Raw genomic sequence first — 220,281 nt, 5'->3', positions numbered from 1 at the left:
CGATGGTCCCGGGTTCGAATCCTGGTAAGGGCATTTGTTTGTATGATGATACAGATATGTGCTCCTCAGTCATGGTTGTTTTCTATGTGTTTAAGTGTTTATATATTATATATATCGTTGTCTGAGTACCCACAACACAAGCCTTCTTGAGCTTACCGTGGGGCTTAGTCAATTTGTGTAAAAAAAATGTCCTATAATATATATTTATTTATTGAGTATTGTAGTTAACCATTGAACGTGAGAAAAATAATTAAAGATTTCTTGGAAATTGGTAAAATATTGTGCAGAGACAAGCTCGAACGTTAGCTGTCCCCTGGCAATCAATGGTTGATTCCTATTCATTTTAATATGGTTTCGATTTCATTCGAAGAGAATACAGAAGTAGTGCATAATTGTTTTTCTTCGTATTTTCTCGGAAACGTTCGTATTTGTCATGCTACTTCAGTCAACCTCAGTACTTTTTGTACCGAGACTGACTGAAATAGCAGGACACGATCGTACGTTTCCGTGAAAATACGAAGGAAAATAATTGTGCACTACATCTGTATATTATTTATCTAATATGAAAGTCAGGCATATAAGAATATTTCTATCGTTCTTTGTGGAATAAGGAACATATTTTACCAGTAGATATCATATTAATTTTGCATTTTGCCACGCGCACTCCTTTATTTGACACTAGAGGGATTCAAGGAAAATTTAACGGACATTAATATATTTTTCACCACGCCAACTGGTAAAGGGCTCTCTTGATTGTTCAAAAACTGATAGCAAAGTTGCATTTTATTCAGATGTGAGGCAATCAAATGCAAATGTTGAGTTGTTTCCTTATGTTTGCTGGTAGAATTGACTTTTAAATGATGACTTTGAATGATAAATATGTAATAACATTCATTACAGTTACCTAATATTTTCTTCGGGTTGGTGTGGTGAAAAATTTTGTGTTTCACTCGGCGGCAAATTTTGTTTAACCCTCGGGCTTTGAAACCCTCGCAACGCTCAAGATTCCATTTTTCGAACCACTCGCTACGCTCGTGGTTCAATTTTGGTATCTTTCGCTTGCTCGGGTATCTTTTTAGGGTGACTTTTCGGATAGTTCCAACTATAGGCCCATATCATTAGCTACTACCATTGCCAAGGTACTGGACAGTCTGCTTGATCGACAGCTTAGTAAATATGTTAAATTGCATGATGCTCAGTTTGGTTTTCAGCCTGGGCTGTCGACTGATGCAGCGATTTTAAGTCTCAAGCATACTGTCCGGTACTATACTGAGAGAAAAACTCCAGTATACGCGTGTTTCTTGGACTTATCTAAAGCTTTTGATATGGTGTCCTATGAGCTTCTGTGGCATAAGCTAAGATCAGAAACAAACCTGCCCTGCCAGATGAAGTGATCGGTATTTTTGATTATTGGTACAAGAACCAGGTGAATGTCGTAAGATGGGCAAATGCACTATCGGAGGAGTACAGTTTGAAGTGTGGAGTGAGGCAGGGTGGATTATCATCTCCTCGACTCTTCAATCTGTATATGAACGCCTTGATAGGGGATCTCAGTAGCACCAGGGTTGGCTGTTGTGTGGCGGGTAAAATGGTGAACAATATTAGCTATGCCGACGATATGGTGCTGTTGGGGCCCTCTGCGTGTGCAGTTAGTAGGCTGCTTGGCAAGTGTGAGAGGTACGCGGTGGCTCATGAACTTAAGTACAACACGACGAAGAGTGAGGTACTCGTATTTCAGTCGCGCGGTTTTAAAGTGGATAAGTATGGTCCCGAATATTATGTTAAATGGAGTACCACTAAAGAAGAGCGCTGGTGGCCTAGCGGTAAGAGCGTGCGACTTGCAATCTGGAGGTCGCGGGTTCAAACCCCGGCTCGTACCAATGAGTTCTTCGGAACTTATGTACGAAATATCATTTGATATTTACCAGTCGATTTTCGGTGAAGGAAAACATCGTGAGGAAACCGGACTAATCCCAATAAGGCCTAGTTTACCCTCTGGGTTGGAAGGTCAGATGGCAGTCGCTTTCGTAAAAACTAGTGCCTACGTCAAATCATGGGATTAGTTGTCAAGCGGACCCCAGGCTCCCATGAGCCGTGGCAGAATGCCGGGATAACGCGAGGAAGGGGGAGGAGTACCACTAAAAAGAACAGCTAAATTTAAGTACTTGGGTCACTGGGTCACGGAGTGTCTCTCGGACGACCTGGACATTGAGAGGGAGCGTAGGGCGCTGGCTGTTCGGGGGAATATGTTGGCCCGCAGGTTTGTACGATGCAGTAAGGAAGTAAAAATTACTTTGTTTAAGGCGTTTTGCCAGTCTTTTTATTCGTGCTGCCTGTGGGTGAACTATACTCAGCGGGCAGTTAGTGCCCTAAGGGTGCAATATAATAACACGCTCAGGATGCTGTTGGGACTGCCCAGGTACTGCAGCGCATCGGGCATGTTTGCGGAAGCGCGAGTAGACGGCTTCCATGCTATTGTTCGGAAGCGGGTCGCCTCCATCATGCGCCGTGTACGTGAGAGTAGCAGCATTCTGGGCGTGATCGCCAGCAGTTTGGACTCCCCCATAGCGAGACACTGGAATAGCCTTCATGTAGTGATTTGACTGAATTTTAGCCTATACTATGTTATATTATAATTAATATCTTAATTTAATTTAATCTGACTAATATTTTTATATTTTTATTTCATTATTTGAATAATTTTTAAATGTACATACCTATTTATTATTATCTTAACTGTGTTCGTGATTTTAATGTAATATGGATCATTTGTTATCTGTAATAAAGATGAATTGAATTGAATTGAATTGAATCAATGTTAGCACGAGCGGTTAAACAAAAACTTAGCCCCCTAGTAAAACAAATAAAAAAAAATGAGTGCTGCTTTGATTTACCTAAATACCACGATTTGATGTTAATAATATATTTTAAAATTGAGAGTGGTTTCTTAATCGTGGTCCTTAGGGAAATCAATATTCTTTGAATATTTTCATATTAAGTAGATGTACAGTCAATAGCAGCAGAAGTTGCTACGTTGACAAGGTGTTCAAAACGACCTGATCACAACTCAATGTTAAGAAGTAAGAACATAAGAGCGTCATCAAGGTCGTTTTATTCAAAATTGAAAAAAATTGAATTTTTGAATTGAGGTATTCACCTCAATTCATTTAGAAAATATTATTAATATTGAATATGTTTTGAGTTACCTTCCTGTTTATATAGTTTATGTAATGTATTATTGCCAAAATAAAACTAAAGTACCTATCGACTAAGAATTCTACCTACTTACTGTTAAGTCATAACTCATAAGCTCATAAGTAACAGAAATGTATAGGATGTTATTATTTCTATGAAACAATTACATATGTATTTAGAGCTCTACCTGCCAATCTTTTCTGATAAAGATTCTTCCATCATTATCATATTCTGCATATTTTAATTGTCGAATATAGATAGATAGTGTATATGTATGCTTGTTGTAAATAACTATAATTATTTATAGTATGACCTTGTCTTACTTAGATGACGAATTAGTAAATATATTGATGTTTATAGAATGAAATTACAAAACCAATAGTTTAATGATAAGTCCATACCTAAACGTTACTTGTAAAATAAAGTTTATTAATAAAAAGTTTTATTTAAAGACCCTCTTATTAAAATTCTCTTCTGAATACTGATCACACATCACACATTGAAGGAAGATATGAATTATTTAAAGCGAGGTATGCCCAGACCTAATTGTGGCATTTTTGCATTTTTAACAAGCCACAAGGCCCACAATACAAATCGAAATTTCCTTATCTGCCTCTACTTGTATGTATATCGCACGAATACGAAAGACCGATAAAGAGGCAGACAACGAAATTTCGATTTTCGTTTCTCGTGGTAGGCCTTCCGGTGAATGAAGGCGCTCAACTTTAATACTTGCAATTTTTACAAGCTTTTATTTAACTTGCTCTGTTAGTTTGTTAGTGTGGGTTGTGGGTCAAATCTTGGAAGTTGAATTTGACCCACTTCCCGATTTCCAATTGAGCTGAAATTTTGCATACATATGTAAATCTGATCACAATGCAATATTATGATGACATGGAGCTGTTCTGATGATGGAGACAGGAGGTGGCCATGGGAACTCTGTGATAAAACAACGCAAAATAATTGTGTTTCGGGTTGTTAGAATCGTCTCCATGAGTATTAGTTGCATCTACGGTTGCCAGATCAAAAGGCGCTTTTATCGGGAAAAAATTAAATTTTTCGGGGTTTTGGGACTTAAGTCGGGAAAAAAAACATTCAAATTAAAGTAATTGTATTAAAAACAACGATATTTTACATTATTGGCACTACGACCACTACGTCAGCTGCTTAACGCGCTCGACGCGGGTCGCTCGCTCGCTCGACCACAGGTCGGAATTTGAAATTATTGTTTTATAACGTGAAGCTGTTTTTCGGGACAATTTTCACTTTGTCGGGAATCGGGAACACATGCTAAACATCGGGAGAATCCCGCCAAATCCCGACCATCTGGCAATCCTAGTTGCATCAGTTGCCTGTGGAAAGAAAAGTACAGTTAGCGATAAAAGCTTGTACCAAAATTGAAATTTTTGCCAAAACTTATAATACATATAGGTATTACCTACAATTCCCCTAATCTAGTTTCACAAAAATGCGTGGATGCGCCATCTATGATGAAGCACCAACAACAAAATCTAACATCTACAGAGTTAGAAATTAGAATGTTTCTTTAGGCGGAAAATATTGAGTTCCTCACCTAAGCCAACCTAAGCTATATGGTATTGCCATCTATCGTCAACACACAAAATGCGAATGCGACTTGGAATATGTGGGGTATCGATGTCATGTTGCTTCAAACGCATGCCAAATGGTGGCGTTGTTTAAAACTAGGATTTGAAGTGGTGTTCCAGTGTGTAGGTACAGTCACCTGCAATAATATGTTACTCTTCGAAAGCCGCAAAAACATGTGACACGCTCTTATTCTACAAATAAGATTGTGTCAGATATTTTTGCGGCCTTGCGTTACGTTAATATTCATACTAATCTAACTAACTAAGCGAATCTGGCCGCGTAGCCAACATGCCAATCGCTTACGCTCCGTAGCGATCGAAACGCAACTGTCACTGTCGCACTAATATGGAAGAGTGATAGAGAGAGATGGCTACGATACACTACGGAGCGTTAACGATTGGCACGTTAATTTAATAGGCTTCAAAATTTCGATGGAGGAGGTTCTCAATTCGTCTAGATTTCTTTATAAGTAGGTATGTTCCCTGATTTGATTTGACGACCGGTCTGGCCTAGTGGGTAGTGACCCTGCCTATGAAGCCGATGGTCCCGGGTTCGAATCCTGGTAAGAGTGTGGTAAGGGCATTTATTTGTATGATGATACAGATATTTGTTCCTGAGTCATGGTTGTTTTCTATGTATTTAAGTATTTATATATTTAATTGAGATAAATATTCATTTACATATTTTTTTTTTTTTGATGTTATTAATATGTTATATTGTCAACAATGTTAAAATAATACTTACACAAAACCTTAAACTAACAACTAAAACTAAATACTAAATATAAAATATCTCTCCCAAGCTACCCGCTTCTGGAATGGACCCTAGAATGCTGGCGGCGTTGCCCCTTTGAACCGCCAGACTTAATCTTTGAGCCAAGAAGGAGCCCGCCCTGTGGTCGCCCGAGACGCCTATTAGCCTAACCGACACTTCCTTTATTAACTGTTTGGTGTCGGTCGACCATGGGCCCAGTGTTTCAATGGCGAGCGCCGCAAAATCGTATGTGTCCGTTAGGAACGCATATTTGCGGCGCTTTAGTGTCTGGGCCTGGTCCGCGGCAGTCCCGGGCTTCCGGGCCGATCCCTCAACGTGGGACGGTGCTAGCGTATCGACGCAGGTAGCGTCCCACGCTAAAGGGCGGCCAAGGCTCCAGGGCACAAGAGTGCAGCCGTCAGGTCTCTTGCCATCTGTGGCAGAGAGGCCTGACGGCTCCAGAGTTGCGGGTAAAGAGGCGGTGCAAAGGGCGCGGCGGATCAGGTCGTTCAATGTGGCGTGTCTATATAGTCGGCCTGCGCTCATTTGGCAGTGTAAGCCGTGCCGTCCTAAAGCATCAACAGCTTGAGCGCATCGACTACAGGCGTGGGGCTCGCATATTTTTAAGCCCAGGCGGAGGCAGACAGCGATGCGTAGGGCTGAAGGATCTAGAGTGGAGCCAAGGTTTCGCGATGGAAGCGCGTGCAGCCAATGTCCTGATTCCTTTTCGGAAACGGCTAATAGCCTCGCCCGTTCGTAGTCGTTATGGCAGTTTTGTAGTAGGAGTTGGTGTTGCGATTTTATATTTATGACGTCCCATGTTGCTTGGCTAGATTTTTCCTCTGGTACCCGTTCGACAGGATGGTCTGCACTCCAAGCCGATTCCGCGTCCGCCAGGCACGACACCGACACATTAGCGGTTGAAGGGGTACGTAATATACCACCAATGAGGGTGAGCGTGCTATAGGCAGACGACAAAAAGGCCGGGAGAGCTAAACTGCCCGTCAAACGGATACCAAGACCGCCGTATTTGATCGGGAGGGTAGCTTGGATCCAACTGGGGGATGTGAAGGTTACGTTCAGAATTTTACTAACGGTGTCCTTTAAAATTTGGTCGATGTTTGCAGTAATTATGGGGAATTTCCAAAGAGGGGCGCAGCGAAGGATGTACAAAAATTTGGGCGAGAAAAGGCATAGTCGTAAGATGTAGAGGGCCATGTGTGGGTTGATTTCATAAAAAAGGTTGGAACACTTAAAGAATTTTTCTATTTTGGAATTTATGCATAACGGGATGGATTCGTCTAAAATGGGGGCTCCTAAAAGTGTGAGGGTTTCGCGGGTTAAAATGGAAATATTTGGTGTGAGCTGGTTAATCTCGTTGATAATAGAGGATCGGGTATTGGCCGGAATGGCTTCTGAAATGAACATTTCACACTTATTAAAATTGATTGAAAGACCGATTTCTGCGAAGCGGTCGATTAAAGTTTTAAGGTCTGCCAACACAGATGACTTACTGCCACCGATGGTGCCGTCGTCTAAATACCAGAGATTTAGGTCCGATGTGAGCTGAGTGATGACGGGGTGGATGGCTAGGCTGAAAATTGCGGGCCCTAGTGGGTCTCCTTGCTGACATCCTACACAAGAAAGTATTTCATTATTTTTATACATAAGCTTTGAAGTGGTCCCGTAACATTGCCAAAGGTAGCTATAAATTTCTGGCAAATCATTTTCAATTTGGTTCAATAAGATGCCACGGTCTATGGAATTAAAGGCGTTTTTAACGTCAACTTTCACAAGAATTTCGAAATGTTGGCTGTCTAAAAAAGAGCGAGTTGCATGTACTGCCGCTTCACACCCTCCTTTAAGTCCAAAGCCCAGCTGGGTAGGTTTAAATTTGCTTGTTAGACGGGAATGAAACTCACGGCAACAAATTTTTGATGTGAGGCGCCGAAATGTGTTTCCGACTGCAATTGGTCGTATTCCGCCATCTTTTTTCATGAGCGCAACAAGATTAGCCCCATATAGTACGGGGACGATGTCTTGGCAAACTTTACCCGTAAGCATAAGGTTTGTGAGTGCGGTTAGCTCATCCAGTAAAGTCTCACCGGCATCTCCTGCAAGCGGGCTAGTTAAATCTTTTAGGTGTTGCGGAGAGATTCCGTCTAGTCCGCCTGCTGACCCAGTTGGAAAGGAGAGTATCGCATGTAAGATTGCAGTTTTCGATACTTGTAGTGGCTGGAAAGAGGTGGCCGGTGGGTTGGGTTGCAATGAAGATGTTGAAACGGAGGGGTGTTTCTCTTGCAGATCATTGAGCACGGCAGGAGAGCAAGTCGCCAAGGTATCGCTGGAAAACAGTAATCTAGTTGCTCCTTTTATGTTGCCATCGGATAATTTATTTTCTATCGACTTGCATTTGTACTTTGGGTTGGTTGATAATAGGCGAGTAGTTTGGTCTGTCGGGTTGTGAACGGAATGAGGTATGGGAAAGGAGGGGTGAGTTATGTTACTTTTGATAATTGATGTTAAGCTTCGGTTTGATTTCATGTGTGGAATATGTAAATTATGATAGGCAAATGTTAAAAGACGTTCCCAAGAAGCATTGCTGTTATCTGCTACCACTCTGGCTATGCACTCCGCCAGACTTCGTGCTACAGAAGAACGAGCACCTTTAGGTATACGTTTAGTCAATTTTGTTTCGTTCTTAAGGGTGGCTAGCAATTGAGCTAGGGATATAATTGAGCTAGTAGCCGGGTGAGTATTAGCGTTGCTGTTGGTTGCCACGTTGTTAGTTGCTGTTGGGGGCAGTTGCGGGTCGATTCGCGGACTATGAGCGCGAACGCAGTGAATATTGAGGCCGCGTTGGCCTTTGTACCGTTTATGGTCGCAGCAGATGGGACATTCCAGGAGCGGGATCTCAGGTGGGGCATTTTGATTAAACATTGAAAATTTACATAAAAATACAAAGAAGTATAGATACAAAGACAAACACTAAATAGCAAATGAAAGAGAATTATTTACAACACATTTAAATGTCTTCATTCGTTGGAACGTTTCCCAAAAGCGAAGTAGATTCCTCCAAAGGAACAGCCGTGACCTTGCAGAACGTATACACTTGAAGCACTTAAAGAGCACAACGTTCAAGGCTGACGCACTCACAAGACTCGGCCACGGGGATCGGTAGTAGGTAATAAGTAACACGATAGAAATCACTTGTAAACAAGAAATTAAGGATTTCGCTGTTGTTGTTGATGTTTTTACACTGACATACTTGTCATGTCAACCGGGTCGGCGGCGCTCCTTTTGGTTTAGGCCTGCGGACTCCGGCCTTCGCGGAGAAATACTTTCCGCTGCACTGTGACTATAACTTTGTCTACATATTGTATCGAGAGATTGGATTTAGATTGAAAATATTTAAATATTTTATTTTCCACAAAATTTATTTTAAGAAGTACGTGTTATTCGGTTGCTAGGTAAAAAAGTAGTAAATTTATATATTATATTTATCGTTGTCTGAGTACTCACAACACAAGCTTTCTTGAGCTTACCGTGGGGCTTAGTCAATTTGTGTAAAAATGTCCTGTAATATTTATTTATTTATTTATTTATTTATCAAAGACAGCGAGGGTCTACTGCGTGCATCGAAAATCGAATTTTATTTATAGTACTCAACGTACTTTAAGGGCAGCTGGGAGATGATTACCTGATAAAAGACTTTAAAAACAACGTTAGGTAAGGTTGCTAAAAAGTTTTTGATTAAGTAAATACTTTTGAAAATAATCGCTACGAATATGCGAATGCATAGTTTTTGACTTTCGTGTATCGTATCCGCACGTGTATCGTACGTTTTACAGTACATAATGGCCCTTAAAATTTTCGACGTAGTTACTTAGGTACTTGTTATATAACACGGGGTGTCGTAATGGAGCACCAGTAGGTACCTACTGTAATTAGTAGGTACATTGTGCAACGAGGGGGGTAGGTACCTAAGTGAAATATTAGAAACGAGTTTGCAATATTCTTACACCCCCGGAGTTACACACAATGTTTTAGTTAACTCAATTTAAGATGATTTCTTCGAAGCCATTAATTTTCGCTCAACATATCAGTACATTATGCTTTTAAAGCCCATCTACCTATCATTGGCCTACGATTGACCGTGACACAACACATGTCTAGTCCTTAACTATATATAAGTAATATAATATATACTTATTGAATTTAATATGTAGGTAAATTATTAATAATAATGAAAAAAACAGACACAAGATAACAAACACTGTCAAAACATTTCGGTAGTAGGTACCTACACGATAACGACGTTTTCATTTTAACTGTTGGTAGGTTGTTACAATGATCCATACAATAATTAGGTAGGTATATACTTACTAATCTACACTAACAAAACGGCAACATGAATTCAAAAAAAAATTCATATATTCGTAGCCAACTCACAAATACAGTGCAAGAATTGGGGCTACTATTTCTATCCAGGGTTATTTCGAGTGTCGAATACAAAACGAATGCAGCAGAGCACTGAAAGAGCATTTTATAGTTGAGAAAGGTATTAAGGGGAGGAGTGGTCCATTCATCGATGGAAGCGCAGACTGCGCGGGGTTCGTGGAGAGGGGGTCGAGGCTCCAGTTCACCTAGAGCTACCCTGTCGCGGCAGTTGCGCGAGAACGGCACTACCGCGGAGGCGTCCGTGCTCTGTACTTCTCATATTAACAAAAATATAAAGAAAAGGACTATATCATTGAGGATTGTTTCTAATGTTTGTGAAATACTATTTGGCTGAGACTTTTGTGTGGTCAGTGACTTGGCTTTATGTGGTATTTTAGTGCATCTGTCCTAACCGCTGTAAAAGTCAGATAATGCTGAAACACTAATTGCGAAAAGGTATTTATTAGACTAAATCAATGTTAGTGTTAAACATTTAGTTTCATATTTAGACTAATTTTAGTCAAAACAAATAGTATATTTACGGCACATAATTATATAAATACATATTTAATTAATTATTATGTCCGGCTATGCTATAAACGCTTAGCAAAAATAATTGGTACCTATTTGCCTACATATCTTTAATTACCATCGACGTCCGTGGGCGGGTGGGTGTAAAGCTGATGCGTCCGTAACTTCTGGGCTGGAAGGAGAGGTAATATGCGCGGGCGAACGTGGGCGCAAGACGCCGTGCGCACCCCGTATTGATTCCTCGATAAATTCTATATTTATTTCCCTAATTCAGCCATAGCATCCTTAAACCTTACCTTTTTACCTTATTTATCAAATCCAAAAAAATCTAATTTATATTTCCAATTAAAAATCTTAGTCTGAACTAACTAAACATTCGACTTGACTTATTTGACGTAGAGAAAAAAACATATCGATTTTTCATGATCGATGTTTAGGGTTGGTGTTTTAGAAAGCTTTGATTGTTATTCGGTACGATATGTAGGTACCTACTTCTAATTAAGATGTCGGGTTCCTCATTACCCTTTGACAAATACCTAATGCTTCCTAGGTAATTGCTTTCCAAAGGCACAAACTATTAAATTAACAAATTGGAAATTACGTTTCGAAACTATCCTTGATATCCTTATACTCGTATACTTAAACCAACAGCAATTACATTATTGTTATCCTTATCTCTAGGTACCTCTGCTTTATGCTTATATTTGTATTAAAAAAATATGATAGCATTTTTACACCAATCACAGGGCATTCTGCTCGCACTTACTTATTAGTGCCTGGAGGATGAGGATGTATTGAGATTGGTATCACATTTTTTAAATCTGAATTATACGTTTCCTGTAGCTCAATTGACAAAATGACTAGTTTCGGCGTAACTATAATCAATTGGTTTATGCCTCGGTCCCACTCAACTACAAAATTGTTGTGTTTATGAGCGAGCGAGAGCGTAAATAAGTAATATAATTTAGTGATAATATAATTTTAGGCCTGCGAGAATGAAAGCCCCATATTGCAACCAATAATTGGATTACCTGTCCACGCTACGGGCCTTAATGTATTTACTGGCCGTGAAATTCAGCCGAACAGATCGCTGGTAAATTAATTTTAAACCTTTGTCCATTAACCTAGTAAAGTTTTTATGCTTTTCAGAATATTAAGGCGCAATACTGTGAAACTTGTTTAAGTTTAAGGAACCTATGCCGTGTACTTCATTGTTCTATAGTCTCCATGCCCTACAAGGCGTATCTAATATGAAGTAATGTAAATCTGCCGCGTAGTCCCCGTACTCGGGTAATTGCGTAGAATGCGCGAAGCCGTGCGTTGTGAATGAAAAGGATATCAACAAGTAGCTCGAGAGGCTTTTGGCTCCGGCGCGCGCAATTGCGATGCAGGGTGGCTTCTTGAAAACAGGCCAGCGACGTAACGAAAGCACCCGCCATTTTTATTAGAAACGGGATCTCCTGACGTTTGACAGCTTTTGAAAGATTGAAGCTTGTATTAATGATTAAGGGCACATTTTGTACCAAATCGGGGCGTATAATGACACTTATAAATGCGTTAGACACACAAATTGCCCAGGCGGTTTTCTCGACATAGAAAAAAGATGCTGCCACAAGCTTCAGTTTAGCACAGCTGAATATTTTTTACTAAAAACACGGAAATTAAAAGTTGTAGATTTCAAAAGCTCGTAAGTAAAATATGATGTCAATACGGCGACTGAACCGTGGTTGTAATCTTCGCCAACTCTAAATACAAAATGAATTGAAAAATTCTATACACAACATCTTATAAAGTAGATCAGCCTCCGACTTCTCCGAGACCACGGGGACAACGCCGTCCTCGAAACGTCGGAGGTAAATCTTAAAACTGAAATACGCGATTAAGTCCCGTTGTGTAGTTTGATAATGTTCAATAATCGTGACAATTTAAATCAGTGTTAGAGCCATATTGTTATACATTGTTGTTAGAAAAAAAAATGTAAACTATGTTCAAACCTCCTTCGACTCTTAATTAATTTTACGTTACATATAGGTTTGATTTTAATAATAGGTATTGACATTCGGAAGTCATCGAAATATTCTTAAATGAAGATGAAAGAGGCCCCTCCGGTTTACACTTCTTCGCAATTTTTTTGGAAACAAATGAGGGAAGAAAAACTATCGTCATAAATTCAAAAATCATAATACATACATGATAGACTGCTGGTAGCTTTACTGAAAAGGTTATCAATTTGCCCACTTTGGTGTCAAATATACGCCGAATAAAGTGTAGAATAAAATCCTGAAAAATACCTGATTTTTAAAAGGGAGTAGTTATACATAAAACGGCGACTAATTTGAAGTGTAATTTTTTTTACAGTCAAATGTAGGTAGAGTTAGACCAAGAAAAGCCTGCAGCGATTTTGATAGCATACGCAATGCAAGAGTTATTTTAAACGTCAAACTTCTATGAAATTATGACGTATAAATAACACTAGCACTGCGTGGGCTATCAAAATCACTGCAGACTTTTCTTGGTATAACTCTATACCGATGACGAATTTATTTTATCAAAAAAGAATCCCTGTGTCTTCTATAGTCTGGGATTTACCAACATGTCCCAGTTAAAAAATAAAATATAACTGTGCGAGTATGACTCACTGATAGTAAACATATTGATTTAAGAATTTTTGTCCCAAGCGTTATTTTACCCGTGAGTCATAAACGCGCGCTCCGAACAGCGTATACTTATACATTTGTTGTTTTAACGAATGTATGGCTGTCGACGTCAACGTCAAGCATGGACGCTCGGGGCGTAGCGTGCGTTTCGTGGTCAAAACCCTATTCAGTAGAGTCATGTTTTTCAGATCAGCGTGAAAGGAGAGATGGTCAGGGTGCGGAGGCGCGCCGGCGCGCGAGTGACCTAGGCGATGCGCCGTCCCCACCACTGACAACACCATGCCAGCGCCGCTAGCCGCATACATAACCCTACTCACCGTCATATGGCTTTGTGGTGAGTATTCGAATACACCATCAGCATAATCATAGAGAATTATAGGAAGAATAGAGTGCTCACTCCATACATCAGTTTTGGTACCAAAAATACTATTATTTTCGTAGTCGACATCTAGCATCGAGTACCGGAATTATCAGTACCGCTACTTGATACTAGATGTCTCGTGAATCGCGACTCACGAAAATTGTATTGAACACCAATTTACAACTAATATTAAAGCAAAAGGAGTTGAAAATAGAGTTCCGGTTAATCCGGTTATAATATTAGCTGAAAATTGTTGAGCTTTAGACTTTTCGGTCGGTGCAACATCTAAATTGTTTAGTAGCAGTACTGATGATTCCGCTACTCCATGCTAGATGTCGACTATGAAAGTAATAGTCTTTTTGGTAAGTACTAAAACTGATGTATGGAGTGAGCACTCTATGTATTTTATTCTCTATGGCATAATTAAGATACGTATTAGGTAGGTAGGTAATACCTAGTTGAGGAAGTTCGTTCTGGTCTTAAAACACACACTTTACCAAATTACGTTTTGATTTTTTTTTAATGCGCGACAATGAAACTTCACGTGAAAATACATGTAAATTGCTCCAAGAGCATTACTACAGATATGCCTATAAGATTTGGGGAGATTGTCAATTCGTCATACTCTGGCACTACATAGTAGGTACATACCTATTACACACGTGTCTTCAATGACGTTTGTGTGTCGTATACAAATGACGAACACGCGGCTACCACGGCCATGCAGCAGACAAGTAGGCAATGTTCTAATGAAATCGTTTTTTTACCAGCAATCGCGGATGAGATCCCGTCGGCGGCGGTTCCGCGGTCCACCAACACCACCTCGGTGCCTGCGGACCCGCGGTCGCCAGTAGGTCGCGTGCCGCCGTACCAGCCGCCGGCTGGGGCCGGACCTGTGCCCGGCTATCGGCCCCATAACCCGTATACACGGGTGGAACCATGGCACCGTGAGTAGCGATTAACTAAAGGTTTACAAGTCGCGTCACGTACTATTACCCATCTCTATCATTTTATGTTTATTTGAAAAAGTGTCTCTCTTACTTCTCTTCGCACAGCCTACGGTAGTAGCTTCACTGCTGCTACGGACACATACTCATTACACCTATCCGTAAAATAAAGCCTTAGCCGTCTCATCTGCGGCATGAACCGCAGACCATTGAGGGCATTCGGTCAATTCGGAATGCGATTATTAACCCTTAAATGCATAGTGTTGCCAAATGTCTACAAACCATTAGACAGCTCAGTTTTAAAATAAAAAGGCTTACGTTCTTGAACGCACCTTTATGCCAAATGTCAAGTAATAGGGTACTGATTTAAGGGTTAAATTTACGCAATATTTTTAATTTATAAAAATTACATTCGTTTTAAGACGAAAAGTCGGCAAACTTGTAAAAATCCACAAGTTGATAATTTTTAGTATGTGATTTTGAACGGTTTTTTCGGGGTATGTAATTATTTTATATTTAAAAACTTTATCATAGGTATATCACAAATAGTGTACCTTTCTAAAGGTAGTAAAAAAATTAATTTATATTTTACTGAAAATTACATAATTATAAATATGATTTAGCCAATTCAACTTCTAACACTGATTTCGCAGTGAAAATCGATGTTATATTTTTTCTACTATTTTTCCTAGAATTTACAAACAATTATGTGATACATATACAGGGTGGAAAGGCACGACGATCCTTTCCGGAAATGGGAGATAGTTTAGCCTAAGCTCTATATTTTCTCCATAGAAACTATGTTAATATGGGCAACCGTTTCTAAATTATGACCTTTTAAACATCCACGCAAAAAACTACTTTGTTCTAACCCTAACAGGTGACAGGGTCAATGAACTTACTTGTAAACAATCAGTATTCGACAGGAAATTATGCTAATTTGTTGCCATCTAACCATTTTTAGGTCTGGTTACAGCACGGTAAGAATCATTGCAGGATTTTCGCTTTCTTAGTGGTTCCACTTGTTCAATACTTGAATGAAATAGTTATGTTATTCCTTAATATTAATAATACTAACCACAACATTGTTTACAACGACAGTTCAAATGGTGACATTGACAACCACTCAAAAGTACGCAATCGTCTTATAAATATCTCTGGTTTCCTTGACTGATAAAAAGGTTTTAGTTTCTTAACACGTTTCACAAAATTATTTTCGAATAATTGGAAACTATTTAAAATAATAAAAAATTACATGTAGGTTGTGTTAGTTGCACCAAATGAACTTGCAAAAATGAAATACTAAGAATAAATCAAGAATAAATACTTCTTCAATACCAAACTAACAAACCTTCTTGCGTGGTAGGAAATAGACAAGACGTCTGATGTTTGAAATTAAATTTTCATTGAACTATACTTATTGAATGTCATATTCTTCAAATAAAAATGTTAGATGCTCGTGGCTATTTAAATTTGTGGGGCTGTGTAAAAGATATGGTGTACCAAACCAAACGGAATGTGAAACTGCGGACGAAATGAGACAAAGGCTAATTGGTGCTTTCTGCGGAGGATAAATGACGAAGAGCATACACTATATCGCATGTGCATCGACATACTCGGGTACGGGCTGCGGCGGCGTTGTAATACACGGAGGTACATTTGAACACCGTATGTGAAAAGAAGATAGTATTAAATATTGGAAAAAAGTAATTATCTAAGAAAGTAATAAAATTGTTTGTAATATTTTTGCATGCATTTGATTTATTTGACATTTATGCGTCATTCATACATCATTGCGATACTGTCAACGATCGGAAAAAAGTGTAAAGTCCCGAGCTTTCCCGACGGAGATCCTTAATCTAGCCGTCATGTGCACATGCTATAGGGTTATCACCACAGTTAAAAAGTAGTATTTTTGCAATTTTTATTTTTTACTCAATTAACGATTCTTACCATTACCAATAGTCTCTGTATCACTTAAACGACCTAATACTTCCGGGAAGGATCGTCGTGCCTTTCCACCCTGTATAAATTTCGGGCAAAAAGAAAAAATCATGCATTTAAGGGTTAAAATGTACCTAGAGTCAAGAAAAGAAAAGCTCCTAAACCAAGAAAAGTCTAAGTACAACGATTTTGATAGCATAAGCAATTAAGCAGTGCAAGTGTTATTTATACGTCATAATTTCATAGAAGTTTGACGTTTAAATTAACACTAGCACTGCGTATACTATCAAAATCGTTGCTTTTCTTGGTCTAACTCTACATTGCTCCAAAATACGGAATTTGAAATAGTTTTTAAAATTACCCAGTGGGGGCAAAGTGACACATTTTACGGTATAATGTAATCTTTGACACTACTTAAATTTTAATCGATGAATTTGCACGCAGAACGACCATCGATATTCGATAGAAACGCGGACATCATAGCGGAAGACATCGATCACGAGGAAGACGACGGCGGTTGTAATGTTCCGTGTCCTAAGGAAAATTTCTCCTGTCAGGTACGTGTTTATTGACTTTCCCCTTAATCATAAACGCGCTACAAGCCTCATTTAGCTAATAATCGTCTTTATCTGTCATTTTGACTTATGCAGTTGTAAGAAAGGGATAAGACATAATTTAACAAAATCAGGCCCGTGAAGTTTTATGAATAAGGGGGTTTGTCTTTGAAAATCCAGGACCTACATATACCTATACCTTTGCTTACGTTTACAAATAAGAACACCATAATTGGTAACAATTAAAACAATTTACTTGTTTTTAGACGACAAAAAGTCAAACAACTTTTGTATAAAAACAAAGTGCAAGTAAATGCTACAAAAAACTGCCGTTCCAGTGAATAACTTTGCCATAAGGCTGATTTCTATGTTATCCTAATGTCCTTTATAAGAAATAATTGTTTTGTAAATACATATGTACGTATGTACCTATCTACTAAATAATTATACTTAATTTTATTATAACACTTATACCTTATAGGTACTAACATGATTGCGTTATTCCTGTGGCATACTATATTTTTTATAATACGGAAGGTAACGTACGAAACGTAAATACCGAAGCGCGGAAATATTCTCTATCACAGACAGGATAGGATAGGATAATCTTTTAAGCTTTTTCCAATAGTTGTTAAATCCGTATATTAACGATGCGCGTACAACCGAGTTATTCAATGAAGTAAAAATAAATCCGAGCTAAAATCAGATGCACTCCATCAAATAGAATGTTATATTTAGATGTAACTTTTAGCGATATTGAGGTCATTGCCCTCCCTGTCGGGATTATAATGGATATTGAAACTTTAAATGAGAATGTCACGTCAGTAAGACATTACCTATGTGGCGCACGGCATCTAGGTATGTAGTAACCTAGTAACAAAGCTTTGCTTATCGTCTTACGAGTTAACAAGTCTAAAAAATCAATAAGAATATTACTAGTAAAGAATAATAGTTATTTGTTTTACAAGGGGGCAAAGTTGTTGTTTAACCGCTCGTGCTAATATTGATACCCGAGCAAGCGAAAGATCCCAAAGTTGAACCACGAGCGTAGCGAGTGGTTCGAAAATGGAATCTTTAGCGTTGCGAGGGTTTCAAAGCACGAGGGTTAAACAAAATTTGCCTCCGAGTGAAACACAACATTTTTCACCACACCAACCCGAAGCAAATATTTAATGTAAAATATCAAACACAATCAAACCAAATCAAATCCAAATGAATGTTTTTAATTATTTATCATCCAAAATCTTCATTTAAAAGTCAATTCTACCAGCAAACATAAGAAAACACCTCAAAATTTGCATTTGATTACTTTGCCTCACATGTGAATAAAATGCAACTTTGCTATCAGTTTTTGAAGTGCAAAGTAAGCTTTTCCGAGCTGGTGTGGTGAAAAGATATGTATTTTATGGGGAAAAGTAAGATTGTACTTCCAACTGCTATACAAAATCTTGAGTTTGACATTGAACAGTTGTTCAACAAAGTTCTAAAGTTTTAATTACTTAATAGGTAATGAAACTAATGAAATATTTATAAATAGGTAATCATACTATGTACAGTCAGTACAACATAAGTATCCACTTTACTGTAAGTAGAGCTAGTATGGCGACGTGGGTACTTAAGTTGGGGCCGTAACTGTAGTTCTAAATGAAATATCATCAACCTTGCTATGCAGATCTCATGCACCTGCATCTCAATGGAGAAGCGATGCGACGGCGTCGCGGACTGCGCCGAGGCGGAGGACGAGGCGGGCTGCACGCGCTCCTGCGACGAGCACGAGAACCGAACCCTCTGCCACACCACCAACGTCTGCATCGCCGTCGACTGGCTCTGCGACGGCGATAACGACTGCGGAGATTTCTCTGACGAGACGCACTGTGGTGAGCGCTGTCTTGTCAATCATGCCGCCATATTTCACGAGTTGAATATTTATATAGGTCGTATTTAATTGAGCAACTTCAACTAGGTATGGGACCAATGAGACCAATCACAAAATTGATGTCGATGTTTTATTTATATATTTAAACTTTATTGCATAAAAGAAAATTTATCGTACAAAAGGCGGAAAAGTCATTCTTAATCAGTCAATCATAAGGGAACCTTAAGGGTTATATGTAACAATAATGTTATATATAACGATTTTTTTATACGATTTCAGGTTTGGTCCCATAGTAAAAGTTATTAGGGTTCCATAGCCAAATGGCAAAAAACGGAACCCTTATGGATTCGTCATGTCTGTCTGGCTATCTGTCCGTCCGTATGTCACAGGCACTTTTTTCCGAAATTATAAGAACTATACTGTTGAAACTTGGGAAGTAGATGTATTCTGTGAACCGCAATAAGATTTTCACACAAAAATAGAAAAAAAAAACAATACAATAAATTTTGGGGGTTCCCCATACTTAGAACTGAAACTCAAATTTTTTTTTCATCAAACCCATACGTATACATATACCCATACATATCTATGGATAGGTCTTCAAAAATGATATTTAGGTTTCTAATATCATTATTTTCTAAACTGAATATATAGTTTGCGCGAGAGACACTTCCGACTCGCACTTGGCCGCTTTTTAAGTATGACCTTAATATTCACCGGACAAAACCCAACTATGCTCACTCCCTCAAATAATAAAACTATCATGCACAACAAACACATATTTGCGACAATAAGTGACGTCGTCAGAGCACTAGAGTTCCCTTGAGAAATCCATAGTGTTACATTTTTTACTGTCCTAATTCCAGCTTCCCTATAATGAAAAACCACGGTAAAGAGTAAAGTGAAATAGGAAAGCGTTAACCACCTTATTAACTCTACACCTCTAAACCTCTATAGCCAAGAACAAGATGCGCGCGGCGTAGGTATCGTGCGTCCACGGAAATTAAAAAAATGGATATGTATTAACAAAAAGTATATTACAGGAGGCCCAGCCAACTGCACGGCAGAACAATTCACGTGCGCCAACGGCCTGTGCATCCACAAAGACTGGCTATGCGACGGCGACGACGATTGTCGCGACAACTCAGACGAGACCAACTGCACCAAAGACAAGTGAGTTAACGGGCATAGCCCTCTTTCTACCTTTATAGCGTTAATGTAGGTAAACCTTATGATTGGTACATTTGACAAGGATTTTGAAGGTCTACCACTTATCTCGGGGGACTGGACTGGCTGTTCGTCTTTAATAAATGTTTTATATTTTTAATAGATATTACTCATCCTTCTCCATCATTGTATGTCCAACACATGTTAGAATTATTAACACAGAACGAGTAATAATTTTCTGATGAGGTGTTCCAAATTAACTCGTGATTGGGGCTTTATGGAAATCAATGGGTCTCTATCTGGATCTAAAATTATCATATCGCTTAAAAAAACTCCCTAGAATGTGTAGTATTAGGTTTGTACTTGTACCTATACATAATTTTAAAAGTCTTAACCTACCACAAATGAAAATCTGAATAGAAGTAGGACGAGATTCAATAAAATTGCATTGATATTCCAACGATACACTCTAAAAAAATTCAAGCACGTGTGTGAATTTTTCGGCGTTTGTGTGGTCATTAGCGAATAGTACATTAGATTTACTATTGTTAGACAAATATTTACGTTTCTACCAAGGTCACGATAGGAAATATGTAGATTCAAAACTTTTATTTAATATAATTTTTCATTTTCCAAGTAAGTAGCCCGTGATTCTCAATTAGCCCTATTTTACGGTAGCTTAATATAATCATTTTTACTTGCTTAATATAATAGAAATTAGGGGGGCGATTTTTGAATTCCGATCGCTCGATTTCGTCACTCGAAAATCGGTGGAAAACGTCGAAATGCAAATTTTTGAAATACCTACGAGCGGGTTACCTATCATAAAGCCGAAAAATGGAATGTCGATTATTAGTACCCCGAAAACGTTTCCCATTTTATTAATTGGCCTAAATTTTGTTTGCCCGAAAGTACGTTTCCCTGTTTATTATTTTCCCCCCTTCTCAGTTCGCTGCAATTTTATTTCGCTTATGATTCGAATCAACACTTGTAAAAATTCCGGAGTATCATTTGCCAACTACTTTCTGTGGCGTAAAGTATTTTGAACGAAATATTATTTTCCCCCATATCAAACAATCGAAATTGATTGTTTCGAATAAACACTTATTAAAATCCCGAAGTATTATTTGCCAACTACTTGTTTTGGCGTAAAGTATTTAGACCGAGATATTATTTTCCCCTTATATCAAAAGACCGAAATTCACTGAAGTATGGGCAAATCATCAATACGTTGATTTGCTATTTATTTTGCGTAGGTTTTCCGTAAAGTTTTTTTCCGCGAGGGCCGCAGTTCTAACCTAACCTAACCCACTTTTCTAACAACAATTTGTTTCTGCGAGAGTCGCAGTTCTTACCTAACCTAACCCATTTTTCTAGCAACAGTTTGTTTCCGCGAGGGTCTCAGTTCTAACCTAACCTAACCAACTTTTCTAGCCAAAGTTTTTCCCGGGTGAATAAGTTTTTTGCTTTGATTTACTGACTTCCCCGCCCCGTCCTATTTGTCATGTATCTTTTTAAGCTATCACGTTTCACCAGCAAGTCGACGGAGCCCCGCTTCGCGAGGCCCCTATTTCCGCTCTAAGGGACAAAAGGTAACTAACGAACCTACCCGGGTGAATAAGTTTTTTGCCTTGATTTACTGACTTCCCCGCCCCGTCCTATTTGTCATGTATCTTTTTAAGCTATCACGTTTCACCAGCAAGTCGACGGAGCCCCGCTTCGCGAGGCCCCTATTTCCGCTCTAAGGGACAAAAGGTAACTAACGAACCTACCCGGGTGAATAAGTTTTTTGCCTTGATTTACTGACTTCCCCGCCCCGTCCTATTTGTCATGTATCGTTTTAAGCTATCACGTTTCACCAGCAAGTCGACGGAGCCCCGCTTCGCGGGGCCCCTATTTCCGCTCTAAGGGTCAAAAGGTAACTAACGAACCTACCCGGGTGAATAAGTTTTTTGCTTTGATTTACTGACTTCCCCGCCCCGTCCTATTTGTCATGTATCTTTTTAAGCTATCACGTTTCACCAGCAAGTCGACGGAGCCCCGCTTCGCGGGGCCCCTATTTCCGCTCTAAGGGACAAAAGGTAACTAACGAACCTACCCGGGGGAATAAGTTTTTTGCTTTGATTTACTGACTTCCCCGCCCCGTCCTATTTGTCATGTATCGTTTTAAGCTATAACGTTTCACCAGCAAGTCGACGGAGCTCCGCTTCGCGGGGCCCCTATTTCCGCTCTAAGGGTCAAAAGGTAACTAACGAACCTACCCGGGTGAATAAGTTTTTTGCTTTGATTTACTGACTTCCCCGCCCCGTCCTATTTGTCATGTATCTTTTTAAGCTATCACGTTTCACCAGCAAGTCGACGGAGCCCCGCTTCGCGGGGCCCCTATTTCCGCTCTAAGGGTCAAAAGGTAACTAACGAACCTACCCGGGTGAATAAGTTTTTTGCTTTGATTTACTGACTTCCCCGCCCCGTCCTATTTGTCATGTATCTTTTTAAGCTATCACGTTTCACCAGCAAGTCGACGGAGCCCCGCTTCGCGGGGCCCCTATTTCCGCTCTAAGGGACAAAAGGTAACTAACGAACCTACCCGGGTGAATAAGTTTTTTGCTTTGATTTACTGACTTCCCCGCTCCGTCCTGTTGGTCATGTATTTTTTTAAGCTATAGCGTTTCGTCAGCGAATTGACAGAGCCCCGCTTCGCGGGGCCCCTTTTTCCGCTCTAAGGAACACAAGGTAACTAACGAACCTACCAGGGGTAGTAAGTTTTTTTCTACTGACAGTCGCTTCACGTAGCTCCTATTTCCGGGACAGAAGTAACGAACATTTGTCGGGAAGAAAGTGTTCGGTTTAACATTCAACTTTTCGATGCCTGGCCATATTATCGAAACGGTTACTTCCTATATATTGCTATAATAACCAACCTAACCTAAGACACTTTTCTGATAAAGGGCACTATGTAGTGTTTAAAAGATCTGTATGTTTTATGTAATCTTCACTGTAAAATGATATAAGGGAAAATTACATTTCAATTTCACGTAGCATCGGCATAGCATCGAAGGTAACCTATTGAAGTTTCGAAAATCCCTTATCCGATTTTCACTTGTCCGAGAATCGTTCTTCTGGTTATTAATATAAGGGAAAATGATATTTCGATTTGGCGTAGTATCCGATTTACGAAAAGGTGGTTACCAAATCGATAGTCAAATAATAAAATTGGCAATCGTTGTTCTGGTTACTGATATGAGGTAAAATGACATTTCGATTTCGCGTAGCATCGGATTTATGAAAAGGTGGTTAACAAATCGGTTGTCAAATAATAAATTTGGCAACCGTTCTTCTGGTTATCGAATTTCGGGAAAATGTTGATGTGGCATAGGAAACTAGAGACATTTCAAAAAATATAGTAAACAATGTATATGGATTATAAAAATTCGAGCAACCGTTTTCGGACAAGTGAAAATCGGACAAAGGATTTTCGAAACTTCGATAGGTTACCCTACGAGCGATATAAATTGGGAATCTAGTGGTATTGACCAAATGACCACTCGTTTTCAATTCTATTAGCAGAATTTAAATGCCTAGTAGTGGAGATATATTAAACGAAATACACGAAATCGTACGGTCAAAATTCAAAAATCGACCCCATGCAGCATCATGCAGCCAAGACTTAAACGAATCCGTAGCTGACCGTGATAACTTCTTACGAACTCCGTCAGTTAAACGATTGACCTTCCTCATTAGCTGAATTGCACCAGGCGCACGATTTTTGGCGCTATGCATATGCAACCATCCCCTAGCGAGTCATATCTGACTGCAAAAGGCTATGTAAACATGAACATTGCGTTTCAAAAAATATTTTCCAACCGTAGCGTATCCGTATCCATAAATCTACATGTATTTGCATTTATTTTGCACGAACCGAACTACCGTTTAAAACGACTTATCGGTTTTTTGAATGTAGCTTGCTAAACAACTACAATATTGGTTCTGCGAACTGTAGACCTGGCATAACTTACATGGCTCCGCCATTTAGAAAAAATCCAAAAATATACTCATGAAAAAAAAGCTTATAATTATCGAAGTTGCTCACAAAAATTCACGAGAATTGGTTGAGAAATGCGGCCTGTAGAGCAGAACAACCGGACATATAAGCATTTTTGCCCATGCTGAAACGGACGGCCCGATTCGAACTTTAAGATACGTCAATTAATAGAAGAAACGATATGGATTAGATATGTCAGTGTCAAATGTGACGTTTCTTCAAACAAAAACATCACTTTTGACACTGACACATCTAATCCATATCGTTTCTAGATCTATTAATTGACGTATCTTAAAGTTCGAATTGGGCAGGGAGACGCTTCAAATGAGTTGTAAGCTGAGCCAGGAAAACAAATGAAGTGATTTTTAAAAACACATCCCTCGCTACGCATCCTCGCACATCTCTGGGGGAAACGCAGGCTAAACCTACCTACTTATATACTTTTAACAAGCACAGATAGATAGACAAATTGATTTTAAAATAATTAGGTAGCCGTATACTTCTTCTATACTTAGGTACCTACTAATTTACCATCTCCTACCGTAATGCGGAGAAGCCACGTAGAATAACCAATTATTAAATCTTAACCTTTTGGACGCCAATGACCGATATATCCGCACCGCAGGTTCAACGCCAAAGACCGATTAATCGGTCACAGACCACAGAGCAGCATAGACCGACGTGCATATGCATAAAGTTCAATTTCTGTTTTGACACTTGGGTGACGTGGCGTCCGAGAAACAGCTTTTGTGTTTGACACGGCGTCGAAAAGGTTAATGACATTGGTGACATTGCTGTCCTCCTATGGGTTCTGAAATGCTGTGAAATAACATCGAAAGACGTGTATACATATATGAATATAAATAAACCTGACTAGTTAGCTTTTTCTAATATTCTAAAATAAAGCTTCCTGGTGTCAAAGTGCCAGTCATAGTAATAAATAAATAAAATAAATAAATATTATAGGACATTTCTTACACAAATTGACTAAGCCCCACGGTAAGCTCAAGAAGGCTTGTGTTGTGAATAATTAGTAAAAACTGTGCCTATAATTCGTTTCGTTTTCAATGGATTTGTACGAGTACGACTTTGTTTTAAGCAATCCATTGTAATATATAAAATACGCCACGGGTGAATAAATAAAACAATAGCTCCCTTAAATACGGAACTCTTTCTAAAATTCGACTCCATTGAATTGCATGCCGCGCACATTTGCATACCGACATCAAATAAAAATCAAAACGTATCTGACATAGGCTGTATTCTGCACTCAATAATAGGGAATGGAAATATATATTTTTTTAATTTCATAGAACGTTCTGAAAGAAATATGACTGTTACAAATAAAAACAATAGCTAGTTTTCGGCAGTTACATGGACGACTAGCTCCTAGATAAATAATAAATCATTAAGGGCTCCTAGTTTCAACATTGTAGATGATTTTGAATGTGATAAGATAGGTAATTGTTTTCTAAGTTTAACGTCTTAAAACATTTTACTCATCACTACTATAGTTCGTTTTTTTTAGCATTAGAAAGAAGGTAAGCGATCTTGACATGTCTTTTAATTGAAAAACGCTTTTTAAAAATCAATAACTAAGTATTACTTATGAAAGCAGAAGAATATAAATTATCGTATTAGATTCATAATTGTTACATATTTGCCGTGACTTATTTTTAAAGGGTGCCGTTCAATTTTAATACAAACATTTTGCATAATTACATTTAACTACTTTTAAAACTCATAATAAACATAATGTATAGAGACAAAATCCATAATATTATTCGTTATAATAATTAAATTACAGAATGTTCTATAATCATAAAAACGTTGTTTATAATCATCATTAGGAATAATTTTACATGTTATAACATACAGTTAGTATTATGACTAAAATGTAGAACTATATTTTAACGAATGATCGGGTGACATAATGTTATATGATATGACATAAATTATAAAACAACCTACATATTCTACCTTAAGGCAGGTCGCCGTTAGGTACGACGACGAGCGAAGCGAGGAGGAGTGTTAGGTAGAACTGCGACCCTACAGCGCGCGAGCCGAGCGAGCGAAGCGAGCGTGCCGCGGCAGCGCCAGCGAAGCGCCAGAACCGACTTATTTTATAATAGTACACATTTTATTACCCTCTCGATCATGAGAGGAGGCCTGAGAACTTAAATTTTAATATGTGGAAAGAAACAACGCTTCATTCTTTGAACACTATGAACTTGGTTTTTATGGAAAAAGAACGTTATGAGCATTAAATAGTATACAAAATGATCATTATACTGATTGCCTGTTATGCAAATACATTACTATGCAACTGAATTATTATTATTATTACTGAAATTATGCAAATTGTTCTTATTCATTTTGTTTTTATACTAAATAATCATTTCTGCATTTCAAAATTATGCAATTCGAATTATGCAAAATGAAAATTCGAAAATGATTGTTATTAAAAACATTACACACCCATTTTTAAAACGTGTTTTTCAATTAAAAGACACATCAAGGTTGTTTACCTTTTTTCTAATGCTAAAAAAAACGAACTATACGCCTGTCTAGTCGTATTTGGAATTGATAATTAGGTAGGTACAAAGATAACAAGTAAAAAGTATTTTATTGTAAATATTTCAGATAGTATATACCTATAAGTAAGTAATCCATAGGTAAGTATTTATTTTATTTCATTTAAAACACACAAGTATTTACTTAGACATATTTTCGAAGTTCATCAAAATAATCCATCAAGAGGTTATTGTATTGAGTAGGCGATTGCCTATTATTTATGTAATTTTTTACTCTTTATGTTTATATTTTGCTTTGTTGTGTCCAAAGCCGGCATATACCTAGACTAGAGGGCAAAAGGCGGAGTAGGTTCTGTAGATCAATACTGGCGCAGCGGGCGCGCGGCGCGCTGCGCCGTTGCTATGGCGACGCGCCTACGCTCGCAGCCTCCGGCCCGTGAAGGAGACTAGCCCGACATATCGAGAGTTCCGTGGGCGGTTTCATTATAGAACGAAATCGTTCATGCGATTAACGTTTTGAAGCCTACGTCTGATTTCTATGTATAGGTACATACTTGCGGTATTCAGTCTTCATGAGTTACATTGCAGAAATCTTGACAATTCATGAGTTAAACGGCGCGATTCGGGAAATGAATTAGAGATTCACTAGATATGAAATAGTAAAGATATTGTGACGACTCATGAATATATATCTTTTTATTATAATTAAAAGAAAAAGGAAAACGGAAAAAAATCCTCTGATTTACTTACAGAATTGTAGTTCACGAGTTTTCAAGCTTCACTGCCTTAGAACGTAGACCACATATACAGTCCATATTCTTATTACTCTTCCTAGGTCTCTATATTTAGAATAACCATGTGCTGTAGGTAATAACGTCGTTACGTAACGGTGCCGGATTACCATTTCTAGTTCAGTCTGGCGCTCGGATTAGTACTATTACTATCATTTACAATGAACCGAGGATTATCTAGGGACTATCTTAACATAGTTAACGTAGGTATAGCAAACTGTCGTGTGTGCATTGTTGCATATGCATACCCTATTATATTTATCTTTGATCTGAAAACATATGTATTAGACTAGACAAAAACATTCAAAATCGCTCTCCTTCTTGATGCGACTGGCAAATCATATTACTTTTTGGCAACCGGGTTTTTTAACCTAATTAGACCCCGCTGAATCCGAATTTGCTGGTTGCTCGATCGAAATCTTCACCGGAAGTGAGATATTTGATATTAAAGGTCCCTTTCTTTAGTTTTTCGTAAATAACTCTATAACGGTGGCGCATAGCAAAAAATGTTCTATTACATAAGTAATCTGCATAAATTGCCTACAAGAAAGATTCAGTACAATTTTTCGCTAGGATCAATATTCAAAGAGATATTAACGCGGGAAATTTAATTAAAATCAGTTCTAAGGTCCCTTTTTTAGTTTTTCGTAAATAACTCGTAAACGGTGGCCAATATCAAAAAATGTTAAACGTTAATAATCTACACAAAATTTTGTACAAAAAAGATTCAGTACACTTTTCGCAGGGATCAATATTTAAAAAGATAATAAAGGGTTGTAAATTCAACAAATTTACAACTTTCTGAGACAATGTCTTTCTGATCTAGGGACCTGGAAATTGATTATTATTAAATTACCCCCTTTAATATCTCATTAAGTATTGATCGTAGCGAAAAAGTGTGAAGAACCTTTTTTGTGGACAATTTTATTTTCAGTATTTATGTGTAATATTTGTTTGCAACGGGCCACCGTTTACGAGTTATTTATCAAAAAGTAAAAAAAAGTGACCTGTGAACTGACTGTAGTTAACTTTCTTCCTTTAATATCGTTTTAAATATTGATCCTAGAGAAAAAGGGTTCAAGATGATTTTGGAGAAAATTTTATGTAAATTATTTATTCATAAAACCTATTTTGCTATGGGACACCGTTTACGAGTTATTTACAAAAAACTAAAAAGGGACTTTAAAATTGATTATAATTAATTTACCCGCTGATTTGTCTTTTTAAATATTGATCCTAGCGAAAAGTAATCTACATGTTTCTTGTAGGAAATTTTATGATTATTATTTATGTATAAGATTATTTTTGCCAGGAGTCATACTTTTCAAATTATTAACGAAAAAATAAAAACAAGGAACCTTAGAATTTATTATAATTAAATTTCCCTCTTTATTATTTTTTAAATATTGATCCCTGCGAAAAGTGTACTGAATCTATTTTGTACAAAATTTTGTGTAGATTATTAACGTTTAACAACGTTTTTGATATTGGCCACCATTTACGAGTTATTATCGAAAAACTAAAAAAAGGGACCTTAGAAGTGATTATAATTAAATTTCCCGCGTTAATATCTCTTTGAATATTGATCCTGAAGTAAACACAAGACAGCTGGATATAGACTGATTTATTATTTCTAAAAACCTACCCACACCAATACATATTTGTGAATATACTACATCTCCCTCTTAATGAATTGATTAAGCTATCTAATTATTATCAAGTTTTAACAACTTAGAATACAGTAATTATGCTAAGAATTACACACTATAATTACAGCTAGTACATTTCACGAAGAGACTTGATTTTCACTTTTATTATTATGTTATCAAGGTCTAATTTCACTAGCCACCTTACCTTCGTGAGATGCAGTATCTATAATCTTAATCTTACTTTGTGGCCGTACAATTATGAATATCGCCCACAACTTATTTACCATACTTACATATATTTTTTATGTGTATCTATCCTATCCTTATATATATATATATATATATATATATATATATATATATTTTTTTTTAAGTATGCCAACTTAATAATTACACACTTGCGTTATAATTGAAATAGTTTTACAAACAAAACAAAAGCTACAGAATAGTAATGTTACGTTGTTAAGTAAAACACTGGTCCTTAATAGATTTTAACTGTTGTTTTTGATACTTTCATAAGGTCCAACATAACATTAAATTATTAGTTTAGGTACATACCTTAACTATCACATGCAATGCTTAATCGTTCTTATATGAACGTGTTCTTTATTCTCATATACACAAGGTTTATTTTAGAATAACCTATGCGTCGTCGTATTCACGGTTTTATTTTTGCTAACATGAGTACTGTAATAAAATTATGATATACATGATTGCTACAGGTAAATATGTAATATACCTACCGGTATTTAACATTGGTTATTATTGCTTTAACTTTTTCTTAGCCTCGATTGCAGCAGCCCGCGGTAAGCGCTGATTACTATTTTCATTAGGCCCTGAAAGAACAGGCTGACCGGTCTGAGAACGCGTGTCCTGCACCGCGGTGCCGGGGGCGGTATCGAGTGACTCACCTACATCATCGTAAACACTGTCATCGCTAGAACACCCTGCATCATCACCGTCCAATATCTCGTGATGAGATGATGTGGGAGACGCATCTTCGGGTTGCAGCCTAATCAGATGTCGCCTATTTCTTCGGTAACGCTTGCCCGAGGCATCCGTTACGAAGTACGATCGCGGCTGTGCTGCCCGGCCCGTGACCCGCGCCGCGCGCCTCCGACCGCCTTGGCCGTCCAGTGCGATGACGTCATCACCTGGCTGCAGCTCCGGCAGCGCTCGCGCCCGCTCGTCGTGCCATTGTTTACTCCGCGCCTGATTACGCACTATATTATCATAATCAACCGTGTTGTCCCTATCCGGTACTAATTTATTTTCGTGAACTGGTAATCGCGTATTTAATCTCCTACCCATTAGGAGTTGTGCAGGACTTGCAATTCCATCCCGCGGCGTGGCTCTAAAATTCAATAAACCTAAATAGAAATCTGAACCCGAGTCCAATGATTTTTTTAAGATTATTTTGACCGTCCTTACCGCTCGTTCGCTGCGACCGTTTGATTGAGCGTAGTGCGGCGACGACGTGGAGTGCCTGAAGTCCCAGAGTTCTGCAAATTTCTTGAACTCCTTCGACGAATAGGCTGGGCCGTTATCTGAGATGAGCTCCACTGGAATTCCGTGTCGGGCAAATTGGTCCTTTAGTGCTAGCACTACAGCGTTTGAATTTATGGATCTTAAGGGACATACCTCGACAAAGTTTGAAAAGTAGTCGACTAAGAGTAAGTAGCTTTTACTCTTGTACTCAAAAATGTCCGAGCCAACTTTGGCCCATGGTAAGCCCGGTATGAGGTGCGGCACCATCGGCTCCCGCTGCGGCGCGGGCGCGTGCTGCGCGCAGGTGCGGCAGCGGCGCACGGCGCCCTCGACGTCACGCGACATGCCCGGCCACCACATCACCTCCCTGGCGCGCCGCTTGAACCGGTCTATGCCGAGGTGGCCCTCGTGCACCCGGGATACCATCTCTGATTGGAGACCGATCGGAATATACACCAGGTTGTTTTTGAATAACACGCCGTCTGTGTATTCAAAACATTCCCTGCCGTCCCATAATGCTCGCACAGATTCATCAGACTCATGTTTTGAGTTTGGCCACCCGTTTTTGATGTAATTTATTAAAACTTGACATACCTTGTCATTGCGAGTGAATTGTCTTATTGTATCCATCTTATTATCACTTATGCGCACCGACCGTAACAGGAAACAGGTTTGATCGTCAACTTCCTGTGAGACCTTATCGCTCAGTAGGTCTGGAAGGGCCGCACGTGACAAAGTATCCGCGATGAACATGTACTTTCCGGGTTTGTATACAACAGAGAAATCATACCTCTGAACACGCAGCATCATACGCTGCAGCCGAGCAGGTACAGCGTCCAGGGACTTCTTAAACAGCGCTTCCAAGGGTTTGTGGTCCGTTTCAACTACCACGTCTGATTTCCCGTACACATACTGATGGAACCTCTCGAGAGCAAACACAATCGCCAGCATCTCTTTCTCGATCTGCGCGTAGCGTTGCTGTGTATCAGTGAGCGTGGCGGAAGCAAACTCAACCGGACGCTCCTGCTGCAGGATAACAGCCCCTAGGGCCTGGCTACTCGCATCTACGGAAAGCACGCAGGAACGGTCCGGCGCGAACAGCGCCAGCACCGGCGCCTCACACAGCGCCTGCTTCAGCGCGCGCACCACGCGCTCCTCGCACTCGCCCCAGCACCACTCATTGTCTTTTTTAAGGAGGTTTCTAAGTGGAGCTACTTGTTCCGAGTAACATGGAATGAATTTGGCAACATAATTGATCATACCTAAAAACCTTTCCAGAGAGTGCCTGTCACTAGGGCTTGGCATTTCTTTTATAGCTTTTAATTTTTTGTCGTCGATTTTAACCCCTTCCGAATAAAAAGTATGACCTAAGTATGTTACCTCACTCACACAAAATTCACATTTTTCCTTATTAAATTTTATACCTACTTGTCTCGCTCTTTCGAGCAAAATTCGTAACCGGCTGTCATGCTCTTCCTCCGTAGCTCCCCAGACGATAACGTCGTCGACGAACGAATCGACACCCTCGAGGTCCTCCAGCAGCTGCCTTATTTTGCTGTGAAACACCTCAGAAGCCGAATTAATTCCATATCGTAAACGTAAAAATTGGTATCTACCATATGGCGTGCCAAATGTGCACAGATCAGCACTATCATCGTCTAACTGGATCATCCAGAACCCGGACCTGGCATCTAACTTACTGAAGTAACGCGCCCCCTTTAACTTTGTCGCTATCTCTGTTATTGTAGGCAACGGGTAGTGCTGACGACGTATAACGCGGTTCAAAGGTCGTGGATCGAGGCACACTCGAAAACTCCCATCTTTTTTAGCGACCATAACTATGGCATTTACCCACGAGGTTGGGTGCGTAACCTTACGTATGACACCTAAATTCTCCATGCGAGTCAACTCGGTCAACAGATGATCCCTAACACCTAACGGTATCTTGCGTACAGGACAGATGCATGGACATGCGTCGCTTTCAATAGGAATCTTATATTGACCCGGAAGTTTACCTAGGCCACTGAACAAGTCAGCAAAGTCGTCGACGTTTAGCGAATAGACACGCTTTACTAGGCCTAATTCTCTCAGAGCGTATTTTCCAAGAATACTTTGATTATCACCATCTGCTATAACAAATTTCAACATAAATTCCTGCTGTTTGTATATACATTTAATAATACACGAGCCTATAAAGGGAATATAATGGCGAGAATACGATTGCGCTTTTACATTGTCGGCGCTTATATCCGAGAGACAGAAGCCTAATTTCACAAAATTAGATTTAGATATGACATTAAGATCTGCGCCAGTATCCATACCCACCACCCACCCACCGCTGTCACCATGAAGTAAACACAAGACAGCTGGATATAGACTGATTTATTATTTCTAAGAACCTACCCACACCAATACATATTTGTGAATATACTACAGATCCTAGCGAAAAATTGTACTGAATCTTTCTTGTAGGCAATTTTATGCAGATTACTTATGTAATAGAACATTTTTTGCTATGCGCCACCGTTTAAGAGTTATTTACGAAGAACTAAAAAAAGGGACCTTTAATATCAAATATATCACTTCCGGTCAAGAATTCGATCAAGCAATCGGCAAATTCGAATTCAGCGGGATCTAATTAGGTTAAAAACCCCGGTTGCCAAAAAGTAATATGATTTGCCAGTTCGAAATCGATTTTATGAAAAATATGACCAGTGTATATGTTGCTGTTTGTTGTAATGTAAAGTTCTATGAATAGATTTCACTTAGGTACTCAAATTAGACCGTATGGCGGGGAATAAGTCCTATGTCTATTTTCATCATTTGCGTACGAATGAGGGTGGGATAGTAAAGAAAAGTTAAGTACATACCTACCTATAAAATTAAATTACAATATTCAGACGATGTTTCGACTTCTATTCAGAATATGAGTACCTATTCTTGTATGGGTATATGGGTAACCTTTGCATTGCAGCGCAATAAAATGCAATAAATATTTATTGGATAATATATTGAAGGACAAGGTTAGATACACAAGATTAGAGATTCAATAACAGAACACTTAAGAGCGACCAACGACCATAAATGCAGTGCGCGCAAGGGAATTTTGACTTGATGTTCTCTTTAATTTTTTTAAATCAGGTGCAGAGAAAACCAATTTACGTGTGCCACCGGCGAGTGCATACCATCACACTGGCGTTGTGATAAGGAGGCTGACTGCCCTGAAAACTCCGACGAGATTGACTGCCGTGAGTATGCAATTATACCTACTTATTTATTGTTGTGTTGTATGTGAGGTAGATTTGCAGATACCTTTAGAAATGTATTCTAAATTCGTCTTGCTTGCTTCTGAAACCAGTTCCGTTTTAATAATATGGCGTTAGAAGTTTTTAAAGTGTTGTAATTTTTCACATGAGAAATTTTCAGAAAAATCTGATAGTACGAGTTATGCAATTTTCCATTTTTTTGGGAAACTTAGCAAATTGCACATTAGGTTTATTTCGTCGGGTGACAAGCAAAAGTCACTAAGTACTATCAAAAAATTAAAGTACCTAACAATGCACTTTATTACACTTGTAACACGGTTTATTGTCCAATACTTTCAATGATGTTAGTAAGTGACTTTTGCTTGTCACCCGACGATTTGTACCCAGAATCTAATTTAAGTCTAATGAATTTCTTATGCCAGGATTAGTTTATCAAAAACTATCGGCACACTATAAATGTAACCAGGGGCCCGTTTCTCAAAAGCTTGTAATACAAGCGGATGTCACTTTTTGACAGCTTTTGTTAGAAAGGGACTTGCACTTGTATTACAAGTTATGTACAAGCTTTTGAGAAACGGGCCTCTGATGTGCAAATTTCAACTTTCTAGCTTTTGTAATTTCGGCTCTGCGTTGATGAGTAAGTCAGGACACGCGCATTTATATATCTGTATAGACAATATGAGTTATTCAAGTATTGATGTCGTGGGTACATGTCCCCCATCCAATTATCTCACTTTTCACCAATGAGCTCGCTGGGGGGCCTTGGGACACTGAACCTTGGCAACGATTTTGATAATTTAACGGTAGGTATTTATTTATCCGGTATCACTGAACATACAAAACGTGGCACAAAATATTTCAATTTGTTTGTCCTGTATTATATATACATATAATGTTTTTCTATTGAGACTGAGATTGGAATTAGTATTTAATGCAAACCTTGATACAAACAACCATAGCATGAATATTATTTTCGTAACACTCCTATAATGTGTAGGTATATAAGTACCTACTCCAATGTGCCTGTGGGAGTACATAAAATTAGTAATAGACATTAGTCCAGCCCCTACCCTAAGTATAAATAATCCTATTATGAGATTCTTCAAACCCACCTGTTTTATGCAGGTAAGTACCCAATTATTGTTTGTTTTTTTTTATCACTAAGTTCCAAATAAGAGTCATTATGATGTTCGCTATCTTTAGAAAAGCAAATATGGACTTGTTCAACAGCTTTGGACTTGATACGCTGCGCCGAGGCAGAATTTCAATGCGATAACAAGAAATGCATTCGCAAAGACTTCCAATGTGACGGCGACAACGACTGCGGCGATTGGACCGACGAGGACTTCTGCCCGATGATGCCGGGCAGCTGCAATGCTGGCGAATTTAAGTAAGCCCTGTATGACACCAACTCGGATAAGTATCTCTCTCTTCTTTCCTTGACGTATCCGGCAATAACGACTGCATCAACAATTCTTATCCGGATTATGAAATGCCCTAATGTGGCTCGCAAAACCAAACTTTGTCTTAAAGATGCGGTCACACGATGCGCAATGGAGTTGTTCAGTCGAGTTGCGGGGGTATGTGTAGGAGGGCTTAGGTTGCGACTTGCGGATATGACGCTTAGCATCTAGGTCTGACTGCTGGGAGGACATTGCATTACAAAGATCGGAATGGCGTTCTAGTGTTCATAAGAAAGTAAATCAATTTGAGCGGATAAGTATAGTGCGACATAAAATAGTAGAAATGAAATAAAATGGAACTAAAAAAATTCCATACTAAATTGTTGCCATGTTTAAGCATTTTACGTCAAAAATGTGACAGCTACGTAGGAAGTGGCGCCTCAATAATTTTCTACAATTTCTTGTCGGACTATACATACCTCATCTGATCTTACCGATTCAACCCTGGAAAACTCCTACAACTTTTCCTTTCATAGGGTAATTCGCCAGTAACTGGTCACCGGCCAATAACTGGCCACCCTAAACTAAAAATGAATTCTATTCACCTATAAACAGAATTAATTTTAGTATAGGTTTCAATAACTGGCCAGCCTTCAATAACTAGCCACCTTATACTAAAATGAATTATGTTTATAGGTGAATAGAATTCATTTTTAGTTTAGGGTGGCCAGTTACTAACAGGTGACCTGTTACTGGCTAATTACCCTAATATGTGCATTATATGAAATATGAATCGTACCCCATATAATAAATCGAAGAATTCTCTGAAAACAAGGGTTAGCCAAAATATTCAGTGACGATAATGTATTTCCCGAACGCCCGATCCGATGTGGGTATGCAATTAGAGGGCATTACGGCTCGTAGTCTAAATGTGACGTTCCACGGGAAAAGGTACCTTATGAGGGTTTCTAGTTTCGGAGATATTAAATGTTTTGTAAAGAGGTGAAAAAATGCTCATTTTTTTTTTATTATGTGATCTGAAACCTTAATGCGTAAGGTTTGTTTACCTGTTTTTATTTTTGTTATAAGTTAGTTATAAGCCTAGTAATGTCGTCTCAGAGTTTAGTAGAAAAGGTACCTTATGGAAAAAAGATTGAAAATTCCCAAAAAAACTAGTCAATACGGGAAAAGAAGTATGGTAGAGAACTGTATTAGCATTCTGCAAAACTAATTTGATAATTTCAGTTCTGGTTGGGGCGCCTCGCAAATATTATAACCGTACATAGACCGACATCACAAATCCAAGTAGACTGCTATTATACCAAAGTTACTCTCGTCAAGTCTTTCTTAACTAGAATAATCTTCATTTGGTTTGGTCGCATGCAGTAAATCAGCCATTGGTTTGCTGAAAAATGCCAATACCCGACGCATTACCTTATGGAATATCTGAGGTCATTGAACCTCAATGCCGCTTATCTTCAATAGCAACCGAAATATATTATTGATAAGAAATAGACGATTTATACCATCTTAACCCCAAAATATTATTAGTTTATCCTAACTGTTCCATCATCATCATGCCTCATCATGTAACTTGACCACAAGGTACCTTTTCATTACATACAAATTATTGGTCTTTTTTAAGATTATTATGACGAAGAACTAATTAAATTGGGGGCAGTTTAATGTAAATTAATATTTTCTATTCATAAAAGATAAACTATAATATGATTGATATTTTGTAGTGATGTATTATTAGATTTATTTCCATAAGGTACCTTTTCGTAAATGTATGGAGCAAATACTGTTATTGTTATGTAAGTTTAAAGTGGCATAAGGGGTTAAATATAGTATTTAGTTGGGGTTTTAGGATTTATTTCATTTGAATGACAGAATTTCTTTCATATGTGCTCAGAAAAATTGATTGTGTGTCTCATTAAAAGTAAAAATATTCAATTTTGTGATTTTATATGAAAAAGTCAGAAAATACATTTTCACCTCTAAATCGGTATTGTTTTTTGCTTAAACTGTCTGTCAGTGTCGTTTTCTAATAGATAAAATTTAAATCTTGAGAGCTCATTGCAATCAATCGTGAAAATGAAATAAAACTTTATTTTCAAGAGATTGGTTAGTATACACATAAATCAGTCGATATCAAAAGTTTCTATTTGCATTACAGAACAAGTCGCAATATTTTTTTAATCTCAGATATATAAGGCATTATTATTTGTAGTCAACTATGTAACTTACTTCAGGAACATAGTTTTTTAGGCGGCTAAACTTAAAACTTCTCTATCGTAAAGTTGCTCATTTCACAACATTATTTTCAAAAAATCATATCTCTGTAACTACGCAACCTAGAAGGTTGATCTTTTGTGTTATCGATAGCTTATTTATTGTAGATTACTGGGGTATGCATAACTCCATACCCGCCATAAGGTACCTTTGACCGTGGGACGTCACAAATATGGATGTGTCCCGTAATTGTTTAAATAGCTATTATGTTTGATTTTTAAGTGTCATAAAAAAGTAAACAATTAAAGACGTAAACATAAAATGGTTCTACAATTTAAAAGCTGAACGTAAGCAATAAAACAATTTTGCAAAATTGTTCGTCTCTGGGCCTGATTCGGATTTTGAAATAGACATCTATTAGACATCACCAAGATACGATAACGATATGATTAAGATCTAACCTGTAAAATTTGACATTTGCGCGATTCTGGAGATACTGTTGAACGATTTCCACAGGATATGACTTAGAGATCCAATTCACATCTAATAGATATCTTACTCTATCTAACGTAAAAGTGACATTGGTTGCCCGAATTGCGCTGCAAAAGAGAACTAGTTGATATCTAAACTATAACGTATCTAGAATGGATCTAGTACGTTAATATGTTGAAGTTCGAATACGGCAGTCTTTTCTACGATAATCTGAACTTGCAGGTCTTATCTAGTCATCCACGTATTTTCAGTAGTGAACTAGGAACCTTTATAGTCTCGCCATGTCCGTCTGTCGGCCCATGTCATAGCTCAGTGATGTTATTAAATAGAAATACGGAATCCTAACAAATACAGTTTGGCATGGGAAAATATATCAATCACGCCAATATGGATAAAGTGTAAATGTTCGGAAAAAACAGTCCGAAAGTTTAAAAAAATTTCAATCCTGCGGAGGGATAACTACGAACCCTAAATACAATGAGCATGGCATGGCTCGAGATGTTCTTTATTTTTAATATAAACTTGGCATTTTGAAATAATTATTTAAATGTTCGTTTTGAACGGTGAACAAATAATTCATAAAATATAATTATATTATTTTTTGCGTACTTTTTAACGTGCAATTAGATTTATTTTATGTATTATGTATGTATTAAAAAAGTCGTCTTTTATTTATAAACTATACCACAAAATTAAATTCCAATCATCGCAAAAAATAACCCTCAGATTGTCCATATTGATGTTAACGTTTAAGTTCATTCACCCCGAGTTGCACGCCTTAATCCGATCATCCACTATCATTAAATGCTGATAAATGAAGTTAACCCGATATTTTCAGCCTTTTTGACTTAAACACAATTAACTGCTACTAAAGATAAAGTGAACAGTGGTTACTATTATCGGGGGTGATGTTTTTATTATTGAAAGAACACGAAATACTATTTTGTCTATAAATGCGGTTCCGTGCCTCAAAAGGAAAAAAACGGAACCCTTATAGGATCACTTATCTCCGAAACTACTGGGTCTAGAATTTTGAGAAAAAATACATAAAATAGTTCTTTACCTATAGATGACAGGAAAACCTATTAGAAATATGCAGTCAAGCGTGAGTCGGACTTAATTACTTAGTTTTTGATACGACACCTACGGGTTTTTTAAAAACATTTCATTCACGTTCCACATAAAAAATACATTGTTAAAAATTTAGTAATGTAAGGAACCCTCGGAACGCGAGTCCGAGTCGCACTTGACCGGTTTTTTTTTCATTAAGGTGTAGCGACGGCAAATGCATCCCAGAGCGATGGCGCTGCGACACCGAGCGGGACTGCTCGGATGGCGGCGACGAGCTCAACTGCGAACACGGCATGCGGAACTGCACCAGCGACGAATACACCTGTGCTGATAGGCGGTGCATATTGGTAAGTTCGGACAAACCGACTGCAACACGGACAAACCATCATACTCCGCGAAATAGGGTTGTTGACACATGTTGAATTTTATAACTAAATCTAGTTAAATAGATAGAAAATGAGCAATTTATCACAATACATTGGAAACTTAAAAAATATATGGGAATAATAAAAAAATACAAGACCTTAAACTTTCAAAAAAAAACTTCCGTATCCAATTTCCTTGTTTTCCATACATCGAATCGGCCTCTAACGTTACATGGTGACTTCACGATGTATTGCCATTTTGTTCGAAGCGTTTCGTCAGTAAAGTGCGGGTGCCAGACTTTGACCATCATTTGTGACTTTTGTATTGCTTTAAGACAATGGGTCCCATACAGACATTTGATCCTCAAACAAACCTGATCGACTGATACCATTCATAAAAAAATGTCAAATACCCTATTGTAATGTGGGGCGTTTGGGTAGTAATGAATACTAAGAATGTCTGCTTAATACTGAACGTCTTTATTAAGTAAAATCGGGCTTATATACAAGTGGTCTACGTGAGTGGCATTTAGGTGACCTTTACATAAATGTAATTAGAATTATTGTTCATTTTAATAAATATATTTTCTATTTCTTAAATGTCACCTTAAATGTCACATGACGTGTTGACCCTAATACTCATCACGTCATGTGCCTACTCACAGTACACTATTGTATCACAGAAAACATGGCTTTGCGACGGCGTCCGTGACTGCTCAAATGGTGAAGACGAAATGCATTGTCAAGTATTTTGTGAAGAAGACCAGTACACATGCGCGACTCAGGAGCATCTCATCAGCAGCGCGTTTAGGAACTGCGTGAACAGAAAACACGTGTGCGACGGAATGAAGGATTGCCCTAAGGGTGATGATGAGGAAAAATGTCCAACGAAGAGGAAGTGCGGTCCAGAAGATAAATGCGAGAAGCAATGTATCACAACTTATGATGGACTCCCTGCGTGTGCTTGCCCTTTAGGTTTTTTATTGGCTGATGATGGTTTTAGGTAAGTGTTAATAGACGATATAAAGACATACATCTCTTCTCTGGCCTAGTGGGTAGTGACCCTACCTGTGAAGCCGATGGTCCTGGGTTCGAATCCCGGTAAGGGCATTCATTTGTGTGATGAACACAGATATTTGTTCCTAGGTCATGGTTGTTTTCTATGTATTTAAGTATTTATATATTACATATATCGTTGTCTAAGTACCCACAACACAAGCCTTCTTGACCTTACTGTGGGGCTTAATCAATATTCGTCGAAAAATGTCCTATTGATATTTATTTATTTATTTAAATAACATAGAAGTGACTAAACATAGAACTATTTGATTATATTTCCAGTTGCCGCGACATTGACGAATGCATGTATGAGCAAGATCCAGTGTGCTCCCAAACATGTTCTAATACGATGGGTAGCTTCCAATGTGGATGTATGACAGGATATGTCCTTCGCCCTGATGCTAGATCTTGCAAACCCACGGGAGAGTCGCCAACCTTGCTGTTTTCGAATCGCATTGGAATTAAACAGGTATATTTCTAAAATGCAACTAGGTACCTACTTAAAACTCTTGTAAAACATAGTTTACTATTAATACTTTTTTTTAGGTGTGGCTCACTGGCGATAACTACATGTCTGTTGTAAAAGGACTTCATAATGCGGTAGCATTGGACTATCACTACGAAAAACAGTTAGTCTTTTGGACTGAAAACAATCTGAGAGTCATACGTGTGGCACAAATGAACAACAATAACATTACAGGTAGGTGTTCTCATACAAATTGAATCCTATCGGAATCAGTATATGGTTTCATTACATTCCTTTGGTTTACTGAAACAAAATGAATAAAAACTCGTAACTTTTGTCAGTAATGGGGTCTGACTATCATTAAAGGTCGGACCAAGCTAACTCTGCATAGACATTACAATGACAGTGATCATTAATGTCAGGTTTCTATGAGAATATGAAGTTTATAATGACACTCCTTCATTTTGTTTCTGTTAAAGTCGGTGCAAAGTTAGGTTAGACGGACTCTAATTTTAATGTTTAACTCAAGTAAGTATTTTTAGTCACTCGCGTGACGTATTGGAGAGCCTAGGTCTCCATTTTCACTAACAGTGCTGACTTGCACCTCACGTTGCCAGCGCGTCGCGTAGTTAGTGTGGCGATAAGTTCACTGTATAATCGTAACTAAACTGTCAAAATTAATTTTGTATTAAGCAGAAACGTTTGCGAACGATGCTATTAATTTTAGAAACAAATTAAAAGTGGAAATATTCAGTATCTTCCCTCTCTAAGCTCATAGGTATATGGTGGAAATATTCGCTGTATTCGGTAAGAGTCAGAGGTAAGGTCTTGGTAGCTCAGATGGCAGATCATTGGGCTAGCGATTCAGTGGTCGTGAGCTCAAGTCCCACCCAAGACAGTGAATTTTACCATTTTTAATTTGTTAAATTATCAAAGTTTCAAAAAATACAAAAATGCCCTGTTGCTTCTGAAAAAGGACTTGGCGGAGGCACGCCGTGGCCTATTCTAGCTTACATCCGATACTTTTACAGAAATTATGAAACTAGCTATAATTTTTTGATTGTTACAGATGTTATAAGGTGGGGTTTGGAAACACCAGGTGGTGTGGCAATAGATTGGATCCATGATTTAATATTTTGGACAGACTCGGGAACCAGACGTGTTGAAGTAGCTACTTTAGAAGGTCTCCAAAGGGCGGTAATAGCAGCCAACGATTTGGATAAACCGAGGGCTATAGCCGTTCATCCGGGAGATGCTTTGGTGTTTTGGACCGATTGGGGTAAGATTAAATTGGTGCTATTTCATTGCCTGAAGTTTCTTAAATTTTTTTGACAGGTAACGAATAAAATTAAATTTTTTATAATTTTACTTTTAGGTCCTAATCCAAAAATTGAGCGAGCTGATATGGATGGCAACAATCGCAAAAGTGTCATTGTAAGTCAGATATTCTGGCCCAATGGCCTGACTATTGACTACATTGAATCTAAGATATACTGGGCAGACGCAAAGCACCATGTTATAGAAAGTGCATCTTTCGATGGAAGAAATCGAAGACGGGTATGTAACTATTAACAATTAAACCATTTTTTTGCATCTTAGCAGGTATTTTTAATAGATATGTTGTTATATAAAATATTTTTGTACAGATCACGAATAAAGGATTGCCCCATCCGTTCGCTCTGACAATGTTTGAAGACGCAATTTATTGGACTGATTGGCACACAAAGAGTATATCAACTGTCAATAAGAGGACTGGAATGGGAATACAAACTGTCCATGCTGGATTAAATGCCCCTATAGATATTCACAGGTTACACTATGAATAAGTTATATACGTGTTTTGATATTTTAAACTAGCATAGAGGCATAACACAAGCCTTATTGGGCTTACTATCAATAATATATCAATAGTCTATTTATACCTACTTTTTATAATATCCTATAATATATTATTCTTTACAGTTATCACCCGTTGCGCCAACTGAGGACATATAAGAACCGTTGCGGTGGCAATAATGGCGGATGCTCACATCTATGCCTTCCTAACAGCAATGGATACTCCTGCCGATGTCCTGTTGGCTTCAATTTGAATTCTGACGGGTAAGTGCCGCTGTCGGCACTTTAACTCAGCGCAATAAATTTGAACCAAAAAATTTCATTATAATTATGTAGGTATTAAAAATACATCCAAGAAATTATAATTGATGTATTTTTATCTTTTTAGACGAACATGCGAAGAATCTCCGGAAAAACTTTTACTGTATGCCCAAAGGAAAGATATTAGACTGAAACAACTATACCCACGCAAGCAAATGGATTCCTTAGACATGGTAAACTCTCGAATTATTTAAACCTTCTGATTTAGCTATGTTCATAATCTAAATGCTTTATTATTTTTCCTATACTAATTAAAAACTTGAAATATTGGCTTCGGATCAGGTGATACCGGTGGACCATATTAAATCGGCCATGGCTTTGGACTGGGACCATAACAGCAATTCTATATTCTGGACCGATGTTGAAAAAGATACCATCAATCGAGCTTATTTGGATGGGTCCAATCAGACGGTTGTTGTAGGGTCGAATCTAAGTAAGTAGCGATACAAAACTTCCGTGAGACACAGACATATTAAATATATTAAAAACGGGTCACTCACGTATTTTAAGTCAAAAAACGCTCGACATGTTTCACTCCGTACCGAGGAGTGTCATCAGTAGTTTGCGTTTACGGTGACGGAACGGCGCAGACCGCGGGCCGCAGCTCTCCGCGCCCGATGACTCGGCGCAGGCGCCGGTGGCGGCAGGGGGGGCGAGAAACTACCCTCATTTATGGCATTATTGTCAAATGATGGGTTGCACACAACACTCACTACGTACGTCATTCGCTAATGGTTCGTCCACACTGTCCACCGACGTAGTACCCAAAACAGTTTTCCAGCTTGTAGGCACTGACCAACCACAATCACGGTTAAAATTTGGATGACGACTAATTTCGATAGCCTCCCGTACTTTTCGCTGAATCACAAACTTTTCTTTCGCCAGCACGGTTACCTTATCGAAACGTATATAGCCCAAGTAGCACAGATTAGCTGTATAGCAGCCGCATAATGAAGTACGAATACGCTTGAAGCTGGAATATAAAAGCTGCATAAGAGCTGTATAAGCGTCTTTTCAGCTTTTATAATCCTTAAATGGGCACAAATTAGGCAGCCTTAAGTTCACATAGCTACTTAAGAGCGTTGTAGCGGCAATTTAACGGAATTATAAGGGGTAACAGGAGTTATAAGAGGTGTATATTGGCTGGGTAAGAGACCACCAGTTACCCTTTATTCAGCTAATATGTCACATGTGCGCCCTAATACCGGGAAAGATTGACGTTGGGCTGAATAAAAGATAATTGATAACATACTTTTACACCTCTGCCTTTAAAATCAGCTATTATATTTAGTATAGTGACGACGAACGCAGAGGTGAACATTTATATTGAAGCAAAAACGTTAAGCGCAACGACACCATAAGTCATTTTGTTTTTAAAGTGTTTAGTTAAATGTTTGTACATGAACTTTTATATATTAATGCGAGAAAGATGTTTGGGAATGCAAGTTTATTGACATTATATATATACATTATCTAAGAAAATTTCAGTGCGCCACGAAAATAATCAGTATTTATTTAAATTAATGATATAAATAAGCTATGTGTAAAAACTATTTCAGTGGTTTGGACAGAATTATGAGATAAAAAGTTAATAATACGTTATAGGAAGTACTAAACTAATGATTTAGGTTAAGAACTCAGGCACAAAACCTTATTGTTACCCTTGAAATTGGAAAAGCAATTTCAATTTTGTAGGTTATATACAATAAAATGGCGGTCAATGTTAAAAAGCAACGTGAACCGTTAAAATTCTTATATGCAGCATACGACTGTTATATATCTGATAAAGATACTTAAGTGAACCACTATAAAGTCCAAGTCGTTATTTCGATACACTAGTGAACCTCTAAACAGTTATAAGGCATCTTGTGAACGTTTTAACAGCCGCTATGCAGACAGTCCCAATGGTAGTATAATAGGCTGCTTAGCGGTAAACATGTTCAGCGCCCAGCCGTATTATGCCCCACATGTGTTCGATTATACGTCTATTGGTTTCATAATAGTTCACTTGTTCTCCCTTATAATAAGTCAGCGAAATAAAAGCTGCTTTAGCGGTAAACATGTTCAGCGATAAGCTGTATTATGCGCTCCATGTGTTCCATTATACGTCTATTGGCTTCATAATCGTTCATACGTGCTTCCTCAAAAAGTCAGAATAATAAAAGCTGCTTAGAGGTAAACATGTTCAGCTATAAGCTGTATTATGCGCCCCATGTGTTCCATTTATACGTCTATTGGCTTCATATTAGTTCACTCGTGCTCCCTTAAAAGTCAGCGTAATAAAAGCTGCTTAGCGGTAAACATGTTCAGCGATAAGCTGTATTATGCGCCACGTGTGTTCCATTATACGTCTATTGGCTTCATAATAGTTCATTCGTGCTTCCTTAAAAAGTCAGCGTAATAAAAGCTGCTTAGCGGTAAACACTTTCAGCGATAAGCTGTATTGTGCGCCACATGTGTTCCATTATACGTCTATTGGCTTCATATTAGTTCACTCGTGCTCCCTTAAAAGTCAGTGTAATAAAAGGTGCTTAGCGGTAAACATGTTAAGCGACAAGCCGTATTATGTGCCACATGTGTTCCATTATACGTCTATTAGCTTCATAATAGTTCACTTTGCGTATTAATGGTAGTTTTCAGAGCCGTAATGCAGCTTTTAATCAGCCCTAAGCTATATAAATATCACTGAGATCTATTATACAGCTGTAGGACCACGAGTGTGCTCTTATAAGTGTCTTAATACGCACAAAGCGTTAGATAGAACTAAAAGTGAGTAGTTATAGAGCTATCTGTGCTACTTGGGAGTGAGTCGAATCCAAATCCAATACGTGTTCTGTCACCGCAGAGCCCCGACTATCCCTGTTCTTCATACTACGTATGTGCTCGGATAATCTGGTGGAAATGTTTCGGCCCGTCTCTCCTATGTAGTTTTTTCCACAGGAGCAAGGAATCATATATACGCCCGGACTGTTCAAAGGCTCCCTATCCTTCGGCGAACGCAGTACCTGTCTCAGCTTCATATGAGGACGGAAAATCGTCTTAATGCAGTATCTCCGGCGTAATAAGTGTCCGATATTATCCGTCACGCCCTTAATGTAAGGTAGGTATAGGGGCAATCTATCTGCCGTAGTTAAACGGGGACGCGCTGATGCGTTCGCAACACGATAACTCTGCCTCCAGTTATAACCATTGCATTCCAATACTCGCCTCACGTGACCCAGCTCACAGAACAGGGATAGTCGGGGCTCTGCGGTGACGGAACACGTATTGGATTCGGATTCGACTCACTATATACGTTTCGATAAGGTAACCGTGCTGGCGAAAGAAAAGTTTGTGATTCAGCGAAAAGTACGGGAGGCTATCGAAATTAGTCGTCATCCGAATTTTAACCGTGATTGTGGTTAGTCAGTGCCTACAAGCTGGAGAACTGTTTTGGGTACTACGTCGGTGGACAGTGTGGACGAACCATTAGCGAATGACGTAGTGAGTGTTGTGTGCAACCCATCATTTGACAATAATGCCATAAATGAGGGTAGTTTCTCGCCCCCCCCCTGCCGCCACCGGCGCTTGCGCCGAGTCATCGGGCGCGGAGAGCTGCGGCCCGCAGTCTGCGCCGGTCCGTCACCGTAAACGCAAGCTCCTGATGACACTCCTCGGTACGGAGTGAAACATGTCGAGCGTTTTTCGACATAAAATACGTGAGTGACCCGTTTTTAATATATGTAAGTAGCGATACAAGTTTAATCTAAAGAATAAATAATCAAGTCTTTAAAATAATTTCTTGCGCGGAAATATTGTTCGGGCGTTATTTTACACTTGAGTCAAGGTGAGAGATGATAACTAACATTTTTGGTTATATTATACAGTATTGTAGTTCCGCGATTTCTATTGAGAAAAGTAGTTCCACATGGAAATCGATTGCCAGCCTCGTATTCCAATCTGTCTACAACTACTTGGCCAGCAAACCTTAATTTCTCGGCCTCTTTAGTAATGTACTTATTGTTTGCTTTTAGTTTCTCCTGCTGGCTTGGCATATGACTGGTTAACTGACAAGTTATACTGGACTGACGCTGGAACTAACAGAATTGAGGTGGCCAATGCTAATGGCAGCATGAGAACCCTTTTAGCCTGGGAAAATATTGACAAGCCCAGAGATATTGTATTAGATCCTAAAGGTAAGAATCTGCTTAGGTATAACATGAATAGGAGAACTGTAGGTATTCAACTTTAAGCGCTACATCAAAGTTACGAAAATGAAAATTAACAAGAATGTGTAATCCAGATGACAATACAATAATTTACCGTTGAGCTGATCTGATGAGGAAGCCAGGAGGTGAAATAATTCGTTTAGACGAGTTCGTTTTTGTCATCGGTTCATGGTTATCTTACAGGAGGGGTGATGTATTGGTCGGATTGGGGTCTGAGCCCCTGCATTGAACGCGCGGACATGGACGGCGGAAACAGGGAACGTCTAATCACCGGTGACATGGTTTGGCCCAATGGTTTAGCCCTAGACCTTGATCGACAGCGCATTTACTGGACAGATGGAGGCAATAAAACTATTCAATATGCCCGTTTCGATGGCACTGGAAGAACTATTTTGATAGGTAAGGGCTTGCTTGCTGTATTGTCTGTATTATTTTGAAGTGAAAACTTCTTTAGCGGCGTTGTGCACTTTTTGTGATGGAGAAAAAATGTTAAACTCGCGACATGTCACGTGACCGTAAGACCGTAAGATTCGTAAGACGGACACGTGACCTGATCGAAAAACTGTTACAATGTCATTGAGTTTTCACTTCTGCCGGCACTCCCGGAGTGCAACCCGTTGTTTTTTTTTCTTTTGCGGTGTGTAAATAATACAGAGTACCTATTGTACTTGCACAACTCAATAAACGTACCTAAGTCTCAATTTTCAAGTCAGCCCCATCAGGTCATTTAACTTTGAGAGCAAAATTGCATAACGTAAACCGAAAAATTGCATAGGCACTCAATCGGTCTGTCTATCACTAACACAGGTCAGGACCTATCACATCCGTTCGGCCTGGACTTATATGGCGACGAAGTATTTTGGACAGATTGGGACACACAATCCATACAAGCTGCTAATAAGTACACTGGCAACAACAGAAGAACCCTTGGATCTGGCGTTGCTGGGATTATGGACGTCAGGGTTTTCCACAAGGAAAGGATCCGTGAAGCTAATCAGTAAGTACCTACCTTAAGTCGTTTTAGTTGCAGAATACGATTTAGATTCTGAACACAAAACTATTATTTCTGTTAAGAACTCTTGCTTTTTGGATTCCGTAGCCAAAATGGCAAAAACGAACTCCTTTACTTTTATAACACTTTCTTGTACTTAGTTTTGTCATGTCCGGCCGTCTGCCCGTATGTCATAGCCATTTTACTGAAAAACTTTATTTTAATGAAATTTTGAACATATACAGGGTGATTCAGGAGACGTGAGCAGGGCTAACACTGCGCATTTTATAAATTATAAGCAACTGTTTCGTATCAGTATTAGTGAGTTTGACGTTAATTTTCTACTCATGTTGAAAAAAAAAACATTTTTTAATTTATTTACGACATGCATGGTCGCCCTAAAATTGGAATACTAAACTACCGATATTCTGTGTCAAATTGAATGTCATCACTGTCATCACGGTCTGGTTACTTTTGAAAACTCGTATCTCACTCAAGTTTGACAGATTATTTTCTTCGTAATTAAAATGCTGTCATTACGGTTAAAGAGTTTTATGTTTATTAATCGGGTCTTGTAGGGTAACCATGATTGTAGAGAATTAAATTTGCCCTCACCAAAAAGTTAAAAAATAGGAAGAAGTGTGGTTGTTTCACCTAAATACGACGGTGATCGATCAATTATCAGTTACTGAGTGTGCAGGATTAGTCCTGCTCACGTCTCATGAATCATTCTGTATAATAGGTGTGTTTTGAATGTTTTGTAAGCCGCTACTTGGTTTATAAAATAATGTTTTTTTTTTGGGTTGGGGGCAACTAAAAGTAATAAAAATTAGTAAAATTAAACGTATGATATGTCATTAGATAGGTCTTTAGGGTTAAAAGCAACTTTAAGGTTTCTAGAAAAGTATTCTGATTGAAGTGAACAAAGTCTGAAAAAATGTGCCCAAATTATGTTTAAAAAAAAACATCTCTTCTTAATAAAACGCGATTTATTTATTTAAAACATTATAAGTAATGCCGCAAAGGTACGCCCTTTTGCTTGTATGGCTTTTTCCCTCCATTATGCGTGGCCCGACACGCACGTTGCCGGGTTTTACGTATTTAATCCTGATTTAACCAAAAACCATACAACAGTGACTGATACTATTATTTATTAACAGATGCACCAAAAACAACGGAGGGTGTTCTCATTTATGCTTGCTAAAGCCAAGAGGTCGTTCATGTGCTTGTCCCATTGGAATAAAAATAAGCGTAAGTATAATATTTTAATTATTTTTGCTAACTGTCAATCACACATATTTTTTTATTAATAAAGGCAGATGAATTTAAATGTTAACAAATAAATTTATGGTTGTACCCTCCTGACGAAGCCTAGTTACGTGGCGGATATGTTTGACAATTATTTATGTTGCTTACTTGCATCAACGATTGATCTGTGTTTTATCAAACAAATAAATTTGTAGTGGATCTCGTTCCTTCCGTTAATTCTTCAACATCTATCTAGTTAACGTCAGGAGATATTAAAAATGGATAATTTTAATATATGATTTTATTTCTTTTAATTTAGGTAAGTATATAAAATATTTAACGGTGTTAACTTTATTGCAGAAGGACGGTAAAACCTGCACAAATGGTCCAATAAACTTTCTTATCTTCGCCCATCGTACCGATATCCGCGTGATTTCGCTGGACGTGCCGTACCAAATAGACGTTGTGTTGCCCTTACCGCCACTAAAGAACGCCCTTGGAGTTGATGTTGACCAAAAGACGGGTATTTGTTCATACAATTACAAATAGGGCATGCAGTACCGGTTCCGGTACCAAGAATTTCATTTCCCGGTTCTAGGCATGGCCGGAACCGGGATTCCCGGTTCTTCCCGGTTCTCAAGGCATATTTTGAATACTTTTAAGAAATTGTTTGTGTTAGCGTGCAATCTTTATGAATGACTTATTTTGATATAAATATTTGCATAAGAATTAATAAATGACTTATTTTATAAAAAAAAAACTTAATTGGCGTTCCAACCTATTTTACGAAAAAGGCCGAGCCTCAAGGCCGTAGCGTAGTCGATGCACTCAGCACTATGACGGCACGGCCTGCCGGCACGAATACCCACTTTACTAGGTTAGTTTGTTAGGTTATTTGGGTCCCCTGTTTCATAGCACCATTATTAAATGTTATTTAATGTCCCGAGCTAAAGTACTAAAACATTACTACTACTGAATTGGGAATAAATAGTCATATGATGAGAACCGGGAAGTACCGGTACCGGGTCTTCAGTACCGGTTCTTTTGACACTATAAAATTCCCGGGAATTTGAGAACCGGGAATTCCCGGGAGCATGCCCTAATTACAAACCTTTGAATTATGTCTTTTTTACAATTATATGATTTGAAAACAACCTTTCTAACCAACCAACTCTACTTTCTTTATATTTACTCATGAGATTCTTCATTTGATTTACTTTATAATTCAGTTAATCGGACGACCATGTTATTTTATCGTGTTTTTGATTAGGTACTTACCTAAATATCTCCTATAATATATTTTTGGATGATAACATTCATAACATTATATTTATATAAACAGGTCTTATATACTGGACTGACACCGCAGAGAGAAAAATTCAACGCTCTAATAAAGTTGGTGAAAATATCGAAACAATAATAGGCAAAGGTCTTCATACTGCAGATGGTATCGCGATTGATTCAAGCGGGAGGAAGGCGAGTTCAATAGAAAATGTATTTTGAGAGGAAACTGTTTTAAGTGTTTATGCTCAATTATGGCTATGCTTTGTTACAGATTTATTGGACTGATGGCGGTCGAAACAGTATAGAGGTCGCTGAATTAGATGGAAGCAATAGAAAAGTTTTAGTGTGGACGGGGCTAGGTATGTTCTGCATCAAAAAATGACTAACATCACGACAGTGAAAATAAAGACTGACTATATATATTAACATCGTTTAACATTGTCGACAGATTCTCCACGAGCGATTGCTTTACACTATGATCTGGGTTATATGTTTTGGTCGGACTGGGGCACTTCAGCTAAAATTGAAAGGGCAGATATGGATGGCAAAAACAGGCAAGACTACGTCCTCTCATCTCATGTAAATAGCTCAGTACTGTAATCATATAAAGGTAGTCTTAATTTCTTTATCATTTTAGGCGTGTTATTGTCGACAACGACATTAAATGGCCGAATGGCTTAGCCGTTGATCGTGTCGAGGGTCGTCTCTATTGGAATGATGCAAAAGTCTATACCATTCAGACCTCAGACTTCAGTGGTAACGACCGACGCACCATTCTGCATAAAGTCCAGTATCCCTACGGTATCGTGATCGTAGGTCCATATATCTATTGGACGGACTGGAAGACGGAAGCATTGCATAGAGCCAACAAGACGAATGGAAATGATTCGATAGTTATTAGAGAGAACTTGAAAGGTCTTATGGATATTCGAGCAGTTCAGGTGAGTGCAGCTTAAGGAAACAATATTAACAAGTGACACTAACAAAAAATCCAATTCGTACTGGCTTGGCGTTTAGACAATGTTAATAAATTTGTAGCAAAAGCAGGTGGGGTTAGCTGTAGATAGTTGGAATGACGTTACACCAAAAATACTCTGGATAGTCTCTAAGACAGATAATACGCGAGTACTTACGTTTCCCTATATTTGTAGAGTGAACACCTCGCGAAAAACTTATGCGGTCCTAACAACGGGGGTTGCTCCCATCTGTGCCTCCGTTCGCCGGAAGGATATTCCTGCGCTTGCCCAACCGGTATCTTATTTGAAAATCAAACGGAACAACACCCAAAGAAGTGTAAGAAGCATCCAGATAATTTTCTTGTGTTCGCGACAAGAGGAAGCGTGGCGTTTATATCGTTGGACACTCCAGAACAGTGGGACGTCACCCTTCCAGTCACCGAAGTTCAGAACTCTATTGCAGTTGATTTTCACTGGGACAGAAAATTAATATTTTTTACTGATGTAGAAAAGAACGTAATAAGGTTAGTAAGACTCAACTTGCGTGAAATTTATCAAACTTGGAAAATATGGAAAATAATTTCGTCGTTCTGTTTTAGATCTATTAACATGCTGAACATGAGCGATACAAGAGTCGTAGTGAAGAACAGATTGGATACTCCAAATGGCCTAGGAGTCGACTGGATAGCGGACAATATTTACTGGACGGATAATGAGTATAAGGTACGTAATTTTGTGTTCATATATTCCTTTTCTTAAGTAAACATTGTCTTAAACTCAGAAAAAACAACATTTTACCATTATTTGTCAAAGCGTATGTTCGGTTGCAGGTGATCGAGGTAGCACGACTGGATGGATCATGCCGAAAAGTGTTGATTAATGGCCTCACAGAACCAAGAGCGATAGCGTTATTCCCCGCTAAAGGGTAAGATCACGTTAAAACTAAAATAATATGCCTATGTTTAAAGTTATGCATATTTTATGGAGAAACTAATATATTTAATATCTTTTTCAGATACTTGTACTGGAGCGACTGGGGCGAACACCCTAGCATTCAACGAGCGTATTTAGATGGAACCCAGAGAACAGTGATCGTAAACAAAGACTTAGGCTTTCCTAACGGTATAACGATAGATTTTAGAGACAGGCGATTGTACTGGACTGACGCTTTAAAGGACAGAATCGACACGTCAGATTTGCACGGTAACCACAGAGTACAGCTGATACCCGATGCTAAACATCCCTTTGGTATGACACAGGTAAGGCGAATTATTACTTGATCTTGTTATAACTAATATATGTACTTACCTAAGTAGTATAATCCATCAATGAACTATCCTGACATTCATGAAGTTGCAATGAGATGTACCTAAATGTTTACTTAAAATAGATAGAGCAAATGATTAAAAACAATTCATGTTAATTTTCAGTTCAACGACTACATCTTCTGGACAGACTGGTTTAAAAAATCCGTAATGCGAGCCGACAAGAAGACAGGAAAGAACATCACAGCGTTGCGAACTGACCTGGAAATGGCGATGGAGATAAAGGCCGTGACATCGGAGAAACAGCGCGGATGGAACCCGTGCAAGGAGGGCAACGGCGGTTGCTCGCATTTGTGTCTCTTCAAAGGACACGATTACATCTGCGCCTGTCCAGATGAAGCGGACTCAAGGCTCTGTGACACAAGTAATGCCTCAGTCACAGAAAACGCCCTGAACTATTTTGGTCTAAAGTTATAAGTCCATTTAATTTTCACGCCCCATGCTCAAGCGTCAGCGTTAAGCAAAATCGTTGTTACTTTTTTTTTTACAGAGTTCAAAGATTGAAATTTTACATGTAGTCTGCTCGAGAAACTGAAAACGGTGAAAAATAGAGATACTACTCCTAAAAATACGATTACGAGATTAGATTCGTTCGCTTTTTCACCCCGCGCGCGTTTCCCGAAAATGAGGCGCGGAGGGCTGTGTTCAGCGTTTAATAAAAAGTATAAATAATGGAGATACAGCTCTGCAAGTATAGAATGTTTTATTGAAAATATCCTCCTCTTTTATAATATTAATTTTGGTTTCTTAAATATGAATACTTTTTGAGATATTGAGGAAATATAAATATCTACTTTTTTCCCCCTTTTTTTGTTTATAACTTTTGATATTTTTTGTGTGCTAATACACGCTTCGAATACATTTTTCTGGGCATCATAACGAATCTAATGAGATATCACACGTATTTTTTTAGAAGTAGAGTCTCTCTATTTTTTACTGTTTTCAGTTTCTCTAACAGACTAATGCGCAGAGTAATAAAAATAAATGCTTCATTTACATTGAATCTATCTTAATTTCAGGCACATTCGATGAACCATTTAGGCCCTTATAGCATCTATCTAAAAAGAAATAAAAGAATTATTTGTTTTCGTTTTGCAGTTCCAAATCCCAAAGTCGACATTAGTTTGCGGCCACCATATCCGGACTACGAAATAGATCTGGAAGACCTCGACAAACGCCCCCCAATGCCCACTCAAATCCCGGACACGAGTATCATGAGCATCTTGCTGATTGTTATTGGAGTTCTGGTTTTCATCATATTGGCTATAATTGTCCTGGCAATTGTTTGCGGTAAGTTTTAAAGGTTTATCGAGTTAATGATTAATAATGATACCGCCGTGAGTTCAAAAAATCTTAAATGAGTAGCCAGATTAAAGTGGTGGTAGGTGGCACATGTCTCTTAGAACCAACTGTTAGTTACTGAAGGCAGAAACTTTCACGAAAGACGTAGGTGAAGTAGCATCATTTGCTTTGTACATAAGTATTCTTGCGACGTAAAAAGCCAGCTATTGCAAAGTCAATTTAACTTATTTATAAAAGTTAGGTACTAAAATAAATTATTCTACGTATTAAATTGTTTCAATTGAAAATGCTAGTGACGACTCTGTGCAATTACAGTAAAATTGAAACGCGAGCGTGGCGGAGAGCTGAAGGAGAACTACCGAGAATCAGGCGGCCACATCTCCTTCCACAACCCGAACTACAACTGCGCCACAGGCGGCGGCCCTGACTCCAGTGAGCGCAGACCTAATCGATTCCAAGGCATCTTCAAATATGACAAAAACCAGGTAAGCCACTTGTCACATAAAATGTTATAGGTACATACCTACATATAAACAGGGATATTAATTAGAATAATATTGAGAATTTTGATAAGTAGTTGAAGTACCAGAGCGTATAATGTACAGAAGCGAACCTTCGTTTGCTCTGTAACTAAAATATTATTACCTATAGTTATTGATTTTTTATTACCCCATTTGATAGTTGGCGGTCACCATAGCTGAATTACTTATACCTATAAATATCTACAACCAAAATTCGTAGCTCCAAAAGTTCATGTTACACTACCATTGAGCAATGACTCCAGCTGTTTATTCAAGCAAAACCGTATTTTTTCTGAGGTATACCTATTTATGGACACTGGCAGTGAACCGAAATTGCCTTAGGCATCACCACGCATCACTTACTTTTCTTTTTTGTGCAGGAGCGCGTCACAAACGTGTACATCCCAGAGGGAACCAGCTTGCTCCCGCCGCCGCCGCCGCCACCGCACCGCCAGCCGCCACGGCCCGCCACTCACGACGATTTTGAGCCCGTCACGCTGCACTCCTTCGCCTAATGCGAATAAGACATTAATGTGTATCACATACTGTAGAGCACGAACAATAGGCGCACTGAGGTGAAAAATTGACACAAAACTATATTTTATTTTTGGCAGTGCGCAATATGTACCTACCTATAGCATTTTGGCCACTATTGTAAAAAGTAGAATATCGCACCAGAAGCGACTGGATATGTTGTAATGTGCCTACATATCTACGAATTATTTCGTAATATAAAAATATGAAACAAAACCAACCTTCACTTTATCCAAAAAATGACGTTGCCTTCTCCACAAGGTCTAACTAAGTCTCATCGACTATTTTATAAAGTCTTGTTCGTGTCTGTTCACCTCAGTCGCCTCTCTTTAGGTTGTCTCTAAAAAAATGTCTTGCTCTTCAATAGACCTGTAATTAAGTAAACTGAACAGAATAATGTTAACAAAAGTAATTAAATGAAAGGATTTACATCGACATAAGAGCTATACGAATAATGTCAGAGAAATTTTAATACCAATATATGTAGGTTACATGCACTTACCCGGCCATGATTTCACTTGACAACGCCTATTGCTTTAAGACGGTGCACGACATACCAATGAATCGAAGTGTTCGAATCTTAACGTACTTATTTGTAAACTTATATGGTTAGGTAGTTCATTAAAATTGTTTGTTATCATCGAACTCTGTACGCTTTCAGTATTTGAACTGCGTGTCTGGACAATTGCAATTGTTTCATTTATATGCATGTTTGTGTGGATTGCTCGTAAGGTCATTGCTTTAATTATTTATGACCGAATAAACGATTTACGGTAGGGATATTATTTAGGTTTTGTTAACTCGTGAAGTAAAAAACAATATGATAACTATGATTTTGTGAAAAATGGAAAGTGTGAACTCTTAAATGCTGCCGTAATTTCAACGGCAGTATTTCAGGTTTAAATTAAATAATAAAAGACCCCAAGTAAATAAATCCAATATCGTATACGGCAGCACAAATTTAGTGCTGCCTTAATTTAGATCCAGATTTTAACGGGATTTAAATTCTAATAGTGTAGGTATATGTACCTACTATATGAAGATACTTGTCAATTGCAGCCTCTGAAAATTAAACAAAAAACAACTTACAATAATTATATTATTATAAGCTTACCTACTTTTTTAATAAATTCATGTAACTTGTATGGAAGCCACCAGTCTTTATTTAGTTCTAGTTTGTGATTGACAGGCGGTTTTAGGAATCGATGTTCAACGTTACCTATAATGATCCATACTTATTAATAAGTAGATACCTAACCATAACGTTTGTTATAATAATGAAACTATACATATGGTATCTACTTCATTGGCTTTGGCCCTTACGTGACATTAATTACCAGCTTATACTGCGGTACAAATACCCCCGAAATTAATAACAATTCTTGATTACTAACCATATACATACAATATTCGAAAAACTACCAAATGTGCTTTGCATTCCATTTTTTTTACCAATTTGAATACAAAACAGCATTCAAGAGGTTTTCCAAGCGAATGACTCGGTCACGGCGCCTACGCCTCCAGGAAGGCAACACTCTTGCGCATATAACCTAGGTACCTAACTTCCCCACTGGCTAAAATGCTTTATAAAGAGTTATTTCCAGATAGTCAGAGTTTCTCTGTGCCGCAGTTACTTTTAAACTTAGTAATCTTCGTTAAATAGCTCCTCTAAGTTTTATATTTCGGCTCGCTTGCTTACCCTGCCTCTCACAAATCCCGTTTACCTCTATCACAAAAAATAACTAATTTAGGTACCTGTCCTGCGTTTATCTACGTTGCATGAACGAATCTCTTTCAAGTCAACAGCAACCATTTAAATTAAGGTATAATTCAAAGTTATTCCGTCAAATAAGTATATGTATTACATATAGTATAAGAAAAATAACATCCTTGTAGTAAATAAAAGATAAACATATTGTTATAATTTACAAATAGGAATAAGTGTTTAGAGTATGAACTACCAAAACCTTAAGCTAAAGGCTTAATTTGTACATAAATTAAAGTATTGATACACGCATACCTACTAAAAAATAGGAAATGTCAGTGATATGACAATTACTTCGTAATCATTATAGTTAGGGAGGCGAATAGGGGAAATTTCGGCAATACTCGAGCGTGGCAGTTTAAGATATGAGAGATACCTTAGACCTAATAGAACAACCTTGTAAAGTATTTAGCTCTATATGTAGTGACGCGCGCCTAGGATAGACGATCAGATTAGTAAAAAAAAATGGATAGTCTGAAATACTCGAGCGCCTCAGATTAAGATATTGGGGGTTGATTTTAGTGTTTAAAGACTAAATTTAACTAATCTGACGATAAGTCCTTGACGCCGCCGAGTTATAGGGTCGCGAACTTGTAAAAAAAAAACGTTAATCCGGCATTCTCGAGCGCGATTTTTTTATTTTTTATTTTGAAGAATATAATCTAAAACTTACTAAAAATACAAAATCTGCCGGTTTCCGCATGACCGGAAGTGTGGAGGAGCCATTTCGTCTTCCTAAGAACGCGTTGCGGCATATAAGTCGCAAACGATACATTTTACAAAAAAAAAGTTTAAGTAAATAAACAAAAAATGTAATTTTATTGTCATTCTTAAATTCCCCGTTTTATCAAGGAGAAAGAAAGGAAAAAAAAGAAACCAAAAAACCTTTTTCGGTCAGATTAAGAGAACCCACCAACATTTTTGTCAGATTAAAAAAATATGCTTTCAGGATACCGAGATAAACCTCCCCTATGAAAATCTGACGCGCTCGAGTATTTCAAAAAAACTTTTTTTTTTTGCATTTTCAAAAATTCATCGTAACTTATCGTCACGCCGAAATCGTCAGTTTTTTTTAAAGGAAGCTTCCTTGGGGCCTACTTAACACCCCTTCCGAAAATCTGACGCGCTCGAGTAAATTTTTTTTTTTTGCATTTTTGACTACTTTATATGCCTACCCCCACCACGCAAACCGGCAGATTAGTATACCGTTGTTATCAGAGGCACTCGGGGCATACGTAGTATGAATATCTGACGCGCTCGAGAATGCCCAAGTAACTGTTTTTTTTAACATTTTTGAAAAACCGTACACGCCAAACCCACCGCTAAAATGGTTTTTGCCATACGAGCTTTTCTTTTCGAAATTATTTTATCTTTCGATTTTGATAGGTCTCGACGGCGCCGTTGAATTACGCCATTTAGCTACCTCGCCTCCCTAACTATTATTTATTAATACGAAATATAAGGAATTAGGGATACATTCATCCTTTCCTCTATTTTGATAACACGTTGTATAATCTCATTCTTATGACATGTCAGACACTTTGATATTAAACATGATTATTTCTAATTTACGAAGAAAACATACTTATCGCGATGGATTCTATTCAAAAATTATACTTACAGTTTTAACATTAAAAACTCCTAAAATTTAAGAGAGAGGCAAAATAAGGTTGTAGATTCCTCGTGAATGTTTGCTTTTATTTATAATTTTGTGCATTTACGTCGTGACCTCGCGCAAAAATGCACACATAAAGTTTCACAGGGTGTTTTAATCTTAGGTAGGATTAGGATGGTAATTAAATGAACAGATGGTTTCAGAGAGGCAAAATAAAGTAACGAAGAATTTTGACACAAAGTTGCTTTTACGTTTTTACAATACAATTGTTAAATATGTTTGTTGTATACATTTTCTTATATCATATTAGGAATAAGTGCAGCTAATTAACTACAAACAAAACAATAATTGTTCATGAGAAGACATCTCGTTGCAATAAGGTACATCGATGGTCATGTTAAGGTACAGACAGCACCAGAAGTAGGTACCTAACTTAAAGGAAGAAATGCTCTAAGTTTCTACTCTGTACAAAACCTAAATTACATAGGTAGTTGATAGTTATTTTTCACATCACCTATTCGGAAAAGGGCTTTTTCTTCCCCGCTAGGAGGGATCAAAGTGGCACTTTTCCTCCCTGCTAGGGGGGATCAAAGTGGCACTTTTCTGTTCTAGGACACTGTTTTTGTTATTTTTTGCATTCTTTTTTTAGCTTGAATAATATTTTGAAACATAATAATTTGTGTCAACACTAATATTTTTTTATTTTCCTCATAGTTGATGTGAAAAGCAGTATGTGTCACACGGTATCAAAATTATTTCGTCTTGGGCGCTCTATACTTACAGTTTTAACATTAAAAACTCCTAAAATTTAAAACTCCTTAAGAGTTATCGATGATAATGGTTGTAGATTCCTCGTGAATGTTTGCTTTTACGGAATGGTACAACTGAGTGGTATAAATTGTATGAAAAGGACTCCTAGACATTTAAATACTTATTAATATATGTATTATTTTTGTACAAGTTTCTCGTCTCGCTCGGGCTCAGGGCTGAGACTCAAGAAACTCTATAAAGTCAAAATTGAATTAGTCTAGTACGTATATAAGTGGTGTCATATGGATACATGTATCCATAGGGGCGGGTGCTAGTGTGGTAGGTACTAGCTTATGCAATGCACCCATCTACTTTAGGCACGGGTAGCTGTTTGTACAGATTTAGGAAATGGTATTGACAGCATACCTTTACACATAAATATATGGAACTTTGAAACACTATGAATGTATTAAATTGTTATACTTAGGTATATATTATACAAAATTTTATTTTCAGTTTAATATTTTCCAAACAAAAATAAAAAAGGTGTTATATATGTTATAGAGATAAAATCACCAAAATAAATATGGTGACAATAATATATCAATGTAAATAATTAGTTTTAATCATGACGTATGTTAGGTACATAACATTGTATATAACAGATATTTTTTTTAGTTTACGGGATACTAGGGTTTGCTAGCATGGCGCAGTCCCGGCTTCTCAACCTCTACTACTCGACATTCTACTACTGTAAACAACCGTTCGGAGGAATGTAATCTCATTTTATATAAATCATTTGTTCAAATTGCCTACAAGTATCTGCAAAATGGAATACCTATTATATCCAAATGTCAATTCAAAATCTAGTTTGGTATTTTATAAGAAAATGCTGGAACGATATCCGATCTTGATTTATGATATAGGTACCTAAAACAAATTCAACTCGGACAGGTCGTTTTCGGACGCACGTAATTTCACGTCCAACATATCTAGGTCGCAGTTTCTTAAGACGAAGGTTTTCAATCAGTGTGTTGATTGTATTGACAAACGGCACCCAAATGTGATCGCTCATAATTAGGCTTCATAGAGCTCAAAATTGGCTACCTACTCAAAGAACAAAAAGCTCGCAAAAATAAGACTGACGGAGAATTAAGGTCGTCAGTGATCCTGAGTTGCCAGAGTTAAAAGTAGGTAGTGGATATTTTAGTAGGGCAGCGTTCCCCAAGACGATCTGGCCGACATCGCACGAACCCGTTGTATGAGGCCAGAGAACGAACGGTGGCTTCGCCCAGCATTGGAAATCTTTTGACTGATATGATGATGCCAGGTCAAAGAAATCTAAAATGGCCGAGAATAATGAAAACGAATATTGCCCGTTTTACATGGTTTTGTTTTACCGCTATTTTGTTGTACAATTTCAGGTACCTACTCTTGTCGATAGGTACAACTAAATGAAATTCAAAACACCTGAAACCTAGTTAAAATACCAGACCTAAAAAATTGTATTTCGAGATATAGAACTGATCCTCAAATCCGGTAAAACAGATGGTGTTTCCTATGGTGTTTGTTTTTTTTTATTTTGTGCATTTACGTCGTGACCTCGCGCAAAAATGCACACATAAAGTTTCACAGGGTGTTTTAATCTTAGGTAGGATTAGGATGGTAATTAAATGAACAGATGGTTTCAGAGAGGCAAAATAAAGTAACGAAGAATTTTGACACAAAGTTGCTTTTACGTTTTTACAATACAATTGTTAAATATGTTTGTTGTATACATTTTCTTATATCATATTAGGAATAAGTGCAGCTAATTAACTACAAACAAAACAATAATTGTTCATGAGAAGACATCTCGTTGCAATAAGGTACATCGATGGTCATGTTAAGGTACAGACAGCACCAGAAGTAGGTACCTAACTTAAAGGAAGAAATGCTCTAAGTTTCTACTCTGTACAAAACCTAAATTACATAGGTAGTTGATAGTTATTTTTCACATCACCTATTCGGAAAAGGGCTTTTTCTTCCCCGCTAGGAGGGATCAAAGTGGCACTTTTCCTCCCTGCTAGGGGGGATCAAAGTGGCACTTTTCTGTTCTAGGACACTGTTTTTGTTATTTTTTGCATTCTTTTTTTAGCTTGAATAATATTTTGAAACATAATAATTTGTGTCAACACTAATATTTTTTTATTTTCCTCATAGTTGATGTGAAAAGCAGTATGTGTCACACGGTATCAAAATTATTTCGTCTTGGGCGTTAACACTTGAATACGCCCTCTACTTTATTGTAAAATCCATCGCTTCATTCAGGATTCAATGTACGCCCTTGACGGAAATATATCATTTTGATCCCTTGTAACACAAACTACTATTGTTTTACAAGAGGGCAAAGTTGGTGTGGCAACTGTTGGTGAGGGCAAACTCCTCGTCCTCAGTAAGCGTAAGATTCCATAATTTTAAATAGATTTTCTAAAAGTGAAATCTTAAGTGTTCCGAAGATTTAACCCACGAAAGTTAATCAAATTTTGCTACCGATTGAAACACTAAATGTTAACGGTAAAAATTACTCAAAAGTCAATTCCACGGCCAACATGAGGAAACAATTTAAAATTTATATCAAACTACTTTGCCACTCTTGTGGATAAAATGCAACTTTCTCATCAGTTTTTTGAAGAATAAAGAGAACCTTCACGAGCTGGTGTGGTGAAAAATAATTTTGAGCACTCTTTCACAGACACTTCTACTGCTGCTGACTGTACAACCGTTAACTCCGTTACTTATGTGATAGTTAGATTTATTAATTAACGATACATTCCGCCCTCTTGTTTTCTAGGAATTTAAGAGAAGATACTAACACCACTTTTCAAAATCGTAACATTATGGAAAGAATGTCTTTAAATAATCTTTATCAAGATCAAAAAAATATGAAGAAGCCGTGTCGAAAATTTGATTGATTGAAAACGGAAGCAGCTCCTTATATGGACTAGGTATTAGTAATTTAATAGGACATTCATCATACTCAGGTTTAAGGCTCAACACACAAGCTATGTAAATGATTAACCTATTCCTGTGTATGGAACTCTTTGAAATGAAAACCACATGTGTGGTTTGACATCAAACTTTAAATCTTTGAACTATTTTGATGCCATTTATGTATGTTATTGATTTTGTGTTTGTTACTCAGATGATTTTACATGTAGCGGTTAAGGGAAAGAGTTAAATAATACCTATAAGAGTGCTGTGATACCAGATGCTTTGAAAGCTATAGAATGGGGAACTAGAGATGGCAGTTACTTTATTATTAAATATTTAATATGTATTTGCATAAGTTCCATCCAAGTGTACAATAATTTGAACGCTCAGGGCTGGTGTAAACTTATTTGATAATTATTTCATTGATCCGACACTGTTCGTGCCAAAATTCAGTATTATGTTTGTCGATTTGGCCAAATTCATGTCTAGGTTTAACATTAGGTAAAACATAATACGACTTGGGCACCAGCGCCTCCCTGGGTCCAAAGTCGTCAGATTTATTATATTGAACATTAAAAAATAGAATTTATTCGAATTATTCGTGTTTTATTTTTCACCTTAAAACACAAATAAATTAAATGACAATGTTTAAATGAAATAAGTGTATACTATTTTTACACAGAATAGTAACGACTTTTGAGCTTGCAAGCAAACCATCGCGGTTTGTTTGATTCGTGCCATACGCAATTTGTACCATTTCAAACATTGTATAATGTTATAGGAACTAAACGGATACAAAAAATACGGATACATAATTGATTACTACTATTACTAGTCCAAAAATAATTTCAGTCGCATATAGGTACGTATGGTACCTACATTGAAAAACACCATCTATAAGTCCGTATGCTTAATATCCGTATCCTTGCAATCGTTGCCATTGCCACAAATGTGTTTTGTGACACAAAATCATTTAAAACGATTATAAGATAAAATCTGGGCAATTTTATTGTTATTTTGTAACAATGTGTGCCTGGAAATGAAATAGCCTCACATGATGGTACCCATTAAAACTATTAGGTGCGAGTTGTGTGAACGTACCTACTTATGTCATATTCGTGATAACGTCGATAGTACCTACCTAACTATATGTAAGTAGACTAAGGTGCATTGGGATAACTTCAAATGCGGGGTAATTTTGAAAATTGCAAATATCTACTAAACTTGATACATTTTCTACTGTAGCAACAGTAAGCAAGTTGCCTTAGTGAGATTTGCAGTAGAGTTAGTGTTGAAAAAGTAGGTATTTAGTGCTAATGATTTAGTTAATATTAATAATTTTCAAAATGGCTTATTATTAACAGGGCAACTAAAATAATAAACAGGAACTTTCATTGGGCATATAATAATATAATTTGGGTGTGCATTAATATTTTAGCGCCAAAAAAAATATATTAGCCTCAAATATAAGCATCATATTATTAACACATTCAACACCAAGAACCCGACTGTCGGGTACACTGTTCGTAGCGACTACGCGCTACATACAACGAAACCGTGGCTACGCGCTACGAGCGTAACCCGTAGCACTTAGTGGTATTGAATGTGTTAAAAAAACTGGCAGCAAAATCAAGCCACCCAATAAAATTATAGGGAACTTAAAGTGATAGGTTGGCGACTAAAAGAATAAATTGGCAACTAATATTGTAAAGCGATCATAAAATTTAGTTTTCATCTAGTTGTTCACACCTAAGTAATCAACTATAGTCATAACTGAGCATGTCGTTTCAGCTAAGTAGTATTTTAACACGAAAGCAGTTAAATTTAATGAATATTGGTCACTTTTTACACAAAACACCTCAAATTAATTTACCAATACATAATGGTCAGTATACTTATAGTCGAAATTTCTAATCATGAAACGCCTAATGGCCATTATACCATTAGATCTTTAAATTTTTAATTACTAATTTCAATAGTTACCACTGTGTTCTGCTAGAGTCAACAGATAGGTGCGACGACGAGCAAAGCGAGGAGGAGCGTATTAGGTTGACCGTGTAATGACCAAACAAAATATTTTAAAAGAACTTCATTTTTTAATTAATAGATAGCCGTTTTCTTTTTAAAATGTGCTTCATAAATGGTCTCCAATATAATAATTCCGTTGCCAAATAAATACTTGGTGCCTGCCTAAAAATAATCAAAAGCTGTAACGGCATTAAAATACAACTCATATTGATATAATTAAGGCTCCGTTTTTGTTGCCAAACTATTAATTTTAGTACCCATTTCTATTTTTTTAAACTACCCAAATTCGATTAATTAGTTGACCGGTTAAATACGTGCCTTTCAAAATTACCCCTCTTTCGATATTACGCCAATGTACAAACAGCTACACTCCTAACTGTACATCGGTGGACCTTATTACAAAAGGCATAAGGCCACCGCTAACAGTGTGGGCGATGGTACCTTGCATAAAAGACAACAACTATCATCGTTAACTCGTTTATTTTGTAATTTCAGATAATTAGAATAGAAGAACCCATTCTACTTATAAATAAGTTAAAGTACCTATACCTATATAATAATATGAAACGACTGTGTATTTATATAACAATTGCTTGGTGCACCCTCAGAACCACAGCCAAAAGCTGACTAAGAGGCTTTATACAAATTGTTAATACAATACCAACACTTCAACACCTACGCATATAGTTCAGAAGATCAACAAAGACTAGAAAATGATGGAAATAATCATCAGTACAAAAAAGATAAAAGTCTAGATAAATAGATTTGATATAAAACTCAGGTACATGTTAACATTTAAGCCGTACATCTAAGAAGCTATTCACACAGTGCAATCTTTGGCACGTAGGTATATAAGAAATATATTACAGATCTAAATATAAGTACATACTTATTACATGAATATAAACTGAACACGAAGGTGAGATCAAGCAGTAGGGCTAAGATAGTCGGCTCTTTATCATTTGTCACCATGCCTGTCACGTTCTAACAAGTATATAAGTACGAAAGTGATGCATGACATGGCAGATGATAAAAATGCGACCATGATTACCGCTGCTGAACTCGCAAATTCTCATTGCGATGTTTTTTTTTAAATTTTAGACCAACTTCTAACCGCCAAGAGTTCGAAGTATTACCAAAGAATTAATATTTTTGTTACATGTAGGTACATACTAATCTAAAAGTAATGGATTGTAGTTTTTTCAGTCCAGTGTTGTGAAAAATACTGTAAATCGGAATGTTTTAAGAGAGTAGCAAAATATCAGACAGTTTAATTTTGCCTGTTAAATCCCTGTACGGTTACGAAATTTGATATAATATTGTCTTGAGCGTCGCTTACTTTTGGGTGTTAGGTATGGTAGCGTTTCAGCTCTGGAAACACCTCCATGAGGACCAGTTCGAAGAGTTCCTGAAACAAAAGGAACATAAATAAGTAGGTATTTACATATAACACTTTAAATTCTCGCGTTTTGTACACATATTTAATTACACAAACTGTGATAAGTACTGTGAGTGTTGCGTGTCGTGCCGTGGACAATAAACATTAAACTTTAACGGGTAGCTACAATTTCTTTGTCTACCCCGGACATTTTTATAATTTCGGGTAGTTTAGTGTTGTTTTATTTATATCTCGGTTGACATTTGCTGGGACGTCAGATTTTCCGTGACCACAGCTGGTGCAACTCAGCTGAAACGTCGGAATTTAAGGTAAAAACAATGAAATTATATCGTGGTAGACACGTTTTTAAATATAGGTACTTACATAATTACTATAACTACTATATTTAAAGACCTACGAATATGTTGAAACTAAGTGGCTAAAGTGGCATTTTTCAGCATATAAAAAATATACTTGTAAGGTCAATGCGGCCAATTCTGTCATACGGGAAATTCCGTCAAAAGCGTTTTTTTCTAAAACAGTACACAATTGGTAATTTACTTGACAATGCAGAGATTGTTTGGTGGTGGTGGTGATTGGTTGGTGGTTAGTTCAACAAAAAGTGAAAAGAAGGGAGTGGGAAGTATCACTGCACTTACTTCATATTCACAACAATGAATATCACTCACTGCACTTCGAGGTTTATGTAGTTGGTGGTGTATTTAGGTACCTATTCATTACATTTATTTTCACGTTCCTTTTTGCGGTAGGAGAGATGTAACTTTAGCAGGCTTTGTTCTCTAACATACATAACATTTTTAACAAGCTTTTATTAGGTCGACCTGTATGTAACTAACTATGTAATGGAATCTAAGGTAACTAATTTAACCATCTTCCAAGGATCGTAGCGTCATGAAAATTGGCAGCTGTATGTAGTTCTGATGACAATACAATAATATGGTACTGTCGAACTGATCTGATGATGGAGACAGGAGGTGGCCATAGGAACTCTGTGAAGAAACAACGCAACCTAATTGTGTTAGGGGTTTTTAGAATAGTCTCGATGAGTATTAGTTGTCTGTTGTAAGAAAAGTACAGTCAGGTACAGTCAGCGATAAAAGCTTGTATCAAAAATGATATTTTTGCCAAAAACTTATTTATCTAGAGAAATAAATTTTGGCTAGCTAAAAGCAGCACTAACAAAATATTAGGTCCTTACCTATGAAATTGGCGTTTTTGTTCATAGATATAAGTCTGATCCTAGTTTTTTTTTTTTTTACAAAAGTACATACACAATTACAATAAAACTACAGTGCACTCAATAAACAACGATTTTACATACAATTAATTGTTATTTTTTATTGTTAAGTGTTCAGAATTAAGCCTTGAAAATAGGTCTTTTCATGTGCTGTCGGTTCGAGTATTAAAATTACTTATATTTTTCTAATGGTACCAATTTTCAAGAAATGGAGATATTGAAAACATACCTTAAAGGTGTCAAAAATTACTGGAAAAATTTTGTTTGGTTTGAATTAGCCATCAAAAAAATATCCGCAAAATTAATTGTATGGAAATTCGTGTTTCGTTGAAATTCTCCGAACAAAACGCCAATTTCATAGGTAATGACCTAATATTACAATCTTAAAAATAAAGGCCTGTTCAAAAATTCAGCGGCGAACGACAGAGATCACTGTCCCGATGCTTGCATCAATTAATTTATCAGAGTAAACGACAGATTCAGTGGAGCGCGCGTTTTTAGCACCGAGCCAACAAGGTAAATAATTTTAGAACAGATATCTCGCCGCTATTGCTAAGATGTGAGAATTCTTCGATAGTGCGCTGGTGGCATTTATATGTTTCCGCGTTATAATGTGTCTAAGACATAAACTGTGTTCTGTGTTTATATTAACAAAAACTGTAAATTAAACTTACTTCACTAATCTTTAAATAAAGTGATATTCATATTTTCTCCAGTATAAACAACTATTTAACATAAACAAGTGATTTTAAACAATGCCTATCTTATTCAGTGCTGTGGCTCTGGAAAATGTGGTTTTATCCAGATTTGCGTGTTGTGAGGGAAATTTCACAGAAATTGCGAATGAGGTGTTATCAAAGGTTTCGCTACAAAACGGAAAATGTACATATTTTCATGGACCTTACTTGTTCAACTACATTGCTGAAAATGGAAATTTATATTTCTGCATCACAGACAAAGTAAGCGACTCTTAATGCATAATTGCTGTGATTTTAAGGTTATTAATTATGTTAAAAATTTTATTTGCGTCTGTTGGTTGCATGAATATGGAATTATGTTTATTATAGGTTCGCGATAAAGTTGTTTTAACTGATTTATTAGGGTTATCTTTAACCTGATCTGCAAAAAACTCGTTAAATTTTTCAGTTATTATTTTTGCATCAAAAACCTTTTGGCCATCCGCTATAATGGCTGCAATATTTTCCTTTGGGAAGTAAGTCTTAGAGTTGTTTATAATTTTCCAGGTTGCTTTAGATTTGTTTTTGGCCGCTAAGATTTCGTAATTGTTTTGACACTTCTTAGTTTGTTGAATAATTTGTTTTAGCTTTTTAGAGTAAGTTTTGTATTTAGTTTTGTGTGTTTCATTTTTAGTTGACCTATATGTCCAAAGCATTTTCCTCTTATTTCTGCAGCATAGTTTTATTCCTCGTGAGATCCATTTCGGCTTTTTTGTTGTGTAAATTTTTACTTGTAATATAGGGAAACAAAGATCATAAAAAAGTTTATAAATTTCCAAGAAATGATTAAATGAATCGTTTGCGGTAGGCGCTAAATATATTTCGTCAAAATTAAGTTTGCTGAGATAATAAGCAAATTTAGTCATATTTTCCTGGCAATAATCTCGTTTTGATACGTACCAATATCTTAACTTGCAATGTTTTCTCACTGGACATTTTAATAGCTGAGCATTGTGGTCGGATAAAGCAAATTCTAAAAGATCTACTGCACTACCACGAACATTATGTATGATATTGTCTATGCAGGTGCCACTGCATAGACGTGTAGGCTTATTTACTGAGAGCTTCATATTGAAACCTTCTAGAATGTTCTTAAATTCTTTACTGTATTTGGTATCTTCAAGGATATTAATGTTAAAATCACCACATAATATTAATTTCTTGTTTTGGTCATAACAATGTAAATTAAGAATCTCATAAAGATTATTAAAAAATATGTCAAAGTGTTGATTTAAGTTTTTAGGTGGTCTATACATACAATAAACAACAATATTAAAGTCCGTCAATTCGACAGCACAACATTCAAATATACCAGAGACACAGTATTTTTTTGAGTCTGTGTCTATTACTTTATAATTTATACCATTTTTGATAAGAATGCAAGTACCTCCGTGTCGAACAACTCTAGTGAAATTAGAAACAAGTTTATAGTTTAAAATATTGAGCATTTCAAGATCATTGTTTATCATATTATGCTCAGAGATACAGAGAACACCGACTGGTTTTTTGTTAGTTGCAAGATCATCTAGTGCTAAAGTTAAAAGATCAGATTTATTCAATAATCCATTAATATTTTGGTGCATAATATTTATATGATTAGTGACGAAAAAATGTATCATCAGCATCACTTAAATTATCATCGACATTGTTTGCATTTTCATGTGTGTTATTAACATTGTCAGTAGAGAGATTCGGATCAGAAACATGTGGAGTATTCGCATCGATATCAATAGCATCATAACACGCGTTATATGGTAAATAATTAAAATCGATATCTTGCACGAGGCTAGCTAAATCATTGATAATAGTTCGCATACCTTTGTTATTTAGGACCCCCAAACTACCTGCAAACATATTTTCATTGTAGTCCAGATTTAGATTAGAGTCCAGTAACCAAGCATATTCATGTGTAATCACATCTAAGTGCAGCATGTTATTAAAAACTTCAATCCTGGTATTGAAAATATTTGAGTAAGCCCCAGATCTATATGTAGGAGCGCATAATACGAAGTTAGTGTGAGTAAGATCCTTAAGGGTTTCACGTATGTGAGTAATTAACTTTGGATAGTTGCACGTAGATGTGAAGTCATTGTGTCCTATTAAAACTAATTTCACCTTGACATTCAAATTATGAAATAGCCAGTTGCTTATTTAGTTTTATAAGTAAATAAGTAAGTAAATATTCTTTATTGCACCAATAATTATACATTTTACATACATGTAAAACTACAAAGAAATTTTAACATTTAACATTTCTTAACATATTTTAACATTTTATATCTAATTTCAAACACAAAAAGTTTTGTCTTGTTTTTACGCAGACATGCCAACGTTCAAAGGCGTTTCTCTTCCTGAACCAAATCAAAAGGCGATTCAAGTCTGAAGGCCGAGCCGACATGCAAATGCTGGCAGACGAGATGTACCGCTACAGCGAGGACCATAGCACCATCGTCATCCGTAAAGGAGAACTCGATGAACTAAATACAATTGGTGTTCGGAGCAGTGGTAGGTTAATTCTTCGGTTTGTTCGTTTTTAACGATATGATAACTATAAAACAACTGTAGGTACAAAAATACGAATACAATATGTTGAATTTGTCGGAACTGTAACCCCTAGTAGTCTAGAGTACGTATTCGTATTTAAATATTTTTTCAGACAAACAACGTTTATTAGACAGCTCAAGTAACAGGCCCACTATTATCTATTCTGTTGTTTTACTATTCAAATTAATAAAGAGAACAATGGAGTCAGTATCGTTAACAATACTTGTTAATTGTAACAGTAAAATAATTTGCACCGATTCACGATTCAAGTAGTTGTCACGATTCACGAAGGATCGGTGCTAGTTTACTGTATCGATTTTTATGCAATTTGTTTTGTAGAAAGCAAACGCTGGCAATGCACATAAGTCACATAACCAACATTATTCAACTTTTTTTAGTAATTCGCCCGTGGAAAAAAGGCTCACAGCCACGGGTACTACTAGTAATTAATATTTCTTTAATTTCAGAAGAAATACTAGGAGAAAAGTTGCTGTTAGTAGAAGACATCAAAAACTTAAACTACGGCGTAAGTAAAATATACTAAAGGGTCACGCGACACCATTAACGTAGACGTCCGAGTGCTCGTCACTGATGTAGGTACCAATATAATCGCCGGTTGAGAATACGTTTGTGCCATATCCATTTTTGGCAAAATCGTTTTTTAATAATTCCTAAAATAGCAAAAAATATGTTATAATTGACAGTAATCGGTTTTTGAAAAAAAAAACCTATTTTTGAAAAATGTTGTGCCATATCCGCATTATGCTATAGGATAGTTAGATAATTACACTCTTTTAACAGAAAATTATCACAAAAGTGTGACATATCTAAAACGTTTGTGTCATATCATACATTGTACGTTTAACATTTACTCATCAAAAACGGATATGGCAATACTAAAGATGCTTTTATTTTATGATTACCACTATATTTACAATATTTGTATGGCACTATAAATAGTAAACATATGTGCCTAAATGATAAATAAGTTCAATATTTCCTAAGTAAAAAACTTCAAAAAAAATTGTTTTTGCTTTTTTTTGCTCTCCTGTAAACCAATGTAAGTGGCGTATGGCACAAACGTATTCTCACCCGACGACATGTCATCGTTAAACATACTTCATTACCATTAGTAATAGACGTGACAGCAGGGTGTCATGTATTGGGCATTAGTATGTCGAGCACTAGAACGTTTACCTTATTTGTGAAATTAGAGACACGTCTTAGTTTTATAAATAAATCGCATTTCTCTTTACAGAAAATTACATACTTGGATAAAACCCCAGAGCAAGCAATGATCTCTAACAGCATCGAAGTCGCAGGCGAGAAACCAACATTCAACACTATGACTGATCCTAGAATTTGTATTACTGGCAGCGAAATAATAGACTCCTATGATAAAATTAAGCTCAACATGCGGCTAATAATAGCAATAATTATATTAGGCCTAGCGGTTTACATTTGCGACTTTAAGCCCATCAGGCATATTCTCGTTTTAGGACTGTTTGTGATATTTGTTATGTTTAGATGGAGTTAATTCAAGAAAATAAATATAATAGATATAAATATTATAGAAGAATATATATATAATTAATAGAAATAATAGAACTTATTAAAAATATCGTCAGCATTTTCCTGTCCACAGTGTCCCCTCTTAAGAGTTGAAAGAACTAAGCCATACAGTCTATTTTTAAACTATTGCCAATTATTGGGATTAGTCCGGTTTCCTCACGATGTTTTCCTTCACCGAAAAGCAACTGGTAAATATCAAATGATATTTCGTACAAGTTCCGAAAAACTTATTGATACGAGCCGGGGTTTGCACCCACCTACAGATTGAAAGTCGGTTATCACTTATCACCATCCTAATCAAGAAATCATAACGATTTATTTGAGATATATATACAGGGTGTCCCATAAGTGACACGTCACAGTGACACTGGAGGTAGACCAGGCCAAGAGGACCCAAACCAACTTAACATGACCCCAGTAAAAGTGGCACGGTTTTCGAGTTATTGCCAAATTAAGGTTTTTCATGAATTTTGACCGTTTTTAACATTGTTAGTGCCAGTGTGCACTCGGAAAGGTCTCGAGGTTAATTTTTTTTTATGTGTAGTTAACTAAGATAACAGAATAGGTATTTTATCGATAAACAATGTAAAATGCAAAAAAGTACTGGTTTAATCTTGAATTAAATTAGCATAAAGGATGAAATAAAATATTATCCTTTTTTATGTCTATGCGTTACCAACTGATATGTTTGAAGTCGGTGCCAAGCCAAATTTTGAAGCATACCATGACTTTGGTGCGATTCGATACGGATTTACCTACGTTGGATTGCTTTACACGACGACAAAATAAAATAGCATTCCATGTTATTACTAAAGACCTATTTATTAGAATATACAAGTCATATCTTCGTCCTTTACTTGAGTATGCTTTTCAGATATGGTCCCCCTACTTTAAAAAGGACATTACAATGCTGGAAAGAGTTCAGCGAAGAGCAACTAAAATGGTTGCTTCATTGAAAGATAAACCATATGAAGAACGGCTTCAAGAATTAGGTCTTACAACATTAGAGGACAGAAGGAAGCGAGGCGATCTTATTGAGACTTACAAAATCTTGTCCGGACACTACAATGTTCCAAATATTGAGGACATATACACATCAAGCCAGAATGTAAGGTTGAGAGGGCACACTCTAAAAAACTTGTCAAACCTCCGTGTGCTAGTAACCCTAGAAAACACTTCCTGCCGAATCGTGTGGTAAATGTGTGGAACTCTCTACCAGAAACTGTTGTTAGTGCACCATCGGTCAACACTTTCAAAAATAGACTAGATACACATTTTAGAACTTTAAAAAGTGCAAAATAAAATACAAGTGCTTCGATATACACGCATCAGCTCTAAGAGCTGCTAGTGTATCAAATAAAATAATAATAATAATAATAACCACCGGCAGCTTGGACCCTGCCCCGCTGCCGGCGGCACCCTAGGTTAGGTTTTTTATAATGTGTTTATATATTTTTGTTATGTTTTGTAAGTGTTTTTATATTTTACTTTTATACTCACATTGTAAAACCCTAACCTAAGACCCTAATTGAATAAAGAGAATAATAATAATAATTAAATTCACAGCGAAACATTAGTTTCGACTTTGACCACCTGTCGTAAAAAAATTACTAGAAAAGTAATGAGCAAGTAACGTCAAGCTATTGAGCATCTTATGCAGATCCAAAAACGGTATGACACATGTACCTTCCTGCAATAAAATAGGAATTATTATCACCTTTCGAAAGCCTCATAAAAAATAAGTTAAAACTAGGAAATCTGCAATCCGTTGCTACTTAGTAAAAATAACGATTTATGTTAAGATAATTAATTCTGGATACAGAAATAAAAAACGACTACAAAAAGGATGAAATAAAATAAAGTCTATGCGTTACCAACTGATATGTTTGAAGTCGGTGCCAAGCCAAGTAGTAACAATACCCGTCAAAAATAATCAGTTTTATGACTAAAAATCCCATTACAACTGTACTACAACACAATGTTGAACACTAAATTCGTGTACCTACTTTAATAAATATATATGTAATAATAGTAACGATGATGTCCTCTACACGTGTTATGATTCAAAGTTTGTAACCTGTTTAACCACATACCTAAGCTATTCAAGGTATTGAAATAATAAGGAAACTACACCAGTTTATTTAAGATGTTGTTAAGTGATTGACGTGGACATCTAGCTCATACGATAGTTATAATCAAGATTAAAGTTATATTTAGTATATTTTAGTGTATTCCACTGCATAGTCAAAGGGGTATAATATGGTATAATATATAATCATTTATTCGCAGAAGATTACAGATGAAAACATGACTATTACTACAATGATCCTAGTTGTCATAGTGAGAAGTGCAATGATCAATTCAGTGTTAATGCCCGAAGACGGTCGCCTGGACTTTATGGAGCTGAGTATAAAATACGGGCACAAGGCCGAAGAGCACAGGGTAGTCACAGAAGACGGGTATATTCTGACACTGTTTCGTCTGCCGGGCAAGAAACCTCCAGTTCTACTACTTCATGGCTTGATTGGTACTGCAGACACATACATTTTAAGAGGCAATAGTTCTTTAGGCATCACATTAGCTAACCACGGCTATGACGTATGGGCCGGAAATACCAGAGGCAATAAATACGCAGTGCAACATACCAAACTCAACCCTAACACAGACGCTTCCTTCTGGGACTACAGTTTTCACGAACACGGATACTACGACCTCCCTGCTATGACAGATTATATTTTAAATGCAACGGGCGAACAGAGTCTACAAAGCATTGGACACTCTGAGGGAACGACGGATCATTTCATATTAGGATCGCTCAGACCAGAGTACAACGAAAAGTATAAAATTCACATAGCGTTGTCTCCTTCGGCATACTTAAGTCATTTGGCACCACCCATGTCGATATTTATTAAATTGGCTCCTATTATAAATAAAATCTTACTTTCTCTCAACATTGAATATTTGTTACATTATAAAGGTTTAGAAAGAAATCTTCTTAAAGCTATCTGTAACCCGGGGGCCATTACCTATACTTTATGTATTGAATTTGTGTTTCTGATTGGCGGATATGACCTTCAACGTCTGGAGTCGGAATTCTTAGCTGTAGTATTCGGCCACTTCCCGTCTTCAATTTCGCGGAAAGCTTTACTACATTGTGCTCAAGTAGCTCAAAGCAAGCGATTTCCCCTTTTCGACTATGGTTTGGAAGACAATTTGAAACGCTATGGATCAACTGCGCCACCCGATTATAATCTTAGAAATATCACCATGAGAACAGCACTTCTTGTGGGTAAAAATGACCCAATAAATGGAGTACGAGATGTGGAACGCTTAAGATTTGTTCTTCCGAACGTTGTCCATTATCATCTAATGAAGCCGAGAACATGGAATCATTTTGACTTCGTTTGGAGCAATGACTTGCTAAAGACCTTGTTTCCTCGTATATTAACATTGTTAGAGAGATTCTCATGAACCACATAAAATAATTACAAAAATACCTAGCAGCAATTGAGAAATGAGTTTAAAAATATTTCATGTCACTCATATAATAAACATAAAGAAAAAAATAACCATTTTATTTTGCTCCCCGTCAGATTCCTAACAGTAACAGCATGTCTTTACACTATTGTTCAAAATATCATGGTTCTGCACGATTACTCAGGACTTAAATATATCATCGCGAGCACAAACGATGTAATTATCATTGAGTTGGTATAAATTGGCATTGAGTATAAACACTTCTGTTCTACTAGAATTCTAGGAGCTAGAGCAAAATAAATTGGAACACTTAGGATTTCCTAGAATTTAAGGAGAAAAGAAGTGTACCAATTTATTCCTACTAAATTCGATTTCTATTGTATGATACAAGTATCATTAGTAGATTCTGAAAAATTGGGACGCTTTTTTCTTCTACTGGTTCTACTAGAATCTATATAGTGCTCGTAATTCTGAGTAGGAATAACCTAAAATTTACCTAATTCTGAGGGCGGCCGCGCGGGTGCGGGTGTAGGTAAAATCCGTCAACGCGTGTGGCGTACCTACTATTTTTCGTTAACGCGCTCCATGCACCTGCGCCAGCTAGCGGACGCCTTTAGGCCACACAAACTTACAACAATAAAAAACGCCCGCTAGAACGTACGAGTAACCCGTTGGAAGCGATGACAGTACTCACGTAGGCGAGCTGCTTGTTGTGCGTGGTGTTCTGCGGCGTGTGGAACAGCTTGTGCGCGCCCACCAGCGGCGACAGCGCGTCCTCCATCGTGTCGCTCAGTTGTTCCAGCGCTATCGTTGGAAGCGATGACAGTACTCACGTAGGCGAGCTGCTTGTTGTGCGTGGTGTTCTGCAGCGTGTGGAACAGCTTGTGCGCGCCCACCAGCGACGACAGCGCGTCCACCACCGTCTCGCTCAGTTGTTCCAGCGCAATCGTTGGAAGCGATGACAGTACTCACGTAGGCGAGCTGCTTGTTGTGCGTGGTGTTCTGCAGCGTGTGGAACAGCTTGTACGCGCCCACCAGCGACGACAGCGCGTCCACCACCGTCTCGCTCAGTTGTTCCAGCGCTATCGTTGGAAGCGATGACAGTACTCACGTAGGCGAGCTGCTTGTTGTGTGTGGTGTTTTGCAGCGTGTGGAACAGCTTGTGCGCGCCCACCAGCGACGACAGCGAGTCCACCACCGTCTCGCTCAGTTGTTCCAGCGCTATCGTTGGAAGCGCTGACAGTAGTCACGTGGGCGAGCTGCTTGTTGTGCGTGGTGTTCTGCAGCGTGTGGAACAGCTTGTGCGCGCCCACCACCGTCTCGCTCAGTTGTTCCAGCGCTATCGTTGGAAGCGATGACAGTACTCACGTAGGCGAGCTGCTTGTTGTGCGTGGTGTTCTGCAGCGTGTGGAACAGCTTGTACGCGCCCACCAGCGACGACAGCGCGTCCACCACCGTCTCGCTCAGTTGTTCCAGCGCTATCGTTGGAAGCGATGACAGTACTCACGTAGGCGAGCTGCTTGTTGTGTGTGGTGTTCTGCAGCGTGTGGAACAGCTTATGCGCGCCGCGCGCGGCCGCGTGCGCGCCCACCAGCGACGACAGCGCGTCCACCACCGTCTCGCTCAGTTGTTCCAGCGCTATCGTGCGTGTGTGCTCTGTACCGGACAAGCATCGATTATTATCGCATTAACCTTTTTTAAATTTTTATATCCTCCTAAGGCCAAACGCAGTCCAATTAGCTGTTTGCACTGATTTTTCTTAGTCGATACATGTTTTTAAAAGATAGAAAACAATAAAGTGATAGATAACTTTTAATTTGAGTTTATCTGTAATGAAGAACTTCCATTCCCATACCATATTTTCTTCAATTTGGTGAACATTTCCGAGCATATTGGTGAGACTACTACTATACCCGTACCATGAGTCACTGACAGTGTCAAAACTGACATATACGCTAACGTCTATGTAATTTACTTTCTATACATCTCGCTCGCACTAATATGCGAGTACGAGCGAGATACATAGAAAGTAAGTTACGTTCTCGATAGCGTTTATGTCAGTGCCAAACTGGTGGCAGCTAATCTATGAACGTACCTCGGTCTCGCATATTCCTGTTGCCCGACTCGCTGAGCACGCCGCCCGGCCACCACGACTTCAGCACTACGCTGATGTAGTAATGCAGCATTTGCTCGGAGAACAGCCACATTACCGTCTCCTTTATTTGCCTGTAACCGAAGCACAGAATAAGTAATAGTATTATCATACAGAACGGCCACGCACCGCCCCGCCCCGACTCGCATTACCTCGCCCCGCGACTGGCCCCGACACGACATGAATCTGGCGGACTTCCGGCGTCCTCTCAGTAAAGCGACTTACCCACACATACACAATGACGCGTGTACAGACGTGCCGCGCACACATAAACGCAAATGATTTTTGATGTATGGCTCGTTAACACTGCGATTGTCCAGTGTTGAAAAGTTCGTTGTTATTGACTGTACAGTCAGTAGCAGAAGTTGCTAAGCGGGCCAGGTGTTCTAAATGATCTTGACGCGACTTTATTGTTAAGAGAATAAGAGCGTGTCAAGGTAATTTTGAACACCTCGCACGCTTAGCAACTTTTGCTGCTGCGTGCTGACTGTACTCGTAGATGGGGCAGCGGCATGTCATCGCTGTTTAGTGAAATAGTTATTTACGATACAAGTGCGGAAGAGGAAATTCGAAACGAGTGGCGATAAATTAAAACACGACCGAAGGGAGTGTTTTAAATCGACACGAGTTGCGAATTACCTACTCGCACGTGTATCGTACAACGTTTTACAGTACATATGGCCCTTTAAACTTTTGACATACGCACGAAAAGTGCTATTTTACGCATTAGTGCGGGAATATGAGTATGTTTGTGTTATATGTCCCGTCACAGCGTGAAAACTACAGATTCGTTTTTATGATGCCGGTGACATTTTTAACCGTCGTTGAAAGTGTAGGGGGTATCTTTTACGAGAAATGGTAGCGGAATTAACGTAGGTATTTTAAACTGAATAGATTTAATCAATAATCAATTTCAGATAAATAAAGATCAAATGACTTAATAGGTAGTTTCCATTCAATATTGATTTGAAATTTTAAGTATAAATACAAGTAATTTGAAATCGTTTTTACGCCATAACGTCTCGCTGATAATTCTCTTTTGGGCGGCGAAAAAAAAAATACTAAACGAAAAAGCAACTAACCTATTAATAGTTCTCCCATATGTGATTTGTACGAAAGTGACTAAAGTTTTTCTGAGCCATCGGAATACACCACGCATGTCGAACACCTCGCTCAGTAGCGCGTACAAGGGCTCAGCTATACTGTCGCGCTCTTCGCCCAATGGACCGGCACCTGAAAAAGTTATATACATTATATCCGTCGAATTTTTAGTTTTGAGGCCCTTCGCCGACTTGAGCGACACGGATTGGGTCGGACCATAGGTTGGAGCGAGACACAGCGATCGGACCTTTCGTTCCCACCTATGGTTGCTGCCGCCGCCGTTGCCAGTCGCGCAATGTCGTGGCCGAGCCGGGTGAGCGTGTAAACGAAACATAGTATGAGCAACGCTAACTGGCGCGGACGCGTGCGACGGATTTTACCCACGACGGTACCCGCGGGCGTGCACGCGTAAGACGACGGAGGTCCTTTCAAGGTCTTGATATGATTACCCTTTATAAGGCAGACGAAATACATTTCCCACCATGATTTGAACGTTTCAGCAAAGTGGCAGGGTCCATTTTGAATATGTAATTTCTGACATCCTTATGCCTTAAAAAGGGTTAAGTGTTATAATTATGACTCACAGCGCATCACTGTTGTACCTAAAAGGTGCTATATACATAGTAGAAAATACGACATATGTCTATTGATATGCTGCTGGGAAGTTTCCAAAATAACGGAATATCTAATGGAAAAATTCTCTTATTTTTATATGGAGACTGAAACTTTTCGTTTCCAAAACAGAAATATCTATACAATTTTCCATAAATTTCTGAGAACTTTTCCAACTTTTAGGAAATTTTCCGCAACTTACACACCCGTACATAAGTATGTACCTATATCGCAATTCTATCTATATTACGTACGTCGCGATTAAAAATAACTATGTATACATAGAAATTATACCTCGCATAGCATTAGCCATGTTCTTATTGGCGGGGTCCGTGCCATTTCCATCTAGATAGAGCGATATTTCATCTTCGTCTGCCGACAAATGCGTGAACGCCTCGCGATCCGTCGATGATCTATTCGTTGCTTCGCTGCTTGTACTATAAATATAATAATAATTTAGCCTATATACGTTCCACTGCAGGGCACAAGCCTCCTCTCAAGCAAGAGAGGATTTGGGCTATAGTCCACACGCTGGCCCAATGCGGGTTGGAGACTTCACATACGCATTTGAGTTTCTTCGCGGATGTAGGTTTTTTTTTAGAAAAGCTAGTGGTAAATATCAAATGATATTCCGATTTTTATATTTGTACTATAAATAAGAACATCAATAATAAATTTCTGACGAAAACCTTTTTTAATTCATACTTAGCTGTGGACTCGATAAAATTAATCATATGAAGCCAATTTCAGGTATAGTAGCTACCGAAGAGTTCCACTATAGGTACACCTTCTGGCTCCATCATCACATCAGCCTGATGATATCAAATTATTATATTGTCATCTTACGCATGCAAAGTTTGAAATCGATACGGCTATTAGAGGTAAGTTCGTTGGAGTAAGGTAAGATTGAACGGGGTTTTCATGCCCTCATGAAATACTCGTAAAGAATCCCCCGTGAACCCGTTCCTCATGAAGAACCCGTGAAGATGAAAAATCGCCCGTAATGCTTCGGCTTAAGGACGATTTCTTGTCTTACAGGGTAAGACAAAAAATCGTCCTTAAGCCGAAGCATTACGGGCGATTTTTCATCTTACCTCTCATGAAAACCCCTTTCAATCATACCCCAACGCACTACGCAAGTTGAAATCGACTTGCAAGATTTAATTATATTGTTAGTTACAAGTGAAGTTAATGAAGGTGTTAACCCGTGGAGCGCCCTAAACAGACACGTGTGCTGGTAACTAGTATAGGAGTTCCATACTACGGTAATTCTGGGGCGCTCCAGGGGTTTTTTACCTTACGGGGTACATAATTAGCTTTATTACGTGACGTACCTTTTAAATAACGTAGAAAATGAGAATTTGTTTTTCTTTGGATTGCCTCCCTGTCTCATATATTCGCTGGTTGCGTTGAGGAATGTATATAAAGGTTCACTTTGGTTCAGTCTGTCGTCTTCTAAAACAAACTGTACACAATAATTTATTAGAGGTGGCAGAAGAAAGTAAATTTTTATAAGTTTTAACAAAAAATATTGAATTTTCAGAAATATGACCCATTATAGCTCTTATGTCAGCGAATTAAGGACTATGGCACATATTTTTTAGTAAGTTGTATGCACCCATATTTTTACACTTGACTGTATATTGTGTAGGTATCGTTACAAACTTACATAATACATATGACAATGACATAACATATTCTCTATTGCACACTTCAAATTTAAAGAAACACAGTACAAGTTACAAATCTTCAAGGGTAGAGGTTTGTTTTACAATGGGTGGTCTTATCGCTAAAATTTATTTTAGACTTAAATGGTTCATGAACTAAATTGCAGGCATATAGTTCAATACACGAAGCACTCTACTCATTGTTGTAGTCCTACGCCTGTATATACATAGGTCACTATATAAGTTTTGCAATCTTAGAGGATATAACCAACGGAGACGCCATGTCTAAAATTTTCGGTACAAAATAGTCTGCCGTTTTTTGCGGGGGAGGGGCACATCAAATGTATAGGTACGTCATGTCAGATAAACGTCAGTCCATACATATGGTTGACATGTGGTTGACCATTGGCCGCCTATTTTCGACAGAGGGGAACGCCTGTTAATGGCGGCTCCATTGTTAATTACTCCGAGTTTGCAATATACAAATATGAAACAAAGAGGTGGCCTATCATATATACTATTTAATAAGTAAATTTAAAAAGAAAGTACTTAAATGTTTTCCCACCAAATATTGCCTATGGAAATATTGTTAGGGTTCCGTACCCAAAAGGTAAAACGGGACCCTATTACTAAGACTTCGCTGTCCGTCCGTCCGTCCGTCCGTCCGTCCGTACGTCCGTCCGTCCGTCTGTCTGTCACCAGGCTGTATCTCACGAACCGTGATAGATAACAGTTGAGATTTTCACAGATGATGTATTTCTGTTGCCGCTATAACAACAAATACTAAAAACAGAATAAAATAAAGATTTAAATGGGGCTCCCATACAACAAACGTGATTTTTGACCAAAGTTAAGCAACGTCGGGCGTGATCAGTACTTGGATGGGTGACCGTTTTTTCTTTTGCATTTTTTCCGTTTTTTTTTTCATTATGGTACGGAATCCTTCGTGCGCGAGTCCGACTCGCACTTGCCCGGTTTTTTTTTTAAAGTATATGTGATAGGCCACCTCTTTGTTTCATATTTGTGTATTGGTAACTTATCTAGTGACCTATGTATATTATGTCCACTGCTGGGCCTATGCCCAGGTCTATACTTCTCACGCTGGCTATACATATATGTATAGCCCAATTCGTTTCGAGCCTATATAGGCTATATAGCCTGCGCAATTCTTAAGGTTGGCAACTTAAAACATGTTGGAGACGTTCTTTCCTAGAATAAAATCATATATTAAATATTCTGATTAACCTGCAAATACTTACTTCTAAATACTTTTGAATGAGGTTCTTTGCTTTATCTAAGGAGTTTCTATCATTTTTACCAAACAGAAACTTAAAAGAATTCGACGGTAGTTCCAAATTTTTCAATTCAGAACACATAGGCCTTAATTTTCGATGTAGATCCTGAAAAAAAATTTAAAAAAACATTTTTTTTATAAATAAATATTATATATAGGACAATTTTACACAGGAACTTTGTTTTAATTTGAATAATATCACGTAAATTGTGAATAATAAGAACACTACTCTTTTTCCAAATAGACTTATCTATTTTATCTAACAAGATATTTTTTCTTGACACTTAAAGTCAGAGTTAGGTCTAGCGGGCAATGGCGGGCATCTAACTTTTCTGCCCACCAAACATACATTTTTACTGAGCAGAGTATTATCGTCCACACAGTTAACTGTTTAGTTTATGGATCTTGTTTGACCACCACGACTTTGTTATAAACTATCTCATCAGTTTTTGAAGTATAAAGAGTCTACGAGCTGGTGCGGTGAAGAAACTAATATATTGTTACCTGGAAATCGTTCAGGGTTCTCAATATAACCCAGCCCGTAGAGATTTGCTCCGGCCTCTCGTCTTCGTTTGAGGTAGTTTCCTGTTCGGCCATGTGCACTACTATCACGAACTGCGGGGGCTTGTTTTCGTCCAAAATCTAAAAATTACGAAAGTTAGGTACTATGTTACTCGGAAATGGAATAAGGGTCCGTTGCACCAAACTGTTTGTCATCGCTAAATTTTACTGTATGGAAAGTTTCATAGTAAACCGCCGCGGCGCGCCGGGTGACGTTGATCAGTCTGTCAAGTGCGGATGGTGCAACTGGCACTAAGAATACCTACTATTACAAACGACAAGCGTCCTTTGATCTACAAACCCTCAAATACACCATAACTATGTTCCTTAATCCTAAGGAATGTTATTTATATGTATATAGGTCTTCGTACATGTACAATTGTACAGGTGAAGCGTAATTCATAATTGTTACATATTTGCCGTCACTTATATTTCAAAAGTATTTTTCAATAAAAAGATACGTCAAGATTGTTTACCTTTTTTCTAATGCTAAAGAAAACGAACTATATATATAAATATGAATTTAATGACAAAACTTCCGTGAGACACAGACATATTAAATATATTAAGAACGGGTCACTCACGTATTCAAAGTCACATGTCGAGCGTTTTTCGACTTCAAATACGTGCGTGTTCCGTTCTTAATATATTTAAATATGAATTGATTAACCTCAGCACTCTGCACAGTGGCCCGCCACGTGCCGAGATGCTCGGCCCACGTGTCGGTGCGCGCCAGGTGCGACTCCAGCCGCATCTGCTCCTCCGCGAGCCGCTCCACTTCGTGCTCGAGCATGGCCAGAGCGCGGGATTCAGGTTTCAATGATGCGCGGAGAGCCGCTAATGCCTGAAAAGGACATGGTATGGTGAACACAGGACCATAAAATAAATTAGGTAAACGTTTACTCAGCAAAGATTCATTGTTTGTAAAGTCTAAGAAAAAATCGTGGCCTAAGGTTGAAAGCTGCTGAATACGACACCACATGTTTTGAGGTAACTGAATTGTCAAGTCAACTTGGGACAGTCAGAATTACATTACATTACATTTATCACCGTACCGGACCGGAAGGACCGTACCGTGGTTTACGTACCGGAAAGCGCAGCGTGGGTAGACCCCCCACAAGGTGGGCGGATGACCTGGTAAAGTTCGCGGGAGTCCGCTGGATGAGGGTGGCGCAAGACCGGTCATTGTGGCACTCTTTGGGGGAGGCCTATGTCCAGCAGTGGACGTCCTCTGGCTGATACGATGATGATGATGACATTTATCACATTACAGATCGTACAGCGCCATCAACATTAGTTGTCAAATTCAAACCAACAATTTGTTTTAGACTTTACACATCTAATACAATCAACTAACTCCATTTTAAAGTATAAACTGCTCGTCTGTCTGTGTCTTTCTTGGAGGATATAAACAAACGGAGTAGCCATTAACAGGTGTTCCGCTCTGTCGAAACTCTATGGCTTTTATCTGACGTGGCTATTTTTACGTTACATATACATTTGACGTGCCCCTCCCCCGCAAAAATCGGCAGACTGTTTTGTACACAAAATTACAGACAAGGCGTCTTGATTTTGTTATATCCTCCAAGGTGTCTTTAGCGGCCAAAGGGTAGCGTTTACAACGACACACACCCCCCTTATTCATTAACGCGCCACAAACCTCAATTAGCTAATAATCGTGTGTCCTTATCTGTCATTTTGACTTATGTATTTGTAAGAAAGGGATAAAACATAATTGAACTAAATCAGGCCCGTAAAGTATTATGAATAAGGGGGTCAGTATTCACCTGTGTTTTATTGTTATGCCTCTCCTGCAGTTGGTCGAGCTTCCGCCTCGCGTACGTGGAGTGCTCAGTGAGGTGCAGCGCGCCCGCGACGCTCTCCGCGGACGACACGGACTCGTTGGACAACTGACGGTCTTCTATTGGAGACCTTTCGGCGATTATTTCTAAAACGAACGACAATATACCCTTTACCTTTTGTACACTAAGTTTTTCTTTTGTGGAATAAAGTATAAATAAAATAAATAAATATAGTATAAAGGTAAATAGTATAAGTATAAATAAATATAATAAAAGTCCGGGCGAGTTTCTTGCGACGGTTTTTCTCGGGGCTGTGGTTTAGGGTACCGAAGAACGGGTGGACCGGTACCAAGTAGTTTTTGACAATCAGAAGAATAATAGTACATTATTGTCGAGGCTCGGAAGTAGCTACTTGCAGGCTGAGGATTCGTTTTAAACGGACGACCTTGGGAGTCCGTTTAATTGAATCCGAAGCCAGCAAGTAGCCTTCCAGCCGAGTCATATATAGTGCTTTTCTCAAAAATGGTGCAAGAAATATAAATATCATAGAAATATTTTACAAAAGCAACTTTCTTACGTATATATTTTCACAGAAAAAAGTAGAAACAATTGAAAAATTAGCTTTGCCGCCTTTTTATTTTTTTAATAAAAAAATAGAAGTGTATTTTTCTGCCGAAAATACGCCAACCTATTTGAGACAGCTAAATAGTCGCGGTACTAATCATCTGTTTGGCTGTTTAATGGGCCTGTGCCTTCATTTGATATGGCCATTTCAACTTTTAAAAAGTTTGGAACTCGACAAATAATGGAATTTGTATGCGACATTGCAGTCCCAAAATCGAGACTGCAATGTTTTTAACTTTTTAATTTTTGACTGACCATAAACTACGCGCTTCGCAACCTATTTTTTAAACGGCAAAGTCGACTTTGCCGTCCATTTTTGAGAAAAAGACTTTCACATCTACTTTCACTTTAAAAAAAAACAAATGAAGATGGACGAACAAACACAATGAATGCGCGTTTTCTGCAGTTCTAAATAGTGGTACGTAATATTTGATTACGACTACGAATGGTCTATGGCCAAGGGAAGGGATGCACTCCGAATTTGACTTGCGTTTGACTCCGATTACAGTTTTTGACGCGATTAAATAAAATATTTAAAAAAACATTAAAAGTGGTCTGTCTTAAGGTATTTTTGTTTAAAATTATATTTTTCTAATAAACTAAAAGAGCAATATCTACGAAAAAAAGATATAAGAGGGAAAAAAAGATACGTTGCCAAGAAAAGGGGAAGGCTTTTCAATCGTAGTAAACGTGTTTTGTATACAAAGTTTAATTTGTTACGAATAAATAAATAAATATAGAGTTAGATCAAGAATAGTCTGCAACGATTTTGATAGCATAGGTACACAGTGCAAGTATTATTTATGCATCATAATTTAATTGAAGTTTGATGTTTAAAATAACAATTCAGCGCTGGAAGTCGCCAGCAACATGGTGAGGTGAGACCATTTCGTGGCACTTTCTCCTTTCTTATGTTTCTGTGCTTGTATAATTTTCTTTTTTGTGTTTGTGCTCACGAATAAACTCACTACCTGTGTATATTATAAAAATCGTTGCAGACTTGTCTTGGTCTAACTATACCAACCTTTATTAGCCTCCTCGTTCGCCAGCTCGATCATAAGTGCTTTGTACTGCTCACTGAGCATAAACGACGAGTAGTACTTCTGCTGTATTGTGTCGACTACGGTGTCTTGCACTTCGTAAAACACTTCCGGCCCTTTATCCCCCAGTAGGAATGCCTCCATTCGTTTTCTCGTATCCTGTTATGTCGATATCATTAAAAAAAGAACACTTAGCGCCACTTGCACCATCCCACTAACCCGGGGTTAACCGGTTAAACCTGGAGTTACCATGGTTACCAGTACAATTTGACACTTGGTTAACGGTTTAACGGGCTAACCCCGGTTTAGTGGGATGGTGCAAGTGGCCCTTAGTTACATAAACAGTTTTTGTAATTGCAATTTAAAATTAGGTACCTAATAATATAACAATAAATGGTCCGGGGCGTGGCCTAGGAATTTATCGATTATCGAGAAAGGTTAACTGTCAGTATCTGGGCCGTTTTTGAAAGCCATGTTTGTGCTGAGAGTAGTATATTCTCTGTCGCTAGCTTAGTCTATTCTGTTTGTCGCTAGCCTTTACCTTATCGACCTTGATCTCCGCCGTGGGCGACCTGATGTACGTGTAGAAGATCTCGGCGCCGAGCTGATGCCAGCTGCTGCGCGGGCTGTGCCGCAGCTCCTCCACGCCCATCCAGAACCCGACCAGGCCTTGCGAGCACATCGTCTCCAGGAACATCGCCAGGTAACGCCGGCCGGTCACGCTTTCCAACACTTTGTGGAGGGGTAGACACTGAAATTATGTCACATAATATAATGCGCATTACTGATGTTGGAACTAAGACCGCCAAGCTGAAATGGGACTGGGCCGGCCATGTCTGCCGCATGCACCCAGAGGTGGGCAAAAATAACCACGGTATAGGTGCGCAAGGCAGGCGAAGATCTGGTGGTGGTGGTAGACGGAGATGGCGGGATGACCTGGACGCATATCTTAACGACTGGCCGGAGATTGCTCAAAACTGAGAGAATGAAAATCGAGGGGGGAGGCCTTTGCCCAGCAGTGGGACACCGTATAGGCTTATAATGAGATATAAGTCCAGGTCTAAAAGCATGATAAGTCTGAAGGGGATGGTCTTATGGAACTTTCAATAGGAGTAGCAGAGGAAGCGCTATTTCCGTTGGTCTTTGTCAGTCTCAATTCAAATCTTTACCTACTACTAAAGAGTCCTAAATGTCTAAATTGACACGTCAAAACTGTAACGTCTTGTTGTTCTCCACCAAAGGTTGGCGGGGGAACAAAAACAACTTCTAAATTACATAGGTTATTTTTGGTAGGTATGTTGTCAGCAAGCATAAAACTTTTTTTTTTAATTTGGTCGCATTGCCTATATTCTGTCCCTCACCTCACGGGCTCACGCTTGTAGCAATATGTTATAGGTACCAATTTTCCACTTGCAATAGGGAGTATTACTGCAATGTTCTGACGCCAGAGTGCAGCACTAATTTGTTTAGTAAACCATATAGTAACTTATACATACTAGGCCTTAAACAGTTTTTTGACAAGTTTTCACTATGACATTGATGCACCAAAGCGGTTTGTTCACAGGTGGCCTACCGCGAAACGCGAAAATCGAAATTTCATTACTGCCTCTCTATCGATCGAATAAGCAAGAGTGATAGAGAGGCAGAAACCGAACTTTCGATTGTCGTGTTTCACGGTAGGCCATGTAATTGACCAAGTGACGCATGATGTGTCATTGATGATGTCAAAGAGATTTGTTTACTGTAGGGTAACCTGTTGATCAATGAAACACTAAAAGTTCAAGCCTTTCTATCTCTGGTGTTTTTAAAGTTAGGAGTGTGACATTTCGTATGAAGATAAACAATTTCGTTGGCTATCATATGGCATTCTTGGTTTCTACTTATCTGTAACAGTTCCTGTGTTATAAGCCTTTTTTTGAAAAATGAGTTTTGTTTCATTGTGTACTTGTGCATGTTTTCAAAGAAACACTCTGATTTTTACAGTGAAACAAATGTAATAATTATAGTCTACCATGAAACATCGTTAATAAACATTGAAACGGTGTAATAAATAAGTGACATTAATACATATATGCTTTCACTCAAATAATTAGAAAGGAAAGGAGAAAATAGTGGTAGGCTGAAATTAGTTATTTAAAAGGTTTCCGACATATGGAATCATTATAAGATTGCTGAAATATCTAAAAGCGAAAGACTTGTTTCATTGTACACACACCTGAGTTTCATTGTGAATCGAAAATCTGGTCGGCAGGTACGGCATGCTGCGAAAAAGGCGCCTTTTATGTCCACGGAGCATGATTGCCAACTAGGTAGACGCGGGAGGGTTTTGAGCATCTCCATGCTTGATTTCATACACTTTCTTGCAACATAGTGTTTATACACGACTGTTTCAATGTAAGACATGTGTCCTTAACCTTGCCATCAATGAAACATTCAACATATAAGCCATCCTATCTCAGCCATTCCTAAAGTTAAGTATCTTATATTTTGTCATATGATAGACAAATTATTACCAATTTTCATGGTATTTTAGTTTCACAAATTTAGCACATAGGTTTTAATTATTTAAAAAAATAATGAGTTTGTTACATTGTGTGCTGGTACTGGTGTTCAGTGAACATCATGTTTCATTGTATACTACATAAAAATGTTTCATTGTGAGACTAGGGGGTGTTTTTTAATCAATTCATAAAAACTGTACCAAAGAGTGAAAGAAATTTAAAAATATTTAGCTCCAAATAAACTTTAATACACATAGAACATAACAAAAACTTAAAAAACGCCAAACTCGAGTCTATATCTTGGTAAAAAATTGCGAAACTTAAATGAAAAAATTTACTTTTGTTGCACGAATTCACAATAATGTAGCAGCGTGCTCCTTCTCCGAGGCGCGCTCGTGTTTTGGGGAGGTGCTGGGGGTCCCTGAGCCTGCCCTTGCTTGACAGACGGCACTAGCTGGTAACACCTAGTTTCCGAGATATCGCAAAGTTACACTGTGTCCGATTGTTTCAATGTAGAACAACTGACCCTATGTGCTAGTGGTGCCACCTACGCAGAGCTTTGCCTAATATTTCCTATTCTAGCAATACGTTATAGGTCCAGTTGGACTGATAAATATAATGGGACAATGTTATGCAAATCTACCTGGTCTCACAGTGAGCTTAACAAGGCATGTGCTTTTAGTATAAGTAATAACCATTCAAGAGAATGACTAACATTACAGCGCAAATAAACTAGAAAACAATATGTTTCTTTCCACATAAGCCGCCCATGTATTTATATCTTTATTTCTCACCTTGTTATCAGACTCATTTACCGCAGGGAAGGCCCCATCCCAGCCCAAGCTCTTGAGATGCTCCTCGCACTCAAGTTTAGCTATACTGAGCTGAGTGATATATCTCTCCAGTTTCTTGGCGTCTGCCATCTGCTGCCGGCTTACGTTCTGCTGCCCTGCTTTTTCTGCGTCCACGTCCACACCTTTAGCTCTTTTCATGTTTTGAAGGGTGGTTGCTTGCATTATTTGGGTAACTATGTCGTACCTACAAGAAATTGAGTTGTAAATTAAAATTGAAAACATGGCCGTTTCAATGTAACGCTATACAGTCACCTGCAATAATATCGAGTAAGGCAAAGCGCATCAAAATATTTTACACGCTCTCATGTCGCTGCAAATAAGATCGTGTCAGATAGTTTAGCGGCCATATTTGTATAAGATATTATTGAAAGTGACTAAACAATAATGTGCCAGGTGTAGTACTCCAAGACATACCCTTCAAGAGGGTGATTAAAACCGAGATTGTTTTATCTGCAAAGGTGTCCTAAAATATCTAACCGTGCACTCTAACACCTCCAAACATTCAGCTGATCTTGGCTGTTTAGATTAATAGTAGAAGAGGTACAAAGACTAAGATAAATTTGTGCCTCAAGTTTTCAAGTCAAACAAGTTTGTCAATTTTTAAAATTTGCCGCTCTTGTCTACTGACGGAAATTGCTTGACAGAGTATAAAGTTGATGTCGAAGTAACGCCTCGTACATTATGTTTATGCTGTAGTTCTGGTAGTCAAGTCGAATTAAGGCTTATAATACGGCGCCAACTAGTTTGGCTGTCAAACTCGAGGGTATTTTTTTTTTCTTTTTTTACACCTCTGTAGCCGGATCCACACATAGCGAGCATACGCGCGTATGCTCGCTTTGTGTGGACGGCTTTTGGCAATCGGTTACGCTTTACCTTGACCAATTTCTTAACATAATTATCTAGTACATAATGAAACAGTGATTGTTACAAATGCTTACTAACCGTAACCGCTTCAACTGGTCGACGTTATCACAACTGCTTATTAGTCGTATATAGTCCTCAAATGTTTTAGCGTATTCGTGGGTCCGGACATGCATGGCGTTCACTTCCTTTTGAGCTTCGAGGTATTGGATGATCTTTTGGTTTATGACGTCGGGCTCTGTGATCAAGTCTATGGCCGGTTGGAACACTGAAAGGAAATATTCAAGGTTAAAGTATAATACAAACAAGTACGGATAAAGTCCATTTTCTTAACCAAACTGGCCATTGTAAAACTAGGCCGCAAATGAGATATATATAAGATGTTAGGCTGTAAGCTTGTACCAAAAAGTTATTAATTCCCACTAGTTACCACCAAGTTGTTACCAGTGGTAACTACTATGATTTTTTTCCCCACCTATTACCAAACAGAGTTGGTGGTAACTACTGGGAATTATTTTTCCCAGTAGTTACCACTGGTAATAGGTGGGATTTTCTTTCCCAGTAGTAGTTACCAGTGGTAAAATGTGGAATTTTTTCCCAGTAGTTATCACTGGTAACAACTTAGTGGTAACTAGTGGGAATAACCCGGAAAAACTTATATTTACTTAGTACCTTTGCAAGCTAGCACTTCTCTCATGAAGTGAGATACCGGAGACAAGGAGTAGGATCTCGGCATGAGGAACATGATAATCAGCTCACTGGTCTGGCGGAGGTAGTGTAGCTCAGTCTCGCAGGACATCAAGTGAGGTGCTAGAGCAAATACTGGTGCCTGGTTTAGCTCTAGCCTGTTTTTAATGGTAAATTGTTAATTATAACATAAAATACTTATATCTGTTATAATGTAAATCACAACACCTTATTAAACAAAGTCCCCCGCCGCATCTGTCTGTTTGTGTGTTTGTTCGCAATGAACTCATAAACTATTGAACGGATTTTCATGCGATTTTCGCCTATTATATGAGTGATTCTTGAGGAAGGTTTAAGTGTGTAATTTGTTAACCCGTGCAAAGCTGGGGTGGGTCGCTATTTGCTAATAAACATGAAGAGTTAATTATAATGGCAGTGGCGTGCCTAGGGTTTCGGAGTAAGGCAAGCCGAAAGATATGTTTTCGTAATAAATGTCCAATCTCACTCTTTGGACTCAAATGAATTTGCTAGCGTATCGCGGCGAGCTATCATAGCGCACAGGGCATACTAGGTACTACTATAACTACTAAATAGAATTTTACAAACATATCAGAGGGCCTACCGCGAACACTGAAGTTTGCAAATTGCATACTTCTTTCTCTGTCACTCTAATTACGCCTTTATTGGAGTAAACCAACAATCCTTGTGTTTTGTAAACGGCCGTACAAAATTTTCTCTTAATGCGACTGACTTATCTGAGAATACACAAGACGGGTGTTGGTTTTGGCGCGGACATGATATCCCGTTTTTCTACAAAGTTAAACGATTTTACCTTGCCTTCGTTGAGTAATACGTGGACGCATCTCATACCGTCACAAGGACCAACTTCATCAATTGTTAACACTTATAAACGTCACAACAAACGAACAAATCCACATTCACTACTTAATTCAAATTCACTTAAATAAATAAAAGCTTTAGTTACTTTCGACTCGACTAAATAATAATACACTTGAAGTAAATGCGTGCCCATGCGAACGCATGCAGCTAACTTCACACCAAAAGCCAGGCTTAAATCGCCTTATAAAATTGCTATAGATACCAACAAATAGTTACAACGTTCTATGGCGGTTTGTAGGCTAAGAGCGCCTAGAGCGGGACGAAAAAGCAAGCCCGGTTGCAAGCCGACGAGTGCAAGCAGGATAGCTAGAACATCCTACGCCTGATTTCTTTCGCGAGGACGAGGCGCCACCATGGCAAAAATTTGCAACACGCTGGCGCCGCGGTCCGCGCTCTGGTGGCTTGAATTTAATAATACGAGTTCATTTGGCGCGCGGTTTAAAAATAATCTATATTGATTATTGATCTTATCACTACGTAATTTCGGTAAGGCAACTAAGGCAAGCCCGGCTTTTGGGCTTGTATGGAAGTACCGCCACTGGCTATTTTACAATAGCAGTAGTTTTAGCTTTTATTTATTTTCTATGACAAATAAAAATTTAAGATATTTAAATTTAGCAACTAACTACTAATGCCATTTAGTTTCCTTAAAATAAATGTAATTACTGTGATAAGCCATGCACTGAAGTTACGGGATTAAAAATGAATGGCTTAGGAGTACCTAACTAAGAATAAAAGAGGGAAGTTATAAAAAATGTTAACACTGAAATTAAGAAAAAAATATTTAATATGTCAAGTAATTAGATACTTACGCACAGCTCTGGGCAATTCTAATACGCTCAAAATGCTGAGTAATTTTCAAGACCATATCATTGGCCAATAGCTTTTCTGCATCTACCCGCAACAATCTCTCGTGCAGATTTTTAATTGCTCCCCATATATGTTCCTTGAACTTGTCCACCACAGGCTCTGGTCTATATGCAAACTCTTTCAGCCAGCGAGTAACAAAGTCCCTAAGGACATAGTCAATCAGTTGCTGTAACTGGCTGTCAACCGTGCGGCCAAAGATGACTGGTAGGTGGCTCTTTTTAACAGCATGCGGCCAGGTCGTTAGGTCATCCTAGTGAGGTAATGTAAGTTTTTAAATTTAAAAAAAAATGTACAATCTAATTTAAACCATTTTTAATGAATTTGAATAATATACTTTCAGATCCATGCATCACATCTATCTGGATAAATTGTGGATACTCTATTTTTGAATATAGGTATGCAAAATAAAAATACATTACTTATATAGTTATAATATTTTGAATAGAGGTACAAATGGTACAATCATACCTTCAAAGTTTCCTCCAATTGCCTCAACTCTTTTTCTACTTTATCCATCAGAAAAATCGAAGGTTGGTGAGGCGAAGACAGAGAGATGTGCCCCCATAACGTCAGTGAAAACACCAAAACTACTAGAAAAATAGTCAACACTAAAAGGTAAAGTGGATTCCAAATTATTGGAAAGTACCATGCCGACATTAACCACAAGGGCACTGAACTCATCAGTACCCACGTCCACATTATAACTTGTTTTTAGTCACAGTAAAGAGATATTATTATGTTTTACAAAATCAATCAATAAGTTTAAGTTACTCATAATAAGAATTACATAGCACTACTTTAATAACATGTATAGAACAAGACATAAAACCATTTAATTATTTTTGTTAAACAGGAGTAAATTCAAGCACATTTTCTGACAATTTTATTTATTATTTCAATTTCCTGATTTGTAACTCGAATGAAGAGAATTCATAAATAAATTTATGCTGTCAAGTCAGTTTGTCACAGCGACGAAAACACCTAAAAGAAAATAAAGCCATTTCCAAGACATTTCAATCAAAAGAATCCGTTTAATTTTAAACTTTATACGAAGGTGAAAAAGTATATTTATTAAATTTGGACACGGTACCTTAAATTGACGAATTTGGGACGAGACGGATGCATCGATAAAGGGCTCAATAGACCTTGTAGCAAATCCTCAGAACAACTGGCATACGATTTTTATAGAGTCGGACCAAAAAAGACTGCAGCGGATTTGATAGCCCCAGCAGTACAAGTGTCATTTATACGTCATAATTTCATAGAAGTTTGACGTTTAAAATAACACTTTCACTGCGTGGGCTATCAAATCCGCTGCAGACTATTCTTGGTCTGACTTTACCTTGCCGACTTAGTAGGTAAAACGAATTTAAATGAACGATCAAATGCCGCAATGTACTAGAAATCGCTTGTTATGTTACCCGATACATTTTTAACTGCGAACCACTCACGAGGCAGTATGGCTTATGGTTTAAGCCTAGCCAGAAGGACTAATTAAAAAAAGCAATGTCATTTGTTGGTTTTGTCATTTGTCATGTCAATGTCACTGTCAACTTGTCATGTCAAATGTGTCAAGTGCAGTTGACTTGTTGTTGCACTTGTTGCCGCCTGGTTATGCTTTTGTGGAAATATAATGAGACATTGTTATGGCTGCTAAACAAATAGATTTAAATACCACTTACTTGGTAATAGGTGGTGGTGTTGCTGGCGTAACATGTGTAGAGACTTTGGCTATACTGCATCCCGAGGAACCCTTGGTGTTGATCACAGCATCTTCACTGGTCAAAAATGTGAGCAACGTCAGTTTTTTCGCGAAGACTGTGGTTAAGTTCGATGTAAACGAAACTGAAGCAAGTTCCCTGCAAAGAATACACCCGAACTTGAACATAGTTTATGATTCATTACAAAGTGTAGACACGAAAAATAAATCAGTGACAACATCAAAAGGTGTGGTTATTAAATATGATGTAATATGTATATGTACAGGAGGCATACCGAAGCTCATCTCAGACTCGAGTAAATCTAAAAGAGTGCTCGGAATCAGAGACACTGAGTCTGTTCAAGAGTTCCAAGAGAAACTGAAAATGGGTCGAAAAATGATTATTGTTGGTAATGGAGGCATTGCATCAGAAATTATCCATGCAACTAGAGGAATTCAAAAAGTTTGGGTGATAAGAGATGACTACATATCTTCCACATTCATAGATCCTGGTGCTGCTGAGTTTTTCCAAAACACTTTCCGGAGCAAACCCTCTGAAGCTGATTCACCTAAACATATTATATCAAGGAGGCATGTGTTCTCCGAGGAAGACACTGTTGTTGCTTTGAACAAAGACCTGAAATCGGCTGCTCTTGGACCAGATTGGTTTAGGAAACTTGAGGGTATAAGAAATGAAGCTGGGGAGCAAGAATTAGAAATAATTTATAAAACTGAAATTGAATCTGTTAATGAAATTCAGGACAAAGAATACCCGCTACAAGTTAAGCTGACTAATGGTAGAATGTTATTTTGTGACTTTGTTATTTCAGCAACAGGGGTGGAGCCTGCTGTAAACTTTTTATGGGACCAGGAACCTGAGAAGGGATCTGACGGTGGATTAGCTGTAAATGAGTACCAAGAAACATCAGTTAGAGATATATTTGCAGCTGGCGATGTAGCTCATGCTGCATGGAGACATGCCCCACACTGGTTTCAGCTCAGACTCTGGACCCAAGCAAGACAGATGGCAGCAATGGCTGCTAAGTCAATGCATGCCCGCACTACAAACCAAGAAGTCTTACAAGATTTTTGTTTTGAATTGTTCACACATTGTACATCTCTTTTTGGGTACAGAGTGGTATTACTTGGAAAATATAATGGACAAGGATTGGGGACTGATTATGAAATTCTATTAAGAACAACTCCTTGCCTTGAATATGTAAAATTTGTGCTTCAAAATGGTAGACTTCAAGGAGCAATTTTAATAGGGGAGACAGATTTAGAAGAAATGTGTGAAAATCTTATACTTGACCAAATAGATTTGACTCCATTTGGAGATGATATTTTAAATCCTGATATAGATATTGATGACTATTTTGATTAAAAATATTGAAAAAGTTTTTTTATATTATTATATTTTTTATTTGACTTAAGGTTCTTTATCCTATATCAAAGGACTTAAGTTAAAGGTTCATCTCATTAACAAGATGTATAAAATATGAGACTCTTCACATAAAGCCTGACCAGCGGGCTCAGCACGGTTCCATTTTTATCGCCTATCACTATGCGCGTCCCTTTCGCACTTACGTACTCGTTAGAACGTGACAGGCATGGTGACAAGCGATAAAAACGCGACCGTGCTACGGGGGCAGATATATGATCATTGTCAAGAGGGCGCTGTTATTCTCATGTAGGGTGACAGTTCAGTATAGTACGAAAAAAACCGGTCAAGTGCGCGTCGGACTCGCATTCCAAGGTTCCGTTCCGTTCAATACTTTACCCAATTTTTAACAATGTATTTTTATGTGGAACGTGAATGAAATATCCGTGCTGCAGCGGCATCATGGTCGCGTTTTTATCACCTGTCATGCCATGCGTCACTTTCGCACTAATATACTTGTTAGAACATGACAGGCATGCTGACAAGCATAGAATTAGATGACAAAGAACAACTGTCAAGTCAATCTTCAAAAGTGTGACCAAAAATGAAATGCAAGTGTGTGCGTAAATTGTCTATGTGAGATCAAAAATAGTGATGTCATGTTACAACATATTAATAATCTGTTGATGTTTGATTGCTTTATCGACTACTTTTTCAAATGTGTTATTTTAAACGTTATAATTCTACGACATTATGACGTATAAATAACACTTGCACTGCGTTTGCCATCAAAATCGTTGCAGACTTATACTAATGTAACTCTTACTGTGTTGGAAAGTGAAGTTTAAGTTTACCGCTATACATGAACACCTTCAAAAAAGTATAACAATCGTTATTATTTGAAGTCGGTTATAAAAGCTAATATCTTAATGATGTCTCGTGAAGAAATAATTACATAGCTATTAATATACCGACAAGTTATCGATACTGTCATATGAACATTTTGTCAAGCCCTAGCGTAAAGTAACAGATTATGTTTTTACACAAAATATTTTAAATTATAGACTAATATGATAAAATATTAGCACACAAAGCAAGAAAAACTTATAATGAACTGTATAAACCGGCTTCTTACACTTTTTACGCTGTTAATTTGACAAAATATCGTTATGAAAATTTCGCTCGGAATATCATAAATCCTCTGAAATGAGTATTTGCTTGGACTATTTGTCCCAGTGACACTGCAATCCGGCACACTACTAGACACCATCTTCACAGAATTACTTTATTTAATACTTTTCGTCCTAATCCGTGTATATTTTTCAATTTGAAAATTACCGTGATAAGCTCTTGGCCGTCCGCGGCCGTCGTCAAACTCAAAAGTGGTTACGTTTTCTCTTTGGTAGCCTGACTCTTTCGCACTCATGGGATGTTCATATACGTGATGGCTTCCCTTTCGCATACTTCAGCTGTCTGTCAAGCGCGAGCGGATGGTAGGTCTATGGTGACAAGTGATAAAGAGCCGGCCATTTTGCCCTTCTGCACGGATATTATGGTCGCATTTTTATCACCTGTCATTTCATGCGTCACTTTCGCACTTACATACTTGTTAGAACATGACAGGCATGGTGACAAATGATAAAGAGCCGGCCATCTGCCCTTGTATTGTGTGCGGAAAGAGAAGGGTCGTGGAATGTATTGGTACTTACTCAAACATTCCACCACTCTTCAGGCCTCATTCTCGCGAGCGCTTTTTCAACGCGCGTATAAAAGCGTTTGAATGAGATAAATGGATGCATGTGTACTCATGTGTATTTATTCACAAGATGGCATAGGCGCTTTTTACTTAGCGGTGTTGGATTTTCGATTTGAAGCCTTGGTCATTAAATTGAATTTAGCGTGCAGACAGATTCAAGTGCTTTTTTAACGCGCGTTGAAAAAGCGCTCATGAGAATGAGGCCTCACTTTCCGCACAGAGGGGCTACCGCGAAAACCGAAATTCGCAAATTGCGGGGATCTTACTCTTTTACTCCAATGAAGGCGTAATTAGAGTGACAGAGAAAAATGCCCGCAATTGACGATTTTCGGTATTGGCGGTAGCCCTACAGACTCTATAAATAAGATTGATTGATGCCAATTTAATTTCTGATCAAATTGTCAATTTAATTGCTCCGTCTGAACTCGCCTATCGCAAATCACAAGTACTGTGTAGTAATAAGTCTGTAGAGGCCCTAAACAGTCACAGTGACACCGAATGCATTAATCTAGGATATAACTGGATCTGGCATGAGGGGTGGGGGGAAATGACCGAACGGGATAGTCTTATGTATCTTTCAGTAGGAGTAGAAGAGAAAGCGCTATTATTGTTTGTCCTTGTCACAGTCTCACATATTTTTTGTTGCCCATCGTAAATTTAGTAAGTATGGATTATGTATGTATGTATGTATGTCACTTTATTGCACATAAACAGGTTTAAGTACATAAAACGGACAACAACAAAACAAAAATAAAAATGTTATGTACAAAGGCGAACTTATCCCTAAAAGGGATCTCTTCCAGCTAACCTTTGAAAAATGCGAAAGGATCAAATACTAACAGGTGAAAGACAATTTAATATGGACAAATAGCAATATGAGAATTTTGGATACACATAAAGGAAGACGAGAGCAATAAGTAAAGAGAAAAACTAGTACTACACTTAGTAGTAAGTGTAGTATTATGGTGGGCAACAAATAAATTCGACCAATCATAAGCGTATGTTTTGTCCCTCACGGAAGCACGCGTATACCACTTCTTCCTACCTTCTATGCACCGAACATGAATCTAGTATTAAACTGCATTGGGCATGAGTGGTGGGGATAACTGACAGAACGGGATAGTCTTATGTATCTTCAGAGGCGTATTTACAAATTTGGCGCCCCGGGCCATTTTGATTTGCCGCCCCCCTTCATCAGTGACGATAAAGTATTTTATTTAAGAAAAAAAAACCTGCAACAAGTATCTTTGGGGTGTGAAATAAAAAAAAACTAAAATTTACCATTTAGGCCCCATTCGCACGACAGCTTAAAAAGCGTTGCGTTAAAACCCGACGTTGGCGCTTTTTTACCGTTTCCAATATTTGTGTTCATATGAACGCTTAAAAATCACTTGTGAGTCGTACTGCCACGTACGCATCTCAGCAAAGCCATACTTTATTTGCTATTACGACGTATTATTTGAATATAGCTTGAATATTTCAGGAATTTGTAAGCATAAGTTGACATTTTTAAGGTGAATCTAATAATAATCTTGACGATTGACACCAAAAATTGACACTTGACAGCCAACTGACAGCAGCGCCGGCGCTTTTTCAACGCTTGTGAGAACAGATACACGGATTTCCGTATGGTCTATTCAATTTGACGCCAACGCTCAACGCCGAAAATCGAAGGCCCCATTCGTACGACAGCTTAAAAAGCGTTGCGTTAAAACCCGACGTTGGCGCTTTTTTACCGTTTCCAATATTTGTGTTCATATGAACGCTTAAAAATCACTTGTGAGTCGTACTGCCTCGTACGCATCTCAGAAAAGCCATACTTTTTTGCTATTACTACTAATATAGCTTGAATATTTCAGGAATTTGTAAGCATAAGTTGACATTTTTAAGGTGAAACTAATAATAATCTTGACGATTGTCACCAAAAATTGACACTTGACAGCCAACTGACAGCAGCGCCGGCGCTTTTTCAACGCTTGTGAGAACAGATACACGGATTTCCGTATGGTCTATTCAATTTGACGCCAACGCTCAACGCCGAAAATCGAACAGTGCTCGATAAAAAAGCGCCGCGCTTAAAAACCGCCTTCGTGTGAATACATACATGGTTATCCATTTGTGTCATTCAAACGCTTTTTTAACGCGCGTTGAAAAAGCTGCCGTGCGAACGGGGCCGAACAGTGCTCGATAAAAAAGCGCCGCGCTTAAAAACCGCCTTCGTGTGAATACATACATGGTTATCCATTTGTGTCATTCAAACGCTTTTTTAACGCGCGTTGAAAAAGCTGCCGTGCGAACGGGGCCTTAGCCCCCATTCGCACGACAGCTTTTTCAACGCGCGTTAAAAAAGCGCTTGAATCTGTCCGCACTCTAAATTCGATTTAAAGTCTAAGGCCTAAAGTCGAAAATCCAACAACGCTTGATAAAAAGCGCCACCGCTGTCGTGTGAATACATACATGGTTATCCATTTGTGTCATTCAAACGCTTTTTTAACGCGCGTCGAAAAAGCTGCCGTGCGAACGGGGCCTTACTCACATATAGTTCGTTTTTTTTAGCATTAGAAAGAACTTGAAAGAAGGTAAGCGATCTTGACATGTCTTTTAATTGAAAAACGTTTTTTAAAAATTAGTAACTATTACTTATGAAAGCAGAAGAATATAAATGATCGTATTAGATTCATATTTGTTACATATTTGCCGTAACTTATTTATAAAATGTGTTTTTCAATATAGACCACATCAAGATTGTTTACCTTATTTCTAATGCTAAAAAAACGAACTATATGTACAAATTGGTTGACAAAATCATCAATGACGCTGTCGTAATTTAAAACGTTTGTCAGCTCAGCTTCTATATTAAGAAGAGCTAAGCTATTCAGGCGCTCTTCGCTGATAGTGGAACGTAGATATTTTTTTATTCTTTTGAGTGCAGAAAGGTGACGTCACTAATTCTAGATACAGATTTATATGGGCCGTTTTTGTCACTCTATGACGATGCGACCTCGTTATATTTGCCTGATCTTATCGGTGACCGGTGGATACTGCTGGGTTTTGGCCATTGAGAATCAAGGTGAGGCATTGGCAGTCAGGCTGGATATAGCTAAGGAGTTCGGTCGGGTCTGGCATCGAGTCTGCTCGAGGGACTATGTTATACAAATGGATCGCTAGCTTTTTTCCGGTAGACGCATATGAGCTGTATAGTAGACGGAAGCTGCTCTGATAGTGTGGACATTACCGCTGGCGTTGCACTAGGTTCTGTGCTGTCATTGCTGCATATCAATGATAATCATTGCTATGCAGACGACAGTAGTAGGGATGCGTATTACATAGGCCGTGCCATTATCCCTCATTCTATGGTGCTGGAAAGTCATGAAAAGTATTGTATTTGTATCAAATCAAATCAAATCAAAATCAAAAATATACTTTATTCATGTAGGCCTAGCAACAAGCTCTTATGAATCGTAATTAATCTTAATCTAATTATCAGAGCAATTTATTGATGTTAATATTATTCCATAATAAAAATAATAATAATATCTGATATCGAGAGCACTCTATCTATACTGAGTTTGGGCATGGGATCGGAACAATTTAGTGAGATTCAATACCACGAAGACACAAGAACCGCCCAATGTAGTCAGATGGGTCACTAATACTGTAGGTACGTAAGTGAGAACGCGAGCGTAGCGAGCGCGAAATTTTTTCGAGAAAATAGTAGGTAACACTAACACTAATCAGTGTTCCGTACTTCAAAAGGAAAAAAACGGATCCCATATACGATCACTTTGTTGTCCGTCCGGCCGTCTGTTTGTCTCAATATAAAGAGTCTTGACATGACAGAGGGCGGCAAAATCGACAAATAATACTTGTTATTTAAATTTTACAAATAAATAGGGTAGCGACAAAATTCTGGTCGACCCTATCTGAACAGCAAATAAAATATTTTTTTGACCCAAATTTGCCGCCCCCTAAAATCTGCCGCCCTAGGCTTCAGCCTACTCAGCCTAGTGGTAAATTCGGCAGTGCGCCGTACTAATAGTTCTTGAACGAAAATGTTGCTTAATTTAGGTACTTGTTGGTAGATATTTTAAGCAATAGGGAATATAAGGCAAAGCTCTGCGTAGGTGGCACCTTTGTGGCACATACAGTAAACAGACCACATTGACACATCACACGTCACGTCAAGCACATGGCCTACCGCGAAACAAGAAAATCGAAATTTCGTTATCTAATCTCTCTATCACTCTTGAATATTCGAACGATAAAGAGGCAGATAACTAAATTTCGATTTTCGCGTTTACCGGTAGGCCCTTGTTAACAAACCGCCTTGATGCATCGATGTCATATTTTATTGTCTGTGAAAACTTGTCAAAAAACAGTTTAAGGCACAGTATGTATAAGTTAGTCTATTCACTGAGTCGGTAGTGCTGCACTCTGGCGGCAGAACATTGCAGTAATATCCCCTAATTTTGTTTATTAATTTAAATGTCAATTAAAATATAGTAAAAATATAGCTAAGTTTGATTATAAAAGGCGCCCAGAAAAAGACGCGAGGGGGCGGCTTCGCCGCCCCCCCGCGGCCTGCCGCCCCGGGCCATGGCCCCCTTGGCCCTAGGGTAAATACGCCCCTGTGTATCTTTCAGTAGGAGTAGCAGTAGTAGGAGTAGCAGCGAAAGCGCTATTATTTGATTGTCCTTATCACAGTCTCACATGTTTTTTGTTCCCCCACTATAAATTTAGTATGGATTATGGTGGGCAACAAATGAATTCGACCAATCACAGTGTCGCATTGCGTATGTTTTGTCCCTCACATACTCGGTTTAGACTCTCGCGCGAGCCACGAGACGAGCCGCGAGCCGCGCCACGAGACGCGAGTGTGAACGGTAGGCTCGTGACTCGTCTCGCGGCTCGGCTCGCGCTCGCCTGGCTCGCGTGGAGGAGCGTTTTTTTGGGCACGAGTCAAAGGGGCTCGCGCGGAACGCGCGCTTGCGTTCACACTCGCGTTCGACTTGTCATTCGATTATAAACCTTATGCCGTGCCGTTAGTGTTTAAAATATATTAGCTCGACGAGCTTACGCGCCATGAGACGAGCCTCGAGCCGAGCCACGAGGCGAGAGTGTAATCATTAGCTCGACGGGCTCATGCGCTCAAGGCCACTCGAGGCGAGCCACGAGACGCGCCGCGAGACGAGCCGCGAGCCGAGAGTCTAAACCGGCTAACGGAGGCACGCGTATACCATTTCTATTACTCGGTTTAGACTCTCGCGCGAGCCACGAGACGAGCCGCGAGCCGCGCCACGAGACGCGAGTGTGAACGGTAGGCTCGTGACTCGTCTCGCGGCTCGGCTCGCGCTCGCCTGGCTCGCGTGGAGGAGCGGTTTTTTGGGCACGAGTCAAAGGGGCTCGCGCGGGACGCGCACTTGCGTTCACACTCGCGTTCGACTTGTCATTCGAATATAAATCTTATGCCGTACTGTTAGTGTTTAAAATATATTAGCTCGACGAGCTTACGCGCCATGAGACGAGCCTCGAGCCGAGCCACGAGGCGAGAGTGTAATCATTAGCTCGACGGGCTCATGCGCTCAAGGCCACTCGAGGCGAGCCACGAGACGCGCCGCGAGACGAGCCGCGAGCCGAGAGTCTAAACCGGCTATATACGATCCTACCTTCTATGCATAGAGGTACAATAACTAGAGATGACACGAGGGAGGGGCCAAATGACCGAACGAGATGCACTTATGGAAATTTCAGTAAGAGTAGCACGGCTGCCCTAAGCAGAAAACAAGTAACTCGAAAATTTTCAAAAACGGTTTTTTTGGATTTTCGGAATCTACAATTTCAGGCGCATCTTTCACCAAAAAAATAATTGTAAAACAATGTGTAGTTTTCAAAATATTCATGTTTTTAAAATCCGATTATCTTTTTTTGACCCTGTATTCTACGCTAAATTCAAGTATATGTCCCATTTCTACGCTAAAGACAAGTAACTAAACAGAGATACTTGTAATTCATATAGATGACCGAGATACTTGAGTTTAGCGTAGATGTTCGCAACTGCGAATTAGTTTATTACAATGGTAAAACAAGTATCTCCCAACACAATCTGCGATTTAGGTTAGAAATTAGTTACATAGTTATACAAAAGGTACCTTGTTTAAAGACATACATAGAAAACAAATTTGCTTAGCAATATTCCTGTCAAAGGTGAAAAGTCTGTAAAATTATCTGTATTGTCTACACTGTAGACTCTACAGTAATGAAAACAGAACACTAGAATATGCCAAAGAAAGAGGAAATCATTATTATGCCGTATCCGTGCCAAAGGTTTTGGAAAAAATTAGAAACAAACAACAACTGACTGTATTCAAATGACCAAAAGGGAAATATTTAATCCAGGAATAATGCCAAAATTTGAATTTTTATAAAGACACTTATTATGTGGAAAAGTGAATCATCTGAGGTCAATCTCGAGAAGTCTATTAGTAGAGTTCGACCAAGAAAAGTCTGCAGAGATGTTGAGAGTAGACCAGTGCTAGTGTTATTTATATGTCATAATTTCATAGAAGTTTGACGTTTAAAATAACACCTGCACTGGTGTGCTCTCAACATCTATGCAGACTTTTCTTGGTCTAACTCTACTAATAGACTTCTCGAGATTGACCTTGTGCTGTCAAAATCTCTGCAGACTTTTCTTGGTTTAACTCTAGCCACTAAAGAGATCCACCAATTACTTACCATATCAATAGGTGTATGTATATCAAGAAAATTTCAGATCGATATGGTTTTATAAGAAATAGGTAAAACTGACTTGAAGGATTTAATTAGATTTTTACTTTGTTACAAGTAAAGTTAAATAGTAAATAAAGTAACTATGTACCTAAGTATGTATTTATCTATACACGTATGTATATATCGTCGCCTAGTACTCATAGTACAAACTTTGCTTAATTTGGGGCTAAGTCAACCAGTGTAAGATTGTCCCCAAATATTGATTTTTATGAACTCACCAGCTCTCACCATTCCATGCACCTGCCTCATTCCTATCAAACACGTCTGTCAAATAGGACTATAAAAAAATGCAAGTCGGACTCGCCCACCGAGCGTTCCTTACAAATTAAGTTATAGATTTTTTAATTTTTTACAAATTTATAGTTTTGCAGATTATTCCCTGTACCTACTTATAATGTAATACAATATTACTTGCCAAATTTCATAGTTCTAGGGCAACGGGACTTCTCGTTGACCTAGCTACCTACTACCCACCTACTTAGGTACCCTTTAAATTTTGAATCCCTTGAGAATGTATTTTGGCATAAACCACCGTATCTTTTTTTTACGTTAATGTAGATGTTTGATTTTTTTTTTCATCTTTAAGGGAATGTAGACCTGAGTATATGGTTCTAATTTCAACTCGATACCTCCACGCGTTTCCGAGATAAAGGATCTTGACAGACAAATGGACGGAGGACGGACGGACAACAAAGTGATCCTATAAGGGTTCCGTTTTTTCCTTATGAGGTATGGAACCCTAAAAAAGAATAGTTCGGAAGCAGGATCCTGTAGGTACCACCCATCCACGAAGACAGAGGGTTTGTTGAAGGAATGGGTCATCGTATCACAAAATAATCTCTGAAAATAAAATCGATGAAATAGGTACCAATAACCGATGTGACAGAGGGTACGAGGATGGCAACATCAATCACTAATTAAAAAAAAGTCTATTTTCCAATAGAAAAGAACTTTAAAATATATAAAAAAAAATTTTTTTTTCAAGCGTTTTATTATCTAACAGGGATTTTGAAGTCGATAAACCTGAAAGAAATAAAAATCAGTTTTCGGTAGCTTATATTATTAGCTTTCATTTGGTACTATTTCCTTCAGAATTGCATGAAAATTGGAAAAGTTATTGAGCGGAGAGCAAAATATGTTTAGTATTTAAGATGCTAAAGTGCTTGCTATTTCCAAGCTAAACACGAGATACTTGAATTTGTGTAGAATGGTTCTGAAATTTTCGGGCAGTAAACTACACAGAAAACATTTTATGCCTGTACAAAGTTTAATATACAAGAATAACAAAAAATAAAGTCTGTATAAGCTTAATTTTATCGCCTTTAACATAATGGTATAAACAGATGTTACATTTTAGACCAAATACCTAACAAAACTGACAAATTACGTTTTTTTGCTCTCCTCAAAAATTTGTCAAAACTGGGTTACTTGTTTTCTGCTTAGGGCAGCCGAGCAGAGAAAGCGGTATTATTGCTTGTCCTTGTCACAGTCTCACTTTTTGTTTGTTCCCCACCAAAAATTTAGTATGGTTTATGGTGGGCAACAAATAACCCGACCGAATTACGTAGATTGTTTTTGGTTTGTTGTCAGGAATGTTAAAACGTGTTTTTAATATTGTCGCTTTGCGTATGTTTTGTCCCTCACGGAGGCACGCGTATAGCTCATCTATGTAATACTATGTCTATGCTTCTATGGCACCGAATGACAGTTTATTAACCTTAAATTATCTGTGGCCTGACATTCCTGACAAAGTAGTTTAAAAAAACATTTACTGATACGTACGTCTTCGTAGGCTCTCATTATTTATTTTGTTTTCCTGTCTTTTGTAAAAATAAATATAAATTCAATTAGTAGCGACGTTCGCATTTACGTAGATAGCTGCAAGTACTATTCTGGATTGATCCTCCACTAGTTTTAGTCAACCATTGTTTTGTGATATTCTTTGTTATTTGAGATATCCGATTATTGTGATTCATTTGCGCATCACAATGCCTATTTTATTTAGTGTGGTGGCCCGAGGCACAGTGGTTTTGGCCAAATTTGCCTCATGTGCAGGAAATTTCACTGAAGTCACGGAACAAATACTGTCGAAAATTCCGCCCCACGATGATAAATTAACGTACTCTCATGGGAATTATTTATTTCATTATATTGCTGAAAACAAACTGGTGTACTTCTGCATCACTGATGATGTAAGTAATATAAATACTTATTTTTATGCTTTATTCTTACCATGATAGGACTGAATTTGTATGTCTAATATTACAGAAATTCCAACGTTCGAGAGCGTTCCTCTTCCTCAATGAGATCAAACGAAGGTTCACTGCAGCTTTTGCTGAAACGGCCCAGACTGCTATCCCTTATGCTATGAATGGCGAGTTCGCCAGAGTCCTGGCCGCTGAAATGAAACACTACACAGAGTCTGGGGACCTCAACACTATATCTACAATATATGGAGAACTGGATGAACTGAAAAACATCATGGTTAAAAATATAGGTAAGTTGTTCTTATATCTATGGTTTAGTATTACCTACTTGAGCCCTCATTGGAAAGTAACATGATCTAGTTTAGAAAACTAATTGGCTAGTAGTAAAAGTATATTCACAGCTACATAGTTGTGTATCAAATTGTGGAGATATTATTGAAGTTGTGATGCTTGTTGGGGTTAATGTTTGTGTCTTTAAATAAAGTCTTCCCACTATAATTAGGACGAAACAATTTCCAAGTTCATTTCACATTGTATACACAATGAACATTCAATGATTGGTTTCTGGTCCTGATAGTTAATTTATTTATTATATGCAAACAGCTTATCAAACCTTTATCTTTGTTATTTATTTGCCAGCAACAGCATTGTATGCTTTAACAAGTGATATGCATGGAAATGGAGCTGTTGTTACACTAATGAGGTGGAAGTATTTACTGTTCAATGTATGTACATTGAATTTAGTAAATTACCTTATCAATGGCATTTTAATGTATATCATTAAATGACAAGCCTTCTGGGTTACTATTGAGTATTTGTTTACAATTTAGTACTGGCTGATTTCAATTACTTTTGTAATATTTAGTCCCTTGACATACTTATAGAGGTACCTAGTTGGTTACTAACAAGGAAGGGTACCCAACTGTCCGACTCCGATTTGATTTATTTTGATATATGTTATAGAGTAGTCTAAAATAACGGACACATATTTTTTTTTAGTTGCCCAAACTCAACCTGTTAGGAGAAAATGGCCTTCAAAGTACTGAAAATTGACCAAACCTTCTAATTTCTGAGAAGAGACATAAGAATATAATAAATATATTCATTATATATATTTTTTTTTTATATAAAAAATGAGTTTGTGGTGAAATGACAAAACACGTCCCCATTCTTTATTCATGTTCTGCAACATATAACGAAACCAGTAATTAATTATCAATTTTTTTGAACATGTCTCTTCTCAGAAATTAGAAACTTTGGTCAATTTTCAGTACTTTGAAGGCCATTTTCTCCTAACAGGTTGAGTTTGGGCAACTAAAAAAAAATACGTGTCCGTTATTTTAGACTACTCTATAACATATATCAAAATAAATCAAATCGTAGTCGGACAGTTGGGTACCCTTCCTTGTAAGTTACGTTACCAGAGTTTTCACGGAATAAAAGGAAATAGGTAGCGATTTTTAATTATTCGTGTATACAATTGTAAAGCTTATTTATTAATGATAAGCTTACAATACAACCTAATAAACATAGTTGTTCTGGTTTTGCAGAATTCCTTATAGAACTCGGAAAAATGGCGTAAAAAATACCGTCAAAAGTACGCTCCCTGTTCGTGTCGTTTTTACATGCTATTTATTTCTAATCATATTAAGAATGTATCAGCTTTGCACAATTCGATAGCTTGATTATTCATCTTTAATTTAACATATAGTTTACATGGGTTTCTTTGATTAAACACATAGTCTACAGAGTTTTCCAAGCCTGCCTCCTGCACAATTGTCTAAATCTATACGTTTTCGTGCGAAACTGAAAAATATACAATGTTTGGAGGGGAATATCTTAGGGTATTAACTAGTAAAAAAATAAACGGTCATCACAAAATTTACGGTAACTTAGAGGTCTCATTAAAATAAGCAATTGAATCTTCTGGCAAAGTTGCAAGATTGCATTAGACACACTTCTGTAAAGTATAATTTTCATAAATTGACCGCGTGTTTACGCCTTCACGTAATCTGGAGCTTTCCAAGGATTCCCATGAATTCTCCAACTGAATTTTATATTATTATATCATGTTTTGATCGTTACAAAATAAGCTATCAAACTGTGCCTAATTTTTTTTATTTTAAGCTTTATCTTATATTTAATGAGTTGGAAACCTTGTAACAGAACTTAGTAACCGACTAGGTAGATTATTATAATTTTTCTGACTGTTTTAAAGCAGCGGTCGGCAACAAGCGGCCCGCGAACCTCTCGGTTGCGGCACGCGAGCCTCCCTGGTTATTTTGTATGTAATATTGACAAACGACAATGTCTGCTAAAGTCACAAATATTACCAAAGTGGGGCCTGCGTCAACTTCGTTAACTACTATGTGTCCCTTGGCTGCTAAAAGGTTGCCGACCGCTGTCTTAAAGGATAGACACAAGATGCAATAATGTTTATCAATAACATGTGACTGCTTATTTTTTAAGCTGTTGCACATAAACCATGCAATCTATATTATTATTGTTTTGATATAGATATCTGTTAGATGAAGTGTGTATGTTATTTGTGTGTGGCATGAAATGTCAACAGACCAAATATGCTTCTTAGCATTTTCACAACTATACAATGAGTAGCATAGTTACATTCAAGTTATTATTTATTGTAACTGGACTTGGGAGAGAGAGCGGTGGAAGGTTTTAGAGGAGGCCTATGTCAGTGGACAACTTAGAAATAATTAAAAAAATAGAGGAAATAAAATAAAACATGTAACTTACACATAATATCTAGCAATAAAGGCTATCTTTATCTTTATCTTTTATCTTTAACTGGACTTACTCGGATATACTTAAGCTTTATATTACCTCCGAAGTTTCGAGGATGTCATATATATAAATCCGGGGTGTGGTCTTGGCGAATGACTCTCTGTGAGTTTATTATAAAGCTTAAGTATTTTTTTTTTTTTATTAGAAATAAATCACAATTACATAATATTTTGATCCAAAAGCATCGTTAAACCAGAATGGTTTGTCTCGATACTCCATTCCGCAGTACTTAAATACTTAAATATACAATAGACACTTAAAAGAAGATGAAGTATGATGCAGTAATGTGTAAAAATTGTGACAGTTTAAATCTGAATTTTACATTCAAGTTGTTACACATAACTTAGTTAGCCATTGTCTTTCTAATCTAATAGCATGATGTGTTAACAAACCTTAAGTGAAATCTGTGCAGGCATTACTTATGCTTACTGACAAGGCCAGAAGTAATTCATGTAGTTGTTGATAGTATAAACTGATAGCTGAGTCTAGTATGATTTGCCTATGATTTCTAACCTTGTTCTTTGAAGGCCTTATTTCCATATGATATCAGTAACATAATGGCATACTTACGTCTTTTTGACTTAGGATGGCACTGGCGTATGACTTTGATTCATCATTATTTTCTAACAGGTACTTTACCTAGTTAGAGATAATTTATGTACCTATATGCAATACAACCAGGTATTGTGTTTGTTCATGGTTGAAGTCTTCCTGTGAATCGAATTACAGTCATTAGGTACTTCATTAGAATTTTCCTTGTAATATAGTAATGTGTTTTGACAACTACTTATAGTGGAGCCGTCAATCACGTATACAACGATAGATTTCATAAACACACAAATCACCCCCCATAGGTACTTACCTTTGCTTTTTCTCAAGCATTTTTAAATTGGGTGCTTTTAAAATTTTATGGCGCCAAACAGGGGCGAATTTGTAATTTAACCATTATCTGTCCAATTTGAATAAGGTTTCACGTTTGTAAAATGACGACGCTGTTTGTAAAATGCCGACGCTGTTTGTAAAATGCCGACGCTGTTTGTAAAATGCCGAATCTTACTAGTTCACTGCGACATATACATGGTGACCAAAAAATAAGTGAATTCCGGTTGCCAGGGTGGTTTTGAGATTATACTGAGCAACTTTTATTATGGGACCAACCCCAAAATCGCGAAAAAAAATGTACCCTCCCATAGAAAATAAACCAGGCAAAATGTATGAAACAGCCAAATTTTGTTTTCGCGATTTCGGGGTTGGTCCCATTAGTAGCGGTAAAAGTTGCTCAGTATAATCCCAAAACCCTGGCAACGGGAATGCAGTTATTTTTTTCCCACTGTGTAGATAGAAAATATTTATAAATGTTTTCTTTCCTTTTCAGACAATATGGCGACTCGGGGCGAAAAGTTAGAGCTGCTTATCAACAAAGCTGATAACTTGGCCACAAATGTAATTATTATTTTACAAAACAAATCATTCCACACCATAACATTATACTTTGATTATCTAAAATGTTTAATTACAATCATAATCATTTATTTGCACATTAAAAGGGTTTTACATAGAAGGGTGTTTTAAGGGTTATACAATTAAAATGTCAATAATTAAATTGTATGGTGACTTACTCACCATACAAACAGGTCAAACAGCAACACTCTTAACTGTCCATCGGTGGACCTTATTACGAAAGGCATAAGGTCCACCGATGGACACTATGGACAGTTAAAAGTGTGGGTGATGGTACATACTTGCAATACAATTTAATTCAACGCAATGCGTATCAAAACAGCAACTTACTTGTTTTTTATATAGTCTGCTTTTAGCCACGCCATCACTTCTGAGTAATATTTAATATTTATTGTGTTGGATTTGATAACTGTTGGTCCAACATGCGATTCATCCAACTTGGACCAATAGCTATCAAATCTTAATTCGGACACTCTACTTTCATTCATAGTTCAAAATTGTTTTATGCTTTCATGCATTTTCGATGACTGCCTGATATTTCAGACTGTGAAGAAATTGTTATGAATCTTGGTCTCAAATATTTTCGGATGGTGATAGATGTATGTTGTTTACCCAAACGTTTTAACTTTTCCAGTCTGTTTCCTTCAACGGCACCGCGCGGACGTTACAGCGCAACCTCTTCTGGAAGAACATCAAAATGTACGTGATCATGGCGCTCGTGGCTGCTCTGGCCGTCTACTTCATCGGCGCCATGGCGTGCGGCGGCCTGGCTTGGAAAACATGCGTCGGTTAGACTTTACTATATGAGAATAATAAAATAAGGCGTATAGAAGCAACGATCCAGGCGTCATATAAAACTGCATTGTGGAACCAAAATCAACGTTCGAGTCGTAAATCATTAAGCCGGCCGTCTCACTCGCACTCGCTGTCTCTAATGAAGTGTGTTGCAGCTTTCTAATTTTTTTTTATTGTCCTAAAACCAACGTACCAATGGTTTTGACCTCACAAATAGTAAGAACGGTAACATTGACGTCACAGGATCACGTATGAATGATCATATAAACTTCATACTGAAAAATCGATTTGACATTTCGAATTAAGTGGGTAACTAATTTAAGTCGCCAGTCCAATTCCCTGTTGATAGATGACGAAGGCTTTATTCCGTGACAATATAACTTGTAATATGAAAAAAAAAAGAATATAAACCGCATCGTACTAGTCTTTCAAACGGATAAGTGTTTGCATGAAACGCGATGGTAATTTAACTAATTTATCAGATTACTAGTAATTTCAGTACACATTTACCGGTTCGCATTTCCTAATCGTTAAATGGCTTGGAATTAAATTATTACCTCGGTTATAATGTTTTTAACATTCTTATTTAACCTTGGGTTAAACTACACATTATACCTAGTAACCCCAGGTTATTAAAATGCAATTGGTAGTTTGCAGTGCTATTTGTTACACAGGTTTTATTTTGTATGTATTTAGCCTTTCGACGAAGTTCTTAACCTAAACATGCATGTCGATAAGGGTATTTAATTCGAACCATTATAGAAAGTATCGTAACAATCGGCACACACTATATATAGTCTGTATCTTTAGGTATAAAAAAAAAGTAAACAAACAATTTGTACATTTTCGGGTAGTTATAACATTTATTGGTTAACCAATAAACAACCAAATACAAAACCGCCTGGATCAGTCACTGAACAACCTGACTTTAACCTACATTATTTGATCATGTAATATTTTCATCTATTTCAGGGTATATTTTGTTTACTTTTATTTTATTTAAATACCTAAAGATATGAGTATAGTTACGAATTATAAAAAAAAATGCTATTCTTCGCCCTGGATCACTCAATTACAGACACTTAAAACATCGTCATTGAATAACATTAAACCTTCTTTGTTAGGTTTATTGGGATAAAATTTTGTTCGCATAAAATATAATTATTTTTACTTTATTCTAATTAAATAAATGCCCACATTAAAGCATTCTTCTATTACTGCAAGTACAAAAAACTTGAACGAGTAATTTTAATTCCAAAAGTCTAGTTTTCTATACGAACATAAAATTGTTTCAAGCTTTTAAATGAGCAAAACCTCATAAAAATAAATCCATAATATATGACGTCTAAAAATCATTTAGAAGTTTCATAAACAAAAAATAGCCTATTTTAAAAGCCGTTCCCTGTGAAAAAGGTTTATGACCCCTGGATAAACACTAGTAGGAAACATCGCATCTATACGCTAATATTATTTATTATTCTTTTGGTTAATGTAATGCTTATTAAAATGACCAACTTGATTTTTGAATTAATTTTGGCCTGTCTTTGTTCACATTGAAAAACAAAAATAAGGGTGGTATTCCATCCAGTGTTGCCAGGGCTCTGGAGTCATAAGTTACGTTTTGTTTCCCTAAAAGTCACATTTTTGCTGCTCAAGTCACATTTTTATATTATTGTATTGTATGGGTAGGTAAATCGATTTTGTTAGAAGAAATTCAGAAAAAATTATATATCTCAAAAAATCTACTAATCTTTTATGATTTTTCCTCAAAAGGAAAAAACGGAACCCTTATAGGATCACTCGTGCGTCTGTCTGTCCGTCTGTCACAGCCTATTTTCACGGAAACTACTGGGCCAATTAAGTTGAAATTTGGTACAAATTGGTGGAAATTAGTCAAATTAGTGATCCAAAGACGGACATGTACCTAAGTCATGTAACGTAAACAAATGAATTTTAAGCTACTTTTGGGGGGCCAATGAGAAAGTAATAAAATTAAGATTTTCAATAACCCAAGCAAATTAGAAAAATCTGCGGAAATAATTCGTGTAGTTTTGAAAATTGGTACAGGTATACCTTGTGGTGTCCAGATAAACATGCTAAAAGTCCTCGAGGGTAGGGGGTGTGCTGAGGGTGCAGGGAGGGTTAAAGGTACCTTTTTTCTTATTTTTGCTCATATCTCGAATATATGTACAAATAGCATTATAATTACTTCGGATAAAAGTTTTATCATACAATTTCCTACAAATATATTTACTGATGACACCAAAGTTATGGGTAATCCATTAGTAAGTCACAATATTATCCAAAGCGATTTAGATCGCATAATTCAGTGGACTAAAGACTGGCTCATATCACTAAATGCTGACAAGTGCAGAGTTCTACACATAGGGAAAACAAATCCTAAACTAAATTACTACATTGACTCTGTTCCCCTGCAAGCAGTAGCTGGTCAAAGAGACCTGGGCATCACTGTTTCACATAACTTGAAATGGGACACACATATCACCAAAATCACCAAGAGAGCAAATTGTATGCTGTATATGATCCGGAAAGCATTCCATGTTATTACTAAAGACCTATTTATTAGAATATACAAGTCATATCTTCGTCCTTTACTTGAGTATGCTTTTCAGATATGGTCCCCCTACTTTAAAAAGGACATTACAATGCTGGAAAGAGTTCAACGAAGAGCAACTAAAATGGTTGCTTCATTGAAAGATAAACCATATGAAGAACGGCTTCAAGAATTAGGTCTTACAACATTAGAGGACAGAAGGAAGCGAGGCGATCTTATTGAGACTTACAAAATCTTGTCCGGACACTACAATGTTCCAAATATTGAGCCAGAATGTAAGGTTGAGAGGGCACTCTAAAAAACTTGTCAAACCTCCGTGTGCTAGTAACCCTAGAAAACACTTCCTGCCGAATCGTGTGGTAAATGTGTGGAACTCTCTACCAGAAACTGTTGTTAGTGCACCATCGGTCAACACTTTCAAAAATAGACTAGATACACATTTTAGAACTTTAAAAAGTGCAAAATAAAATACAAGTGCTTCGATATACACGCATCAGCTCTAAGAGCTGCTAGTGTATCAAATAAAATAATAAATAATAATAAATTTGGTTATGTTTATTTTTACTCTACGTTCAATACTTTAGGTGCTTCAGGCTGTTAAAGCTAAATTAGAGATAAAAAATAGACGAATTAAGAAAACGTCGTTTTTTTTCGTAATTGTTCATCATAAACAAAAATTTTAGTTTGGAGTAAGCAAGCTAAGTGACCTGCTGATAAAATATAAAAAAAAACCGGCTTAGAGCATGTCGGGCCATGCTCAGTGTAGGGTTCCGTAGTTACCCGTCTGTCAAAATAGACTATTCCGCAAAAACTCAAAAACAGCTATACCGATTAGGTTCGCTATATTTATCCTTGAAAGTCTTTACTAAGCTATGTTTTTATGATTTTTTTCATATTTTTTGGACCCATGGTTCAAAAGTTAGGGAAATAAAGGGGAAAGCACAACTTTTTTTCTTTCAGATCGATTATTTCCGAAAATATTAAGTTGATCAAAAAATAATTCTTGAAGACCCGTATTCGTTTTAAAAAACCTATCTAACGACATCCCACACTATAGGGTGGAAGCGAAAAAAAATTCATCCCAACTTTAATGTAGGGCAGCCACCATAAAAAACATTTTTTTCTAGTTTCTATTATTAAATTTGGCATGAATATATAAATTTGTTACACTGACAGAGTCGTAAAATCAAACTAGAAAAAATATTTTTTTAGGGTGACTCCCCTACATTAAGTGGGGATGAATTTTTTTTTCGCTTTAACCCTATAGTGTGGGGTGTCTTGGATAGGTCTTTTAAAATGAATAAGGGTCTTTAAGGACCATTTTTGATCAACTTAATATTTTTGGAAATAATCGATCTGATAGAAAAAAAGTTGTGTTTTCCACTTTAGTTCCCCTAGCATTTTAACCATGGGTCCAAAAAATATTTAAAAAATCGTGAAAGTAAAACTTAGTAAAGACTTTCAAGGAAAAATATAGCGAACCTAATCGGTTTAGCAGTTTTTGAGTTTTTGCAAATAGTCTATTTTGACGGACGGGTAACTACGGGACCCTACACTGAGCATTGCCCGACATGCTCTTGGCCGGTTTTTTTTTTAATATTATATCAGCAGGTCGCTTAGCTTGCTTATCCTAAACTATTTTTTTTTTATTTATGATGAACAATTACGATAAAACGACGTTTTCTTAAACCGTCTATTTATTATCTCTTATTTAACTTTAACAGCCTGTAGCTCCTAAAGTATTGATCGCAGAGTAAAAATGAACATAACCAAATTTGTAGAAAATTTTGTGATAAAACTTTTGTCCGAAGTAATTATAATGCTATTCGTACAGATATTCAAGATATGAGGCTAAAAGAAATTAATCATACACTAAAAAAATAACTACTACTATCAAACTAAATGACACCGTCATGTTAAGGCAACAAGTCTCATCTTGCCACGACTATTATAATAAACATGATGGTGGATGTAACGTCAAGGTCTCAGTGCAAGTGTTAACTTGGGTGCGTTCACTGCGTTCCTAAATAATACAAATAGCAGAACTAAACTTGTCTAAAATTCGACTAGCTTAAAAAGTCACAAAAATTGCCTCAAAATCGTAAGTCACGCACATGTCACACGAGAAGGCGAAAAGTCCCGAAAAATGTGACTTTTGTGACCATCTGGCAACACTGATTCCATCTGTCCAATATCTAGGTCCAATGTCATTGCGTCTCACTCTCTCATTAAGCAAAATGTGAGACAAATTACACATTGGACAAAGAAATTGGACAGGTCCACTTAAGTAACTACTTGATCTAGCTGTTTAAAAAAACATAATAACATCAGTAAAGGTGTGTCAGAACATATTTATTTAAACTGCGAATAATGCACCGAACCACTACATAGACAATTTAAACTTGGTACCCAAGACAATTTTGCGAAGTAAAAAGCAAACTCATTCCTATACGAACTCGTAATGACTAAAAATGTATAAAGATTTCACAAAATTCTATCGAGTGTTCTGTAAAGATAATATAAAAAATAAAAGTAACTAGATGGTAGTAACAACAATCTTAACTAATAATTAATGTAATGCGTATATTGCGTATTGATAAACTAGACAGATTTTTTATTTTTTTTTACATAAAACCAAATATTGCACTGTCAAATCGATTAACACTGAACTAAAAAACGTGGAAGTAAAGGGGCCCACTGATTACCAGTCCGCCGGACGATATCGGCCTGTCAGTTGTTCGGAGCTGTCAAATTTTTGTTCTAACTGACAGGCCGATATCGTCCGGCGGCCTGTTAGTCAGTGGTCGGCTTAAGTTATGCGGAATTTAAATATTATTTTCACTAGATCATTTGCTCCATAGTGTATAATATTTAGTTTAGGCCAATGTGTGATTTAAATTTTGAACCATATGTGCGATATAAACGTACTCGTATTTAAAATTATTTAGAAATTGATTACTCACGAAATTCAACTAAAATCACACGAGTGACTCATTGAATATTTTAGTATGTAATTGCGTTTTTTGCAAAACTTAGAAAAAGCGGTTAATAAATAATTTTGATCTTTTGCTAAAATGCTTATAATGTTTGGAAACCATATCATGTCGCCACTGTCACGTTGAAGAAGTAAAATTCTCTCAAATTTTGAACCAACTTAAATATTCGCCGAACATTATTCCGGCACGATGCCGCTTGACCCTTTATAAGCGTGTCAGGAATCATGCAAAATTGAACCATATCGCTTTGAAATAAAGTTTAAAATCAGGTGGGAAATGTATTCCCTCTGCCTTAACTTAAAATTAAACACGTTTCCAATGTAATAATGTATGTAAATCGGAATTTGTTTACTGTCGATGAAAAGACATGACAACATATTAACGTGTACGCCGGTAATAATTATAGTGCGACATAAAATAGTAGAAATTAAATAAAATGGAACTAAAAAAATTCCATACTAAATTGTTGCCATCCTTAAGCATTTTACGTCAAAAATGTGACAGCTACGTAGGAAGTGGCGCCCTCAATAATTTTCTACAATTTATTGTCGGACTATAGTCTTACTTTGAAAGGGTTATTAGGTATATAAAACGTAGATCCAAAGCTAATCCAACAGAATATAGCTAATATATGCACCTTATCTATATATTTGTTTTATAAAAGGTTTCCCAATGAGGTTGACCGATGTTGAAACGGAATAAAAAGCTTAGTGAGAGGCCCTATCGTCGACACACGTAACTGCCCATTCGTGAACTTTGTTGCACCGTGATAAGGTTCACGAATGGTGGATGGCTAGTCAAGTCTGTTGCTGTTCTATTACCGATATCCTTTTATTAGAAATACCATGATTTCGTTCTAATGCCCACTTCTTATAGTGGTACGTTGACGATAGGGCCTAACTTAGGGATGGGATAGCCACTAACAGCCAAGTGTATTATCAATAGCAGCTAAACGCAGCCTTTCAATATCGGTTAACACATTCAATACCACTAAGTGCTACGGGTTACGCTCGTAGCGCGTAGCCACGGTTTCGTCGTATGTAGCGCGTAGTCGCTACGAACAGTGTACCCGACAGTCGGGTTCTTGGTGTTGAATGTGTTAACCCTTACGATAAAAATAACCTTCGTAAAGCTATAAAAAGCATCCGTGAAATTCAAGCCAAATTAATTTCGCTTATAAAATAGTCTTAAACCCTCTTAGATAAACAATAAATAGTTATGCATATCGGTACATAAAATAAGATGTAAATCTACTACTTAACTGCCACGATACGTAACAAGATAGGTAAGCCCTTTGACCGCTAAAGACGGTCACAGACGCACATGGTTACAATTTTGTATTAACTTTCATGCATTGCAATATTTATTACGATGGTGCGTTATATATTAAAGGCACGGCGTTCAAAGGATTAAGTAGTAAGTGAATAAAAAATAAAAATGTAACACTTAAACAGACTTAGACCAAACTATGTACTATGGAACCACTACAGATAATCGAATGAGTTAAGTAGTAGACCTATCATAAATTCCATTTATTATGAATATGTACCTATGGATTAGTGCTGTGAGACTTATATCGACCGGGATATGGCGTGATTAACTTTTGTATTGTTTTCGAGCTCCCGATATTTAGACGCAGTGGCATGCATCTTGTTCACGGGTAACTAAAGATCGATATAAGTCTAGTGAAACTAACCGTCAATCATTCAAAACTGTTATTAGTGCTGTGAGCTTGTGAATACCTAACTTGGCGCTGTTAATTTTTTTATATCAGAACAATGTTATTCCAAATTGTATAATTATGTTTGAATAGACTATAAAATATTGTGATATCAAGTATATGTTGTAAGTAAAAATGACTTGTTTAAATTGTAAAAATATGTTATAAACTTGTATAGGTTATCACTAATACTCGTACACCAATGTTTCATTTCTAACATCCAAAAACTATTGAAAATATTGCAGAGAAAGCATTTATTCAATTCTTAAATAATTATTATAAAGTAGTAGGGTAGAGCAAAGGGGCCCACTGATTAACAGTCCGCCGGACGGTATCGGCCTGTCAGTTGTTCGAAACTGTCAAAATTTTGTTCTAACTGACAGGCCGATACCGTCCGGCGGACTGTTAATCAATGGACCCCTTTAGACCAAGCTAAGTTGGCAAAGATTTAAATAATTTGATAGAAGGTTGTCCTTTAAAATAACACTTGCACAGTCTGTGCTATGAAAATCGCCGCCAACTTAGCTTGGTATAACTCTAACATTTTACGAATTGTGGCGAATTTAGTCATATCTATGGCTATCTTGGGCACATCCATTCGTACGATAATCTTCTTAAAACCTTAAGAAACTGACGGCGTGATTCGGGAAATGAATTAGAAATTGACTAGATATGAAATAGTAAAGATATGTGACGTTCCACGGCAAAAGGTACCATTGCCCCGGCTGAATATTGAAGTGGCGTTAATAATGGCTTAAGCGCCAGCCGCCATAAGGTACCTTTTGCCGTGGAACGTCACATATCTTTACTATTTCATATCTAGTGAATCTCTAAATCATTTCCCGAATCGCGCCGTGAGTTCATATTCGACCAATAAGAGTCAGTGTCATGGATCTGCAGTTCGCGCTCGAACTCGTGAGGAAATGAGGTGTGCTTGCACCGAGTGCCGGGGCGTAAGGAGCATGCGATTGCGAGTTTACCTACGAGTTCTTGAACTTCCTCCACGGACTGTACTCGGTAGCATCTGTCATTCATGTTTTCCGCTCAATAATTCGATTAACGAAGAATAGGAGCTCAAGTTCAACTAGTTCATGCAATATTGACTTCAAATTTAAACAAAAGTAACTCCAGCTCAATTAATTGGATGCATTTCGAGTAGGTACCCATAGTTACAGACAAGCCATCTCAATACAGCCAGTCAAACAGTCATTTCAGTAGTCGGGTTATAAAAACAGAGATTACAGTGAATAACATGTAGCAAAATTCTAAATCCACCGGTGACATGGCTCACTTTTTCAAGGTGTCATTGAAACAAGTCGAATTGGCTTCTTCGTTTAGCTCTATAACGTTCGGTTTTAAAACAAAAGAAGTTCTTAAGGAATTTATTTAAAAATAAATCAATTTTTTTTAAAGAAAATATAAATACAGAATATGATCCGACTGAGCGTGGGATCTTTTGTGATAAATCTATCGATGCTTCCCAAATGTCGCGGCACGGAGTGTCGACCGGGAGCGAAGCAGGTTAGATTGATCCCGGAGGGTGCATCCCCCACCCTTCCCGCTCGCGCGCCTCGGCCGGCGGCCGCAATCGCGCGCCAACTTTAGCCGCGGGAGGGCGCCAGCTCGTTCTGACCCTGACGCGCTCGTAACGCACGTGCTTACTACGATACTACCCCTGTGTGAGTGATCCGTGTCAATACGCTGTGCGTGCCTAGCATAGGAATCGGATTGTGCGACGTGTGTAAATGAGCATGTTTGTTCTTGGGCATTATTGTTGTTCCAGGGAAACCGGCGATTAATATCGCCGGGAAATGTGGTTTTAATATTCATGTCCTTTGTGTTCCTGGATTGTTCTGTGAATATTTCATAATTATTCATTTGCTAATACTTCGTAGACTAATAATTGTTGTTGTCAGTTCTTATTAGATTCTTGTACGTAATTTCGTATTCGTATACAATATTTCAAGTGAAAATGTAGCACTGTAAAGTGCAGTCATTAACTTATCCGGTTGCTAGGACCAATAATTTGTATGAGATCGGTGTTGCTTTTAAGGGACAAATATTTGTTTGTTACCAACTTTGAGTTTCGAATATATTATTTATGATAGATTGTAGTTATAATAACAATGATTAATTATAATACACAGCTCATACCTTTGTTGGCTGACATTGAAGTCGCGAAATACCTACGCAATGTGAGTACATAGGTAACTTGTTACTTGGATTCGGTAATCGCTACGAGTCACTCTGTCTAAGAGCGCCCTTGCATGTGCGTGTATGTATGTCTGTGTGTGTTTGTGTGAGCTATTAACGCCACAGGAAGCCGCGTCGATTTTAGGGAAGGTTAAGCTACGAATGGACAGGTCATTGTTCCTTTACGTCGATTCACTCTTTTTGTGCTGAAGATTAATGGCCATCTCATTGTTTCTGGTCAGACCGCTTTTTGTTAACATGTCGGATGCGTTTTATACGCTCGTTAAATGTTTGTGTCGGTACTTCGGTACCTACTTTTACTAATAGTTTACTGAATGACGAGTTTCGTGTCTGATTTAATCAGATATAGCCGGCTGTTACACCTGTTCTTTACACTTCTATTACCTTCTCCTCGAGATCCTTCTCATGATCCACATATAGGCAGGTAGTCCATAGAATGATAGAAACACTAAAAATAAACAGAGTGATGCGAAATAATACCTGCTTCTATATTTTCATCTTCTTCAATAATGTTCAAAAACAAAGATCCCATTGACACTTAAACTCTTAATTTCAATTCAGATTCAAGTCTAACAGAATGGGTTAATATCTCAATCCCGCTCTCCAAAATGGATGAACAATATATAATATGGACCTTACCATAAACTATGAAATACAAGTTTTACTAGTGACATGAAATAGTGCCGCAAAGATGGATGACAGCTCGCCAGATCTGTCGCTCAAGCTTCGGCGAGGCTCGAGCGACTCGCGAGAGTCGTTCTACATGGACTTTGCTCAGGGGATCGACTCGGACATCGAGGAGGTGACGACGATCGAGCGAGTGATACCCGAGCACCCGGGAGGCAGGTCCGAGGGCGACGCGGACACCCTGGCCACGCCGTCCGGGCTTGAGGAGACCAAGGAGTTCCCGCCGTGGTGAGTTACTTTGAATCATTATACCTATTATACCTAAATTAAATAAATATTAGGGGACATCTTACACAAATCAACCTAGCTCCAAACTAAGCAAAGCTTGTACAGTCAACTGTAAAAATATGGGTGTAGTCAACTTATTCAAAAATATGTCCCATAGTTCTTAATTCGCTGACATAAGAGCTATGGGACATATTTTTGAGATGATTTGTGCATCACCCATATTTTTACAGTTGAATGTACTATGGGTGCTAGGCGACGATATACATACCTACTTATATAGATAAATACATACATATACATACATAGAAAACACCCATGACTCGGGAACAAATATTTGTGTTCATCACACAAATAAATGCCCTTACCGGGATTCGAACCCAGGACCATCGGCTTCACAGGCAGGGTCACTACCTACTAGGCTAGACCGGTATTCAAACCTTATGTTTTTAAGCAAAATATATAAAATACACCACACAAGGTTTGTCCGTTGTGTCCATCGTACCTATGTATGTCTGCTGTGGATTGGCTTGTAACAAAGCACGCCTTTTCGCTCTGATACGATACATTTTCTGAAAATGAAATGCACAAAAAATATCAAATATACACCGTGTTTTTATTGAATTCCGTTAACTTCGGGGTATGGTTAAGTACGTTTAAGAGAACTAAATGGCATAAGTAGTTAATTTTCAAAATAAAATATTTTTTTGCTTTTTTTTTTGTAAAAAAAATTAATTTTAAAAAGTAATTAAATGTAGCATATAGCGTTGTTGTAACAAGGGCATTACATTTAACTCAACCAAACAATTGAAATCTGTGACATATCAATGTTATTTCGAACATCGATCGACCGAGATTGTACTTACTTAAGTTTAGTAGCAAATGTATGAACTCATTCTAAACACTAATCAATATGTAAACCGGCCCTAAGGCAAGTGTACACGCTTGTAGAGGCCTTATAGGAAAAAAATAAATTATTGATTATCTCCGAAATGGAGTTAATTAGAATATCGGTGTCTTTGAGAAAGTTACTTGATTTAAGCTCAGGGGTATACACCCACTTGCCAGAATTTCATTTGCCATAATAGTGAACAGCCATTATATTGTTTCCCATAATTACATATGCAATACTTATTGTTTACTATATTAGTCACGTGCCAGAAACTTTGTTTCCCATTAAATCAATTTCAATAATATCATTTGTCATCATCATTGTAAGCCATAATTATCACTAGCCATAATATTTTTTTTTTACAGAAACCAAAGGCTACTAGAAAAAATCGGGCAAGTGCGAGTCGGTCTCGCGCACGAAGGGTTCCGTACCATATAAAAAAAAAACAAAAAAACAAAAAAAAAACGGTCACCCATCCAAGTACTGACCACTCCCGACGTTGCTTAACTTTGGTCAAAAATCACGTTTGTTGTATGGGAGCCCCATTTAAATCTTTATTTTATTCTGTTTTTAGTATTTGTTGTTATAGCGGCAACAGAAATACATAATCTGTGAAAATTTCAACTGTCTAGCTATCACGGTTCGTGAGATACAGCCTGGTGACAGACGGACGGACGGACGGACGGACGGACGGACGGACGGACGGACAGACGGACGGACAGCGAAGTCTTAGTAATAGGGTCCCGTTTTACCCTTTGGGTACGGAACCCTAAAAATGGGTTAGGTTAGGTTTGAACTGCGACCCTTACAGAAAAGTAATGCTACTGGAAAAGTGGGTTAGGTTAGGTTTGAACTGCGACCCTTACAGAAAAGAAATGCTATTGGAAAAGTGGGTTAGGTTAGGTTTGAACTGCACCCCACACAGAAAATAAATGCTACTAGAAAAGTAGGTTAGGTTAGGTTTGAACTGCGACCCTTACAGAAAAGAAATGCTGTCAGAAAAGTGGCTTAGGTTAGGTTTGAATTGCGACCCTTACAGAAACCAAATGCTACTAGAAAAATGGGTTAGGTTAGGTTTGAACTGCGACCCTTACAGAAAAGAAATACTACTGGAAAATTGGGTTAGGTGAGCTTTAAACATTCTATTAAATAATATTATTACAATTAATAATATGGACAACAACACTCTATGTCTGTATGGCACTCGTACGTTCTGGAATCTAATAATCGGGTAAACAAAGAGTATGTCACATAATTTTTATGGTAAACAAACAATTCGGGCAAATGAAATTCGGGCAAATAAAATTCGGGCATATGAGTATTATTTTATGTAATTTTCGGACAAACAATAGACAACCAAGCTCAGGAATGCACCCTTGAAATTAACGGAAATAAAAAAAAAACACGGTGTAGAGTCTGTGCGGAAAGAGAAGAGTCGTGAAATGTATGGGATCCAATACATTCTACGACTCTTCTCTTTCCGCACAGAGCACCTGTTCCGCACCTGTTTAGAGCTTTGAGCTCGATTCTGTTTTAACAATTTGTTAAGGACAATCTGGTAAGGATTTGTCTCATTATTACATAGGTATCTCACTCGCACTTGTTGGTACGCGTGAGATGCCTAATGACACGTGTTCGTGTCAAAACAAGGTGAAAGCCTTATCAAATTCCTCCTAGTCATTCGGAAGTAACTTAAAAAAACTTTCTTCCTTCGGCGAGTCACGTTTTAAGCTATGAGCTTTCTGCTCTCTGAAAAATCGCTGGTCAAGTCAAGTCAAACCTCTAGTTAGGTACTTATAAGGCTTGAAACTGAAGCTAAAAACCACATTTTTCCTCGGTACTAGTTCGTCGTTCACTTTATGTACTTAGTTATTTAATATCCGGTGTACGTACATTGGCGGTAAATAAATCATGCTGCCGTAATTTAATATGCAGGCAAGCAGACATGGTGAAAACGTAAAACATTTATAATTGGGTTTGGGCCGGTTTAATTAATGAATGGCGCGCTTAATTCAACTGAAGGGTATTTGGATAATTCTATAAATACGAGTAAACACATTTAAATTAAGTTTTGCTTGTCTTTGCTTTTGGATGAAAAGCGCTAAGTTCTATAAAAAAAAAGATAAAAAAACACTTCACTTAGAGTGAAGTGTGTAGCTTTCAATGGACCTACTTACCTAAGTATTTAGCTAGCACGCCGCTACCTTAGATTCAGATTCAGATTTATTTATTTCTCAATAGTAATACAAAATTTTCAAAAATACAAACAAAAATATGCACACATAGTGAGATCGTCAAGGTAGGTACGCTAGGTACACATTTTAAACTAATACTTATTTACATTATTTTACAAACATAAAAAAATAAAAAAAACATTAAAAATATGATTCAATTTCAATTACATATACAATTTGAATAATAATCAATTAATTAAGTAGTCTATTGATACTAATGGATACATTAATAGTTATTATTTAAGTATTCTTTAACGCTATAAAGTGTCTTGTCAAGTAGGAGCTGTTTAACTTTGCGACTTTTAGATCTGCAAAAAATACAGATTACTCAAAAACATACCTAATTTATAAATAGTGTTTTATACCTACTCATTCCAGGCGTTTTATCAACTTATATTTAGTGAACTTTGCAATTTTAGTTTTTCATAATATTAATAAATAAAATAAAGAAATAAATAAAAATGTTATTTATTTAGGTATGAACCCATTACATTACAATAATAATTACATGCTAAATATTATTTATAAATTAAAGCTATGTATAACTTAAAAACTAGGTACTAATTAAATTAAATTAAATAGGTGCAGCGGAAATCTCGCTCACACAGTAGCAAGTTGTGTATACTATGTTACCAATGCTGTTCATCGATTCGCTCACTCTCCCGACAAACGACCAGTGCCTTTTACGCATTATAGCGTAAAAGTCATCTACTCTGTTCTCAGCGAACATACCAGACGCACTACACCGCCACGGTAGCCGTAACATTGCACGAAACGCTGTTAGTTATACTGAAATTAATTCTTCCGTTGAAAGTATATCTTCTTTAAACACCTATTAGATTAGTTGATCTATCGTCTTGATTAACGCGACTAAGAGACTTACTGCAATTGGCTAAATTACCATTGCACTGCTGAATTGAACCTATTGAGCCACATAGTCATAAAAGAACAATACCCTGTTTGTGAGAGTACAAAGTATAGGTAAAATTTTTTGAACTGATCTTGTTCACTTACCTGTACTAACAATGGCATTGTTCTATTACAATCCTATTATCTGCTTTTGTTCTCGTAGGCGCCAACCAATTTACTTACAAAATAAGTTAGAAGTACATTGCATGTATATTGAATTCTAAACCTTATTTCTTGTTGAATGGGGTTAAAATGGCCTAAAAAGATAATATCATATTCAATCTTTTGGAAAGTCACATGCAGCTTAGCCACGACAGGGACGTATTCTGGTGTTAAATAAAATATGTAGAAAGATGAAAATGTATAATTATTATACATATTAGTTAATGTCCACTTGCACTCGCATTGACCCACGGTCGCCACATAATATTATCAAGTCCAGTAAAACGTAGCCAGGGTCGTTAAAATCACAAGGTACAAAATCCAATCGAAAGCAGGGAATGCCCGGTAAAACTTAGCCAAGTTGCGTAAAAGATCAGTAGGAATTGAATAAGAGAACACATGTACTGAACGAGCGAAAGCCAGTTAGACAGTAAGATTTAAAACTACAATCATATCATAATGTGTCCCACAATTTGATAACAGCCCAGGTAATTTTTTTTATTGGTGTCTCGCTCGCTCTTTTATTGCAATTGTAGTTAGGTATAGGTCAGAAAAAATTACCACTAAATAACATTCCGACATAAACAGATAAACCACGTGCTTATCAATTGCAACAATGCGAGTACGACCCTGGCGGCACATCTGTTATCTCTAAATGCAAAACGTGTGAATGTTATTCTTACCTTCAAAGCATTTTTATCCTTATGGTAATACTATAGAGCCGAAAATATAATGGAATTTTACGGTATCTCATAGCTGTTTTTCTACTGAGTGTGTTCTTTTTGAGTGTCGATGGTTGTTAAATGTAAAAAAAGTTAGGTTAGCCATTATTTAGTTAGCGTATTTTGTAGTCTATTGTTTAAAGAAATAGAGTCGTTAATCTATACTAACATTTCAAGGCGGTTATAATCTGCTTTTACTACGAGGTGGTTATCCTAATTTGTGGTTTACCACTCAATGGTATTGTATTCTTGAGGCTCTTTAAGTAAACTAGATCAGATCGTTGGATTCACACTATACACAGCGGTGGGAACCGGGACTCGCGACAAATGTGTGCCATCGCACCCGCCGGACGGGTTCCACGGCGGCTCCAGTGACTTTCTCCGGCCAGGGGTCAGAGTAACCGCACTGTCACTGATTGATATGCCGCGGAGTATTTATGCCTAGCCGGCTTTTATTTGTGCGGTGAATATCGAATGGTACCTACATGCGCGGATGTGCTTTTCCTGTGCCGGCTGTCCATTGTCGAATCTTGTCCAGGTTTTATCACACCGGTATACACAGGAATTTAATCCTTTGACTGTGCAGCTGTAATAATACAGGGGAAAATCCAGGGTAAACGAAAATGTGGAAGAAGACGAACCTCGTGGCTCAAAAACCTCAGGTGCTGGTTCAAGATGAGCACCAGATCGCTGTTTCGAGCTGCAGCGTCAAAAGTGAAAATAGCCCTAATGATAGCCAACCTCCGGCAGGAGACGGCACCATAAGAAGAAGAAGAAGTGCAGCTGTATTCAACTTTAACGCATTCACTGCCAGGGGGCGTGGCCTAAGAACAAACTTGTATGACGGTGGACGTAAGTACATGTGCGTCGGGGGCAGTGAATTTGTTAAAGGAATTCCATTGCAAAATTGCTGGCTATTATAGTCCGATGTCTATTGTCGACCCTTGCCCTCAGACTCACCCATCGGACTCCATGTAGGTAGTACTTATAGCCGCTCCATTTCAATTTCTGAGCTTTTTCCTTTACGTTATATAATATTTAACGTACCTAAAGGAAAAAGCTCAGAATAATGGGTGTTTTTCACATAACATTCTAGGTTTACATCTTTTCAAATTCCGAAAACAATACTAACCTACTCACGATTGTGTATTTACTCAGGAATCAGATTTAGTACATATGATTAGTATCAATAAAACAAAAATCAGTCCAAAATTGAACTATCGGAGACCCCTGACATTACCAAACATTATTAATAGCTTTGCTAATACATAGGTAACTGGAATTCAAATGAACGAATATAATTTACGGTATAGTTGGTACGTTGTTACGTGTATCTATGATACGATAATTTTGACGACACTTCAAATTAGGCAATGCGCATTTTCAAGCATCAGGAAGGGGTTATTTATTGTTTAATATGGTGCAGCTGGCTCTTTTGTTTATGGTTTACGACTTTGGTGGAAGGGACATTTATTAAAAACGAATTTAAATACTACCCACTGATCTTGATTCCTATCAGCTTTACTCGGTTAATAGTTCGTTATGTAAATCGGAAATTAAATATATTTTTTTTATTTTTATATTTTCTGTATCTTCCACGACGTCGCTTCATGTTTTAGTAGATTTATTTTTAAACCAATGGTATCTCATCATCGGTGGGCTATCTAGCCTCACTGTTGGACATGAGTTTACTTTCATGAGCAAGAGGGAGAGGAACCAAGAGAAATATTTAATTATTACCGGTAGACAGTCATCAACCTTAAAGCGCGCATGTGTTTCCCGCACACCCATTTTGCATCAGATAATCTAATTACACTACATTGTTTTATGCGGTAAACGCAGAGGTAAGCGCATTGTCATTTTTCCTACATTCCGTTGTTGCATGCGTCCACGCTGCGTTTCTCGCATAAAACAACCGCGCGCTAAAAGTAATTTCCTTCTTTTTTATCAGTAATATATGATTGTTTTAAAGCTAGTTAAAAGCAAAATAGTGTGTATATAAAAATTTAAACATTGATCCTCCTATTAGTGATTACTCACCTTAAGTATATATCTATAGACATGTCCGGACCGCTAGCGGTTTATTCAAATCCCATAGCCATCATGATCAATCATGGCCTTCCAAGGGGCGATTTTACTACATATCACTCCACATAAATCAGAAGCAAAACACGGAGGGATGTTTTAAAGCAGGGAAAATGCGTGTTTAGTTAGGATGATACTGCAAAAATTGCCTGCCACCTCGAGCAAGTCAGCAGAAAAGAATAACATTTGATACCGGCTTCACGTTAACTTTTGTTATTAAAATGCTAATGGTATGGATGAACATAGAAGATTGATTTAACTATGTAGATTACAAAGTATATACTTAAAACTAAATATAAATCTGGTTTATTTAAATATTTTAAGTCATTATAAATCAAAATTGGTGCTTATATCTCAATTTTCAAATTTAAGTTACCTAAATAAATCAGTCATATAAATCTAAAAAGTGGATATTAATATATCCTCTAATAATAATAATAATCTATAATTAGCGCTTTCATAATTGTGGCCATAGCACACAATAAGCATTGTTATTGCAGAAAAAATGTACAACGTCTCCACTGAAAACCGCTATTTGCTAGACTTAGCGTAACAACGATTTAAAAAAGTTCATAGGTAGTTTCTTTATCTGAGGCGACTGATTCAAGTTGCAAAAATATCTTAAATACCTACTACCGGCTGTGGCAGCTGCCACTGTCATAAAAATAGAGAGAGTCTGTGCGGCAAGAGTCGTGGAATGAATGGGGTCCAATACATTCCACGACTCTTCTCTTTCCGAACAGACTCTATACTAGCATTAAGACATTTTGGTTAAAATAGATCGCTGACTGTACCCCTAAATTTGTCAGTAATTCAAACATTGTTTGCGAGAAATGTGGGAGCTCAATCAGGACATATATTCTGATTGTTCACCGATAGCTAGTGAGTCCAACGCTCAGGAAAAACCATCCTAACTATGACCTAAACATTAGTAAGAACTCGGGGGGAAATAGTAGGAGACCGCACTACTGGCTGAATGGTTTTCCGGGACTGCTGGTTTATCTGATTGAACTACTTGCCAACGTTTGTTAAGCAATTAGATTTGAATCCCAGTTAGAGAACTATTTTATGTTCCTCAGTAACTTAGTTACGGATGCGGTGTTACGGAGTGTTTGCTATTTGTGGCCTGTCAGTCTGTTTGAAGAGCTATTAGTTTACCCGCGGCTATGGCTCCTTAATGATTGAGTAGGTACTTTACTGAGTAAAACCTAAAGAAGAAACATCGTAGTTAATAATCTAGTTATATAGGTATAAAATAGCTTAAGCCTACGAAGAAGGTACGAACCTACGATCAAACTATTTAATTTTTATTATTTCTTTGTTGCTTCAATTTGTTTGCAAAATTATAGGTAGTTAGTACTACTTAAATTTTCTATTTATACTTCCAAGTAAAATATGAATTGCCTCTCTGTTTCAACTCACGATATCAACATCAGCTTCAGACAGATTATGCAGCCTTGTGAAATGATTCAAAGAATCTTCCTTTCAAAGTTCATTGAGCTAGATTTATCTTTGAGAACTCTGATTTTAATTATAGACAATATTATTATTTTGATGTTTATATTTGTATGAGAATCACTGAACAATATTATAGCAACAAAAAGGCAGATGCACAGAATTTTACTGAAAAATTAATGAAAGACTTTGTTAGATAACACGTTTTTATTACTGCTACTTGCTCCAGGAATTTTACTCCTATTTTTAACAGACTCCGGAACTGCTTGGGAGCTTACTCATTCCGAATTGTTACATAAATATCTAACTTTATCGTTAACTAACGCCCGCCCCTGCTTCGCAGTCACACGGGCACACAAAACCTTAACAGATTATACATCTAAACCTTCCTCAAGAATCACTCTATTTATACAGGAAAACCGCATGAAAATCCGTTCAGTACTTTTTGAGTATATCGCGAACATACAGATAGACGCAGCGGGGGACTAAGATTTATAATTAAGGTGTAGTCATGTGTAGGTACTATTGACGTCCAAAATGTTCAATAAAATAGGTAGCTCTACTTGTCTGAGCCACAACCAGCCTACAGTCGAGAGTTAGACCAAGAGAAAACTGCAACTTACCATGAAATTAGGACGTACCTATAAATGAGTGTGTGAGACATTGCTATATACGTTCATAGTGCTGTCTCGCTCTCACCTCGGAGCACTGTGCGGATACGCAACAGCGTGATATAACCGCGTACTATATATTATATAGTACTATATGAAGTTTAAATATGTTGACGAATATCTCACCCCCTGGCATCATTAACTTGGATGGTAATTGACGTGAGAATTCTGTCGAGCTTGATTTAACGTTAATGCATGGTGTCTGATGTCACATCTCTTTGGGAAAATGTAGCCAATTAGGGAGTAGGTATGTATATAGCTAAGGTACTTATACTGCTACGCTACTACTTATTATGGTACTTAGAACACAAAGAAACGTCCCTAAAATTACGACTAGGGTAGACTGGGTACGGTTGTGCCAGGGTACGGTAGTGACAGTCGTTATAACATCGAAACTATACGGATCGTGCGGTAGACTTCAAGGGGAGAAAGAAGCGGCATACAAGTTTGAATGATTGAGTCCACATTTCTTTTCAACATTCAAAAGTATTTATTATTGTTCGATTTCTTTCGATAATTGCCGGTAATTGGATACAGATAGATTATTTTCATATTTTTCGTTATAAGTTGATCATTAATAGTTAATTACGAGTGATTACTTTTTACGTAGATTATTAGGCCCAGACAAATGGCAATTATTTATTTTAGAAAGTGTAGGTTGGGTACGCTTGTGACAAATTTTGTGGGTACGGTTGTGACTACCAAACTTAAGGCAAAGCAGAGAGATTGTTGGCAGTGCTGCTTTTACAACAACAAACAACAATAGAAAAACATATAATAACATACACACACCGTATAAATATACATACTTATAATATACACATACAATAAATATATATAAGACGAAACATGTAAAGCTTATAAATACATTATGAATCTTACATAGTGAAGCGCAGATTTTAGTTCATTTGCTATATTAGTGTAACTAACTTTGTTTTAGTGTGTTATGTTTACAATACAATGTATACAATAAAAGTAATTATATACCATTTTGGTATATGTTTTATGCCTGTCACTACCGACCCCAACCACTGTCACTACCGTGCTTGGGGTGTGGCCGGTTGTGACACTTTCCCTTTTTTTTCTAATTTGATGTTATGACTAATACAGCGTCTATAGGCAAAATATTTTAGTATTTTTACGTAGACAAATGTACAAATTATGATTCATGTTACTTTTTTCCCAGTTTACTGGTGAATAGACGTGCGCGCCGACCTAAAATTTGCCGGCGGCGGCGCGCCGGCATTTTAGGTCGGCGCGGCGCGGCGGCGCCGGCGTGTAGCTATTTTTTTCATTTAGGTATTACCTACTAAAACTGCAATTATTGACCGGATTTTTATTGCAAAAGTGAGCAAGGCTTTCCAGCATAACAAGCACGCTATGCCAGCGTGGTTCTTGGACCGGCAAATACCTACTGAGCAAGCTGGTTTCGTACCTGGGCGGGGGTCACGGAAGCAGATCTTTAACGTGCGCCAGATCATCGAGAGATGCCGTGAATGGAACAAACCGCTAGTCTTATGCTTCATAGACTATGCCAAAGCATTTGACTGTGTCAGATGGGGAAACATGCTGAACGTGCTCTTTGAGATGGGTGTCCCCGCTCATCTGGCACATCTCATAGAAAATCTATACGCCGAAAGTACTGCCTGAGTCCGCGTCGAGAATACGCTGTCAGGTCAGTTCAAGCCGGAAAGAGGAGTGAGGCAGGGCTACATATTGTCGCCTAAGCTCTTCAATATCTACGGCGAATACATTGTACCCAAGGCCACCGAGAACTGGGACGGTGGCATATCGATTGGCGGGAAGACGATATGCAACCTGCGCTATGCTGACGACACAACACTCTTGGCTTCCGATAAGGAGGAGATGAGTCGACGAATAGAAGCCGAAAGCATCAAATTAGCACTTCACGTCAACCATGCAAAGACCAAGCTGATATTCGTGTATCGCAAAAAACCTCCTCCACGAAGCTTAGAACTAAAGGATCTCGATTGTGTTAGCGCCTTCACCTACCTCGGCTCACTTATATCTATGGTAGCTGTGACGAAGAAATTATCCGGAGGATTCATAGCGAAGGTAGGCTCGGCTTGATAAGATTTGGAAGGATCGTAGCATATTAAGACAGACGAAGGTTAGACTTGTGCGTTCTCTGATTTTCCCAATATTTATGTATGGTTCGGAGACATGGACTAACCGAACCATTCTGACCAAGCGTATTAACGCGTTTAAGATTTGGTGTTGGCGCCGGTTTCTACGAATACCGTGGACGGCAATGCGTACCAATCGGTCCATACTGGAGGAGCTACGCATTAAACGCCGGTTTTCAACGATATGCCAGGACCAAATGCTTTCATACTTCGGACACCTCTCACGTCGCTCTCCGGATAGCCTGGAAAGAGTAATAATGACGGGCAAAGTTGAAGGCGCGAGACCTCAGGCCCCTCCCCCTACTAGATGGTGTTCTTAAATCACGGCACCTATGCAATTAAGACTGCACGAGGCCATGCGCTTGGCGGGGAAGAAAACCCTATGGAGGAACCTGGTCTTCAACAGAAGGATATGATGTCACTATCCTCAGTATTGAGGGACCGACTGAAGAAGAAGATGCCAGCGTGTTGGAGAAGATGTTTTAATGGTAGGCACATGTTCTACTCTACCGAACTCGTCATTATTAGAGCTTAGATCGCTTGGTTCTGATGCTGGATCTGATTCTACCTCTTCCTCATCAATACCTGGGTCGCGCCGCGCCGCGCCGAGTGGACGAGCCGGCGGCGGCGGCGCGTATGAATGGCGGCTCGGCGCGGCGGCGCCGACGCGGCGCGCACGTCTATGGTGAATTAACAAAATTATTGACGTTCAAACCAAAATTGGCACAACCGTACCCAGTATACCCTACTAGCAGTCAAAGTCATACATTAAAGGGGCCCACTGATTAACAGTCCGCCGGACGATATCGGCCTGTCAGTTGTTCGGAACTGTCAAAATTTTGTTCTAACTGACAGGCTTAAGTCTTCTTTGCTACTGATGTCGTAGAAATAGGGTCGTTGAACCAATCAATAATTTGAATCGATTTTTCATAATTCAGGTCATTCAATGTTCGAGAATATATACCTTAGTAGCTAACACAGTCTTTTTAACACACATTGCTGCTAGAAATATTTAACTAAGGAAAAAAGGCAAACTGCCTTTTTTATTATTTAAAATGATACGACTGCTACGAGTTGGCATTGATATAGAATATTAAATACAAATTAGAAACACTCAGATCATTCTTTCTTTTAAAACACGGATCCTTAAAAATGAGTTAAATATTTAAACGTCATATTTTATAATTGGTAATCTTTATTATTGTTGACAAATTCTTTTAAAAGCCTATTAATAATTGGGCAATTCATTGTAGGTATTCAATAAATGTCTTCTTGCAACTAAGTCAAGTACCTAAGTGTTGCTGAGGTGTTAAGTTACACGTGACCAAGAACTTAAGATTTTGTCTTTACGGTGTGCCTGTAGGTAAATAATAATGAATCACATAACAAAAATAAAAATTCAAAGCAAATTCGAATAAAACACTGAACAAATGTTGCATCGTTTTTTTGCGAAAAAATAGTTGAAACTGTAAAGTCACACGCTCACAATCACATTTCCTAATGACACTTCGTAGATATAACACTAAGTTAATGCAAGAAACGTACACGCATTTTGGAGTTTTAAAGTCAACATGCGACAATAATTTCACGCCCGTAACTCGTCGTCGCAAATGCGTTTCCCAAATTACACAACTCTGTGATAGCCAGTCTGCCGTACGGGGGTTAATTAAACTGAACATGGCGCTGCAGCATTGGCTTAGGTGGTATTTACTGTAGGTTCCATACAACACGCATAAAACATCCCTCCAATTATCCAAAATTATCTATGGTCGAAGCAAAATGTTAGTTGGGTAGAGTAGGCGTGAGTGGGGTGAATATAAGCTAGACCTTTAAAGTCACTACGCAGAGAATGGCTGGTGGTTAATAAAATTACACCCTGTAGGTATAAAGTGATTGAAATTGAAAGAGTATTAACTAATTCCGAAGGAAGGGTCTAAATTAAGCGAAATTGTTCCCGCAGTTACCGCAATTTTCATACCCCTTTAATAACGTGAAGAAACGTTGCAAAAAATTGCATATGCAAGGTGTTTTATTACGGTTGAACCTGTGGGAAGCCCCGCATATATGGGCTCCTTATTTCAGAGGGGGCTTATGGTTGGTTTCGTTTTCAATATACCTACATAATTATACCACCAATGTTTTTAATGTATGCTTTGCTACATCAGGACTTGTAAGAGACTTGATGTTTTTGCTTTCTCCGAGTTTGGAAAACTCAGTAAAGCAATATTTCCCAAAAATTAAACTTCCCTCTCAGTATAAAGGGAAAACTAAAATTATCTAAACCTTGTGCACTGCTCCAATCAGTCATTCCAAATCCGTTGCTGTTCCACGGTGTTACGGTTGAAATTCTAACGTGGACTTGCGGTAAATACGAGTTTCTAAAAAATATGCATCGAAATACGTGCCGGCCTCACCTCGTGTTCAAAGTGTGGTACGCAAATTGTGCAAATATAGTTTCAACGCCGTGCCGCAGATTAGCATACATAAATGAGATACGCTGTACGCTGTTGCCCGACAGGCGATGCATTTTCTGTTCAATATTCAATGTTTTTATTGTATGTAAGAATCAAGCCACGTATTCACTATAAAAATGTTTGAAATACACTGTTTCTGAAACACTATGCAGATGTTTACAGAAACAAAGTTTCAGCTCACATAGTGTGGATGGTCTGAGATACAATATGAACATAGCGATAAACAAATAGTGTTTACCGCAACTGTTTCTTGTGTTTCTGAAACCGTGTTTCTAAACAAAATGTTTATAAGTACTTAGTGAATACGCGGCTACGTTTCAGGTTGAATATAAAATATAATAATCATTAACGCAGTAATAGTACATTATTGTCGAGGCTCGGAAGTAGCTACTTGCAGGCTGAGGATTTGTTTTAAACGGACGACCTTGGGAGTCCGTTTAATTGAATCCGAAGCCAGCAAGTAGCCTTCCAGCCGAGTCATATATAGTGCTTTTCTCAAAAATGGTGCAAAAAAATATAAATATCATAGAAATATTTTACAAAAGCAACGTTCTTACGTATATATTTTCACAGAAAAAAGTAGAAACAATTGAAAAAATTAGCTTTGCCGCCTTTTTATTTTTTTAATAAAAAAATAAGTGTATTTTTCTGCCGAAAATACGCCAACCTATTTGAGACAGCTAAATAGTCGCGGTACTAATCATCTGTTTGGCTGTTTAATGGGCCTGTGCCTTCATTTGATATGGCCATTTCAACTTTTAAAATGTTTGGAACTCGACAAATAATGGAATTTGTATGCAACATTGCAGTCCCAAAATCGAGACTGCAATGTTTTTAATTTTTTAATTTTTGGCTGACCATAAACTACGCGCTTCGCGACCTATTTTTTAAACGGCAAAGTCGACTTTGCCGTCCATTTTTGAGAAAAAATATTTTTTTATGTTAAACAGTTTCAGTCTTTAAAACGGTGTGATTGTAGAACCCAGGTATTTGAAGCTATCTACTTTAGGTAATGGACTAATGGTGCATCATCGAGACACATGCTGCAATCTACATTCTCTGTACCTACCACCGTACTAGGTATCGCTGGAACGACGTAGTTGCTCAAGATCTGCTCAACCTCGGTCATGTCGACTGGCGAGAGCTATCGCAAGACCGGGAAACATGGCGTGATCTGGTGTCGGAGGACAGGACTCATTTTGGGTCGTTGCGTCACCGTAGCCGTCGTAAGTAATGTCAATATCCAGAAAGGGAAATGGGGACTACTTACGTTTGTATGAAAATGCGATTTATGGGCGGTGGTCGTACATATTCGGCTTAAGGCGGAAATTAATCTAATGAACGTTTTTGCAATTGGGCTTATAAAAATAAAGGCTACAAATATAATGACCACCAAAAAATACTTTGGTACCCTAAATAAAAAAATCATGCTTACCAAAAAAAATTACTGAACACCAAAAAGATAAGGCCTAAAAATATAAAAGTACCACCATTTTAATTACGACTGCACTTCAAATTGTATTCAAATACCAAATATATTGAATGATCACCAAAAATCATTAATGATCACCAAATCTTGAAGACCAAATTAATGCGATATTTTCACCTAAATAAACCACTATGATTACCAAAAAATGTATACATATTACCAAATAAAGTAAACTGATGCCAAAATTACTAGCCCCTCCCGCTCAACCCCCCGTAGCCCGCACCGCCTACCTAGTATACCTACCTAACCTAATCTACTTTTCTAGTAGCATTTCGTTATGCTACTAGAAAAGTAAGTTACACTGCTATCAGTTAAGTGGGTTAGGTTAGGTTAGCACTGCGACCCTTACAGAAACGAAATGGTACTAGAAAAGTAGGTTAGGTTTAGTTTCAACTGCTACCCATACAGATACGAAACGCTACTAGAAAAGTGGGTTAGGTTTGAACTGCGACCCTTACAGAAAAGAAATGCTACTAGAAAAGTGGGTTAGGTTAGGTTTGAACTGCGACCCATACAGAAACGAAATGCTACTAGAAAAGTGGGTTAGGTTAGGTTTGAACTGCGACCCTTGCAGAAAAGAAATGCTACTAGAAAAGTGGGTTAGGTTAGGTTTGAACTGCGACCCTTACAGAAACAAAATGCTACTAGAAAAGTGGGTTAGGTTAGGTTAGAACTGCGACTGTTACAGAAATAAAATGCTACTAGAAAAAGGTGACGAAGTGCATTAATTAATTTAATAGGATAACGATATATTAAATATTTGCACATTTTTAATTAAAATGTGGTTACAATTTTTGTGATCATTTACTATTTTTGCGTTTACAATGATTATTTTGGAGTCATTTGCTTTAGTAGGATAGCAAGATTTAAAAATTTGGTTATCATTTTACATTAAAATGGAGTTCTAATTTTGGTGGTCATTTACTATTTTTGGGTTTACAATGATTATTTTGGTGTCATTTTCTTTAATAGGATAGCAAGATGTAAAAATTTGGTTATCATTTCACATTAAAATGGGGTTTGAAATTTGGTAATCATTGACTATTTTTGGGTTAATAATGATTAGTTTGGTGTCATTTTTTTTAAAAGGATAGTAAAATGTAATAAAATTGGTAATCATTTCACATTAAAATGGTGTTATAATTTTGGTGATCATTCATGATTTTAGGGTGGTAAAATAGATTTTTTTGGTATTAAATTTTACTAAATCTGGTGATCAGTTAAATAGCAGCCAAAAATAAATAATAATTTTATGTTGAAACAAGTTTTAAATAAATACCTACGTAGATGAAAAAATACAATCTTGCCTTTTATCAAATCACATAATTTTTTGAGAAATTTGCGAATTAAGTTATCCAAATATCGGTAACAAATAAGAAGTCCCTATCACAGTTATAAACCCTGGCAGGGTTCAATACATAATAATATCGGTATTTAACTAAACATAAGACAAACTCTTTATTTCATTTACGCGAGCGGAGCTGCGGGCCCGTCTAGTTTTTATATAAAAACGTCTATGGGCAGAGCAGCTGACGTTTTTAATACAATTACATACTTTAATTTGAATGTTTATTTTTCCCGATTTAAGTCCCAAAATCCCGAAAAATTGTTTTGTTTTCCCGATAATAGCGCCTTTCGATCTGGCAACCCTAACCGTACTCCGTGAATTCCGTCTTGGTTCTGCTAATTCCAAGTCCGTGGCTTTCAATTTATATACATATGTCTAACTCGTATATTTTTGAGAAAACAGAAATTAAGGTAATTGGCCATATAACTTTTACCTATCGTCCTTTTTTATACAACTTAGCCGGCGTCATCGCCCGAGTAGAATTCGTTAAAAGGTCACACCACTCTCCCCTTAGGTAGTATTCTTCCAAGTGCTTGTGCATAGGTAGGTACAGTCACGCTCCGTAATTGTTGAGTCATTTATGGATCTAGCTAAATTGGACATTCCATAGCGTAAGTATTGAACAACCAATTTAGCTAGGACCCTAAATGGCTCAATCACCGAGCGTGATGTACATTGCGTGACAGAAAATGCTTAATAAGTTTTCCGCCGCCAATATGAAATTTATTTAACGAATGAATTAAATTTGCTGAGCCAGCCGCAACTGGGGATAAAATGGACGATAATAATTGACAATCATTATCCAAATTACCACTGTTGATTTACGGTTTACTCAATGAAATTAGTTGATTGGCTGGAATCGCAAATAATTGATTAGGTATATCACTTTGATCACAATTCTATACATTTGTGTTAATCATCTCGTTAAAATTGATCCATAACAACTCCTAAATAGGTAGGTACCTACAAAAGTAAGGGAAAATGAGTTGGGGTGAATGAATAAAGCGCGTATAAATATTTGACCCACATGAGCACTACCTGTTTTTTATTACTCGAAGGAGATTTTTTTTTATATTATTAGTATAGACTTAGACTGTTTAGTGTATTATGATAAGATAAAGATAAGATAAAGATAAAAAATAGTTTATTCAAGTAGGCATATTACAATGCGCTTATGAACGTCAAATAAACCTTTACCGGCTCCAACCGTACACCTCTGCCCCGAGAAGATTTAAATCCCCCCTCAATTGGAGGAGGGTATCCCAATATGGGACCGGCAACAAACTCGGCGGGACACATCTTTTCAAAACATTATTACATCTTATAATTAACATGCATTACGAGTAATTAAGAAAAATACAATTTATTGTTTATTGTGTATTGCATTTCCATGTTGTTACATAAAGGTGTTACAATAATTTCCAGTACAGTGACATGGACCCTGTAAGGGCACAGCAATTCTTATTCTAAAATAACAACTAATACTCGTATAATAACTAATTCTAGGCATGTCAAACAAATTAAATTAAAATATGTAATAACAATCAATGTTCATAACTTAAAGTAACTAAAAAAGGTCAAGAACTATAATACAATCAAAAATATTTACACACAATTAAAATTTAAAATAACATTATAATTACAAATTATTAATTAGCTATTTACATGACTGTATAATTTTAAATAAAGCTAAAAGAATGCCGATACCTAGTTATAACTAAATACTAACATTACAATTCTGGCAAGAACTCCTGAGTAGAGTAGAAACATTTATCCAGCAAGAATGTCTTTAAATTATTTTTGAATATGTTAAAGTCAGATTCATGTTTAATAATGTCTGGTAAATGATTATACAATTTTACACACATTGCAAAAGGACCAGAGTGAACCATTTGTAATTTTGATGCAGGTCTTTCGAGTTTATTTCGCAGTCGTAGGTTTTGTGCGCGTGTATATTGTGGGAATAACGTGATGTTCTTTTTCACAAAGATGCATGCTTCCATGATATAGATCGATGGCAATGTTAGTATCTTTTTTTCGATAAAATGTTGTTTACAGCTTTCCATCGATCTTAAAGGCATATTAACTATTATTCTAATGCAGCGTTTTTGTAGTCTAAATAGTTGTATTAGATCCACGCTATTTCCCCACATCACTATGCCATATTTTAACCAAGCGTACGCATAGGCATAGTATGCACAAGTAGCCGTTTTAATGTCAGTAGATATTTTAAGTTTGTAAAGTGCATATGTGAATCGGCTTAGCTTTGACATCAATTTACTTATGTGTTCTTTCCAGTTCATTGTAGAATCCATGGTAATACCAAGCAACGGGAAGGTATCTACGCACTCTAATGGGGTGCCTTCAATAGAGTATTCTATATTTAAGGCCCGTCGTTGATAAGGCCTAAATTCGATAAGCTTGGTTTTTGAGAAATTTACCAGTAGGTTATGATCAGCTAACCAGGTTGTGACGTCGGTTAAAACTGAATCCAGTAAGTTACGTAGGCTGGCTTCGGTTTTGCATGGTAGGACAAGAGATATGTCATCTGCAAACAGGGTAGTGGGGACGTCTATTATTGCTGGTAAGTCATTTATATATATTAGAAAGAGAACACATCCAAGAACGCTTCCCTGCGGGATGGTTTGAGTTACTTTCGCTTCACGTGATTGCACTCTATTTATCCAACCCGTTGTGTAATCATAGTGCTCTATTTCAACTAGTTGTACACGGTTTGTAAGGTATGATGAAAATCAGTTGTGGGCAATTCCTCTGACGCCGATACCGAATAGTTTTTTGAGCAAGATGTCGTGCTTGACCCTGTCATAGGCCTTGCTCATATCCAAAAGTACACCGACAGCATGCTGTTTAGAGTCTATAATGTTGAGCACATCATGAATATAGTTAAAAACAGCTAATGTGGTTGATCGGTTTTTCCTGAAAGCGTTTTGGCGGTCACTGAAAATATTGAATTTTTCGCAAAAGGAATATAACCGGGTGGTCATTGCAGACTCGAAAATTTTTGAAAAAGTAGTCAATAGCGCTATTGGTCGATAGTTGCTACAATCATTTTGGCAGCCCTTCTTAAAAATTGGTCTGATAATAGTTAGTTTCAGGGCCTCTGGGAAGATACCTTGTGTGAACGACTGATTGATTAGATATGCTAGTGGGGTAGCAAGCTCCTGGGCACACTTTTTTATAAGTGTGGAGGGCAAATCATCTACACCAAAACTACGCTTGTTTTTTAGGTTCCCAATGATTTTACAGATTTCCTGAGGAGTGACGGCCGATACGTACATTGAGTTTTCTGACATAGTAATAACCGGTCGACCGTTTGGTTCCGTGTATCCGCTCTGTGCATTTATACCCACTGATAAAAAGAATCTGTTGAATTCGTTAGCGATTTTATCAGGATCGTCGGTAAGTATATTATTCTGTAGGTTTAACTTAATGTTTTTCTTACTATTATTCTGTACTTTATTTGTTTGCTCTTTTATTATGTCCCACATTGATTTGGTGATGTTATTTGACTTTTCCATACGTTTAATATTTTGTAATTTAAATTACTATAGAATTCATGCAATTATACTCAGTGAGTACATAACTTTATACAAATACGTAGCTCCTTCAGAAAACATATCAAATTCTTACAAAAGGAAAAGAAAATAAAATCAATAAAAGAAATGAGAATACATATTATATGAATCTGACTGATTGTTATGAGATGCTTTCATACAATTTGATGTGCTTTCTTACCTGAGCTGAGTCACCTTTAACTCTACACATAATACAATGCTTTTAATTGCTACTTGTCCTTAAAATGTATACATGAGATCAAAAGAAGGAAAAGATGTAATGAGTTTAGGTCAATTTCACAAAAAACTTTTTTTTTTGTTTGTTTTTTTTTTTTCAATTTTTTGGATGTATTTGTACATAAAAAGTAAATGCTATTGGTAAACTTGTCACCCAAAATGGATTTTTACTCTTTTTTTCGTAAAACTTAGGTTTTGCAAAGTGTTACTTGTCACTTTTTGACATCTATCAATAAGGATATTTAGACTAAATCCCATAGTAGCAACAACGCCATCAAAAAGGCGTTTTGCACTATGTAACAATAAAAACTTGATTTTTTTTTAATTGGTATTAACTCTGAAACTAGGCGAATTTCAAAAAAGTTTATAGTACATTTTTGTCTCTAAATATGATCAGGGATACGCTGTTAAATTATTCAGTTTCCTCATGTTACACCGTGTATAATAAATGAGTTTACAACCCTAAGTAAAAACTATGTTATTTCGCATTTGCATGTTTGTCTGTCAAGTAGTCCTCGACTCTGTAAGAAGCCTTCAACATCAATGACTTTTTTAAGTAATTCTTAAGAGCTGGAAAGGGTAATCTTAAAGCATCCTCAGGTAACTTGTTATAAAAATGAATGCATTGCCCAACGAATGACTTCTGTACTTTACGAACACGCAACTTTCTGATAGCAAGCTTGTTTTTATTTCTAGTATTATAGTTATGGACATCAGAATTCTTAGTGAAGGAGTCTAGATTCTTAACAACATAAATAATACTATCATATATGTATTGGGAAGCTACAGTTAAAATATTAATTTCTTTAAAAAGTTCTCTTAATGATTCACGCACCCTTAAATTATATATAGAAGGAATGGCTCTCTTTTGTAAGACAAATATAGTCTGTATGTCAGCTGCTTTGCCCCAAACCAGAATACCATATGACATTACACTATGAAAATAACTATAATAAACAAGGCGAGCTGTTTCAACATTAGTCAATTGTCTAATTCTCCTCACAGCGTAAGCGGCTGAACTTAATTTGTTTGCTAGTGTTCTTATATGAGGACTCCATTGTAGATTTTTGTCCAATGTTATGAATGTGGAAAGTTACACCCTAAACCACGGAACATAGTCCAAACTATTTCAAAGTAAAGGTAGGTAAAGTCAAGTTATCGCCAAAAATAAAATGTTTCCTTGAATGTAACGTCCTCATCTGCTGCCTCTAACTTTGAACCTTAATATTCACTTAACGTAAAATGAGTCGCAACGAGTCCGAATTTTAAGCAGGTCCATTAAATTCTCCTAATTGCGACGGTTAAGCTCTAAATGCTCTGACTAGATCTGTCGGTATATAAATATTTAAATAAATCCACGCTACATCCATACATTTGAATCCGTTTACGTTAGTCGGCATTTCGTTAAGCCTGTAGACCCTGCAGCTGTTGCTGTCTGGACGTCGTGTTGATTCAATCGGTAAGTCCAGACATACCAATATGGACATACATATCTGTAAATCCAGATATACCAATATCGACATATCTTCTTTAGCCTTTATCACTCTGCGTGTACCTACAGTCGGCAGCAGAAGTTGAGCGGGCGAGGTGTTCACAATTACCTTGACACGCTCTTATTCCCTTAACAATAAAGTCGCGTAAGATCATTTTGACCACCTGGCCCGCTTAGCAACTTCTGCTGCTGACTGTACGGGGCCTTGCTTTATATAACAAACCGAAATTTCAAATGACGGATAGGGACGAACGATTTGTAGTTATGGTTTTATAAATATCTATTGCCATTAGTTTTTAGGGTTCCGTATCCAAAGGGTAAAAACGGGACCCTATTACTAAGACTCCACTGTCCGTTTGTCTGTCACCAGGCTGTATCTCATGCACCGTGATAGCTAGGCAGTTGAAATTTTCACAGATGATGTATTTCTGTTGCCGCTATAACAACAAATACTAAAAACAGAATTAAATAAATATTTAAGTGGGGCTCCCATACAATAAACGTGTATTTTTTGCCGTTTTTTGCGTAATGGTACGGAACTCTTCGTGCGCGAGTCCAACTCGCACTTGGCCGGTTTTTAATCCACTTTCTGTTCGGAGGAGCACAAATAACATTAAGTTGATAAGACATCGACTTTGCTGTTCTGATAGGTAACTATGTATATAAACGCCCAATTTCAAAGGCACTGGTTTTGGAACTTATTCATATTCGTTTTGTCTAGACACAAGGAGGGCTGGAAATGTCTCAGGAACGCGGTAACAGCTCGGGTATCTTGAAGTTACCTAGGATATCATATAGAAGTTTCATATCGGACGATGAAGGTAGACAGTTAATTGCTTCTTGTGGCTTACTTAATAAAGATAAGGCCTGGAGTTAAATGTAATGTAAGTAGATTTTGGCACCTTTGGAACTTATAGATAAGCGGTGTAGGTATTATTTCTTCTATGTAAGAAATGCCGCCAGCATCCTTGGTACAATGCCTTAAGGGCCTATTTTAGATTTAAGTTAGTTATTAATTTGGTTTAGTAATACCACTGTATATATCTTGTTTGTAAATAAATGTAAGAATGTAATGTACGTAAATTACCTATTGTTTTTTAAAAGTACCTAAGCAGTAGAAACGTATAATGGGTTGTACTCCTAAAAGGAGGAAATTACGCGAAAGATAATAATCGTTTTTTTTTTAGACTTGTCTCTAATAGAGACTATGTTTGCAGGATGGCATTTCCTTTTATAGTTGTATTAAGATTTTGTTATTTTCATGTTATTTCCCCTCGGAATCATGAGCTCTTTCGATCCAAATACGAGTGTCCCAAAATGTTAAATCATTTTTTTTGGTCGTCCTCATCCATTTTGTTACAGTATCTTATAGGGACTGAATAAACAGTGATTCCGAGGTTTTTTAGGTCGAGGCATCAATTTCTCCGGTAATCCGAAAGCTCTCTGAGCTCTGGGAGTTGATGCGCCCGTAACATCTGAAAGGCTTTTTTTAGAGATTTCTGAGACATTTATTTGCTAGGATTCGTTTTCTTTCATGCTATTTATTTGTTATTAGATACTCAGAGAGCTCAATAATCGGAGCAAAACAAGCGTAAGGGTGCTAAATAAAACCAACAAACACTTTTACAACAATATTAATATGTAGATATATGGAAACAAATCCACTAAATAAATTGGTTTTTATGACATGCGCGACGCTCATGATAATTCGTTCCATTGTAATTTAAAATATTCTACTCTCTATAGAAAATAAAATGCATTTCTGCCTACTAATTTCAATAAATACTTAGAGCCTTTAAGAGTTGTTAAGGTGAAATACTTGTATATAAAGCGCTCGTCTCAAGTCCAATGAGCGGCTCCAAGTCTGGCAACTACATTCCATTTTAATAATGATAGATAACTCAAAGAGTTCCATATAATACCTTAAGATCCGGGTAAGATCGTATGGTCGCAATTCATTCTAAAATGGCAGTTATTTTACATCACTAGCAATTACAATGTGTGACGCTATTTCATCCCGCACCTCTTGGCACATTGTAGTAAATTAAATAACCGCTCAGTCGTATCAGTTGTGTGTTACGAACGTTTAAAAAAAATGCGGAAAAGTTAAAAATTTAACGAAAAGACCGCAACTGATTCATCCTTGGTTTAGAATTAAAATTAGCAATTAGTCCGATCTTAGTCCAAGAGGGCTTTTCGGTTTGGTGTCTTATAAAAAATAGGGATATCAACTTTGAGTGTAGATTACTCCTAAACTATTTTATTTAGGGGCATGGTGAATTAATAATAAAATATTTTTTCTTCTTTATCATTTGCAATAAACATTCGGAGGTAAAAGTTAGTGAGAAATAAGTAGGTAATATAGGTTTTTGTGACGTCCTTCCAACACGCCGAAAAATAGTCCGGTCTTACCCGGGCATACCTTACCTATCCACCGTTTAACAAGAAGACAACCTCGTACCTATATGTAAAGCTGAAATAGTACTTTTAGATATTTCAATGGTACTTAAGTCGTTTTTAATAAGTAGCCATAATCTGTATAGCCCGCAGACATCATTCTCTCAACTTTTGCCGCGCATGAAATATTTCTCTTAATATCACGCTTCGTAAACCATTTTGCGGTATAACATCGCAACACTACTTAGGCACAGTATAATAAAGAGTACTAGCGTAACTTAGGTTTAAATTGGTACACTAAAAATTAGGTATAAAAATATCCATAGCTAAGTTTGAAAAATATAAATTGTCAACGATAAACAGTTTCCGTTTACATAGAATTGTAAACTGTACCGTTTTTACAGTTTACATAGAAATGTAAACTGTAAAAAGGGTGACTGTTTATCGTTGACAATTGGTAGGACCAACAGGCATAGTCATTAAAGTCTCAACGTTGACTTATCAAATTAATGTCTGAGTGCCTATATGTAAAGCTGAAATAGTACTTTTAGATATTTCAATGGTACTTAAGTCGTTTTTAATAAGTAGCCATAATCTGTATAGCCCGCAGACATCATTCTCTCAACTTTTGCCGCGCATGAAATATTTCTCTTAATATCACGCTTCGTAAACCATTTTGCGGTATAACATCGCAACACTACTTAGGCACAGTATAATAAAGAGTACTAGCGTAACTTAGGTTTAAATTGGTACACTAAAAATTAGGTATAAAAATATCCATAGCTAAGTTTGAAAAATAGAAATTGTCAACGATAAACAGTTTCCGTTTACATAGAATTGTAAACTGTACCGTTTTTACAGTTTACATAGAAATGTAAACTGTAAAAAGGGTGACTGTTTATCGTTGACAATTGGTAGGACCAACAGGCATAGTCATTAAAGTCTCAACGTTGACTTATCAAATTAATGTCTGAGTGCCTGGAGTACTTTCGAGAGATTAAACTCTTTGTAGATTTAATTTAGCTCCGAGCTCCGTGGAGGGGCTAATTCCTTGGATTTTCTTCTTATTTTCGCTTAAAACGCTTTAGCTCCATACAATTTCGTCACAACTGAGCTTCTAAAGTGCAAGTTGTAAAAGAAAGAAATGATTGTAAATCTCTATATCTATAATAATCAGGTACCTTTGTAGCGCCATTACGTACCTAACTATATATGTAGTTAGGTACCCACATTATTCACTATAAATAAATGCGAACGATTATCGCTGCAATCGTGGTTAGAGAAAAAAAAAAACGTAAAACTAACCAGTTTCTTCAGTTTATATGTATTATTTCCCCTCTTTATCACGGAATGGAGCAAATCTTCGCATTCCTAATACACGAGCATGCGTTGCGGATCGATACGACGCCCGCTTGCATTTTATTGTCCCGGAAACCGACCCGCCCGACATGTTGTAGCTGTTGTTTTCAGACTTAACAACGGTTTACTCGTATTAGAATGCCCATGATTTTCCAATTTATCTGGTTGTCGGTTAGTAATTTTATTTATATTTAGGAGGAGAACCAGGTGAATCATTGCGATCATTGATTATCTCTTCACTAATTGTAGAGAAATGGCTTTCCACATGTAGATCGCCCGAATATTCTACCGCAAGAAAAATATACATAAAGTACTGTCTCCTTAAACAGCAGAGAATCTGACACTGACCAGCCTGCGCTGCTGGCTGGACTGGTTCGTCGCTCTACTTCTGGCGGGGTTGTTCTCGGGCGAACGAATTAAAACACAGGTTTTACGACACGTTGTTTATTCTTCACTAACAATGAACCAACGAGTAAAATAAACAATAATTTAGGTGCAATATAGGGATCACGAAGCAAAAAATAACACAAATGTTGCGTCCCAAAAACTTAGCCAATCTAATAAAGTAACGCCAATTACTTTCACGCCTTAATTAAATCTCTCCGTTCGTCACAAAAGTTAAACAAAACTTTACAGACACGCTGATTAATGGGGAGCAGATGTGCCATCCTGTCACGTGAGGAAATAAGGAATTCTACCCGAGAATGGTGGTACAAGTACCTACCGAGTCTAGGGATGTAAAAAGAACACCCTACCGACTATGTTGGTTGACACTTATGGAAGAACAATCATGATGACTGCAGGTTTCTACCAGTATAGATAGTTTTGTTGATTTTACAACCATTCCTTTCAATTTTTACTGCAGGGTTTCTGAGGCACCAGTACCTATCTATTACCATGAGGGCATGTGTGTTTTCATTGCTAGACAAACTAATATAATAAATTTCAAGCTCCTTGTCGTACGTATCTTATACTTATACGTAAACGCTTTTCAAAATATATACTAAAAGTCAACTTCCACTCCTACATTTTTATATTTTGTTCCATTTTGGTGACGTAAATTGTAGACAACACTCCATTTACTTACTGATTCTTACCCGCTCAAATATTGACGGTGCATTTCCATGCTTCCATTCTCCATAGCACAGTATAAGAACAGTAGTGAATCTTCATAGAAATGTGCCGCTGCCGGCTTGAATGTGTGCGTGCGCGCCGGGCGCCGTGTACGTACGCGCTGCCACGCACACATTAGCATAATATACGGGGGAATACGGTGGCGGCAGTGTGGGTCGTACCGCGACTGTGATCGCGCGCATTCGAGTACGCTACCCGCCCGCTCGCATTTGTCTGCTCTGACGGTACGCCTTAATTTTTTTGATCATGACTATGAACAGAGGCAATAGTATAAGTAAGGTACTAGATTGAAAAGCTTGATTATATCACTATAATATTGTATACAATACTTTTTCTACGAATCAACAAAAATAATACTTTAAACTAGTAGAATCATACAAACAATTAAACCAAACCAAAAGTATACAGCAGGGGTCACCAAATGGCGGACCGCGGTACGGATGCGGACCGCCGACCTATATAATGTTAATACATATTTAATAAACTCAAGTAGAAACGGACCCCGATGGTCACATTATTTTAAAAAATCGGACCCCTGAAGAAACTAATTGGTGACCCCTGGTATACAGCTAAGATACGGGAGCAGCCGCGATATCTTCATAATACTGGTACGCGCCCCGGCCGCCGCGTTGGTTGGTCAATGACACCTTCTCGTAACTCATGAGGCCCTGGTACTTGCTCCGCGCTAAATTCAATTTTTAGACAGTTGTTTTCCCGATTTTGGCCACCGTAGCCTATGGAGACTAACAAGCAACACTAAATGGTTTTCGTAGTCTATGGATGTTGCTATATTAAGGGTGTCACATGCGCGTTTCTAATTTATTACCCAATTGTTTCTACTATTACAACCTAAAATTAATAATTAATTTGAGCTATGGTTTTGTTTCGCCCTCTTGACCGCGAAGAGCTGTAATTGGTCATTTTCATTATAGTTGACTAAACTGTATCGAAATGAATATTATAGTTGAGTTGGGAGCCCGTACATTAAAAATACCCATTTGCAGTTTGGTATAAGAAATCTTAATTCAAAAATTACAGTCGTACAGTAGAAAAAAAATATAGTGTCTCAATAACGACTCCTCAAACCCGGACTTGTCATTCTTCATAATACCTACTTGCCCATGCTTCCCTAAAACCTTTTTACTAAATTTATACGTAAGGATGAGAATTTACTTTACTTTAACCGCTAACAATAAAGCGTTCCGAACATGCAGAAACCGGAGGATTTTTTTCTGTATCGAATTTATAATTTTTTTAATAACTGCCATTTCCTAATGTTAATATTTAAAAAGAGTTTTATTTATACTTCAGTTATGAATTGATAGAACATTTCATTATATTATAATAAATAGAAACGTAGTGCTACTCATAATATGCAAATAATATTTAACTAAAAATAAAAGTGACAACCCTAAGTGCCAACGCAAGAGTAGGCAAATAACTTGCCGAGCGGCCTTAGATTCACTACTGTTCTTAGTGTACTGTGTCCATAGTGTCCATACCTTCCATGCCAACACTTTTGTGCACTCTCATCTGAAAGCGCGCATGGAAACGCGCCATGACTTAACGCCCCAGAATAGGGCACGAAGATAACGTTAATGGAGTGTAAGGCACATAGATACGGCTATTTTGGGAGCTGGATCAACAAATATTTGTGTGTCCGTTGCTGAGTGTTATTGTAAGTGGTAGAAAGGGCCTGATATACTTGTGTGGATTACTAGAACAGAGTTATTTTTATTTATTAGTATGAAATATACTAGTAAATATTCTAATAATAGAGACAAACACACGAGAAGTAAAAAACTTGCAAATTTAATGTCCAGGTTTTTTCATTTATTTATTAGGGATTAATATAAATAATATATAAATAAATGTTACTAAATAAATATGACATCTGAGAAAAATCTAATGACTAATTATATTAAATTAGATCTTTCAGAAGGAGAGCTTCAAAAATGTTTTTATCATATCGAAGGTTAAATACAATATAAAATAAGTATTTTTTTATATATTAAGTAATTGGGTAATAAATAAACAAAGTTTTCTCTCATGTTTTCTTGATAATCCGCTTTTATTTGGCTACATTTATTAAATAAAGTATCTGAGACTTTCCCGCGTGTTGGAACACAGGCTATATGTGGAGTCATACAGCAGAACTTCTGAGAGCCAAAGTAATTTGCGACTAATGAGCTGCTTATTGTATCCTGTGAAAGGCAACGTCTCGCTCCAGGGGAGAACGAGGTGAGAATACCTCCAAATAAAATAATTTCGTTGAGAACATATTCAATTCTCGTGTACCTACCTATAACAAACTAGCTGGTTGTATCAAAATTACGATTTGTTACAATTGTTACTCCCAGTGCCATTTTGATTGCTTTGTGAAGTTTGTGGTAATTGTGGTTAATAATAAATTATTGTCCGCCGGTTCCTCTCTCTGCAGCCCTGACCACCGGCAGTTTGGGCCTTGCCCCGCTGCCGGCGGCATCCTAGGTTAGGTTTTTTATAATGTGTTTATATGGATTTTTGATTGTTTTGTAAGTGTTTTTATATTTTACTTTTATATTCATATTATAAAACCCTAACCTAAGACCTAAGATGAATAAAGAGAATTATATTGAAAGATAAATTATAGTTAATAAAAGATAATATTATAAATTTTACAAGAATACCTGTTATGAATTATGTGATGAATTGATGATGATAAATAAAACTAAAATGCACTAAACGTCAGTTATATGTTATGCTTTAATATTGAATCAATGGCTAAAATTGGGTTAGGAGCCAAAACTAAATGTCACAATAAGTTCCTGTTAATGTCAATAGACGTAAGTAATAAAAAGCTCTCTCTTAGAAATAAATCCGGCAAGACAATAAAGTCGGCAGCTCATAAAGCTGCTATTAATACCCTAATGCTATTCCTCTGTTATCGATGACAGCTGTCGGGAAACATTAGGAGGGTTGGTTTTGCGTCTAAGAGTATTTCAAACCAACTTCTTTCTCAGGACTCAGGACTGAAGTTTGGTAATCAGATGTAATGTTACGTATAAAGCCATATTGAATTATTGCTGCCATAATTTTGTTAGTAGTTTGCATTAAAACTAGGCTATCAAAATTGCTGCCAACTTAGCTTGGTCTGAAGAAGAAGAATTAAATCTGATTATTTCAAAAAATAATAGCATTACAATTTCTTAAACCTAGTTACAATCTTTAATATTTAAGATTTTATTTACTAGGTAGTGTGGGGGACTTATTCCCTAGTCTTAAGTTCTAATATTTATTATCATTATGTATTTATATATGTTTATGTGTATATGTATTATATTTATGTGCTTACTTAACTATTCATTATTCTTGTACTATGGTATACAGTTATTTTTTTATTATATACTTAATCTTATTAACCCAATAAAGCCTAGTCCCAATAAAGCCTAGTTTCCCCTCTGGGTTGGAAGGTCAGATGGCAGTCGCTTTCGTAAAAACTAGTGCCTACGTCAAATCATGGGATTAGTTGTCAAGCGGACCCCAGGCTCCCATGAGCCGTGGAAAAATGCCGGGATAACGCCAGGAAGAAGATACTTAATCTTATTAGGCTTATTAATTATTTCTAGTAATACTCTATTAGGAAAGTTGTTTAGAATAGTAGGTAAGTATGAATTCCAAACTCTATTGCCATATTCATTATTTGTTTTAGGGACTATAAACTGAGGTTCATTGGGTAATTGCCTGAGGTTGGTCGGTCTATGGTATCTATCCAGCTTTCCTAATAAGTCTTAGTATTCAAGAATCACAGCCAGTTTTACTTTATTAAATATGCTAAGTACTCTACAATATTGAAACAGTTTATCATAGTTATGCTTATATTTTTGCTTTATTTTTAATGGAACTATGGTTTTTAGTATTCTTATTTGTATATTATTATTTTTTTGTAGTTATGTATTGTATGTTCGTCCGTAGATAGATATCCCGTAGTTAATTGCGGAATCTGCTAGGGCCATATATAGCGGTCTAATCTAATGAGATTCTTGATACAGCTATGCGATTAAATCGCATCTTTTGCCGACAAACCCTAAATTGAACGGGGTGAAAATACTTAACACGTAAGCACTATTTCCAATTAGCCTATCTAGACGGCTAAACAGCATATCCTCAATGTAGCAAGTAGTCTAGCACAGCCTCATTGTGTTCGGAGGGCTCTACAGATGTCTCCGGGCCCACTTCACCCGTGCGCTACGCAGCTTATTGCTTAGCTATACACTAGTTGGCGGGTGTGTGACTTACCAACCCTTGTTCTAATTGCAATTGAAGGGATCATTTCTGCCAGGGTAGGTATATAGGTATACATTTGAGATGTAGCCAACAAGCCTAGCGGAGCAAGTACAGAGTCCTACAGAAATTCAAATGCATTACGTTCTTACCAAAAGTACGCCCATGGCATATGTAGTCTACCTACACCCAGCCGCAAAATTGCATGGCCACTTTATGAATAAATTCATTAATAATGTGTCTATGCAATTTTGCAGCTCGCCATAGGATGTTTCAAATGGCCCGTTTGATAACTTTATCTCATAACAAAAGGGGTTAAAAACAAGTACGCTGTCGTGTGTCGCTTCAACAAATTTATTAATGATAGCGGAATCAGTATTCATTCATGTATATACGTAAGTTCTCTCGAATAGTGCCAAAACACTAAGTTCAAAATTTAACATTTGCTCATATTTTTCGAAATTGATTTGAAAAACACAACTCATTTATAGTATTTTTCAAAGACAATAGGTACGCTGACAGGTGTCATTTCCACATGCACACCTGTCACCCTACTCCTCGAGTTTGAAAAATACTATAGGTGAGTAGATTGACAAAAGGACGCCTATACTTCTAATAGGATGTAGCCAAAAAGGACATTGTGTAAAAGATCGTATCCGGAGCCGTATTTCCGTTTGTTTCAAGATCTACTAAATTGTGCGATTTATGTAGATCTTCGCAAACTTATGTTCTATAAAACTCAAACTAAAACGTGCCTTATTCTTAAGGAATACGTGTTGCATTCTCGGTAAGTAAAACTGTGTGGTTCAGGAGCGTAGGCGGACTTGGCACGAGACTGCGTGTCGCCTGTTGGCCACCGACCTAACCGATAAATGATTTGAAACGTACTTAACAGAACCAACCCATAACAGTAAAGTTTTCATCCAAACCCTCGCGTTTAAATATAAGGTTCTAAGATGGTCATTGGTCACGCTTTTTCGCATCGTGGTCGTCACTTTATAATAAGAGTAAGAGTGATATTCGTTTACTCGAAAAAGTCCCTTAATAAAGAGAAAAAAACCAGTCAAATCACTACCTCACGAATTTCTTAAGTACTATGAAGTACACAAATAAAGCCGGTGATATCACAATGAACGCACTGCCTTTTTTAAATGAAATTTTGTTGATTTGGAAATAATTGAAAGCGCTTTAGTTATTTTACGGCTTTCTGACGATGGGCTGATATTATTTAGTTTAATGTTGAAACTTGCTCTTTTATCTACTACGATCAAAGACCATATAACTAAACTAAAGTAAATAAATTTTGATATACTGGTTGTAAAAGAATACCCTTGATCAAGTTTGCTCTTGACACTGCAATCAAATTCCGAGATATGACGATGTTAGGAATTTAATTTAAAATCGGAAGTCGAGTTCTTGACTTGTTTATTGCTGTCGGTGTCGAGCTCTCGTTCCAATTCAATATTTTCATACCTTAAACATTTATTCTTTCGAATTGGAATAAATAGACTCTTGCCTACTTATTACCGAATATTTATAACAATTAACTTTAAGAAAATACATTTTAACGACTCTAGAAATAATAATGAACGCATAAATTTACTTGATCGTTGCAGGATGGTATTCAGTCTCCATCCAATATGCTCTACGATTGTATCTACCTATAAATAGAGCAAATTGGACTTAAAGTTCAGACCGACTGACTGACTCAAATCAATAGGCTGTTCGTTTAACGTAAGCAACTAAGAAGGAATTTTTAAAAATCCAAACACTAAGTGGGTTAAAAAGGGAATGAAAGTTTGTATGTGGGTTTCTGTAGTAGGTAGTGTATTTTTTTTAGTAGCGGACTTGAAACTTTGCAAAAAGACATAATATATACTTTTACAAGAAAATAATTTTCAGCGTTTTTGACTATTCGTACCTTTAAGAGGGTTTGAAGGAGGTGGAAAGGTTGTATCGGGAATTAATGTTTTTTTTTGTGTTTCTTAATAGTTCTCATATAAAATTTGCGCCAGTTTTCGTGAATCAACTTATATGCATGTATACGGTCTATATCGTTTTCTCTCGATGATGTTGATCAATCACGATTTATAGACGGAGAGCTAGTCACGAAAAATATATAGGTAGATTAGATTGAATGAGCAAAGAAACCCGACGAGTTAAGGATGACTCACGCTAGTCCGGGCCGGGGCCGGGCCGGAGCTACCGGCGCATCGTTTTCTATGGAAAGTACCACGTGATCACCGATCAGCCGTCAGGAAAAATGACATGTCTGACGCCTCGGCCCGGACTAGCGTGAGTCATCCTTAGACTCACGCTAGTCCGGGCCGGGGCCGGGCCGGAGCTACCGGCGTTTCGTTTTCTATGGAAAGTAGCACGTGATCACCGATCAGCCGTCAGGGAAAATGACATGTCTGACGCCTCGGTCCGGTCTAGCGTGAGTAATCCTTTAGTTTGCTTCTCCTCTACCTCTATTAGGTACCTATTTGATCGGGCAGGTTTACGGGTGGAGGCCAGACAAAGCGTTTTAAAATCTATCGGAAAAACTGTAACCATAGAAATGAATTGATGGACACCCACCGGCTGAGCAGCTTCAACGCTATGGTCGAACACACCACACAAAACTTAACCACACATGTACTACAATTGATCATAGAACTTTTTACAGGCATGCCACAGTGTCTTCTGCAGACGAACAGTGGCTAGGCAGTAGATACCAGTACGTACGTACGTAAGCTTAAGCTAAGCTAGTAATCAGGATCATCATCATCATCATCATCATCATTCTAGCCTTCAGTCGCCCACTGCTGAGCATAGGCCTCTCTTCGTGTACGCCACTTATCCCGGTCCTGGGCTAGTCTCATCCAAAAGTGCCCCGCGATTTTCCGAATGTCATCCACCCAACGAGCTAGCGGACGCCAGGCGCTTCTTTCATCCGAAAGCGGCCACCAATCCGTCAACATTTTGGTCCACCTGCCATCACTCTGCCTAGCAACATGTCCCGCCCAACTCCATTTAAGCTTGGAGATGACGTCACCCACGTCTCGTACCTTGGTGCGGCGTCGGATTTCGACATTCCTCACTCGGTCTTGCAGTTTAATGCCGAGCATGGTGCGCTCCATGGCTCTTTATGCTACTCGTATTTTATGCAAGATAGTACTACATACAGGATAGTAATTAGAGGGGTTTTGTTGTTTTCATAATTGTATACATTTTCCCGGGAGCTAGCTCTGTGCTCTGACGGACGCACGTGACTGGCAGGACTACTGTATAACATAAATTGACACTAATCGCACCCGCGTATTTACGGAGCAACTGCCATGCAGGGGACTATTCCTGCAACTGAAAGGACGTGATTTAACGCCAATCTAGCTCTAGCGATGAGAATAATCTCGTATGCAATCTTAGAAAATTATATATACCCATCTTGATGCTGGCGAGCAGCGCTTTGTTCGCAAAATTTAGTTTAGTTAGGTCCTGCGTTCAGGGTTGGGCAGTATTTCAATTACATGTATTTGAAATACGTATTTGAAATACATTTTAGTATTTTGTATTTGTATTTCAAATACTACCTGGAAAAGTATTTTGTATTTGGTATTTCAAATACTGCACTCACATGTATTTTGTATTTTGTATTTCAAATACTTTAAGCTTCAAAATACATTTCTACAAAATACATTTTTTTATTAAATTATTTGATCCTAAAATGGAACGTTTTTTTAAATATAATGTACGACTTGTACGAGGTACAAATATGTAGGTACAATGCGCGGGCTATTCTGCGCGGAACTTTTCGTCAACAGCCAGGGGATAGGGTCATTGCAGTAGTTTCCGTCCATGCTCTAGTTTTCGACCACTTGACAGATTAGCAAATAATATATTTCATTTTTAATTTACTATTTGCCAAATATAATTTTTATATGTAGACAGATATATTGTTTAGCTAAGGATTGAAATCAGTCCAAATTTGTGCAGCAATGTAGGTTTATACCTATTCAAATTTCGTCAAGTGGAAGAAAACTAGAGCTGGACGAAAACAAGCACAATGACCCTATAAGTTTTTAGGAAAGGATATTCGTTAAAAACCGGCCAAGTGCGAGTCGGACTCGCGCACGAAGGGTTCCGTACCATAATGCAAAAAAACGACAAAAAAAGACGGTCGTTGCTTAACTTCGGTCAAAAATCACGTTTGTTGTATGGGAGCCCCACTTAAATCTTTATTTTATTCTGTTTTTAGTATTTGTTGTTATAGCGGCAACAGAAATACATCATCTGTGAAAATTTCAACTGTCTAGCTATCACGGTTCGTGAGATACAGCCCGGTGACAGACGGACGGACGGACGGACGGACGGACAGCGGGGTCTTAGTAATAGGGTCCCGTTTTACCCTTTGGGTACGGAACCCTAAAAAACTAAATGATTAAACAAAAAAAAAAAAGTATTTTGTATTTGAAATACATTATTTTAAACACTGTAATTTGTATTTTGTATTTCAAATACCAGTCACCAAAGTAGTTTGTATTTGGTATTTCAAATACTTTTAAAAATGTATTTTGTAATTTGTATTTGAAATACGTGGAAGCCAGTATTTTGCCCAACCCTGCCTGCGTTATACTTTTCAGTTTGTTGGGACAACACATGTTTACCTACCTTCCTATCATTTTCTTAGTGTTTATCCAGCAACCTTTAGAACGCCACAAACGGCAATTGACGTCAACGCAAAATCGTGACAACGACGCCAAAGACGGCATTTGCCGTCGATCGTTTTTTGATGAAAATCTACTGAAAAACACTCCACTTTTAGGTATTCACAAAACTAAATTTTACCCCCGTGGCGTCAGTGGCACGGCAAATGGATGCGCCGTTTGGCGTTCAAAAGGTTAACATTAGACTAACATATCATAAGTTAACTCCGAAAAGTAGCAGGTACCTACTGATGTAAATTTACTTAGTAAAACTTTAAAAATAGTATATAATACATACATCTAATTTGTAGTAATAGTAATATTAGTTATCTTTTTTTTTTTCCGCAGTACTTACACCATTTATTTCTGAACAATAATATGTGAACGTAGTGTACCTAATCAAAAACGTTTGCTGCAAAAAACTGCGCAGTGCCATGTTATCCGGGATATCGGTGACATCCTATCAACGTTCCCCTAACGCGTCTCGCAAGCCCATTAAAGTCCAATAAATCTATGCTATATGTTTGTAGGTACCACGTACACTGAGAGAAAAATCATTAGTAAACTAAACCAGGAATTAAAAAACAGTTCTGTACTGGGGGAAAAAATGAAGTTTAGTAATAATTATAGGCGTTTCACTATTTCTGTAAAGTTTATTTATTTCTACATATTTAATTACACAAACGGGTCTACCGCGATATAATTTCATTGTTTTTACCTTTAATTCCGACGTTTCAGCTGAGTTGCACCATCTGTGGTCACGGAAAGACACAGAAACGCAGCTGGTGCAACTCAGCTGAAACGTCGGAATTAAAGGTAAAAACAATGAAATTATATCGCGGTAGACCCGTTTGTGTAATTAAATATGTGTACAAAACGCGAGAGTTTAAAGTGTTTTATTTATTTCTACTAACAGCTCAGTAATCCTAAATCTAATTTCAACAAACAGATAATAGAAATTGCAAGAACTAATAGAAATTGCAAAAGTCAATTTGTTCTTATTAGTTGACCCTCCTTGCCCCCGGATTAAGTTTATTTTTGTAATTCTAAGTGTGTTTTTGTCATCCTTTTCTCTCAGTGTAGGTACAGATAGAGTAGTGGTACAGGGAATCCATATACATAATACATACATTAGGTATCCCTGCTTCCTCTCGAGGTTTCACGTCTGTGATATTTTAGCTAGCACTTTGCAGCTACAGTAACTAATATAAAAAACCGGACCAGTGCGAGTCGGACTCTCCCACCGAGGGTTGCGTACTTTTTAGTATTTGTTATAGCGGCAACAGAAATACATCTGTGAAAATTTCAACTGTCTAGCTATCACGGTTCATGAGATACAGCCTGGTGATAGTCAAACAGACAATGGAGTCTTAGTGATAGGGTCCCGTTTTTACCCTTTGGGTACGGAACCCTAAAAAAGATACAACGATTTACCCACAAGGGAATCATCGAATAAGTTAGCTTTCATACAAATTACACAGATTTGCTGGCATTCCGTATACTTTGTCATTTGTATTTTGATGATATTGCTAATCTCGACTATGATTTGGGAGTCTCCTCAATGCGCTCTCATTAAGTGGTTATTTTCCAATTTCGCTTGAGAGCCAGTCTCCTCTTTAGCCCGCCCCCATGCCTGCTATCACAGTATGAAATTGAAGCAATCCAGAGCCGTGGTATCATTGTATTAGATCAGTGCTTCCCCCCGGGTCGCGACGCGTGGTGCTTGCGGAAAACAATTCAAAGTAAACTTTGAATTCACGGTCAGCCTGCGTTCTTAAGGCCTTTTTGTAACGCACACATAAAATATACTTATAGTATTTAACTATGTGAGTGTTCTGTTTGGTGCTTGAAAAGTGAAAACTCAAGTGATTCGCAATGAAGATCACCGAGTCCATAGCAATCGACAATGAAGTACCACCCGACGAAAGGTTGAGTTTTATTTTTATGCAGAACTCGTCTTTGCTTTAACGATTTATAAATTCATCAAACTTCACAATACCGGTCGACTATGATAAATTACTAACGTTTGACATTTCTGCTATGCATAGGTACAAAGCGACACAATGCGTATTTACATAAAACTTGTTGCTTTTCCGCCCTCCGTAAATGAAAATGACATTAACAGGGGAATGACAAGGTGTAATCATTCAGGAAAGTGACAGATCGGTGCGAAATGATTCGCTAGTGAGGTGAGGGCGTCCCTCGCCCTAATTCCTGTATTTTGTACTCTTGTAAACACTGGGTCGTCCTAAATCCGGGGTCGTCGACCGCTACCTTACAACGCGCTGACAGGGGTGGCCGCGATTAATTATTATAAAATTCAACAAAATGTGACTTGTTCACGCGACGGGTCATTCCTATGGTAATGAAATAAATGGTGTTCTCGCCCGGCTCGTAGGCGGTAATTTTTCGTGTTACACGGCCCATAGCTACCTGACATAACCAATTGAATCCCTTCCTGCATTTCGCAATGATAGGACGTACATACCTAATATACTATACTATTTATACGTAATGAATTTATAGGCATAAACACGGTGGAAAATTTATTTAATATTTGTAGAGTCAGACCAAGCTAACTCCATAAATAATCTGCAGTAAAAAATGGTGGAGGTACTCACTAACGATATACGCTCAATGTCTATGAAAAAAAAACTCAACTTCCACTCTTTGTTTTATCAAAGTCGGTTCAGACAGGTTCAGAGTTAACTAAGCCTTGACTCTCTTACCTACTTACTGCTTTTATTGGTGCTTAGGTCATGATCCATCGTAGCGTTTTCAAGGAACTGTGCAAATTAATTTCAAGAAGAAAACAATGGTATGCTTCCATTCTCACAGGCCTATTCGGATTTCGAGATAATCACAAGATCTTGAGACGATTTAGAGATCAACTAGATCTACATTAGATATCGACTAGATGTGACTTGGATATCTAAGTCATAACTTGTCGAAATCGTTCAAGAGGATCTCCAGAATCGCGGAAACGTCAAATTTGACATATCTATTTTACAAATATCTTTAAATTACCCGTATCGTAACTTGTTGAAGTCTAGTAGAAATCTAATTAATTTTCCGAATCGAGCCGTCAGTCTCATAACGCTCACAAACTTCAGAGACAAAGGAGGGTTAAAAATGCGCATTATTTTGTAGGCAAATTGCAGCGACACTACTTAACGCGTATAAAGCGACGCAAAAATGTGCCTAATGGAGACATAATTACGTTTTTACAAAAGGTGCTGTTCAGCGACAGGTGATTATGTAGCACATGTGTTATGTAGTAACGGAAATTGTTTTTGATAACACCAGCTCGTAAAAGCTCTCTTTATTCTTCAAAAACTGATGAGTAAGGTTTACTCGGGTAATTCCGAATGTCGAAAACTGTCGGATAATTCCGAAAGAGACTTTTATTATGATGGAATTAAGGGTGATTTTCATCTGAATTTCAGAATTATCCGACATTCGGTAATACCCGAATACACCTTACCTAAGTTGGATTTCATCCACAAGATACTGGTGCAAGTTATTTGTGCAAATTTTGCGTTGTTTCTTCATGTTGGCTAATATAATTGACTTTTAAGTGACGACTTTGAATGCTGAAAATTAAATAAGCGTGCATTTGGATTTGATTTGTCTCGTTTTACGGTTAATATTTTCCTCGCAGTTGTGTGGTGAAAATTTTTGTGATTTTTGATTTACTCGGTAGTAAAATTTGTTTTACCCTCATGCCTTGAAACTTTGGCAATGCTCAAGATTATACTTGGGATTCAATTTTGGAATTTTTCCTTTGTTCGGGTACACTCAGCATGAGTAATAGCGTATGAAACAACGCCCAGTCTGTAAGTATCTGCCATCCTCAATGAATCAATGTAGCCAGCACTGCACATACCAGAACCACATTCGCGACCTCGCAATTTAATGTAAAATCGGCTCAAGTATACAATAAAATTAACAAAACACTAGACATTTATTCAAAACTGTACTACGAATGTAAGACAACCATCACAAAATGGCAAAAACCAAAACTTACGAGGAGATTGAGGACTTTCTACATTAAACAACACACTCTCTCTCTCTCTCTCACACACACACACACACACACACACACACACACACATTACTGGTATTAATCCTTGTGTTGAAAATTACAATATAATTTAGTTTAGTTTATTATTGTTTAAGTTAAATGTTCATGTTTAATTTAATTTAAAATAGCAATGCCACAATCTATACACAATTCTGTAAAAATGTTTAGGTATAACAATCTGTAAATAAAACCCTTAATAACTACCTAAGGAAGAGCGGTGTCTCCCAACACAGGCAACAATTTGCTTACCGGGAGGCATCATCCCTTAGAGCATAATCTTTGTGCATTTTATGAAATAAAGTATTTTGTAAAGTATTTTGTATTTTGTATTTGTATTTTTTTGTATCCTGGATTACTTTTCTCGTTCTGAAGTTTAGTGTCTGTAACAGTTTAATTGTCCTATTAGGTTGTTGCATAATTATTTTCCCACTTCAAAATTTTCTTGATATTTTCAGTAGTCTCGGGAATATTCTAGAATCTAGTGTATAGTAGAATGTTCTCGAATCTTTCACGTAGGGTATATAGCGTGGGCTTGTTATAGGGATTTAGTTAAAATCGAAAAAAATGGACCAACCACATCTTCGAGTGATTTACTTATACGAACACCAATTGGGAACCAGTTCGAGGGAAACAGCAAATAAGATTAACACTGCTTTTGGACCAAATACTACTACCGATCGCACAGTACGAAATTGGTTCCAGCGCTTTAATGAAGGAGACACAAGTCTAAAAGACATTCCTCATACTGGTCGCCCCGTCACGTTTGACGAAGAAGCATTGCGGCGCGAGCTTGAGTTGCATCCGGATTCCACCACCAGGGATTCAGAGAAAACTCTTAAATATCACTACAGTACCATAGATTGACATCTGCAGTCGATGGGTTACCGTAAAGTTTTGTCAAGATGGACGCCTCATGCTATGACCGATGCTCAACGTGCATTACGAGTCAACATTTGTGAAAGTCTGCTGTTGCGCCCCCAAAGAAAGAGCTTCCTGGAGTCGATCATCACTGGAGACGAAGTCCTGGGTCTTGTACGAGAACGTTACACGAAAAGCCTTTTGGATGCCTTCCGATAAACGGCCACCAACACAGCCGAAAAGCAGTCCGCATGGCCAGAAACTTCTCCTGTCACTTTTCTGGGATTCGCAAGGAATGTTGTTGTGGGAGTTACTGGACGACCATCAGACTATCAATGCCGAAGCCTACGTGAATCAACTACAGAAGTTGGCGAACGCTGTTAAAGAAAAAAGGCCAAAACGACTCGAAGTATCATTACTTCATGATAATACACCAGCGAAAACGACCTGTAAATTTCTAGAGGAGCTCGATTGGCCAACAATACCTCATCCACCTTATAGCCCTGATCTAGCACCTTCCGACTATCATCTTTTTCGGGCTTTGAAACAGCATCTTCGTAAAAAGAAATTCGAAAATTCCGGCGACTTAATAAATGACCTTGCCAACTTCTTTGTCTCTCATCAGCCACTTTCATTCTGGGCTAAGGATATTGAAACTTTGCCTAGCAGATGGTTACATGTTCTAGATAATAATGGATAGATTATATTGTCGATTAATTGTTTCAATATTTACAAAACCATTAATTAATTATTGCATTATTTAATTATTACAAAAAAAATAGTTTTATTCCAAAGTGGGAAAAGAATTATGCAACAACCTAATATATACAGAGACACCTCTCTTTTTGTTTTTAAGCTATCAGACTCTGATAATCAGAGAATGGTAGATATTTTTGACGCATATTCTGATACGCTCTTTTTGACGCTGACTGTATCTATTAATATTAGCACGAGGGGTTAAAGAACAATTTTGCCCCCTTGTAAAACGAATAACTTATTTACTTACTCTGTAAATTAAATACAGATTTCGCGCTTAAATCGAGCTATATAGATGTTCAAATTAGTCAATGTACACAAAAGACCAAATTTTAAACGTTAAATAAATTCACAATTTTTTCATTTCCTTGGATAGAGACAATGGTTTAACATGTTTCGTTTCCCAAATATTCTTTGTCGTCTCGTCGCCAGCTAACCAGCAAATGAAAACAAATGACTTTGTTGTTTCTAGTTTCTTGTGTAGACTGTTTTATTAGAAATTCTCAGAACAACTGGAGAATGATCATTCGGACTGTTTTGTTTCAAGCAAAGCCTTTGTACGCCTCCGAGACAAACAAGGCGTCGGTATCTCGCCGGAATGCTGAAGTAAAAGTGAGAATACGTGGATATTTCACGTGGTAAAAACAACACTTTTGTTGGGGCTTTTGTTTTGTGGAAAACCCTAAGACAACGAGTGATGCGGCGCTATATATAAGCCAGAGTTGATGATCATCAACTGTATAATGTAGTATGCTCTGGCTCTATCATTGCTTTAATGTTGAATGCTGATGGTAATTTAGTTCTGCGGATGGATGAAAGGCACGTCTGTCACTGCAAAGTATATGCAGGGTTAGCTTGGTCTCAATCTATCTAGGTACCTACTTATTAAATCAGGAATGTTAATAATTGAAATTATTTTTTATTTATTATAATTACTGTCTTATAAAAAGGCGGTCTACGTTTTATCGATAATTCTCTACTAGAGTCTGGCTACTGAAATATTACACAAATGTTTGGCGGGAAATTCAAAAAATCTTGGGCTGGTCACACTTTGTTAGTAGGAATTATAGTTTAGATACTAGAAAATCTTTTTGATTTTCTGTGCACACGTAAGGTACCTAAGGATATGAGTTAAATATACGTTGACGTGCACTCAAAGTCAGCTCACATAATTTCGACCACTATGTAAAGTACAGTCAACAATAAACACATATGTTAACACTTTCTCACCATATACCATTGTAACATGGCGAAAATGAAATGTAGTGTAAATAAGACCTAGCTCGATAATACCGTAATATTAATCCATCACCAAAAAAAATACACAAGTACTATGCCAAATATGCTAAATGCTAATTATCAAAATATTTATAGAGCACCAACCTCCTAATTTGTTTACATTTGTTTAGGAGTTGTAAACATTGCAGTTTTTCGTTATACAACGCTACACGTCAACTTCGCACATTGTCGTAATTATTTATGAGCTTAAATAATAGTTTGCGAACCTCACTCAGTATAGACATTATTAATATTATTTAAAATAAACCCATTATAAACCGCTAACAATTTGAATGAATGACATAAATTGACAACTGACTTTTAGCTTTTTTTTAAATCATAGACAATTGGTGATACAACAACGAAATAGCTGTCAACAATTTTTGGCTAGGCAGACTCTATAGTGCGTGCATAAAATATCTCGACTTTTTATTGGTTAAATAAAACAAACGAACGAGGAACAAAAGGCAGTTGCCAGCTGCCGTTCGAAAAACAAAATCAAAGCAACATAAAAAAAAAAATCAACGAAGGACGTTTGAAAACAAGATCTCTAACCAGCCAGCAGTGAATCAGGAGAGAAAACAAATAATTCTGTTACGGTGAACGTAGACGTAGACTGTAATCGTGTATTCTCAATGCTTACCGACCAAATAGTCCCAGCCGAACAACAACATTTAAAAATATGAAGTATTTAGAGTCTGTTCGGAAAGAGAAGAATCGTGGAATGTATTGGGTCCCATACATTCCACGACTCTTATCTTTGCGAACAGACTCTAGATTTTTTCATTTTCATACTAATGAAATATTATTTTCTACGTACGCTAACATCAGTTAACAGTTATATTGACGTTGCTTATTAGTTACGCTATAAACATTACACTTTCGTAATAAGGTACATTTGCGTCTTATTAAAGTGTAAACTGTAAGATCACTGAACAAATATTGGCCATTTTGAAGAGCCTTCATTTTAATTTATTGCGCTTGTTACAGGCCATACTTACACATTACTCAGAAAAATAAATAGTATCTATGTATTAGAGTTGTAAGTTAACTTTGAATCGACTTGAACACAACATATTTTTATACAAATTAGACATTAATGATGACATGGCCACACCTTGTCACTGCAAATGCCATGCGGAATTAGCTTGGTCAGACTCTAGATCGTCTTGACAGTTCGATAAAAGAAGCATATTTGACTTGTCATTCAAACATCCTATAGGCCCCGTGCAAGGAAAGGAACTATAGGGGGCAGCATAGGAGCCGTCAGATTTTTGGCGCGAGGCATAAATGTGTCGTTTATATGCTTCCGATGTAGCCCACAAGATGGCAGAACCTACTATGCACAAGGAAACGTACCGACGAGAACGGTATATGGTAGCACTTGCTTTGGCAATGTACATGTGCACATATGTTTCCGATTCAGGCCACAATATGGCAGACCCTCCAACGCGCCAGGTCCCTATTTCAGTACCGTCTACGGCTTCTACGAATAATCATAGCAGTGCTTGGGTTTAATTTGACAACACTCGCCGTGTAATTATCTCTTGGACTTTAATAATACCTACTATACGTATATAGTGTCAAGCGAGATGCAAATCTCCATCGGATCAAGTTAGATTTTTGAATTTTGAAAGTCGTTCCTCGACTTCCAAGTCAAAAGTCCCGTAAGTGGTGGCAATAACAGCGCTGCAGACGTAGCCGTCCATTGATCACGGCGGCGGCGGCGTGCCAACGAAAGCGAGCGCTACGACACCAGACACTACGGGCCGGGTCGAGTGCCAGAGCCAGCGGGTGTGACGCTTGTGGAATACTCTTATTTATCTACTTAGCTATGGGTGATTAACTTTTCTTACATGTACTACGGCGTAGCAAAGGGAGAGTCATGTTTTTTGATCGCTATGAATACCAAAATAATTTAAATAATGGTAACTAAAGTAGTCGACATACGCGACATGTACGCGATGCCGGACGCACTGCGCACGTTCCAATACGTACCTACCGGGAACCTTCAGCGCCCTCATAATAAAAAAATTCACAGATTTCGTGCCTCACACGACTATCGAGCACATTGGAAATGAATCTACGGAATTCGAAAAAATATTGTCGCTGAGCGACGAGAAAGTCTGGATAAGGAAAAAGTTACAAAATAAAACTACAACGTTGAATGATAATTATTTTATTCTTAGACTAACACAAGTATCCTGGACATAACGCATGTGAACAAACAAATTGCAAAATTTCCACACGCGTATCCAAGTTTGAATAATTGTCGCCGTGGCGCATAAGTATAGGTACATATTTCATTTTTCGATTAATAAGCAGGATATATTAATGTTCAAAGTACAAGAGAATTATTACACGGCAAATCCGTAGTCAACTCGAGAAGTGGTGGTCGGCAGCGGCCCATTTGCTGCAACTGCTGCAAGATATGAAATTTTCTTGACAGCAGTTTGACGCGACGAGAGATGACCATAACAGCGTTTGTCTATGTTGCACCAAACCTGAGTTCCAATAGGTACTACCAGGGTTCAGCATCAGCTATCTTGGGTAATGCTCTACCATATGTGCTCATCATGACGAATCGGGTGTCCAAAACAGCGTGTGCCTATGTTGCACCAAACCTGAGTTCCGCTAGGTACTACCAGGGTTCAGCATCAGCTATCTTGGGTAATGCTCTACCATGTGCTCATCATGACGAATCGGGTGTCCAAAACAGCGTGTGCCTATGTTGCACCAAACCTGAGTTCCGCTAGGTACAACCAGGGTTCAGCATCAGCTATCTGCTAGCAGCCGCCAGCAACATGCTATAAGTTTTTATTTTCTCCCTCTCCCTCTCCCTCTCCCTCTCCCTCTCCCTCTCCCTCTCCCTCTCCCTCTCCCTCTCCCTCTCCCTCTCCCTCTCCCTCTCCCTCTCCCTCTCCCTCTCCCTCTCCCTCTCCCTCTCCCTCTCCCTCTCCCTCTCCCTCTCCCTCTCCCTCTCCCTCTCCCTCTCCCTCTCCCTCTCCCTCTCCCTCTCCCTCTCCCTCTCCCTCTCCCTCTCCCTCTCCCTCTCCCTCTCCCTCTCCCTCTCCCTCTCCCTCTCCCTCTCCCTCTCCCTCTCCCTCTCCCTCTCCCTCTCCCTCTCCCTCTCCCTCTCCCTCTCCCTCTCCCTCTCCCTCTCCCTCTCCCTCTCCCTCTCCCTCTCCCTCTCCCTCTCCCTCTCCCTCTCCCTCTCCCTCTCCCTCTCCCTCTCCCTCTCCCTCTCCCTCTCCCTCTCCCTCTCCCTCTCCCTCTCCCTCTCCCTCTCCCTCTCCCTCTCCCTCTCCCTCTCCCTCTCCCTCTCCCTCTCCCTCTCCCTCTCCCTCTCCCTCTCCCTCTCCCTCTCCCTCTCCCTCTCCCTCTCCCTCTCCCTCTCCCTCTCCCTCTCCCTCTCCCTCTCCCTCTCCCTCTCCCTCTCCCTCTCCCTCTCCCTCTCCCTCTCCCTCTCCCTCTCCCTCTCCCTCTCCCTCTCCCTCTCCCTCTCCCTCTCCCTCTCCCTCTCCCTCTCCCTCTCCCTCTCCCTCTCCCTCTCCCTCTCCCTCTCCCTCTCCCTCTCCCTCTCCCTCTCCCTCTCCCTCTCCCTCTCCCTCTCCCTCTCCCTCTCCCTCTCCCTCTCCCTCTCCCTCTCCCTCTCCCTCTCCCTCTCCCTCTCCCTCTCCCTCTCCCTCTCCCTCTCCCTCTCCCTCTCCCTCTCCCTCTCCCTCTCCCTCTCTCCCACTCCCTCTCCCTCTCCCTCTCCCTCTCCCTCTCTCCCACTGAAAGCCCACGCAGTGCAAGTGTTATTCTGCCGTCATAATCCCGATAATTCACAACAAACACCGATAACGAACTCTGCGAAACATGAAGTCATAAATGTCCTGTGAAAAATGTCGTTCTGACTTTTTGACTATTTTAAGGTTAGGCTACAGGGCAAACCCTTAACCCGATCGTCTTTGTTTTAGGCTCAAATTGTAGCTGACTAAATTGTCCAGAGCCGTTTTTCTCAAATTTTTGATATCGGTCTTCGTTTCCAAATTATCGAGCACCAAAATCAAAAATTCGGAAAAAATTGAATTTTATTTTCACTATTTCGACCATAACTTTTTTTGTTTCTGACTTTCTCGAATAATTATTTTTGCACCTTACAGCTCTCGTGATTATGCGTCTTTTGAGCCTATTTTTTAATATCATATCTTCACAACTTTCCGAGATATAAGGGGATCGCACTTTTTCGTGAAATCGGACCGTATACTGGAGCGAACGAAAAGACATTTCCAATGTCAAAAGTCAGGTACAGACTAGTCGCGGGTACACTTTTAGAATTTTTTAAAGTTTTAACAAAAAACAATTTTGTTGTCTAGGTAGGAATTCTGCCTCTTTAAACAGTGAAACTGTTCAATCTCTCTTACATATCATCAATATGATACGTAGGTTCGGGTTTCAGGTAATTTAATTAATATTGAATTTACCTTGTTGTCCTTTATCATCTTTAGAAATGTTAATTATTAACTAACCGCTGTATGTGGGTATAGACCTTCTGGCTTCAAGGTAGGTACATAATATAGCCGCGCTAGGATAGTTGATAACGAGCGGATTAGGGTGGTATTCTGTCCTGTCCAATTTCTTGGTCCAATGTGCATTGCGTCTCACTTTATCATTAAGCAAAATGTGAGACGCAAATACCTACACATCGGACTAAGAAATTGGACACGTGGTACCCTTAGCCAGTTTGTACAACACAATTGTTTTTGTCAAAACACGCGTCTAGACGTCGAAACAAATAGTACCACGGAGAAAGGATGTTCCCTATAGGTAGACTAGCAATGTCACAGAGACAATTTTCAATATTATGTAATATGCTGTAGGTACGACTGTTTGTGTTCTATATAAACCAAAAAAAATTGCAAAGTTCCCATGAAATGTCCTCGGTATTTCTTCTGCACGTTTAATGCCAAACCTTCTTACAGTTAGTTTCGATTTCTATAACAATGAGTCTATGACACATGAAATAGACCCCAATGAGTGAAAGAACATCGTGTAATAATCCCTTATCCGAATGGGAACTTTCTAAGTGGAATTTGCATGAGAATATTCTCATATACAATAAATTTTTCACATATGATTCGATGATTTTAATTTAATACAATGTACAAGAATGAAATGACCACAATAAATTTAAATTAAACTAAATCGTAATTGCTCGCAGCCTTAAATTACACTGGTCACAATCCCTCACCTGAAGCGTAATTTTGTTTGTTGTTCGCATCACAAAGCGATCACGGCTTGATCCCATGAGCTCTCTCCAAAGAGCGAATCAGCATTGGCTGATTAAAATAAACGTTGCCTGTAATCCGACATAAACCGTTTACTCGTCGGGCCCGGAAATCGAACGCCATATTGAACTGGTGCTTTTCACAAACTCGTATTTCACTAAATTCCATCACTCAAAACGCAACCAAACTCTGAATAAAATAAGGCCCATATTTCGCAATCGAGTGCCGTAAATACAGGGTTGAGAAAGTAATCAGACGATATTGGACGAGGAAATGGCGTTCGGCGGCGTCTGCGATTCGATTTGTGGATCTTCGTTGCGTTAGTAATTCTTTTTACAATTCGCGTAACATTTGATTTTAATTTAATGTTTGGAACTTTACAGGAATTTGTATTACATTGCGTGTTGGTTTTAATGTTTGTCACTAGATATTACTCTCATAAAATATTGCAGTAAACTACGAGTAAAATGAGAAATTGATAGTCTATTCCACAATCCACAAATTCTATACTTATTTTGAATTATTAGATTATTACAATGATAGAAAGCTTCGTCGTTACGTTGCCCGTTCCTAACTACCCACGAGAATTTATCTTTAGGACCTATATTATGTTAAGCTATTAGCCAAAAGTAAACCCTTAAAAGACAACTGGCGGTCTGCAGCCTTAAGACTGAAAGGCCAATTCGAACGTACACTGACATCAGAATGATATCTAAATTATGTCATTTAGCTATCGCCCTTACGTATTGGCGCGAGCGAGACGCACGATTACCTACTAAATGACATCAGGGCTATAACCGCGAAAATCGAAGTTCGCAAATTCCGGGCATCTTTCTCTGTCACTCTAATTACGCCTTCACTGGAGTAAAAGAGCCGCAATTTGCGAATTTCGGTTTTCGCGGTAGCCCCCCAGCGTGATGTTTGTTATCGTCATTATGTAGTTATCGTGCGTTTGGCCCCAATACATGTACGGACGAGTACGAGCGAAATACACGCTAACTAAATAACATGATTCAATATGATTCTGATGTCAGTGTTAGTTCGAATTGGCCTGTGGAGTGTGGTCGTTCAATCTTGCTTGCTGGCTTTCATGAAGCCAATTTTCTTTTATGAATTTTTCACAGATTCTTGGGTCAGCATCCTACTTGCATGGCTCAGATAAGAGTTTTCGTTATAAAATCTTTAATTTAAAGTGAAGCTGTTCTAAAAGGGTTCTTCATAAAAAAGAATTTACGAAATAGGTATACAATTTAATACGGACTACCTATTATAATAGGTATAATTTAGCGAGCGAAGTGTTTGTCTGTTTCGTTGTCATAATAATAGTCATCCTAAAAGTCTTCCAGATCCAATCTCAAGTTATCTAATGGAAGGAGTTATTCATGAAGCTGCAAGCTTAAAATCTATAACCATCTATAATATTTAAAGGCACCAATCGTGAAAAGAGAGTAGGTTTACCACGGACTGGGAAAAAATGATTTTTATTAAGTGAACGCCCGCCCCATTAATAGAACGTAAAGCTGCCAATACGTCAAACATTGATATGCAATTTTCTGATCTGACGTTGACAAGTCGATTTACATACACAATAGTTATTTGTACAACAAGAGATCAAAGTTTGATATTTCTTCGAGTGCTTATTTTGAGTCCCGTGCAAGCGAAAGATTCTATAATATCTATCTAATTTAGAATCTTGAGCGTAGTAAGGGATTCAAAAGCGCACGAGATGTAAATAACTTTGATCTCGTGTAGTACACAAAATTTTTCACCCTAAGCAGTGAGAACATACCTAGAGGGACAGAGATAATAGAACCCAAGTATATCGAACTTGTATTAGACCCCGCATGTTGAAATGACATTTGACTATAAAGGTCACTTGAATGTCATTTTGTCTCACTCAGTGAGCAAAATGCGATTTTGCTCACTGAGTGAGACAAAATGACTCAGTGAGCAAAATCGCATTTTGCTCACTGTTTTTAAGAAGCAAAGTACCCTTGTTCGAGCTTCTGAGGTGAAAATAAGACGTGAGTCGAGTTCGACACCTAAATATGGTATGGTAGGTATATGTGGATTGTAGAATGCCATGACAGATAGGAAGTAGGTAATTTTTCTTTTCGACGAGTGTTTCCATAATTTATATATCGGCGGAACCATGGTATAATAATATACTCCGCCTGGTACTCCATTCCCGTCTTTTCTAGGTCACCTAACTGACATAAGCCTACGTCATCATGCGACAGCGCTATATGATAATATGCGATAGCGCTATATATAGCGGCCATGTTATTGTGACGTAGGCCTGTGTCACTCTAGGAATAGAAGACCATGTTTTATTAGACTATGGGCGGAACAATCGCTTGATGAATTTCTGTAGTACCTATACACAGGCTGTATTAAATCAACAGATCTTAAACTCATTACAATACTTTTAGATTTGACCGCAGTCGGGTAAGTTGCTGATATTAGCGAAGCTGCATGCTGCTAAAAAGCCTATTAAAAAAGTGGTTTCCCTATTCTTTCAAGTTTCATGTCCCGATAATCTTTCTTGAAAACTTTCTTATCGCCGAAACGTATGCGTTTATAATTATCTAAAAACCTACAAAAAAAGTCAAGCGTGAGTCATCTTACGAATAAAAACATTGTATTAAATTATGAACCCTTGGAGCCCAGAGGGACTCGCACTTGTACGTTTTTATGTGAAGTAATTAAAAAGGTAAGATATTTTTCACCACACCAGCTCGGAAAGGCTTACTTTGCACTTCAAAAACTGATAGCAAAGTTGCATTTTATTCACATGTGAGGCAAAGTAATCAAATGCAAATTTTGAGTTGTTTTCTTATGTTTGCTGATAGAATTGACTTTTAAATGATGGGTTTGGATGATAAATATTTAATAACATTCATTTGGATTTGATTTGGTTTGATTTTGTTTGATATTTTACATTTAATATTTGCTTCGGGTTGGTATGGTGAAAAATTTTGTGTTTCACTCGGGGGCAAATTTTGTTTAACCCTCGCAACGCTCAAGATTCCATTTTTCGAACCACTCGCTACGCTCGTGGTTCAATTTCGGAATCTTTCGCTTGCTCGGGTATCAATATTAGCACGAGCGGTTAAACAACAACTTTGCCCACTTGTAAAACAAATAACTATTTCACCACACCAGCCCGGAAAGGCTTACTTTGCACTTCAAAAACGGATAGCAAAGTTGCATTTTATTCACATGTGAGGCAAAGTAATCAAATGCAAATTTTGAGTTGTTTTCTTATGTTTGCTGATAGAATTGACTTTTAAATGATGGGTTTGGATGATAAATATTTAATAACATTCATTTGTATTTGATTTTGTTGATATTTTACATTTAATATTTGCTTCGGGTAGGTGTGGTGAAAAATTTTGTGTTTCACTCGGGGGCAAATTTTATTTAACCCTTTACCAGGCTGACATTTCAAAAATGACAATCGAATGTCAGTCTTACTCATCGAAAATAGAACACATGTTTGAAGTGCCGTATGTGGGAAATATATATCCCTTAGCCTGGTAAAGGGTTAACCCTCGTGCTTTGAAACCCTCGCATCAAGATTCCATTTTCGAATCTTGGAATCTTTTTTGGAATATTTCGCTTGCTCGGGTATCAATATTAGCACGAGCTGTTAAACAACAACTTTGCCCCCTTGTAAAACAAATAACTATTAATAGATAGAATGAATTTTAAAATCGTCAACGTCAAATGGCCTAGCATGAAAATGGGGCTTCTTATCTTATAAGTTATAACACTATAAAAAATATCAGATCTGTTTTAGAGATTTCGAACTTTGTTCTTGTGTGATTGTGTCATTGAAAACTTAAGAACTTAACTTAAAAGTCTTAAAACAATTAGTTTTTTTTTACTTACCTACACAACGCGAAGGCTTACTGAAAACACCATTAGTTACAGAACATTACTCAGATGTCGAGTTGCGGTATTGACAGCCAGATTAAGCGTCGTCCATTTGTTACAGTTGCTACTCGATCCCTGCAAACAACATGTCGGGAGGGTCTCACGTGTCGCGTACGACGTTCGAGTCCAGCCGCGAGTCCGAGCCGAGTCGCGGCTCGGCGCCACCACTGCCGAGCCCGGCGTCGGCGGGCGCGGCGCTGGTGTCGCCGGAGACGCTGAGCCGGCACAGCAGTCCGCCGCCTCTGCCGCCTCACTCGCAGCCCGCGCCTTCTTGTTCATCTCATCGAGTGCATATGGAGTCGCCGCTGAAGTAAGTGATCTTGCTATGGCAATAATGATCCGTTCTCCTTCTATCAGTTCCCCTGTATAAACAAATATGGATCTATGATATCAAACCAAATCAAATCCAAATGAATGTTATTAAATATTTATTATTTATTAAAAGTCAATTCTACCAGTAAACAAGAAAACAACTCAAAATTGCATTTGATTACTTTGTCTCACATGTGAATAAAATTAAACTTTAAAAATATTGCAAGTTTTTGAAGTGCAAAGTAAGCCTTTCCGAGCTGGTGTGGTGAAAAAGTAATTTTAAATTTTGCATAGTCAGTAAAACAATTAGGTAGCTTAGTTTATGGATGAGTCCTAAGTTAAATACCTACTCTAAATTTGAACAAGATTAGATATGTTTTTGAAGATATACTATATAATTTAAACAATGTATTTGTGTGTGTATACCTGCCACTGTGGAATAAAATGGAAGGGCTAACTAGATTGTAATGAACTCCGAACAGGGCCTCAGGGAGGCGTAAAAACTGAATTATAGGGGCTAAACTCGGAGAAAATTATGGTTAGGTACAATTTACGAATAATGTAAATAGGTACCGTCTCTTTTGGGCCGTACTCAACGATATTTGAAGTATAAATTTAGAGAAATTGGAAAACCCCAAAATTATGCTTCTTTGATATGCAGACATGAAAGACGGATGATTAAAATGGATTTCAATTTATATTTAATAGATTTTAATACTTATAGGTATTGCGTTGGTTATCTACAACCCCGTTATTAATGTTTGAAATTTTAGCGAGCAATGTACTGCAACCATTACGAGATATAACATGACATGACTCGTAACTTGTGTGTTGCTTTACATTGCGGGCCGAATTATTGTGGATGGTAAATTTTTTCATTGTATTTCTAAGTAAAAGTTACCATCTTAAGGATGACTCACGTTAGACCGGGACGTGTCCGGGCCGGAGCTTCCGGTGCTTACTTTTCTATGACATGACAGCCGATCACGTGACGCTTTCCATAAAAAACGATGCGCCGGAAGCTTCGGCCCGGACACGGCCCGGTCTAATGTGAGTCATCCTTTACAGCTATGGTTCAAATTCTGGTTCCAATAAAATATGTACACGTCTTTTTCAAATTATGTTGAGTAGGTATACATTTAGAAAGATCATTAGTGTATTTAAGCCCCAAAATAAATATAATGAGTACAAATCATAAAGGCTCGTTAAGAATCAACGTTAAAAACTGAATCATAGTTGTACTTAAGGATTATAGTTACCTAACCTGATTTTACGGTACCTCAATATATACTTCTTAGGTCCTATGCTAACCGCCAATGAGTTGTTCACAGGTGTTCAAGCCCCCCATCGCTGTCCCTCGGCGGCTCGCTGTCTCTGCAGCCGGTGCTGTACCCCGGGGGCTCGGCGCACGCCCCGCTGCCCCCCGCGCGCCACACCCGCCCCTCGCCCACCATACCACATGTGCATCTCATCAGCGCGTGAGTGGAACACTTTTAAAAATTTAACGTTTAACTCCTTTGTGACGTTTTCAACCAAAAAGGTTTCCACTTTGTCGCTTACCATAAGGACGATATTCGCTTGAATCTTTATGCAAAACAACCTGTCAACGCGTCCTTATAGCAAGCGACAAAGCTTGCACTTTGCTTCAAGCCTTTTGCTCGAAAACGTCACATTTTTTGACAAACTACATATATATAACTTTTTGTCAATAACTTTGCGTAAAGGATGACTCACATTAGACCGGGCCGAGTCCGGGCCGGAGCCTCCGGCGCTTAACTTTCTATGACATGAGAGGCGATCACGTGATGCTTTCCATAGAAAACGATGGACGACAAAGACTCCGGCCCGAACACGGCCCGTTCTAACGTGAGGTCATCCTTAATAATGTAATTTCCAATTATAAATCGGTCTGTCACAAACTGTCAAAAAGGTTTTCACTGAAGTAGTGCAGTTGAACGCTCAACTCAAAACTCTTTACGGGAGCTGAAGTTATTTCCGATATCAGGCCGTCGCCTCACTTCAGCACCTCTTTCTTATATTGCGACCTCTCGAGTTCCCATGCCTCTTTACGCTACTGATTGCGACAAGCCTTTGTGAGAGCGGCGTCTAGAGCACTCACAGATAACTAACGTAATTAATTGCTGCAGAATGCATTTAGATACTCCTCTATACAGGGTGCTTTTGTTATTACTTACCAAACCCTGAGGGGTGAATATATGTAGGTACTCGTAGGTCATACTCATACTGAACAACTTTTACTATGGGGCCAACCCCGAAATCGCGAAAATAATAAATACTGAAGGACAAAGGTCTATATTGTTCCTGCGGGAGTTATGGATTGCCTCGGGAGTTATACCTTTTTTTCTTAGAAAATCAATTAACTAGGTGCTTTTCAATCGTAAGATTTTTTGGCTTTTTACCAAGCGATTGGGTTTTTTCCCGATTTATAGCAAAAAGGAAATTATATAATTGAGGCATTCACCTACACCTACACAAAAATTGTATATCCAAATAAAATTTTTCTTCGACAGTGGCAAAGCGAGCAAGTTTTCAATTAAATATCAAACCTAGCTCTCATTTAGTTATTTAGTCTCCGTCGTGCTTTCAAATGTTAATCGAAATACATATTTACTGTATCATTTTACGTTTCAAATACACCAACGCGACGTTATTTGCAGTTTAGTTTGTGTTTGAATTAAAATACTAGCACGGCTTTGTTAGTATTGCGTCCGACCAAATTCATTATTAGATTAATCCTTATTCGCTATCCCTGGAGACATGGATAGTAAACTCACATTTGTAAACTGAAAGGGAAAAATATACATTTTCTTTCAGTGGCGGTCGCTTTCATGCACGTCTCATTGAGCTTGAAATAAATGAGACACCAGATAAGAACTAGCCCGAAATATACTCCGACCAATGATTGGCTGGATAAAAATTGCCATAGTGAAAAATGTGGTCGCTGAGCGCACGGCGCCGTAATAAATTACAGGACGTAAAAGCTTCCAACATAAAGTGTTCGCCCCTTCTCGCAGGCACTTCAGAGTGGGGAAAAATTTAATCTAATCGACCGTGGGCGCTTTATTGCAATACTAGCCAGCGGTTTCCCGTCTCATTGAACATAATTTTTCACTTGAAAATAGTGTTGGTTGCTATACTTATAGATTCTTGCTGTTTTTGCTGAAGCTGCATCCTTTTGAAATTAATCTTTATTAAAAACAATAACCACACATTCACCTTCCACGCGTTGTCCCTGGATTTTGCCACGTCTCAGTTAGGGAGACTGGGGTCCGTTCCAACTTAATTCCAAGAAATGGCCCGGGCAAAAATAACTAGATTATATTACATATATTGCAACCAACTTCTTGGCACTTTGATATGAATTGCGGGCTTAAGTAATATTAAGTAATGTATTTGGAACTATGTGTAGGAATCACAAGCTATGAGCTCTAATATGTTAGGTAAATATATATCCCTATTTGAAACAGTTAGTAAGTAAGTATTCTTTCGCAGAATTTAATTTCAGTCTTGATTGTGTACGAATACAATGTTGTCTTGCTTTCCGGTCCTATAGTGGTGGTACAATAGTCCCATCCCTAGTGGCACAATTTGCACTTGGCGGGGAAATTGCATTTTCCCCTCTGAATATGCACTCTAATGAAAAGCTCTCGGCGGTGTCACTGTGTAGACTAGCGCACTTGGAATTAGCCCCGGACTCCCCGGAGTACGTGTGGAGCGGACAGCGGTTGATCGTGTGGAGAGTACTTACGCAGCTGACCGTGAGTAGGTACTTTAAGTCGCCACAGGCTCATAATCAGGCTTTTTGCGAGCTCGCAAAAATCATCTCTGGCGGATAGGTACTGATATGTACCGTCACAATAAAATGCAACCATATTGATGGTATATAATAGTGATATATATATTATATGGTATGGTATTATATGGTTGGTATATATTATATCTTTCGGTACTGGTTTCAGATACTCCGGTATGTGATGGAATTTGTGTTCAATTTTTTCAAATTATTTAACAAACAAGCGAAAGAAAATTGTTAATATCCGAAAGCGAAAAATGTCAAACGTTCTTTAGCTTATCGTTTGAACGTCAACACCGAATAGGTTTGGTACCTACTCGTTCCGTGTAATATCCACGTACCGCCATCTCAAGAGCCTTATTCCCGTTTACTTTGTGCAAACAAAACAACCAACTCGGGAATAATGCTGAACATTAACAATGAATCCCACGGGCTTCCACTGAAAATAATACTTCAGTTAGGAAATTTTCCTTTTCTAGCTGGGCAATTAGGAAAGATGAAAATTGGGTTTTTCCTATAAATAATTTTCTTTTGTCCTTAAATAAATAGTTGGAAGGCTCATTATCTCTTGGGTTGTACTGGAAATAAGTATTGCTTTTAAGTTTATGAATACTTTGGAGCTGATTCACTGTTCTATTTTCTCAGAATCCCGTGACGTCACCATTCCTTGGGGGGAAAATCATGACGTCATAATCGGATAAACAATGAATATTTGTACTTACCTATATTTGGGACAGAAAGATTGGAAGAGTTTTTGGGGACTATTTTTAATATTTTGGTCAACCTACCTAATCTTAATTGTCTGTCTGTGGTATTTGTTAGCAAATAGTTTATAGACTTCACAAAGCAGAATCAAGCTGTAAAATCAGATTACATCCAAAGTCAGCGAAGAATCTTGTGAGACCACAACCACAGCCGGTCCTTTGTCACGGACTGTTAAACTTTACTAATTATGTGTTGGCCCAGCCGGGTCGGGTTAGCTGGGCTTGACATTCGCTTCAAACACAAATCACTTGTTTACAACACGATACATTATTCATGTAGATGCCAATCAATATCCCACGAGATGTACGAGGATAAAGCAAAAATTAGAACATGTGTGTTAAGTAACGATATAGCTGGTTTGTTACTGCACACCGTTGTATGGGGACCTTGCACTTTGAGACTATGCGCTGAAACTTGGCACAGTTGATTGTTAGCTGGTCTTGAGCAGAAACAGACCGGTAGACGTCGAGAGCCACCTCTCATTTAGTGGGGGGGAGGGGGGAGGGGGAAAGTTCGACGCTGCCGCGCTTCACTTGGAGCAACATTTCTCTAAAACTATACCTATTAGGGCATGTAATATATAATTTTCGGATAAATTAAGGATGAGGAATCTAGTTTTGGAACAAAAACAATGAACACTTTCTAACAAAACAAAAGCATAAAGTAGAAAATACTAAAAAACGTATTTTAGATTTTTTCATAATTACCAATTTTTTTTAAAGTGTAGCATGAATCTGAAAACAAAAAATACAGTCGTAAAGCTACACTTATTACGTTTAAGAAAATATATAGTTTATTATACAAAACTGTTGATAAATGGGAGATAAAAAATAATATTAAGCATGGGTCACAGTGATCTCAATACAAAATATTATGAATGTGCGAAAGTTACTTATAATGGACGTAGTTTAGGGTAAAGGATCCATCCTCTAAAATTTGTCATTTAAATTAATGACTTTTCCGTTTGACAGAAAGTTCAAATTTTACTAACAGATTTTTGTGGATTGGATCTTTTACCCTAAACTACGTCCAATTTGTTCTACAATCGTTTATTTTTCTTGTTTTTCGTAAATAACTCGTAAACGGTAGCCCACAGCAAAAAAATATCTTTTACGTAAATAATCTGTTTCAGATTTCTTATAAAATAAGTGCTACTTTTTTTCGCTACCATCAATATTAAAAAAAATTTTGAAGGGAAAAAAATAAATACTTAGGTCCCCTTTTTTAGTCATTCGTAAATAACTCGTAAACGATGGCCAATAGCAAAAAAATTTTTAGTACATGAATAATTTACATAAAATTTCCTACAAAAAAGGTCATTCAAACTTTTTCGCTAGGATCAATATTAAAAACGATATTAAAGAGAGAAAATAAATTCTAAGGTCTCCTTTTTAAATATTGATCCTAGCGAAAAAGTTTGAATAACCTTTTTTGTAGGAAATTTTAATCTAATTATTCATGTATTCAAATATTTTTTGCTATTGGCCATCCTTTACGAGTTATTTACGAATGACTAAAAAAGGGGACCTTAGTATTTATTTTCTCCCTTCAATATTTTTTTTAAATATTGATCTTAGCGAAAAAAAGTAGCACTTATTTTATAAGAAATCTGAAACAGATTATTTACGTAAAAGATATTTTTTTGCCGTGGGCTACCGTTTACGAGTTATTTACGAAAAACTAAAAAAATAAACGATTGTAGAACAAATTATAAGTAACTTTCCCACATTAATAACATTTTGTATTGAGATCACTCTGACCCACGCTTAATATTATTTTTTATCTCCCATGTAACAACAGTTTTGTATAATAAACTATATATTTTCTTAAACGTAATAAGTGTAGCTTTACAACTATATTTTTTGTTTTCCGATTCCTACTACACTTTAAAAAAAAATTGGTAATTATGAAAAAATCCAAGATACGTTTTTTTGTCTTTTCTACTTTATGTTTTTTTTTTGTTAGAAAGTGCATTGTTTTGGTTCCAAAAATAAATTCCTCATTCTTAATGTATCCGAAAATGATATATCACATGCCCTAATAGGTACAGTTTTAGAGAAATGTTGCTCCAATTGAAGCGCGGCGGCGTCGTACTTCCCCCCTCCCCTCCACTAAATGAGACGTGGCTCTCGAGGTCTCCCGGTCTGTATCTGCTCATGACCAGCTAAGAATCAACTGTGCCAAGTTTCAGCGCATAGTCACAAAGTGCAAGGTGTCGTGCACTAACGAAGTAGCTAATACTTGGGTTTAACTTTATTAACATTAGCACTTTCGCTGCGGCAATTTTAATGCCAAAAGTTACATAAATTCAATCGTTCCTTGTCGCTACCGGTGCAAAAGTGCCCATAATGCTCGCGGCATTACCACTCCGGATGGCTATGGACATCCTCAGTTCGTTAATTTATTTCATACATTCCTATAGTTTTTCTTCTGTTCTAATACCTACGTAATCTCATATCGGCAATCGGCACTGCCCGTTCATTGTTGTAAGTTATTATTTTCCTGCTGCTCACAGGTTGTCTGGGAGAGATCGCTTTTTTACGATAACACCGCCTGTTGTTATCTAGTTGTAATTTCTGTTTTTTTTTATGAATTCTCTATTTCAATATGGTGTGCACAATAAATAATATATTAATATTTTAATTTTATTTTTATTCTTTAACACTAATTTTATTATCATCTAAAATTAAATCGTAATTTCTGCGGCACAAATAGTTGACAGGTTGATTCACTTTTAAGCTTCTGAAGCCCCTTTTCAACATCTGTATTGCTAGCGACATCGTAATCCAAAGTTTGAATGGAAATTGGTGCAATATCATTGTCCCGAAACAGGTTGAGTTCGTGTAAGTAGGTATCGTTGGCAGCACAGTGGGGAGCCAAGCACGCCGTTGCCATGGTGATACGCTCGAGAGGGGATCCGTCCCCGAGGGAAGGAAAACCAAAACAGTAAGATACCTTCACAGTAAGTTTGATTTATTCTTCAGCAGATAATTTTGAGGGCTCTTCTTATTTTGGACAATCATTATTTAGTGTTCTTTGGTCTACGTTGCCTCTGAAACACTCTTGTTATAAACGACTGATGGCAGCATTGAATGGCACTTTATCCCCGTTCAATTTAGGCTTGACTTTACGGATCATGCATTATTTTAGGTAGCAGAACGGGCTTAAAACAGAAAAAGAAACGGAAGAATTAAGAACATAAGGAGAAATATTTTGCGCTTAATGCACATGCGCTGGCAAATCCATACTAAAGCTAGTAACTAATCCATACTAATATTATAAAGGCGAAAGTGTGTCTGTCTGTCTGTCTGTCTGTTACCTCTTCACGCTTAAGCCGCTGAACCGATTTAGTTGAAATTTGGTATAGAGATAGTTTGAGTCCCGGGGAAGGACATAGGATAGTTTTTATGTCGGAAATCATCCCTGAAGAGAGTGCGAAGGGCGGTGGAATTGAAAGAGTTAATGAATTGCCTAATAATTGAAGTAAGCAATGTGCGAATTGAATGATTGCTATTAGCATTATCCAGGCGCTATACCTACTTTAGCTGCTGTCACTAATTCCACGCAGACGAAGTCGCGGGCAAAAGCTAGTAATAATATAAACCCGGCATGAAATGTCTGAAAGAGAGTAGAGAGTATAAAACTTTTTTGAAATGTACTGTAAGGAGTATAGTGAGATATAATTTGCGGTGTCATTATCAGACTCATGGAAGTTTCTTTTAATTAAATTTTAACGATACCAATGCCCGCTTGAAAAAACTTTGTGACGTTTGTGACAGAAACAGAGCTGTGCGGATTAAATAAATGCTGCGACGGATTTTATTAAAGCCATCATGTTCCATCTATTTTATGTAGGTATAATTTATGTCATATCACGTTGGTTCTGATTTAACTGTGTATCAAATATATCGACATCCGTTTAACATATCGATTACGGTAGTCAGAGTACCTGATGAAGCTAAAATGAAGTCGCATAATTTTAACGAATGCTTTTATGCATTTTTTTACAGTTTCTTGAAAAAGTTAATCTGTAGATCTACTTTAAATATTGGAATTGATTCTAAGGTAGGTATTCATCACCATCAGTAAACTGCATTACATAAACATGATTTTAAATGGAATGCATTGCATTATTGTAATACTTATAACTTTGTCGCAAATGTTGGAAATAACTACTCGTATGATGATTAATCTCTCATTTTAACCCCAGTTTCATTTCTGTGTGTCCCCAGCTACTATTTTTAATGGATGTTCTAATAGTTGTTTTGTTACAGAGGCGATGCACTAGCCACCACCCTCTCGGCGCTGTATGGCAAGCTACTGGTCGTCATGGGCGTCGCCTTCCCAATGGCCGAAGTAATCTCTACCTACATTCCACCCTCCTTTTATGAGGTAATAATATTCTAAATACTTTTCAATTTTTCTATTAGGTAAATTGTATGTAATTTTTCTGTAAGGTAGGTACATAAACTTGTAATTATGTACCGTAATCTTTTTATGTAACCTTCACTTTTAATAATATATACAACCAGGACGATTTTTCTAAATATTTTAATCGAAGAAGTAAATAAAACGTAATAAAACGTGATAGTCATGATCTGAGTGAAATACGCCTTTCCACTAACATATCTTATGGCGTCCAGGGCTTCTACTTGTACCTGTACATCGGCAGCATGGTGTTCCTGCTCTACATGTACGCTGCGCTGCTTAGGGATCGCTCGAGGTCCGGCGCTGATTCCCCTGTCGTTGGTAGTAAGTATAACTTCAACATAATTATCGAAATCTTATGATGAACTACTATCGGGTCACACCGATTTTGCCGGATTCGTGTTTCGTCGGATTCTCTTATAATACTCGGATTGTAAATTGTGATGCCTTAAAGAAAGCCCCGCGAAACAGGAATCCAACGAAACAAGAATCCGACGAATCGGGAACTAACCAACAATTAACTTTACAAAGCAATTTGAACACTTTTTGAATTGTTTTGCAAAGAAAGTGGCTATTCCTGGTAAAAGGTTTTTAGGAAAAAAAAATATAAGAATATTTTCATTATCTAGAATCAGACTCAAGTTCATCTCCCTCCGAGTCGGACTCTTGCTCCTCGCGCACGGACCGCAGCACCGCTACCGTGCCGCACCCGCAGTACCAAATGCCGTCGAACGCGGCGAAGCGGCTGTCCCTCGGGTTCGCTCTCAGCACGAGAACTCACCACTACGGAAGCTTCTACCTCAGGATGGGTGCTGTCGGTAAGTTCAAATACCTACCATTCCCACCCAAGGACAGAGTGAACAATAAAGGGGCTATTCATAAATTACGTCATTTCAAATTGGGGGGGGGGGTTATCGGATGATGGTAGCATGACGTAGGAGGAAACGGGGTCATTCGACGCATGATGTTTGGATGATTTTAGGGGGAGGGGGGGTCAAAAATTCGATGACGTAATTTATGGACAGCCCCAAATGACATTAAATTATAACATAGTCCAATCGAGAGCGCTAGTATGTAACTTGGAAGGCGTGATATTCCACAGGCGGACCATCTCGCCTGATTGCGCTCAGTTTGCAATGGTGAAATGCGCCCTTAATCGAACGAGCGAGCGAAGCGAAGTGAAGTTCTTACATTCGACTTGAAACATTCGGCTGGCTATAGGGGCAGTTCCGTAATTTCGATGTTTTTAAGCTGATTTATCAGAGTATAGTTTGATGGGCAATAACTTAAGTAAATGTATTCTAATTTAAATTATATTAGGTAAACATGTAGTTGAGGGCATTATATTTTAGTCATTAAATGATGAGCAGGCTCGATCACGGGGTTATGGAAGAGCCTAGATGGCCCAAAAGCTATTTGTGAGGGGTCTAGCTATTCTGGTCAACTCCTTTGCAAGAAAATATGAGTGGCCATAGTGAAGATACATCATTGGTAGGGTAAGTGGATTGTTGTCTGGTCAATTGTGGGTACGCGAGGAAATAGGCGTATCAGCCATGGTCTAATAAAACATGGTCTTCTATTCCCAGAGTGACACAGGCCTACGTCACAATAACATGGCCGCTATATATAGCGCTATCGCATATTATCATATAGCGCTGTCGCATGATGACGTAGGCTTGTGTCAGTTAGGTGACCTAGAAAAGACGGGAATAGAGTACCAGGCGGAGTATATTATTATACCATGGTATCAGCCATCTTGAATTTAACATTTTTGATTCAATCGTGTCGAAAATGAAATAAATGTCTATGAATCTTATACTATATAGTTTTCAGTTCAGTTCAGTTCGGGGCGAACTACTAGCGTACCTTAATGAACCGCGTCGGAAATCAAACATACTTCAGTAGTTTGGCAGATATATGTGTTTAAAAGGGGTCCGGCTGGGGAGTAAAATCTGCAGCCGGACCACGCCTAGACCCACTGATACCCGCTACTTTCAGATAAAATTTTAATAACAGATGAATGTACCTGTTATGTACCGCTGAATAAATTGATTTCGAAAATGGTCTTATAAATTATTTTTCATACATTTCATTTTATACGCTAGCGTCGTAGCGTGGTCGTAGCTGTTAACTTAGATTAGTGTTGAATAGGTTAAGGGAGGTTTTGGCTCAGCATTTAGACGTAAGTATATAAAAGCCAAATTAAAATTTTGCATTCGATTACTTAGTTACATTTCAATAATCTGGAATTGTTCATAGTTACATCGGTTTTTTAAATTACATTTTTTAAAGACTGTCGCTAATGATATTTAATAACCAAAATTCATTTTCTTGGCTTCACGATGACTGAGTAATTTATAGTTTCCGGCTGTGATGGAGTATTGTCAATTTATAACGTGAAGCTTAATAGATTACTGAACGATAAGAATAAAAAATTGAACAACCATTTGTCAGGTAACATTAGGTAGGTACTATACAAATATTATAAACGACAATAATAATACTGTTAATTTATAGACATTCGAAATACAATTTTAGGCTGTTTCTCAGCCGTTTAATGGATAATGTCTTGTCGTCATCTCTACTTGAATTGAAACTCATCCACGATTTGCCATTACTTGCAATAAAGTACTGTTTTACACATACCAAAAATGTAGCGTGTAATACCTGTAACATTAAGAAAATAAGTTCAAGAATCTGCTTTGTTGTTGGCCAACACGTTTGAGTGTCATATTTATAACTTGAGCGGAATATGGACCCGGGTATGTCCTTAAACTACGTCCAAGACCACCGGTGGACGGGCAGCAGCGTCCCTCAAATTCGGTGTACTCGACTGCGATCGCCAACCCGCCTGCCAAGCGTGGCGATTATGGCATTCACCCCCCCAAATGGGGAGGCCTATGTTCAGCAGTGGACGTCTTATGGCTGAGATGATGATGATGATGATGATGAGCGGAATATTCCCTAAAAGGGATACTTAAGTAGTCCTTTTTCAACTGAGTTTGAATAACCCTATTATACAGGGGTTTTCAATGCTTTTCTTAATAAAAAAAATTGTTGAACCCATTTTCCTGATATATTTGTTATCAAGTATTTCGTTTTCCATATAATCATATTTTTTTTACTTAAATATGCCTAAATATGCTTTATAAGGTATACAAATTTGTATGTTTGGTAAGCTACATATGTATTTTAATTTTTCTTTTTGATTTCTAAATCATTACTCAAATGTCAAGTTGAGTTTATATAAAGGGAATTTTATTTGTCAATAAACAAGAAAATTAATGTTATTCTCTACAATTTATCAAAAAGCAGGTACTTACTGGAAAAAGACTTACCATATGAATGTGTTCACAAAAACACTTTTATTTGAAGGTTGATACGAAATAGACATGTATTTTAACCGTAAATTACTGTTTTACATCATTGGCCAATTTCACATTGTGCTCAGTGTAGAAAATTTTACATTGATAGATGAACATAAAAACGATTTAGTGACTTGCCTCGTAAATATGATGTCTAGAACCCACTTTGGGGCTGAATTGGCTATAATTAACAACGATGAGATGACCAACAATTTAATTCGCCGTATTCATGCGACAAACAATGTCAAGCTGTATATCAAAGACCACAACAAGGTTGTGAAGAACACATCACCTGACGTGTTTATAATACACGTTAAAGACTTTGTCGCTTTAAGAGTTGTACTTAGTGAATTAGACCTCGATTGGAACCGAAGACCAGAATCCTTGCATATCATTATTTTAGCAGAAACAACCAAAAAGGACCGTTTAGCGATATTCCGAATATTGTGGGAATACCATATAATAAAAGCCCTCATTATTACTGGTGACGGGGATGATACAGCATCAATATACACCTATTTTCCTTACGCAGAGGGACTGTGTGGTTTGGGTTACAACAACATTATTAAGGTATGCGAATGTGAAGATACTAATGTACGGGACATCATTCTAATTATTGACGATCTGCATAAACCTGTCTTAAGGAATTGCACCCTACAAGTTGCTACTCACAACTACCCTCCATTGGTTTTAGAGGACCCGAACCCTGAAAATACATTTGCTATAGGTATTGAACGATATTTGGTAGAAATGTTTTTTGCGCAAGAGAACATAACCTTAAATTATAAATTTTTCCCTGAAACGGATGAATTCGGAAACGTTTCTGATAACTTCACAGTAACTGGAGTTCTCAGCAAGTTGTATGAAAATGAAGTTGACATCGTTTTCGGGGGTTTTGCGCTAAATAATAGACGATCAGCATTTTTCAGTTACATTTACTCGCACTTGACAGTTGAAGACAGTTTTGTGGCCATATCTCCAAGTGCTGATTTATTAGAAAGGTGGAAAATTGTTTATATTGTATTTAGTACATTAGGTTGGTCAATAATACTGTTACTATACTTCATTTGTGCTATAATTTTATCATTTTATATTAATTCGAGTGGGAGCCGAAAACACAATTATTATTGTTCAGTATTATTCAAACTTATTGGAAACGCTACGCATAATACTGCTTTGGTTCTAACAGACAATATTTATCAAAACGTGCTTATAATACATTGGATGTGGTATATGTTTTTACTAAGCACTTTCTATCAAACGCAATTAACGACTTACACAACATATAGATTGTATAAGCCTCAAGTAAATGAATACATGAATTTACGCAACTATAATTTAAGCCCTTGTTTAGCTACTGATATAGGGCCATTTTTGAAAAACTCGGGTGATATCCCTATAATAAATGAAAAATATTTAGAACATCAAGGTTGCGAGACTGGTGACCTAGCTCTGGACCAAGTAGCAAAAACACAGACCAAGTATACAGTAACAAATTACTTAAGATATCAGTGGTGGATTACCCAGCATCCACAAGGAATACGGAAAATTCATCTCATGAAAAACAACTTTTATAATGTGCTCTATGGCATATTTTTCAAACGTGGATTTCCGCTTTTGGAAACGTTCGAAACACATGTATGGCGTTTAGCTGAATATGGTTTTATTGAAGCAATTAAAAGTTTTCACCATCTACGTAAATATTCAAGGACATCGATGGCTATAAATCAGTCTTTCGAGATACGTGTCCTTATATTAGAAGATCTAACTGTACCATTTGCCATTCTAATTTCCGGTATAATCTTTTCATGCTTCATATTTACTATTGAGTTCTTGCACACACGCAGTAGAAATTTGTAAAGTGGGTTTTCAGTCCTTAAGGGGCCCACAGATTACCAGAACGCCGGACGATATCAGCCTGTCACTTGTTCGGAACTGTCAAATTTTGCGTTTAACTGACAGGCTGATATCGTCCGGCGAACTGGTAATCAGCGGGTCCCTTTAAATAAACATGATTCTGAACGTCTGTTTATAACATTTGTTAATAATATGATACATGGTACTTTATCAGTTTGTAAAGAAAAAATGTGGCTGTACGAATACTACTCTGGTTCTTTCGTATTGTTTGCATAAAAGCTGACAAAGGACTATGACCTTACATATAAAAAATAATCAATGTATGTAAACTTAGACCAAGAAAAGTCCTCAACGATTTTGATAGCACACGCAGTGCAAGTGTTATTTTAAACGTCAAACTTCTACGAAATTATGACGTATAAATAACACTTGCACTGCATATGCTATCAAAATTGTTGCAGACTTTTCTTGGTCTAATTCGACCGCTTGCATAATGAAATTTGAGGTTCCCTTTTGATTGCAGTGTTTAGGTTGACGACTATGATAAATGATAATATTGATAATGATGATGTAAATGAAACGTAAAATAAATATCATATGATGTTTTGAAGTTAAAAGAAAGCATAATTATAGCAATTATATAAGTCCGTTATTACGATCGTTATCTAACAGTTATTATCATTAACTAACTATAGTCGCACATGGCTTTAGCTGGTAGTATCATTAGCGAACTCACGACAGTCAGTCATGCTTTACAAAATAGTGATTTATTATTTAATTAATACAGTTTATACTATTATGGCCATTGGAAATATTCGTGTTGCCGAAATGCCACAAGAATTAGTAGAGCAATGTATTGTAGATATTATTGCATCAAAATCTCAGTTTAACTCCGACATAGCTATCATTAACAATGATATTGTCACCGCTGAGTTGATTCGGAGGATTCACGAAACCAACAATGTCAAGCTTTACGTAAAGGATGGTTCCGTGCGCGTCGCTACATCGCCCAGTAGTTTTATAATATATGGCCAGAACCTATCGTATTTTCAAAATCTGATTGACTATATGAACAAGGATTATTACTGCAAGCCAGATGCTCTTTACATCATAATAATGCCAGATTTAACTAAAGATGATTTTATACTAATATTCCATACATTATGGAAGTATCATATTATAAATACGCTTATCATTGTCAAAGAGACAAATAATGATGCATCAATATATTCCTATTTTCCATATGCAGAAGGTGGTTGTGGTCGGAATTATAATAATACAATTAAAATAAGTGATTGCAATAGTGTTATGAAATCTGACATAATGGACTCGATACGTGAACATGATATTCCTGTCCTTAAGAATTGTGTTTTACAAGTAGGAACTCATAATTATCCCCCGATAGTTATAAAGGATATAGATCCGAAAAATACATTTGGTGTTGGAATAGAAATAACTTTGTTAAACATTTTAGCAAATATTGAAAATATTTCTTTAAATTATGTATTTTTTCCCGAATCTCTAGAATTTGGCCACATATCTGATAATTTTACTGTCAATGGAATATTAGGGAAATTATATGAAAATGAAGTGGATTTGGTGATTGGGGCCTTTGCGTTGAACAGTCGACGAGCACTATTCTTTGACTTTGTATGGAGCCACTTTGCGTATGAAGATAGTTTTGTTACTGTGACTCCTAGCGCCGGTCTATTAGAACGATGGAGAATCATTTACATAGTGTTTAAACCACTAGTCTGGCTTCTACTATTATTCATATTCTTGCTTTGTTCATTTCTTCTTTCAAATAATAACACTGCACTAAATAATAATAGATCTTCTGAACTTTTTAATCTATTTGGGAATTGGACACAAAACATTGCATTAAGTCTCAAAGGACGCAAATTTAATAACTTGATTATTGTTCATTGGATATGGTTTGGATTTTTAGTAAATTGTTTTTATCAAACTAAGCTAACAAGTTTTACGACTTATCGGATCAGCAAGCCACAATTGAATAAATATATGTCTTTAAATGATTACAACTTTACTCCGTGTTTCGCGTTAGACATAGGTCCGTTTATGAAATACTCTGGTCAAGTTCCTATTATACATGAAGAATATCTAGAAACAGTCGGTTGTGAAACTGCCGATTTATCCATGGATACGGTGGCGAAAACGCAAAATAAGTACACAGTTACAAACTACTATCGATACCTTTGGTGGATAACTAAAAATCCAACGAAAAAGGCACAAATCCATCTCATGAAAGAAAAACTGTACAACGCTCTTTATGTCATATTCCTAAGACGCGGTTTCCCACTTCTACGTGATTTTCATCTTAAAATGATGCGCTTAGTTGATAATGGTTTTGTGGATGTTATTAAAAAACTTCATATGATTCATAACAATGTACATTCAAATGTTGGTGGTTCATTTGAAATTAGTAGATTAAAATTAATAGATTTTATTATACCGTTTATTATTTTAAGCACAGGTTTGGTACTTGCATTTGTTATATTTGTAATTGAATTAATGCACGCCGCTAAATAAATATTTGTACTCGTACAATAGCAATAAAAACTTTGAATTAATCTTTGTGCGTTTGGCAATATTGTGTGTCTAATATATGAAATGTGTTAAGTGTAAGGAAAAATAAAAATATATCACAGTAAAAAATAATATTATTGTTGTCTTATTTGACTTATATTTTTATTTGAGGTTTTATTTATCCTCTAGCCGCCCGCAAATCAAAACTTGCCAAGATAACTGCAATTTTGATTTGTCAAAATAAATATTCATAATACAATGGAATGAGAGACCTCTAGAGGTACCACTGATTCATAGAAAACTTGCTTTTCGTTTGCCTAAAATTTAAATGTACCTACCTACATTGTGTCGATTTTAAAAATGAGGTCGACGGTCCGATTCCGGAAATGAATTAGAGAGTCACTAAATATGAAATAGTAAAGATATGTGACGTTCCACGAAAAAAGGTACCATTGCCCCGGCTGAATATTGGAGCGGCGTTAATAATAGCGTAAGCGCCAGCCGCCATAAGGTACTTTTTGCCGTGGAACGTCACATATCTTTACTATTTCATATCTAGTGAATCTCTAATTCATTTCCCGAATCGCGCCGCGAGTCCGTTTACGCTAAGTAGGTATAGTTACGACGAAAGTGGACGACCACCCCAAATATATGTAAAAGTACCTATCAGAAAAAAAAAACACGATACATTATTTGCCGCTACTGTACATCAAATTTTGTAAACATACTTTCTATAATGGAGAATATGGTTGTATGGAATAGCGGTCATCCGATCGAACAGTCAGTCGATGCAAACATAAGGTGACATCTGGCAACTGAAGCTGCAGTACTGTTGTGAAATCACTGCTGCGGCCTTGAAGAGGGCGCTGTCACTGAAAATTTCTTTGGAACATGAGTAACGCATCGACCGTTTTAATCAATATTATTATTTAACATGTATCTACTAAAATGTCTCAAATCTATCTCTAAATTAGTCGTAGTCCAGTAGTGAAGAAGAATCTATATACACAACATACTACATGCCTCTTAGTCAAGACGGATCTAATTTTCTTGCATATGTAATTTAACCTGTATTCCAAAGGGGCCCACTGATTACCAGTTCGCCGGACAATATCAGCCTGTCAGTTAAACGCAAAAGGTGACAGTTCCGAACAAAGGACAGACAGGCTTATATCGGCCGGCGAACTAGTAATCACTGGCGCCCTTAACTTTAAGAAAACCGCTGAAATACGTTTTCTTGTAGAGCAAACAAAACTATTCAACGAAATTTAAATATTCTCACGTAAAAGCTGATATGCATTTTCACGTATTCTGACAAAAAAATAAGGTCTTATAATATATTCATTAACAAGCCTTCATCCCTCTTTCAACTCCTTTGGACGAATAATTTGCAATAAAGTTGGAAGAAATTCTCGTGAATTTTAACATAACATCTTTACAAGAAGTTTGAAGACTTTTATGCACTTAAAAAATCGTTCGTGATACCTACAAACTTTCGGCCTATGTTGTTTTAGTTTTTGAACTTCTTTATGTTTTCAGTAGAAAATTAGCGGTTAATTTTCCTTCTAGACCTTATAAGCATTCGACTTCCTCACAATAATATTTTTTTCACTAGAGTGCAGCAAATCATAATTTGTACTTACATAAGCGCCAAGAAACTCAGTGATCCAAGCCGGTTTCAGATGGTTTGAAAGCATCACGTTTATCGCTAGGCGTTACTCACGTACGCCTTACGTGATGTATACGTATACGTAGTGTATTTATTTCCTGTTTAATTTCTTTTCAGCGTTCGGTATCGGCTCTATGATCTACTCGGGTCTTGAGTTCGGCCAGTACTGGGAACTGGAGAGAAACACCAACTGTCACAACGTCCTGCTGGCGCTCACGCCGGCCACTAGGATGGCCTTCATCTTCATCCAGATGTACTTCATCTTTCTTAACAATGAGGTTAGTTTTGCATTCATTGCTAATTAAAGTCAGACCACGTCATAATTTCATAGAAGTTTGACGTTTGAAATGACACTTTTGCACTGCGTGGGCTATCAAAATCGCTACAGGCTTTCCTCGGTCTAACACTATCCAGCTATTGCTAATTGTCATGCCATTATATCCTGCGTCTATGTTCTACAAAATGTAGTACCTAATTAATAATATTCATTAATATTTAATTACCTACTTATTAAGTTTTCTTTGAAAGATGCTATTAAGTAGGTAAATAGTGATTTAATTTAAAAAAAGTTAAACTGATTGAATGGAATAAAATTCCTACCTACTCGTTGAAATTGAAAATTTCCAAATATTGACAAATAATACTATATCTAAAGAAGTTTAATAGCTTCTTTAATATTAATTTCTGGCCTTTAATGTATCATGGAAAATGATTAAGATATCTTCCATAAAACTCGGAGAACTTTACTTTTACTATAAATATATTCTATGTAATTCCAGATGAAAGTGTACAAGCACAAGATAGTGGCGAGATTCGGGCTGATGCACATGGTTGGGACTAATCTCAGCGTGTGGCTGAACGTGCTCGTGCAGGAGACCAAGCACGAGATCCTCACCTTCTATGACCCGGAGAATAAGACCATAGGCTTATCGCACAGACTGGGTAATTTTCTTTCGTTACTAAACACTTACAATAATACATACAGCCTAGGTAACGAAACTTCATTGAAAAATATTTCAGGATTCTTAGGCACTCATTTTGCATTTCGATTTGAATCCATACATTCATACAAAATGCCTATGTATTAAAGCCTTATAGAATCACATTTTGCATGCCTGCATAATTGAACATATTCAGGGCTAAAAACGTGTGTCTCAATGGTGTTTTTTTTTGCATCAATCGATACCTTGTCTACGTATGTAGCCTTATTTTTATTTATAGGGTCCTATTGTTTAGCTGCATTGTTAATTTAAACTGATTTACCTGTAAACTTATAAAAAATATCACTTTCTGGACACTGAAACAATAAATGTATGGAACCTTTTTCAAAATAATCAATTTAGGCGAATTGTGCTCCAGATACTTCAATCCGCTACGAGGATCTTCGAGTCCTCGACAAGTCGACAGGAGCAAAAGCCCAGCAGTAAATGTCTCTTACAAATATACAGGGTGGTCCAATCCAAACCTTGCCGTTCAAAATTTTTTTTTAGATTCCTTACGTCGTGGGCTATCAGAATATACCCCATGTATGTTAGCCGATTTTTCGTTGTTTTCGAGTCATGATTTTTTAAACTTTTAACTTTTGTTATGAAATTCCTGGGTTCCCATACAGGTTGGCTAACAAATAACTGAATTCCCGTTGCCAGGGAGGTTTTGGGATTCTACTGAGCAACTTTTACTATGAACCAACCCCGAAATCGCGAAAAAAAAAATTTGGATGTTTCATACATTTTGGTTGGAATCTCAAAAGTTAAATGTTTAAAAAATCATAACTCAAAAACTACGAAAAATCGGCTAACATACATGGGGTATATTCTGATAGGCGATAGCCCACGACGTGTGGAATCTAAAAAAAATTTTTGGACGTCAAGGTTTGGACCAACCTGTATGTTGACGCATGGTCTAATAAAACATGGTCTTCTATTCCCAGAGTGACACGGGCCTACGTCACAATAACATTGCCACTTTATTTCAACATAACATGTTACATGGGGTCCCAGCGCGCATAAGTTGTTTGCAGAAATCGCGAAGCGTCTGGTTGACGTAACTGGTGACCGAAGAGCTGGCGGCTACCTCGCACAACGTATCAGCATTGCGATACAGCGAGGAAATGCCGCCAGCATCCTTGGTACAATGCCTCAAGGGCCTATTTTAGATTTAAGCTAGTTATTAATTTCGTTTAGTAGTACCACTGTATATATATTGTATGTAAATAAATGTTTTATACACATGTTACATGGGTACATTATAGCTATGGTTAATAAGTTAAAATATTTCTTTATAATTTTATAATTTTCATTTATAATGTATTTTATCTTAATTTTTACAATAACACGTAATTTTTAATTATTCGTTAGCAATATCTTCCGATTCACGAAAGAAATTTCAGACGTTCGGGTAATTCTATTTACATTACTGGCGACACAGGATAGCGCTGTCACATTTGACAATTCGGATCTAGATAACTTCATGCCCTGACCGTCATCCTTGTCGAACGCGTGTTAATTGTTATTTCCTTCTCGCTCAGTGTCAGCAGTCGCAGTGTTTTCCAAACTTTTCACGTCGTAAGCTTGGTAATTAATGTGTAACTGTGATTAGTTTTTTAAACGTTTGTCTTGTATAGATAAATAAAGTTTAATTTAATACATTAGATTTGTTTTATTTTACTATGTTTCTACATGAATAACTTAAAATTAATGCCGTTAAAATAATTTTCAACGTTGGTTAAAATTCTCCCACATTTTAAAGTACGAGAACCTGTAAACAGCATGATGACGTAGGCCCGTGTCAGTTAGGTCATACGCGAATCTCGGAATAGAGTACCAGGCGGAGTATATTATTATACCATGTGTTGACGTAACCAAAACTTACCAAAAAAAATATCGATTTATTAGAAAGCGGGCGATGGAAGCGTATAAATAAAAGAGCATTGCATCATGTCTTGGGAAGCGTTTATTGTACATGAGCGGTTTTTACTGTTATAAACCTATTGAACTAAAAACCTGTAATACAATAAATACATTTTAAATAAATGAAGTTTTCACCTGTAGCACAATAATAATAACAGTTTGTCAGTAACCAATGCTGCTGCCATTCAGCACAATCCGTCCAGACACTGCGGACTACTCGTTTTACTTACTGTTATTTATTTCCAATTGTATGGTATAAAAGACGGGTCGTACTTAATTAATAAGGCCCTTGTCACGCCATCGTCCCGATTGCGTTCCCATTCCAACCCGCCGGTATTCGACCTAAATTCTTGGCGAAGCTGGAATCTGATCGGCGGTTTGACGTGCTTTGCCTCATAACTGAAATGATATATTGATTGGAAGCTTCGGTTCACAAGCAATTTCCGAGTTTGCAATAATTTAGCAGGGATTATGACTTGTAATACTTAATCTATCTAAGCCATACTTATCTAAGCCTTGTTTTCTAACTAAAATATTAGATTGCTTCATTTTAATATGATCATGTTTACGTTTCAGCGTTTCAAAAGGCATTTGTCACATCATTGGCAACCGAAGTGCCTCCATCGCACCCAGCAGTAGCTCATCTACGGGTACCTCGTGGCTTGAAGGGACCTCATCACATCTTCGAGTGTCGGCGGACTAATATCATGGGCTCTTTAGTGCAAGACGCTTCGCCTTTCCTCTTTCCGTGCACTATCGAGTATTCCTTAATATGCGCTGCTATCTTATACGTCATGTGGAAGAATATATCTAAGTATCCGTCAAAAGACGTCGCAGCTGCCATCGCAAAAGCACGATTGTTGGAAGGCCTCGCGTATAAGAAATCGCCACACTTGTATAGCGTGGACTGCGCAAGAGCTCATAAAGGCCTGTTCTTTGGAATCTTGGTTTTAGTACTCACAATTATTTCTCTTATACTGTTCTTTGTTCTGATATCAAAGAAAGACTACGCAACATTAGCTGTGGTGGAAGTTAACGTATGTGAATTAGCGTTATATGCCATGACAACTTTCGCAAGTCTAGCAGGAATGGTATGCGTACGAAACCTCAAATATGATGGGAACAGAAACCTGGAGCTGGACAATATCCTGCTTGTCGGAGCGCAGACTGGCATGTTCATCTATGGAACTTTTACAATCATCGGAGGTCATTTTACTATTGAGAAGAATACCATTTTAATCTTGATTACAGCCTTATCGTCACTAGTGCAAACGACTTGCCAGACGATGTTTATCTTAGACGCGAGTCGTCGTTCAGCTAAAACACCGGATCAGCTGCGGAAAAAACCCGGGAGAGAAATCGTTACATTCCTTCTTGTAACTAATTTGGCTATGTGGGCGATAAATACGCTTGAAAAGTCTAGGGCGGAGTCCCATCCGGTGCAATTGCACTTTTACGGGTTATGGGCGTGGACGATCATCACTCACGTGTCTATGCCGCTGGCCATATTCTACAGGTTCCATTCTACAGTTTGTTTATGCGAAATTTGGAAGCGAGCCTACAAGATGAAGCCAGCTTACATGTAGCGACGAGCCTTCTACTAAGTGATCCTCGTTCACGAAATAAGCTATCGCACTTTTTAAAGCGCATATATTTAAAGTCGTTTGAAAAGAAGCGTAATTAAAATAGATTGTGCCATAGATTTAACGTGATGGATACCGGATTAGCACAGTTAGTTATTTGCTGTTTGGACAGCAAACTATACATATAATGCCAACCAAAGCTCTCATCCAATTTTATAATTGCTTATTTCCGGTATGCACTAAAAGTTAATTACTATATGTGTTAGTTTGAAGTTGACTGCTTTAAAGTTAAGTTATTGTATTTAAATATTTTAATGTGTTATTTATTTGTAGCTTTATTAGATGCTTTAAATATCACTAACAGATTCATATTGAAACAAACATTGGGGTTTCATTGAAACAAGTTTAAGATAAATATTTTCTTCCCTCAAATTGTGCACATAATTCATACATAAACTACGCATTTGTTCATTAAAAAAAAACTATTAATAGTAATGCCTACTATAAAATATTTTGCAGAAAAAAAATATTCAAGTCTTCCAATAGGTTTACAGATCACTTTTTACGACTTTTTATTCGTATTCGCATTTGCAATATAGCCATAGAATCAACATCTCAAATGAAAACAACAGAAAATGGAGATCATTCGAATGGGGTTATTGTGAAAATCTGAAATGGTATCTAACACTAATTTAATCAAATTATGTAGGTACGTGTTTTATATTACTGCTGGCCCCAAAATGCATAGTCTGATCAGATTTATACATTTTGTAGCGATATTTTTGCGATAAATGTAGTGTCAGTATTTTGGAAAATTTTAAACCATAGGAATACGTAACTAGTATATACCGAGGACCCAGTAGGTAGGCAAAAGTAACACCAAAGTTTTATATTACCAATAATGGAGTAAGTAATTTTTGGAGCTTATAATTGTATACAGTCCAGTGTTTTCACGTTTTTAGAATCTATGAAATAATAGAATTGACTTCCATTCCTACGCTACTTTTGAATAATTAAAGGTAATTTATAGAATTAAATATTACGTCCAGTGAGAACATGTAGGAACAGATTCAACTAGCCCAAATAAGTGAAATTTCATGCAAATCGTTTTTTAGCTTACTCAATTGCTCAAGTACCGGCTCAGCGTGATTATGTAGCTAACCTACTAAAGTGGTTATTTGTGTCGAAGTCTAGTCATAGGTCCCACTTTGTCAAGGACGGGATTTGCTTTTATCTTTATACGAATAATCTTTCAAAGCGTTCTTAGGCAAGCCACAAAGTGGGAGTGTTTGATTGGAAAAGACACATTTGGAACTATGAAGTTAATATCCGTAACGTTGGATTTTCAGAACACCTAAACTCTTTGATATAATATATTAATTTAGCAATAGCGTATTGTTTTCTTTGTATTCTTCTTTTATACATTTTGATATGTAGCTCCAAAACGTAGGTTTTAGGAATTTGGTATGTATTTTATTTTTGTACAAATTTACAAACACTGTGATCAGTATGCTGCATTACATTGGGTTGCATCTTATACAAGAACAACGTTAAAATTCGAGCTCTGACGCTGAGCAAGTTTACGAAGCAAAATTATTTGATACATTAATTATATCTACATATAGGTACATATGTAGGCGTAGTTTTAATACAGTTTTATTGTATTAATTTAGTTGTACATACAATAATATATACCTAAGATTCAAACAATACTCAAGAATGACAATGTTAGCTTTAAATTGTGTGGGTACTATGAAATATTTATCATAATCTACCTTCTGCCCGAATCTTCGAGCAACACCGGCTTCCGACACATCGGAAGGGAGGGGCCCAAGCGATATCTCACCGTACAAATCTTTCTGCCATTTTTCGCGGGGGGAAAGGTGCACACAGTCGCACTTCTCACACACTTACATACAAAATCCAATCTGTAATGACGACACAAATACATAGAAAATGACACACGTCAAAGACAAATCTTGCAAACCTCGATCTCTTTTTGTGTACGGACGAGTGACAAGTGTCACAACACGCACACTAACACATTTTCGTTGAAGTATGTTATTGTATTGTGAGAGATGAGAAGTCGGATTTGTCGCTCGACCGATCCGCAATTTGTACTGAGCGAGCAAAATCGATAAATCCAACAATTACATGAGACTAAAATATAATAATTGTGTTTGAATGTAATTAAACGTATGATATGTAAAAAAAAATATTACATGTGAAATGTAACACTTTCTTTTTGTAAATTTGATGTCCCCGACCTCTTTTTATAACAAAAAACCGAGCAAACAGGCATTTTTGTGTAGCAGTGTTCACGCGCGCGTCTGGACTCGGTCTAGTGAAAAATCCAAGTGCAACTAGTTTTATTACCCGCGCTAGATTAGAATGACGCGCTAATCTTGTACCTCGGCAGAGGGGAAATAGTGCGAATGCCGCCTCCCTTCCGTGTTGCTCGAAGGCCCGAATGAATGAAGCACCGACCGTGTATGCGTGGATACATATATAAAATAACAGTACTAATATAAGCTCAATTGCTTCAAATGCGTTTACCTTTACATACAATAATGCGTTACTGTTACAAGTTTTGTTTGTTATAAAGTGCAATAATGATTGGAACCGCATAATTATTTAAGTGTTTTTATTTCCCGACTTCGGCAAAATCAAAAAGAAAGAATTTTAATATCACATAACAGTCTGTGTATGTGGGTATATTAAATTTGTGTCATGTTTTCCAGCGGAGCGTCTAAACTATTAAGTTCTTTTTCTACTAGTCGACTGTAATTCTTGAATTAAGATTTCTTATACCAAACTGCTATTGGGTATTTTTAATGTATGGGCTGCCAACTCAACTATAATATTCATATCGATACAGTTTAGTCAACTATAATGAAATTGACCAATCACAGCTCGCCGCGATCAAGAGGACGAAACAAAACCATAGCTCAAATTAATTATTTTAGTTTGTGTAGTAGAAACAATTGGTTCATAAGTCAGAAACGCGCATGTGACACCCTTAATATAGCAACATCCATAGACTACGAAAACCACTTAGTGTTGCTTGTTAGTCTCCATAGGCTACGGTGGCCAAAATCGAGAAAACAACTGTCTAAAAATTGAATTTAGCGCGGAGCAAGTACCAGGGCCTCATGAGTTACGAGAAGGTGTCGTTGACCAGCCCGCCGTAGGGCGCGGGGCGCGGCGGCCGGGTCGCGTACCAGTATGTAGGTATTGCGGCTGTTCGTGAATCTTAGCTGTATACTTTTGGTTTGGTTTGTTTGTATGATTCTACTAGTTTAAAGTATTATTTTTGTTGACTAGTAGAAAAAGTATTGTATACAATAGTGATATAATCAAGCTTTTCAATCTCGTACCTTACTTAGGCAACTCAGCAAGCTTCGTTGCCTAAACACGGTACTCGACTGAAAAACTCTCTATTGTATCACGATTGTATAAAATACTATTTAATGAACGAGGTGTCATTCGATTCGTTTTCGTAGCCAGGTAGTAGACACACAGGCCAAATGTTTGACCTTTAGGGAGGAATCTATTATTTACGAAAAAAAACCGTAGTCGGGGTAAAGTTATGAATAGATTTACATGTTACTGAGGTAAGTAAGACTCGGAGTCTATTTTATTAGTCATGTTAATGAAATAGGTACACGTTCTCCATTTCGTTTAAAACTAATACCCAACCAAAATATTTATATCGACCGCTTATTTAGTTATTCGACAGTGCTTTCTTAATTTTTAAGATAATATACATACACTACATAGGTAGTACGTTTTGTAATAGGTACTTACTCAAATCCCGTTTTTATTGCTTCATTACATTACAGTTTCATACCAAATATTTGTTGAATGTCCTCTTATTACGACTTTAGTTGTGTACAGTATTATAGTGATATTAGATTAATGTTTCTTCTATATATATATGAATTATTTATTTGTTTAGGTGAGATTGTGTATTATACCTAAATAGTTTTAAGACTGTCTTTTCTGATGTTAAACGTTTACAAGCAAATAAACTCTTCAAATTTTGGATCCCGCTACCATATTGTTTTCATTACTTAGGTATCATAAAACCAAAATCAACGTCCACCAAAATTAAGTCCACCAATATTTCTGTGGGGATATCTAAAGAGTCGAGTGTACCGTACCTTAATAAATTGATGAAAATAAAATACCCCAATTAAAACAAAACATTTACGGTGAGGTACCCGCGATCCCCCGACGCAAGTGTCAGCGAGTTTTTCAAAATTGACACAGTCGATTGCAGGAGTGCCATCGACAAGACGGATACCTATGATGTAATTCGATCCATGTGCATTAAATATGCATCTGCAAAAAAATTGCATCAAATTGTTGTCAGAAACGATAAATGAAATTAAGAATATCTTGTATAATTTTATTTCTGTCAAAATGTTACAAAAGTACAAAAATGTTTGGCCCACCCTATACAACCTATTTCGTATCTTATTAATTCACATAAAAAGGTTTCCAAAGCGTCACGTCCGAAGCTAAATGTAGGTATTGATATCGGCACCGATCGAACAATGGGAATGCTATGCCGTTATTTCTGCATTCAATAAAGATTCTATCTGCCGTATTCGAACTTCAAGATATTCACAAGAGACGACACGTACTAGATCCATTCTAGATACGTTATAGTTTAGATATCAACTAGTTCTCTTTTGCAGCGCAATTCGGGCAACCAATGTCACTTTTACGTTAGATAGAGTAAGATATCTATTAGATGTGAATTGGATCTCTAAGTCATATCCTGTGGAAATCGTTCAACAGTATCTCCAGAATCGCGCAAATGTCAAATTTTACAGGTTAGATCTTAAACATATCGTTATCGTATCTTGGTGATGTCTAAAAGATGTCTAATAGATGTCTATTTCAAAATCCGAATCGGGCCCTATAAATGCTACGAATCCTACTTATTCTTACTTTATATTTGAAATTTTGTATTTTTGAATGTTTGTTCCACAGTATGCAAAAAAAACGGCTGAACGGATTTCGATGGACACACAGATAAGTATATACTTAACCTGGAAAAGAAGTTAGGATACTTTTTTATTTTGGAATGTATGCTCTAAGTTCTGTATGAAACGGTTAACGAAAAATTTTAGTTTAAGTAGTAACCAGATTTACAAACAATGTTTCGTACCTTTTCTCAGAATCTTTGTTTACCAACACTGTTTATAAACAAAATTGTTTATAGTGAATTCGCGGCTTACGAAGCACCAAAAGTACATCACCCATATCTTACATGGACATTGGACAAGTTATTTTACTGATAACTTATGTGGATGAAAAATCCCCCCCACTGACTATATTATACATACAATAAGGTCATCATCATCATCATACTAGCGTTTGTCCCGTACTGTGACGAGGTCCGCTTTCCGGTTTTTCTCCTTCCACTTCGCTCTATCTTGGACAAGTTGGACATCAGTTTCCATGCACTAACCATAAGGTGAACGAATAAACGATATTATGATTATTATTATGATTATGAATAGATATGAACAAAATATGAATGTGGGCATTTGTGCAAATAAATTCAAGCCGGAGGAACTAGATTATAATCTGTTTTAAAGTAAAAAAAAAACGCTGTTTCGTAGCATGTTACAGCATATTTTATATACATAGATAAACTATTCAAATATAGTGTGATGAAATACCTCGACCTGGGGGCCGATTTTTGAAATTCGAGTGCTCGATTTTGTCACTCGAAAATCGGCGGAAAACAGTGAAATGCTAATTTTTGAAATACGAGCGATAGAAATTGGGAATCGAGTGGTATTGACCACTCGTTTTCAATTCTATTAGTAGAATTTAAATGCCGGGTACTGGAGATATTATTGAACGAAATACACGAAATCGAGCGGTCGAAATTCAAAAATCGGCCCCCAGGAGTATTTCTAAAAGTAGCTAGTGTGACATAACTACATAGTATAACCCGTATTAGCATTGCGTGACACCCGAGGGGTAGCGACTATCGATCGTTAGTCAATCAGGAGGTACGTACGGGGGTGCAGCAACCGAATTCACTAACTGTTTTGTCGCGACTGCGAGCCCGCGTTAATAATTTAACTTGACCTCGAGATCTCAAAGTTCAAAAAATCGTGTCACTGCTAAACTTTGTACTTCTCAGGTTCATTCTTATCCGAAACACCAGACGTAGTTTTTTTCAATCAATCAAACTGAAGATAGTAATTTAACCAACGTCAATGTCAACTGGATTTTTTTTGGATTTTTATATAAATTATGTTCCCTGATTGATCATGGACCGATTTGAAAAAAATATTTCTTTATTAAAATGTGCGATTCAACACTTGTTTCGTTTTTTCGGATCGATTGTTGTTTCAGTAATTAGACTGGTTTACCCGAAGCGACGCGCTCAGCAAACGTAGACGTAGTGAATGTCCTAATACTAGGGTAAAGAAAAAAAAAACAGGCGAATGTCCCCCTAATGCATGCTACGACTAGTAAGAACAAAGGGTGTCAAGCCATATCTTTAACGTCATCAAGAGTGAACGCAGGCGTTTGAAGAGATTAGAGTAGATTTTAAGAGTTTGATATGGTAAAGTATTCTTTAGTTTATTTGCGTACATACAGGTTACATTCGGATAGCACCTGCAACAACGTGGCTGTTGCAGCGATACTGTTGCAGCGTTGGTACGAGCGATGTCAAATACAAATACCTTAGAAACATGTGTAGTTCTAACACGCACTAATTTATCTACCTACCTCGACACCTTACTATTTAGTTATGCCTACTACAGCATAGCAAAACAGCTTATTATTGGAATTTTAATCGATTTGTTTTATAAACTTTCATTTGATTATCAATGAGGTTGGTCCTAACTAATTTAACGTGCCATGCAACCTCGGTATCGGTGAACTCCGCACTAGGCAAGCCAGTATCACAGAGACCATTACTCAGTGTGGTACAGGTAAGGTAAGGTCGGTTGAGACGACGGTTATATAGTCAAGTTAAAAGAAGTACATATCTATCTTAGCCATCAGTATTCTCCATTCTAAAAACTTACAGTTTGCCCCATTATGCATCTCCCCTGTTCAGGGCGTTTTGTTTAAGTGCATCAGCTGCATCTACGAAGTATGCGGGTGTAATGTAAGCTTGTTTTATAGTTCTAATTAAGGCTTTATTGCACTGAGGTAAGGTTGTATTTAGACTTAGGGTTAGGTATAGATTTCCTCAACCCTCATTGCAATGCAAATGCTGAACTGGTGTATTTAATTGGCGTCTGCGTTTCTGTATTTTAGAAAAAGATAGAGGGTGACTTTGTTCGTCGTCGTTCCCGTGAATGTTTTCAGTCGGTAAGATACATTTTCTAAAACTGGTATCAATTCTTAATTTAGTCACTGTTTTATTTTATTTCGTTCGTGACAGTTATTTACATACACCACAGAGAAATATAGTAAGAATTATAATAATTATAGTGTATTTTTTTCTCTATGCCTACAAGGACAGTATAATATTGGGAAAACATTTTTAAAGTTTATTATTATTTAGGAGCTTTTCATTATTAACTATTCAGGCGTTTTCAATACCTACTTTTAAGAATAATTTTTGATCAGTTTTTTTAAATATATACCTATACGGAAAAAAAGAAATATGTAGGTATTACTCATAGGAAATACACACATATAAATTGTCGATAAAAAGTATTTAAATAATATAGCACTAAACAGAGACGACTGGAAGAAGGGGGAGGCCTTTGCAGTGGCACACCGTGGGCTATGAATAATAATAATAATAAAAAATGGAAAAGTCCTGGGCCGGATGGATTGCACAACTTCTGGCTAAAGTGGTTCCGATGCTCGCACTCGCGCTTGGCAGCACAATTTCAACAAGCCCTCGAGCTTGGTTCTCTCCAACCTTCCTTAACAACTGGTGTCACCTTCCTGCTCTATAAGTCCGGTTACTACTCCACGTGGTGGTACTCCACGGAAGCGAAGAACTACAGACCCATCACATGCTTGCCTACACTCTACAAGCTCCGTACATCCATTTTGAGAGCAAAAATCAACGCGCACATTGTCGCAAACAATATTCTGGCTTCCACTCAAAATTGATGTAGGGTTAGGTCCCGTGGTACTAAAGAGCTCCTCCTCATAGACATGACCATTTGCCAACAAATCCGGCGGAACAAGGGTGCCCTCTCAGCCGCTTGGATTGACTACAAGAAGGCCTATGATTCGGTGCCTCATTCATGGTTGGGGAGGGTCTTAGAGCTGAATAAAGTTGATGCAGCTTTGAGAGCCTTCCTAAGCGCGTGTATGAGACAGTGGACCACAGTCCTTCGTCAACCAGGAGGCGGGGATGACTACCCTGGCCCGCAGGATTTTATAAGGATTGAGCGAGGAATCTTTCAGGGCGACAGTCTGAGTCCCCTGTGGTTCTGCCTAGCTTTGAATCCCCTCAGCACCCTGCTGAAGGATTTGGGACTAGGTTGCCGGCTTCGGAGAGAAGGTGAAGTCATTTCTCACCTTCTGTACATGGATGACCTCAAATTATTTGCATCAAATAGACTTGTTGGAGCTACTGCATGAAAACCACCGAAGTCTTCAGTAGTGCCACCCACATGGAGTTTGGTGTCGATAAATGTGCGGTTATGCATGTACAGCGGGGGAGGGTTGTAAATTCAACAAATTTACAACTGTCTGAGACAATGTCTTTCAGATCTATCTCTGAATCAGAAACCTATAACAAACCTTGGTATGTCACATTCGTTGGGTATTGAGGACGAGGGTATTAGACGGTCGATGAAGGAGCGCTTTTTCAGTCGGCTCACAAAAGTCCTTAACAGTCTTTTGTCAGGAGGCAACAAAGTGCGCGCCTTCAACGCCTGGGTAATGCCCTTACTCACATACTCCTTTGGCATACTAAGGTGGACTCAGACCGAGCTGGACGCCCTGGATCGGAGGGTCCGATCACTGCTCACCACACATCGCATGCGACACCCACGCTCGTCAGTTATGAGATTGTACATCCCACGGAAGTGTCGAGGCCGAGGCCTCCTAAATGCCAAGGATCTCCACAACCGCGAGGTGTACAATCTCAGGAACTATTTCCTTAACAACGAGTGTGAGATGCATCGTGATGTAATGGCAGTAGATAGGAACTTCACGCCTTGGCAAACGAGAATTGGCGCAATACTAAGTACTGCGGATCGCAAGGCGGCATGGGAGAGTAAGGTGCTACACGGGCGGTTCTACAAGGCCCTCACGGGACCCGATGTGGACCTGCTCGCGTCGGTGAACTGGTTACGATTCGGGGACCTCTTCGGAGAAACCGAGGGTTTTTCCTGTGCAATTGCGGACGAAGTTATGATGACGAACAACTATCGGAAATATATCCTGAAGGACGGTACGGTCGACATTTGTCGGGCATGCCGCCGTCCCGGAGAATCACTCAGGCATATCATTTCCGGTTGTTCTCATCTTGCTAACGGCGAGTACTTGCACAGACATAATCTCGAGCCAGGATTATTCACCGGCAACTTGCTCTTCTATATGGCCTTGTGGACCGCGAAGTACCGTACTACAAGTACTTACCTGCGAATGTTCTCGAGAATGGTCGTGCCACGCTCTATTGGGATCGATCTATCATCGCTGACAGGACTATTGTAGCCAATAAGCCTGATATTGTAATAATAGATCGATCGCAACGTCGGGCCGTGCTCGTTGACATCATCATCTCGTGAAGGCCGAGAAGGACAAGTCCAGTAAGTACCTAGACTTGGCTCACGAGATAACCGCCATGTGGGATGTTGATTCGACGATCATTGTCCCGATAGTCGTTGCAGTGAACGGTCTAATAGCGAAGAGTCTCGACCAACATCTTGAGAGACTCTCGCTAGGTGGTTGGATCAAGGGTCAGATGCAGAAGGCGGTGATCTTGGACACGGCGCGGATAGTACGTCGGTTCCTCTCTCTGCAGCCCTGACCACCGGTAGCTTGGGCCTTGCCCCGCTGCTGGCGGCACCCTAGGTTAGGTTTTTTATAATGTGTTTATATGTATTTTTATTGTTTTGTAAGTGCTTTTATATTTTACTTTTATATTCATATTAAAAAACCCTAGCCTAAGAAGGATGATGAATAAAGAGATTAATAAACAATATCATAAAATCAAATTTTACACGTTTCGTGTTTTCCTCGAATAAACCATGTAAGTACCATGTTCGTTGCACGACTCATCAACATCGTCCCTTTGACATAGATGAGACTTGTTCATCTCGGGGAAGAACGCATACATCAAAGTGAAACTGCCTGCCTCTACATCACAGATAACCTAATAATACTTAACGTACGTACGTGTGTGTATGTTTCATTCATTTGGGCGAATGGCGATGTTTTCTATGGAACATCAGATTTTTCTTTCGTGATTTCGTAGTTTTACCCAAATACTACATATCACTTATAATACATATTATAACACTTTAAACTCTCGCGTTTTGTACACATATTTAAGTACACAAACGGGTCTACCGCGATATAATTTCATTGTTTTTACCTTTAATTCCTTTTTTAGGTAAAAACAATGAAATTATATCGCGGTAGACCCGTTTGTGTAATTAAATATGAATACATATTATATTATTATAGTCTTTAGTTTTCAAGCTGAGTTAGGTATATTGTATTAGAAACCGCAAGCCAGTGGTGCCATAAAAAAGGGTCAGATCGCTATTTACCTACCCCTTATTCATAAAACTAAGGAAACCTTCACTTTTGTAAATTTAAACCCGTTCTAATAAACACAAATGTCGAAATGACATAAGGACAAAATATAGCTTTCCATCTGAAAAGGGTCCTTCCTTATATACATGGCTGCATTGGCTGGTCCATTTTCTATGAGAGGGTACATTTTATTTCGCGATTTCGGCGTTGGTCCCATAGTACAAGTTGTTCAGTATAATAAATAAATATAAATAAATTAATATTATAGGACAATTTTTACACAGCTCGACCTAGTCCCACAGTAAGCTCAATAAGGCTTGTTTTGTGGGTACTAGACAACGATATATATATAATATACACATTATAGTTATATACATAGAAAACATCCATAACTCAGGAACAAATATTTATGATGAACACTCAAATAAATGCCCTTACCAGGATTCGAACCCGGGACCTCCTGCTTCGTAGGCAGGGTCACTACCGACTAGGCTAGGAGGCCGTTAAAGGCAGTATAATCCATCCCAAAACCTCCCTGGCTGGCCTGGCAACGGGAATGCAGTTATTTTTTACCCACCGTGTATAAATAATACCTATCAACTATCAACATCTATGCACGTTTTTGGATGTACATAAGTATGGTTGACGACCGGTCTGGCATAGTGGGTAGTGACCCTGCCTATGAAGCCGATGGTCCCGGGTTGGAAACCTGGTAAGGGCATTTATTAGTATGATGATACAGATATTTGTTCCTGTGTCATGGTTGTTTTCTATGTATTTAAGTATTTATACACCGTGTTTTTTTTGATTTCCGTTAATTTCAAGGCTGCACCCTTAAACTCAACCAAACAATTGAAATCTGTGACATATCAATGTCATTTCGAACATCGATCGACCGAGATTGTACTTAAGTTTAGTAGCAAATGTATGAACTCATTCTAAACAATAATCAATATGTAAACCGGCCCTAAGGCAAGTGTACACGCTTGTAGAGGCCTTATAGGAAAAAAATAAATTATTGATTATCTCCGAAATGGAGTTAATTAGAATATCGGTGTCTTTGAGAAAGTTACTTGATTTAAGCTCAGGAATGCACCCTTGAAATTAACGAACATAAAAAAAAAAACACCGTGTATATATCGTTGTCTGAGTACCCACATCACAAGTTTTCTTGAGCTTACCGTGGGGCTTAGTCAATTTGCGTAAAAATGTCCTATAATATTTATTATTTATTTAAAAGCGTTTGACCACATACCACGGCACCTTATCTGGGAAGCACTAAGACAACAACTAGTTCGAACTGGAGATCGGAGTGCATCAAGGCTCTACTTTCAGCCCTCTGCTTTTTAATACAGCATTGGACTATCTTACAAGAAAATGCCAAAAGTCACTACCCTGGAATATTTTATACGCAGACGATGTTGTTTTAATGTCGGATGACGTGGACGAGCTTCAACACAACTTCAACTCCTGGGTAGAGGCACCCGAAGACAATGGGCTGAGAATAAACAGAAAGAAGACAGAGCACATGTCATGTATATTTGACAGTATCACAACATCCGATAACGTAAAGTTCACTATTGGGACAATTCAAGTACCTACTGTAACTCAATTTAAGTACCTCGGTTCTGTAATTAGCAGAGCTCGGCGGAGGTGAGCCATTTACCTTATAATTTGACATGTCTTACGTCATATTATAAGGCAAATTGCTCACCCGCCCGCCGAGCTCTGGTAATTAGTAACGATGCAAAAATTTATGTGGATGTGACAAATAGAACCAACTCTGGCTAGCTCAAATGGCAACAACTTACAGGGGTTCTGTGTGACACAAAAATTCCAATAAAAACGAAAGGTCATGTGTATAAAACCGCTGTACATTACATCCCGCAATGCTGTATGGGTCCGAATGTTGGGCTACAACTAAACAGCACCTCAACAAACTACACACAACTGAAATGCGGATGCTTCGCTGGTCTGCGGGTGTCACCAGGTTAGACAAAATCCGGAATGAGTTTGTCAGGGGAAGCTTTAAGGTACTGCCTATCACAGACAAAGTTAAAGAAAACCGCCTCCGCTGGTACGTGCATATCCAAAGACGGCCAGAGGACCATATAGTAAGGCTAGCCCAAGATTTGCTAACGGCGAAACGGGGACGTGAAAGGCCACCCGCCACTTGGCTTACGACGGTCGAGAAAGACCTAAAACAATTAGGATTGGACGCCAGCACAGCTCAAGACCGCGAGCATAGTGGAAGAGAAGGATAAGGAGGGCCGACCCCAAGTAGATGGGAAAAGGTCAAGAAAAAGAAGAAGTAGAAGAATATTTATTATTTATTATTATTTGTCTGTCTTTCCATATCTCGGGACCATGGGGTCCCGGACCTTTGGGAGGCGTGCGTGGGGCCGAAGCCAACAACGCAGAGGCCCTTTAAGACAAATTAATCTAAAAGCAAGGGATACACGTGGCGGTTACCATACCCGAACGCACAATGTGATACATCCGGAGATGGTCCCCGCCGCGTGTAAAGACTATTGCAGTGCAGCACTTTTATGCTGCGATGGGAACTAAGGTCATAGGCTATAGATTTGAATGTTGGATGGACTGGATATCGGGCTATGGGAGGAGACTAGCGGACACCTGCCGTGACAATCAGTCTCAAAATTGTTAAAGACAGGTGGTGACTCGCCAACTCATTGAGTGGGCCCCGCAATGGCCGCACGCACAGTGCGACAACAGGGCAATATTTTGGAGTGGCTATGAGGTTGTCGAGAGGTGAGTCTGCGGTGGCCAGATCCCGGTATTCCGTTCAGCAGGCCGCCGGCGTTATGACATTTTACACTTCCAACCTGGAGCATTAGGTCCCGCGCTCTTGCGACTCCACTATGGCCGGCCGGTGAAGGCAAGCACAGAGGCGAGGGCCAGATGAAACTGCCCTCTGGAATAGGGGTCCGCGGTGTAGCCACTCACCGTCAGCTCGCCACAAGCTGCCCCCGCGGGGTTATTATTATGTTCGTCCTTTACATAATCTCGGGACCATGGGGTCCCGGACATTTGGAAGGCGTGCGTGAAGCCAAAGCCAACACGCAGAGGCCCCTTGTAAAAAGACAATTTACTCTAAAAGGTGATGTGACACCACCCGACGATTATCCCTGTATGCACTATAGTAATGCACCCAAGGATAAGCCCCGGTTAGTGTATTATTGCAATGATAAGAAACAAAAGAAACTGCGCTATTGTGTTGAGATGTTAGTGTACTGGTAACCGGGTCTATGGAAATACTATGGCACCAGCCCCAATCTATGTTTAAAAAACAAGAAAAAATGGACAGATGGTGACTCGCCAACTCACTATATGGGTCCCCGAAAACGGCCGCTCGCACGGAGCGACAAGGGGACAACATCACGTGAGCGGCTCAGGGCGTGGAGAGGTGTGCACCGCTTTCTACCCAGTGGCTGTAAGCAGCCACTGTGCCAACTCGCGTCTTAGGCATGTTTCACTTCCGCCCTGCGAGCATATAGCTCTGACACCCCACTCTGGACGGTCGGTTAAGGCAAGCCAGAGGTGAGAGTCCTGCGGCCCCTGCTCAGTGTTCACTCCAGTCGGCCAATTAAGGCAAGCCGGAGAGAGGGGCCTGACCGACTCTCGGGGGTATGGGACCCAAGGGACGTGACTTCCCATTCAGCTCACCACAAGCTGCCCTCGGGGCTTATTATTATTCTCTTTATTTATTTTTCGTCTTAAGTTAGGTTTGTTATAATATGAATATAAAAGTAAAATATAAAAACACTTACAAAACAATAAAAAATACATATAAACACATTATAAAAAACCTAACCTAGGGTGCCGCCGGCAGCGGAGCTTGGCCCAAGCTGCCGGTGGTCAGGGCCGCAGAGTGAGGAACCGACGTACTATACGCGCCGTGTCCAATATTACCGCCTTCTGCATCTGACCCTTGATCCAACCACCCAGCGAGAGTCTCTCTAGGTGTTGGTCGAGACTCTTCGCTATGAGACCGTTCGCTGACACAACTATCGGAACAATGATCGTCGAGTCAACATCCCACATGGCGGTAATCTCGTGAGCTAAGTCTAGGTACTTGCTGGACTTGTCCTTCTCGGCCTTCACGAGATTCTCATCATGGGGGATGGTGACGTCGGCGAGCACGGCCCGGCGCTGCGATCGGTCTATCAGCACGATGTCAGGCTTATTGGCGACAATAGTCCTGTCAGTGATGATAGATCGATCCCAATAGAGCGTGGCACGACCATTCTCGAGAACAGGCGCAGGTAAGTACTTGTAGTACGGTACTTCGCGGTCCACAAGGCCGTATAGAAGAGCAAGTTGCTGGTGAATAATCCTGGCTACGAGATTATGTCTGTGCAAGTACTCACCGTTAGCAAGATGAGAACAACCGGAAATGATATGCCTGAGTGACTCTCCGGGACGGCGGCATGCCCGACAAATGTCGACCGTACCGTCCTTCAGGATATATTTCCGATAGTTGTTCGTCATCATCACTTCGTCCGCAATTGCACAGGCAAAACCCTCGGTTTCTCCGAAGAGGTCCCCGAATCGTAACCAGTTCACCGACGCGAGCAGGTCCACATCGGGTCCCGTGAGGGCCTTGTAGAACCGCCCGTGTAGCGCCTTACTCTCCCATGCCGCCTTGCGATCCGCAGTACTTAGTACCACAGGTTTGCGCCAGTTCTCGTTTGCCAAGGAGAGCGGCGTGAGGTTCCTGTCTACTGCCACCACATCACGATGCATCCCACACTCGTTGTTAAGGAAATAATTCCTGAATATGGCTCTAGTAAAGCGTTTAGGGCTCCCATTAGCGCTAGATTGTGTCTATTCATAGGCAAACGTGGTAATCGTGGCCTAGTATCGGGTGTGGAGCGGTACCGCGTAATCGCCTCGTCCAGAGTCCTCCTCAGTTGCTCATTAGCTGTACTACCCACACTCTGCGCGAACTCCTCCTCGTCGGCACTGAGATCTACCCGCGGCGCCCCCGGTGCCTGGTCGGGTGCCGGCACCGGATCCGGCGACGTGGCGGGCGGATCCCGCGCCGAGGTAGAAGCTGCGCGAGCAGAGAGAGCCTCCAGGCGAAGCCGATCAAGTGTCGAGTCATTCAACCGCTTTTGCCGCTGGATGACTCGCACCTGATCCGATAGTCGTTGCGCAGTCACGTCGATGGTCGGTTCGAGGGCCTGAAACAGTGGAAGCATTCGGACACGGTACGCGCATAAGTTGGTTCCCCCCTCTGTAGCCCCATAGTAGGCGCGCATAACGTTCTCATTAATGGTTTGAGACCATCGCATGCGACGCACTACACCACCGGCAGCGGGAGCCGTGGGCGGGGCAGGATGTCCCGCAGGCCCCAAGCGTGCCGACAGCGGTGGCCGCCCGCGCCGCGCAGGTGGTCGTGACGGCGGTGGCGGCGGCCCGCACTCATCGCTCGACTCGCTGGTGTCGGGCGCGGTGGCGAATTCATCGCCCGACGACGATTGCGAGGAGACGGATGATGCGGACGGGGGTGGTGGGCGTGCGTTTCGTGGAGACGCTAGTTGAGCTCGTGTTTTGCTTCTCGTTTGCATTTTCTTTCACAGGGAGTTTTGTCGTACATGTTAGGACATCATATTCTATGGCCAATTATAACCCTTATATATATGTAATAGTACGCAGCAGTCTTGGGTTATATTTTTCATAAAAATAATGTAGAAAGCAACATGTAAATACAAAATCTAGAAAATAATTTGAGAAAATTTATAAAAACACGACTGACGTTGACAGCGTCATTTTTTTTTTATTATTATTCTCTTTATTTATTTTTCGTCTTAAGTTAGGTTTGTTATAATATGAATATAAAAGTAAAATATAAAAACACTTACAAAACAATAAAAAATACATATAAACACATTATAAAAAACCTAACCTAGGGTGCCGCCGGCAGCGGAGCTTGGCCCAAGCTGCCGGTGGTCAGGGCCGCAGAGTGAGGAACCGACGTACTATACGCGCCGTGTCCAATATTACCGCCTTCTGCATCTGACCCTTGATCCAACCACCCAGCGAGAGTCTCTCTAGGTGTTGGTCGAGACTCTTCGCTATGAGACCGTTCGCTGACACAACTATCGGAACAATGATAGTCGAGTCAACATCCCACATGGCGGTAATCTCGTGAGCTAAGTCTAGGTACTTGCTGGACTTGTCCTTCTCGGCCTTCACGAGATTCTCATCATGGGGGATGGTGACGTCGGCGAGCACGGCCCGGCGCTGCGATCGGTCTATCAGCACGATGTCAGGCTTATTGGCGACAATAGTCTTGTCAGTGATGATAGATCGATCCCAATAGAGCGTGGCACGACCATTCTCGAGAACAGGCGCAGGTAAGTACTTGTAGTACGGTACTTCGCGGTCCCTTATTATTATTATTATTATTCTCTTTATTCATTTCTCATCTTAAGTTAGGTTATTTTATAATATGAATATAAAAGTAAAATATAAAAACACTTACAAAACCATAAAAATTAATATAAACACATTATAAAAAACCTAACCTAGGGTGCCGCCAGCAGCGGGGCAAGGCCCAAGCTACCGGTGGTCAGGGCTGCAGAGAGAGGAACCGGCGGACTATCCGCGCCGTGTCCAAGATCACCGCCTTCTGCATCTGACCCTTGATCCAACCACCTAGCGAGAGTCTCTCAAGGTGTTGGTCGAGACTCTTCGCTATTAGACCGTTTACTGAAACGACTATCGGGACAATGATCGTCGAATCAACATCCCACATGGCGGTTATCTCGTGAGCCAAGTCTAGGTACTTACTGGACTTGTCCTTCTCGGCCTTCACGAGATTCTCATCATGGGGGATGGTGATGTCAACGAGCACGGCCCGACGTTGCGATCGATCTATTATCACAATATCAGGCTTATTGGCTACAATAGTCCTGTCAGTGATGATAGATCGATCCCAATAGAGCGTGGCACGACCATTCTCAAGAACAGGCGCAGGTAAGTACTTGTAGTACGGTACTTCTCGGTCCACAAGGTCATATAGAAGAGCAAGTTGCTGGTGAATAATCCTGGCTACGAGATTATGTCTGTGCAAGTACTCGCCGTTAGCAAGATGAGAGCAACCGGAAATGATATGCCTGAGTGACTCTCCGGGACGGCGGCATGCCCGACAAATGTCGACCGTACCGTCCTTCAGGATATATTTCCGATAGTTGTTCGTCATCATCACTTCGTCCGCAATTGCACAGGCAAAACCCTCGGTTTCTCCGAAGAGGTCCCCGAATCGTAACCAGTTATTATTATTATTGCTATATAATTGATGGAATAAACATTTTCTAATATTATTATATTTCTTATGATATTTGTTTGGTTTCGACGTACGTACCTACCTCATTCGTTAACACGCACATCATGTCTTAGAGTCAAATTAAAATGTAGCTTTGTTTCGTCAAAGCGCCCAACATGGGTTCCTCTAAATATGGGTAAGAAGGAAACATAATGGAAACATCAAATTATATTTGAATTACTTAATTGCTATTACTATTGCACTACCAAATATATAATTCAAACACAGTCGTTGTCTACAATTTATCGCGAACATACAGACAGACGCGGCAGGTGACTTTATTTTATACAGTGTAATGATAAAATTATCAACTTAGAAATAAGCATTTGTGTTCACAATACATTTAATTTGGTTGTTATTTGCCAAAGGCGAATTCAGTCCCTAAATTGCCTACTTCGTAATAAGCCTGGTATGTTGTTGTCTATAAAAACCGGACAAGTGCGAGTCGGACTCGCCCACCGAGGGTTCCGTATTTTTTAGTATTTGTTGTTATAGCGGCCACAGAAATACATCATCTGTGAAAATTTCAACTGTCTAGCTATCACGGTTCATGAGATACAGCCTGGAGACAGACGGACAGACAGACAGTGGACTAAGAAGTAATAGGGTCCCGTTTTTACCATTTGAGTACGGAACCCTAAAAAGTAACATAAGCATTAGTGTTCCCAATATATATGACAATAACTTTCACTGGGCATTGATTTCTAGTCCGCGGTCAGCAGTGATTTATTTCTAGACCAAATGCAAAGAAAGTATCTTGCGCGTTGGACGATACGAGACATCATTAGTGTCGCCAAGGCTATAATTAGTAGTTCGCCCCGAACTGTGAATTCGCGGTTCGCCAAAAAGATCAATTGAATGCAGTGCTACTTAGTCCAAGATGGGCATTTCGTAATTGATTCCTGATTCCACGATTACTTGAAATTACTTTGTAATCTGATTGCCGATTCCCAGATTACTTTGTAATCTAACAATACCGAATTACTAAGTACAATTCCATTTGAGGAATCAGGAATCAATTTTTCGAATATTACAATTACAAGTAATTGGAATCAATGTCGATTCCTCATTACAGGAATATATTACTTGATTCCTTTCAGATTACATTTCGTACTACTACTATCAAAAGTACATTTCGATAGTAGATATAGATGTTGTTGACTTACTAGGAAGCATCTACCTATAACTTATTTGAAACAGGTGTGCAGATTTTGAAAATGATGACCATGACCAATAAAACGACATCCATGACGACTTTTATGACATACTGCATGGCCGCCATTTTGGATTCCAAAATGGTCATCATTTTCGAAATCGGGGCCCCCTAAAACGTACAAAACGACATCCATGATGACTTTTATGACATAGTGCATGGCAACCATCTTGGATTCCAAAATAGTCATCATTTTCGAAATCTGCGCCCCCTAAAACCTATAAAACGACATCCATGACGACTTTTATGACATACTGCATGGCCGCCATTTTAGAATCTAAAATGGTCATCATTTTTGAAATCTGCGCCCCCCAAAACCCATAAAATGACATCAATGACGACTTTTATGACATAGTGCATGGCCGCCATCTTGGATTCCAAAATTGTCATCATTATTTAAAAAAAATCTTAAATTAAAAAAAAAACAATATTATAAAGTGTAACAAACCGAGCACTTTCATTTGATACCAAACTCGACCATACTATCTTGCAATCAAAATGACCAGAATAGCAAGACCCCTCACAAATGGCTTTTTAGCATTTTAAGCTCTTCTAGCTCAATAACCTCTTGTTCGAGCCTGCTCAAAATTTAATGACTAAAATATAATGCCCTCAACTATACGTTCACCCAATTTCATTTAAATTAGAATTTAAATTAGAATAAAATAGAGCATCAAACTATCCTCTGATACGTTCAGCTTAAAAACATCGAAATGCCGGGACCTGCCCCTAGCCAGCCGTGTGTTCAAAGTCGAATGTAAGAACTTCACTTCGCTTCGCTCGCTCGTTCGATAATCTAAGTAGACACAATATTATTTTCTCAAACATGCAATGAAATATTAATGTTTATGTTCCTTATAATAGGCTGCGAAGTATGACGTTTCAGGTGCGGCTAGGACAAAAGGTCGTTAATGGAATTTCATACACATCTTGCAGGCCTAGGCCGGCAAAGTCCTCTTTTTTAATTTTCATTTCACAGATATTTGTGACACAGCATCGTGGCATTCATCCATTAAAAAAACTAGAGGCAGAATTTGCTTTATGGTTCGTAATGACACTCTGCCACTACGCCTATAAAAAAAAAACAAAAAACAATGTTTGCTATAATTTGCAGTTTTATTTGTATAAAATCAACATGAACTTAATAAATAATACATTCAATAATTTTATAATTTTAAATTATAAATTTAACTACACAAATAAAAACATTTAAAATATTTCATCTAAACGTTAGCGGTAAAAAGGTCTACTCAAACACGCGTAGTTATATTTTTTAAATTGTTATGGAGGTAAAGTTGAAAAATATTCATTCTGTTTTATTGGATTTATGGTGCGTTGTTGATTTTTTGACTTTAATATGAGTTCCGACGAAATAATGAAATTAATATTAATTGTAATCGTAGGTGTTGGAATTGGCAGCGTAAGCAGAATTGATTTTAATTACTTGCTGCCTCTGCCGCCAAGTCAAAGACGAAGTATGTATATGGTTGCTTATGGCAATTTTATTATTTGAGAAACTAAGAAAAATGGCTTACAGTTTATTAGAAACAGTTTTGTGGCATATTTTAAATGAATGTAACTACAAACTCGTCAACACTGTGGAAATTATACTTATTTACTCCATGCATAAAGCAACGATGTATGTGAAACATGATATCAACATGAAAGACTATGTAAACTTATGTGACGAAAACGACAGTCAGACGGATACAAGGCGAAAAAATCAAAGATACATGAAAATATACGGGTAGTAAAAATACACGACTCGTGTAAAACATACGCGTGCTAATGATATAGGTACGTGTTGGTTATATTTTGGGTGTAGTATACTTTTAGTTTTTTCTATAAATAAAACTTGGGTTTCGTGGATTTTTTATTTTATTTATTTCATTGCATGTTTGAGAAAAGCACTATACATACCTCGGCGGGAAATGGGGTTGCCCGCGCTCAGACCTATCCGAGCGAGATCATATCTATATGTCTTCGGCCGGCAACCCCTTTCGTCCCGGCCTCTGTAGTAATGTACTATTATGCATATAATCTATAACCTATAATTCTGGTATCTTACTCTTGATAGTTCAGTTTAGTGTACTGTTAATGGGTATTAACTTTATGGACATTTCTATTAAAATTAATTCGTTTATATTGCCTTCTAAACGCAGAGGATAAAATGACATAACACCTTTAATTTTCAGTCGACATAGGTATTTGACAAATGTTTCAACATCCTGAGTACCGTAAAACGGGGTGAACAGAAATCGCGGGGTGAATAGAGAAATTTTGAACCTTTTCTTTCAAGTTGTTATATTTAAAAACGTACATCTCTAAAATTAGATTTTTTGGAATGCGTATAAATTAGACTATTTATGCTCTACATTGATACCAAAAGAACTTAATCAAACTACCTAAAAATAATTTTTTTTGACTCTAAAGTAAGGTCTCGCCGAGGTAAGAAATGAAGCCTGTCTGAACTTTGTTCTAGCGGTAAATGTTTTGACATTAACTAAGTAAAAGTTAGCTAACTTGGTAATATAGTATCTGTAGTACCTAAATAATAAATAATATCACTAATTTTCTCTATAATAAAGCATTTTTTTGCAAAAAACCAATAACAAGCAAATTTACGTGATAAAGGGGTCAGTGGACACGCATATGGGGTGAACAGTTACGCCATAGGGGGTTAGGGGGTGATTAGATACAACAAAGGGGTGTAAAGACACGCCTTGGGGGTTAAAAGACACGAAAAAATAATTTTGTGTTAAATAGCTGTTTAACAGATATTGTATATACCATTTGCCAATAGGGTATCCACATAATAATGACCAAATTCGATGCCTATGACAGCTAAAACTTAATATTTCTATTCACCCCTTTCTTGTGTCTATCGACCCCGTTTTAAGGATGTGGAGAAAACAGGTACTTAGTTTTCTTTGATTTTCTCTGAATTGGGTAGGTAAAAATTTATTTCACTAATGCAAAATTGAAGAACTAACCAATACTCAAAAAATGATATCAAAATTATTACTTTTATCATTTGGATTATTGGCGAAAATCGTCCTTGAAGTTGAAAATCGTGTCTTTTCACCCCGTTTTACGTACGTTCTGGCAAACAAATTTTGTCAGTAACAGTAGGGTATTTTTTTTTCAGATTTTCTATGCATGCTCTACCTACTGATAAATGACTCTTCGTAACAAATAAAAATGTGTTGTACATTATATTAGTTCAAATGTCCACTCCGGAATCACTTCGCGACTATACCCACCGCCACTCAGACGTTATGTACATATGACAAAAATGCTGCCCGATGGGTTGTTACTCCCAAGTCTTGAATACCACTTTGTTGTTTACAGTCAACAATACAGATTGGTATGAACACTATGAACAATAAACAGGGTATTAGAAGATTCTAAAGACATAAACTGAAATACTGGTAGTTGTCAAATACGAACGAAATAATGAGAAAAGCCTTTAGTT

General features: G+C 37.9%; 10 protein-coding genes and 1 long non-coding RNA gene across 14 annotated transcripts; 9 read left to right on the top strand and 2 right to left on the bottom strand.

The window, feature by feature from the left end:
* Window positions 1–4,405: 4,405 nt before the first annotated feature.
* LOC134789417 (uncharacterized) lies at window positions 4,406–119,409 on the top strand. Its single transcript, XR_010144062.1, has 2 exons — window positions 4,406–4,542; window positions 118,925–119,409. It is a non-coding gene; the product is annotated as an uncharacterized LOC134789417 (long non-coding RNA).
* Window positions 5,557–7,972, bottom strand: LOC134806851 (uncharacterized). The gene is made up of 2 exons (XM_063780253.1): window positions 7,071–7,972; window positions 5,557–6,613 (listed from the first exon to the last, which is right to left on the bottom strand). The coding sequence occupies exons 1-2, from the start codon at window positions 7,187–7,189 to the stop codon at window positions 5,581–5,583; spliced, it is 1,152 nt and encodes a 383-aa protein (XP_063636323.1). The 5' UTR covers window positions 7,190–7,972; the 3' UTR covers window positions 5,557–5,580.
* Window positions 10,343–57,935, top strand: LOC134806761 (low-density lipoprotein receptor-related protein 4). The gene is made up of 36 exons (XM_063780086.1): window positions 10,343–10,452; window positions 13,373–13,518; window positions 14,316–14,492; window positions 16,881–16,993; window positions 18,663–18,867; window positions 19,910–20,039; window positions 33,679–33,785; window positions 35,034–35,193; window positions 39,204–39,351; window positions 40,053–40,372; window positions 40,711–40,897; window positions 40,975–41,128; window positions 41,964–42,173; window positions 42,270–42,451; window positions 42,541–42,704; window positions 42,857–42,994; window positions 43,119–43,224; window positions 43,334–43,484; window positions 47,065–47,226; window positions 47,443–47,658; window positions 48,067–48,256; window positions 49,411–49,501; window positions 49,859–50,021; window positions 50,841–50,974; window positions 51,054–51,141; window positions 51,231–51,336; window positions 51,420–51,723; window positions 51,934–52,262; window positions 52,338–52,461; window positions 52,569–52,663; window positions 52,754–52,997; window positions 53,169–53,427; window positions 54,162–54,353; window positions 54,681–54,850; window positions 55,267–55,664; window positions 55,715–57,935. Exons 2-35 carry the CDS (start codon window positions 13,464–13,466, stop codon window positions 55,399–55,401), a joined length of 5,709 nt encoding a protein of 1,902 aa, XP_063636156.1. The 5' UTR covers window positions 10,343–10,452; window positions 13,373–13,463; the 3' UTR covers window positions 55,402–55,664; window positions 55,715–57,935.
* LOC134806779 (sorting nexin-25) lies at window positions 65,014–93,969 on the bottom strand. Its single transcript, XM_063780121.1, has 17 exons — window positions 93,512–93,969; window positions 92,986–93,293; window positions 91,259–91,431; window positions 90,668–90,854; window positions 89,666–89,909; window positions 86,912–87,121; window positions 86,355–86,529; window positions 84,692–84,852; window positions 83,575–83,748; window positions 82,848–82,985; window positions 82,309–82,449; window positions 80,717–80,847; window positions 79,677–79,819; window positions 78,752–78,902; window positions 77,613–77,743; window positions 77,025–77,173; window positions 65,014–65,959 (listed from the first exon to the last, which is right to left on the bottom strand). Exons 1-17 carry the CDS (start codon window positions 93,740–93,742, stop codon window positions 65,900–65,902), a joined length of 2,907 nt encoding a protein of 968 aa, XP_063636191.1. The 5' UTR covers window positions 93,743–93,969; the 3' UTR covers window positions 65,014–65,899.
* Window positions 67,620–72,018, top strand: LOC134806882 (vesicle-associated membrane protein 7-like). Of its 2 annotated transcripts, none has more exons than XM_063780300.1 (4): window positions 67,620–68,146; window positions 70,246–70,429; window positions 70,939–70,994; window positions 71,727–72,018. In XM_063780300.1, the coding sequence occupies exons 1-4, from the start codon at window positions 67,943–67,945 to the stop codon at window positions 72,003–72,005; spliced, it is 723 nt and encodes a 240-aa protein (XP_063636370.1). In that variant the 5' UTR covers window positions 67,620–67,942; the 3' UTR covers window positions 72,006–72,018. The 2 variants fall into 2 exon arrangements, with proteins under 2 accessions (XP_063636370.1, XP_063636369.1); XM_063780299.1 differs by having other exon boundaries at window positions 70,936–70,994.
* On the top strand, window positions 74,203–75,574 carry LOC134806283 (lipase 1-like). Its single transcript, XM_063779505.1, has one exon. It carries the CDS (start codon window positions 74,348–74,350, stop codon window positions 75,509–75,511), a length of 1,164 nt encoding a protein of 387 aa, XP_063635575.1. The 5' UTR covers window positions 74,203–74,347; the 3' UTR covers window positions 75,512–75,574.
* On the top strand, window positions 94,630–96,139 carry LOC134806552 (pyridine nucleotide-disulfide oxidoreductase domain-containing protein 1). Its single transcript, XM_063779854.1, has one exon. It carries the CDS (start codon window positions 94,690–94,692, stop codon window positions 96,124–96,126), a length of 1,437 nt encoding a protein of 478 aa, XP_063635924.1. The 5' UTR covers window positions 94,630–94,689; the 3' UTR covers window positions 96,127–96,139.
* On the top strand, window positions 106,438–113,515 carry LOC134806551 (vesicle-associated membrane protein 7). Its single transcript, XM_063779853.1, has 4 exons — window positions 106,438–106,860; window positions 106,937–107,165; window positions 111,056–111,123; window positions 111,776–113,515. The coding sequence occupies exons 1-4, from the start codon at window positions 106,657–106,659 to the stop codon at window positions 111,932–111,934; spliced, it is 660 nt and encodes a 219-aa protein (XP_063635923.1). The 5' UTR covers window positions 106,438–106,656; the 3' UTR covers window positions 111,935–113,515.
* Window positions 119,410–122,018: 2,609 nt separating the features above from the next.
* LOC134806793 (proton channel OtopLc-like) lies at window positions 122,019–197,995 on the top strand. 3 transcript variants are annotated; one of them, XM_063780155.1, is made up of 9 exons: window positions 122,019–122,356; window positions 174,333–174,581; window positions 175,915–176,061; window positions 183,437–183,554; window positions 183,806–183,914; window positions 184,220–184,408; window positions 193,146–193,306; window positions 193,808–193,970; window positions 196,514–197,995. In XM_063780155.1, the coding sequence occupies exons 1-9, from the start codon at window positions 122,133–122,135 to the stop codon at window positions 197,521–197,523; spliced, it is 2,370 nt and encodes a 789-aa protein (XP_063636225.1). In that variant the 5' UTR covers window positions 122,019–122,132; the 3' UTR covers window positions 197,524–197,995. The 3 variants fall into 3 exon arrangements, with proteins under 3 accessions (XP_063636225.1, XP_063636227.1, XP_063636226.1); XM_063780157.1 differs by lacking the exon at window positions 122,019–122,356 and adding an exon at window positions 159,744–159,843 and having other exon boundaries at window positions 196,514–197,994; XM_063780156.1 differs by lacking the exon at window positions 122,019–122,356 and adding an exon at window positions 159,878–160,011 and having other exon boundaries at window positions 196,514–197,993.
* On the top strand, window positions 187,157–188,824 carry LOC134806674 (uncharacterized). The gene has a single exon (XM_063780001.1). The coding sequence runs from the start codon at window positions 187,157–187,159 to the stop codon at window positions 188,813–188,815; it is 1,659 nt and encodes a 552-aa protein (XP_063636071.1). The 3' UTR covers window positions 188,816–188,824.
* On the top strand, window positions 189,499–191,410 carry LOC134806809 (uncharacterized). The gene has a single exon (XM_063780194.1). It carries the CDS (start codon window positions 189,560–189,562, stop codon window positions 191,360–191,362), a length of 1,803 nt encoding a protein of 600 aa, XP_063636264.1. The 5' UTR covers window positions 189,499–189,559; the 3' UTR covers window positions 191,363–191,410.
* Window positions 197,996–220,281: the final 22,286 nt, after the last annotated feature.

The sequence above is a fragment of the Cydia splendana genome, chromosome 3, assembly GCF_910591565.1.
Source record: "Cydia splendana chromosome 3, ilCydSple1.2, whole genome shotgun sequence".
Taxonomy (NCBI): Eukaryota; Metazoa; Arthropoda; class Insecta; order Lepidoptera; family Tortricidae; genus Cydia; species Cydia splendana.
This window is presented reverse-complemented; position numbering and strand designations above follow the sequence as displayed.

Bases quoted from the DNA above. Each gene is read 5' to 3' on its own strand.
- LOC134806851 (XM_063780253.1), bottom strand. From the start codon at position 7,189: ATGTCAGCAAGGAGACCCACTAGGGCCCGCAATTTTCAGCCTAGCCAT. The intron at 6,614-7,070 runs GTAAGTCATCTG...CACATCCCCCAG, and splicing joins CGACGGCACCATCGGTGGCA to TTGGATCCAAGCTACCCTCC.
- LOC134806761 (XM_063780086.1), top strand. From the start codon at position 13,464: ATGCCAGCGCCGCTAGCCGCATACATAACCCTACTCACCGTCATATGG. The intron at 20,040-33,678 runs GTGAGTTAACGG...TTTTTAAATCAG, and splicing joins ACCAACTGCACCAAAGACAA to GTGCAGAGAAAACCAATTTA. The intron at 48,257-49,410 runs GTAAGTACCTAC...ATTTATTAACAG, and splicing joins AGGATCCGTGAAGCTAATCA to ATGCACCAAAAACAACGGAG.
- LOC134806882 (XM_063780299.1), top strand. From the start codon at position 67,943: ATGCCTATCTTATTCAGTGCTGTGGCTCTGGAAAATGTGGTTTTATCC. The intron at 68,147-70,245 runs GTAAGCGACTCT...GTTTTTACGCAG, and splicing joins ATTTCTGCATCACAGACAAA to ACATGCCAACGTTCAAAGGC. The intron at 70,430-70,935 runs GTAGGTTAATTC...CTTTAATTTCAG, and splicing joins AATTGGTGTTCGGAGCAGTG to AAGAAATACTAGGAGAAAAG.
- LOC134806283 (XM_063779505.1), top strand. From the start codon at position 74,348: ATGACTATTACTACAATGATCCTAGTTGTCATAGTGAGAAGTGCAATG.
- LOC134806779 (XM_063780121.1), bottom strand. From the start codon at position 93,742: ATGTGGACGTGGGTACTGATGAGTTCAGTGCCCTTGTGGTTAATGTCG. The intron at 89,910-90,667 runs GTTAGTAAGCAT...AATTTCTTGTAG, and splicing joins GACCAGTTGAAGCGGTTACG to GTACGACATAGTTACCCAAA. The intron at 83,749-84,691 runs GTGAATACTGAC...TGTCCTTTTCAG, and splicing joins GGCATAACAATAAAACACAG to GCATTAGCGGCTCTCCGCGC.
- LOC134806552 (XM_063779854.1), top strand. From the start codon at position 94,690: ATGGCTGCTAAACAAATAGATTTAAATACCACTTACTTGGTAATAGGT.
- LOC134806551 (XM_063779853.1), top strand. From the start codon at position 106,657: ATGCCTATTTTATTTAGTGTGGTGGCCCGAGGCACAGTGGTTTTGGCC. The intron at 106,861-106,936 runs GTAAGTAATATA...CTAATATTACAG, and splicing joins ACTTCTGCATCACTGATGAT to AAATTCCAACGTTCGAGAGC. The intron at 111,124-111,775 runs GTAATTATTATT...TAACTTTTCCAG, and splicing joins CTGATAACTTGGCCACAAAT to TCTGTTTCCTTCAACGGCAC.
- LOC134806793 (XM_063780155.1), top strand. From the start codon at position 122,133: ATGGATGACAGCTCGCCAGATCTGTCGCTCAAGCTTCGGCGAGGCTCG. The intron at 176,062-183,436 runs GTGAGTGGAACA...GTTTTGTTACAG, and splicing joins CATGTGCATCTCATCAGCGC to AGGCGATGCACTAGCCACCA. The intron at 183,555-183,805 runs GTAATAATATTC...TATGGCGTCCAG, and splicing joins TTCCACCCTCCTTTTATGAG to GGCTTCTACTTGTACCTGTA.
- LOC134806674 (XM_063780001.1), top strand. From the start codon at position 187,157: ATGACCAACAATTTAATTCGCCGTATTCATGCGACAAACAATGTCAAG.
- LOC134806809 (XM_063780194.1), top strand. From the start codon at position 189,560: ATGCTTTACAAAATAGTGATTTATTATTTAATTAATACAGTTTATACT.